The sequence below is a fragment of the Panthera onca genome, chromosome A3 (assembly GCF_046562875.1).
Source record: "Panthera onca isolate mPanOnc1 chromosome A3, mPanOnc1 haplotype 2, whole genome shotgun sequence".
NCBI lineage: Eukaryota > Metazoa > Chordata > Mammalia > Carnivora > Felidae > Panthera > Panthera onca.
The window spans coordinates 129,728,593-130,016,950 of NC_138341.1; the positions used below are offsets into that span (position 1 = coordinate 129,728,593).

At 49.1% G+C, this 288,358-nt stretch overlaps 2 protein-coding genes and 1 pseudogene across 4 annotated transcripts; all 3 read right to left on the minus strand.

Moving 5' to 3' along the window:
* Positions 1 to 16,014: 16,014 nt before the first annotated feature.
* ATP9A (ATPase phospholipid transporting 9A) lies at positions 16,015 to 146,434 on the minus strand. 3 transcript variants are annotated; one of them, XM_078443946.2, is made up of 28 exons: positions 146,054 to 146,434; positions 115,672 to 115,816; positions 113,671 to 113,784; positions 108,052 to 108,160; positions 93,720 to 93,778; positions 92,522 to 92,573; positions 90,193 to 90,287; positions 85,837 to 85,917; positions 84,973 to 85,048; positions 78,647 to 78,723; positions 76,574 to 76,734; positions 75,442 to 75,584; positions 74,381 to 74,493; positions 66,286 to 66,498; positions 49,764 to 49,925; positions 39,841 to 39,933; positions 38,701 to 38,784; positions 37,169 to 37,339; positions 34,824 to 34,922; positions 32,612 to 32,701; positions 32,351 to 32,495; positions 31,462 to 31,526; positions 29,833 to 29,988; positions 26,234 to 26,298; positions 24,313 to 24,421; positions 23,643 to 23,700; positions 21,655 to 21,858; positions 16,015 to 20,405 (listed from the first exon to the last, which is right to left on the minus strand). In XM_078443946.2, exons 1-28 carry the CDS (start codon positions 146,338 to 146,340, stop codon positions 20,269 to 20,271), a joined length of 3,363 nt encoding a protein of 1,120 aa, XP_078300072.1. In that variant the 5' UTR covers positions 146,341 to 146,434; the 3' UTR covers positions 16,015 to 20,268. The 3 variants fall into 3 exon arrangements, with proteins under 3 accessions (XP_078300072.1, XP_078300073.1, XP_078300074.1); XM_078443947.2 differs by lacking the exon at positions 146,054 to 146,434 and adding an exon at positions 135,272 to 135,309; XM_078443948.2 differs by lacking the exon at positions 146,054 to 146,434 and adding an exon at positions 128,377 to 128,517.
* Positions 146,435 to 156,844: 10,410 nt separating this feature from the next.
* Positions 156,845 to 177,879, minus strand: SALL4 (spalt like transcription factor 4). The gene is made up of 4 exons (XM_078443945.2): positions 177,551 to 177,879; positions 163,635 to 165,980; positions 162,253 to 162,533; positions 156,845 to 159,071 (listed from the first exon to the last, which is right to left on the minus strand). Exons 1-4 carry the CDS (start codon positions 177,678 to 177,680, stop codon positions 158,652 to 158,654), a joined length of 3,177 nt encoding a protein of 1,058 aa, XP_078300071.2. The 5' UTR covers positions 177,681 to 177,879; the 3' UTR covers positions 156,845 to 158,651.
* Positions 177,880 to 255,739: 77,860 nt separating this feature from the next.
* Positions 255,740 to 258,532, minus strand: LOC132672406 (HIG1 domain family member 1A, mitochondrial pseudogene; annotated as a pseudogene).
* Between the last annotated feature and the right edge of the window lie 29,826 nt (positions 258,533 to 288,358).

The window sequence follows — 288,358 nt, forward strand, 5'->3', positions numbered from 1 at the left end:
TCCTTCCTTCCTTCCCTCCTTCCTTCCTTCCTTCCCTCCTTCCTTTCTTCCTTCCTTCCCTCCTTCCCTCCTTCCTTCCTTCCCTCCTTCCCTTCTTTCTTCCTTCCCTCCTTCCTTTCTTCCCTCCTTCCTTCCTTTCTTCCTTCTTTCTTTCCTTCCTTCCTTCCCTTCCTTCCTTCCCTTTCTTCCTTCCTTCCCTCCTTCCTTTCTTCCTTCCTTCCCTCCTTCCTTCCCTCCTTCCTTTCTCCCTTCCTTCCCTCCTTCCTTTCTTCCTTCCTTCCCTCCTTCTTTCCTTTCTTCCTTCCTTCCTTCCCTCCTTCTTTCCTTTCTTCCTCCCTTCCTTCCCTCCTTCCTTCCCTTCCTTCCTTCTCTCCTTCCTTTCTTGCTCTCTTCCTTCCTTCCTTCCCTCCTTCCCTCCTTCCTTTTCTTCCTTCCTTCCCTCCACTCTTCCTTCCCTCCCTCCTTCCCTCCTTTTACAAAGACACTTCAGTCTGCAGAATTGGCTACATGGGCCAGAGTCTCTCAGCATGATTCTTTTTCATGGCTCCGACTCAACCTGGACTCGGGCAGGCAGTATAAAATTGCACTGTAATCAACCATAAGAGCAAAAGCCATTAAAACCAAAATGGGAGCTGTAAGCAAAAGGCTGCGGGGAGGGCCTGCCTACCGCTGGCCTCTCTCCCCACACCTGAAGTCTGAGCACGGGACAGTGGAGACAGGCAATGTCAAGGTCCCAACCCGAAACAGTCCCAAACCCTCAACGGGAGGAGCCCGGGGGGGAAGGGACCTTATGCCATGGCCGACTGGGGACCCTCCTGCAGGAAGGTCCCTCCGAACACTCATCGGCTTTGCCGCCAGCCCCTAACGTCCCTGCCCTCTTCTGGAACAAGTAATCCAACTCTTAATTTGGGATCAAACCTTTCTGACTCTCAGCTCGCGCGGTCAGGAGAGGCCGGCTCTATCCCCAGCTCCTGGGACAGGCAATCAGCACTCAGAGCGATGGGCTCAGGCCAGTGAGGTCCAGGTCCGGGACTTTTGAGCCTGAACTGTTAGAAGAGAGAATCTCACTCACACATCCATTCCGTCTTTCCTTCTGAGACATAAGGACATTTGCCTGGAATCGTCATCAGCCGTCTCGATGCTCCACACCCTACAGAGCAAGATGTCCGAGAACGTAGGCGACCCAGAGCGAGGCCAAGGGATCGAAACAGATTAAGTGCTGCTGGCAGATTTGAGCCCCTGAATCCAGCCGTACCCGAAGCCAGAGGAAAGTTGATTCGCTTCTCACTTATCCGCAGACGTTTCTCTTTCACGTAAGCGACGATGACTTAGGTTTTCTGTCACTTGTAACATTCTCTGTCCTCTTTGATCCACTGGAGCTTGAAACCTAGAAACGGTGCCCCGGATCACGCGAAGGAAGGAGATCCCTCCTTTTGTCCAGGCCACCCGACAGGCATCCGGATTCCCCACAGTGATGCCAACGAGAACGACCTTGAGACGGTTGTCTCCAACCCCAGAGGGGACGTCATACCCCCCTTTCGCCCTCGGGCGACAGAATCCTCTCTTCCAGGTAAGTGTCATTGCAAAGTAGCGCCCGCCTTACCGTCTGCAAAGGAGACGTCCCCGCGCTCCACATGCATGCGCGACACCCGCTCCCCGCCCCCCCCCCGCCCCGTCCTGCGCGTGACAACGAAGACACGCGTCGTGCCCGCGGGCTGGAAGCCGAGGGGGAGGCAAGCGCCTTGAGCAACAACCCACGACAGAACGAGCCCGCTCTTGACTGCTAAGCACCACCGGTGCCCCCCGGGACAGTCTCACCGACGTCGTCAGGAACCAGATTCTCCAAACGACGGGTGATAGAAGGTTCTCGGGGACCAGAGGACGTGTGCCGTCCGGGGAAAAAAGAGAAAAACGCAACTGCTGTAGTCACGGCCACGTTCCACGGCGAAATAATAAAACGTCCTTCGGTAAACAAACAGAAGAGGGGGCAGAGGGAGGCGTTAGGTGACCAAGGCCTACGGCGGTCAGCACACAGAACTCCCCTGGCCCCTGGGACCGGTCCGGGGACAAGCACGTGAGCCAGTCCGGGCCAGTGTCACACCTGCGCTGGGCCCTGGACGGTCGCGCTCCTTCCGGCCGGAAAGGAGGGTGGAAGGATGTGGCCACCGTGGCAACAGGAGGGGCGAGCCCGGGTGGAGTCAGGGCAGCGAGAGCAGGGCCGAGAGAGACTAAGTCTGAAGTCTGGACCCATCAATAATAAGCTCCCTCCTTTGGCTTCGGTCGGTCTGTAAGGTTGCTCAGGGCCCAGGGGAACTTTGGATTTCAGGTAAACAATGAATTCATTTTTTGTAGCATAAGTATGTCCCATGCAGTTTGGGGGGCATACTTATGCTAAAAATTTTTTTTTTTAATTTATTGTTTATCTGAACTTCAAATTTGATTCAGTGTCCTGTGTTTGATCTGGAAATCCTGGTTTGGACCAGGTTAGTTGAACCCAAGAGGTAAGCCGGGCTTTAACTGACGCCCAGCACATACCCTTCGATAAAGACCTCAGAGATGCCCCCCGGCCTGCCTCCCCCGACAGGCCAGCCCCAAGGCCCAATGGCAGGAGTTCAGCCTGTAACCCCCCTACACTCCTTCACCCCGTGATTTCCCCTGCTGGCAACGACACCACCTGTGAAGTAAAGACCCGTCCCCAAGGGGCGCCTGAGTGGCTCAGTCAGTTAAGCCTCTGATCCTTGATTTTGACTCCGGTCACGATCTCACGCTTCGTGGGTTCGAGCCCCACACCGGGCTCTTCCAGGACCGTGTGGAGCCTACTTGAGATTCTCTCTCTCTCCCTCTCTCTCTCTGTTCCTCCCCCACTTGCGCTCTCTCTCCCTCTCTCAAAATAAATAAACTTTAAAAAATTAAAAAAAAAAAAAGACCCATCACCAACCTCCCATTTGGAAATGCCTACTCGATATTGAAAGCTGTCCAGGCGTCCTCTGGCTTCTTTCCTGCAGCTTTCTGCTACCGGCCTGGCAACCTGCAGCCCTCGTCTTACAAACACGTAAACTGAGGCCCACAGTTTGGGTGATTCTCACGGGGTCACGCAGCTAATAAGTGGTAGAGCCGTGTTTCATACCAAGCCCAGGTTCCAGGAACCACACTTCCAAGCTGGGGGGACTAGGGAAGGAGCTGCTCCCCAGGGATCCTTCAACGGAAGCCCTTGCGGCCGCCCTCTGGATGGGAGCGGGAGGCCCGGGGACGTCTGAGTCACCGGGGCTGGGATCAGCAGAAAACCTAGAGGGCTCCTTTCCTGTGGGATGTCGAGGTCCTGGGCGCAGAGAGAGGGGAAGGACACCAAACGAGCCGTCCTCGGATGGGCAGGGGACCACAGGGGGCAAGAGCCACACCCCCAGCTTCCAGCGTGTTCTGCCCCCACCTTTCGGGCCCCTTTGCTCAAGGGCCCCTCACTTTCAACTTTGGTTTTGCCTTTTTTTTTCTCTCTCTCTCTCTGTTGTTACCACTTAAGAAAATAAATAAATAAAGCAAACCAACAAAGCAAACATCTGGAAAGCTTTGTGGAAAATGGCATCACGCTCTGAGGACCCACCCTCCTCGGAGTCAGAGCGCAAATGCCAATGGGATTCGCAACTGGCCCCCAAATGCTCTCAGAGGAGAGACACAGGCCCCTCTGTTCTCCTACCAAAGCCCTGTCGTCGCCTGGGGTCGCGTCCTCCCAAAATCACCACCACCTCCTGAGGGTGGCTCCCAGACCCCTGTCCTGACCAAGCGGCCAGCAGGCTGGGGGGCGCCCTGCCACCGCCCAGCACACCCCCTACCCCAGCAAGTTCCCTTCCGCTCAGCCCTCTCTTTCCATCTCTGCAGTCGCTGCCTGGGCTCCGACAGGTCCCCAGCCTCCTGGCCCCCACCATCACCTTCCCTCACCTCTCTCGCCACCGCTCCCAAAGGTCTCTTCCCAAAGAACACCTTGGATGATAATGTCGCTCCCCTCGCTCCACCACCTTCGCTGGCTCCCATGGCCTCCTAAAATAAGTACCAGCTTCCTCACTGTAGCGTTAAACCTTCCCGTGATGCGCGTCAGTGCTTTGGGTTTCCAGCTTCTCTCTCTTCTTTCGGGAATCCTGCCGTCCGTTTTCCTGGGGGTCAGGGGAAGGGTCACAATTTCCCCCCTTTGAATCATGCGGTTTGGGACTGCCCTCCATCCCAGGTCCAGCAGGAGACAGAAGAGTGGGTTTGGGGCGGGCCATGTGGTCCTGGCCAGGCCAGCCACACCCACCCCGGGGTCCTGGCTGGAACTATGACATGTGCCTCTCCCTCTCTCTCTCTCTCTGTCTCTCCCTGCCTCCCGGTCAGTGTTGCCAGGCTTAGAAGACGTAGTCCAGGAGCTGCTAAGGGCCATCTTGTCACCACAGGGGGAGAGCAGACCTGTGAGACCAAGAAAGAAGGGGTCTTTAAAATACCTTTAGGTTCCTGGATACAGCTGTGCCTGAAGCCGTAACAGCCACTAGGTAGATCTGTCTTTTTTTAGATCTGAACTAGTTTGACGTAACTTTCTGTCACTGGCAACGCGGCAATATGGTTCCAACTTCCTTTGCTAGCTGTGTCCCCACTTTTCTCCTGCCTGTCTCTACGCTCCTGAGAAAATTGCCTCATGAACAGTTAGCAGAATAAATCCTGTGCTCCAGCCCCTGTGTCTTTGGTCCTGCTGTTTCCTTGACCTGGAATGCCCTTGTCATGCCACTGGGGCATCTCCTCCATGAGAGTCACGCTTCTGTCACCCCCTTGCTTTCTGCCCCTCTCATGGACTCTTTCTGTGCTCTCAAAGAGTCTATCTACTGCCCACCCCTGAATCCTGGTCACTTGTGTACTTCCTGTCCCCTCTCAGAGACAGGGACTTAGATGACAAGGACACAGAACAGGAGCTCAGTCAAGTGTTTTGCACTCGTGGCCACCTGGCAAAGCATCCCAAGAGTCACTCACTGCAGCCTTGATTTTGTGACAGACATTCGGCCTGCCAGGCCTCTGTCACCCCATCTTGTCAGCCAAGCTCCGCCCATCCCTCGAGTCTCAGCTTGACTATGCCTCCCAGAAAGACCTTTCTTGGTGCACCCAGAAAGTAACCGGGCTCCCCCGGGCCTCACAACGCCCCAGACTTTTCCTGTGTAGCACTTCTCAGGCCATTCCCTAATTGCTGGTGAAAGTGATTATTCTATGACTGACTCCCCCCTCCCCCCCCCCAAAAAAAAACTACAAACGCCACCGGGTCAGACATTGTCTCATCTGCCACTGTATTCTCAGAGCCAGCACGGAGCCTGGCACACAGTAAGGGCTCAGTAAACGGGCCCTGCCCCAATCAGTGCAGTGACATCACTCAGGAATCTAGTAAAAGACAATGTCAGGGCACCTGGGTGGCTCATAGTTACCCTGTGTTGGGCTCTATGCTGGGCGTGAAGCCTATTTAAACACACACACACACACACACACACACACACACATTTGTGTGTGTCTCACATGTTTCTCAACTTAAATAAAGATGGCGGGGGGGGGGGGGGCACCTGGGTGGCTCAGTCGGTTAAGCGTCCAACTCCGGCTCAGGTCCTGATCTCACGGTTGGTGAGTTCGAGCCCCGCGTCGGGCTCTGTGCTGACAGCTCAGAGCCTGGAGCCTGCTTCGGATTCTGTGTCCCTCTCTCGCGCTGCACCCCCCACCCCGCTCATGCTCTCTCTCTCTCTCTCTCAATAATAAATACACATTAAAAAAAAAAAGATGGTGGGAACACATCTCCCGTTAGTACCTAGTCCCTTGAAGAAGGGTTCCTAGAAGAACGGGGTTTGGGGAGGCTGGGAAAGAAACTGCCTCTTTGTGCAACTCTGCAGGGGTATTTAGCCTATTGAACTTGATCAGAAAGCCCAACACAATTTGTGATTCATTACCGGAGACCCTAGCCACGCCCTGAAGCAAATGTCAAATTTCACACATTTAATGAACTCCATACTTGAAATATGCGGTCTGTAAAATCTGATTTACACCACTGTTAAAGTCCTTGGTGCCTCAGAAGGAATGTGAAAAGTATATATTTGTGCACAGAGAAGGGGCTCTTTTTTTTTTTTAAGACACTAATTCACTCCGAGGCATATAAACGTCCCCCAAAGCATTATTTCGATGGCAGTATTTCTTTCAGCACCTCCAATTTCCTTAGCAACTTTTGAGAAGAGTGGCTGTGTTAGGTCACACGCGAGTGAAAAAGAGCCACCATGTAATTGTCAGCTCTCTGGAAGGTAAGCGGAGTTGACAGCTGAGCTGGGGACAGCCCCCAGCGGGCAGAGCAGGGCTTACCTGCAGCCATAACTAACCTGCCTTAAGTCAACACCGGTGCCGGGCAAGATGGTGTTTTTTTTCCAGTTCAGCCACAATCCTTATTTATTAGATACTCCCACCTGGTGTTGCTTCCCTCCCCACGTTGGCCACCGGCTTTGGCACATTGGAGGTACGCTCAATATCTGTGACAGCTGAGCTCCCTGGGTGGGGGGGGCGCAGTGGGGACACGACCAACCTTCACAGACACCTTCTGGGCCGAAAAGGACACCTGACCCCGTTTTCAAGCTTTACCGTCTCAGAGAATTCTGTTGGGCAGAACCCACGACCCTAGAGAGACAGAGAGAGAGAGAGAGAGAGAGAAAGCCTGGAAGACCACTCTGGGACCCCTGGCTTTGGGAAGAGTGGGGGGGGGGGGGGGAGGTGTCAAATCTGATTGGTCCTTATCCACCCCGCCTCTTGCCAGTGATTGGTTCACGGGTGGGCGTGTATCCCAGTCGTGCCCAATGAGACGTAAGAGGGAATTGCTGGGACGGTTTTTCAAGCTGATCAAAAGAGATGGCCCAGAAGACAGGTCCTGGTGTTTTTCTAGAATTCCACCAGAGATCCCGAGAGGCGCCCCGGGGGTGGAACTCAGTGCCTTCATTTGGCCCAGTAGGAACAGAAGCCTGGAGAGGCGAGGCCTCCAACAGGGGGTTCCGAGGCAAAGCCTGATTACCACCGTGGTGGACGTGAGTTTTTCTCTGGCCCCCAAGCCTCCGTCCGCCCTTTCTTCCTGGGAACAAGGCCACGGTCCCTTTGGAGGATGACCTCCTCCCATGGCAGGCAGTCTGGGGAAACTGTTGGCCCAAATCCTCTGCCGTGTGAACCAAGCTGAGCTCATGAGATTCTCCCACCAGGATTTTGACTTTGGAGTGAGGCGAGGGGGTGGGGGACTGGGGAGGGAGGCGGGTGGCAGTTCAGCTGGAAGCCATAAAACCAGCGGCAGCGACCTGCCTGGAGGTGGGTTAGTTCCTGCTACTGCATCCTGGTTCCTGTGGGTTTCGAGCTGACGTTCCAGTGAGCAAGCCGCTCCTGATCCCGGCCATAAATCCCCCCTCCCTCTTTCCCGCCTCACTTTGCCAGTGCTGACTTCAGCTGCAGGCACACAGCTGTCACCGCTTCAGAACGGCTTTCTGTGTTGACGCGCCATGCCATGCGTTTCCCACTCGTCACATTCATTTCTCCCAACAAGTGTTACCAGTTAGGGATGGGGGGCGGGGGGTGGGGGGTACACACACACACACACACACACACACACACACACACAGAGGCCCATGTGTATGTCCCAGAGGTAACGTCTCAGACTCGGAGTGCAACTTCTGCCTGGCCTTCCGTGGTTAGCGAACTGCCCGGGCTGGAATGTACCCGTCTCCTGCTCTCCTTATCTGTGAGGGGAGCTTACCTGCCCTTAACCCACAAGGACTCAACAAGCTAACGTACGTGGAAGCGACCGGAACATGGCACACATATACCCCCATTTGGAAGCCACATGGCTCTCAGAAGACTCTCTTTTGAGAGGTATTTCCTGAGCCCCAGGGGGATTCTCTCAAGACTTAGGAGAGCTTTCTCATGGATTGATCCAGCTACCAAAAGCCACAGGCCTGGAGTGGGAGAAAGAAATCATCATACTTGGGGCAATGTGGTCTGGGGTATGAGCCACTTCCCTGGCCTCTCTGGCAATGGGAATCCACAGGCCGGCGATCTGGAGTCCCTCAACGTGACACACAGTGGGTCCACTCTCTAAGCTGACCTGAAAAGGTCAGATGACAATGAGCTCTGGCACGATGGAGACAGGCCCGGGGTGGGGGGGGGGTGGGGGGGGGCGGTAAACAGATGCCTCCCTGCGAGACAGGACTCACTTCCTGCCACTTATCAGCACCAGCTGCCATCACTCTTCTTTCTGTCCCTCAATACACTGAACCCTTTCTGCCACAGGGCATTTGCACATGCAATTTCCTCTGCCCTGAATACCCTTTCCTCACATCTATGGATGCTGGCTCCCTTCGTCTTTCAGACTGAAGCTCAAAATCCACCTATGCAAGGACACACACCTTCGGTCAAGCGTAAAATAGCCACACACACTCTCCACCTCGCTCTGGCCAGTCTCCCTAATGGCACCCTGATTTAAATTCCTGATGGTATTCATCACCGTTACCTTATTCAGTTGCTTCATGTGTTCATCCCACCTTTATTGAACACCCACTATGCCACCTTTCTCTAGGTTTCCAGAACAGCAAGTGAGTCCAAGCCCTGTCCTCACACAGCATACATTTCCGGCGGGGGGTCGGGGGTGGGGGGGGTGGGTAAGACTGAAAACACTGCTCCAACAGTCCTAAGTATCTGAGGCCAAATATGGCTGGGGGAGAGGCTAGGAGGGACAGGGCTGTAACAGTAGATGGGGCAGTCAGGGAAGGGCTCTCTAAGAAGGGACGTCTGAGCAGGGGTCACGAATGTCACATCCGCAGTGCCCAGATGCTGCTTGGCACCCAGGAGGCCCTTGATAAACACACAAGACATAGATGCCAAATGGTGCCTCCAGACAGTTCAGGGCCTCTCTTCCCCCAGGGTGACGACATCCCGGCCATGACTCACGGCTCAAGGCCTCTGCCCCATCCCGGGGCTGACTCTGCTCATAATTAGAAGGAGGGAACAGCCACAATGACAGCAGCTAGAGAATGTGGCTGTTCCCTGGGAACTGCCATGTCAGGGAACGGAGGTGAGGAGGGTCCCTGCGATGACGAGAGTTCGTCACCTTCGTTGGCATTTCTCACCCCCTTGTGACATGCCATAAAGGGACGCCGCTTGCTGGAGAGATGAGGTGTTGGCTTTCACCAGACGCCTTGAAGCTGAGGGTTGAAGCAGATCACAGCTCAAAAGAGGCAGCTGTAGGACAGAGCTGGGTTCCGATCCTGGCCCCGCCCACTGTCACCTAGGAGCCACAAGACCTTGAGCCGTCTCTTAAAGCCTTGCTTGTACGAAAGATACCAGTGGTGAATCTGGTATCAGCTGACATTCCGACTTTAGCTCAGGTCATGATCTCATGGTCCTTGAGTTCGAGCCCAGCATCAGGCTCGCTGCTGTCAGCCCGTCAGCTAAGAAGCCACTTCGGATCCTCTGCCCCCCCCCCCCCACCCTCTGCCGTTCCCCCGCTACGCTCTCTCTCTCTCAAAAAAAAAAAAAAAAAACATTAAAAAATTTATTTAAAAAGATTCTGTATATAAAAGCACTATGTACAGAGCCAGATATGCTGTTGGCCCTAGACTCCACCAACCAGACTAAGAAATGATGTTATGCAAATCCGAACCACAATGAGACATCACAACTCACCCACCAAAGGGGCTAGAATTAGAAATACTGGTGACAAAGAGCATGAAATGACGAGCTCCAGGTGGGGGGAAAGTTTCAGATCACACATGCCACGATGTATGTGTATCCTTGTATCCGGAACATGTAAAGAACTCTCAGAAGTCAACAATAAGAAAACAACGTAATTTTTTAAACAGGGCAAAAGACACGAATACCTCACCAGGGGAGCTACGTGGGCGGCAAGCAAGCACCTGCAAGGACGTTCAATGTCATCAGCCACTGGGAACACACGCTGAAATCCGCGAAGAGGCACATCCGCTCGGATGGCTGAAGCCAAACGATGGACAAGTGCTGGCGAGGAGGGGGAGCCGCTCTGGGCCCCTCGGGTGCTGGTGCGAACCACAAAGATGATACAAGCCTGGGGGCGAAATACCGGCAGGTTGTTTTCTGTTTTTTTTTTTTTTTGAAACAGACTTGCTGAGATGTAAGTTTCATGTTACACAATTCACCCGTTTCAAGCGTAGGTTGAACGGGTTTTCGTGTATTTATAGTTGGACAACCCTGTGTCTAATTCTAGAACATTTTCACCACCCAAAAAAGAAACCTTCCACCATGAGCAGTCACCCCTCTGCCCCTCGTCTTCCCCAGCCGCAGGCAACCATGAACCTGCCCCCTGTCTCTACAGAGTCGCCTCTTCCGGACACGGCATAGAAATGGAGCCACACGGCGGGTGGTCCGTAATGTCTGGCTTCTCGCACCGAGCATGGCGGTTTGATTCAGCCACGCTGCGACCCCCACTCCTTTTCGTGGCGGGACCCCATTCCACCGTACGGCTCTGCCACGTCTCCTTTATTTACTCCTCAAGCGCAGGACATTTCCATTCGTTGGCCGTGGTGAACGGTGCTGCTGTGCGGGCCTGATGCACTTCTCAGCCTCCCCGTGACGCTGAGCAGGCGAGGAGGTGTAGGTGGGAAAGCACTCCGCGGCTATCAAATGCCATGAGACGGCAAGGCCCACTGTTTTCAGTCAGGCTCTGGAAGCTTCCGGAACCCACTCTTAAAACTCGGTGACTGAGTGCCACTGAGTCAGACATTCAAAAATGGTCGGAATGGCAAATTTTGTTGTGTATGTTTTCCCACAATAAGAATTCAAAAACAAACAAACAAAACCCTCAGTGGTTACGGGGCCCTACCCATGGGCCCGCCTCGGGCCGGCTAAGGACGGAACCGGAAGGCGGTGCCCCCCAAGATGTCCCTCGGCTGCCCGAGGAGCAGAGCCCGTGGACAAGCACGGGCACCCGCCGCCCTTCCCCCATCACATCGCTCAGACTTTGTGGTTTATTTTTGAAAACTCAAGCAAAATTTGTCTATTTTTTTTTTTTTTTTTACTATTAAGTGTTTAAATTCAAGCTAGTTAACATGCCACGTAGTATTGGTTTCAGGAGTGGAACCCAGTGATTCATCTCTTACACACGACAGACACCCAGTGCTCGTTGCAAGTGTCCTCCTTAATGCCCATCCCCCATCTAGCCCATCCCCTTCCGCAACCCCCAGTTTGTTTTCTGCGTTTAAGAGGCTCTTATGGTTTGTCTCCCTCTCTGTTTTTGCCTTCTATTCTATTGCATCAAAGAATTTGCTTTCGCGTTTAAAAAAAAAAAAAATGTGAGGGGCGCCTGGGTGGCTCAGTCAGTGGAGCGTCCGACTTCGGCTCAGGTCACGATCTCACATTTCGTGAGTTCGAGCCCCGCGTCGGGCTCTGTGCTGACAGCTCGGAGCTTGGAGAGCCTGCTTCGGATTCTGTGTCTCCCTCTCTCTCTACCCCTCCCCCACTCATGCTCTGTCTCTCTCTCCAAAAATAAACAAACATTAAAAAAAATTTTTTTAATGCGTTAAATGATTGGCCACTCAATGACTTCCTCTCATTCGCCACATCACTGAGTCAACGGAGTCTTTGGGAAGTCCCCTTTGTCCTCTGGCCCCATCTAGCCCCAGCCCCGGAGGGGTGGGGATGCCCAGGCCAGCCCAGTGTGATGCACACAGGTTTGTTCCCCACACGCAGCACCGGCTCGGAGAACAGGACCCAGGGTGGGCCTTCGAAGGTGGAGGCTCCGTGAGGTCAGTAAAGGCCGGTGGAAAGACTCAAGGTGAGACCTTCCCTCGTTGCCCCAAATCTGAAATCATCTGGGAACTCTGTCCGGAGGGGTGACCTTCGTGTCTGAAGAAAACACGCGTGCCGGTCTGGAGAGATGAGGCCTCCCTCCGCGTGCAGCCCGCCCTTCACCCACAGGTCCCCGGTGACGGCCCAGCTGCCATTTCGGTCTATGCACAGTCAGCGGCCTCGCCGCTGATCCCCTAAGAACAGGCGAGGAACCCCAGCTCAGAGAATGGGCCCCCTGTCACTCAGTAAGGATGGGAACTGCTGTTCAAGTCTGCCTCCCGTCCAGCTGGGTCCATGGCACGTTTCCCTGTGCTGCCCGCCCCCAAATTCCAGCACATCCCCTCAAATGGCATTGAATCCATTTCTCCCCCCCCCCCCCCCCGCCCCCCATCAGGGCCCAGAAGAAAAGCAGTACTTTTTCCTGGTGTCTTCCTCAAGCACGAAGCCGTTTGGGAGCAAAAGTCTCCACGTCTGCACAAGCCGGCCTGGCTAGCAGACTTTTCCCCGGGCTGATTTTCTCTAATTCTGCTGGTGATGAGCTGCCTAATAAAATTATGCTAAGTTATGTGCATAGAGCATCTTCCACTCTAATTATTGGCCATGCCTCTGAAGAATTCCCCAGCAGCTCACCTCTTTCTTTGGGTCTCATTAGTCGTTTGGGCCAATTTAAGCCCCCAGCCACCCCCCCCCCCTTCCCAGCTCTACTTGAATCAACAGGGCTCTGGATGTCATTAGCTACTCCAATTGCCTTTTAAAAAATCTGTTTCACATAAAAGGACAAATGAGAATGAATATTTGCCCATCTTTAAGACACTAACTACATTCTTTTCCACAGACTGTTCTCGTTACTCTTTCTTTCTCTGGGAGGAATTTGAACGCAGTTCATGACTGCAAAAGGCTTCCTCCTCGAAACCGGACCCAAGCGGGCATATTCTGGAAACGCCGCAGCTTCGAAGAACATGTCTCGGTTCGGCTTTCTCCACCTATCTTCCCCCAGACTCACCTGCTTTCCGGGACTGGCGAACGACCGGCCACCAGCTGCGCAGGCAGAACAGAAGGCCTTGGTAGTATTTGCTGGAAAAGCAAGAACTTCATCCAAGGACCAGCGTCTTCTCCCCTTTACTTAATAGCCAATAAAATCACAAGAAATACCAGGGATGAGAGTGGGTTGATTCCAGTGGGAGGGGTGGGTCTCACCGGAGCCCTCGTAGCCCACGGAGGTGGAAACGAGAACAGGCAGGGACGGGTCAGTGAGGCATACGTAGTAGAAGGCAGTGAAACAGGGCCTCTCGGACACAGTTCAAGTGCAGCAGGCAAGCTTCAATAATGCCTGCTCAGTTCTTAGACAGGACTCCTTAGCCCGAACGCCACGGTCTGCAGGCCCTGTGTCCCTGCCCTCACCTCCTCCGTGCCCCGCCTTGGCCTTAGCACACCAGCCACGTGCCCCTCTTCCTGCTCCTCCAACATGCCCAGCCTCTCCTACCCCAGGGCCTTTGCACTCTCCACTGCATCAATGCCGCTGTCCCGGAGCTTACCATGACCCCCACCTCTTCATCCTTCATCTTTCTGCTTCAGTGGGCCCATCCCCGAAGGGTGCTTCCCTGACCCCCATCACTTTCTCCACTCTTACTCCTACTTGATCAATACCCTCTGCCCACCCCTCACCCCCCTTTGTCTTAGGAGGGTATTAGAGTCTGTATCTGTCTTTCGTCTCTCTCACGCACACATGGATGTAACCACTAGGAAGGTGGGGACCGTCCACTTGTTCTCCACGATCCTCCAGCCCAAAGAGCAGTACCGAACACACAGTAGGTGCTCAGTAAATATTTGGTGAACGAATGAACGGAAGTCAGCATGTTCCGTCTAACCCCGGTCCCCCTTTCTCTTTCTGGCTCTTGCACTCTTTCTTGAAGAAAATTTAAAAATATTCCGGAGCTCAGGTGGACCCAAGAAAAGAAAATGTGCTCTTAAATCTCTTGAAAATGGGACAGCAGAGGTTCAGAACGCAAAGCTCTTCGTGTGAGTGAACAGAACCTGCAGGCTGCGGTCTAAGAACCGGGACCTGTTAGGTCATCAAGCACAGACCGTGGAGCTAGTGACTTCACGATGTGATTCAACTACCCCAAATCTTAGAGGGAACCCGTTTCAAAGTCCAAACCTCAACATGGAAGGCTGAGGGGTGGCTTGGCTTTGACATTCCTGCGAGAAGGCAGGCCCTCTGAAAAGACGCTGCGTTACAGATAACTCATCCACCAAAGGGGGAGAAGGGAGAGGGCTAAACCCCAGCATCGGGTGTGTTTGTCTGCTAAGTCTTTGGATGGAAACTGATCCGGGGATGCGTGATCCTCCAAAAATCCGCCGGCCCCCAAAGTGCTGAAGTTACCCTCTGACCACAGCCACATGGAGGATGAAATCAAATCCCACGGAAAGATTTGACTTTTTTAACATTATGCAATGTTTGGGTGAAGAAAAGGGGGGAGGCATCAGGGGGGAGAAAGAAAACTCCTCTTTTTCCCAGAGTTTAGCAAAGCTATTTCTAGCTTTTAATGATACATTTCACCATCTAGCTTTTAATGATACATTTCATGGGTAGCTTTGAGAGGCACGAAGGCGGGACTGTTCTATTATGTAACCCATTTCAAGTAGGAAATTAGCGAGTCCTGAATGAATTCTGTTACTGTGCTCGACTTCTGGAAAGTTTGGAGCGACTACAGTTCTATTTTGAGGTGAGCAAATCCATCATTTATAGGTCTCCTCACAAATACCGCAGGGTTTCATGTCACCCTGAAAAGTTTCATAACAAAAACAGTTCAAGTACTTGGGGGCGTTGGTACATTGCGTCTCAAAACCTTATTAGCCCGAATAAGGAGTAGGGCAAGACTTCCCAGTGGCCAAATATCCAAAAATACAAATATCCAAGATCAAGTAAATATTCATCTCTCACAGTCCCTCCCCCACCCAACCCCAGCGTGTGTGTGTGTGTGTGTGTGTGTGTGTGTGTGTGTGTGTGTTTTAAGCTAAGTCCAGCAAAATAGTCTGGTCAACAACATAAAAAGAAATGTCTGTTTTTAACGGAGCCGTTGGCCATGAAATAAATTCTGAAACTATGAAAGCAGCGTCTTGAACAGAGCAGCTGGGTTCACTGGACCTTCCTGGTTGTTGAAAACAGGAAACATAAAGGTCTTTCAATCTCAAGCTCCCCCTAGCGGCGGGAATGGAGCGGTGCCTACACCCAGATGGAATTTCACAGCAGGCAAATGCGGTGGGAAGACCACCTTGATGGCCACAGGGTTAAGGAAAAGTACCGTTCGCCCCTCTTGAGCCCAGGTCACCAGAGCCGAGAGCATGCGTCTCCGATTTGCTGGGAGGAGCCGCAACTGATGGAGACAAGCGCATTGACAACGCTCCTTCCGATCGACACCCTGGGGGTGACCCTCTCAACGAGAGCCAGTATGTGGAAACCAGCAGCCCACACCACAAATAGCTCCTAATTAAAACATGTGGCTCGTTGGTACATAGCTGGTTTCCCGAGACACGGGCGTTCACACCGCAGCGATAAAGCGGACGTGTGCAGGTTGTATCGGGGGTTCTCAACCGCGGTACCTTCGACATTCGGGGCCGAATGGCTCCACGGGGTGGGGGGCTGTCCTGCGGCATCGCTGGCCTCTCATCAGGCCCCTGAGCACCCCACCCCAACCGTGACAACCAAAAATGCCTCGGACACTGCCCCAAGTCCCGTGGTGGACAAAAGCCCTCCAGCTGAGAATCACTGGGTGAGATTAATAAAATATTAGAAACCTCTCCTCCCTGAAACTTAGGTGACTGCATTCCTACATCTCATATTATTTGATTTTTTTTAAAGGTATCCAAACAGATCAAGGACTACATGTGTATAAATCTGAATCCTATAAAATACTTTTCTCCTTTTTCCTATTTGTATCGGTCACCTTTTGAAATTCTGACATGTCTGGAATAGACAACGGTACAGAATAATAAATAATGCACGGGTTTGGGATGGGATTTTTTTTTTTTTTTTTTTTTGCCAAAATCAAAATAACTGGAAAAACAGTTCTTCCCTTTTTGTACCACGAGATACACACAAAATCGGAGCGTTATCATAAAAAGCCTTCATTTTGACACCAGAATTCCTGTTTCCGCACAAATTAAAATGATCCCCAAAGGCAGAAAGTACACAAGCTTTATTGGGCAGCAGCAATGAGCCACGCTGGCACACAACGAAAGGACAACCGGTCAGAAACACGCAGGATCACATGTGTATCATCACGGGATCGAGGATTTAAATCATCTGGGAGTTCCTGCTAAATTAAAGCATCCTGTACCAGAGCTTCCCGCTAATGAAAGAACGCTGTCCTGGTGGATGTGTGCTATGTGCATTACACGGACGAATCCACTAATGAGGAGGCCGCCGACTCCCAGATGAGCTTACGGCTACCCCCCCTGCAACAAAATCATAGAGTGGCCACAATTTTTGTTTGCTAATACCGCGTCCCCCCCGGCAGCCCCCCCCCCCCCAAACGCGGTATCCACTGACGTTGCCCAGTGACATTAACGGACGGCACCCCCAAGCACGCGGTGACGGAGAAGCCAGATCCGCAGGAACAGCGCCATGGCGTGAGCAGACGCCGCGGAGCGCGAGGTCTCGGGGACGCTGCCCGCACGGTGGCAAGGCCTCTCGGTTCCGTTCCGAAACACAAGATGTATTTTCCCAAGATGAAATGAACATCGTTAATGGAAATATTTTCCACTAAGTATACGTGGCAAAAGGTTTTACATGAAAGGAAGGGGGGAGAAGTAAAATCTGTTCTATTTACAAGCTCCTTTTATGTTTTTTGATGACAACAAAGCTGGAAGTAACGGGATTTTGATGCAAATCAAGTATCTCATCAAAAACTCAGGTCACACACACACACACACACTTAAACACACACACAAAAGATTAAAGATAAAAACAGCTGAGAGGTGTTTGTCTTCAACAGGATGGTGCGGAAGCACGTGTAGGTCCCACTGGCGATTTGGCAAAGGTTTAAAATGCTGCCCCATAAAGGCATGAGGGCTTTCCCATCCCCACCCCAGTAAAAACAAAACAAAGTATAAAAGCAAAAATCTGGAAAAGGAGAAGAGGCATTATTGTGTCCATTCCCAATGAGCACAGAACTCAAAATACATTCAGAAGTTGTCAGTGTGACCTAAGCTTTCAGCAGACAGCACACAGAGGGGACCAGACACGGGTACCGAAGCAGACTACACACAAGAGGGCTTAGGAAGGGAAGCTGGCCTGGGGCCCGGATGGGACAACACCAACAGCGGGACACATCCCAGCTCGCGGTCTCCTGGCTCCAGGTGGCTGCGAAGGTGGTTTGCTCCGATGTCTACACGCCCCCTGGGACGCCCCTCCTTCGCTCTGTGGCAAAGTCCGCTGCCCCAAGCAGCCAGAGATGGTGCAACCAGACCCCCCTAGCACCACGGGCAACACACATGTGAGCATGTGCGCCCTCCAAATTAGGATCCAAACTGTCAGGCTTCAGAAATTACTGAGATGGAGAAGCTTGTCTGGTCATTTTCTTAGAGGAAGGAAGCGGGGGGGGGGGGGGGGGGGGGGGGGGGGGGGAACGAATGGATCCCGTCATCCTCATGCACGTACAACCATCACCAAAAGACAGAACAAAAATAATCATAAAATAACAAAAGTGCTAACCAGGACAGAAATACCCAGTGGTGTCAGAGGGCGGGGGCGGGGGGTTAATTTTTACTTTGAGGAGAAAGGTTTGAATAGCACTGATTGTGTGCCGTGGGGCCTCCGGCCTCAAATCAAATAGGCTGCCGGAGACTTAGGTCCCACTGAGGTCCAAGGTGAGGGGCAGGGGTCAGTGGCGCTTCCTAAATTCCTTCCAGATTGGTAAACCGAGAGAAAGGTCAACGGGATCTGTCTGCTCAAGATCTACGAACTCAGGAGGTTCCTGTTTTACCTTTCCCCGCAACTGAGATAATCCTCGTGCACACGGGTCCTCTGCTGGGACCGGCCTGACGGGTGCAGGTAAGGATCCCGTACCCTCGACCGACTTGAGGCTCCTGCCCTTTGGGGCGCCAGAGTTTGAGAAGCACACGCATCCCCAGACACCCGACGACCCCCGGCAGGTGGAGGGAGCAGGCTGCCCACTGATGGGGAGGCTCCACGGCGTGGGGGTCGGGGCTCCGCTTGGGGTTTAGGTCCCTCTGGCCCCTGACTGCCTCCGCCAGAGCGCAGCTGGGACGAGAGAACAAGGTTTGCAATGGCACAGACCAGCACCCCTCCACTTCCAGGCGTGGCTTCTTCGGCAGCTCTCTTCCTGGGAGATGTCAGGTGGCATCTCAGGCGTTGACTTCAAAAGTCAGCTCACACACCTGGATCGAACTTGGGACTTGAGGGGGAAAAAAAACAAAGCAAGAGACCGTCTCCCTGTATCTGCTGGGAACGTCCAAAATTTCCTCACAGCACTTCTGGCAAGACCTACCTGCAGAAGCCATCATCTGTCTGTGAACAAGGCCAGGTTCAGGGTTTGCAACCTCAGATCAGAACAACTTAAGACTTACAATCGGACTTCTAAGAAGACAGATCAAAGTATGAACTCCTGAGCCCAAGGCTCCCTCCTCTACCTTTGAAACTACGTAACATCACTCAGAGAGAAGTCAGACCCGTTCAATCTTTCCGGCTGAAAGGTCCTATTCCTAAATAACCATTCATTCACGGCGACCTATATTCCCTGCGGATCCTTCCGGTGTGGCAGAGATGGCTGGAACAGAACGGCCGAAATACTGCAAAAATGCAGAATCTTAAAACAGAAGCAATGCCAAGAGCCAGTTTACCCAGTGCCTGAAACTTAGTATCATTTTATAAGGGTTTAAAAGGGCAACATAAGTACATGAGCATATGGAGAGTGCTCCCAAGGCCGGGAACCGATGTGCCCGCTCCTCCCGCCCCCAACCCCCCAGCCGCAGGCTGAGCGTAGGGCCGTGGGCGCGGCGGCCAGGCTGGAGCTCGCGTCTCTGAAGCACGCACAAGAAGCGTCATGCTGAAGGGCTGAAGGAATTAACCACGGATCCGAGATCGCAAACAGTCACTGGAAGATCCGCCGACTTAACCCTGATGGCACGCATATGTGGCACCAAGTGACTCGAAAACCCAAGAATGCCTTGCCCCGCCACGCCCAGCGCTTGAAAACTCCCTTCCCTCCTCTGGAAAGAGAAGCCACAGCTTTATAAGAAACACACGTGCGGGTACGCCATCCCGGTGGGGGAGGGGTCTCTACCGCTGGCGGCCTTCCAGCAAGCTCCCCCTGGAGATCTCGAGAGGCAGCGGAACGGAGCCCCGACCCCAGAGCCGGCAGCCTGGGCCTCCTCCTCCCAGGGACTCTCTGCTCGAAGCTGCCGCCGACGAAGGGCATGGTTATGATGCCTCTGCCTTGGCCATTTCATCCTCCTGATGGGAAACAGATTTCTGTGGAAGCCGAGAGCCCCCAGCCCTGACCCTGCACTCTGGACTCAGGAGGCCTGAACCGCATATGCTACATTGTCTAAAGAATTAGCTGAGTCTCTTATCACCCTGTCGACACATTTAGGAGCCGTTCGGTGGCACCTTTCCTGCTAAAGCAACTGCTGAAAATGTCTGAGGGGTGTCCTCAGATGGCCACAGGCTTTGTAATTGTTACCAGGTCCGAACACAGCAGGGTAACACCTTTGAAATTCTTTTACGAGGAGGCAGGTGGCGCTAACTCGGGCACCATCCAAGCTGAATCTGACGCAGGAGAACAGAGGGGATTTACGGCTCGCTCGCTCTGCCCTGGTCCGCTCTGTGTCGCTCTGGGAAGGCAGCGTGGCTTCGGCAAGCAGAGCGGCCTCGGGCGGGGTGGGTGGCACTCCGGCCGTGCGACTACCGTCTGGGTCACTTTTGACCAGAGTCATGGCCTTTTCCCGCAAACCCGTAGACCGAGAGCTTGACGCTTCTCCGCAGCCAGTTTTTTCAGAGCGAGAAAGACGCGGGGAGCACACACACATTAGGACTGTTTAAAACAAAAACACAAACAAACCCTTCTACAATCCGCAGCTGGACAGAAACTTCTATCACACGACACCAGAATCCCAGTCCTCGGAAGCTCGCACGGTGACCCACGTATGAATGTGTTAGCCAAGCCACCAGCTTTCACGTATATACATTCACTTGAGGCCGAGTCATCCGGGGCTCGAGCAGGCCCCCACGGGCACGTCCCAGGAGCCTGCCCCGTTGAACCAGCCTCGGGACTCTGCACATTCAGCCGCTTTGCGTCCAAACGGCACGCGGTAGCCATTACCGCGAGATCCACAGGTGGCGGTTAAAAAAAACGCAACTTGAACTCTGTCCACCGGGAGGGGGCAGAGGCCGCGGTGCCCTCGGCCCGCGCACGCCTACGAGGTGAGCTTCGAGTAGCTGGGCGGGGAGAACCGTCTCCGCAGATACTTGAGAACGTACAGGGGGAGACAGCTGACCAGAGTGATAACGGACACCTTCCACAAGAATGACAAAGTGGCGATGAAGTACACATCTGCAATGTAAGCAAAAGGGAAGACGGCGGTGAGCGGGCGGAATGTTCCAGAAGGCCTGTGCAGCTCAGGAACTGCCAGCATAGCTATTGGGCGGGGGGAGGGGGGGGAAGCTGCCTCTCCTCCCTGACACATGGCCTCCTGGCACCAGCCCCTTTCCTGGGCTCCGTCTCCAGGGCTGGGATTCTCCCCACTCCCTCCTCTCTCTGACCTGTGCCTTCACTGACAGTCACTGAAATGCTACTTCCAACACCAGGAAAACAAAACTACAGGCAGAAACAATTCTTACAGGTGTTTCTGATCTGGAATCTGACAGCTGGCGCTTTTCTTTGCAAACCCCGCCGCCCGAGAGCAGAAAGGCACTCCGACACCAGACATGTTTTCCCCTCGCCTCCGGGATGGTCACCAAAGCCCAGGACGGGTGGGGTCTGAGGGCGGTGCAGAGCGGGAACCGGGTGGCCTAGGGGGCTTCCACTGAGGGACGGACGCCCCCTTCCGCTGCAGGACAGCGAGCCCGCGGTCTGGAGGGTTTTGAGAGAGCAGAGCACAGCCCGCAGCCTTCCTCAGTAGTGGAGTGGACACCACTTCCGGGGCACAGATGGGGAGCGTGTGGCTGGCACGGGCCACGGTCCCACCCGTGCGTCTGCCCAGCCGGCCCCGTGACAGCTTCCTGAGGGCAGAGCTCGCCACCCCCAAGCCACTGAGTACACAGTAGGTGTTCACAAAAACGCATTCTGAGAGACTCTCAGGACAAGTGTGAAACTAAGACTTCAGTAACCGGACGTTCCTTTTACCTCGACCAAAACCTTATGGAGCGTTTGCTGATGAACATGAGACCTGATCAGAGACGCCTTCAGGGGAAGGTGGAGTTTCTTAACCTACTGATCCTGCAGGACTTACCATTTATTCATGAACAAAACCTGGATGTCCGACATGCATTCGCCCCCCAGAGCCCGGCACTTTGCCCGGCTCCCTCGAGAAACCTACCAGGCCTCTGTCGAATTCAACGGAACCCCCTCCGAAGTCACTTAGTGCAGTGTGTTTTCAAAAGGAAACACTCCATTGACATTGTGCCCACCAGCCTCTGTTCCGGGAAGCTGATCCACAGGTGCTATCTGCCCCACTGGGACACCAGTAAGAAAATGGGGGCAGCTGAGTGCCAAGGCCAGCTGGACAAAGACCCCAGGATGAGCGCTGGGCAGGGGGCCCCTGGACCTCACTGCCCGGCTTCAGCCACAGAGCGGGTCTTACCGATGAACTCGTGGAGGAACACCAGGGAGGCGATGTAGCAGGCCAGACTGAGCAGCTCGGCCACGGTCATGAGCCAGTGCCATGTCTGGATGGTCAGGGCCACCATGAGCAGCTCCGTGAGGATCAGCGACGTGAAGGAAATGGCCACGATGTGCACGAACTCGGACTCGAACAGCAGCAGGGCCCCGTACATGATGGTGCTCCCTGCGAAGGCAGACAGAGCCGGTGTCCCCGCACAGCCCTGCCTGCCCGCAGCTGCCGCCCCTCCCGCTCCCCTCCAGAGCCCCCTCGGCCTGGGCTCCTTTTCCTTTATTTTCCATTTAGACATGAAAGATGGCACTTGCTAAATGAGGTTGATGAGTGGTGCTTTATGGAGGCTTTAAAGAGGTGTCTCCTTCTGATTTCCTATTTTCTCTTTGGACCTTACGTCATAAGGAGTCTATAATTGCAGGGGAGAAGAAAGAGAGAGAGACAGAGGGAGAGACAGAGGGAAGGAGGGAAGGGGAGAAATGGAAAGGGGAAAAAAACAAAATGGGCTAAATGGGTGAGGGGCACTAAGAAAGACACTTGGGATGAGCACCGGGTGTTATACATAGAGGATGACCACTGGAATGTACTCCTGAAATCATCATTGCACTAGATGCTAACTAACTTGGATGTAAATTGAAAAAAAAAGATGGGTGGGGTGCCTGGGTGGCTCAGTCGGTTAAGCATCCGACTTCAGCCAGGTCACGATCTCGCGGTCCGCGGGTTCGAGCCCCGCGTCGGGCTCTGGGCTGATGGCTCAGAGCCTGGAGCCTGCTTCCGATTCTGTGTTTCCCTCTCTCTCTGCCCCTCCCCCGTTCATGCTCTGTCTCTCTCTGTCTCAAAAATAAATAAACGTTAAAAAATTTTAAAAAAAAGATGGTCAATCTTAAGTCATGTGTTGTTTTACGCCCTAACGCCCACAACACACACACACACACACACACACACACACACACACACACACACAATGCCAGAGGTAACCCAGAGACACTCAGAGCATCCTGTACCTATAAGGAGGCAAGAAAGGAAAGTGGGAGAGGGAACGGATACGTGTTTTTCTAGCACAGCAGAAAAGCAGAGAGATGGTGCTCACACACAGCTCAAATATCCGACAGCACAAGAATATTACACAGAGGCAGGGCCAGGAGATGCTCAACCCCAAAACTCCTCAAGCGACAGCCCATCGTGCCAGGGGTTCAGGATGAAGGGGTGAAATGGGGCTTCAGTGCTCCTGATTTATGAACTTTTACATACAAAAGGTGGCTGCAAAAATCAATGCGTATATTATACTTTGATGTACTTCTTAAAAATCCTCCCCCTGATTTTTTTTTTTACTGATAATTTAACTTCCTGCCAACAATTTTAACAGTATCTACACCTATTGGTTGCACACGACATCAGTAAGACCACCCCCCACAACACACAATGTATATTTGTAAAGTAGACGTCTGTACCTGGGCAGACGTAGATGGACATTAAGACCACTGCACAATCACATATATTATAAAACACGCATACAAACAGAAATAAACACCAACAGGGGTTTTGGTATTTTCTCCTCCTACACTTAAAAGTCATCCTACAAAGTCTCTCTGCAGTCTGAGAGACCCTCCCTGGAGGCCAGTGAAGCAGACACATTTCTCAAAAACTATAAGGACCTCAGAAAAAGTATCAGAACATTCCAGAAAGCGACCGCTTTTTGTCACAGTGGCTCGCACACCCCAGCAGGTGGTGATTGGTGTTCGTTGTATTTTTCTCTGAGTCTGTCTCCTGAAGCAGACAGCACCTCCTCACAGATCTATCACCGTGCTGAATGTTCTGGTCCTTACAAAATGCCGGGTAGGGCCCCCTTGGGGTGCACCGTCCCACCCCTTAACCAAGTTTCAGGGTTCCAGCTTCTTCGTGTTCTACAGACAACAGAACCCCCAGCATAACCCCACAGCTGGTGTGACATTTCTCACCTTGATAGATGCTAATCAAAACCCATATTAAGAAGGTCTTGTAGGACAACGGTCTTCCCTAAACGAGAGAACGAGAAAGAGCAGGTTATGGTGTGTGGCTCACCCAGGGTGTCAGCTGCCCCAAGCTTCCCTGCCACCAACAAGGCAACCTGCCTGTTTTCATCAAAAAAAAAAAAAAGCGTCTCGCACATGTCTGGACACGTTTGAGAAATTACACGTTTAAAAGACAATTGATATTCGGTGGGAATAAATCTGCCCTTCAGTAAAACTCCTGGAAGACAAATAAACGAAATCACACACACACACACACACACACACACGCTTTTTAGAAGCATACACCAAAATGCTTCCAGGAGCCTCAGTGGCAGAATGGAACTGTCAGGGGCTCTTTTTTTTTTTTTTTTTTTTTTTTAAGTTTTTGGTTGGTTAGTTGAAGTTTTCAGTTTACATATTACTGTACAGTTTAACATTCTCTAGGAGCATACATATGGCTTTTTTAAGAAAAAAGAATGTAAAACCGCACTCCTTCCTCTCAAGGAAGCCGCCACCAGCTCAAATCGTCGAAATCCGTGTGTTCAAACCGGAAATGGAGGGTCTGCGTGAAATGAAAGTAGGGAGAGAGGGAGAAAGAAGCGGAAGGAGGAGGAAGGGAAGGAGGAGTTCACTGAACCTTGAGAAGATCCTTGTAGAGCTCAGGATACAGCATGGCAACTTCTGACTTCACATCTTTGTCCAGGACCAGAGAGAATACGGGAAACATGGTGTAAATGGTGGAGTACCTGGGGGAGAAAAATCGCCGCAAGTGAGACGGGCCGATGGAAAGGGAACAGTCTGCTTCTCCGGCCTCTGGAGCCCCATTCCCATGCACTTCTTCAGGAACTACTCACTAAGTGCCCATCACGGGCCAGGGCTGCTTTAAGGACTGGAGCTTCAGATGAGAAACAGAACATCTGCCCTCGGAGAGCTGTCCTGCCCATCTGTGAGCCAACAAAGTCGGTAAACTACACTGCAATGGGAGGAGAGGGAAAGAGCCGTGGGGGTGGTATGATTTTTTAGAGTGGGTGCCCAAAGGATGTGACAGTTGAGTAAACACCCATAAAAGGTGAGAGGCAGCCATGCCCAAATGAAGGGAAGGGCATCCCAGGCGGAGAGAACAGCACGTGCAAAGGCCCTGAGGCGAGGACCCGTTTGAAGGACAGCAAGGCAGCCAGTATAGCTGGAGCCGAGCGAGTGAGGGGGAGAGAGGAGATGGGAACTGAGGGTGGCGAGGGGTCCGCGGCGGGCCACACGGAACACATTTCGGGGAGCCCCTACGTTCTGGCAGGTTCTTTCGTTCTTCTGGGACCTGACAAAGGACAGTCCACTTTTCCAGTTAGAGGCAGGCATGGGGCGCCTGGGTGGCTCAGTTGGTTAAGCGGCCGACTTCGGCTCAGGTCATGATCTCAGAGTCCGTGGGTTCGAGCCCCGCGTCAGGATCTGTGCTGACAGCTCAGAGCCTGGAGCCTGTTTCAGATTCTGTGTCTCCCTCTCTCTGACCCTCCCCCGTTCGTGCCCTGTCTCTGTCTCAAAAATAGACATTAAAAAAAATTTTTTTTAATAAAAAATAAAAATTAAAAAAAAAAAAAAAGAAGCAGGCAGAATTCTTTGTGAGACTCTCCCCTGGGACCAGCCAGCCTTTCTGTGCTTCCTGCCTCCTTACAACCAGGCGTGTGCCCTACACACGTCTCTATCTAGGACACGTGTCACCCAATCCACCTACCTGGGTGACTTAAACACTGAGAACATTCTCTGAAGGATCAAAAGGAACGTCATGAGTTCCGAGTCAGGAATGGGGGTGGAGCCGATGGCAGCAAATGTCCACGTGACCCCTGTCTGACAGGTCACTGGCACACAGCAGTCAGGCTCTGCTAGGGACATCTCCCAGGACAGCAAGGCTCTGGCCCGCCCGACAGACCCAGCAGCAGGACATTCTACCGGGTCCACGACAGGGAGGGTACTTTCCAGACCCATCTTTCCCCTTTTTCTAAGACCCCAGTGGAATCACGGAGTCTGGGAACCTTCGATCTTGCTTTGGTCGCCATCACCAATAAGCTCGGACGGTCATGGGCAAGCATTCTCCCCCCTCCAGGTCCAAACCGCCGAGTGCTGTGAACCACAAGCCCACCGAGCTCCACTTTCTCAGTCTGGGTATAGGCTGAGCCATTCAAAAATAAAAATCCGGGGCGCCTGGGGGGCTCCGTCGGTTGGGCATCCAACTTCGGCTCGGGTCATGATCTCACATTTGGGGGTTTGAGCCCCGTGTGGGGCTCTGTGCTGACGCCTCAGAGCCTGGAGCCTGTTTCAGATTCTATGTCTCCCTCTCTCTCTGCCCCTCCCCTACTCGTGCTCTGTCTCTGTCTCAAAAATAAAATTAAAAAAAAAAAAAAAAAAAAAAAAAAAAAAACATTACAAATAAAAATCCAAGTTAGGTTCTCAACTACATCCCGGGCAACTCAGGGGCTGCACGGTCGAGACACAATGTTTCTTCTCTCCTCTGTGGTATGTTAGGGAGGTTTCATAAAAAGTTAATAACCCTGCCTAGCTTTCCTTACCCAATGATGAGGAATCCTTGGTAGAGAGGAACCGATGCAAAGTAAAACACAGAGGAAAAGACAGCCTGTGCCAACGAGAAAGGAAGATGTTACCAAAAATCATTGACAAAGGCCCTACCTACCTTTATACAATAACAACACCCCACCCTTAACGTACCGCAAGCTTTACTGACACAGTTGTGAGTGCTTTCAGTAAATCAGCTCATTTAACAATTATAACCACCTCATGAGACAGGTACTGTTGTCATCAACCCCTATTTACAGAGGAGAAGAGTAAGGCACAGAGAGGTTAAGTGACTCGCCTACAATCACACAGCTCACGAGGGATAGAGCCAGGAGTCGTTCCCAGGTAGTTTAGCTCCAGAGACCATGCTCAGCCCCCTTGTGAACACTGAGTTACACAGGCTACACCCAGGGGCGCTCTCTCCGTGACCTCTGTGAATCTCCAGAACCACCCATGAGATCAAGTCCTAGTATCACCTGCCTTTCACAGACGGGGAATCTGAGCAGGTAACCTTCACTGCAGGGTTAAACCCAGCTCTGTCTCCAGAGCCCGCGCTCCTGACAGCTCAGAAGCACCGCCTCTCTGGGCATGCGCCCAAGAAACAAGTTAGCAGAGGTATGGAAACAGACATAGAGACACCTGCGCCATGAGGATGGGCACCCGTTACCCCGGAGGGCGGGGTTACAGACAAGGCTTCCCTTCTCACATGACACCTTTTACAATTTTGGGAAATTTTTACGAAGAGCCCACAAGCAGGGACACCTTTGCAATTAGACAAGAGCAGCATTTCCAAACCTTTACTGAAATGTCTACTTCCTGGTTTGGAAAATATTAGCTACTGGCAGTGAAAAACAGGCTGGGGAGATAAAATCTGACTTGATGCTCTGTTAGGTCCTTCTCTGGACACCTACAGGCTAACAGAAGGAAAGTGGCCTCAAAGCGAATTCCTGTGAGCGGAAAACCAAAAAGAGGCCGGCAACAGCTGAAGGCTTTTCAAAGACTAAGGACAAGAGGCGGAGGCAGGCTGGCCATCAGCAAGGGTATCTCACTGGAGGCATCTCCCCGTCAGCACCCGCTCTGGGTGCTGACCTGGCACGGAGCTCCAAATGCAGGTGCCACCCGGGACCACGGTCCTGGGCAGCCCCAACTGCACCCCCTGGTCATATTTCAGAACTGAGAGGTGAAAGCCACCTTTCAAATGACTTTTCACCCAGGCTGGGCCATGGCACAGAAAGGACGTTTATAAAAAAGTCAAGAATCTGATGCGTAGTTTTGCAAATCAAGGTCAAGAGCCTCCTTCCCCTAAAAGGGCCTGGCTGGCCAAAAGCCTTCTTCATCTTGGAGAGAACACTTTAGGGAAAATAAACCACTGTGGCCACATCTATCAAAGAGAACAACGTCAAAGTGCAGTCCTAACAGGGACTTGCTCTTAGCCAATCACTTTCAGCACAGTGGACAGGGGTGAACGCATTTTCCCACAGCACAAAGAACAATTTCTCATCCTGGAATTTTTTTCTAAACTGAGGCTCATAGTAACATACAGACATTGCTGAAGTCAGCTCATCCAGGCCAGCTTTTGTGTGCATGGCCACGGACAAGCTGATTAATCTTCCAGTGATTAAATCATAGTAATATCCAGTGTGATTCATGAGCTAACATAAATTAAAAGCACAGATGTGGTCTGGGGCGCCTGGGTGGGTCCGGGAGCTAAGCGTCCGACTCTTGATTTCCGCTCAGGTCATGATCTCACGGTTCATGGGTTCGAGCCCCGCATCAGGGCTCCGTGCTGTCAGTGCGGAACCTGCTTGGGATTCTCTCTCTCCCTCCCTGGTTTGCATCTCTCTCTCCCTTTCTCTCCGCCCCTCCCTGGTTTGCAGGCTGTGCGTGCGCTCTTTCTTTCAATAAATAAATAAATAAACTTAAAAAAAAAAAAGTACAGTACAGATATGGTCTGATGAATCATAACAGCTATTTTGATCATGTTGATAAAAATCACTTGAAGGCTTCTACGCTCTCAAATGCAACAGATACTGAAAACATAAAATCAGGGGCACCTGGGTGGCTCAGCTGGTTCAGTGTCCGACTTCGGCTCAGGTCATATCTCGCAGTTCATGAGTCCGAGCCCTACACCGGGCTCTGTGCTGATGGCTCAGAGCCCAGAGCCCGATTCAGATTCTGTGTCTCCCTCTCTCTCTGCTCCTCCCCTGCTCATGCACTCTCTCTCTCTCAAAAATAAACATTTAAAAAATTCAAAAAGTTTTTAAAAAAGAAAAAGGAGGGAGGGGAGGCCTCATGTGCACTTACTTGGAAAGGCAGGATGTCTTTTATGTTGTGATTAAGCTCCTTTCCCACAGATTAAAATGTCCCCTTACCGTACACATCTTCCTGTTTTGTTTTGATTAACAGCGGTAAGGATGCCTTCAGCACTCGATGCCTTAGAAAACTCTGCTTCTCAAAGTGGCCTTGGCCGAGAGGCAAGACACATCTTACCATCCCCATGTCACAAACGGAAGACTGAGGCCCAGAGGGGGAAAGTGACTTGCTCGAAGTCTCAGAGACACATCGTGGGGGGGTCAGAAAGGGAGGTGGGTGCCAAGACACATCGCCCCTATGTTCTCTCCGCTTAATGGGGGTGTTTTCACTTAAGTGTCCACGGAGGAGAATCAGTCAATAGTGTTTCAACACCCAGAATAGTTTCTTTCCCACCCTTTGGCCTTCCTCCCAGTATGCACTTAATCGCTGCAGCCTGATGACAGATGTTCAAAGGAGCTGGGGAGACAGGAGGTGGGAAAATACTCTAGAATCTTTTTGTGAGAAAAAGATGGGCGCAAGACGTTATTCCCGAGAAGATGAACAATCGCGGTAATGAAGCTCCACTCCCACCTGGGATGGCGGGAGGCAGAACTGTGATATCAGACACCCCCCAGGGCCATGCGCCACACCGCCCCACCTGGGAGCCCCCGCAAGCGGAGGCAGCACCGGCCTCCCCGCATCGAGGGCACCCAAGGAGACACCGTGATGAAGAACACGGGCTCTGGAATCCCGGCGCCAATGCAGTCTAAACCCCCGAGGGACCCTGCCGCACGTTTCTCCCCCTCAATTAGCCTCAGACTCCCCATCTGTAAAATGGGCGCAGGCGACTGTGAGGACCGCGTGAGCCACTTGCATGGTGAACACTGAGCCTGATGCCCAGGGTACAGGAAGTGCTCCAGAAAAGCAAGTTATTCTTCGGTGGTTCTTCTCTGCTGGCCCTTATTTTTGCATTTGGAAAAGCCAGGACCAGCACTGACCTCTCTGCATTTTTCTCTCTGGCTAACTGATCATAACACCTCTGGGCATTTACACCGCATCTCCTTTATGCCAAGCGCTGGGCAGGCACTGGTGCTCGTGCCTGCATCCGCTCCCCCGCAGCAAGGATGGCCCGCACCGTCTACCGGGGGAAGGATCTGTGACAATCCAAGGTCAACCCGGTTTGGGATTTAAACTCGCCGGGTGGGAAAAATAATGAAGTCAAGAAAGAAAGAAACCGGCCAGGTGGGGTAACGGCTCCAAAGCACAGCCTCGTTCCCGGGCTTTCTCCAGGACGGCCACCCACCTGCATGGTGCTGATGCAGAGGCTTCTGTGAATCACGAACTGGCTGAGGGCAGCTGACCGCTTGTAGCTGTTCCGGCCGTGCACCATCAGCAACCGGCCCAGGTGCTTGAACTGGGTGATGGAGAAGTCTGCAGCCAGGGAAGCCTGTTTTCCTTCCTAAAATCCAATAAAATTGGGCACCGTCAGGAGCACCGGAGGTCAAGGCGAACACATTTTTTTCTCTTTTAATTGAAAAAAGCAAGACGTTGTAAGGTGATCTTTGGAAAACTTCAATAAAGAGCTTCTTTGGTTTCACGCTGTACTCGGTTGGTGGTCCAAGACTAAATCTGATTTAAAAAGAGGAATGTATTTAAATAAAAAACATTCTGAACCACAGATCGTGATAATTCGGAGGTCAAATGGATCTGTGTATCAGAAGCAAAGAATCCTCAGAGACAGGCACTCAGACCCTCGAAGCGAGATGGAAGCCTGGGGTGGGTGGGGGGCTGAGGCTACTAACGATTCCAAACGGAACATTCCTGAGCGTGCAACTTTGCACATTCGTAGAAGTGCCACCGTGGAATGGAATTCTCTAAGGGGCCACACCTGCGTTAAAAGGGCCCGTTCCAGGAACATCTCAAAGATCACCGAATCCTGCAACTTCGAATAACTGCCAACTGGATGAGCACCACAAAACCAGAAAGGGTGGAGAGAAGAAAAATTTTAAAGCGTATGCGTCAGCCCAATCCGTGAAGCTATGGGACCGAACGCACAGGACAGCGCCTCCGGCCCTCCCTCGGGGCCTCTGGACTCTTACTTCACACACAGTTCCGACAAGCCTGGTAACCAATGTTACCCGTAGCCATTTAGAGGTCACAACTCAGGACAGAGCCAACTCTGCGGGACAAGCACACGCGTGACAAGGACAGGAAACAAGAACTGCGTCACGGCACACGAGCTTCGGGAGACACTGCAGCTGCCGAGGCCTCTGAGCCACACACCGTGTCACCTCCCTCCACGACCCCCCGGACGTTAGCACGGGGCGTGGCGACCGATGCTTTTACGGACGCCGCAGCCAGCACGCAAAAGCCTGAAGTGCATTCACTGTGCCCCAACAACACAGCAAAACACTCTTTCCTTTGTTTTTTTTTTTTTCAACGTTTTTTATTTATTTTTGGGACAGAGAGAGACAGAGCATGAACAGGGGAGGGGCAGAGAGAGAGGGAGACGCAGAATCGGAAACAGGCTCCAGGCTCTGAGCCACCAGCCCAGAGCCCGACGCGGGGCTCGAACTCACGGACCGCGAGATCGTGACCTGGCTGAAGTCGGACGCCCAACCGACTGCGCCACCCAGGCGCCCCTTTCCTTTGTTTTTAATTCAAGTTTTGACACACGGAAAACCAGCATCGTCGTCCGTAAGATACGGTGACACGGACCTCCGACCCCCAGGTAATAACGCCAGGCCATTCCGTGACGTGGCTCCTTACGCTTCGTCGTCCTGATCTCGAGTTTTCAGAAGCGTCAGAGCTGTGTGTCGAGGGCAAAAGAAACTCCCGCGAGGAGGCAGAGCAGCCCTCGCACGGCAGCCCCACCCCCAGCACCCACCCCTCCACGGCCAGCAGCACCCCACCCCCCACAGCCCGCACTCACCTTCCCCTCGACCCCCACACCGCAGTCGGATTCCTGAATCATACTGACGTCATTGCCTCCGTCACCTGTCGGCCACACGGGCCGGAGAGAAAAGCCGGGAAATTGGGCGGAGGTGAGAAGCGGGACCCCGACACGTCATTCTTACTTTGAAGACGCGCGCCTCTCGCCTCTCGCCGAGGGCTCGCTAAGCGTCTCTTCCGCGCGGCTCCACGTAATTGCTCCGACACCCCCCAGTCTCACAGGCGGAGGAGCTGAGCGTCAAGAGGGACACCGGGTGACTGGCCAGAGTCCGGCCGCCGAGCGGCAGCGGGGGGGGGGGGGGGGGCCGTGTCCACGCCTCACCGCTGTCTACGACCACCACACCCCTGCCTGTGGGGCGCGCGGGCCCCACATCACATCGGCAGCAGTGACCCACGCTGCACTTGCTCAACGCACACCGTGCCCTGTCGTGAGCGCTCTCTGAATCCACCCCTTTCCACCCTCCCCACTGGATGAGTGCTTATTACCCCATCCGACCAACGGGCAGACCGAGGCTCGGACGGGCGCCCAGCGAGTAAAACCAGCTCGGACTGGGAACCCGGGTCCCCTCCTCGGCTGTGCGGCCTCCAGCCCTCGGCTGTGCTGCCTCCTGCATCACTAGCAAAGGAGGAGCAAGCCATGGAGGAAAGCCCTAGAACACGCTTATCGACTCTAACCCAGAGGGAAACACTAAAAAAAATAATCATCATAATCATATGAATTCCGGAGCCCACGTCGGCTGGGGGAAAGGATCACGACCCGAGCGACACGGCCCGGGGAATGCGAGTTGCAGCAGGGTCCCCGTTACCCTTACAAAGCGAATCCACGTGCCGGCGGGACGGGGCCGGTGGGGGGCGGGGGCGGCACCTACCGACTGCACAGGTGAGCTTCCCCGTGCGTTCCTGGAGCAGGCGCACGATCTGGGCCTTCTGGGTGGGGGTGCAGCGGCAGCAGACGACAGCCGGGCACTGGCAGGCCAGCTCCATGAACTCGTACTCGTAGTACTTGAGGCAAATCTGGGAGGGGAAGGCGGGGGGGGGGGGGGGGTGTCAACCAAGGCCGCGGCCCCAGCAAAGCAGGGAGGGGCGCGCGCTCCCCGGGAGAGCCCGGCCGGCGGGGGCCCCGCACCCACCTCCAGGGAGTCCCCCGAGATGACCAGGGCGCAGTCATGCTTCCTGCGGAAAGCGTTCAGCTCGAGGTGGGCCTCACTCCGGTTGGTCACCTAGAAGGGAACACAGGCGTGGAGGGGGCCCCGCTCTCCGGAGACGGAAGAACAACAAACAGCGGCTTCCTGAAGCCGGTCCGGAGACAATGGCCACCCCAGCCACGGACCCCTGCCCCTCCCCTGCCGGCAGACCCAGAGCCAAATTCAATCCTGTCTGTTATGATTCTGTGGGAATCGGGAGGGCCTGTGCACCAACGATCACCTTGCATTTCCCCCAGGACGGCTGTGACCCACAGCATAAAAACAGGAGCTAAAAATGACTGTACTTTCATTGAGTGCCAGGCACCGCGCTAAGCACTTTTCGTGGATCGTCCCCACTGACCTCGCCCAGCAACCCTACAAGGTGCGGATGGCCACGGCTGGACTCTACACGTAAGGGAACAAAAGCGTGGCGAGCTGTGTGAGCCCCTCTAAAGCCACACACCCAGGGGGCCGTGGGGCAGGCGTCAGCAGCCAGGCATCTGGCAGGGTGGCCAACTTTTCTGTACTAGACCAGATGTCAAACAGGCTCTGTGGACCCTACCATGTTCGTCAAAACTACTCAACTCTGCTGCCGTGGCATCAAAGCGGCCAGAGGCAATAGGTGAAAACAAACGGGCACATCTGTGTGCCAATAAAACTTTATTTACAAAAGCAGACGGTCACACAGGCTGGCACCTGTAACCCCTAACTATACAGAATGCATAGAATACAGAATATAAAGAACATATAGTCTGTCCTTGTTATTTCCAGTAGCTACACTCTAGGAAGTCACTGTGAACACCGACTTAACAAGTAACTATCTGTTCGTTGCTCCTGTAGGGGGAATACGGGGCCAGGTTCCTGTGAGCCTCTGGCCACAGCATTTTTGTCAATCAACACATAACCTTGTTTCACATGTGTTTCCGTTGAAAGACATCTTTTCAAACAGACTTTTTTTTTTTTTTTGATTCATTAACACTGAATTCACAACCAACAGCACTATAACTCGTGCCCAAAGGAAGGTAATCCAACAGACGTACTTTCTCCACAAGGCACATCATAGCCTTCCCGAGCTCAGCAATGCTAGATGGCACTCCAGCACTGTGATGGGGAGGGGGGCATCTTAAACAATGAAATCACTAACACAAAAATGCAAAAAAAAAAAAAAAAAAAAAAAAAAGGCGGCACTAAGTAGACCGGGAACCGGGCTTCTGTGTAGCACGAGAGCGGAGAAGGCAGGGGATCGCCTTGTTTGACCTCAGCTGGGAATGATGCACACATTTGGCAACCACAATTTCTCGCTGCTCTGCACATGCCCACAGAGGACTCTGAAAGCACCCTGAGCGCTGGTTTTGGGGTTACCAATAAATTTTAGTAAGTAGGTGAATTTGCAAATATGGAGTCCGCGTATAATGGAGACTGACCATATGTGCCTCCACACGATGCTGTCTGCGCCGTTGCCAGAATAGCTGCGTCTCCTGAAGGCTCTGCGTGGCAGGGACCAAAGGCGGGGGGCAAGGGGACATTCCCACCGCACGCGGAGCCTCTCCACTCACTGGGTATGGGGGCTCCGACCTCAGGAGCAGGACTGCTGTATCCCGCCTACAGAGTGGCACTCACCTCCCCACCCGGTCAGGCCAGTCTTGGCTCCTGGTCTTAGGGCACCTCCTCAGGCCTGCCCTGTTGAGGTCAAGCGCTTGCCACCAGGGCAGGAAATTTCTCGCTTGCCCACCCAATATGCCTCCTTCTAAAGGCTCCTAAAGGTTTTCCTTCAGGAGGGCAGACAGCCCAATGTCTGTGATCCGGAATTTTTTTCTCATCCAAGGACTCAGCCTTCAAGGCTTCAGTGGAATCTGGACCCGTGTGTACAATTTCACATGTGTGGGCTCGTCTGCGTCCTTCGTCCTGACTGTGCTTTTTGACAGCTTCTCAAAGGGACCATGACCCCCGCCAGGTTAAGAACACAGCAGTAACGAGGTGCTGCTGAGCCACCCCCAGAAGGAATCCTGTAGCCCCACCTGGGTCGTTCAGTAATCCCACCCAAACCAGTGCCGTAAGTTTTCCCCTCTATACTTTAGGGGCCCACTCAAGGTCATGAGGTCACAGGGCAAAACTGCAGCGTCACCCCCACGAGGCCCCAACACAGAGAGCACCGTACCAGCCGGAAAACGTGGATGTCTTGGTTTCTGGTCACCAGATGTGCATTCTTGGCTGTGCATGTGGCTGTCTCCAGCTTGTCCCCCGTCAGCATCCAAACCTGGAATCGCAGCACAAGGGGGCCTCGTCTTTGTAAGTGGTCAAGGCCAGCCCGGAGCCCGTGTCAGCCCCGGTCCCCAAGAACACCGAGCTAAACTTGATTCATTCCATTTACCTCGAGGCTCCCCGTGTCCCCAGCACAAACCACGGGGATACCCCACTTGGGGGGCTCGAGGACCCCCAAGCGACCACTGCTGGTGGCAGCAAAGGCCGGTACGATACTCGCAGAGAAGCATTTGCCCATGTGCTTCGACAGACACCACGAAGCTTGGCCTCTGACCTCATAATCCCCCTTAAGAGAGATTCCAGAAATCTCTCTCAAGGCAATAAATAATCTCAAAGAAGCGGAAGGCGGTGTGGGTGAGGGGTCACTTCCGGGTCCTACAGGAAGCACTGATTTGTCACGTCGCATCCGGTCTTTCTACGCGGTCGGTTAAGCCAGCGGTCAATGCGCCAGGCTCCTCCACACCTCCTAAGACGTCGTTCTGCATTTTGCCGCCGTGAGCCCAGAGAGGGGAGCGGCTTGCCCCAAAGCCACACAGCCAGTTCCGGTCCCGACCAGGCCCAGAATCCAGGGCTTCCAAGGGTAAGCGGAATACGCTTCCTGCTCTGCTAAGTCCACACATCAGCCGTCTGTTCTCCCAGGGTCACTGGACAAAGCGCATGCTGGCAGTGGGGAGGTACAGGAAAGAAAAGAGCAACGGTTTCCCGAGCGTTCACCGTGCTAGGTACCCATCAAACACTGTCCACGTTTAGCACACGTGGCCTTCACAGTAACTTTATAAGGCAGGACACGGAGCGCCGAGAAGCCACTTGCCAAGGATCGCCGAGGCAGTCGGTGGAGAAATCAGATTCGGACCCAGGCAGTGAGACAGGCGGGCCCTTCTGGGGGCCCTTGCCCCTGGCCCGGCCCCTGGTGGCTGTCAGCCCCTCCTCTCAACGTCCCATCTGTCCATAAAGATAATATCCTTTTAAGCGACCCCAGCTTGGGGCCAGTTTTCAGGGTCTGCTGTATGAAAGCAAACACCGGGGACGGAGCTGGGAGGCTCAAGTTCTAGAAACCCATGGAAAGTCATTGGTGCACCACATGACTGGTGTCCCACGTGGGGACGAGAGGGGGGCACGTGTGGGTAAGTGCCCAGACCTGAGCCCTAGGACCTTCCTGCCTCGCCTGGCCCCGGCTGCTGCATCTGGGAAGGGGCTGAAGTAGCCACTGTCCAAGTTCTGACACGTTCCGGCCCGTGAAAGAGCTTTCCGCTAGACCCCACCTACAGAGTCCCTGGACGCCTCGCCCCTGCGCTCCCTTCCCCCTCCCGTCTGACCAGGGAAAGCAGGAAGAGAAGTCCAGTCCACAGTGGGAACAAAACACCCCGCCTTCTGGAGACAGCGGCCTCGGGGAGGAGCGGCTGAGGATGAAGCCAGAAGCAGGAACCAGAATATTCCACGACCCGGAGAGAAGCGGCCTCAGAAGTTGCCAGTGACAAAGTTAAGCACCAGCCCTTCTGACTTCGGATGGCTCTTCCAAAACGGGGACGTGGCTGACAACTCCCTCGCCAGGGACCAGGTCTGGGGGCCAAGGACACGTGACAGAACCCGGTTCACGGTGAAACGTGCGCCCTCCCCGCTCATGTGGCCGGAGCTCGGCCCCTACTGTGGCCCCGCTCACAGGAGCCTGTGCCGCGTACTGGCGGGGGACGCAAGGGAGAGCTGCTTCTGGGCAAACATGACACGTTTCCAGGAGCTTCCAGCCAGTCAGGCTGCTCGGCTGGGGTCCTCTGAGGTGTAGCCTGCTCCTCCGACGCCCTCTACTGGCCTCTCCGGATGAAACTACCGGACTGTCGGGTTGGTTTTTTTTTTTCCTTTCTCCTTTGGACCCCAAACAGCGTAATAAATAGGGCAGTTTGAGGTGCGGGCGGTCACTCATTCACCCAGAACAGCAGCAGACGGCTGGCCGTCCGGTCACTCAGCGAGAAGGTACTGAACACCCCGAGCATTTGGACACAGCCTGGCCCTTCGGGGGGCCCGGGGTGGCCTTCGGGGCAGGGCTGGAGGAGCGGGAGGGACGCAGCGGTCCAGGTGAGACAGGGCTCTGGGTCGCTGCCCATGCACTCCGCTCCTCGTTCCTCCCTCGCTCCCCCCGCCCCCCTCCCCTCCTCGTCTCTACACCCGCGGCAGGATGATTCTGAAGCTCGCTCCCACAAGGCGGCGGCCGTTTCAGCGGCCGGGTCCCGGGCAGGTGCTCCCTACCTTGATGCCCGCGTTCCTCAGCGTCTCCAGGGTGGGCCTCACGTCCGCCTGCAGCTGGTCCTCCACCCCCGTGAGACAGAGCAACCCCATTTCCATCTCCAGGCTCTCGATCACCGTGGCCACTTTGAGGGAGCGGTCGTGCACGCTCAGCTTGGCCTGGACGTAGCGGGCCTGGGACACGGCAGGGGACACACGGTCACTGCTGGCAGTGGGGAGGGGGCAGGGCCGACCGGCGTCAGGAGTAGGCCACCAAGGGGGGACCCCGGCGCGTGGCTGGACCTCAAACGGATGAACCGAGGCTCTCAGCCTCCTTGCAAGTTGATCGGCCCAGACCTCGGACGGGCCCTGACTCCACCCTCTCCTCTACACTTACCTGGCTGTGCAACTTCCAGCAAGTTGCTCAACTTATCTGAGCCTTGGCTGTTTTCACCCAGGAAGCAGCAGTAACAGCCCCCACCTCGCTGGGTCGTCACAAGGACTGGTACCCTCAAGATCTCCCACACACAACGTGCACTTTGTGACCAAGAATCCCTGATCACTGGGTTTTCTGAAGACGAAGTCCCACCTCCAAAGACCACGGACACAACCCTTCTGTTTAGCCACTTTCCAGGGGTGATAAAGACATGGAAGAAAATCAAAAATCCCCTAAGGAGCTGATTCGAACACATGCCTTTAAACATGAAAAGACAGTAGAATTTATCAGGGCCGGAACTCTTGCTAAAGAAAACTTTACAAGGAACTCAAGCACATGGGAGAGACACCATCAAGCACAGCTTCTCTGGGTGAAGCATGACAAGGACCCCAGAAGCCTGTCCCCAAACACCTGTCTCTCCCTTTCGGTCCTATGCATGCACTTGGCTTTGTGCCAGGCCTGGGGATACAAGGGCCCTTCCCCTCAAGGAACATGCAATCCGCGGGACAAGAGGACGATAAACCAGGCATATTTACGCCGTGAAAGTCAACGATCTAGTTAAACTCTTTTTACAACTCCAAAAACTGAGGGCTCCAAGGGGGTGATTCATTTCAAATTTTCCAGAGGGTGAACCATGTGCCAGTGACCACCCTAAATGTTAGGATGTAACAGCAAACCCGACTGACCGCCTCTGCTCTAGAAAAGATTCTATTCCCGAAAGGAGGTATTAAGAAGAATGTTAGATGTAAACATATAAACGAGTCCATTCTAGATGGTGATTAGTGCAGAAAATTAAGCGGCGTGGTGGACGGTGAGTGGTGAGGTGGGGCTGCCTTAGATGGGGAGTCCGGGAAGACTTCTCAGAGGAGGCGGCATTTGAGCAGAGACCCAAAGGAAGCGAGGGAGCAGGCCACGGAGGTCTGTCCAGGAAGGGAGTTCCGGGCAAAGAGAACAGCAAGTGCAAAGGCCCCGGGGCAGAAGTGAGCCTGGGGTGCTCAGAAAGGACATCGGCACGGCTAGAGCAGACTGAGCGAGGGGCAGACGAAGAGGAGATAGAGCCAGAGAGGGGAAGACGTACGGAAACTGCAAAAAATAATGGAAAGATCACAGGACCACTTACCTCAAAGTCTTGATATTGCTCCTCTGCTAGAGACTTCTTCGCCACCACGAGAACCCGCAGTCCTTCTCGGGCCATGTTTCCACACTGAAAAGCAGACCGTAGTCGGTGGAGAGCCACACTCTGGGCCTTGCCTCCGAGCCCCTGACCCTCGCGGAGGAAGCCTGGACGCTAACGTGGACAGGCCCCTACCAGGGGCAGAGACAAACCGGCCAATCCAAACGTCGCTTTCCCCTAAAGCAACCTTCCCTGAAGCAGACCTTCTAAAGGGGGATTGCAACATGGCAGCCTGTAGGCCAACCATGGAACTACGCATAGGTTTTCTCTGACGGGCGCAGTACGTGTTTCAAAAGCTAAGTCAACACTGTAAGACTTCGCAGACAAACCTGGATGTCTGGCTTGTTGGGAAAAAAACCAAACCTCTGACACAACCATGCATGCTCTCCCAAAAGACCACAGCCAATGATGGATGAAAAGCGGCTGCTTCTACGTATTCCCAGAAAACAGCTGTCAGGTGAAGGATATTCCGACAGGCTTAACACACAAAGTGTGACCCTGTTGGAAAGACTCCCCCCCGGCCTGTTTTACCTGACTTACCTGCCCAGCCCCTCCTTTGAGTTTGCAAACCCTCTACCTGAAAATATAACATTACTGAATGGCAACTGTGCCTCCCCCCTCCGCCCCCCGACCTGGAGCTGAGAGACAAAAGAAAAGTGACCCGACAAACCCAAGAGTTTCTTCTCTCCTTGCTGTGGCCAATTCTCCACATCACCAATCAAGACGGGCAGCCCGTGACGCGGACCCTCGAGGATCCCCACCCTCCCGCTACCTGCCTCCAGCCAAAACCCAGTGAGGGGCGGACTCTTGAGCCTGGACGTGGGCCTTGCCCCGCTTGAACCTTCAGATGAGACCCCAGTCCCAAGCAACTGCTTGAGAGACCCTGCAAAGGACGGCCGGCCAAGCTGTGGACAGATGCCTGGCCCACAGAGTCCATGAGAAATAAAAGTGCGTCGTTCTAAGCCGCTACGTTTGGGGGTGAGGTGTTACACAGCCACAGACAACGAGCACAGAGACCCGTGTTACCACGCCACGCGAGGCCTCCAAGACATGCCTCTGCGGCGCTCGCCCCCATACCCCACGTACCTCTTCCTCCAGCCAGTCATTGTACTGCACGATCCCAGCCATGACAACATCCGCTCCCTTCATGTAAAACGTGATCTCTCCCGTTGACTCGTCCTGGGGGGGGGGGGGGGGGGGGCGGAATGAATACCCAAGAGGAACACCCGCTTTCTGCTCCAATGCCCACTTCCCATGACAGACGGCGTACAAACTCGGCAGACGCCGACGTTTTGTCACTTGGCCAAAGATAAAAAGCCAGAAGGGGGCGGAGGGGGGCGCGGCGCTCACTTGGGGGCAAAGGCCACAGAAAATAGAAGAAAATTCAAAGCGTTTGGAAAAGCATTAAATGAGGAAAGAGAGATCAAAAGGATTTAAGAAGTTTGTTTTTAAAGTTCTTACTATCTCAGCAGAAACAGACTCGCACGCTGTAAGATCATCTTTTTTTTTTTAAATGTTTATTCAGTTTTGAGAGACAGAGACAGAGCGTGAGCGGGGGAGGGGCAGAGAGAGAGGGAGAGACACAGAATCCGAAGCAGGCTCCGGGCTCCGAGCCGTCAGCACAGAGCCCGACGCGGGACTCGAACTCATGAACCGCGAGATCATGACCTGAGCCGAAGTCGGATGCTTAACCGACTGAGCCACCCAGGCGCCCCCGGAAAATCATCTTTAATTTACACACAGGACTGCCAGGATCACCCAACTGTGTTCTGCCCAAAAAGATGGGGAAGTAAGGTACTTATCCCAGAGCGGGGTTCTCAGTTTTGGCATTGTTCACATATGGGCTGGGGAATTCCTTGCCGTGGGGCTGGCCTGTGCATTCCAGGACCTTCTACAGCGTCCCTGGCCCGTCCCCGCTAGAGGTCGGCCACACCCCCATGGGGACAGCCCAAATGTCTCCAGACATAAACAAATGTCCCCTGGGGAGCAAACTGCCTTCACTGAGAACTGCTAATCCCGATCATTCCAGACCCGTGTCTACTTGAGGACTTGCAAGCCATCAAATGACCCAGATTTTTGTTCACACTGACCAGCTTTTCGGGGGGGGGGGGGGGGGTGGAGATAACACCACGGCCCAGGCGTCGAAGGCTTAGACCCGACACCGGCTTTCAGCTGTGTGCACTCGGGACACGCTGCTTCTTTTCTCTAAGCCTCAGTTCTCTCATCTGTCAAACAGGAACAACTCTTACCACGCAGGCTGCTGGGGCTTAAACGAAGTCCCCTACACAGAGCACGCAGCCAAGGGCCAGACACACAGAAAACGCCCACTCAGCGTGATCAGCCCGCTAGGGTGACGGTAACTCTGCGCGTCCCTCAACCGCACTGTGTTTGGGGACCGAGGCCTTGCCCAGTGGTTCTCAACGGAGGGGGTTTTGCATGGGGCAGTATCTGGAGACCTTTTTGGCTGTCACGACGAGGGGGTGACTACTCCTGGCATCCGGCGGACAGAGGCCAAGGACGCTGCTGAGAGTCCTAGGGCGCACAGGACAGCCACAACCAAGAACCATCTGGCCCCAGTGTCAACAGCACGGAGGCTGAGGAGTCCTGGCTTCAAGGAACAATGGCTCTCAGCCCTGGTTCTTACTCTGTGACTCCTTCCTCGGGAACTCCCACCACGGGGGTGGGGGGCCTGGGGGCGGAAGAGAGGGGTGAGGGAACAGAGCATGGCCATTACCACCTCAGGCCTCAATTTTGCTCCCCCGGGAAAGCCCCGAAAGCATGCCTGTAAACGGGTTAACTAAACACGAAATAAATACCCAGGGCCAAATTAGAGGTACACGTCTCCTTCTTCAGAACAGCTTTCCAGGGCCCTCTCACCGCCGATCATCTTTGAGAACTACATGCTTGCTCACAAAAGCGCCCGCCGGCCACGAACAGGCACCTGCGTCTCTAAAGCCAGCAGCAGCCCATGCTTCACCTCTGACGGATCCCACACACCCACGCCCGCTTGGGACTCGGGCCAGAGAGAGCCGTGGGGTCTGGGCACGGAAGCATCCCGGGGCTTTTTTCCCTCTTGCCTCAACCCGAACGGTGCCTGACAACAGAGCCGTAGGAAACAGCGTCCCCTCCCCAGTTTCCTCTACTGCGAAGGGCGCTCTGGAGGGCGCAGACGGCTCGTCCAACTCAAACACTGCACCGACCGTCTCCTCCCGTTACTCACTTCCTCCCACTCGGTTCATCACAAGGTTACCTCGCTCCCATACGATGGCGAGATCACGCCGTACGTTTACGGAGAGCCGCCAGTTGCGCGGCATTGTTTTGGGGCCTCATCTTTTTCCACTGTGGTCTCATCCTGGCCCCTGTTCAAAGGCCTCTTCTATGCAAACAATGACAAGGGTCTGATCTACGGCACTGATCGGCCTCCATCGTTCCGCGTAGGCCGGGCCGGGGGAGGGCAGTGGAACATCTGCACGCGACAGAACTAAGGCGGGCGACGGCAGCCTTCCTTTCAGAGACGCAAGCGCACGAGCCCCCAAGGAAACCCCCAGAAGGCAGAGACGCACGCCAGGGAAGGACTTTGCCTGCAAGTCCCTGCCAAGTGCCATCCAAGAGCTCGCACGCGTCGGGAGGGCTGATGAGCGAGGTGAGTGAGCCCGTAACTGCCAACAGTCACCAAACCAAGATGTGTCACAGCGGAGGTGACATTCCCTCGCCTCAGGTGACCGGGTGGGTATTTCCAAATAACCAGACAGGATATCTGGGTGCATGAGAACTAAGCTGCCGGCCCCGGCACAATTAACGTTTGGGGTGGGTTATTCTTCGCGAGGAGGCGTCTTGGCCTCTACCTAGGAGAGGAGGTCAACCCTGACTTGGGACCACCAAAATGTCTCCCAACTTTTTCGAATGTCCCCTTGGGGGCAAAATGGCCCCAAGGCGAGAACGGCTGCATTAGAAGAGTTTAGGGAGGTTTCTGGAGGATGGAGAACCTGTCCACTTGCCCCGAAGGCTGATTTCCACGGGTCAAAGGCAAGGATAAGGAGGGAGACAGGTCAGAAAACAAAACTAAGCAATAATACGCATGTCATTAAAGCCAGCCTAACAAAGACAGATGCTCACAGACTGACTTTTAGTAGTGAGAAATGAAGAATGTGCAGTATCCAAGAATATTTAATCAAATAATGGTATGTTTTTTCAACAAAACACCACGCATGCATTAAAATCATAAAAATCACACTTTACTAACATGAGAAAATTTCCACCATCCATATTGTTCAACAGGGGGAAGAGTTTAGAAAGCCTCATGTGACGCTCAATGCCAAGTTCATACAAATGCGTGTGGGTATTTACACTCGTATACGCGTAGAAAAAAACTAAAAGGGAAAGTCTCTGAAGACGGATGAATGGTTGGTCTTTGGTGGTGAAAACAAAGAACAATTTGAGCTCTTGATGTATGTATCTGTTCTGAATGCTTTAATTCAATGTCGAGTTGGTTTGTTTTCCATAACCTTGGAAGGGGGGATGCTATTTTAAAATAATGATAGATATAGGGGCGCCTGGGTGGCTCAGTCGGTTAAGCATCTGACTTCAGCTCAGGTCATGATCTCACGGGTCATGAGTCCGAGTCCCGAATGGGGTTCTGTCCTGACAGCTCGGAGCCTGGAGCCTGCTTCGGATTCTGGGTCTCCCTGTCTCTCTGCCCCTCCCCCAATCATGCTTTGTCTGTCTCTCTCTCTTTCTCTCTCAAGAGTAAACATTAAAAAAACAAGTTTAATGATAGATTTTTCCCATCCAGTAAGTATCCCCTAGTTCAAGGTACAGGGTCCTGTTCTTGCTGTGAGAAGATGTGGACCCACATGTCATAAAATAGGACGTGTATCTGGGAATGAAAGCCCTTCACAGCTAAAGGAAGGGCGGATATATTGCTCACTTATCCTAGAACGGCTGGTACTGGGTACTATCTGATGATGATTCAACCCTCGAATGACTTCAGCGGAGACCCCGGTCCTAGAACTGGAAAAAATAAAGGCTGGAACAAAAGCGATTCCGGAGGCGATTAATGACTCTGATTCCCCAGGAAACACCCACACACACGATCTGTGCTGCAGCTGCCAGGCCACGTTCTTGACATCAGATGTGTGCTCAAGATACAGTCTAGAAGCCATGGGTCACACCAGGTATGGGCCAGTGAGAAAAGCAACAGCAGCATGGGAGAAAAAGCTCCCCTCCCACCCAAAAGTTGCAATCAGGGGCATACAAATCCCTTAAAATGTGTCATTTTCAAAGCACATTCGGGGCCCCTGGGTGGCTCAGTCAGTTGGGTGTCCGACTTTGGCTCAGGTCATGATCTCACAGTCCGTGGGTTCGAGCCCCACATCGGGCTCTGTGCTGACAGCTCAGAACCTGGAGCCTGCTTCGAATTCTGTGTCTTCTTCACTCTGCCCCTCCCCCACTCATGCTCTGTCTCTCTCTCTCTCTCAAAAAATAAATAAATAAATAAATGTTAACAAAAATTCAAACCACATTCGGGCTGTGTCACTGGGTCATCAGAACAGCAGCTCAAGGAGCTGTTTCTTCTGTGGCTCCCAATGACCCCTACTTCCTCCCAATGACCCCCTACTTCCTCCCAATGACTACTAGTCCCTTCCATGACCCCTACTTCCTCCAAAGACCCCTACCCCCTCCAATGACCCCCACCCCCTCCAAAGACCCCTACCCCCTCCAAAGACCCCTACCCCCTCCAATGACCCCTGCCCCCTCCAAGACCCCTGCCCCCTCCAATGACCCCTGCCACCCTCCAAAGACCCCTACCCCCTCCAAAGACCCCTACCCCCTCCAAAGACCCCTGCCCCCCTCCAATGACCCCTGCCCCCTCAAAAGACCCCTGTCCTCTCCAATGACCCCTACCCCCTCCAGTGACCCCTACTCCCTCCAATGACCCCTACTCCCTCCAAAGACCCCTACCCCCTCCAATGACCCCTACCCCCTCCAATGACCCCTGCCCCCTCCAAGACCCCTACCCCTTCCAAAGACCCCTACCCCCTCCAATGACCCCTGCCCCCCAATGACCCCTGTCCCCTCCAATGACCCCTGCCCCCTCCAGTGACCCCTGCCCCCTCCAAGACCCCTGTCCCCCCAATGACCCCTACCCCCTCCAATGACCCCTGCCCCCTCAAAAGATCCCTGTCCCCTCCAGTGACCCCTGCCCCCTCCAGTGACCCCTGCCCCCTCCAGTGACCCCTGCCCCCTCCAATGATCCCTACCCCCTCCAATGACCCCTACTCCCTCATACTCCATGCCCTGGTGAGACCCACTCCCACTGAGTGGGGGTAAGCAAGGCAGAAGCGATGGGAAGCCAGTTCTGACATCAGGTTGCAAAGACTCTGCCCTCCATCTTGCTCACTCTGATGAAGCCCGCCGACAAGGGAGCTGACCTACGGGGAGGCCAGTGGAACAGTGAACGAGGGTGGCCTCCTACCAAAAGAGCGGAGAACTAAAGCCTTCTGTCCAACAACCACAAGGAGCCGAATCCCACCCACAGCACTGATTTTATCTGGTTTTCAGCTGGATCCTGCCCCGGCTGAACCCCGGATGACAGCAGCCTGTGAGAAACCACAAGCCAGAGGACCCAGCGAAGCTACACCCAGATTCCTGGCCCACAGGCCCCGTGAGATACTACCTTCTACCGTTTATACCACTAAGTGTGGGGAAATCTGCCAGGCAGAACACACGACACAGTACTCCAGCATGACTAGGAGTGCTCCGCAAGCTTTCGATGCCCCACTCACCACGTCCAAACTCCCAGGTCGTCGTGGTTAAAGAGCCTGGACTTGGGGGCCATATCACCTGGGGTCCAGCCCCAGCTCTGCCATTATCCAGCTGTGCGAACGTGGGGAGAATGCTGAGCCTCCCTACCCTTCCGTTTTCTCCTTTGTCAAGTGCCCATCAAAATGGTACCTACCTTGTTGGCTTATGCTGAGGATTAACGAGTGAGTTTCTGGAAACCCTTTAGAACAGCCGCTGGCACACAACGAGCATCATTAAACGCTACCTGTCAGCGTTATTGCTGCTCCTACAGCCGATGCCATCAGTACTCTTGCTGGCACCTCTGCTCCTAATCACCCTGATCGCTAAGTACTCACACTACTGTTACCAACTTACTATAATAGAACCTACAGCTCTTTGACCTTTCAGGCATAACGCACTTGGGTACATCAAGGTAGAGGGGAGTCTCCTTTCTTTTAAAGACCAAACCAAAAAGAGGAGTCACGTCCCGAAGTTGCCCAGGATTGAGCAGGGTTTACCCCAATCAAGCCGAATAATGTGAAAAACCTTTACAAATACCAAGGAGCCATCCCAAGACCAAAACAGATCCGGATGGGACGAAAGTGATCGGCACTTTTAAAGCTCCCTTGGAGCGCCTGGGTGGCTCAGTCGGTTGGGCGTCCGACTTCAGCTCAGGTCATGATCTCGTGGTCCGAGAGTTCGAGCCCCGCGTCGGGCTCTGTGCTGACAGCTCAGAGCCTGGAGCCTGTTTCAGATTCTGTGTCTCCCTCTCTCTCTGACCCTCCCCCGTTCATGCTGTCTCTCCATGTCTCAAAAATAAATAAACGTTAAAAAAAAAAAAAAAATTAAAGCTCCCTTGGTAATTCTGATGATCCGCGAACTGTAAGAGTGACTGAACACAGTGGTTTATGAACACGGGGTCCCAGGCTTCCCAGCAAGGAAAGGGATTCTCTGAGCACAAGAGCAAATGGTGAAACAAGATGTTGAAAAAAAAATCCTAAAAGTCTGACACTGTCGAATATTGGTGAGGATGTGGAGGAATGGTGAGCCCAAAATTAGTACAAGCACTTTGGGAAAGAGTTGATGACAGATCTGGTAGCGTTAAAGATGTATATATCACCAACCCAGCAATCTGACCTCTGGACACATTCACATTATGTACAATGGAGACCGCAACAGACAAGGACATGCGGCAGTGCTGCTTCTAATGGCAAAAAAGTGGCAACTACCTCAATACGTATCAACAGGGAACTCCAGGAGACGGAACGAAGAGAGGTATATTCATACAGCACTACACTGTAACACGGCTAAAATTAACAAAGCAAGATGAAAAGTATGAACATAAAGTCCTTTTAAATGTTAAAAACAGGGGCGCCTGGGTGGCTCAGTCGGTCGAGCATCCCACTTCGGCTCAGGTCTTGACCTCGCGGTTCGTGCTGACAGCTCAGAGCCTGGAGCCTCCATCGGATTCTGTGTCTCCCTCGCTCTCTGCCCCTCCCCTGCTTGTGCTCTCTCTCTCAAAAATAAATAAACGTTAACAAAAAAAATTTAAAACAGGAAGTGGGATTATGATATGATGCCACTCATACGAAGAATAACAATATGCGCAACCATAATACACGTTACTTATACCCAAACACGTCTGATAATAGTATTTTAAAATTCATTAAAATTTTGAATTTGGTGCAGGAATAGAAAGGAAGCATATCCAGGAGGGGCAGACAGGCCTTCAGTTGAACACACAATGTTTTATTCCTTTAAAAACTTTTTTAGGGGTACCTGGGTGGCTCCATTGGTTAAGTGTCCAACTTCGGCTCAGGTCATGATTCCACGGTTCATGAGTTCAAGCCCCACGTCAGGCTCTGTGCTGATAGCTCAGAGCCTGGAGCCTGCTCTGGGTTCTATGTCTCCCTCTCTCTCTGCCCCTCCCCTCTCTGTCTCTGTCTCTCTCTGTCTCTCAAAATAAACATTTAAAAACAATTTAAATAAATAAAAATAAAAACGTTTTAAAACTACAATACCCACAAAAACATGGATGAATCTTACAAATATAAATTTGAGCAAATGCACTCAAACATGAAAAGGAGACTACTGCATGATTTCTATAAAGAGAAAATCTCAAAAAAGACATTAATCAGTGGTAGAAATCAACAGAGTGGTCATATCCCTGTGGGGAGAGAGAGGGATGTAGACGACCAGGAAGGGGCACAACGGAGCTCCTGGGGTGACAATGGGTGGGATTCTGATCTTTGCTCTGGATGCTGGTGACACGGGCATGCTAACTTTGTAGACACCTGAGCTGCACGCTTATGATGTTTGCACGGTTCTCTGTGTAGGCTGTACTGCAATACAAGTTTCAAAATGTATAACAACAAAATTTGAAATAAATATGACAAAATGGTGCTGCTGAACGATCGCTGTATTTTCCCGATAACTTCAGTGACTGTACGAATGAAAAACCATTGAAAATACTGAATTACAACAAGGATGCCAAGGCCACTCAGTGGATAAACAACGGTCCCTTCACCAAATGGTGCTGGAACAACGTTTGCACACGTGCGAGAGGATGAAGCTGAACCCCTACCTCACACCATATACAAAAATTAACCCCAAAGGGATCGATAACTGAAAGAGCCAAAACTACAAAACTCTTAAAAAGATACATAGGAGCAAATTTTCATGAGCTTGGATGTAACAATAAAGTCTTGGATATGACACCTAAGAGCGACAAAAGAAAAAAATAGATAAATTAGGCTTCACCAAAATTAGTAACTTCTGTGAATCAAAGAAATTTTATCAAAGAAAGTGAAAAGACAAAAAAATTAAAAAAAGACAACCTAGAGAGAAAGAGAAAATATTTGCAAAGCATCTCTCTGATAAGGGTCTAATAGTCACACTATATAAAGAACACTTACAACTCAACAACGAAGACAACCAAATTAAAAGGCGGGCAAAGGATTTGAATGCGCATTTCTCCACAGAAGATATAAAATCGGCCAATAAGCACATGAAAATATGCTCAACATCGTTAGTCATTAAGTTAATGCAAATCACAACCTCAGCGAGATACCACTTTGCAACCACAAAAATGGCTCTAATCAAAATAGTGAAGAAGGAAAATAAAAAGTGTTGGTGAGGATGTGGAGAAACCGGAACCTTCCTACATTGCTGGCAGAATGCAAAATGGTGCAACATGACAGAAAACCATTTGGAGTTTCTTCATAAAGCTAAAAGATGGAATTATCCAGCAACTCCACTCCTAAGTGTATACCCCAAAGAGCTGAAAACAGATCTTCAAATCCTTGTACACGAATGCTCAAAGTAGCACCATTCCCAACAGTCAAAAGGTGAAAACAACCCAAGTGTCTTTCAACAGATGCAGCCATAAAAAGGAATGGCGTTCAGGGCGCCCGGGTGGCTGAGTCGGTTGAGTCCGACTTCGGCTCAGGTCAGGATCTCGCAGTTCGTGGGTTTGAGCCCCGCACAGGGCTCTGTGCTGACAGCTCAGAGCCTGGAACCTGCTTGGGATTCTGCGTCTCGACCCTCTTTCTCTGCCCCTCCCCCACTCATGCTGTCTCTCTCTGTCTCAGAAATAAACATTAAAAAAAAAAAAAAAAAGGAATGGAGTTCTGATGCTTACTACAAAGTGAATGAACCTGGACAACATTATGCCGGATGGGTCACGTGTCACAGGAATGCAGTTACATGAACCATCCGGCGTAGGTAAATCCCTAGAGACGGAGAGCAGAGCGGTGGTTCTGGGACTAGAAGAATGCGGGGCCGCTACTTCATGGGTAGGAGGGTTCCTTTTAGGGTGACGAAGAGGTTTTGAAACTTGACGGCAGTCCTAAATGCCGATGAGTTACTCACTTCAAAATGGTTCGCTGATGTCAACCTCACCTCGAGAGAGATATGTTGAGTTCAACAAAAGCGTACACAATGAGAAGTGTATTATTACCAAGAAACGCCCCGTCTGCATACGTTAGACGTTTCCCTAGTCTAGAACGAGGTTAACCAGAAGCCGATCAGCTCTCCGAGGTCTTGTCCGCCTGAGGGCCTGATATCGTTTCTGCTCAGGCAATTACATTCTCTTCTGAGTCTGGACAACAGACGTCACGATCAAGAGGGTAGGAAAGGGTTAAGAAAGGGCGCGGAGCTACAGGGGCACACGCAGCCTGCCCGCTTGAGTTATTTACTCACTTGAAGTCAGAAGGAGGGTAACTCACCCGCACGATGATGCCCATGCGCTTGCTTTCGTAGGTGAAAGGGAAGATCTGTAGGATGGTGAAGTTCAGGATCTGGTCGCCAGGGGTCCTCAGCTGCATGGAAGACTGGTCCCGGCCCACCAGGGTCAGCCCCACACTTTCGGTCCACTGTACGAGGGCCACCTAAACGGGACACAGGGTCGACATCAGACTCGCCGCCCAGGGTCCCGGCTCACAGGTCAAGCAAATGAACACCAGGGTGGAACTGGTGGCGGAGACGGGGCACAGGCAGCCACTGGGGCCCCGGGGGAGGCTGGGCCGGCCCGCGACGGCCTCGCTCCTCCGGGCCTGCGGGCGCTCCCACCTCCCAGCTGCCCTCGGCGCGGCACAACTCACCTTCTCTTCGGGGCCCAGAGGCAGGCTGCGTGCCAGGGCCGTGGCAGAGAGAACGGGAGCGGGTGCCGCAGAGGGGGTCCCACAGAGGGTCGGGAGCGACCGCGTCTGCGACACCTGCACGGAGCCCACGGCAACAGGCAGCCCCACGAGTAAGCAACCGGGTAGGTGTCCACGGCCCTTCTCAGCCAGGCGGCTCTGCCCCCCGAGGGGACGTGCGGCCACGTCCGGGGACACTGCTGGTGGTCGCAGCTGGAGAAGGGGGCGTGTGCCGGCACCTCCTGGCCTCCACCGTGAGGGGCTGTTAGACATCCCAACACACAGCAGAGATTTACCCCCCCGCCCCAGAAGACAGTCCTGCCCGCGGGTGAGGACCCCGGTCTACACGGAAGAGGAAACAGGCGCCGGAGGAAGCTACTCATTCAGCTGCCAGGCCAGGGGGGAACCTGGAGCTGCCTGGCGCACGAGCCCGCCCAGCGCGCACTGCGCTTCCTGGGGGCGTGGCTTCCGTCGCCCCCTGGAACCTTCTCGCAGCCTCAGCGAGACTGGCTTCCCTTCAGGTCAAAGGGGGGGGGGGGGGGGGGCGCAAACTCCAAGACGGGGACCGGACTGGTCATGCAAGAAAGTGAAGAGGGCAGGGTGGGGACGCGCCCGCATCACATCCACAGGGGCGGCGACCCCATGACCCCACGATGCACTGATGGAGGAGGCTACCCCCGAGGGGGCGCGGCCCCGGATGGCCAGAGCTTCTGGTTTCTCGAGAAAAGAACAGAAATCTGGACCTGTGCCTGAGATCTCCCTTTAAATATAAACAATTACTTTGCATGTTTTAAAAGCCTGTGAATCTGCAGGCGCCTGGGTGGCTCAGTCAGTTAAGCCCTCGACTCTTGATTTCGGCTCGTCATGATCTCACCGTTCATGGGACCGAGTCCCACACTGGGCTGTACACGGACAGCAAGGACGGAGCCTGCTTGGGATTCTCTCTCTCTCCCTCTCTCTCTGCCCCTCCTCTGTTCATGCATGTGCTCCCTCTCTCTTTCTCAAATAAATAAATAAACAAACATTAAAAAATAGTGATAAAAATAAAAGCCTGTGAACCTGGCCAGGGGCCTCCAGAAGAGAAGGAAATACAAGGGGAAAAGGAAAACAACAGAGAGGGGAGCTGGGGAGGGGTTGGACAGTGCTGGGTCCCCACCTGGACTTGCCCTTCCCCCTCCCCCACTGCCCCAGGAAGGAGGCACAAGAGAGTATGGAGAGCCCACGGGTGCCTGACAGACACAGCCTAAATGACAGGGCCACCCCGCATGCCCAGCAGAGAGCCCACTGAGCTAAGAATGACCCACTCCACCTGAGTGGATATGAAAAACCAGACTCAGAGAAGCAAGCAAGGTGGGAGGCTCCCGGCTGAAAGCAGCGACAGCCTGACATGGGATCTAATCCTGGGTCTAACAGAAACGGCCAATCCCGGATCAGCTGGGGGCCTGCCCTACAAGCACAGGGGGCCTAGACTGGGGTACAAGTTCATCGGCCCATCCTCGGTGGTGCCTGGCCGCACTCAGGCATCCACGCGACACACTGTCACCGGCAGAAAGTTGAGACGTGCGGCAGGCAGAATAACGGCCCCCAAAGATGCCCACAACCTAATCCCAGGACCTGTGAACAGGTTACCTTACACGGCCAAATGGCCTTGGCAGGGGTGATGAAGGTTAAGGAGCCACTCATGGATTATGCAGGTGGGCCCAATGTAATCATAGGGGTCCTCAAGGCAGAACTTTCCTGGCCGCAGCCAGAGAGGAAGTTGAGGGCAGAGGGAGGGTCAGAGAGAGGAGATGGCATCGGTTTTGAAGAGAGAGGGAGGGACACAAACCAAGGAACAGGGTAGCGTCTAGTTGCTGGAAGGCAAGGCAACAGATTCACCCCTGGGGCCTCCGGGAGGAACAGAGGCGCCCCGGCCGACTGGTGAGCCCTGGATCGGACCTCTCACCTACGGGACTGTGATAAATTTGTAGTGTTTCCAAACAGCAGAAGTGCAGCAATTTGCTACAGCCAACGACAGGAAACGCACACAAGACGCTTCCAATTTTAATGCCCAACAAGCCGCCATTTTATTCCAAACCAAGCCCGAGAGGATGGAGTCCAGAAAAGAAAAGGTACGCCCTCCCCCTTTCTTCTTATAAAATGCAACCTTTGGGGAAGGAAAAGGAGGCAGCTTTTAGGACAGAGCAGACCTGGGGAGTGACAGAGGGTGACAGAGACAGGGGTCCCCAGGAGGTGCTAATTCTGAGATGCTTTACTATCTTTCAGCTGGGTGGTGGGTCACAAGGGGCCATCACTGTGTAAGTAACTGTGCAGTATTTCAGTGTCCCTGCAGGGGCGGAGGGCACCGAGAGTCACTTTCCCAGGGGATCACAGTTGCCCAAGCTTCTGCCTTACCAGGATGCTTCCGGAGCTCCCCCTTCCTTCTCCCAAGAGATTCTGCACAGGCAGACACCTGCTACTCCGTGTTTCGGGAACCCCCAGGCTCTCCTGGGCTGCCCTACTACCCGCTGGAGCGGGGAGGGGCAGGGGGGGGGGGGGGCACAGATCAAACCTGGGTTCTAGCTCCGCTCTGCCCCCCCGTCCCCACTCCCTCCAGGTGGCTTCTTTTCCATTTCTGTCCCAGCCCTAAACATTCTGTGTTTCCATCCTTAGTGGGTTCTGCTCAGATACCTAACTGGCTTTCTGTTGTGGCCAGTAACTGGATTTATGCTGGAACAAGAGGTCTGTCTTCAAGAAACTCTACTCTGCTCGAATTATGTCAGCACAAGTCAACCAGGATTCCCATGGACTAGCTTTCCCCTCTGACCGACAGAAGATACTGTCACACTGACCTCCACCTGCAAAGAAAGGGCTAGTCTAGCAATGACTGTTTCTTGTCTTGTTTGCTAATAGTCTGCATCAGTCTTTGAAAAAAACCATTCATTTACTGGTCTGAGTCAATGACTCTTTCCATAGGGCTTGTCTTACCTGCAAACAATCATCTCTCCAAGTCTAAAATGATCAGTGAAGATTGGACACACACAAAATGATCGCATCTCCACGTACACTGTTTATAGGGTGACACGTGTGATGGGCAATACTTCTATCTCCTACTTTCTCTCTCTCTCTGTACCACGGAAATATCTTCCTCATGTACCTGCATTTCTTTTCATTTTTAAAAAAGAAATTTTTTTTAACGTTTATTTTTGAGACAGAGAGAGACAGAGCATGAACGGGGGAGGGTCAGAGAGAGGGAGACACAGAATCCGAAACAGGCTCCAGGCTCTGAGCTGTCAACCCAGAACCCAACGCGGGGCTCGAACTCACGGACCGCGAGATCATGACCTGAGCCGAAGTCGGCCACTTAACCGACTGAGCCACCCAGGCGCCCCTCTTTTCATTTTTTTTTAACGTTTACTTATTTTTGAGAGAGAGACGGAGCATGAGCAGGGGAGGGGCAGAGAGAGGGGGAGACACAGAATCCGAAGCAGGCTCCAGGCTCCGAGCTGTCAGCACAGAGCCCGACGCGGGGCTCGAACTCAGAAACCATGAGCTCATGACCTGAGCCAAAGTTGGACGCTGAACCGACTGAGCCACCCAGGTGCCTTTCTTTTAATTTTAAGTAAACACATATCTCAACACAACATATTACAAATACATAGGTACACACGAGCCAAAAAAACCCTAAGTTTACATCCTCCTTTACACACCGATTCTGTAACAAAGAAAAATTCTTCTCGAGATGCCTTCAACCGTGACTGTCAGTGAAAGGGTTTTTTTTCATTCTTGTTTTCAAGCTGCTGCTACACCGCCCCTCAAAAACCCATTTCATTGTTCTGGACAGAGGTGAAAGGCCAGTGGTAGTGGGCTTCATGGAAATGCATTAACTCCCCCAAAGCCTGCTCTTAACTACAATGGGAAGAACGCGGAACCCGGCAGTGGCTCCCAAGAGCACGTGGCAGTTCCCGCCTGGGCCAGCCCAGCCCCCTCGCCAGGGACCCTCAGGGCCGTACTGGAGGGACAGGGTCTGTGATTCTGAAACGGTGAGTGAGCACTGACAAGTGCCAGGTGAAATACACCTGCAGGCAAACATCTTCCAACCTGACTTCTTCTGCAGCGAAGCCCTCAGGGGAGCGAAGGAACGAGCCACCACCAGGCTTGCTGCTCCCCACCCTGGGTCCAACCTCCTCATTAAAACCTCCCCAGTCTCCCCGGGGACTGGTGCCCCCAGGACCTGAGCCCTACCAAGGGGGCGGGTCACTGATTCTCACCTTCCACTCTCTGGCCCACAGCGTTAATCTGAAGCTCCTTTCTAACAGAAATCCCCAAGGTCATACAGAGAAGAGACTGGTTTGGCATTGGGGTGCTCCCCGACCCTTCTCAAATGTAGCAGGAACACACATTTCAGGGGTCAGGAGAGGCCAATGCATGTCTTTGCAAAACAAGAGGACATGAAATGAGGTTACTTCTTATCCTGATGGATCCAAACCTCCGTTCGAGAGAATCACTCCATATCGTCCAATCAGAAAAGATTTGGGGGTCTAGAGTCTCATTGTCCCCAACAGCCAGAAGTCAGGGGGAGGGGGTGCTCTGAGACTTCAGGTCAGAATATCCAGAGGTCAGAGGAGCAGCAGCAAAAGAAACCCGTTAAGGTGAATGAATGAACAAGTAAATTAACTCTACCAAATGGAAACGGAGAAGGGGGCAGAAGGCCGGGGAGCGGGGGCTCCTGAGTCAGCCGCGTGTTTTGGTTTGGGCCAGGAAATCAAAAGGACAGGCTGCTATGCTCCCTCCCCAAAATGCCCATCTGAAGAATTCAGGCCAGAACGATCCATGAAAGGGCTTTTTCATCATTTGTGGGTCAGCAATAAACCACCTGTGACAAGTCTTAATAATTTTCCCTTTGTACCTGGGAAACGCGTGCTTGGGAAATACGCCAGGTCAGGCTAATGACCTGAATTCAGCCTTGAATTCTTGTCAGGAGCAGGATACGCAGCCATCGTCAGAGCGTGCGTGAATCTGGTATCTCTGGTGGCCTTCGAGAGGATCAACACCCAGACTCGAAAAGACTAGCCAGTTCGCACTAATCCAGCCTTTCAAGACCATGAATGCATCCAGAGACCTAAGGTATTCTTAATTAGGAAGCTCAATGGACAAGGCACTACTGGGGGGGGGGGGGGGGGGGGGGGCTGGACAGGGAGCAGACAGGAGTAAGGCTGGCCCCATGGGGGCAGGGGTAAACTGAGGCAGGAGCCACCCCGTTCGGCCAGCCACTGCCCAGGAGAAACTAGGCCCACCGTTTCCAGATCTGACCTTTCCCAAAAAAAGCTGACTTTTCTATAACATTAAGTGATTTTTTTTTTTTAAAATATTGCTGCAGATTTTTATTTTATTTTTTTTACACACAGCACGGAGCAAACAAAACACTGCCCCTGTTTTATTTATGAATCTTTGGGCAAGATGGTGGTTAAAAGGCCACTCCCTGATCCAAGTTTCTTTGACCCTGTACTTGAAATTCAGGCTCCTATCACTTAATCTGATGAAAATTTAGATTTGAAAAGAAAGAATGACATCATCTCCATAAAATCTTAGCCACTCAGAAATAACTTTGCCCTTAAGTCCATTCCAGGCCAACACTAACAAGAAACGGGACAGAACCGGCCCACGGAACAGCTAATCCCAAGGGTAAGTCATTTGATAGGTTTTCTACAGCGTCCCTAAAACATTCCCAACACCCCCTCTCTTCTGAGCAACCAACACCCTATTTCAAGATTCTTACCCCACTGGTTAATAAATAACATTGTCGGAGTGTTTTCTCCTTAAGTTCCTGACCTCTGTTTTCTGAACTCACCCTGGGGCGAAAACAAGGCAGCAGGAGGGCAAAGCCCCACCCACCTCCTAAATCTTTCTCCCTCATTTGCACACGCGTCTGAATGCAGTCATTGTCCAACAGCCCGGAGCACAGGTACAAGGAGGCATTTAAGGAAGGGCACCCCTGAGCAATGAATGTGGTCCTGGAGGGAAAAACCTCAGGTCCGCACAAGGGCTGAGAAGGCAGGACCCCAGCAAGGTCACAGGTTTGCCCTTCCCTGGGGTGGTTTTTATCCTCACTCTGCAACACGGTTACAAAGATGCAAAAAGAGACACCTGGAGCCTTTTACACACACACACACACACACACACACACACACACACACACACACTCCGAGATGTGCAGAGATTAAACCCGTCAGGCTATGTCAGGACATCAAAATTTAAGATGGACAGAAGCGGGAGACAAAATAAATAATCTGTGGTGTACCTAAGCAGCAGGAAAGAGCGTAGCCATTAAAAATCCTATCACGGGGGCGCCTGGGTGGCTCAGTCGGTTAAGTGTCTTAACCGACTTAGCTCAGGTCATGATCTCACAGTCCATGAGTTCGAGCCCCACGTCGGGCTCTGTGCTGATGGCTCAGAGCCTGGAGCCTGGAGCCTGCTGCAGACTCTTGTTTCTCCCTCTCTCTCTGCCCCTCCCCTGCTTGCTGTCTCTCTCTCTCTCTCTCAACAATAAACACTAAAAAAAATTTTTTTTAATAAAATAAAAATCCTATCACAGATGGCTACTTGACAGGGATAAGACAATATATTACCAGGTGGACAAATCAAGATAGAATGTGGAATGACTAAACATTTAAATTATAGGTATGGAAGCGAGAGGAAAAATACCAAAATGTTTTTTTTTCTCTAATTGTTTACCTTTTCTATAACAAGCCTATGTTACACTTATAAAATCTGCTTCTCGCTGAGCTGTATCTTCACTGTACTTTTTTTTACGATTTTATTTTTAAGTGATCTCTGCACCCAATGTGGGGCTTGAACCCACAACCCCGAGATCAAGAGTCGCCCGCTCCACTGACTGAGCCAGCCAGGCACCCGTTCACCATACTTTTCTATCTCCCAGCAAGGTGACACGGGCTCAGGAATGGCCTCCTTGGCAGACTCTGCCATCGATGGGGGGACCTGTGCACGCAGCTCTTTGTTGATCTCTCGTGCTGTCTGTAAGAGGGCTGTTTCAAGGTCACTGGAGATCAGAGGAGAAACATACCCTTTTGGTATGTCTTTCTAAGGACAGGACCCTGGAGAGATGGGTGGTGAAGACAAGGCACTCGGGGGGCTCCCAGAAGTTTTCTTAGCACCCAGTGTGGAAGCTTCTCCAGATGAGACAGAGGGAAGGGATCAAAAAACACACTTCACGGAGCCTGGGAGGCACACAGACCCCGAATGCTGGCTCAGAACAGGCCAGAAGAACCAGACGCTCTGGAAGCTCACCCAACATCAGCCTGAAGCTCCCAACACAGGTGCACAGCACTCAGTAGTGTTTCGTGAGCGACAAAGCACATGCAAGCCCTCCTCCCACGGGCAGAGAAGCAGTATCGCAGTCACAGAACCAGCCCCGGGACGCGGGCTGCCTGGTTTTCGTCTCGCCAGCCACGTGGCCTTGGGGACACCCGTCAGCCAACCTACGCCTCATCCGCTAAACGGGCACCACGGCAGTAACCGTGAGCCGTAGGAGGTGCCCAGAGCACAATGCCCCGGCACACCAAGCAGGAACTCGGCAGGTGGCCGTGTCTTACTGTCGTCAGCTCACTGACGATTTGCCCCAAATCACCCCACTAAGGAACCTTCTTGCACTGCTGGTGGGAATGCACACTGGTGCAGCCCCTGTGGAAAACAGGATGAAGCTTCCTCGAAAAGTTAAAAAGTAGGGACGTCTGGCTGGCTCGGTCGGTAGAGCATGCAACTCTTGGTCTTGGGGTTGTGAGTTCGAGCCCTCCATCGGGCAGAGAGATTAGTTAAAAAAGAATAAAAATAAAATTAAATTAAGTTAAATTAAAAGTTAAAAATAGAACTACTTGGGGCACCTGGGTGGCTCAGTCGGTTAAGTGTCAACTCTTTTTTTTTTTTTTTTGTCAACTCTTGATTTGGGCTCAGGTCGTGATCTCACGGTCGTGAGACTGAGCCCTGCCTGTGTCAGCCTCCATGATGGGCCTGTTCAAGATTCTCTCCCCGCCTTTCCTTTCGCCCCTCCCCCACCTGCACACACACGCTCTCTCTCGGAAAAATCAGACGGAACTAGCCTACAACCAGTAATCACGCTACTGGGTGTTTACCCCAAAAATAAAACAACCAAAGAATATATGCACCCCTGTTATTTACAACAGCCAAACTGTGGAAGCAGTCCAAGTGTCCCCTGACAGATGAATGGATAAAGAAGTGATAGATGATCTATAAAGAGTATCCCACTGTGTGTGCGTGTCTGTGTGGAACACGGAGTATTATTCAGCCCTAAAACAAGAATGCAGTCTTGCCATTTGCAATCACAGGGATGGAGTGAGAAAGTACAACGCTGAGCAAAATAAGTCAGAGAAAGAGAAGTATCATATGATCTCACTTAGGTGTGGAATGAAAACAAAACAAATGAACAAGGTGGGGGTGGGAAGAGAGAGAAACAAGCCAAGAAGCGGACTTCTATAGAGAACACACTGATGGTTACCGGAGGACAGACGGACGGGGGTTGGGGGATGGGGACTGAGTACACTTAGGATGAGCACCGGGTGGGGTCTGAAATTGCGGAAACATTATATTGTACACCTGAAACTATTACACTGTACATCAGCTATGCTGGAATTAAAACTAAAATTTTTCCTTAATTCAAAAACTAAGTAAAATGGGGGCGCCTAGGTGGCTCCGTCGGTTAAACCCCCGACTCTTGGTTTCGGCTCACGTCGTGATCCCAAGGCTGTGGGATCAAACCCCACGCTGGGCTCTGCACTGAACATGGAACCCATTTGGGATTCTCTCTCCCCCTCCCTCTCCCCCTCTCTCTGCCCCCCCCTCCCCCCCCCGCCGCCCGCCAAAGAAATAAAAATAAAAATAAAATCCCCCCGGTAATCAGGTCAGAATGTGGCAATTAAACACAGCCCGCAGCTGCGATCGGGGGTCTCAGGAGGCCAATGTGATGCCCTCGCCTTCCATGAAAGTCAGCAGACGGGAGGGTCTTGAAATGCCATCGAGAGACGATACGAACCCACGGCAACCCAATGTTTTGGTCAACCTCAGGCCTCTACTGATGTCACACCTCAGTGATACACGCTTTAAAAACAAGAGCTACTGAAAGCAAGGTACAAAAGTGAATCTGTAATCTCCAATGTGCTCTTCTCAAATTTTTAAAAATGTGTCAATAATTAGGGGGCGAGAAAAAATTCTAACATATGCAAAGAAAGATCTCTGCATGAAGACTCGGATACTGGTGACAATGGGCGTCTCAGAGAAAGATGTCCAGGAGGGGGAGGCCCCGTGTAGCGGGGGCAAGATGAAGGTTTCAGGGTAAGAAAGAAACACGCTTCTCATCCTATGACACAAGCATGGGGCAGGCTTGCAGAACACCCTATACGCGATGAGAACTTGTAATTAATCGTTCTGAAATTAGTGAGCTATTCAAGGCATGGCCAAGGCATCGAGAAACTTTCAATCAGAACACACATCACACACACACACACGTACTCACAGGGCACATGTGTGTGCACACACAAGCACCCCTACATATACACAAACACGGATACATAAACACACACACACACACTTGTTGCAGACAGAAATCCAACAGGAATGTGACAGCCATAGGATTTGGTAAGGGATGTGACTTCACTCACTTCACCCTCCTTCCTTCCCTGGGCTACACGATGAATCTGCACCACAGAAACATGCAATTATGTTTCTACATAGAGACACATGTGCTTGGGGAAAATCTGTAACAGAATGTAAACTGTAATCTCTACGTGGTGGATAAAATTAACGTTTATCAACTTCTCTTTTGAATCTACATTGTTACTTTTTCTGTAATGAAGACATAAGTACTTGTGATTTCACATGCCTAAAAAAAGTTGTGTTTTGTTTTTTTCATATGAAAGAATTCCTGAAAAAGACGAACGAATGAATCGCAGGGTTGGTTCTACCTGCCTTAGGAGAGCACCTCCTTGACCATTCACGCCAAGAAACGAACTCGTTAGAAAAGACTGCATCACGACCACGACCCCTCCACCCTCTCCCACCGCACCACACCCGTGACGCTGACAAACACCTGGGAAGTAAGTGACGGAATGCTGTCCGGGCCGGGCACCCAGGAGCACCTCTCTCTGGCCAGATTAGATCTAGTTCATTTCCGCTGGGAGTTACTGCATGGTGGCAGGCAGGGCCCAGCGCCCCTCGGGCTGTAATCAATAGCTGCATAAAGACACGGCAAGCCTTCCAAAGCAGAATGTGCACAGGAAACAAATCTAGGAAATCCTGCTTTCTGTTACAGGAAATGAATCCCACCCCAACTGGTAGAAATTATTCAGGCAGCCTCCGAAGTAAAACGAGTGCTGGTCTCTATGTGGATTCCGTACACGTGACCTTGCCTAGACCGGCAATGTTTTATTGATATAGAATTTCAAAGGTGGGATTCTAGACGCAGCCAAGTCGATGCGGAATCCTACAGGGATTTAGAAACAGTACAGCTTTCTGAAAGATTTTGCTGGAACTAGATTTAGCCTCCTTTCTGCCACCTGGTGTATTTATACACAGAAATTTGTATTTTCAGAAGATGCACGCTACATCTTTTGAAATAGTTTGGAAGGCAGGTCAGTAAAATATTAATAGCAGTTACACCTTTAGTTAGCAGGATGACAGTTTGCTTTTTATTTTATCTGTATTTTCACATAATCGCCATAAACGCGAAATAACTATACGATAATAAATAAAGCTGGGGGGGGGGGGGCACTGACCTCTGTGAAGACACAAAAGACCAAAAGAAAACACCTCTTTTTTTTCTTTTTTTTTCAATCACTACTCGGAATCTTAGAAAAACAAGAGAAATCTGAATCTGAGTGGAATTTATGAACAGGAGCGGAGAAGCACAAAGCATTCTGTGAAAGATTAACCCTCATGGAAAAACTCTGCCCGGCCCTAAACCAAATATATCAAAGTTGGGTGGGAACCAGGAGCCTGGGACAGGCGTTGAAGGCCTCCCGTATGCGTGCCGATCAATAGCCAAAATTAGGAGCTCACAGGGAGCGGTACTGATCGGATCGTCATTTCTGAAACTTGTTCAAATGCCAATCCCATTAAACCCCCTCCAAGCTACTGGTCCTCTGCCCATAACTACCCAGAATCTGGCCCTCTTAGACATCTATTCAGGGATAGTGTCTCCCAGTTCCAGATGGAAAAGCAAGATCAAACAGACTAAATTCGGTGGAGAGATGATGACAGATCTGAAGTTTTTGGTTATTACAGCACAAGTCTGAAGAAATGGGTCGGATCATCCACATCCATCCTCCTCCCACTCTCCCTCGCTCTACACACAAGGCCCATCTCAGAATCTGGCCAAGGGTTGCAACATCCTTCACGCCTGGAAATCGGGTTCAAATGTCAGTGGTCACGGATGAACTGGGTGCACAGTTGTGCTGTTCCATAAACACCAAGCAGACCACAAGGGGTCGCCTTCCAGGAGCCGCAATCCAGTGCCCCCAAGAAGGACAGATGACAAGGGGTCATCCCCCAGGGGCCACAATCCAGTGCCCCCAAGAAGGAGAAAGAAGCTACTGGACAGGGAAAGCCACATCCGAAAGTCCTTTAATTTTTGAAGTTTGGAACAGGGTCTCGTTGCGGTAACCCCGCCCCTCCCCAAACGCCATCAAGCACCAGGCTCACCGATGTTCTCCAATTAGTCTGGACCTTCGAAACACTTCATTTACCAGAGAAGCCCCGTCCCTCCCTAAAATGAACAACAAAAAACAACTGGAAGCCCTTGTAATGCTGAGGGAAGAGTAAGATGGTTTAAAAATGATTCTAGGAGGCGCTCGGGTGGCTCAGTCAGTCAAGCGTCCGACTTCAGCTCGGGTCATGATCTCGCGGTTCGTAGGTTCGAGTCCCGTGTCGGGCTCTGTGCTGACACCTCAGAGTCTGGAGCCTGCTTCCGATTCTGTGTCTCCCTCTCTCTCTCTCTCTGCCTCTCCCCGGCTCACGCTCTCTCAAAAATAAATAAAAACATTGGGGCGCCTGGGTGGCTCAGTCGGTTGAGCGTCTGACTTCGGCTCAGGTCATGATCTCGCGGTCCGTGGGTTCGAGCCCCGCATCGGGCTCTGTGCTGCCAGCTCGGAGCCTGGAGCCTGTTTCAGATTCTGTGTCTCCCTCTCTCTGACCCGCCCCCGTTCATGCTCTGTCTCTCATGCTCTGTCTCTCTCCGTCTCAAAAAAAAAAATTTTTTTTTAAATAAAAAAAAAATAAATAAAAACATTTAAAAAAAGGTATTGGGGTACATACACATAATTATAAAAAGCTGTCTTTAAGACTATTCAAAAATTTGGGAAAGAGGGATGATGAAATACCAAGTTTAAAACAGAGGGTATGAAACTCTATGCTAAAATTCCCTTTTCAGTTAAAAACCTATGAAAAGATATTGGGGGTGCCCGGCTGGCTCAGCCCGTGAAGCATGCGACTCTTGATCTCAGGGTGGTGAGTTCGAGCCCCAGAGTGGATGCAGAGATCCCTGAGAAATAAAATATTAAGAAAGAAAAAAGATACTGGAAGATCACACATCAAAAACTTCTCAGTGGCCTCTAGAAAATAATTTAGGAAAATGACTAAGAGCTCGGGTTCTGACAAGACGTCCCCTGGGTTAAAACCCTGGCCCTGTCACTCAGGGGGCTGCCGCGATACGATGAATCAGCAAGGGGAAGGGAAACTTTGCCGCGTTAGCATCTCTGAGAGCAGGACAGGCCAACAGCACGCGCCTCCTTAAAACGCGCACTGAGGACAGCGGCAACGACACAGACACGGAGCCTGCCCCGTAACTGTCAGACCCAAACCAAGGAACGTTCTACAAGATAATCGCCTGTATTGCTCAAAAGCGTCAAGGCCATGAAAGTCCAGGAAAGCCGAGGAGCTGTTCCAGATTTAAGGAGACAAGAGGTGTGACAGCAGAATGCAGCGTGTGTTCCTGGGTTGGATTCTGATGGCGGGGTTGCGGGGGGGGCAGGGGGATTCTTTTTTTTTTTTTTCTTTTTTTTTTCTTTCTTTTTTTTTCTCGTGAAGCTAAGTAGAAGCTAAGTCATGGGACAACTGATGACATTTCAATAACCCCTGCAGGACAGAGAACTGTACTACTGTAGCAATGTTAATTTCTGATTCTGATGAATGTCCTTGTTTTTTAGGAAAAAAAAATTAAACACTTAAAAGCAAAAAAAGATTGGGGGCGCCTGGGTGGCTGAGTTGGTTAAGCGTCTAACTTCGGCTCAGGTCATGATCTCAGGGTTCGTGGGTTCGAGCCCCACATTGGGCTCCACACTGCAGTGCAGAACCTGCTTGGGAGTCTCTCTCTCTCTCTCTCTCTCTCTCTGTCTCTCTCTCTCTCTCTCCCTCCCTCCCTCTCTGTCTCTGTCTCTCTCTCTCTCTCCCTCCTCCCCTGCTCTCAAAATAAATAAACTTAAAAAAAAAGGCAAATAAGGATCATGTCTGCAGCTCACTCTTCGAAGGTGAGAGAGACTGATAAAGCACAGGTAGAAAAAAGCTAACATTGGAGGAATCTGAGTGAAGTTTTGGTAAAAGGGGAATTCTGAGTACGAGTTCTACAACTTTCTTTGTAAGTCTGAAATGATTTCCAGAATAAAAAGTTTAAAAAAAAAAAAAATCCAGGTGACTTTAGGCTAAATGTTTAACCTCTCTGTCCTGGATGTTTCTCTTCTGAAAATCGAGATAATAAAAGTACCTCTTAGTTGCTAGAAAGATTAACTAAGATAATACACAGAAAGCACTTCAAATGTGATCTGACAGGTATCAGATGCTCAAGGAAAGTTGCCTATTGTCATCTTTTAAGAACGAGACTGCAAGTGACCCAGTTTCTTCTTATAGTTGTCTGAAGTGTCCAAATTTTCTATCCTGAAATGTAATGGCTTTCGTAATCAGAATACAAGTTTTCTGGAAGGGAAGGAGGGAGAAGGAAAAAAGACCAGAACGTTCCCTATGCCTGAATCATACTCAAGTCAGGAAGGCAAAGAATGTATTATTTTCATACTGGCCAAGTGCTCTGCTACACGTATGCAGAGTGCTCCCATCATATGAGACCCCGGGAGGAAAACCAATTAGGGGCTTGTTACAAAAAATAAAGATCAGCCGTGCTACGAGACTCTCTGCTCTTGAACATGGCATCAGATGAGTCCTTGTGGTCCTAGCAAAATAACGTGCTTATTACGTATAAACAACGACGTGGCTGACCAAACTTCATCAGAACGCTTTAGTGTTTCAAAGGACGCCATCATGAAAGTCCAAAGACAGCCTTCGGAATAGGAGAAATTGCTTGCAAATCATATATCCCATAAGAGACTCTGGTCTAGAATATACAAAAAAACCTCTTTCAACTCAACAACAAAAAGACACATAAGTAAAAGGGGGCAAAGGACACTGGAGAGAAGATACACAAATAGCCAAGAAGCACATGAAAAGCTGCTCAGCCTTCGTGGCCATCAAGGAAATGCAAATGAAAACCCCGAGGGAGATTTCACGTCACGCTCCCTAGGATGGCCAGAATCAAAAGGCCCGACAAGGACACATGATGGCAAAGAAGGAGGGAAACTGGAACCCTTACACGTGGTTGGTGGGGATGCAAAATAACGTAGCCCCTTGAGAGAGCAGTGTGGCAGTTTCGAAAAGGTCAAACGTAGTTTTGACCATACAGCCCGGCAGTCCTACTCCTAAAGATACGCCAAGAGAAATGAAGATTCTCTCCAAAGATACACCAAACACTTGTGAAACAAAGGTCCGCGGCGGCAAAAGAATAAAAGAAAAAAAGAAGCAATCCGAAAGTCCATCAACTGACAAACGGATACACAAAATGTAGTACTATCCACACGATGGAACATTATTCGTGCACAGAGAGGCATGAAGGGCTGAGACGTACCACTGCATGATGCGTCTTCAAAACAAACACGAAGTGAGAGAAGCCAGACACACGTGTCACATACTGTAAATTTCCATTTGTGTGAAACGTCCAGACTCGGCAAATCCGGAGACAGCGAGCTTGGGGGGGGGAGGGGGGCAGGAGTCCAGGAGAAGATATGGGATGGAGTGCCTCCTTTAAGGGGGATAAAAACGTTCTCCCCCTGATCGCGTAATGGAGGCCTCAGGCCGTGAGGATACTAAACATAAACAGTGAACTGTACATGCTAAATGGGTAACTGTATGGCATGTGGATTGTATCTTAATAAGGCTGATGTTTTTAAAAAAGGGAGGATGTGGATTAAACGGGACCCTTATGTGCTGGCCATCTGAATCACAAGCAACACCTCTTGGCTGTTTGTGTACTTGGGATGGATCTTTTTTTTCTTCTTCTTCTTTCTTTTAATGAAGTACTCTGAGTATCCTCATTGACTTTTAAAAAACATTTTTTAATGTCTATTCAGTTTTGAGATAGATAGAGACAGGGGGTGAGTAGGGAAGGGGCAAAGAGAGAGAGAGAGAGAGAGAGAGAGAGAGAGAGACACACACACACACACACACACACACACACACACACACAGAATCCGAAGCAGGCTCCAGGCTCTGAGCTGTCAGCACAGAGTCCGTCGCGGGGCTCGAACTCACGAACTGTGAGATCATGACCTGAGCAGAAGTTGGACGCTCAACCGACCGAGCCACCCAGATGCCCTGAGTACTTATAATTTTTTGTTTATTTATTATTTTTGAGAGGATGGGGGAGGGGCAGAGAAAGAGAGAGAGACACAGAATCCGAAGCAGGCTCCAGGCTCCGGGCTGTCAGCAGAGCCCGATGCGGGGCTCGAACCACGAACCGTGAGAACATGACCTGAGCCGAAGTCGGACGCTCAACCGACCGAGCCCCCCCGGGCGCCCCACGTTTGGGACATATCTTAAGTCCAAGAGTGTTTCCTCCAGGGGAAGGAAGTTCTGCACGCGTGGAAAAGTGTATTTCCCTGGCAGGGCCGCGCCACCCTGGCTCGTGTCTGCTCACGGGTGGCTCCCCGGGGAACCCCACGCCCGGCGTGTGGAACAGAGGCGCACGGCGTCTCTCGGCGCCTCGCCACGCCTGCCGGCGGCTTACCTCGTCCGGGCTGGAGGCCTGGTACACGCGGCAGGAGTCTTCATAGCGCTTCTCAGCCTCGGCCTGGTCGGTCGCGCCGTTGGACTCGTACACGGGAGTCACGTTGTGGCAGAGGGCGATGGCCTTCACGGCCTCGTGCACACGGCTACTCATGGTCCGCCGCACCTTGGTGGTGAGCGTGGGGCCCTTCTGAGCAGGCGGGTCCTGGGATTGCTACAGGAAAGACAAAAGAACAAGGAGGATGACTGGAGACACAGAAGGGTCTAGAATGTGTGGAAGAGCAACCACGTGGAGACACTGCTTTTCTTCGCGTGGCTTCAATGCACAGCACTCAGACGACATCTGCAGTGGCACCGCGCTCAACGGCAAGTAATTTTCAGGAGCCCAATCATTTACAGCGAAACGGAGGAAAAATTACAATTCAGGGGATGCGGGTCATTCTACCCGTGAACAAGTCAATCCATCTTCCTTTCGGTGGCATCAGGGCCTCTGACAGAGCGAAGCCCCCACTGCGTTGCAGGCGAGGCCGGTGAGGTCAGGGCTTCTCAAACTGGGCGCTACCAACACGTGGGGAGGATGATTCTCTATTGCAGGGGCTGTCCTGTGCTCCATATTTTACAGACCTCAGATGCCCTCCCGTGGTCCATGGAGCCTACCTGGTCAGCCCCTGCCCACCTCTGTAACCTCCCTTCTTGCCACGTTCCTCATCCTCCTCTCTGCTCCAGCCACACTGGCCTTCCTGTTCTCTGAACACTGCCACGCTCCTTCCTGCCTCAGGGCCTTTGCACCTGCCTTGCCCTCTGCCGGGCACATCATTTCCCAGATCTCAGCAGGGCTGGCTCACTCCATCTCATCACTGAAGGTCTCGATTCAAACGCTGCATCCTCAGAAAGGCCCTCCGCAAGAGCCCCAGCTTATCTTCCTGCCAGAAGTCATGCTTCCACACTGCAATGCGGGATGTCGTGTTCCGGCTAAAACCGACTTGTTGACCTGACGACTCTCCCGTTAAGCCGTGAGAACAGAACTTGTCCATGTGTGTGTTATCTGTCACCACAATCCTAGGGCCCACGGCAGTGCCTGGTACGCACCGGTATTTGAGGAGCAAATGAACAACTTTGTGTTGCTAAGGCGATGGTGGCACATCTTGCCCGGACAGGATTTTTTTTTTTTTTCTATTTCCAGGAAGAAATAAATATCAAATTGGCCGACAGCAGTTCTGGGTTTTACATCACAGTTTGGGACGAAAAGAACCCTGCAACATAGTCTTGCTCCACGGTTGAGCCCCGGAAGTCAGAGAAGTTTCGGGAGCGACTGGAGCCCACGGTCCATTAGAAACGTATTTCATCCAGCAGAAGAGAAGGGACCCGATCTTTTAGAATGAATCCCGTCTTCTACCCGTGAACATGTGGTTGCCCAAAATAGAGAACAGATGAGAAGAAAACGACTTTCATTTAATTTTTTAATACTATTTTTAGCAGTGGCATTAGACTCCTCAGGTAATTAGACAATTACTAAATTATTCTGGTCATACAGGCACACACAGTGCTCCGGCTTCCTGCTCTGTTAACCTTTGGTGCCAAGAGGACACGAGTTTCACTTCCAGGCCAAAGGGCACTGCATGGTTACGATAATTAGGGTAATGAATCAGAACTCCAGTTTAAATGAATCATTATTTGCCAAGTGCTTTTAATTATAAAGAATTTACCTCTAAAATTATAACAAGGACTGAAGATTTACAGAAAGGTCCTCTCCGCTGGAAAGACCAAATCCAGAACGTTCTCTCTGAGCTCTGTAATTTATGTTCTAGCCACAGACGCGTGTCTTCATTTTGCCCACATTCCTCAGCACCTGGGCCAAATTATTATCTAACATCAGGGCAACAGCAAGACCTCTGACCAAGCCATCGCTTTGGCCGGCAAGGTTTGCAGATAGCGGGTTTGAAGGAGAGGACGAGCGAAGGGCATCCTTTGCACACCTCTGGATTTTACCAGCAATCTGATGTCACGTCTGCAGAAGTCACATGCTTCGAGCAGTATTTCAAATGTGGGCTGGCACAGAGCTTTGGGGTTTTGTATCCCAGGGGAAACCAGTCTAGAGCGAGGCAGAGAGAGAGACACGGCCGCTCAGGTCTTTGCAAAGACCTCGCGTCCAGACCAGGGCACCATCTGACAACAAGTCAGAAGGCGAGGCTGATTGGCCCCAACCAACATCACAGGGGTTGGTGTAATGTCCCCACGTTCGTTTGTCTCTCTCCCCAATCAACAATCATCCCCCTTTCCAACCAAGAGGTCTCAGGGAGGAGGAATTAGAATCGCCGATTCTGAAACTGGCTTTTAATTGTCAAAGAAAAGGCTCATCCACACACCGAATGGCAATCCACGTAGATCGTTAAGGTGCTGGGAATTCCCAGGGGCTCTGCCAGCATGAGTATTAGGGCCCGGTCTTCAAACACCCTCACGTTGCCCATATGGAAGAGTTTCACGTCGTACAGTGTTTATCTCCAGCCTCCTCCCCACAGGCCCTTTAACCCACACACATTTCTCCTTACTTAAAAAATACCAGGGGAAAATAAAAACAGATGTGGTATCCACAGAGGCTGGTTACAGCTCTTTTCGCCCTGGGGAGACACCACCGGTCCTCTCGTGGAAGGGGCACAGCACAGCTCCACATGAGGTCAGAAGCTAGAGGAGGAGTCAAGACCCCCACGTCCAAGGGCCCCTGGCCCCGGCCCTCGGGCGGGAACCTCGCACTACATAATGCTTCGAGGTCATTTGACATATCCCAGCCAACACACGAGACGCAGAGGTGAAAATGAACCATAGACCTCCATTTCTCGTTATCGATCCACGGCAGGGACGCGCCCCAGCGAGAACTCCAGTCTCTGTACCGGAGGAGAGATTAATGCAAAAACTCAATGCTCAGTCACCACAAGCATCCCTTTTCTTTCTGAAGTGCAATGAAAACGTCACCACTTACGAGCATTCGTAACACTCACGGATATTAGGAATGGGCCGCCACTGGTAAAAATACAGTCACATCAAAGAGGAAGGACTCCTGTTTCGACAGCCCTGCTTCACTCCCCAAATAAAGCTCAAAGCTGAGAGCTCATTAACCTCAAAGGGCCACCCCCACAGAGACAGGCTCACACCCACTACTTCCAGATGGGTCCACGGAGGTACAGGATGATTAAGCGACTGAATAACCACAACGTTTACCGCTCAACAGACATCCTCCAGCATGACACAGGCAGCTGGAGGTGCTACAGACATCTGCATGGTAGAGGCCAAGGGCGCTGCTGACCATCCCGCGACGCACAGCTCACACAACGAAGAACGATCCGGCCCGATACGTCACCGTGCCAGGGCTGAGAACCGGGGTACAAAGCCAGGGCCTGGACTAGGGTGAGGGAGGGGAGACTTCACTGTGCTAATCCAGAGCTGGATCCCATCGATTCCAAACTGCAGAACTGTGTTCATCACGGACTTCTGCCTGAATTTTTTAAATATCGCATCACCATAGGATTTATCTTGACTGCTGTGTTTGGGGTTGTTGCGGGTTTTTTCCGGCATCTGATTAAGTTTTGCTCCTTGGGGGCATACCTCAGTCTCCTTACCCTAGTCCCGGCCCTGTTAGAAAACCATTAAAATTATCATAATCACTGACACGAGTGAAAAAAAGTTAAGTTGGCTCGTGCGTGTGTGTGTGTGCGTGTGAAGAAAAGTAAGTTTGATAGTGATATTCTAACAGTGGTTCTTAACTGGAAACACTTCTCAGAATAACCAATAAAGATTTTAAGAAATATATATGTTCGGGCCTTCTATACCTAAAGAATGCAGTAAGGCCCAAGCATAGATATAGATACAGAGAGAGATTTTCTAAACCTCACACACAATTCTGATGCTCCGCTCAAGTTAAAAAGAATTAGGAAAGTATGACGGCTTCGTGTTGAGAAGGAAAAAGAAACATACACAGAAACAAAACATACCTCCCTCCAGACACGCAAAAGCAGAGGAACAGTTTGGCAGTGTAAATCTATGTTTTTTCTTCGTGCCTATCTACATTCTTTATTTCTTCTGCAGCAACGAAATGTATCCTAGGGGCGCCTGGGTGGCTCAGTTAGCTAAGCGTCACTCTTCGGCTCAGGTCATGATCTTGCCGTTCATGAGTTCGAGCCCTGTGTAGAACTCTGCCAACGGCTCAGAGCCTAGAGCCTGCTTCTCTCTCTCTCTCTCTCTCTCTCTCTCTCTCTCTGCCCCTCCCCCACGCACACTCTGTCTCTGTCTCTCAAAAATAAACTTTAAAAAAAAGATAAAAATAAAAATAAATGTTGCTTTAATTTTGAAGATGAAAATAAAGAGTGACTTTTCTTCGGTACTCCACGGGTCATCTTGCAAACTGTTTTAGGGTCCACGGATTTAGACACTGATGTTCTGAAAAATAAGGGGAAACTTCAGATTCATAGCAGCTGTTTTCAAACACTGCTGTTGTTCGGAAGGCTCACTTGTTACAAGTTTTATGTTTAGAGATTCTGTCCCAAGTGATCTGACCCAGTTGCTCCAAATACTGGGCTTCATGAAACACTGGCACAAAAATCCCATTATCCAACTCTAAATTTAAGTGAGTGACTGTAATGGGCTCAGGAGAATCTTTTCGGGTGGTGGGTATATTCTAAAATTGGGTTGCAGTGGTCTAATTTAGTTATAGTTCCACAACTCTGTAAACTTACTAACAAAGTTACTGAAAGGGACACAACATAGCTGAATTTTATGGCTGTTTTAAACACCCGGGAAAGCCTCCATAACCCCATCACAAAAGTATTTATGTGCCCACTGCAGGATTTTTAGATGTCATGAGAAAAGAAAGGACACACCTCGCTGAGGTGGGCGGGTACTGTTATTCTGAGCTCACTCCAGTCTCCAGACAACCTAACCCTATAACACCCAGGCATTTTAAATCCAAGGCCAGGACGGGCAAATCAATTCACGAGCTTCCGCTAAGGAAGGGGTGTGGGGTAGAGTTCATGGTTAAGACGTGTCGTTTCTGCCTTTTAACACTTTACTATGAGTGCTATCTGTGCTAAGGTGAAAACGGACCATAAAAGCTGAGCTACGCAAATATCCCCGAGAAGGGATGGTTTCTGTAAACACCACAAACTCACAAAAGCACCACCGAAACGCGCCAGGCTGTGTCTCCTGCCGGGGGACACGCACCGTGACCGTGAAGCCGTGCAGTGTAATCATCGGCCGGCCAGCGGTGCTGAGAAGGGGGCTGGAGAGGCAGGGGTGTCCGGCCAGGCGCCGGTAAGCGTGAGAACCCACACGGTGGACCCCCTCGGGTGGGGCCCGGAAGGCATTTGGGGGCCGATGGTTCAGAGGGAAGAGTCCCTTCCGAGCCAGCTCCCCTGCCCTGGGGGAGGTGGGGGGAGGGAGGAGGGTGGGCATGAAGGCCACGCCTGGACCACGTGCAAGTCTCAGCCCCAAGAGGGAGCTGACGGTACAAGGGGGGCCCCTGAGCAAGAGGAGAAGCAGGAAAACCGTGCGGGGGGGCCAGGAGGGAGACTGCAGACAGCCGAGCAAGGGAGAGCGGAATTTCGCTCTAGCGAGTGAGAAGGGCTGGGGTGCAGACAGCGAGGGGGAACACCAGTATCTGCAGAGCAATGGAAGCCGGGGGTGGGGGGGGGGAAGGGACCGCCTAGGACGGAGGTACAGGAGCTGGGACAGAGCCCTGGGGGCACCGGTGCCACAGAGGAAGACAGGTCAGAGAGAGGGGCAGGAACGGGGGTTGGCTGTGGCCTTTCCTTCCTGTCCAACAGAGTCCTCGTGATTTTTCAGGAATCCTAAAGTACATCTTTGAAAATGGTCCATGGACCCGTTTGGAGACAAGCCACAGATGCCCACACGGGGAGCCTCGAAGAAACTACAGGAGTTTCACCACTGACTGTACAGAAGAACATTACATAAATCAAATTAACTGTCCTCCATTTAAAACCCACTCCCAGGGGCGCCTGGGTGGCGCAGTCGGTTAAGCATCTGACTTCAGCTCAGGTCACGATCTCGCGGTCTGTGAGTTCGAGCCCCGCGTCAGGCTCTGGGCTGATGGCTCAGAGCCTGGAGCCTGTTTCCGATTCTGTGTCTCCCTCTCTCTCTGCCCCTCCCCCGTTCATGCTCTGTCTCTCTCTGTCCCAAAAATAAATAAAAAACGTTGAAAAAAAAAAAAAAATTTAAAACCCACTCCCACTTCCCAGCTGCATCTCCTGCTCTGCCGTTTTTAGGAGATAACCTGGAAACCCGGGCATGCCTACCAGCGAATGTCCCGGAAAATTAAATGCCCGGTAGAACTGTGCCATGCAGTACTCCTGGATTCCACCTTTAACCCCTCTAGAGAAATACTTCCTGCACATTTCTAACTGGATTTCTGACAACAAAATCATCGTCTATTTTGACAAATTTAAGTAAAACCCGGCCTCTTTCTTCTCCTCTCCAAACGAGAGCCACAACATGTACCCGCGGGTAAGCACTTAGCCCTGATGTGTCTCAGAATTACCAAGGCATCTGTTGGTATGTCATCTTATGTTGTTTTTTTTTTTTTAAGTTTTTTTATTTTTGAGAGAGAGAGCGAGTGAGCACAAGCAGGGGAGAAGCAGAGAGACAGAGAGAGAGAGAGAGAGAGAGAGAGAGAGAGAGAGAAAGAGAGAGAGAGAATCCCAAGCAGGATCCACCCTGTTAGCACAGGGCCCAACCCGGGGCTCGAACCCACAAACCATGAGATCGTGACCTGAGCCAAAATCAAGAGTCGGATGCTCAACTGACTGTGCCAGCCAGGCGCCCCCTCATTTTAAGATTAAAACACAGAAACCCAGGGGCGCCCGGGTGGCTCAGTCGGTTAAGCATCCGACTTCAGCTCAGGTCATGATCTCACGGTTCATGGGTTTGAGCCCCACATCGGGCTCTGTGCTGACAGCTCGGAGCCTGGAGCCTGCTTCGGATTTGGTGTCTCCCTCTCTCTGCACCTCTCCCACTCAGTCTTTCTTTCTCTCAAAAATAAACATTAAAAAAATTTTTTAATAATTAAACACACACACACACACACACACACACACACACACACACACAGAAGCCCAGCCCGCCCCTAATCGTAACGCATCAGAATCTCTCGGGTATTCCTTGCTTTTGTTCCATTTTGTATTGAAAACATCAGCAGCAATTCCGAGGAGCCGAGGTGGGAGCCACTGGTGTGACTTTTAAGGAATGTTAGCAATACCTTTCTGCGAAAAAAGGATCGATTTTTAAAAACTCTGTGGGAAAAGATGTGGGAGCAGCAGCAGAGCGGAAGGCCATCTCTGACAGGCTACTCTCCCGCACGCAGTCGCGGGGTTGACACGGAAGCTGATGGGTGACACTGTTTCGGGAGCAGGTGGCTCATTCCCGCTGCGTTGGCTCCTGACCAGGAAGTGACACGAACCAGGAGGCTCTCAAAGCTATTTCTGGCACTCGGTAAAGGGCAAACAAGTTTCTCTTAGGTTTCTCCTAACAGCCGTAAGCGTTTCCGTACAGCAGGTTAACTCTGGGAAGGAGGTAGATGGGGAAGTCTCAAGTGCAATTTCTTTTTTTCTTTTTTTAATTTCTCTTTAACATGTATTTATTTTTGAGAGAGACAGAGTGGAAGCTGGGGAGGGGCAGAGAGAGAAGGAGACACAGAATCCGAAGCAGGCTCCATCCAGGCCCGAGCTGTCGGCACAGAGCCCGACACGGGGCTCGAACTCACGAACCGTGAGATCGTGACCTGAGCCGAAGTCGGACGCCCAACCGACTGAGCCACCCAGGCGCCCCTCAACTGCAATTTCGTCCAAAACCAAAGGACCGAAGGTCACCATGGGTTTGGAAGACGAGGTGGGGGCGGGGGGGAGAGCGGGAATGACGGCGAACAGGGATGTGATTTCTCTCCTGGGTGATGACGACGAAACTGTAAATAAACCAAAAACCACCGAAGGGCACACTGTAAATGGGCGAACTGGACAGTGTTACGAACGACAGCTCAACACAACTGTTAATAAATGCAAAGGAACTGTTTCAAGTGTCAAAACAGAAGGATTTACCTGGGTATAAATGCTAAAAATGTGGCTCTGTACTTCGTCCATGGAGTCGAGGCCATAGGCCACGGTGCCCAGATGGAGCCGTTTGAAAACCATCTCATTCTGGGTAAGCGTTCCTGAAACACAAGACAAATCGAGTAACTGTGCCCACATCCTGGGGCTGTCGTTCACCGTGACGACGGCTGCCGTTTCCTGAGAGTTTACTGCTAGGTGTTTACGCTGGCCTCCACACTGCCCCAGCCGGGTAGACCTCTGTGTTGTTTGGCCTGCCCAGAACCTAATTCCTTTTCTTTTGAAACGGCATCCTGGGGTTCCACGGGGACACGACCACCGTCCCTCCCTGGGATGGTCAGGGTGTCTGACTCATTCCATCGGCCAGGATGGTGGCCCAGGACGTGCACTAGATTCTATTCTATGTCTGAACCTCGAGCAGACAGATACCTGGACAGAAGACGAACAGAATCAAGTTCACCCCAGTCATGGAGTCCCACAGAGACTAACCCGGGGATTCTGATGCTAACATACCCAGAAATTCTCTGGCTCTGCTCCCTCCTGAAACCTAATTTCTCTCTGATTTGGTGAGCCACCCCAGACCTTTATAACGGACGCTCTTTTGTCCCACGGCCGCCAAATGGTAGGGATGAAGCTTAAGCCCAGGTATCGCCATGCCCCCGGCCTTGCTCTCAGTCACTCTGATATTAAACTGCAAAGTATTTTGGGGTGTGGTTATGAGGGCCTGAAGCCAGACTGCCTGCTCTGTCGCCCTGCGCTTCTGACAAGACAGTAAACCTCCCTGTGCCTCACTTCCTCGTCTGTAAAATGGGGATAAAAATGCCCACAAGATTAGGTGGAGGGTTAACTAAACACCCAGAAGAGCGCCCCGTGCGTAATTAGTACCGCGTAAGTCTTTGCCGCTTGACGATGGCGACGACCATCACGGTCACCGTCGCCAAATAATCAGCCCTCATCCAAAGGTCCAGGAGCACATTCTCTAACACCTCCAGAAAGAGAATCCAGGCACCCGCCTCACCCAGAAGCCTGGGAAGGCCCAGGAAACAGCTCACCTGTCTTGTCTGTGAGCAAGTAGGAAATCCTCCCCAGCTGCTCGGGGATTGTGCTGGAACGAACCACGGTCCCGGGGATTTTCGAGTCCCTCCGAATCACCCAGCTGTACACGATCTTGCCCATGTCCAGGTTGACACGCAGACTAGTCAGACGACCAGAGCAAACAGGTTAATAACAGCACATCTGCGAGGCTCCCAGGGTCTCGGCAGATGGCGAGGACTCTTAACACGCATCTGGGCCACAACATCTGGAATCCCTGCCTACAGACGCGCGTCTTCGGCTGAATCCCCACATCTGACAAGAGTCAACACCGCTCTCAGATAACTCCCCACCCGAGTTTTCACTTTCGTGAAGCGCTTCTATTTTGGACTAAGATAGAACACTGAAAACTTTAAATGCTTTTAAAATACTGAAACGGTAGTTGTCTTAGTCCTTTTTTTTTTTTTGTCCTAATTACTGGTCCTCTGAGCCAAGGTATTTTGATAATGTGCTGTTCTAACTTGTGGCAAAGTCTACGTTAACAAATTTACTACTGAAACCAGTCCGTGCACAGCTCAGCGGTATCAAGTATGATCTGCCTGTTGTACCACCGTCACCCACCATCCGTCTCCAGAACTTTTTATCTTCCCAAACTGTAATTCCATACCCATGAAACAACGCCCTGTTCTCCGCTTCCTCCAGCCCCTGGAACCCACCCATCTACTCTCCGTCTCCCTGAATTTGACTGCTCTAGGGAGCCCACAGGAGGAGAATCACACAGATTTGTCCTTTGGGGACCGGCTCGTTTCCCTCGGCACAGTGCCTTCAGGGTTCCTCCCTGTTGTGGTCCCCTTTCAGCCCGGACTCAGGACCCGTCTCAACGCAGCACTCCCAGTAGCCACTCCCAACCTCTTGAGCCGGCAGAGGAGACAGGACTCTGAGCGGTATCCCTGGCATAAAGCAGGCAAGGCAAGATCTTCCGAGCACAGACTGATTCAGGAAAGGATGCTTCAGGGAGGAAGGCGCCCTCCCTCCTGATGCCACAGCCACAGAGCGCGGCTCACATCCTTGACCCTGACAGTTCCCGGTCATCGTTCTTCAAAGGGACCGCGAGGAAAGAGAAGACAATGTCATGGCTCGTCCTCTGCTTACCTGATGGGAATGATGTTGGAGAACAAGAGGAGGAAGCGGATGATCTGTAGGTACCAACGACCGGCAAAGTGCTGAAGGGCAACCATGACGAGCGACACCACCACCAAAGCACCAAAGAGGATCTTGGTGAGGCAATTCACTTCCAGGTCAAACAGGCCAATCTGCGGGACAAGGCACAAAGGAGAGCTAGTGGACGCTGGTCCACTACCCGGAGAACTGGTCCTCCACTCAAGAACACCTCCACCCTGATGAGTCGGTAGGACCCATCAGCCCCCGTACCTTCGGTTGAGAACACCGGGCCCCGTGGGCTAGACTTCCTAACAGACATCCAAAGAACCTCAAAGAATTTGGATTTCAATTTTTTTTTTTTTTTTTTAACAATTAAGAAGATTTAGACTTGGGGCACCCGGGTGGCTCAGTCGGTTAAGCAACCGACTCTTGACTGTGGCTCGGGTCATGATCTTACGGTTCGTGGGATTGAGTCCCGTGTTGGGCTCTGCGCAGACAGCTCAGAGCCTGCTTGGGATTCTCTCTCTCCCTCTCTCTCTCGGCCCCTCCCCCACTCGTGCACAGACTCTCTCTCTCTCTCTCTCTCAAAAATAAACTTAAAAAAAGAAAAAAAGAAGATGGAGACTTGCAAACATATAAGCAGGTTACCGCTGCACTTGGTGGCGCTCTGTGTGGCATGACCTCTGCCATCCGCCACTGCCGCCTGTAAAATGACTCCGCCCCCACCTCTTAGACCCGCACCACACGCTGATCCAGCGCTGCCTGAGTTCAGGGCACAGACACCGGGGGCACCTGACGTTTAAGGGCTGTACTGCTGAACACGAGGATCTTACCAACTGCGTATTTACGTTAACGTGTACGTTAAAAAAAAAAACGTAACTGGCACACCAAAGCCAGAACTTCACAGAAACGTGGTCCAGGGTAAGGCTGAAACATCAAACAAACGGCCTTCCGGCCGTAAGGACGGTCATGACGGTGAGTGGCATTCGTTCACGGTGTCGACAGAGGAACTCGTTCTGTACTTTCTGGCTCCTCGAAACTGGAGGAGGGGCTGGGCTGGGAGGGCAGGTCACGGTGGAAAGAAGCGACAACGGGGCCGCCACCGGGCAGATGGCACCGTGGACCGCGTTTGCCACAGACGGCCATCAGCAGGGTGGGGGAACCCGAGGCTGCCTCCTCCTCGCTGTGCGGCTCGGCCGAACGCGGTGCTTCTCAAGGCCACCGCTCGGCTCAGATGAGCCCGTGGAAGTGCCTGGGCTCAGAGGCTGGGGTGAGGGTCAAGTGGGATGCGGGTGAAGGATGGAGAACACACAGCACACAGTAGGTGCTCAACACTTTTAACTTACAAGCTTTAACATTTTTATGAATTCACATACATATGTACGCATACCTGCTTATGTGTTACATGAACGCATCTGTAGGTACGTAAACACACACACACACACACACACACACACACACACACCTGTATATGAAAAGACGGTAAGTCTGTATAAATGAAATAACACTGTTAGCTGTTCCTATCTTGATTTTTAATTTTTTTAAATGTTTATTTATTTTTGAGAGAGAAAGAGCATGAGCAGGAGAGGAGCAGAGAGAGAGGGAGACACAGAACGGGAAGCGGGCTCCAGGCTCCGAGCTGTCAGCACAGAGCCCAACGCGAGGCTCGAACCCACGAACCACGAGATCGTGACCTGAGCTGAAGTCAGATGCTCAACTGACCGAGCAACCCAGGCGACCCTACTGTCTTTAAATCTAGCTCCTCGGGGGCGCCTGGGTGGCTCAGTCAGCTGAGCGTCCGACTTCAGCTCAGGTCACGGTCTCACAGACCGTGAGTTTGAGCCCTGCATCAGGCTCTCTGCTGCCACAGTGGGGTCCGCTTTGGATCCTCTGTCCCCCTCTCTCTCCACCTCCCGTGCTCATGCTCTCTCTCTCTCTCTCTCTCAAAAATAAATAAACATAAAAAGCCAAAATCTAGCCCCTCACCCAGCCGACACCTATCATCAAGATACATCAAGTCAAAAAGTTCTGACAAGGAGATGCATCTTAGGACCACATACACACCTTACTTCGAGGATTTGAGGTATTCATGACACTCCGGAGTTCTCTGCCCGTGTACAGAACAACACCCACAACGGTACCTAAAATCAGGAAAGCATAATGCAAAGGGCTGTTAACAAAGACGATGATCTATGGCCACAGTGACCACTATGGTAGCTAGTGGCCACATGAAGCCGTTTAGATTTCAATGCAATTGAAAGTAGTATGTGAAATACAGCCGCCCATTCTCACTCCACGTTCGCCAGGTTCAAGTGCTCAACAGTCACGGCAAAGATACGGAGCACTTGCACCGTTGCCATAAGGTCCGCTGCTCAGTGCTGGTCCGTGCGGCCCAGCAGCCTGGGGGGAGTGGAGGTCTGTCCTTTGTGTCTCTGCCCTCAGAGGTCTCCAGAGGTGCCTAGAACATTCCTATCTTCATAAACAATTATGGAAGTTCAAATACACACTCTTCTTATTAGAGCATATTCTTCCCGCTGAGTCCGATTCCTTTCAGACACTGTGTCTTAACGAGACTACTGTGGGGGGGGGGGGGGGGCAGGGATGTCTGTCCACAAGACAATTCTTTCCTGAGAACTCCCCTGCTCCCTCTCACCCCCCCCCCCATACCGCGCTTTCTAGAAGTCAACAATTTATAGGAGGAATATCAAAGGCTAGCTGACATTAGAAAAGATGCTCAACTTTGTGAATCATCAAAGAAATGCAAACTAAGCCATTTCAATCCCTATCACAGCAACAGAAATTCCACAGCTTGAGAACATCCAGGGTCAGCCGAGAGGCGGAGAGATGGGTTCTGCCGCACATGCGGTTGGCTGCAGCGTACGTTGGGACAACTATTTTGGGGTGAAACTGGCAAGATTAAAAGTTTACCACTGTCTGCCCTTTTCAGGGTATGCCGTGACAAGTCTCAACACGGTGGGGAAGACAGACAGCGAGGGAGCAAACGAGAAGCAGGTAGTCACGGACAGCGGCAGGTGCCATGGTGAAGTTCAGGCAGAAGAACGGGAAGGGAGGCCGGAGAAGGCTGCCGGTCTGTGCCGGGCGGTCAGCAAAGCAGCCTCTGAGTTGAGGACACCTGAGCGGAAGCTCGAACCCTGAGAAGGGGCCAGCCCTGCCAAACCTTCAGGGAAGATTCCCAGGAGCACAAGCAACCTAGTCTCTGCTGGAACATCTGAACTCTCCTCCCTCAGAGGGACATGCAAAGCCTCAGAGAGCCTCAAACAGAGTTGGTGGAAGGGCCCGAGCCCAGGTGAAGCACAGGGACTGTGTCCCCCGGACAAAGCCCTGGGAGGAGACGCCGAAGTCCCCCTTCCAAGCTTAATGCACACGATGCGGTTCCCTTCCAGGAAGGCTCAGCAGATGGCAGGCCGGGGAGAGCTCCCTGGAGACTCCCTGGCAGATGGCAGGCTCCAGTGACGCAGGCCTGCGGCCGCGGAGACAGTTAAACTAGGGGTGGCCACGCAGCCACTGCACCCACTCCTGCACAGAGGTGGTGGGTCTCAGTCACCGACGTCCAGGGTCCAAGAGGGTCCTAACAACTAGGGCCTCTGAACGGGTCCCCCGCTGGCGCCAGCCGACCTCGGTGCCTCCCAAGGCCGCTGAAAATGGCCTCCCCCCACCCACCCTCCGCCTGTGCTAAAGACCAAAACCACCTCCACAAGATCCAAAGGCCGGCCACTGTCACCCAGAGAGAAACCACAGACCTGTGCTGGTCTGTACAGCACTTTAAAGGTTTTGGATTTGGGGCACCTGGGGGCTCAGTCGGGTAAGCGTCCGACTCTTGATTTCGGCTCAGGTCGCAATCTTGGGGTTCGGGAGTTCGAGCCCTGCTTCGGGCCCTACGCAGATAGCGCAGAGCCTGCTTGAGATTCTCTCTCTGCCCCTCCCTCTCCGTCTCTCTCAAAACAAATAAATAAACCTAAATAAATAAAGGTTCTGAATTCATTGCCAACTTTGAAATGCAGGAGTTTTCATGCAAAAAAAATTAAGGGGCGCCTGGTGTCTCGGTCAGTTAAGCGTCTGACTTCAGCTCAGGTCATGCTCTTGCGGTTCACGAGTTCAAGCCCCGTGTCGGGCTCTGTGCTGACAGCTCAGAGCCTGGAGCCTGCTTCGGATTCTGTTTCCTCTCTCTCTGCCCCTCCCCCATTCGTTCTCTCCCTCTCTCTCTCTCTCTCTCTGAAACATAAATAAAAACGTAAAAAAAAAAAAGAGGGGCGCCTGGGTGGCTCAGTCGGTTAAGCGTCCGACTTTGGCTCAGGTCATGATCTCGCGGTCTGTGAGTTCGAGCCCCGCGTCGGGCTCTGTGCTGACAGCTCAGAGCCTGGAGCCTGTTTCGGATTCTGTGTCTCCCTCTCTCTCTGCCCCTCCCCCGTTCATGCTCTGTCTCTCTCTGTCTCAAAAATAAATAAAACGTTAAAAAAAATTTTTTTTAAAAAGGTAAGTTAAATAACAGTTTTTTAAAATGAAAAATGGCTTTTTTTTTTTCCACCTGAACAAACAAAACTTAGTGGAGGGGCGCCTAGGTGGCTCACTAGGTTGAGCATCCGACTTCGGCTCAGGTCATGATCTCACAGTTCGTGGGTTCAAGCCCCGCGTTGGGCTCTGAGCTGACCCGCTCAAAGCCTGGAGCTTGTTTTGGATTCTGTGTCTCCCTCTCTCTGCCCCTCCCCCGTTCATGCTCTGTCTCTCTCTGTCTCAAAAATAAATAAACGTTTAAAAAATTAAAAAAAAAAAAACATAAAAAAAAAGAAATTAAGAATTCTGGCTTCTCCCGGAACATCAGAAGATGTGGCGACACTGGGTCCACGTTTGCCACTGTCCTACCAGCAGGTATGAAGCACAGGCATTCGCTTCAGCCAGGGGCAGGCTCTCGGCTCATCCTGGTCCCCCCCGGGCCCGATCAAGCCCTTCAAGACTTTCCGACCAGAGCCCCTCCACCCCCCACCCGACCCCCACTTCCTGTGCTGTCAGCTCTCCTGACTCTCCACACCGTCACCCTCTGCCATCCGTCTGCGGAGTCAGACGCGTCCCCGTTTGGCCAGCTGGTTTCTTTCCCCAAGTCACACCGCTGCGGTCGGCTTTCACACGAAGTTCTTCCTAACCCTCCACGACAGCGCGGTCCCGGGGTCAGCGCTGCCCTGTGACCCCTCTGTTCCCCATCTGTGACAGGACAAATGCTACCCCCTGAGCGCGAGCCTTCAGAAACGTCTACGGCAGTTAGATGCTGCTGCAACATTCAAGCATGCGACCCCGCCAAGCCTTGGGGCGAGGGGCGCGCGGCGTGACTGCATGTGGGTCGCACGGTGGCCACGATCAACCCGCCGGGCTGGGGTCGGGGGAGGCAGCGGCACAACGGACTGGAGAGTCTGGGAAGAACCGGGCTCTGTGACACAGCCGGGCCACCTGCTCTGCCAAGGCCCCAGGCCTGCCCCCTCCCTCCCCCCCCCCCCCCCCCCCCCCGCCGTCCCTTCCGTGTCTCACCCCAGTGACTCCTCAGCCGAGCGGCCGGGTGGCGGGTTACCGTGGCAGCTGCATCCTCTACAGATTGATGCCAGCCAATGTCACTGGACCCTACATGCTGCCTGGCAAGTTTTCTTTTTTTTTTTAAACTTTCAAGTGATAAGAGCAGAGTGACCAAAACCCAGGAGTTAGACTCTACAGAGAACAGAGAAGTAAAATCTCATCTAATCAAGGTCATTAAGGACGGCCGTTTCTTGAGTTGAGCACCAGGAAGGAAGTGGCTCGTATGTAACCTCACGGTCGCGTTGGAACCACAGCGCAGAGAACGACTCACTGAGAAGCAGGGGAAACTGAGGCCAGCTAAAGAAACGGTAAACGTCCGGCTTCTCAGACTCACTTGAAAACCTGCGCCCGCTGAAGGGCTTGGCAGGTGCCGCTACCGGATCGTTGAAATCACTGCTCTCTCTGTTCCTACAGCACCACTCACAAACGGTCTGAAATTTTTTTCTCCCCTCTTCAAGGTCCCAACTTGCTTTCCACTCTCTGCCTTCCGGGAGAGGACCTCCTAGGCTGTGTGACCTTAGGCAAGTTGCTTAGCCTCTCTGAGACTCAATTCTTCTTCATTCCATTAAATCCTCATTTAACGCCGTGAGACCAAAACAAGAGAATGACAGCAAAACACTGTAAATAAAAAGAGCCTGGTAAGTAAAACTTATTGCTGTTCATCTCTGAGATTAAGGCTGAGAAGCCTTTTCCATCTCAGACCCTCCACCTCAAAATCATAATCTGTATGAAGTTTAGAGTAAACTAGAAACACAAGGGCGGAGACAAGAATCTTCTGGCATGCTACCACAGCACCAGGGCCTAGCAACAGACCATGGCCGCATTACATAGAGGTGCTTGATCAAAGCCTTTTGGGGGCGCCTGGCTGGCTCAGCTGGTATAGAGCACGCGACTCTTGATCTTGGGGTCGTGAGTTCGAGCCCCACGTTGGGGAGGAGACTGGACTTAAAATAAAATCTTAAAAATCCTTTAGGGGCGCCTGCGTGGCTCAATTAAGCATCTGACTTTGGCTCAGGTCATGATCTCGTGGTTCACACAGAGAGCGTGGAGTCTGCTTTTTTTTTTTTTTTTTTTTTCTGCATGGAAAGAAGGAAAGCAGGAAGGAGAGAAGAAAATCACCAGAATAAAAACCAGATAGACGTGTGAACGTGTATTTATTACCGCAATGTTAGGGGGCACCTGGGTGGCTCAGTCAATTGAGTGACCAACTCTTGATTTCAGCTCAGATGGTGGGATCAAGCCCCGGGGTTGGGCTCTGGGCTGAGCCTGGAGCTTGTTGAAGACTCTCTCTCCCCCTCCCCTCTGTCCCTCCCGCCCACTCGCACTCGCTCTCTAAAGTTAATTACATTAATTAAACTTTTAAAATAAAAAATAATTACTTGTTAATACGTGACTTCAAAGTAGACAACTGGGAAGGAAGAGTAAACCAGTTCTGAGAGATGCGGTGGACAAGCGGGAGGGGAGAGGCCGGAGGGCAGAGTCTGAAGGGGAAGGGGCTCCTGCAGGGCCTGGTGGGCGTGGCCACGGATGTGGGCGGGGACGCAGGCGTGGCCTCGGGTGTGGGCGTGGCTTCGGGCCTGGCCAAGGTATGGCCGGCAGCACCCAGTGGCCACGCTGAAACTCAGGGACCCATTCCTCACTTCGTCAGTCATCAGGAGGATCTGAGACATCTCGGATCACGCTGTCAATACAGGCAGGCAGCGGAAAAGGAAAAGGTGGGAGGACCTCAAGGGAGCGCTCAACTCTGCCCGTTTGCGTTAAGCAGAGCCCCTGCGGAGGGTGAACTCGCAGCCCCGTGTGTACTCTGTGCTGGTCTGTGCTCGTCATCCACAGGCCTTGTCGCAGAGGACCCTGACCAAGCATCTGCTGTACTGAAGAGCCACAAAGCAGCATCAAAGGGAAGAAAACAGGCTGGCGGGAGGGACACGTGCGTGAAGAGGGAAAAAGCGAACCTCCAACAAACAGCAAAGACAGAAAGTTGCCAGCAGTATAATCATATGTTAATAACAGGGGACACTATTACGTAACATACGTAATACACTAAGGACAGCTGTACTGTAAGTTCTGCTTCTGGAGCAAAGTGCCTGGGTTCAAGCCTCCACTTTGCCTTTTACCTGCGGTGTGACCTTGGGCAACTTACTAACATCACCGAGCCGTGGTTTCCTCATCTGCAGAACGGGAATGACACCGGCACCTTCCCTCATGGTAACGTTGGGAGGGTTAAGTGAAATGTGTAATGCACACAAAGGGCTCAACAAAGTGCCCGACAGGTCAGAGGCACCCCACTAAGGTCAACTGCGGCCACCGCAGACACCTCAGCCCCTGGAGCCCCTTCTGCCCAGTTTCATCCCAGTGTTCACAAAACTAAAAGGCACCAATCTCCACGGCATCTTGGTGTTTTCGACACCAAGGCTCCAACTCAGGCCCACGGCCTTTGCCTGGGCACCAGGGCCCCTGGATGGGCGGGGCCAGCCCGGCACCCCCACGGACACAACTTCCGGCCAGAAGGCCCAGGCTGCCCCAATTTCTGGTACAGATTAGAACGTCAATCTCGGGAGGCAATTAAGGGCTATTCCCAGAGCGGACGCTGCAGAGAAGTCCACTGGCACAGCAGATTCTCACAGACGTCCGCAAGTGTCCGAGGGCCAATTAGACGTCAGTTTGATTCCCTGGAGGGGCGCGAGCAAGTGGAAAACACCATCTGACCGACGACTAATTTTCCCAACTGACAGATGATTATTCTAATTATACAAAAGGATTTTCTTTCCTTTTCAAATTGCTAACACATTCCTCAACAAGGGCGCCCTTACCCGACGCGATGACAGTGCCGGCCCAGAGAGTGTTCTCTATGCTCAAGCTCTCGCTGATCGGAGGGTCGCTGTCCTCCTGGAAAAGGCCAATGGACACGCATTTATCCACCAAGGTTTGGGCAGAATGCACAGGCTGTTTCCAGCTGGCTCCTCCCAAGACAGGAAGTGAGGAGGACCCCTATTCGGATGCCTGCAGCTCAGCCAGGAGAGAAGGGCCGAGCTCACAAGCCACCCTCCTGGGCGTTTTCATCCCACGGTGATAGGTGAAAAGGGTGGTTTGTGACTGAAGCCGGACAGGCTCCTAACACTGAAGAAATGTTGTACAAGGCTAGCAATAGAATGCAGAAGCCAATCGAACAGAAACAGCCCTCCGCTGGCCAGCCCTACAGCTTCCAGAAGGAGACCATGGATTTAATTTGGAGTCTACAAATCTCCTGTCCCAGATTCTTCACAGCATTTCAGCCCAAATTTAATTTCTATTCTGAAAAGTCGGGACGTGGCTTAAAACTTGTAACAGAGGCAGACGGGGTTTGTGCGAGTGGAAGGGGTCACGGATGCATCCGAAGGGGACAGAAAGAGCGCTTGCAGAGCTTTCACATTGATCGTAACAACGCTCGGCTCCAAGTTGTCAGGTAATTCTAGCTGGTCAGAGGCTGGAAGGAAAACCAGCTGGGCCGACCTCACTGAGAAACACTATGTCAGCTTTCAAGGCCAGGGTGGGGGAGGGGGGTGCTTCTTAAGGGAACTTCACCCCCACCCCCGAGCAAAGCTGCTCCCTAACAAAGACCCGTCAACACCTCTTCAGGTCTGTTACCAGCACAACTCTATAAAGGCAGGATTCCTCGGTGAGCGAGGCTTACTTACTCTGGTAAAAGTTCCCACAAAGTTGTGAATGTCGATATTGGGTTCTTCTGCGTAAACATAGGATCGGATCTGAAGAAGGTCCTGTTCAACAGAGGTAACGTTTTGGAGTTAAAAACAAAGTTCGTGAGGCGCCTGGGTGGCTCAGTCGGTTGAGCGTCCGACTTCGGCTCAGGTCGTGATCTCGCGGCCTGTGGGTTCGAGCCCCGCGTCGGGCCCTGTGCGGACGGCTCGGAGCTCGGAACCTGATTCTGATTCTGTGTCTCCTTCTCTCTCTGCCCCTCCCCCACTTGTGCTCTGTCTCTCTCTGTCTCTCAAAGATAAATAAATGTAAAATAAAAAATTTTTTTTGAAAAGTTCGTAATTAAAGAAGATTTCGGGAGGCACCCACTAGTTTTCAAAAGCAGCTGTTGCTCTCAGACAGCAAACAGGCTCTCAAAATTACAGGGCAGGTGGAAGAAGGAAGAAAATGTTTCTATTCAAGAAGCTTAGGAGTCGCCATATCCCAAGACAACCTGACAGAGTCTGCTGTGAAGATGCCTGTTTATCTGTGGCCACCCAGTGTTTCCCAAACTGGTTTCCCGCACCTGTTTTGCTACGCTGTGCTTTACAAGAGCTGTTGGTACCAAAGAAAATTCTTGCTCAGTCAACAAGGGGCTACTGGGCACCTGCTCTGTGTAAAGCCCTGGAAAAGACGGAGGGGTGAAAAGCAAAAAAAGAACACCTCACACCCATTAAGAGGGCTACTCTCAAAAAACAGAAAAAGTGGGGCACCCGTGTGGCTCAGCCGGTTAAGCGTCTGATTTTGGCTCAGGTCATGATCTCGAGGTCCGTGACTTCGAGCCCCGCGTCGGGCTCTGGGCTGACAGCTCGGAGCCTGGAGCCCGCTTCGGACTCTGTCTCTCGCTCTCTGTCTCTACTCCTCCTCCACTCCTGCTCGGTCTCTCGCTCTCTCAAAAATAAATGAACATTAAAAACAAACAGAAAACACTGTTGGAGAGGATGCGGAGACGTTGGAAGCTTGTGCACCGTTGGTAGGAATGTGAAATGGTGCAGCCACTGTGGAAAGCAGTATGGCGGGTCCTCAGAAACCCTGGCACAGGATTAGCACATGAATAGCAAGCCACCTGCTGGGAACTGAAAGCAGGGTCTCGAAGAGACCATGCGCCCCGTCCATAGCATCATTACTCACAATTACCAAAAGATGGCAACAAACCCAAGGGCCCATCAATGGATGCATGATACGCGGACGAACGAAATGCGGTGCGTACACAGGACGGAACGTTGCCCAGCCTTAAACAGGAAGTTCCGTCACAGGCCGCCACGTGGGTGAAGCTTCGGGACCTTTCGCTAAGGGAAGCAAAGCCAGTCGCAAAAGGACAAATACTGGAGGCCTCCACTTACAAGAGGTCCCTAGAGCAAAGTCATAGAGACAGAAAGTAGAGTATGCCTGCGGGGGGCTGGGCGATGGGGAATTTCTGTTTCACGGGCGTAGAGTCTTAGTTTTGCAGGATGAAGAGACCTGGGGATGGATGGTGGGGACGGCTGCACAACAGTGTGAAAGTGCTTCACACCCACCGAACTGGACACTTTAAAATGATAAAATGGTAAATCTAGTGTGTATTTTACAGTAAAAGATTTAGAAAACAAATCTCCAATCAGGTGGTCAGGACCTGATGCCACAGGTTTTCAGACCACAATACCCCGTGCCATCAGGGGTCTGGAGGCTACCGGCCGGCCCCTCGGGCGGGCCCTGAGCCCTCTACTAACTCACTAGGAGGCCCCGTATGCAGGTGTGTTTGTTCTGTGGCCCCTCTGAACTGGTAAGAAAAGGCCCTGAGGCACACCCAAAGCACGCGGGTGAAAGGTGTGGAATTGCAAATACAGTAGGATCCCTTCTTTGTAAAAGCTCCCCCTTCCAACAAGTTTGCAGCTGTACATCTGTAGGAAAGGGTGCTGACCATGGTCCGCAAAGAGCACTACGGACTTCACGCGATCCCCGGGGGAAGCGGGTCAGGTGTGGGGTAGAGGCCATGAACGACACTGTTTGCTTTTTCCTCCAGGGCTTTCCACATACTTTAATTTTTTTAACGTTTATTTATTTATTTTGAGACAGAGAGCGACAGAGCAGTGGAGGGGCAGAGACAGGGGGGAGACAGAGAATCCCAAGCGGGCTCCATGCTGTCAACACGGAGCCCAGTGAGGGGCTTGAACTCACGAATGGTGAGAGCATGACCTGAGTCAAAATCAAGAGTTGGATGCTTAACCGGCTGAGCCACCCAGGCTCCCTTAATTTAATTTTTTTTAAACAAGAATATAGGCACGTAATGCCCACGTAATCTTTTCATACGGTTCTTCTAACTTACAGCTTTGTTAAATCGTTGCACCCCATTCAGATCCCTTCGGTCCAGTGGCATCTGGACCCCAGCCCAGGCCTGTGCCAGACGGGGGTGGCGGGAGTGGGGGTGGGGGGGGGGGACATGAGCATTTATTAAACTGACACATCCAAAACACACACCAAGAAATGCAACTCTGTGCAGCTGACGGTCAAGTATCTTCATGATTCTAGGCTCTTCCAGGCTGTCTCTTAAAGAGAATCCTTCAAATCATTTTGAGGCTCGGAAAGCTTTCTTTGCAGAAATCTCAGCAGGAAGTTAAAATGCATCACCCAAAAAAATCAGAACCATCTCAGGGGCAGGTGAGTGCGTTCTAAGGATTCCCAGGGGCTCCTAACCACGGTTAGAAACTCGCTACTCTAGAATGCCTGGCTCAAAAATTAATACTAATACCAGTGTTATCTTACTCGTCACTGGCTATGAAAAATCATCAGGACAGTGGGCGTGTTTATTAGCAGGTTAACACAGAACTGTATCCTGCCTGCTCCTTCCTCACAGAACACAGTGAACCCGACCGCTAGCCTGGGAAAAGCTTATACATTCTGCCTAACCCTTTCGGACCAGTTGGTCTCTGAGCGTTTCAATTACGTTCTGTGACTTTGTAACCTCGTCCTTGGGCCACATCCAATCTATGTGGCTTATGTTTAAACTTACTCTTTGGCTCCCTGTCCCCCCTCCCTTTACAAATCATGGCATGAGTGACGTGGGGCTAACGGGGCTAACACGCTGTTCTCTGTGCCGTTCCTCACACTGTTCCACGCACAGGACGTTCAGCAGTGAACGTACTGGGCAGAACTCTGCTCTCAGAGATACCGCCTTGAAGCGAGTGGGGTGGGAACGCAAGGAGAGAACGGTCAGAAAATGCCTCTCAGATAAGGAGACCTGAGCACAAAACCCAAGAGACAGAATGGAGATGTCCACCCAGGCAGCCAGTGGGGTCTGACTGCCCCCGGTGTAGGAAACAGCAAGGGCAAACACTCGGAGGCAGAGGACGCCTCATCAGGAGGGAGAAGGCACTGGCGGGCAGAGCACCCAGGCCGAGGGTGGGGCTCCGGCTCTGAGACAGAGGACATGGGGCCTGAGGACAACAGCGAGGGCTGGAGGAGGGGTTCTCAATAAGACGAGAAGCCTTTGGAGGCGCTGAGCGGAGAAATGATACACCTGCCTTCCCTTCTAGTTTTAGGCTAAGTACCTTGTCAGGGCTTCTCAAGATTCTGAGCTATGGGGTCCTTGGGCGGCTCAGTCAGTTAAGTGTCCTACTCTTTTTTTTTTTTTTTTTTTTTAATTTTTTTTCAACGTTTTTTTATTTTTATTTTTGGGACAGAGAGAGACAGAGCATGAACGGGGGAGGGGCAGAGAGAGAGGGAGACACAGAATTGGAAACAGGCTCCAGGCTCCGAGCCATCAGCCCAGAGCCCAACGCGGGGCTCGAACTCACGGACCGCGAGATCGTGACCTGGCTGAAGTCGGACGCTTAACCGACTGCGCCACCCAGGCGCCCCAAGTGTTCTACTCTTGATTTTGGCTCAGGTCATGATCTCACGGTTCACGAGCTCGAGCCCCGCGTCGGGCTCTGCACTGACAGTGTGGAGCCTGCTTGGGATTCCCTGATTCCCTCCCTCCCTCCCTCCCTCTCTCCCTCTCTCTCTCTCTCCCCCTCCCTCTCTCTCTCTGCCCCTCCCCCACTCTCTCTTTCTCTCTCAAAAAACTAAACTTAAAAAAAAAAGACTGAGCTTCCCTCCAAAGAGCTCCCCACTGCGCTTCACACAGCCACGTAACTCGAAAGAACAGGTGCTCGGGCCCCCCCCCGGCCCCCACCCCGTCAGCCCCCCTTCACAAGTGACACCCCACACACTAAGTGACACCCCACACACTGATCTACGTGCGCCCCCCCCCCCCCCGAGCTGGCTGGCCCTGCAAGGACACGGCTGCCAGGCTGTGTTTCTGCGGGAAAGCTACTCACGGCCGCGGTGGGGAGCCTCTGCGCGCAGGCCACGGGGAGCCGCAGCTTCCAGTCGGTCTCGCCGTCCAGCTGGTCCGTGCGCAGGAAGCACGACCCTGTGGAAGAAGGTGGGCGCCGTCTACCCCCGGGCAGCTCTGCGCAGTTCCCGCTCTGGCCTTCGTAAAAATCCAACCGGTGGCCCGCAACCAAGAGGGGAGACGAACGCCCCGTTTCCTGCTTGCCCTGTAAGCTCTCGCGTCCGGAGATCTGGGTCCAAATCCTCACTCCGCCCCCAAGCAGGAACCTGGGCCAGCTCCTTGACCTTGCTAAATAAACACCGGCAGGCCCTGTCTGGAAAACGGGGAGGAACGCAGGCCTCGGGAGGTTGCTGTAAAGACCTGGGGGTGACCGAGCCCCCAGCACGGTGGCTGGCATGACACAGCTGGCACCTCGGGCCACTCTGGGCAGAGTCGTCTACACTCCTCAGGAGCCAGACGCCTGGAAGCCAGACCAGAGGCACCACGTACCAGCAGCATGCCCTTGGGAAGCCGCCTAGGCTGTCCGAGCCTCGGTTTCCCTGACTGTGAACACGGACACAGCAGCAGCAGCCTCACATGAGGAAGCCTCGACGGCTGATCCTGCCAGACGGCTCGGAACACAGAAGGCGCTACGAGCGGGCCCGCGCTGGTTCCTACTGGCCCGTGAACGCCTATTTCAGTCTGGCGCGCAAGTCTCAGCAATGGGTTAGCTGTGTGTTCATCAGACCCCGGATGCACTGAATTCGTGGACACTGCGGCCAACACCTCTGGACACTTAAGGAGAAGCACATCTAGGGGCCTCTGAGCGGCTCAGTCGGTTAAGCATCCGACTCTTGGTTTCGGCTCAGATCGTGATCTCACAGTTCATGAGTTCGAGCCCCAAGTCAGGCTCTTCGCTGACAGCATGGAGCCTGCTTAGGATTCTCTCTCTTTCCCTCTTTCTCTGTCCCTCCCCCGCTCATGCTCTCTCTTTCTCTCTCAAAATAAATAAACTTTAAAAAAAAGAAAAAAGGGGGGGGGCACCTGGGTGGCTCAGTCGGTTAAGCATCTAACCTTGGCTCAGGTCGTGATCTCATAGTTGGTGGGTTTGAGCCCCACATCGGGCTCTGTGCTGACAGCTCAGAGCCTAGAGGCTGCTTTGGATCTGTCTCTGTGTCTCTCTGCCCCTCCCCCGCTCTCTGTCTGTCTCTCTGTCTCTGTCTCAAAATAAAATAAAATAAAATGAAATAAAATAAAATGAAATAAAATGAAATGAAATGAAATAAAATGAAATGAAATAAAATAAATTAAAAAAATAAAATAAGACAAATAAGAAAAAAGAAAAAAAACATCTAATTTTTTCTTTTTCGGGGAGTGGGGGGGGGGGGATACATTTCAGGGGCCCTACCCATAATGGTCTATCTTCACTGACAAGGACGTAAGAGCCAACGGAGGACACAGCTGCAGATTTCAAAGAAAGACTTTCAATCTAGTGCCTTCTACCCCACCTCTGGGCTTTTTAAATATATTATTAGTATAAAATTTCATCTATACTTTTATTTGATTGATAATAAAATAGACTGCAGCCACCTCAAAGGAATATAACGGGACCTTTTTTTCAGATGTTTGAAGATCTGATGGCGCCTGTAGGCAAGAGAAAAACAGCCACAACGTTTCCTCGCAACGGCTTAAATAACAAAAAATAAAAAGGAGATTAGAGTCAACAGATGAGTGGGTGGGCAGGCCATGGTGGTGGCCCCACCGGGAAAGAACTGCCCCCAGCGGGGTCTCCTTAAGAGGCTGGAGCAGCTCCCTCAGGCCCAAGTGGGCTGTGATAACAAATAAACTGATGGGTGAGGGGAGGCACGGCCCCGCCACTCATGAGCAAAGGGCCAGAAAGGCCACCTACCTCTCTCCCCCGTTTTTCTACCGTCACACTTCTCCTGGCATTTCCTCCGAAGAGAGAGGATGTCTGTTTGCTTCTGCATGTTGGACACACTTCCTTATCCCGCCAACCCCTGAAGTTGAGCCTAACAGCAGCCCAGAAAGGAAGATCACAGCCACCACGTGCGACTTCACCAGCTGTGACCCAGCGTGGGCCCGACTAATTGTATCGTTGTGATGATCTGAATCTATTGAGCTGTGAGCCCCAAGAACGTTTTGGTTTTCTGTTGTTTTTTTTTTAAAGACTCCTCTATTAAAAGAGATGTTTTTGACTTGCCTCCATGGCTCCAAAACGATCATCTACTTCTGTTCCATTTTCAAATGATTATTTTGCCAAATTACCACTGAAAGGTTAATGGTTATTTTCAAAATTGATCCCAGATGTTTACCGTTTTTTTCCGATGTCCTCAGGAAGATCATGTCAGCAGGGACCCGCTGGTTCTGCGTAATGAAAAGAAAGACTGTTACTGTGAATGCCCACGTGTGGGGTTTCCGCCTCCCCCCCCCCACCCCGCCCCTCTCGGTGGGGAGGGGGCCAGAAACCCACAGCCTCATTGAAGTTTCTGCCTTTGTCCCAGACAGATTTGGGGATTTATTTGGTTTTGAATCTGAAAAATCTTGCACGCTGCTGTTACTTTCCTAATCCCCTAGAGCTTCACTTTACCTCAAATCGACTTTGAGTTCTTGGATTTAATCCTTTTAAAAGAGCATAGTTCACTTCCTACAGAAACCAGTTACAGTACGATCCCATTCCGATCAAATATTATTCCAAGACTCTCCAGGGCCACCCCCAGACCCGCTACCTTCCCTTCCAAAAAGACAGCTTTTAAAAAGAGATGTTTGCCAAAGTTACAAACATTTATTAAGGGTGCTATTTTAAAAAATGTGTTTTCTGGCCTCCTTACCGTTCTCATGTTACACTTAACCCCATCTCCCCACAAAACAACAGAAAAGTACTATGCGTATGTCACAAAATGCAAGCTAAAACTGCTCAAATGGTAAAGGACCAATATTTTTACGTGCTTACTCAGCAAGCAGACCTCTAGGAAAGATTTTGTAGTAAGTTAAAAAAAAAAACCAAAAAAACAGATGCAGCAAATAGGAAATCAAAACTTAGGGGAGCCTGGGTGGCTCAAACGGTTAAGCGTCCAACTTTGGCTCAGGTCACGATCCCCGTAGCCCGTGAGTTCGAGCCCCTTGTCGGGCTCTGTGCCATCAGCTCAGAGCCTGGAGCCTTTGGATTCTGTGTCTCCCTCTCTCTCTGCCCCTCCCCCACTCACACTCTCTCTCTGAAAAATAGATCAACATAAAAAAAAAATAACTTGTACTTGCGTGTTTATAAGGAGAATTTCTGGCTAACCAACCACATAAACCTTGAAAAAGTATTTTATACGTACGTCTCATGGGGAAAAACATTTTCCTCCCCAGGCAAAGCTAGAGGAGAAAAATCCCCCAAAGCCTACATTCAGTTACACAAATACCAGATACACAAATCCACATGGTTGGGCTTGGGAACTGGCAATGACTTCCCACATGGCCACCAAACCCACACGGCAGCCTGGTCACAAACTGCGAGACGCCACCCACCTTTTCAACGATGATAAGGTCTCCAACCTGGATATTGGAGCTCTTCACTTTCACCGTCCCTGCGAAGAAAGACATCCAAGATACGTCACGTATGAATGCATTTCAACTCCTCACGCCTTTGCAGAGTGCCCACTAGCCTGCAAAGTCAATGTCATACACCCAGAAGTATGCGCCTCCCCTGCCCAGCCCACCTCATCAACACTGCCTGCCCCTCTTCGGAGAGATTCACCTGCTGCGGGGGCTGCTTGAGGAGTGAGTCCCCACCCCTTCGAGCCCCGGAATAACTCACCCCTCACTTGAGGCCTTCTGCCTCACCGGTGCCATATAAGCTTTCCTAAGTCGGCACCGTGACATTCGTTCGGCCCCAAAACAAAACAAAAAACAGCACGGAAATGGGGAAGAAAATGAAGAGTCAGATCCACAGACAGAAGAGCAACTCTTAATTTTCAACACCCCTAGAAAGAATTTGGGGCCAACCGAAAATGACCGATTTTTTTTTTTTTAGATTTGCAATTGCTAGATATTTTGCTTCTGTGATTATGTTCAGACTACACAACTTTCGCTGGATGTCTGGATAAACAGTAACAGCTCACATTAAACACCAATCCTGTGCTAAGCACGGTACAGATGCTGACAGAGCGACAGCTCCTTTTACCCTCACGACAGCCCTCAGAAACAGGGATTATTGTCTGAAGTTTTCAGAGGAGGAAAAAAGGCTCAGACCCGCACCATACCCAAACGCCTAGTCTCACGGAGAGAACAGGTCAGAGCCAGGATTCACACCACCATCTGACTCCAGAGGGTGAATAAAAAATACCAAAAAAAAAAAAAGTGAGCTCAGTTCAACCCCCCCCCCCCCAACCACATGTACTGAGTGCTATGCTATGGGAATTCAAAGATGCAAGACAGTCCCCTTATCCTAGAAAAAAAAAGCCTGGTCTCCAGGAGTCAACAACATGCTGGTGGAGACCATGGCAGCGAACAGTTTCGGTTCCCAACTGGGCCAACAACTGTTCCCCACCAAAGGCTAAAATCCATTCTTAGCTCCAGCACACCAAAAAAAAAAAAACAAAACAAAAGAAAAAAAAGAAAAAACGGGCACCCGGGTGGCTCAGTCGGTTAAGCGTCCGACTTCGGCTCAGGTCATGATCTCGTGGTCCATGAGTTCGAGCCCCACGTCGGGCTCTGGGCTGACGGCTCAGAGCCTGGAGCCTGCTTTGGATTCTGTGTCTCCCTCTCTCTGACCCTCCCCCTTTCATGCTCTGTCTCTCTCTGTGTCAAAAATAAATAAACGTTAAAAAAAAATAAAAGGTGGGGGGCTGGATTTGGCCCCTGGGCTATAGTTTGCAAACCCATGAGCGGGTGAGAAAGAGAGTCAGACAGATGCTGTTAGTGCTAAATAGTGTGTGAAATGATGCAGGGGAGCCCAGTGTGCACACAGAAGCGCCTTGATCATGCATTCAACATTCCAGCAGCATTTACGGAACGCCTGCTGTATGCCAGGTCATGCGCAGGTGGGGATCCACGGAACTCACGGTCTAGTGGAGGGAAGGAGGCGATGGGCAAATAATAATCGGGTGGCAGGGGCTCAGGGAGGTGCACAAGAGGTGAGACGGGAAATGGCCAGATGAAGGACAATGGTGACCAGCAACCCAGGAGCGGAAGGCACGAGATTGGAGAGAGTGTGCGTGTCAGCTGTCCACATGCGCGTGTAGTCGCAGGCTGCACCTCCTTCAGCGAGACCAGAAGCGCTGCATGGGAGGCAGGGACTGGCAAGAGACAAAGGCCAAAGGGCTGGTCGGGGCCCAGTGGTCCTAAGAACAAGTCCGGAGAGGAGCCGGGCCTAGATTCTGGGGGCGGGGCACATTCTCACACATTAAAATCTTCGAGAGTGTTTGGCCTTTTATAAAAAGCCCATTTAACTTACAAACGATCAGATCAGCCGAGGGAGAAAGGAAATGACAGGAATGGCTCTCGTTCCTCTGCAGGGAAGTACCATTTTCCCCAGCACCCAGAGCAAAAGTTGAAGGGGAATCACTCGGCTGTTACTCCCTCCCTGTTCACTCAACAAACGCCCGGCTCTCACGGAAGAGGCACATTCGCTCACTCGTTTGAGCTCCGCTAGTTTTGAGAAGAACTTAAAAGACATTGACGAGGCCATCTAAGCGTACGACTCGAGACTTCTACAGTTTTTCACAGCATTTTCTACTTTCCACACAATTCAGCGTGTCTTTGTAATAATTATCCACCACAATCAAGGCTTTCCAGAGCATTCCAAGTTATCGCTACGGAAACAACTTTTTCAAGGAGGTTCCACGGGGTTTCATTTTCATTAGTTCTTGTGTTTAATTAAATTTCATCACGGTAACAGCACCGGCAGTAAAAAAGGAAAGCATACAAACACTAATAACAACTTCTAGACAGAACGTAGCAAGTGGCGATGAGCTGGGCCGTCAGTTGCTCTGAGGGCCTTCTAGATTCTTCCAGCGTGGGCATCTCACTCATCTCACATCAGTGTTTAATGTGCCTCATTTTCTCAAAACACAGGCCTAAATTCAGTTCGTGGGCCTGAGCCCCAGCACGCTGGAGAGAGACCCACAGCCTCAAGCGTTCATTATGTCGAGACATCTGCAGAGGGAATAGAAGATTTCCACCAAAATCCAAAGAGTCAGAGGAGCGCCTGGGTGGCTCAGTGGGTTAAGCGTCTGACTTCGGCTCAGGCCATGATCTCACAGCCTGTGAGTTCGAGCCCTGCCCGTGTTGGAATCTGTGCTGACGGCTCGGAGCCTGGAGGCTGCTTCGGATTCTGGGTCTCCCACTCTCTCTGCCCCTGCCCCACTCATAGTGTGTGTGTGTGTGTGTGTGTGTGTGTGTGTGTGTGTGTGTGTGTGTCTTTCTCTCTCAAAAATAAATACAACATTAGAAGAATTTAAAAACACACACAAAGAGTCAGAGCATTAGAAATGGGGGGAAAGAGAGTCCAAAGTGCAGAATTCTTTTCCTGCCTGAACATTTCTTCTGGTCCCACCAGGGGGCAACAGGAAAAATAGGCAGAGTCGCCCTTTTCTTCCTGGGGAGTTTACCAAACCGTTGCTAGAAGGAAGGGAGATCATAAATTCAACATGGCCCTCTGTGCCAATGAACTTTTCCTTCACCTGAGCTTGCCCCGGCTTTCCCAAACATAAATTTACACATTGTCTCTGGTTTTAGTACTCAAATTTAAGCCGGCGGACTGACCCAAACGATCACGGAGCCCGTGTTCCAAAGTCGGAGACCTAGCTACAAATCTTCTTTTACGTGTAACTCAAAGAGGAACGTGCATCTCAAGTCTTATTAAATAATAACTATACACGTATACGTGTGGATGACGGCGGGACGGAGGACAAAATCAGAAGGGTTATGCTGGAAGGGGGGATGGTGATTCTTTCTGGAGACATAGGGAATTTATGCCTTTCTCCAGCACGTATGCTTTCTAAATTCTTCATGGTGATTTTTTTGTTTGTTTGTTTATAAGCAGGAGGGGCTCTTCCAACAAGAAAAAAAAGAAGAACAAATTAAATTCGCTCAAACTTTTAAGGGACCAGACCCAGATCTTTCCCTTCTACAACGGAGTCCTGATTTATGATCAGCTAATGTGAACCCTGCCTCTCCCTGTCCATCTGATCCACCTCAACAAAAAGCCCTTTTAATCCGCTGTGCATGCCAAGGAGTCTCTGCCTGAGGCCGGCCTGCAGATCCTTGAGACAAGCTCTTCTACTCTGTCCGTCTGTCATCCACCGTCTGGGGAAGGGACCAGCGGAAGCCACTTGGAAACCTTCGCGGTGGCTCCCTCATTAGCATTTCAGCATTGGGGGGTGGGGGGAACCTTGCAGCTTCAACGAAGGGCTATCCCCAGCCTCCCACTCTCTAGAGCTAATCATGCAGTCTTGACCATAAATTTGGACTTCCCTTTCCATACTGCCATTTTTTTTTTAGCCATCAAAAAGGCACGGTTCAGGCCTGCGTGCAGGACACATGGTTAGCGTGTGTCTAGGCAGGTGTGTATTCTGAATGAGGACAGACATAAAACCAAAAGGAGAAAAGGAGGCAGGAATAAAAGAGAAGGGAAAGCAGATACCAGTGTGTATGTTCCAATGGTTACTGGGCTTTCCATCAGCCACGCCCCACAGCTGGCTGCGGAGGGACAAAAGGAGCTCGAGGTGGCCCCGGCTGCTGCTGCCACGGCCGGGGCGGGGGAGGGAAACGAGGGGGGAAATGGGGACAAAATGAGATCAACTAGCCAGGCACTGGGGGCTGGGATTAATTAACTCACACGATGAAAAAAACCTTCAAATCGTGGAAAGGGCTCCAAACACATGATTCCTAACCTTACATTAACAACTATTTTGAGTTTTCTACAAATGGGAAGAAAAGGAAGGAAGGAAGGAAGGAAGGAAGGAAGGATGCAGTTAAGCGTCCGACTTTGGCTCAGGTCACGATCTCATGGTTCGTCATGAGTTCGAGCCCCGCGTCGGTCTCTGTGCTGACAGCTCAGAGCCTGGAGCCTGCTTCTGATTCTGTGTCTCCCTCTCTCTCCCCCTCCCTGACTCATGTTCTCTGTCTCTCCAAAATGAATAAACATTAAAAAATAAAAATAAAGAAATATGGGAAATACAAATGGCACATCTCCAAGGATTACTACATGTCTCCAAAGACAGCAGGACAGCTCCTACAGCCCTTTCCCTGCCTGGAAGAAGACACCCTCCCCAACACCCCACCGAGAAGTTAGCAGACACAGGTACTTCCCTTTTTTCTCTCATCTTCCCTGAGGTTCCTAAGGCGGAAGGAGAGCCAGCCCCGGGGGTGTGCGGCCCGTGTGTTCACACAGGCTCCCCCCCCCCCCAACCCTTGAGTGAATGAAAGACCAGTTATCAAGTTAAAATTCTTAACTTTTCAACAAGGAGTCCTGCATTTTCATTTTGCACCGGTTCCCACAAACAATGTAGCCACTCCTGCAGCGAACTAAAAAACTAAACACACCGAGTAACCTCTTTGGTGCGCAGCGTACAGGAAAACCTGGCCCCATTCTGAGAACTGAAGGCCCAGAACTTCCCCTTCCCAGACCGCTCTCCTCTTCTGGTTCTCCTCACACCCAGCCTCCCACCTCCAGCCTCTGGGATTTTTAAAGACATTTGCAGAAACTTTACAGAAGTTGGGTAAGAGATTTTTACCAAGGTTAAGTGGGAAACTGTCTGCTGGCCACATCCTAAATCATTAAATGCCTTCTATAAAGTAAATTTATCCCTTTCAGCTTTCGACACTCTACCCAAGTCACCTCTGGGCCAGAGTTTATAACAGGGAACAAAATTCCAATTACAAGAGCTGTTTATTTCTGTGGAGATGGACCCCAAGCCTTTCATAAGCCAAAAGCTGTTGAGCCCAAACTGTGCTTTTCATGGGTGACAGCTTCGGAATAAGACCAGTTTGTCTACACTGCAGGGAGAAACCAGATGTTTCCCTGGAGTCCAAACAAGCAAATGACAATTCAGTCAAACTGCAGAACGGCCCGCAAAAAAAAAAGAAACTTCTAAAAAATAAATCCCGGGGCACGAGTATGTGTGGGCCTATGTTTTGACCCCGAACACCTCCAGCCCTCCTTTGATTTTCCATTGTGCATGCAGGATATGGATTGCTTTCGTAGCCACATCTCCACACACCGACCCTGGTTAATGTATTACTCTTGAACTCACACTCTGTGACAGTGATGAGTTGTAAATTTCCTGGGGTTGACATTAAAACGCCTCTGCAGACCCGGCAGAGTTCACAGGTTTAAAGCTGAAATTTTCATAATCCGAGAGAGTTGTCTGCATTCCCCAGAGCCTAAGAAAAGACTGTTATTTGAAAACAGGCAAAGGGTTGAAAAGCATTATTATATATTCCATGGCCACTTCGTAGGGCCTTCCTCTAAAATAGCGGGAACTTAAAAAAAAAAAAAAAAAAAAGGCTGAGGCTTAAATGTAACAAGTTTATGCCCAACAGAGGCTTTTAAAATAAGTATATAAATGGTCCTCCCTGCTTCTGGTGCTCAATAATGAAGAAACAGAACAACAACACCCCAGCGTCAGGGGGATTATCTTTTGGGAAAGATAACACCTTAATGTGTATGTGAGATTGTTTTCAGGTTTTTTGTTTTGTTTTATTTTGTTTGACTTTTTTTTTTTAATTTTTTTTTTAATGTTTATTTACTTTTGAGACAGAGGGAGACAGAGCATGAGTGGGGGAGGGGCAGAGAGAGAGGGAGACACAGAATCTGAAACAGGCTCCAGGCTCTGAGCTGTCAGCACAGAGCCGGATGCGGGGCTCGAACCCACGAACCGTGAGATCATGACCTGAGCTGAAGTCGGACGCTTAACCGACTGAGCCACCCAGGCGCCCCTTTGTTTGGCTTTTTTAATTACACAACAGATGAGTTCATCAACGATTTGCAGTAAAGAGAAGTTGAGCGCTTTGAAAAAGCGAAGAAACCCACGGGTCCGAAATACCTTGGCATGTCTCGGAGAACGGTATGAGAAAAGTGTCTGGCAAGATCTGTTTTAAATAAGACTTGCAAAAGCGAATGCTTTGGGTCTTCATGAGGAAAGCTTGGGCAGGGGAATACTTTGCTTCCCAAACTGGATTTGAGATCCTCAGTCAAGGACTTTTGTGGTACTTTTGCTGTGGTTAATATCAAAAGGACCATTCACTGGAATTCTCTTCTCTCAAAAAAGCATAACACGGGTGTCTGTTGATCCTGGGTGCAGGGACTACTTAGCGCCAGGCCTTGCGGACGTGATCTCTTCTTCTGGCCCCTGCCACAGCTGTGTCCCACCAGATCTCGGTCAGGCCAAGAAGCCTCAGAACTTGATCCCCCTCTTGGCCTTTACTGGAGCAGGAGGCATTAGGGCAGGGCTGTATGTCTCGTGCCTGGGACTGTTCAATCCAGATGTCAGCAGGGATAGGAGGAGGAACCCAGAGCCCTGGGGGAAACGGGGTCCCAATGGTCAATACAAGGTTCTGCTCAGTGACTGCACATTACAGCAAACTAGAGAAGGGCCAGACTTCTACATGAGACGTCTCCCTATAAAGCTGCTTACAGTGGAGGTCTCCCAGAAACCCTCCACACAATTTTCCACTTAACCAGGAAATAGTTCCCCTCTAAATGCACAAAATCAGGGTGCCTGGGTGGATCAATCGGTTAAGCGTCCGACCTCGGCTCAGGTCATGATCTCATGGTTCATGAGTTCGAGCCCCATGTCGGGCTCTGTGCCAGCAGCTCAGGGCCTGGAGCCTGGTTGGATTCTGTGTATGTGTGTGTATCTCTCTCTCTGTGCCCCTCCCCTGCTCACACTCTGTCTCCCCCTCTCAAAAATAAATAAACATTATAAACGCACGAAAGCATGTTGGTGTATTGTGTTGGGGTTTGCATGGATTAATAAATATCTGAAACGTGAGGAAAATACAATTAAAATTTTTTAAAAGTATAAAACATAGCTTAGTGTTCTCCCATGCCTGAACAGAGTTTATACTATGAAAAACACAAACAGTACTTGGGTTTGGGAACACGAAGTTTCCATTTAGTTAACTACCCACGAGCGAAACAGCTCTCCATTAATGAATGCATCTTCCCTATATCGTCGTACCTTCTCCTGATAAACTTCAATGGAATACAAATGCCAAAAAGAAAGACACGTATATCCTTTGACCTCAAAATTCAGTCACATGAACCACAATACTAACAGTCCAAAGCGGATTCTGAAATAAATTGGAAAAAAAAGATGTCACTCTTAAGCGGAAGTGAGACCCTGAGGTTATTCTATCACTAGGAAAGGGTGAAGAGACCCTTTCCAGAACTTTCTGGAAAGAAATGGAGAAGATGTAAGGTAGCAGCTGGGTTTTAACACCATACGTATACCCCAGAACTGAAGAAAGGCGGATTCTCTCCATTTCACATAGACTTCCAGCTTATGACTTCTGGCTCGAGGCATGCCCAGATGTCCCCAGCAGGAAAGAAGCACCCAGCAACTGCATTCATTGTGCCTCTGTTTGCACTTTCTTTCAAAGCTAATTATCCGTGTGCCTCATTTAGCCCCTGATCACAGGTTAGTCTGGGCAAACATTCCTGGTTGAAGATCTCATGGAAATGCAAAGAAATCCACTGCCCTCAGCACCCGGGATCATCGAGGCAAAGCACTCCACCCCCAGATTTCAACTTTTGGTTTGAGCAAGACACAAGGAAAAAGAAATAATCCCTTTACTTACTATTCCCTCCCCACCCAACCCAAATCCTTCCAGTAACAAAAAGAAGTTTTGCCGAGTCGGCTACCACTTCAAGCCCCCTTCTTCTTTGGCTTTGGGATGACAGTGCCACCGAATGCTGTTAGAGAAGACCCCTCAACTCACAAGAACCTCCCTCCAGTCTCTGATCTCGCTGCAAACGCATATTTCAAGGAGGAGAAGAAATGCTTATCTATCCCCAAGCGTGAGCCCTACTGGGTTCCCACCAACTTTGTCTAACGACTCTGTCCACCTTGGAATGAGGGTGCTGGGGTGACAAGTCCCTTTGGACTCACAAACGTGTTTTGAAATTCTTTAAATCTGAGAGCGCTTCTGTAGCGTATGTATAAAGGCTGAATGTCGTAGCTACGGTTGAGATACCCTGGGGGAAGCTGGTGCCCGCAGCTTCTGGCACACAGTAGGCGCCTAGACCCATAGGCCACGGACGTGCATTCAGACAAGCCGGGCTTCAAGTCACAGTCCTGCCCTTAACTAGCTGCTGCTCCCATCTGTAAAAGCCACCTGGCTGTCTAAGAAATTACACCCTAGACCTTCTTCAACACGTAGCTGGCTTTCTGTGGGTCATTGCTCATTTTTTCCTACTGCGTTCCAACGTCAACAGTATTTTTTTTCTTTTTTTGTAAAGAGTTGCAATTTTAAAGTTTATTTTTGAGAGGGTGAGACTGGGGGAGGGGGAGAGAGCGAGGGAGAGAGAGAGAATCCCAAGCAGGCTCCGCATCGGCAGCACAGAGCCTGACGCGGGGGCTCGAACCCACCAATCCTGAGCTCGTGACCTGAGCCGAAGGCAAGAGTCAGACGCTCAACCAACTGACCTGCCCAGGTGCCCCTGGACAGTATTTTTCAAACACTTCCAACACCAACTTCTCCCTGTAGCGTGCCTTATCCGTGGATTCCCAGACCATAGGATGGGCTTTCCCACAGTTTCCAGGCCCTCACTGGCCTACATGATCTTCTCCTCTGTTTTCCCAGGAGGGAAACTCAGGAAATACACCCTAAATGGGAAGAACAAGATGGAGCCGGAACCTGGGGTATGTATCCCACCCACATCTCACCCGCGGCCTTTGGAAGGAAGACTCTTCACCACGGCCTCTCCGTGCCTGTGTGATCTGGGAACTAGCAAGGGGCCGCGTGCTCAGGAGGGTCCTGTTCCTGGTTTCGTGCTCACCTGCTGCCATCTTGAAATTCTTAATTTCCTTTATAAGTTTATTTTACTTATTTTGAGAAAGACCGAGAGACAGAGAGAGTGTTCCAAGCAGGCTCTACACTGTCAGCACGGAGGCCGACGCAGGGCTCGAACCTAAGAACCGTGAGATTAGGACCGGAGACGAAATCAAAAGTTGGACGCTCAACCAACCGAGCTACCCAGGCGCCCCCTTAAATTCTTAAATTTTTGAACAAGGGGCCCATGTGTTCATTTTGCACGACGCATCACAAATCACGCAGCCAGTCCCGCTCTCTTCCACCCTGTAAGACTTAAGAGGAAGGTCACCTCTTCTGAGAACACCTATCACCTCCTCTCTGATGGGCCCTCCCGTGGCCCCTGGCTCATACTTCCATTTATTTATTCACACCCACCAACACGTAACGGACCTCTGCCACAATACCATCAACACTGCCTTTCTTGAACACACACCAAATCCCAGGCACGGTGTTAGATTCTTCTCGTACAGGAGTTGTATTTAGAGCAACTCTGATAAGGTAGGGCACTGTTATTACCCCCGATGTACTGACGGGTTAAGGATGTGCCCACGGAGCAGAGTGTAGGGGGAAGCAGGACTCCTGAATCGAGGCAGAGCACAGGCTCAGAAACACTACTTTCTTCAACTGTCATACATTGTGCTCAGAACCAGGAACGCTGTGATGGAGAAAGGGGACATTCCTTGATGGCCACCCCTCTCCCACACCTAAAGCATAATTATTAGTTGCATTTTCTAAGTTTATTTATTTACTTTGAGAGAGACAAAGAGAGAGAGGGAGGGAGGGGGAGGGGGAGAGAGAGAGAGGGGGAGAGAGAGAGGGAGAGAGAGAGAGGGAGAGAGAGAGAATCCCAAGCAGGCTCCACACTGTCAGCACAGAGCTGGATGCAGGGCTCGAACTCACAAACCATGAGGTCGTGACCTGAGCCAAAACCAAGAGTCAGACGCCTAACCAACTGAACTACCCAGGTGCCCCGAGTCGCATTTTTTAAATTATCTATTTAAATGGTTGGATACCTCACTAAATTATGAATTCCCATAATCCACAGGCCCTTGTGTTTATCTCTAGAATACGGAAACTTATGATACACTTGGGACGTGCTGTAGTCAAAACAAATTTGCAACAAAATGAATAAATGGTCATTTCCACCTGAACTGTTAAAATACTTAAAAACATTTCTTATTTGACATGACAGTGACATTAAAAATCAATCTAGCTGGTGTGTCATTTTAGATAATAGATTCTTCTACTGAAACACTATGATAATCTAAATGGAAGTAACAATTAGCAGAAAAAGACTATCACCCATTTTTCCTCCCAGTGGTGAGTGCCTTACTTCCAGGGATTTTAGTTGTTTAAAAATCAATTTTTGTTTCTCAAAGTTTAAAAGTTTTTCAATTTCATTACCGTTCACGCTTCTAAAACTCTGGCTGTGCCACTGGCATTCTTAAAACTATGTTAACTCTTGCTAAAAATACATGTCATGAATCTAATTTTGACACATCAAACACAAATTGAGGGACAAGCTATAAAGCAACTGCCCTGAAACTGGCCGGTCCTTTTTAAAAAAAATTTTTTAATGTCTATTTATATATGAGACAGAGAAAGGCAGAGTGTGAGGAGAGGGTCGGGGAGAGAGGGAGACACAGAATCCGAAGCAGGCTCCAGGCTCTGAGCTGTCAGCATAGAGCCCGACATGGAGCTCGAACTCGGGAACTGGGAACAGTGAGATCATGACCCGAGCAGAAGTTGGACGCTTAACCGACCAAACCACCCAGGTGCCCCTGGCCGGGCCTTTTCAAAAATGTCAATGTTGTATCGAAGAAAACCAGGGATACGTGCCAGACTAGAGGAGATAAGGAGCAAGGACAAGTAAATGTCACTGGCAACTCTGTACAGGTTTCTGTACCAGAAGAAAAAAAAAAATGCTGTTAAAAACAGGGCATTTTAGATGCTCAGGGTGGCGGGGCGGGGGGGGAAACCAGGACATTTTAGGAACAAATGGCAAATTTTGAGTAAGGGCTGTAGATTAATAGTAATGCGCCACTGTTAAATTTCCCGATTTCGACAACTGTACTGTGTTACGTAAGAGAAATGCCCCGCTAGGAATTAAACACGGAAGTACTTAGGAGTAAAGGGAATGATGTCTGCAACTTAACTCTAACGACTTAAGAGCGAGAGTATCAAAGTCAACCACAGGAGTTTTGTAACTTTGTTTCTCGCTAGACATTGTTCCCAAAAAATGTTTTCAACTCAATCGGCACAAGTACTGTTATGGTCAATCAGGAAGTGATATCAGAATGTAGGTAAACGACGTGGCCCGTATAATCCAGGGATCAAGGACTTGATATGTTGGCTTCTAGCCGTGTCTCAACTCTAAAAACGGTGTTGAAAAATACATTTTTAAAGATATCATGGGATACAAAAGAAAAGAGCTCTGCATGGACACACACACACACGCTTGTTTCATTTTGCTTTTGAATTTACTAAATGAAGATCTTGGTGAAAAGCCTCACTCAAGAAAACAGTAAGTAACTAAACAGGAAGGTGAAGGAAGCTTTCTTTCTCTTCCTCTCTCTGAAACCTTCCAGTTGGGCCTTCACACTCTGCTCCCCCCACCCTCCCCACTAAAGCGTGTCGAGTAACTATACTCACCTCCATCACTTTCTGAGCTGACAGTTTCTTCAGTGCTTGGGGGGGGGGGGTGGCTTTCAGAACAAATGGCCAAGCAGGGGCTGGGTCAGTGTTCAGAACTCTGCTCGGTTTCCCCCATGGCTGCATTGGCATGACAACAGAAACCACGGGCCACAAAAGGAGACCGACAAAGGAAGACAAGTGTTTAATGCTGGAGCCATCTGCCAATTCTCCTAAGGATCTTTTCAAGAAGTGAGTGAAGTTAAAGGAGGAGCCGAGGAGGGAATCTGCAGGGGAGGGCACAAAAATCATTCACGGGAGACGCAATTGCAATATGAAAAGGACCAAAGAAGGTTTGGAGCTGGGACAGATGAATGAATGGATTCCATCTAAATAGATCCACAGCACCCTCTCCAATGGGGCTTTTGTCGGTTGCCTAGCATTTCAAATGTTATAGTCAGAATATGTTATTAAGGGAGGATTTAATATACACGGGCCACAAAAAACACCCTGCGGAGGGGTCTTCTGATTACCCACGTGGAAAGCCCAAGCCACCTGCCTTTGCAAAGACTACACTGGGTTTTCTTTCTTTAGGCAGCAAGATGTCCTAAATACAGTAGTTTAGCCATAATAAAGCATTTTCATGCCAACGCTGCACCCCCCACTTCTCCCAGAGACATTCTGCCAAATGTTAAGACCACCAACTCTGAAAATGTATTTAAATGCACCAAAACAAAATACCTTCATGCCCTCAGGGGATTAACAAAAAATTTGAGTCCAAAACATATTCCTCCGTCAATATTAATAGAAAGAAAATAAAACCCTGAAACCTTGTGTGAGCGCCTTGGGGAGACTGAGGCATCAAAAGCAGTTCACCCTCCCTGAGACACTCCTGGTTTTCAGAACTCTTGACGTCCTGAAGGTTAAACACGGCTTTCATCCATCTCTGCTGCTCCTAAAACATTATCAGTCCCTGAACTGCCTGTCATCTTCAGGGACTTTACGTATCAGCCTCTTATTTCTGAACACATCCTTACAGGTTATCTCCTGTAGAATTTGTACTTGAAACACAAGTTAAACGCTGGCTGGATGGGTAGGTGGGTTCCCATTGGGGATTATTCAGGAGTTTGTTTGTTTTTAATTCCACCAATTTAAAATGCACGTGCCTCCGGGCGCCTGGGTGGCTCAGTCGGTTAAGCATCTGACTTCAGCTGAGGTCATGATCTGGTGATCCACTGGCCCTGTGCTGACAGCCTGGAGCCTGGATCCAGTGTCAGATTCTGTGTCTCCCTCTCTCTCTGCCCCTCCCCTGCTCACGCTCTGTCTCTCTCTCTCAAAAATAAATAAACATTAAGAAAAAAAAAATTTTTTTAATGCATGTGCTTTGCAAGGGATTCAGTGCTTAAGGGCTATCTAGTTGCTTCTCTGGTCAGACTCTCCACTTTAAGTTGTAGGATTTTTTTTTTTTAATTTTTTTAATGTTTACTCATTTTTGAGAGAGACAAACAGAGAGCGAGTCAGGGAAGAGCAGAGAGAGAGGGAGATGCAGAATCCAAAGCAGGCTCCAGGCTGTGAGGCTGTCAGCACAGAGCCCGACGTGGGGCTTGAACCCACCAACCACGAGCTCATGACCTGGGCCGAGGTCGGGGGCTCAACCAACTGAGCCACCCAGGTGCCCCAAGTTGGAGGATTTATAAGATGCCCCTCAGCAGAATCCTCAGAGATGCAGCTATAAATCTGGCGCCCACTTAAAAAGACGAATGTTGCAAAGTTGTGGCATTAGTTTCGTAATGTTGAAAGAGTATCTTTCAAAGCTTCGCTCCCCAGAAATACGTAGGAGAGACTCCTAGCCTCCGCAACCTGCAACCTCAGCATGGACAAGAGGGGCCCCTCCCTCCCTCCCTCCTCAGCCAGCCGGGGGACGGGGTCAGCCAGAGGAGGCTGCCCAACGAATGGGGTTTAAATCCAGCCTGATGCACAAGTCAGCCACAGGCCAGGCTGCAAGAGTGACCCGTGGCAGCCTACAGGGGGCAGCCTGAGTCCCTCCAGGCCCCGGGCACACATTGGCCTCCAGGGTGCCAGCAGCCGAGTGACTGTCCCGCCACGCGGTGTCCACACACCCGCCGGCCCCTGGCCTTGACCTCTGCTCCCTGACTGTCCGCGGCCCTGGGGGAGCCGGGAGGCTGACCTCTGGCTGTGAGCCGGCTGAAGATCTGGCAGTTGACTTCTCTGTCGCGTACGTAACATCGGATCTCCTCCACCGCCTCTCGGATGACAGTGACGGCCAGCACGAAGCCCTGCAGAGACAGGGGAGAGAGGGTGAGCCCCGCGGAAAGCGACTTTCCTCTCCCGGTGCTGGGGACAGACAAGGCCAGAGGCCACACGGGACAGCAGCAGGGCGGGTCCTGCCAACCGCCCCAAATGCACCTGCCCCGGCAAGCCCACTTCTCTGACTCCTTCCTCCACACGTACCCTGGGGAAACACTGGCTGACGCACACAGACGGGGGCATCCCTACCCACCACCACGGCAGGGTTTCTAAGAGTCAAAAAGGTGGCCGGTCCACAGGCAGTGGCCGAGCGATGGTACCTGGTGACATCTGTACCTCATCCAGCGGACGTTACTGGAGGGGTGTCACGGCCCCACAACAACCCTGCTCTTACTACTGCGAACATGAGGGCTCTGAGGCACAGAAAGGTTGAGTAATCTTGCCAAGGACACAAAGCTCCTAAGTGACAGGCAGGACACTGGCTCCGGAGTCCTTACCCTTAACAGCCACATCATTCTGCGTCCAAAGAAACATGGAAAGGAGATCAGCCAACAACACAGAGCACACCCAGACCAGTTAAGAAGAGTGAGAGCCATCACTTTTGCACTGACCTCCCAAGTAGGGACACCAACTTTTCCCCACATACAATGTAACCCCGTGCATACAAGCACCAACCGCAATGACCACACTCTGCAAAGAGTTTCCAATTTCCTTAACCAGTGGCTAGATTCCTGCAAGGAAAAGACGGGAGGGAGAGGGAAGGGCCGAAGGAGACTCCAGTCTTCTGTGTAACGCTCTCAATCCTTCTAAAGAAAACACATTGAGGGATGAGCACTGGGTGTCGTATGGAAACCAATTTGATAATAAATTTCATATATTGAAAAAAAAAAAAAAAAAGAAAACACATTGAAGTATTGATTGCATAAATAGCAGCTAATAAAAAGAACACTGAAACTGCCCGACCTTTCCCGGGTCAGGTACCTCAACTCATACAAAATTTGGCGGGGGCTGGGGTGTGAGTCAGCCGTAACAGGAAATCTATTTCCATCCAGATTCCTCCTCTTGTATCAAGAAAGGCAAGAGCATTCGTTCATTTTTCTTACAAAATACCTTGTCATCTCTCCTTTTCAAGCCTTTTTTTTTTTTTTTTTTTTTAATACAGAAAGCACCATCGCCCTGAAGGTTAGCAGCCGTGATTCTTTGGGGATTTCATTTTTATATTGTTTATCCTGTGAAATAGATGAACTTCCATTCAAAGGACTTTAAATCTCTTATGTAAATCTAGCCAGAGATGCGCTCCTTTGTGGGACTTCTCCAAGGGCTCGTTTGTCTTTCCAATCAAAGGATTGCTCCTGTTTCCAATCAAGATGCAGCCAGAGCAAGACTGGGACATTCCAGAAGGAGAGCTCTAGAGCTGGAGGTGAGAGGAAGCCTGTGGTGGCCGGGCACAGACCCAGTCTGCAGAACGGGCGCCCCTCCCACGCCGCCGGGTCGTTGTTCCGGGCCAGAACCCAGATGTTTGCTGTTTGTTTTTGCAAATGTTCCCGTTCCTATCCCTTGCTGCGTGGGCCTAGCTAAACCCCACTGATGTTAATGGAAAGTGTGCACTCATACAAAGACAGGAGCCGTGACCTCCCTGCTGCAAATAAATACCGCCTCCTAAGTTATCCCATCTACTCCCCCTGCCCCGCCCCCACCCCCCACCCCCCCACACACACACAGTTCCCATTAAGCCCAAAGGACCTGCCATCCCTTAGGCTAGAAAATGCTTTTGCTCAGAGATGCAAATGTAGCCCAGAAATAAATTCCAACCATCCAACTTCAGAGGTCCTTAAGATCCACGGATATTTAGAAAGAGGCTTTAACAGGGAGGGCTGGGATTGTCTGAGCTCGGAAAGGGACTCAGAGGCAGTGACAGTGCCCAGACAGGCCATTCTGAAAGTGTTAAGCCTCCTTTTGTAAAGTCGTACATCAAAAATAGATTTCCTGAAGCAAAACCAATCTATGAGCTAGAAATCAGAAAAGCAGTGCCTTCTGGTTCAGGAGGGATTGACTGGAAAGGGGCACTCGGGGACTAGGGTGGTGGAAATGCTCTGTATTTTGACCGAGGTGGTGTTTCCACGGTGTTGACAAATGTGAACGTATTATCTGTGTATTTCATGGTACACAGATTATATCTCAATAACGAAAAAATCTAGCTCTTCATACAAACAATTTTAGGGATCATTTCAGCTACCTATTGAGGAATTTCTCCCTCTAACGTATTAGTACCAAGAAAAAGGTTATCAAAAGCTAAACCTTAATCCAGACAATGAACAATGACACCAATGCCAGAAATTTAAAATTCAAATGAGCGTATTTCCTGAGAATTTCCTGTCCGTTGGGAGCAAAAGGAGGCAATTTATTTGCAGGGCTTCCTTTTAATCCTCCCAATGAGCCAAGCAAGTGGACACGATCACGCCTGTTTTGCAGATGAGAAAACTGAGGTTCAAATTACACAACTTCCCAACATGTAGCTAGGGACCACACCGCAGCCCTCACTCAGCCCTCATCCATAGCTGGCTCTGAAACGAGAGGCCTTTCAGGGTGGTCGGAGACATTTCAAAATGCGTTCTGGTCAAGAACCGGGAAGTGATTCTGTGCACAAAAATCTAGGGGACATCAGCTCTTGTCACCTAGAAACATGCCATCCACTTGGTCTCTCTTCGACCCCCAAACCTTCTTCTCTGTAGCCCCTGGGAAGAGGCAGGACAGTAAGACCAACATCCTAAACCTTCACAGTGAAAATGTGGCTGTAAGAGAGACCCAGATGCGGAGTCGAAAATGTCAGGACCGCCAGCGGCAGCTGTGACCCTGCCTGCTTCCCACCTGCGGCCACCGTTCCAGGGAAAGCGGGCGGGGGGGGGGGGGGGGGGGGGGGGCAGAGGCCACTCTGACTGCATGCACGGAAGGTCAGGCTTCTGGGAACTCCTGGCGTCATTTCAGCAAGGAGATGTGGGCAGCAGCTGGGGAATGGGGGGTGGGGAGGGGCACCCCAGTGCAAGCTACTTGCTCCCGCCCTCCTGGACTGGACCAGAGGGAGATTTTCACTGGGGCGATTTCTATGTTTCTTGAATCATGTGATCGTCTTACCTTTCAAATAACCACACTTTAAAAAGGTTCCCCGGAAAAGGCAAAGTGATAAGTTACATTTTGTATACATTAGAGACTAACTTTTTTTACACAAGGAACTTAGGGTTTGACTCTAGATAGGTATGTAGTTAGCAGCTGTGGAACTAAAAACCTCCCATGACGTTGGGGTATTTCACATAAAACTCCAAAGCTTCTTTTTTTTTTTTTTTTTTTAATTTTAATGTTTATTTATTTTTGAGAGAGAGAGAGAGAGAGCGAGCATGAATGGGGGAGAAGCAGAGAGACAGAGAGGGAGGCACAGAATCGAAAGCAGGCTCCAGGCTCTGAGCTGTCAGCACAGAGCCCGACGCGGGGCTCGAACTCACCAGCTGTGAGATCATGACCTGAGCTGAAGTCGGACGCTCAACCGACTGAGCCACCCAGGCGCCCCAAAACTCCAAAGCTTCTAACTCTTGGGCCTGGCAACTCCAGGACCACGTTCGCACCTGCTGGAACGGAGCGGACCCTTCCGTTCTGCATGGGACGTGAGCTCCCCAGTTCTCCCGAGGCCTGCTTGTGTCAGCCGGGCCTCTGAGTCTGCAGTGCTCGTGGGTGAGAACGCAACGCGCCGACAGGAATGTTTGTTACGCGAGGCAAGGATGTGTGACAGAAGCCTTCTCCCGCTCCCAGGGTCCTAACTCACCCACAAATGACTCAGGTCAGGGGAGAACTGTTTGCACATCCCCAAAGCACCTTTCCTGTTCGTGTGGAAAAACCCAACCCCCTGTCCCTTCTCTGGGCTGGAGCTGCCGGCCTAACCTGTCTGATGACGCAGCACTCGCGGTTTATGGCCACTCACGGGTCTCTTAGCAACTGGCTCTCTACACCGTCCGTGTCAGTGCACCAAATCCTTATCCTCTCCCACCTGCCACGATAGATAAATACATAAATAAAGCCCCACTTCATGTGAAATACGCAGCTTCTACCTGGATAGAAAGAGATGTCACTTCCACCCTCTCCACACCCCAGTCACACTGGGCTTCCTTCTGTTCTTCAAATGCTCTGGGCAAATGCCTACCGCAGGGCCTTTGCACTGCTGCTCTTTGTCCCTGGGATACTCCCGCCTTCCTATTCAGCCCATCCCCTCCTCGAGATGGTTTCCATGGCCACATTGGCCAAGGCTGCCCCTCTACATCCCCCACCCCCACCTCATCCATTCAACAAATATTAAATGGGCCTGGGATAGCCTATCTGGCCCGTGGCCTTCTTCTTAGAACCTCTGCAGGACTTTTCACAATTTGAAATGTTTACTGTCTGTCTCCTCTGAAAACCAACTGGACAGGGGCAGGAATTTTTATGTTTCATTCACCGCTGTGTCCCCAGCACATAGCAGAGGCCCCCATCCCCCCTACCCGGCACACAGTCGCTACTCAATAACCATTTGCCCAAAGGAGGCAAGGGAGGGAATGGAGGGGCCTTCTGGTCAGTTCTGTCTCACTTCAGACACAAAGCGCAAAACCTGGTACTTTTCAAACCCTCCTGCTGGCAGGCTCTACAGGGGCAGAAAACAGGATCTCAGAAAACAATTCAAATAGCACAACCCACAAAGATAGAAGCCTTGTCCTTCTGGCCTGACACTGCATCCCCAGAGTCTAGAAACAGGTGAGACAGACCGTAAGCATGAAATGCACAGTTGCTGAAAAAACTGACTGGCTGAAGGACAGAACGAATGAAGGGCCCGGCCTTTACCACTTCACCAGTCTGGCCCCGGTGGTGTACAAAATGCAGCCTCACCATTAAAATCCTGGGGGGGCTTGGGGCGCCTGCGGGGCTCAGCCGGTGGAGCGTCCGACTTCGGCTCAGGTCACGATCTCGTGGTTTGTGGGTTCGAGCCCCATGTCGGGCTCTGGGCTGACGGCTCAGAGCCTGGAGCCTGCTTCCAATTCTGTGCCTCCCTCTCTCTCTGCCCCTCCCCCACTTGTGCGCACGCTCGCTCTCTCTCTCTCTCTCTCTCTCTCTCTCTCAAAAATAAATAAACATTAAAATTTTTTTTTAATTAAAAAATATAGGGGCGCCTGGGCGGCTCAGTCAGTTAAGCGTCCGACTTCAGCTCAGGTCATGATCTCGCGGTTTGTGAGCTTGAGCCCCGTGTCGTGCTCTGTGCTGACAGCTCAGAGCCTGGAGCCTGCTTCGGATTCTGTGTCTCCGTCTCTCTCTGCCCCTCCCTCGCTCATGTTCTGTCTCTCTCTCTCTCCTTCAAAAATAAATACACATTAAAAAAAAAAATTTTAATCCTGGCGGGGAGGGGGGGGGGGGGGCTTGAGGCTGTCCTCTCGCGTAAAAGGCTGCAGATGCCCGGGTGAGAGAGACAAAGAAGCATCTGTTCCCAAACCCCACGGTCAGCGGACAAACCACGCCCCTTACTCACCAGCGGGACCCAGTAGGTATAGAGTGCACCAAGCCTCATTTCAGGAACAAACTGAGAGCAGGCAAGAAGCAAGAAATAGAGGTTGAAAAAATACTTGAACTGGTTGAACAACACCTGGAATGACAAGAGAGAGGAGAGAGAGAAGAGAGACAGTCACGGCTCGAGTGATGCACCTGCGGGGGGTCGAGTCCGAGGTGATGAAGAGTTGAGAGCGGCCCTGCAGACGAGCACAACTCCCACGATGCCTTTTACGTAGAGTTTCAACGCTCCTGCGTATTGTTTAGGAAAACACATGTGGGTAATCAAAACAGAATTTGTAAAAGTCAAAAAAATAAAGAAAGAAACAAACAAACAATGATACACATGGAAATTATTAACACCAAATTCAAGAGAGTGGGTGCCTCTGGGGCCGGGGATGGCATGCGGGGGGCTTCGACTTTATCTGTGACGAGTTGTTTCTTAGAAACTGTTTTGTAAGTACAGGGAGGCCGCTCAAAATGCTCAGAAGAGGTTTTAGTGGGAAATGTCTCTACTGTGAGGTTGATCAAGAAAACGAGGTAACCTCTCATCTCCACGATATGATCTCATAAAATAGAGCGGAATCCTGTCCTGTGTGGAGGCGGGTTGTGGGGGAGACTCGATGGCTCCCACGTGCCCTGGGAGGTCGGGGGCGGGGGGGGGGGGGTGGCGGGCGGGGAGTCTGGCACCACATGCCTTGCCTGGGGCGCTGAGCAGAAATGATGTGTCTCTTGGAGGCTGAGGCAGTAAAGAGCCATTTTTCAGCCAACTCACTCTTGCTCAGTCATGGAGATACTGGTGGCCTCGTGTTCCAGACGGTGTAGCCGCAACATGGAAGAGTGTGGCCGCTCCGCACCAGAATTTCCATGAAGGAGAAATAAATTTTTTCTTGATTTAAGATGCTGATATTTGGGGGGGTGGGGAGGTGGGAGGGGGGAGATGTGGGTTGAACGCAGCAGTGAAGGCAGTCAGAGTTGCCCTTAAAAAAACATTCAAATTGACCGTAAGCTACAGCATTACACGTTTGTGTTTCTGGAACCTCTCTCAATAAATCAAACACTCATTTTTTTTTTTCTTTCCCCTTCCAGCACTGGGACTGATCACTGCTGCTGCTTCTAAAGTCAGCCAGTGTGTGTTGGGTAAAAATAGGCCTTCGATTTAAGCACGTGTTGGGGGGCGGGGGAAGGTCTGTAGAGCTGAAATCCACGGATTGGCCTAAGCTAAGGTGGAAATGCTAGGACCAGAACTCCAGAGCACAAAATAATAAGTAAGCACAACCAAAATATTCATTAGCAAAAATGCCAACAGCAATTGCTTCTGGATGGTAGGATTAAAACTTACCTTTTAAAAAAAAAAAAATCTCCATACTCGTATCTCCTGACTTTCCTACTCTGAATATGCGTTTCATGATGACAGAAGGGATACTTTAGGCAATGATGGGGTTTTGGTTTTTGTAGATTTTTTTTTGGTATTTTGGTTACAATGCTGGGTCCCCAAAATATCTTTTTCACTCTTGCCCCTAACACACCAACTAAATGTGAAGTTATTCTAATGGATCAGGTGGCATCTCAAAGCAGAAATCTCAGAAGGCAGCCCCCCCGCCCCCCGCTAGGTACTCAGGACACGGGAGATGGACAGGCAGCGGCTAAGGCAGCCTGGAAAAGACCCAGGTTATCCGGCCACAGGGACGTTTGTCTTTTTTTCTCTTTTTAAAAAATATTTATTTATTTTTGCGAGAGAGGAAGAGTGTGAGCGGGGAAGGGGCAAGAGAGAAAAAGAATCCCAAGCAGACTCCCTGCTGTCAGACCCGGGTCTCGAACTCACCAACCGTGAGATCATGGCCTGAGCCAAAACCAAGAGTCGGCCGCCTACCCGACTGAGCCACCCAGGTACCCCGGGGACCTCGGTCTTCTAAAACCCAGTACCACCACCCACATCCGGTGTGAGAAGAAAACAAAGGCTGTGGCCTCTGCCCGTACGCACCCCAGGAAGAAAGGTGAAGACGTTGTACTTCTGATTGTTGATGACATTTCGAGGGTACCTCTGGTCCCTCTTCTCGGGGTGCCCCAACCACACAGTGCGGGGCCTGGGCTCCCCTCCGCCGCAGCATCTCAGCCACTCACAGCACCTGTGGGAAAGACACAGCCACACCGTCAAGGCCACGCCCACACCTGTCCACTTCTCTCCGAACGTGTTCCTCTAAAGCAACTTTACTGGGTCAGGACAACGGCCACGAATGGGACTTCATCATCATGAGAGGGGAAAACAGAACCAAGGCTTCTAAGAAGCTGTGGTCCAAAATATGCTTTGTCCGCAAGCCCAGATTACTTACATCATCAAAGTGTAAGATTCATTTTTAAAATGAGATTTAAGTTAAAAAGTAAATACAGAGCAACACATTACCTCTATTTTACATTTTGCTGATGAGAGAGGAGAGCCCACAGCAGTTATAATACAACACCCACGGAGAATCTCATTCAGATTTCTACCTCAATCTGTGTCTCTCAAATTGCAATTCTAATCACTCCCAAAAATGTCTATTTGCTTAAAAATAAACAAAATAAAAAGTAAAGCAACCAAGTGCGCCAAGATGTGAGAAACCACAGAGCCCGGCCTTGAACGACTTCCGTCCTACTAGAAAACCTGGTGTCTTTCCAGCACGCTGCCCGGATCCACCAAGATGACCAGGTAAAGAAGGGGAAGAATCTCCCCACACCCGGATCTCCTTTGAGCAACAGCCCAGAGGAGCCAGCCAGGAAGACACTGGCTCGGGGCCCGGTGTCACCCAGAGCCAGGCCAGCGTGCCCACTGTGGACCGACTGAGCCCCCAGCTGCCCGGGCTGCCCTGCGAGGTCGGCGCATTCGTGCACCTGCTCCCAGGTGGCCCGCACAAGGCAGGGCAGTCCAGGTCCGAGGGAACGAAGCCACTCTTGAGAACACCTGTCCTTGCGGAGAGCCCAAACACAAGGCAGAAACCCCAGCCCTGCCGGCACCCCCACAACGTTGCCAAGTGAAGTGAAACCAAGCAGACAGGGAAATGGTGACTTATGTAATTACAGGTCCACCACGGTCCTCCCTTCTTCCCATCCTCCTACGCGCCAGGCAGGCCCTGGTGGGGTGCTGGGGTACAGAGCGGAGCAGACTCCGCCCCTGGTCATCAGCAAGCTGCCTGTCCAGATGCTCAAAATTCCCATGACGAAACACAATGCTCTTCCTTAAAAATAGGATCTTCGGGGGGCACCTGGGTGGCCCAGTCGGTTAAGCATCTGACTTTGGCTCAGGTCATGATTTCCCAGTTCGTGAGTTCAAGCCAGGCATCAGACTCTGTGCTGACAGCTTGGAGCCTGGAGCCTGCTTCTGCCTCTGTGTCTCGCTCTCTCTCTGCCCCCTACCTTACTCGCACTCTGTCTCTCTCTCTCTCAAAAATAAACAGTTAACAAAAAATCAAAGAAATAAAACTAGCATCTTCATTCCAGTAAATCAGTGCTCGAGTGGAGCGTATGTCGTAAGAACAGGTTTTACTCCTAGTAACTCATCTGTGCTGGCCCTGTTCTCAGTTGTCCAAAGGCCAGAGACACACGCAGGCCTGGACCAGAGGGACCCAAACCGCTGATGTCTGTGTGTAAGCAGCACCCGTGCTGGCCATTGGTGGACACTCGCTAAGTGCACACTGAAGGCAGGAAGCAGGAAGGAGAGAGGGGGAATCACTTGACGGGGAGAAGACCTCTGGGTTAGTGGAAACCGCGGTCGTGACTGACCCCTCCGTGATGTGAACCAGCACCCCTCTCCCCATCCTGTAATAATCCTGTAACGATGGCTCCCGCGGTTGTGGGTTTCTAAGCGAAAGCTAGAGAATGAACCTAACAAAACCATCAGGTCGGCTGTTCACATGACTTTTGTCTGTTTTGTTTTAGCAGAACGTTCTGCACAGCAAGCTGCCAGGTCGGGCCGCTCATCACGTAAGCCGCAGACGTGTGCGTGTGCACAAAGTAGCAGGAGGGTCGTCGCAGGATGCACTGTGGCGGCAAAAGATGGGAGAGGGGCTCGGTGTGGTTCGTTCTCCGCGAAATTCAGAACAGTACGCATTTATCGAGCGTCCCGCTGGAACGAAGGACACTTTGGTCCGGGAACCGCATGTTGGAGCATCTTTGCTCCTTTCTCACGGCCCCACGACAAAACAGGGGTGAGCATTCGGCACCGGCTAAAATAAAAACTTTGTGGGAGTGCAAGCTGGTGCAATCACTCTGGAAAACAGTATGGAGGTTCCTCAAAAAACTAAAAATAGAACTACCCTACGACCCAGCAATTGCACTACTAGGCATTTATCCACGGGATACAGGGGTGCTGTTTCGAAGGGACATATGCACCCCCATGTTTATAGCAGCACGATCAACAATGGCCCAAGTATGGAAAGAGCCCAAATGTCCACCAATGGATGAATGGATAAAGAAGATGTGATGTATATCTATATCTATATATCTATATCTATCTATCCATACACACACAATGGAGTATTACTCGGCAATCAAAAGGAATGCAGTCTTGCCATTTGCAACTATGTGGATGAAACTGGAGGGTATTATGCTAAGTGAAATTAGTCAGAGAGACAAAAGTCATATGACTTCACTCATATGAGGACTTTAAGAGACAAAACAGATGAACAGAAGGGAAGGGAAGCAAAAACAATGTAAAAACAGGGAGGGGGACAAAACAGAAGAGACTCATAAATATGGAGAACAAACTGAGGGTTACTGGAGGGGGTGTGGGAGGGGGGATGGGCGAAACGGGGAAGGGGCACTAAGGAATCTACTCCTGAAATCACTGTTGCACTATATATGCTAACTAATTTGGATGTAAATTTAATAAACAAACAAATAAATAAATAAAAGCAAAACCAAAAACAAAACAAAAAACTTTGTGTCACCTGAGCCAAGCACAGTCAGCCCCGACGGCACGTCATTTAGCCAACTTGACCTCATTTATTCACTTTCACCTGCACTGGACATAACCTGCACACGTTCAATACACGATCAACCTGACTTTCAGGTCAATAGCATTTACTGGACACTTACCAACAACAATAACATAAGACCAGTAATCACTGCTTCTTTTTGGTCCCCTGCTCATTCACCTACTTACTCTGTCTTGTGTGTTCGGCGTGCTGGGCCCTCACCTGGACACTGGGCATTCAGGAGTGAACGAAACAGATGGCTCTTCCCCCTCTGGAGCTTATTCTCTAGTGGAGGGAGGGAGGCAGGGTAAACCACCCAAATTAAATAAGGCCTGGGCAAGCAGGGCGGGGGGGCGGGGGGGGGGGGTAGAGGCGTGTGGCTCAGGGAGACTGGATGGTCAGGGAAGCTGGTGTGACGGCTGAGCCGGGGGACAAGCAGCGGCTGCATGCAGCCGTACAAAGGAAGCACAATCTGGGCAAACGGGAACGGAAACCCAAGATCCAGAGGTGGGAGGCAGCCTGGTGCACGTGCTCATGGAAAGACTGGCGTGGCTGGAATACTCCAACCCCAGGGGAGCAGGGCAGAGGAGGAAGGGGCAGCCAGAAGACACGGGGCCTTGTCTGGGGCAGAGAGTCTGGAGTCTACTCCATGCACAGCGGGGATCACTGAGGGCTACCGGCAGGGGCTGGCCTGATCCGATTGACATTATTGAACGGTCTTGTCTGCCTGCTGAGCAGAGAAGACCCTGCAGTGGGCAAGAGTAAGAACGGGTAATAGCTGTAGGGTTGCTTTTTGGGGTCATGATGTGTTTGAATATTGACTGGGGTGACGGTCACGCAACTCTGTGAATACACTTAAATCTGCTAATTGCACACTTTCAATAGGTGAACTGCAGGGTACGTGAACGGTATCTTAATAAGGCTGTGTGTTTACCCCCAAAAAAGGGGAAACGGGGATTGTTTAGCGAGCTACTGCCATCATCCAGGCAAGCAGAGACAGCCGTCCAGACTAGAGTGGGGCAAGCGGGTACAGAGTTCCAAAATGTTGCGGATGTAGAAATGCACCCTCTTTAAACAAGCATACGAAGAAATGCATTATTTCATGTAACGTTCACAACAATCCTACATGGCGTGGAAGAGCATTGCCCCCATTTTTTTTTTTTTTTAAGTTTTTCTATTCTTGAGAGAGAGAGAGAGAAAGAGCAAGCGAGCGAGCTGGGAGGGGCAGAAAGTGAAAGTGGGGCAGGCGCAAAGAGAGAGAGAATCCCAAGCAGGCTCAACACTGTCAGCACAGAGCCCGATGCGGGGCTCAGACCCACGAACTGCGAGAGCACGACCCGAGCAAAACCCAAGAGCTGGATGCCCAACTGACGGAACCACCCAGGCGCCCCTGCCTCCATTTTCACAGTGGAGACACTGAGCCCGAGGGGACTCAGTGATTTCCCCAACATCTACACTTCACTGGCTCCGCCTGAGCAGGGGAAGCTGGCCTTAAGCCCAGGCCTGTCGGATCCAGATCCGGAGCACCTGGGAGCCCCCTGCACCGCCATTAATGGCCTGATCAGCACAATTATTTCCTAGGCTTTCATCTCCTGAGGTTGGAAGACACCGTAGGGGCCAACGAGAGCCGTGGCCGCCTGCCTGCGTGCTCCTCGGGCCGTGCCTGCCCCACACCCACTCACCTTCACACCTGTTGTGAACTTTCCGCCTCTCGGCTCCACGCACAGCCGCCCTTCAATACCTGCTCTGGGATGACAGACGTAGTTCCCTTCTGCCTCTCCTGTACAGTGAGCACAGTGCTAAGCTTTCGCATAGAGGGCCCCGGAGGGACACCGCCGGAGGACAGGCTCTCCTGTGCTGCCCAGGCAGCGGCCCAGGGGATCAGCGGCACGGGCGTGAGGCCACCCAATGGCGCTCTGCCCAGCCCCGCGCCCAGGACGTGCTGTCCCTCGGAGTCCTCCAGGCCCCACCGTGGCCTTGTGGAGACCCCCCCAGGGCCCTCACAGTAGGGGCATCCTGCCTCCTCTGCACCAGCACCCTGATCCCTTCACCCCCAGGCTTGTCTTCCGAGGTCCTCCTGTCACTGTAGCCCCAGTGTCCCATTCCCCTGGCACAGCCAACGTGTCAACCACCAGCTGTGCCGGCCGCCCCACGTGCACCTGGGGGTCGCTTTCTGCTTGCCCCATGCCTGCAGACCAGCTCCTGCCCTGCCTTCCAGCAGCCTGCACTCGCCCGTCTCCACCTACATCCCATCCCCAGCCTTGGGGAAGGGCCCCCTTCCAAATGCATCCTTCTTGGGTCCACTCCCTTAGCCTACACTACCCCCAGGGTTTTCTTCTACAATTATCCTTTATCATCACTTATTAAGCCAATTCCCTCCATCTCTCCACCTGGGTTAGCTGGGCCAGACCCACCCCCTAGCCCCAGGAGTGGTGAGCACACAGATCCAGGCGTGGCCGAGCAGAGTCCCCTGACGTGGTAAGGGGCTCAACAAAGGGCAGCAAGACCCCGGCTGAGAGTCTCACCAGAAATACTAGGAAACAAGTGCCCTTCACCGTGACGTTGCTAAGGTGGCAGAAAACAAGTGTGGGGCTGCAGGTGGCCACCTTGTCCTTCTTTAGGGGACAGTCGGCCTGAGAACGGAGTCACGAGGAGGAAGGCAAAGACCACAACAGGTTCCTGACACCTTCGGGCATCGGTCGGTCCATCTGTCCACGCCCTGGGCTTTTCCGTCTTAGGAATCAGTTCGTCGGTTTCATTTCACTTTCGCTCAAGGCAGTTTTAGCTGGGTCTGTGCTAACCACTGCCTCAAACCTTCTATCTGCTCTTCCTGTCTACCACAGAGCTGCACTGTCCTGGAAGACACAATCCCGTGGGTTCTGTGTGTCTCCAATTCTAAGCTTTTTTTTTTTTTTTTAACGTTTATTTATTTTTGAGACAAGAGAGAGAGCATGAACGGGGGAGGGGCAGAGAGAGAGGGAGACACAGAATCGGAAGCAGGCTCCAGGCTCCGAGCCGTCAGCCCAGAGCCCGACGCGGGGCTCGAACTCACGGACCGCGAGATCGTGACCTGAGCCGAAGTCGGACGCTCAACCGACTGAGCCACCCAGGCGCCCCATCCAATTCTAAGCTTTTAAAGGGCACAGTCAACACCTTCCAGCCTGCATCCTATTACCCTGACCTCACTGCTCTGACTTCTCTAGCAGCGCTGTCCGATGTGGTAGCTTCTCCCGCTTGTGGCTATTTATGTGTAAATTTAATTAAAATGGAAGAGGGCCGCCTGGCTGGCGTGAGTTCAAGTCCCACGTTGGGCATGGAGCCTACTTAAAAAAATTTTTTTTTAATTTGAATTAGTTAATTAAAATCGAAGAATTCAATTCCCTATTCCCACTAGCCACATTCTGAGTGCTCTATGGCCACACGTGGCCCACAGCTAGGGACTGGGCTGTGCAGATTCAGAACGTTCCAGGCATGACAGGAAGTTACACTGGACAGCGCTGCTTAGAGCATCCCTTGCTAGACATCTCCTTCCGCCTCATCTTCATGCAGTTTCAGGGCCCAGGACGCACAGAGGAACATCGGTACGCGGACCTCGCAACTGACAGAAATCAGGCTAAGCGATTTTCATACACACGTGGTGTTTCCTACAATATCCAACCATCCGTACCTCCTACCTTCACGGTACAGGCTAAACTTGCTTACCTTAAACTAGGGTCAATTTTGGTCCCACCCCAGGAGCACTTGATGATCTCGAGACATTTTTGGTCGTCACAACTGGGGAAAGGGGCGTCCAGTGGGGGTGGGGGTCAGGGATCCTACTAAACGTCCTACAGTGCACGGGGCAGCCCCCCAGCAGAGAATGGTCTGACCCCAAATGCCAGCAGCACCCGGGGTTGAGAACTCCTGCTCTAGACTTTATTTACATGAATTTTAAAGGGAATTTCTTTCTTTTTTTTTTTTTAATGTATATAAGTTCATTTGTTTTGAGAGAGACAGAGACACGGTGAGCAGGGGAGGGGCACCGAGGGGGGCGACAGAGAGAACCCCAAGCAGGCTCTGCACCGCTAGCTGTGGAGCCCGACGCAGAGGCTCGAACCCACGAACCATGAGACCATGACCTGAGCCCAAATCAAGAGTCTTGGGCTTACCAGACAGAGCCACCCAGGCGCCCCTACGTAAACTGTAAAAGGTAACTTTGTAGTATTATCATAAATGGAAAACCAGTATCACTCCCCATAAACACAAGGTAAACATCAAAAATCAACACAATGAAAAGCAAACAATGTTACTAAATTCAAACTAGATGCAGTGGCTCTGAGCCCGCTGCCTCCAGCCACTTCTCCGGGTTATAATGCAGAGACAGCAGCAAGTGTCAGCTCCTAAAAAGTGGGCCCCCACGGGCTTAGAAACATTGAAGGAAAACTGAAAAAGGAAGGAAGTACCCTACTGCATGTGTCAATGTGATTTAGTTCCTGTCCATGAATTGCGTGGACCTTTTCACCGCTGTACCTACGTATCTGCCTGCCCATATTTGGGGAACTACTGTCCTGCGGTAGAAGCTTTGGGCTTGGTGGCAAATTTATAAGCCAGCACATCCCCACCGCCCCCCAACCCCCACCCCATTCCAAACAGAAGAGATGGCAGCCAGGCTCCTTCTCAACCTCTGCGTTTATACCTGTGACTCTCGCTACCCCTGGAGGCTGCCACCACACCCCATCGGTCCAGAGCACGGACCACAGTCCCCTGGAGGCCCCAGAGGGGCAGCTGCCGGGCGCTGGTTGTGGCCGCCACCACCCTGGCGCCCTGGATTGCCGCTACTGTTTCTTAACACCAAACCAGGCTGTCTGTCACTTGCCATGACGAAGCAACTCCTACGTCCCTAGGGTGGGGGGTTACAAGACAGGATTCCTTAAGAATGAGAAATTACTGGAGAGACTACAGAAGAAGTAACGGGTGAGAGCCACAGCTTGGAAACAGCAGGCCCATAAGGGGTAGAGTAGGAAACGCCAGCTTTGAAGTCAGACGGACGTGGGTGCAGAGCCCAGCCCAGCCCAGCTCCACACTGGCTGTATGGCTTGAGCCTCCTCATTTTCTGTGATCCCCACTCTTCCTCTCTATAAAATGACAGTAAGACTTGCCTTGCTGAATTACTAGGACTCAGGACTTTATATATGAAAGGGATAGGACAATACCCAGCACATGACAGGCATTCCATTAACGGTACATATGTATTATTTCTCTTAAGTTACCTTTCCAGATTAAAAAAACAAAGAAAGAAAAGAAAAGAAAACGTGAAACAATGTTTTCACCTATTGACAGCAACAGCTATTCAACTAGGTTAAGATGTAAGGCTACAAATAGTTTAGTTCACACTGCTTTTAGCTTAGACCATTTAAACAAAGGAAACCTAAAGTAAATTTTTCTTACGATCTGACTAAAACAGACGAAGGTCTTGCTGGAGGACAGCCCGCTGACCAGAGGTCAGGTGGTTTCACACAATCTGGCCAAAAGGCAAGGGGAAAGCAAAGATCACAGAGGGAAGCGCCAAGGGAACAATGTTTCTGGAAAAGTAACTACTGTAACAAGGAGGTGCCACCCGAAGAAATGAACATCTCAACTCTGGGTGTAACCGCAGTCCAATCCGTGGGCACTCAGTAAATATTTGCTGAATTGCCTGCACGGTGTTGCTGAACTTTCCTAAAGCCAGAGTCTGGGAAGTTGTAGTCTCTGTGTTGACACCAGGAAGATCCAGGAAGAATGTAAAGAAAGGGGCGCCCGGGTGGCTCAGGTAGTTGGGCGTCCGACTTCAGCTCAGGTCACGATGTTGCAAGTTAGTGGGTTCGAGCCCCGCGTCAGGCTCTGTGCTAACAGCTCAGAGCCTGGAGCCTGTTTCGGATTCTGTGTCTCCCTCTCTCTCTGCCCCTCCCCCATTCACACTGTCTCGCTCGCTCGCTCTCTCTCTCTCTCTCAAAATTATATAAAATTTTTAAAAAGATTTTTAAAAAAGAATGTAAAGAAGATTAAAAGCAATACAGAGTTGGCTAACTTGACAATAATTATATTAAAAATAGATAAATAAATAAAAGCCGTATGGAAAAAAGTCTACAGCGATGGTTCTCCACAGGGTGGGAGGGGTGGGGATTTGCCCCGTGCCTGGGGGACACGTGGCCATGTCTGGAGACCCGTTTGTCACAACTGCAGGTGCAGGGAGGTACTCCTGGCATCTAGCAGGTACGATGCACAGGACAGCCCCACACAGAGGACCGCCCAGCCCCAAATGCCAATAGCCCTGAGTCTGAGAACCCTGGCCTGGAGCAGCACTGCCTGGTACATTTCTGCAATGGGGGAAATGTTCCCTCGAGCCACATGTGGCTGTTGAGCGCTCAAAATGTGACATTTACAGTTTATTCCATTAATTAATTTAAACAGCCACATAGGTCTGTGTATAGCATGCTGGACAACAGGACTGGAAGAATGGAACTCAAGCTGTTAATAAGCACAGATGCCTGGGGAGTGGGTGCTAGAAGGCATGGAAAGGAAGGTACGAGGGAAATTTTTGCTCTGTGTTCTAAAAACATCTAGGAGGCTTTTTTTTTTTTTTTTTTTTTAACTAGGGTAATATCAACTCTGAAGTCAGGGATACCTGGCTGGCTCAGTTGGTAAAGCATGTGACTCTTGATCCGGTGTGGTGAGTCTGAGCCCCATGTTGGGTGTAGAGGTTACTTAAAAAAAAATAAAATCTTGGGGTGCCTGGGTGGCTCAGTCGGTTGAGCATCCGACTTCGGCTCAGGTCATGATCTCACAGCTTGTGGGTTCAAGCCCCACACTGGGTCCTGTGCCGACAGCTGGGAGCCTGGAGCCTGCTTCGGATTCTGTGTCTCCCTCGCTCTCTGCCCCTCCCCCGCTCATGCTCACGCACGCGCTCTCTCTCTCTCTCTCTCAAAAATAAATAAATGTTAAACATTTTTAAATAAATTAAATCTTTAAAAACTAAAACTAAAAATAAAATCTTAAATCAGAAAGAATGCATAAAAGGAAGCTAGTTCACTGAAGCCTAAATGTATCTCTGACCATAGCAATGGCCGTATCAAAGGAAGGGGAAAACCGGCTGGAGGAAAAATTGGGTCGTATCAAAGGAAAAGGCCAAGTCAACGTGGCAATTTCTCTCTAAACAGAAACAGATCCTCTGATCTAGCAAGCCCACCTGGAGGGGTGTATCATATAGGGGGTCTAGTATGGGTGAACATCAGGAAAGACACAAGGATGCTCACAGCCGCAAGAAAGCAAAACCCTGGAGATGAACAAATGCCCATCAGAGAGGAACCACCGTGCGACGGACCTACAACAATCAAAGAGTGAGGCTGACGCACATACTGACCGGGGAAGACCCAAGTGATGAAGGGGGAGGGAAAAAAACCTACAGCAAAAGATATGCAATTTATTATGCCGTACTTTGATCAAAATAGCATAATAATATATAATGGGGAAATAATACTGAGAAACAAATACACACACACACCAGACTGTTGACTCCGGCTCTCTTGGGAGAAGGGGGCAGTCACGGTTGGGGGCATCTGTCGCCGTCCCTAGTTCTCCGACCCTGGAAGTCTTTCCCTGCCGGTGCCCTCCTGCTCAGGAGTGCAGGACACCTCTCACAAAAGTGTGACTCATGCTGCATCCTGCCCCCACCATGAGTCAATCATTGTGGACTCAAGCCCAAGCCTGTCACCTTTCATCCCAGGTCCTCGGTTATCAAGCCACTGACTACAGCCAACACAAGTGAGCTCAGAACTCTGCTGTACTTCTCTCCAACTTCCAACCCCTCTGCAAGACTCATTCACATCAGATGTCCTTGGGCAACCCGTTCTCCCCCTTCTACGTACCCTTCAAAACCCAACTCCCCGCTCTTCACAGAGAGAAGAGAAAGCAGCTCTGTTCTCCCTTACACTTCACCTGCCTGGAAAACTCAAACCTACAGACGCCCAGCGAGCAACATACAGTAATAAATGAAGAAAAATAAACACAGGGTCCAGTGGGACAGGGCACACTGTGGAGCCCAGAGGTGTGGGAAGGAGCGGCCATCCTACCTTGACCAAGATACACCCTCACACAAGCCTAACACGACAGACCGTAAGATTCTTCACGACAAAGACAAAAAGCACAGATTTTGAAGCCCAAACCCTCGGTTTTTAAATGTTGGTAACTGATGCAATGTTTAAATATTATGCAAAACTAAAACCACACAGAGGTATCAGTTTTTACTTAGCATGATAACCAAAATCAAAAAGCTTAATAACACCTGTGTTGGTCAGGATGAGCAAACTGATACTTCTGCTGGGGGAGGGGGGGGGGGGAGGGTCCAAATCAGTAGAACCTTGAGGGAGGGTAACCTAGCAACAGCTCTCAAAATTACAAATTTACATCCTCTTTGATTCAGTGATTCCCCTTTGAGATATTCCAGACGTCCTACCATGGCCACAAAGCCTTATGTTCAACGCCATTCACCATGACGCTCTAGCAATAACAAACCATTAGAAATAACCTAGACGTCCATCAGTGATAGATTGGTTAAAAAAAAAAAAAGCGTGGTAAGTCTGCTCAATGAAATCCTTTAGAGCCATTTCTTTAAAAAGGGAAGGAAAAAGCGTTTTATGCACCTGCTACGGAACAGGCCCAGTGTGTACTGTTAAGTAGAAGAAATACATCGTACTGTGCAACATATGCGAGCAGCTGCATAAAGAAGGTAAAACTCTGTGTGTGTGTGTAAATAGATAAATGTGTTAAAACACATGGGCCTTTTTGGGGGAAATGGTTAAAAATTCTCTAGAAGGACACAGAAGAAATTGGACAGTGGGTGCCTCAGGAGGGGTACAGGGTGGCTAAAGTGGCGGGGGGAGGTGGAGGGAGACTGAGTCAGCAATGGACACACTTCTGTACCTTTTAAACGGTGAACTTAATTTGCAAACAGTACAAAAAACCCCACCCTGCGGCCCACGCAGCACGCAGCTCTCCGTCTGCAGCTTCGGATCTGGGCCGCAGCCCGGGGGTCGGACACCAGAGCCCTGGTGACAGTGCTCCTCTCACACCCCAGACCTGGTACACAGAAGGCGCTCAGGGCCTCCGCGTGGACGCAGGGAGGGGTGGCCCCTGGGCCTCAGCACCCAGAGACCTTCCGTCTTAACTAACTCCTGCCTCTGCGCTCTGTCGGGCTATTTGCTCGCAGCTTCTAACACGGGGCTGGTGCCCCAGCACAGCCCGCAGTACCGGTCCCTCGAGCCTCGCCAGGGTGGCTCCGGCCGGGAGAGGAGGAAACGCAGCCCCGAGCCCTGCAGCCCATGAGGACAGGCCCAGCCGCCGGTGCAGCTGCCCTCCGAGCCAGCACTCTGGCCCCCGGCGTCCGGGGATCTCGCCCCACAGTAGGATCTGAGCGCCGCCTCTGAACGGGGAGGGGGGGGGGGAGCGGGGACGACAGCGCCCTGGGGAGGAGCCCCGTGACGGGGGACACAGCAGGAGCACGCATCGAGGGTCCCCACGCCCGGCCCGGCCGCCTGGCTCCTCCCTCCAAGCTCGCTCAGCCTCCGCCGTGACCGCCACTGCCCCGCCCCTCGTCCTTCCACCTGCCAGGCGCTGGGGGGGGGGGAGGGGGGGGGTCTCGACCTTCAGGACGCGGGCTCCCTCCCCGCCCCCCTCAACCGCGCGGCCCTACCCACACGCTCGTTTTCGGGAGGGGAACTCACTTGCCCAAGGCCATGGGGCCAGGGAGGGAGCCCGAACCCGCACCGGGACAGCCCGGCTCGAATCCGCGCTCGCAACCCCTCAGGATGCCGCGCAACCAACCCGCGGGCCGCTGTCGCCTCGGCCGGGGCCCCTTTCCTTCCCGGACTCTGGTTCCCGGCCCCGCCCCGGCATCCGTGGGGACGTGAGCAGCCACGGCACCGCCGCGCCTGGGGCGTGGCTCTGGCGCAGCCGCAGCCCCGGGAAGGCCAGGGGGAGGCCACCAAGGGCGCGGGCTCGTGAACCGCCGGAGCGCACCACTCCGGCCCCCTACCGGGAGGTCGCCTCTGGCCGCAGGTGGCGGAGCGGCGGAGGGTCGGGCACAGTGACGGCCCAGGTGGGGAAGGGCACTCGCCCGGTGGCGCGCGCGGCCACGCCTTTTCCGTTACTGCGGCAGGGGGATGCCAGCCTGGGCCCCCAGAGGCCTGTGCCGCACACCACCGCTCTTTGCAGGGAAGCCAGACGTCCCTGCCCTTGGCCCCGGGGTCTCCGCACAGCTTCGCCCGGAGCCACTGTACGCACGGGAAGAGTTTCTCGTATTCAACAAATATGTGCCCGGTGCTCCCAAAGGTAGCAAACTGAGGCTTGGCGTGTAAGGAGCGTCTCAACCACTCAGGGGCTGCTTCTGCCCCCCCACCCGTCCCACACATCAAGAAACATAAATAGTAAATCTGTGGTTTCATTTTTTCATTACTTTTTCAAAGTTTTTGACACTGTTTTTTTTTTTTTTGGAAGAGTGTGCATGCACACACGAGTGAAGGAGGTGCAGAGAGAGGGACAGAGAGAGAATCCCATGCAGGCTTCACGCTGTCAGCACAGAGCGGCGGGAAGTGGGGCCCAAACCCATGACCCGTGAGATCGTGACCTGAGCTGAAATCAAGAGCCAGACACTTAACCAACTGAGCAAGCCGCGAGCTCCTGTCTTTCTTTTTTTAAACCTTCCCAATCTCACTGGCACCCACTGGACAAAAGGCAAAATGAAAACGGTGGTGGGTGAAGAAGGCCATCACCCGTATCCCGACCCTGGAACACAGGGCAACTCTGGCTCTCACAGGGCACAAAACACAAAATGGCAGAGCCCTTCCAGAAGACCCCTTAGTCAAACATAGTTACAGCCCCTGGACATGTGGTCATATGTTCCATTTAACCCAGTGACCTGGAGAGTCTAGCCTATTAAAATGTTCTGTTCTTTCTTTCCTTCCTTCCTTCCTTCCTTCCTTCTCTCTTTCTCTTTCTTTCTTTCTTTCTTTCTTTCTTTCTTTCTTTCAGTTGATTTATTTTAAGGGGCACCTGGGTGGCTCAGTCGTTAAGGGTCCAGCTCTTGATTTCAGCTCAGGTCATGATCTCTTGGTTCATGAGTTCGAGGCCTGCACTGGGCTTTGCAGTGAGCGTCCACTTGGGATTCTCTGTCTCCCTCTCTCTCTGCTTCTCTCTCTCTCAAATAAATAAATAAACATTAAAAGAACAACAACAACAGAAACTGTGCCTGGGGCAGAGTAGCTGCTGGCAAATACCCAGTGAACAAATAGCAATCCTCTGAAATGTACAAAACTCACTGCTGAGTTTCCGGTTTTTCTCCGGGGCAGTAAGCACTGCTGTTTTGAGAGTCACCTTGCAGACTGAGCTCATCCCGACCCAGACAAGTCACTTCTCAAGCCCAGGGGTCTGTGCCTCCCTCAGCTTTCCCTTTATGTGTCTTTGGGGAGCCTCTGGTTCAAGGGCCAGCATTCAGAATGAAAACATTTAAAAAGTAACACCAGGGGAGCCTGGGTGGTTCAGTGGGTGGAGTGTCTGACCGTTGATTTCAGCTCAGGTCATGATCGCAGGGTCATGAGATCCAGCCCTGCCTCTGGCTCTGTGCTGAGTTTGGAGGCTGCTTAAGATTCTCTTTCTTCCCGCCCACCCCCCCCCCCCCAAAAATTTTAAAAATGTATTTTAAAAAAGTCAAACTAAAATAAGAAACAACTTGTGAAAATAAAGGGCACTGGTTAAAGCAAATTAGCCACAGCTACTCAAAGAAATAGTATGTTGCCATTAAAAAGGTAACTTACAAAGTACCTCATGAGACAGAAAAAACAGTAGGAAGCAAAAACATGGGTTATAATTCCTAGAACATTGTACACACAGAAACAAGGCAGGGAGAAAACAGCACATCTTAGGTGTTGGTGTTATGGGCAGTTGTCTTTGAAGGGAAACCAACACCCGTGTTCTACTCCTCTCTGCTCTGTAATTGTTCTTTTTTAAATTTTTTTTTTAACGTTTATTTTATTTTTGAGACAGAGAGAAACAGAGCATGAACGGGGGAGGGTCAGAGAGAGAGGGAGACACAGAATCAGAAGCAGGCTCCAGGCTCTGAGCCGTCAGCACAGAGCCCGACACGGGGCTCGAACTCACGGACCGCGAGATCATGACCTGAGCCGAAGTCGGCCGCTCAACCGACTGAGCCACCCAGGCGCCCCTGTAATTGTTCTTAATACACATGCGCTCATTTTACAATTAAAAGAAAATAAATTTTGTATATTTTTTACCCTTCTCTTGTAATGTAAAACTACTTAAGAAGGTGTTTGGTCAGAGAGGAAAGCCACCATGAGGGGACCATTTTGCCAAGTTTAGGCTCAGGGTTACCGTGGCTTGGCTAACCTCTAAGTTCACAGCTTACCCTAGGATCGAGAAAAGGCAGCCTGTCTCAGATGAACCATAGAAGACACACTTCTTGCGACAGCACTACCCTCACGAGGATGGCTGAAAGGAAGGAGACAGACAAGACCAGTGCCAGCGCCCAGAACTCTCCCGGCCGGAGAGGCCCAAATTAATACAAACACTTTGGAAAACTACACGCAAATATGCCCTAGGGCCCAGCAAAGCCACATAATACATGTACCAACAGATATGTTTGAGCACTATTCCCGACAGGCAAAACTGGAAATGACCCAAACGTCATCAAGAGATGAAGCGGGTGCCGGGGTGGCTCAGTCTGTTGAGCCTCCCGACTTTGGCTCAGGTCATGATCTCGTGGTTCCAGGGCTCGAGCCCCACACTGGGCTCGCTGCTGTCAGCACGGAGCCCGCTTTGGATCCTCTGTCCCCTCTCTCTCTGCCCCCGCCCCACTTGCATTCCCTCTCCCTCTCAAAAAATAAATATAATTTTTTTTTTTTAAGAAGAGGTGGATAGAGAGATCATGATACAGTCACACAAATGACTACATACACAGCAACAGGGATGAACAAATTACAATACGCGTGCAACGTGGTTGAATGATGGAGCATGGGGCAGGAGAAACCAGGCACGAGGGGGCATGTGCCACATGACTGCATCTACAGAAAGTTCAAAGCCAGGGAAAACCCATCCCTACACGACAAAGTCAGGACACAGGGTAAGGTACGGGAGGCAGTATGAGAGGGCTCCCGTGGCAATAGCCTGTTCTCCGGCTGGCTACAGGAGGGTGTTCACTTTATGAAAATTCACAGAGCTGTGCATGATTTGCACACTTTTCTGTGTGTTAATGTGCATGTATGTATGCATATTTATGCATAATTTTTATGCATGTAGTATGCATAATCAGCTTATTTAGGGGGGAAAGAACCCTGCCAGGTAGTACGAGCCGTCTTACATGTTTACTACCTGGTTGTGTGATTTATCAGGACACGAGGGTGTCATTCCTTGTATGAGAGCCCCCAGGTGCCTCTAGTTCGGGGAGAAGAACGAGAGGGAGTATAGTGGCGGGGAGGAGGGAGTTCTCCCATTTTATAGTTGCACTTTTATGGGGACTGACTATATAAAAGCTTTAAAAAGCATTCAGAATCGGATTATTTCCTTTTGCGGGGTGAGTGTAGATATTTTAGAAATGGACATTCTGCACTCTCCCCCCCATTAGCATGAACATGTCTCATACAGAGAGGGCAAGAAAGAAAATAAGAGGGGCGCCTGGGGGGCTCCATCGGTTGGGCGTCCGACTCTTGATTCCGGCTCAGGTCACGATCTCCCAGTTCATGGGATCGAGCCCCACGTCGGACTCTGCACTGACAATACCCAGGGCTACCAGCCTGCTTGGGATTCTCGATCTCCCTCTGCCCCTTCCCCCGCCCAAATAAATAAATAAACATTAAAAAGAAAAACAAAATAAGAATCAACATGTAACTCTGGAAACAGACGCTATGTTTCTCAAGAATTCATAGCTATTGGGGTAATTTGAAGTTTCTAGAATTTTCCTCTCTGTCACATCATTTCTGCAACCAGTCTTCACAAGTAACAGTGGAATTCACACACGCTCATCTCCAAATTACTGAAGTCTCACAAACCTTCAATCCTTTCCCCCTCAACGATAATCACCTGCTCTGAACAGATATTACAGAAAAAGTCAAAGAGTAGAAGTCATCAAGACGGGTCACAAGCTGCAATTTGCTGCCTACGTTCAAATTAAAATGAGCCTTTTAAAAACACGGAAAGGAAGTCTTTGTCATTCTAAGCCGGTACCATTCTCAAAGGAAAAAACCCCTCCGTTCCTCAGTCTCCCCATCTGTAAAGTAGGGTTGTCGGGAGAAAGAGGATGATCCACTTACAACTCTAGAACAGTGCCGGGCACCTGATAAGCACGGAGTAGTGGTGAGCAACTATTATAACTCTCATCAAATTAATCTCGCACAATCTACGCAACATGAGCTAACAACAAACCACGCAAAGCACAACATGGGTGTGTGACAGGCTCCTGGGAATTCTTTTAAGCAAAAGGAAGAGGCAGGGGGGCGGGGGGAGGTCAGCTCAGGTCCACATGACTTTGCAGTGTGCTTATACAGAGCTCTTGAGACCGGACTCTCTAAAGGAAATTCCTCACGAACTCATCATCAATTTAGAACGAAGGCTTATTACTAACAGCAAGAGACCCCACGCTTGCCAAAATGGCCATAAATGAGGTGCTTCCTGCATGAATTTGCTTGGGCGGCCATCACAAAATACCACAGGCCGGGTGGCTTAAACAGAAATTTATTTCCTCACGGTTCTGGAGGCTACAAGTCCAAGGTCAAGGTGTGGGCAGGTCTGGTTTCTTCTGGGGCCTCTCCCCGCGGCTTGATGACGGCCGCCCTGCTCCTGTGTCCTCGAGTGGTCTCTTCCTCTCACCCCCTGGCCTCTCTCTGTGCGTCCTGATCTCCGCTGCTCATAAGGACCCAGTCATACCGCAATAGGGCCCACCCTAAAGGCCTCTCGCTTTAACTTAATGATGTCTTTTTAAAGGCTCCATCTCCAAACAGAGGGGTCACGATCTGAGGTACTGGGGGTTAAGGGCTCAGCACAGGACTGTGTGAAGGGATGCACCGCAGCCCCGAACGCTTCCCAAACAGTCTCTTCCGACAGCTCAAGGCCTCATAGTCACTATCAGAAAGCTGAACTCCTAGTGGAGTAGGACAGTCCAAACATGAACTTCTTGCCTAACAGGTTTTTCTTGAGAGAGAGAGAGAGAGAGAGAAGGAGGCAGCCTTTGAAGGACAACAGGGACCTGGCCAGGCACAGGGAATATTCATGCCATTCGTCCAGTGGCTCCTAGCAGGTGTGGTTCTGCCCACTCAAGCCCCGCCCCCCGCAGCACACAGGGACACTTGGTAACGTCTGGAGACATCTCCAGTTGTCACAACCGGGTGGATGGTGCTGCGGGCATCCAGTGGGCGAGGCCAGGACTGCTGTCACACTCTTACGAGGAGCAGGACAGCCCCCACAGCAGAGAATTAGCCAACCCCAACCGTCAGTAGTGCTGAGCTGAGAACCCCTGAGGTCCAACCTGGCCAGGTCTGACTTCACCCTGTGTCACAGCAGATGGCCCGGCGGAGGGGGGCGGAGACCCTGCCGGGCCCTGTCGTATGGGGGACGGCGCGGTCCCCCGTCCACACTGCTCCTTCCTCAGGGAGGCCAGCCAGCAGCCTCCCCCTCCTGGCTTTCAGCAAATGCCACAGAGATCTCCCTGTGGTGACAACAGCATCCGGCCACCCTTCTACTTCCCACAGGGAGCCTCTCCTTCCCCAGGACCCCTTCCACCTGCCTCTCCCATAATCCCCTCAAACTGTTTATACAATGAGAGAAGCAACAACGGGATCCCCAATCGAGGTGGTAAAGTAACCGTTGTTTAAAAATCACGTTTTTAAAGAAAGAAATCATGTTTTTCACAGGTAACATGGCAAAAAAAAAAAAAAAAAAAAAAAAGCTCAATCTCTTAACAAAATCAGATTATCCCACCTCCTCCCCCTTACAGCGATATTATATTTTTAGACTAAAAGCAAGATTTTAGCACAGGCGGCCAATTCCTAAAGGTCAGACGTGGCTGGGAGGGGGGCGCATCTACAAACCTCATGAACTTTGAGTTCATACTTTTCTTAAAGCCAATTCTCTGCTTTTTTCTTGTAAACGTACTCCAAAAGGAAACTCCCTAGACCGACTGCAAAAACAAAGCAAGTATCACTTGTCCCAAAGAGAAAGAACCATGAAAATAATTGCTAGCCTTTCAGTCTCTGGCCACGAGCCACCCAAAGTGATCTTTGGCGACGTTTCTCCATCAATCTTTCCAAGTCACACAGATGAAAGAAAACAGACGTTAGCGTTAAGAAATCAGCACTGTTCTAGTTCTGTAGGTGAGAGGCCTCGATAAGAACATGACGAATAGTCTTTTTCTTTGGAAGCTAAACCAAATTCCACTCGCTGTCATCAGTGAAGCTGGAGACAACACGCCATGTCCATTCCCAAAGGTGGCCCCAAAATACGGCCAGAGCGAATTCAGAACCTTCATCGTTTGCATCTGGGTAACGATCCTAAAAGAAAGTTCTATCCTGAGGAGTAACCACCCCAAGTCCAACGACAGATGGGTCGGTGCCTCACCTCCCCCTTCCGACTTGTTGCATGGGTGCCTTAGGTCAAGGTCAAACGGCCGTGCTCTTTCCTCGGGACTGGCATGCAGGGCCTCCAGTCGCTGGCCTGTCTCAGGAAAGCCCCTCCCCCACCCCCCCCCCACCCCACCCCAGCCCAAAGCATGGCTCCGGTATCCACCCGTACCCTCAGCATCCGTGCCTGGGTACGTGATTCCACATCCCCTGGTGTTACTGCCTGCGGTGGCACCTGACCTGGTCCCGGGCAGGGACTCCGTAACAGGAAGTGGATGGCACTAGGGCAGCTGGGCTGGCTGGCGGAGGACACGGAGGGCGCTTTCCAATGGGCCGCTGCCAAGGCTTGTTCCGACCTTCGCATCCAAGGGGGCCAAGGGCTGTTTACGCAACTCTCCACTCCGCCATGGAGAGGGGAGGGGCGGGGGTCTGCGATGTCACCGATCAGCACAGCCTCGTCCTCATCCTGCCCCCGACACGCCCCCACACGCTGTGTACCTAACACCACCTCCGCCGTGTCAGAAGGACCCTGAACACGTACACGCGCCTACGTACATTCGATCCTCGTTATGTGTGCTTTCTGTATTTGCAAATTCACCTACTGCCTGAAAGTTATAACCTCAAAGTCAATACTCCCAGCATCGCTGTGGTCACTCACGGACAGGTGCGGAGTGGTAGAAACACCTGTATCGCCTCACGCGGCTTCCCCAGCTGAGGTCAAACAAGGCAAAGCCGCTGCCTCCCTGTCTCAGCTCTCCTACTGTAAGCACGTGTCCTGTTCATGGTCTATTTAGTGCTTCCCTTTCTGTACTGGAGCCTTTTGTTCATGACATCACTACGGCCCCCAAGCATAAGGCTGGCCTGCTGTCCAGTCCCCTGACGACAGGAAGCTTGTGAGCTGCAGTGCTGTTGGTCAGGAGTTCAACGTTAATGAATCAACAATGCATGTTAAACAGTGGCTGGAAACCAAAATATCCCTTTACCACAAGGTAAACCGTGACCAGAGGCTTGCAGGAGACTGACCCTGTACCTCCCCTAGGAGCAATGATTCGGTACCCACCAATTCGGGGTTGGCAGAAACCCTGAATGGCTTTCTGAAACACAATCACCGTGAATAACAAGAATCAACTAAGCTATAAACCTAATACCCCCTCCATTATGTCAAAAGAGAAAGGGCACTGGAACCCCGCAAATTAGAAGGGGCAGCTTCAGACCTTCCAGCTGAGTGAATGTATCTATAAGAAGACCTCCTGGGGCACCTGGATGGCTAAGGCGGCCAAGCATCCGACTTCGGCTCAGGTCATGATTCGCATTTCATGGGTTCGAGCCCTGCGTCAGGCTCTGTGCTGACAGCTCGGAGCCTGGAGCCTGCTTCGGATTCCGTGTCTCCCTCCCTCTCTCTCTGCCCCTCCACTGCTCACGCTCTGTCTCCGTCTCTCAAAAATGAATAAACGTTTAAAAAATTAAAAAAAAAACAAACAAGAACTCCCTACATTGGCATTGATTGTTTTCATTCACATAAACAGTGAAAAACCCACGTTACTGACGGATCTGGTCCTGGCACGATGCCGAGGACCGCTGCAAAGACGCACTCGGCCAGCCACAGCCCTGTCATTAGGCTAAGTAATGCGAGGTCTGAGATGGCTTCCAGTGGCGGCCAGTCTCTGGCCTGCGGGCATTTTCCAGCTGGAGTTCTCACTCAAGAAGACCTTCTACCAAGACCCAGAAGGAAGAGGAGGTGATGTCAGCCAGTACAAGAGTCCCCATGAGGCTCTGGGAGAAGAACACTTTCTGACGCTCACCAGCGCTCATGACGCTACTCTGTGCGCACGATGCCTCATCATCCAGGCGCCCTTCCTGGGTCCCCAACTTACAAAACAGGAAGCTGAAGCACAGAGGGGAGAAGACAGTCGCCCGGAATAATACAAGCAATAAAATGGCAAAACTGGTCTGCGTGACCCTGGAATCCAAACTCTTAACTGCAAATCGACAAGGCCAGCAGCCTGTCCGTCTACAGGGGTGCCTGACTGACGCTCAGTCAGTTGAGCGTCCAACTTCTGGCTCAGGTCATGATCTCACGGTTCGTGAGTTCAAGCCCCACATCGGGCTCTGTGCTGTCAGCTCCGATCATGCTTCAGACCCTCTGTCCCCCTCTCTCTGCCCCTCCCCCCGCTCGCATTCTCTTTCTCAAAAACGAATAAACATTGAAAAGGTAAAAAATAAAAAAATATTTAAAGTACAGCCCACAATATTATCTTTATTCTTCTGGCAGTTTTCAAAATGTGATATACATTTCTCTCTAATTTCTCCCCAATTCTCAGCCAGTGGCAAAAAACAAAAAACAAAAACAAAATCATTCAGTGTTACTAGAGGGAAAAATAACTGAGGAAAACCGCATCGAGGGGGCAGAGCTGACCCGACCAACACCTGCAGCCACCTGTCTCGCTGCTCTGGGAAACCCTCCCAAGTTCTCCTAGGCTGGCAGCAAGCCCACCCGACTTCTTGTTAGTTTCTGCCACTCGTTCTTGCCCTGGATTAATTGCTTCACTTTTCTGAGCCTCAGTTTCCGTATCAGAAAAACAAACAAAAAATACCAACATCAGGGGCACCTGGGTGGCTCAGTGGGTTGAGCATCCGACTTCAGATCAGGTCATGATCTTGCGGTTCGTGAGTTCGAGCCCCAAGTCGGGCTCTGTGCTGACAGCTCGGAGCCTAGAGCCTGGAGCCTGCTTCCGATTCTGTGTCTCCCTCTCTCTCCACCCCGCCCCTGCTTGTGCTCTGTCTCTCTCTGTCTCAAAAATAAATAAAACATAAAAAAAAAAAAATACCAACATCAAAGGGCCACCGTTCAGCAGGAGCAAGAAAACCTGAGTCCAGACCCAAGACACCGCAGACCCTAAGTCTGGGCTCCTCCTTAGTGGTCAGGGAATGGGCCGCACAACGTGTCCACTTACATCCTGCGTCCTCAAGCAAAACGTAAGCCTGAGCCCCCAAGATGCCTCCCCCACGCCCAGCAGGCAGGTGGCCCCTATCCCCTCCCCGCCCCCCACAGCCTCCCTGGGACACGAAGCCAGGGCAGGCATGTGTCCCCCAGGCTTATGGGGTGCACCTGTCTGCACTGGTCACTGCTTGCTGCTGTAAGCGGTCACCACAAATTCATGATCGTGCACTTCAGGCGTCCATAGCAGGTCCCACGGGCCTCCAATCAAGACGTCGGCAGGGCCAGGTTCCCCCTGGAGGCTGTTTCTCTGGATATTTTCGGTTTCTGGATGCCCCCTGCATGCCGCTTTCTCCCCCTCCAAGCCAGCAGTGGCGCCCCTTGCCATCTCTCAGATTCAGTCTCCTCTCTTTCAAGGACTCTTGTGATGATGACACCGGGGCCACCTGGCTAATCCAGGACAGTCTCCCCATCTCGAAATCATTAACTGAATCCCAATGGCAAAGCTCCTTTTGCCATGAAAGGTCACACACTCACAGGTCCCGGGGGGCCACTATTCTGCCCACCACACCCTACATGCCATAACCTCTGAACAATCCAGATTTCCTATGTTTTTATTCTTTTCCATTAAACGCTTGACTTCTTGCATTAATAGCACATCAGGGTTTTCCCATAAATCATCCACCAAAAAAACTCTTCACACGATCATGCGCCTTGTGTGTAAAGATGAGAACTACCTCGCCTCCCAAGCCCGAGCACCTCCTAAGCTGCCGCCCTTCAGTGGAGGGAACGACACCAAGTCAGAGGGGCCCCAGGAGGCCTTCTCTTTGCCTGCGGCTCCCTTCTGCTACTCACACCCCAAACTCCCCACCCTCGCGCTCAAATCACGTGAAGACTTGGTGCCACCAAGTGAAGATCTCTGAGCCACGAAGATCAGAAGAATGAGTAGGCGGCCATCTGGGAATGTCCAATAGACCTCTCCCTGCCTGGACCTTCTAGAAAAGGCATCCTCTCCTCGCCCCCAGGACAGCATAAATTGGAGATCAGCTTCAGGCATTCCCTTCTCTCAGAAAGGATTCACTGGGCACCTACTCTGTGCCAGGCTCTGGGTGATGGTGATTAAGCTGTCCCCAACTGGGGCCCAGGGGGTTCCCAGTTGAATGATCACATGAGCACATGTCACGCGGCAACTGTGAGAGAAAGAAAAGGAGCCAGTGCTCAGAGACGCTCCAAGTGGGATCTGATCTCTAGTCAGGAACATCAGGGAAGGATCCCCTGAGGACGTCCAGTAAGGCTTAATGGAAGACTGAGCTTTGACTAGATGAAGAGAGGAGGGGACATTCCAGGCAGAGAACAGGAGGTGCAAAGGTCCTATGTCAAGAGGGAGCCTAGGAGGAGATACTGAGCTCAACCCAATTTCTAAGGGCAAGGAGGTCCAAGACCAAATCTTGAGCAACTGCAACGTTTAATGGTCAAAGATGGGCAGGAGAACTCGACTCTCACAGAGGATACAGGAAACACCGACAACCTGTGTCTCAGGGTACCGTAGCCAAACTATGGAGAAGGGCCAACTGTCCACCGACCGATGAATGGATAAAGAAGATGTGGTGCATATATATATATGTACAATGGAATATTAGCCACCAAAAAGAATGAAATCTTGCCGTTTGCAATGACGTGGATGGAGCTAGAGTGTATTCTGCTAAGCAAATTAAGTCAGTCGGATAAAGACAAATCCCGTATGATTGCACTCCTGTGGAATTTAAGAAACAAAACAGATGAGCACACGGGAAGGAAAAAAAAGAGAGGGAAACAAAGCATAAGAGACTCTTCTTTTTTAAGTAGGCCCCATTCCTAGCACAGAGCCCAACATGGGGCTTGAACTCATGACCCTGAGATCAAGACCTGAGCTGAGGGTCAGATGCTTAACTGACTGAGCCACCCAAGAGACTCTCAAAGACAGAGAACAAACCGAGGTTGGTGGAGGGAGGTGGGTGGGGGATGGGCTAGATGGGTGATGGGTCTTAAGGAGGGCACTTGTGATGAGCACTTGGTATTGTACGTAAGTGATCAATCACTGAATTCTACTCTATTCCTGAAGGCAATATTGCACTGTATGCTAACTAGAATTTAAATAAAAAATTTGAAAAGAAAAAAAAAACTATACCAAATTCTAAAACAGAATTGCTTGGGGAAAAAGTTGGCAGTTTTTGAATACAGTTTTAAAATACAGTTTTAAAAATACAAGTAAGTAAATAAATAGGGGTGCCTGGGTAGCTCAGTCGGTTAAGCGTCTGACTCTTGATTTTAGCCCAGGTCATGATCTCACAGTTCATGGCATCGATCCCCATGTAAGGCTAACAGTTTGGAGCCTGCTTGGGATTCATTCATATTCTCTCTCTCTCTCTCTCTCTCTCTCTCCCATCCCCCCCTCCCCCACTATCTCTCTCACTCTCTCAAATAAATAAACTTAAAAAACAAGAATCAATCAACCAATCAATCCCAGGATAGACCGGGGGAATGAAAGCATAGGTCCACACAGACACGTTTACATTCACCGCAGTATTGTTTATAATATGCAAAAACTGGAAATAACTCAAATGTCCATCTCGGTAAATAAACAAAAAGTGGCCTATCCAGACAAACGAATTTGACTAAGCAATAAAAAAGGAACTTCAAAACTGTTGTGCTGAAAGAAACCAGTCACAAAGACAACATACTGCATGATTCCATTTATATGAAATTTCCAAAAAATGCAAGCCTACGGAAACAGAAAGATCAGTGGGACTGAGTGTAAATGGGCATGAGGGACTTTGGGGTGATGGAAATGTTTGAAAACTGGACTGTGGTGATGGCTGCACAAACCCTGCAACTTTAAGAAAAAAATCGATGAACCGTACATTTCCTATATAAATATTTTATGCTATGTAAACTATGCCTCAAAGTTGTTTTTAAAAAAAATGTGGTAGAATATGAACCTAGTCAGCTCTTTCCAAACCCAGTTCACATCTAAAACTTCCTAGTCCAAATACATCAAAAATCAAAGCATTCTCCTCCAGTCTGGTCACAAAACCTGAAGGCAAAGTCTTAGTTTAGCCACAGCACCTGCTCCCTGCCCTACATAGCACAACAGAGCCTTTACATACCTGGATGGACGTTTATGCAGAATCATTTCCCCAGATTTGATCAGAACAGAGTCATGAAATCCGTAATATTTGTTAAAAGTTTAATGTTTATTTATATTTGAGAGAGACAGAGAGACAGAGAGACAGAGCATGAATGGGGGAGGGGCAGAGAAAAGGGAGACACAGAATCCGAAGCAGGCTCCAGGCTCCGAGCTGTCAGCACAGAGCCCGACGTGGGCCTTGAACTCACAGACTGCGAGATCATGACCTGAGCCGAAGTCGGATGCTCAACCAACTGAGCCACTCAGGTGCCCTCACAGTATTTTTAAATGTCCCCCCATCAAAGGAGCATTCTCAAGAGCCCCCGGTAGCAAACCTCCTACAAAGACCTGTTTATCACCATCAGCCCCAGCAAATACTAGGGTGTACTAAGTGCTTACTGTTCTAAACTTTACATGGATTAAATCTCTAAAACAACCCTCTGAGGTCTCCATAATTCTTGTCACTCCCACTTTACAGATGAAACCACTGAGACCCAGAGAGGTAAGATAATTTTCCCAAAGTTGAACGTGAGTTGTGATGTTGCCTGAGCTTGAACCAAGCTCTTCCCCTCTGGGACCCACGCTCCTACCAACCAACCTCTGGTGTTTCACCAAGAAGGGAACGTTCAGCTGGCAGCAAAGCGTGTGAAGTCAGACTATGGCTTCCAGCAATGTGCCGCACAGGCCGCGTTTCCTAACCACGGCAAGGGTTTTCTCAGCATCGGGATGCGGTAACTTTCTTGAGAGAAAACAGCACTGGGGCTACAAGATTCCCTCAGCAAATAAAGTGCATGTCTTGGAAACATACCGAGTAACCCCAGCATTAATTAAACTGTCTCCTGGGGCTCATGGCATCTATGTTTTGGGGTTTTGTTATCTTTTTTAAGTTTTTTTTGGGGGGGGTGGGGGGTAGAGAAAAGGAGAGACAGAATCCCAAGCAGGCTCCTTGCCATCCACACAGAGCCTGGTGCAGGGCTTGAACTCCTGAATCCTGAGATGTTGACCTGAGCAGAAATCAAGAGTCTGACACTCAGCTGACTGTGCCACCTTGGTGCCCGTTTTGGGGTTTAACCATAAAATCACCAACCATTTGGGGCGCCCGGCTGGCTCAGTCGGTTGAGCGTCCGACTTCGGCTCAGGTCACGATTTCATGGTTCGTGGGTTCAAGGCCTGCATCGGGCTCTGTGCTGACAGCTCAGAGCCTGGAGCCTGCTTCACATTCTGTGTCTCCCTCTCTCTGCCCCTCCCCCACTCACACACTCGCACTATCAATAAATAGAATTTAAAAAAAATTTTTTTTAACACTTTTTTTTTTTTTTAACGTTTATTTATTTTTGAGACAGAGAGAGACAGAGCATGAACAGGGGAGGGGCAGAGAGAGAGGGAGACACAGAATCGGAAGCAGGCTCCAGGCTCTGAGCCGTCAGCCCAGAGCCCGACGCGGGGCTCGAACTCACGGACCGCGAGATCGTGACCTGAGCTGAAGTCGGACGCTTAACCGACTGAGCCACCCAGGCGCCCCTAAAAAAATTTTTTTAATAAATAGGGGCGCCTGGGTGGCTCAGTCGGCTGAGCGATGGACTCTTAATTTCGGCTGGGGTCGCAATCTCACAGTTCGTGAGTTTGAGCCCCGCATGGGACCCTGCTTGGAATTCTCTCTCTCTCTCTCTCTCTCTCTCTCTCTCTCTGCCCCTCCCCTGCTTGCTCTCCCTTTCTCTGTCTCTCAAAATAAACATTAAAAAAAAAAAAAAGTTAAAAAAAATAAAACAGGACTATTTATGTCAAGTACCCAAGCAGAGAGCCTGACCGTTCACATACAATTCCTGACTTCTGATGTTCCACTTCAGATTTTTCACTGTTACAATGGTACAAAATCAATATGCATTTGATATGAACTGTAGTTTGAATTGTAATCTCTTCCGGGAGGTGCAATCCTCTGCTGTGATGCTGGCCAGCAACGAGCCCCAGCCGGCCAGGAAATCAGGAGGGTAAATACTGATACACTGACAACCATCCCACACCCATAACAGCCACTCCGTCTTTCACTTTCAGTCCAGTAGTCAGTACATTACATAAGATAATCAACACTTTATTATCAAATAGGCTATTTATGCTACATGATTTTGCCCAACTGTAGGCTAATGTAAATGTTCTGGGTATGTTTAAGGCAGGCTAAGCGATGCTACGATGTTGAGTAGGTTAGGTGTAGTAAATGCATTTTCACCTTACAATAGGTTTATCGGGATGTAATCCCTTGGAAAGTAAAGAAACATCTATATTAGTTTCTTCTTTCTGTAACTCCTCGCCCTCATTATATTTCGGGGAGACTCTCCATCACTTTGCTTCCAAAAGTGTTTCCAAAACCCCAGCTTCCCACCTTGAGTAGCTACTCCTAAAACTGCAAATTAGGGGCGCCTGGGTGGTGCAGTCGGTTAAGCGTCCGACTTCAGCCAGGTCACGATCTCGCGGTCCGTGAGTTCGAGCCCCGCGTCAGGCTCTGGGCTGATGGCTCGGAGCCTGGACCCTGTTTCCGATTCTGTGTCTCCCTCTCTCTCTGCCCCTCCCCCGTTCATGCTCTGTCTCGTTCTGTCCCAAAAATAAATAAAAAACGTTGAAAAAAAAAATTAAAAAAAAAATAAAACTGCAAATTAAACACAGGAACATATATATGCACAATTGCCTGGCTCTCCTGATACATGCTTTGAATATGAATCTGTGTCACTGTGTAGGAAATAAATTAGTTCCAAAGTGGCAAATTCTAAAAGGGGGTGTGATCTTCCATTCAAATACCAAACAGAAAAATTTTTAACTGTCTGCACCGCTCCCTGTCAGCCCCCACGTTAACAGTGCATATTTCTATCATGGTTAATTATCACTTTTAAAGAATTATCTACATTTTCCTCTCATGCACTGCATCAGGAGTTCTCAACTATGACAGCATGTTAAAATCATCTGGGAGCTTAAAAAAAAAAAAAAAAAAATAGAATAGATACCCCGGTCCCACTCCAGATTATTTCAAAGGTCGAAAACAGGGCAGGGGCAGTGGTTTGCTAAGCTCCCCGAGCGACTGCACACAGCCAGGGTCAGGAGGCCTGCACGGGTCAGACATGGCTTGTTTAATTTAATTCATCTTTGTATCCCAGTCGCCTGGCACCGCCCCTGCACACTGTAATCATCTCATAATTGCTTTAAACGCGAATATCTAGAGGACTCGAGTCCACTGAATACACAAATTCATGATTTACTGAGGCTGGACACTGCACGCATACGCTATCCAGGCACAGAGCTCAAGGATCGTTCTTGCGCCCTGAGTAGTCAGGAGTATAACGAGGGAGAACAGCGAAGGAAGGGAGGGAGCATTGTCTGGGAGCCCAATGATCCTGACTTCAATCTCCATTTTGCAGCATCTTCCCGGCAGTCCTTAACCTCACTGCGCTCGGGTCCTCCTGTCTTACATCAACCGGGCCTTCGGAACATTCAAGGAAGACAGGGACAAAGACCGCACAAAATGGCAGCTAGCATCATGACTTTTTTTTTTTTTTTTTTTTTTTTTTTTAATTCCACGGACACCTGATGGAAGCAAGCAACCCTAAGGGTTCCCCCTCTCCACCTCCGGCACGAAGCTACCGACTCCGCAGTAAGCCGCCGCCACAAGGAAATGCCCAGAGCCGACAGGATGTTAGGGGGGCAGGGCGGGTCCAAGGCCGCAGCCCCGCCCAGCTGCCGGGCTCAGCCTTCAGGGGACGTCAGCCTCACCTGGGCAGCCTGGGAAAAAGCACCTTTCCAGCTCCCACCCACCCCCGCCCCCAAACTCCGATCGGAGGGCCTGGGAGGGGCCAGAGAATGTGCAATTTAACCACCCCCCCCCCCAACCCTTACCCCCAGGTAACTGTCGCGGGCGATGCCACAGAGTCCCTTACAACCTCAGCAAGACAGGACGGCTGGGCGGAAACCGGCAACCCGTCCGCTCGCTCTCCGGGAGGGAAAACCACGCCTAGGCGGCCATGGGGTCGGCCGGGGCGGGAAAGGCCACAGCAGGTGGAACCCCCACCCGGGCCAGGGGACGCCTTCCCTCAAACTGTGGGGAGCCGGAGGTTCTCCGGTCGGCCAGGAGGAGCCCCGCCCGGCCTCCTGCGGCTGCCGGTTTCTGACCCCCACCCCCCACCCCGGGGCCGGGAGGGGAAAAGGCGGCCGACCAGGGGCCGGGACCCCGAGGCGCTGATGCGGGACCCCAGTGGCGCGGGTCTGCGGCGGAGGCCGCGTCTCCCCCGTCCAGTAAGCCCAGCACATCCGGGCTCCCGAGGGCTGTTCCAGGCGCGGAGCAGGGTTTGCTGGGGACCGAGGCGTAATCACAACAAGGATAATCAGGAAACAATAAAACGGTGGAAAGCCATGGCTGGTCCCAGTTCCGCGCGCGGGGCACGGCGCTGGGGCGGGCCGGGCTTCCCGGGGCTTCTAAGGAGAGCTGGGCCGGGGCGGAGGCAGCCGCGCGCTCGGGCCCCAGGGGGACGCGGTCGCGCAGGGGGGCCCGGGCCGGAGCTGCAGCCGCGACGACCCGCCCTCCTCCCCCGCCGGCCGCGAGCTCATGGCGCCGGGCGCGGCCAAGCTGTCAGGCCCGGCCAGGCCGCCCCGGCCCGCGCGGACAAAGGCGGCCGGCGTCCCCGGGCCCCGCTCACCCGGCGCGGGGCCTGCTGTCCATCCGCTTCTTCTGGCGCACCGGCTGCAGCGGGATGTTGTCCGTCATGTCGCCCGCGCCGCCCGCCTTGGCCGCCGCGCCCCCCGCGCCGCCTGGGCCGCCGCCCGGTCCGGCCTCCGCGCCGCCGCCCGCCGGCGCCGCGCCGCCCCGGGGGAGGAGGCGGCGGCAGCGGGCGGGCCGGGCCCGCAGCGAGGGGGCGAGCTCGCGAGCGCCGGGCCACGCGCGGAGCCGCCCGCGCGGCCCGACCGACGGACACGGGCGCACCATGGGCCCGAGCTCCGCGCTGCGCCCGCTCGCCCCGCGCCTGCCACGGGGGGCGGCCGGCCGTGTCCGCGCCGCCGCCGCCGCCGCCGCCGCCGCCGCCGCCGCAGTGTCCCCGCCCCCCGCCCGCGCCGCGCGCCCCCCACGCGCGCCCACCCGGCCACGCGCCCCCCGCCCACGCCCCGCCGTGCGCGCGCGCGCCCGTCGTCCCCCCGCCCCCCTCCCCCCAGCAGCCAGCCGCGCCTCACCCGCAAACGCGCACCCCCGGCCGCGCTCCCCCCGCCCCACCGCAGGCGCTTCCTCGCGTGCTCACGCCGGCACTGGCGTGCACTTGCACACACGAGCCCCGCACACACACACGCTCACTCTCACCCGCTCGCTCCCCGGCAACATCCCCATTCCCAACCGCGCGAATGCACACCCCCCCGCCTCACTGCCTGACATTCGCCATCACACGGGCACGCCTTGCACACACACCCTGCCACCTCGCTCCCCAACATCTGACATTCGCAATCGCACGCACACCTGCACATCCTACCACACTCAACGCCCGTTAGTCCCCCTGGTCGGCCAACCCTGAATCTTAGGCCTCACACGTTTGTGCCCCAGAGTCACAATTGCATAGGGACACACACCCCCACCTCACTCCACTTCCAGACTCCCTCACCCACCATCCCTTACCACCACCCACCCTCACGCGCCCCCCTGGATCCCTGGGATTCACAATCACACACACGTGCACACACTCATCCTCACATTCCCTCAGCTACCTCTGGGGCTTACACTTGCCCTCAGTCGCTCCAACACATTCAAGCGTGCTGAGAATCACACACACACACACACACACACACACGAATCCTGCCACCCAGACCTACAGCCACACTTACTTGCTTATACCCTCTCCCACAGTGTCCAGGATCCATTAACTTTCAAGGACCTGTTAAATTTTGGGAACAGAAAGAAAAGGAGTAGCGGTGATGGGAGGAAGGACAGGAGGGAAGGCTGGGGTAAGTTAAGAATCTGTAGGTAATGCCGCGTCTGGGTGGCTCGGTTGGTTAAGCGTCCGACTTCGGCTCAGGTCACGATCTCGCGGTCCGTGAGTTCGAGCCCCGCGTCGGGCTCTGGGCTGACCGCTCGGAGCCTGGAGCCTGCTTCGGATTCTGTGTCTCCCTCTCTCTCTCTGCCCCTCCCCTGCTCGCATTCTTGTCTCCCTCTCTCTCTCAAAAATACATGAACAAAAATTTTTTTAATCCGTATGTGACTGAAGAGCCTCAAAACGTAAAACCCTATAAACTAACCTGCTGCAGCCAAAGCAAAGTTTAGTGACACCTAATCTATTTCATGCAGAGTACGGGTGCCTTTTCATATGTCTGCTGTAAATATGTGTTTCTGGGACCCTGGATGAGGAAGGGCGGATCCCCAGCTAAGAAGTGTGACTTACCTCAGGCCACATGAAGCTCCTCATGAAAAGAAACATGCCTTTAGAATTGCCGCATCGCACCTTTCTCGGGGAAAATAGCACAGTTTGGCAAACAGACCTGGTCTGCCTTGCTTCCTGCTTTCTCCTGCATCCACAACAGTGCTGGGCACGTGACACAGAGCACGATCAACAGTCAGCAAATGCTTGGGGTTTTTTGGGTTTTTGAGCTTATTTGTTTATTTTGAGAGAGAGAGAGAGAGAGAGAGAGACAGGGCACACACACACAAATGTGCAAGTGTGGGAGGGGCAGAGAGAGAGAGAGGGAAAGAATCGCAAACGTGCCCTGTGCTGTCCCAACTTGGGGTTCCATCTCAGGAACAGCGAGATCACGACCTGAGCCGAAATCAAGCCAGGTGCTTCACCAAGCCACCCAGGCGCCCCATCAACGAATGCTTGTTGATGGAAGAACCAGTTGTCCCGATCATGGCATCAAAGTAGGCCCCACCCTCTCCTGCTTGCTCCCCGGGAAGGGAAGTCTGCCTCAAACCCCACCCAGTTCACACCCAGACCCTCTTCTCCACTCCACTACCACACAGACTAAGAGAAAAGGCCAGGGATTGTGACCACCTGTAGTCCGGTGTCCCCCCCCCACACAGCTGGGGGTCAGTACACGTGAGCTTTGGTTTTTATCCTGTGCCTAAAACATGCACGGAGTTTCATATTTAATCCTCCCACGGTTCTGCCAGCTAGGCCTGAATCAAACCCATTTTGCAGGTGAGGAAACTGAAGCTCAGAGTGGCCCGCACAGAGCAACACGGTTAGGGAAGGAACGAGGCTGGGTTCCAGGGCCTTGCTTTTTCATGCTCTGGCAGACCGGACAAAGGGCCTCCTGTGATCAGCTGAATCACAGTTATGACCCTTCCAGTTAGTAGGTATTTACCCCGATTCCGCACATTCTCCAAGCTTCCTCTGGTTCTTGTGGATCCTGTGCGTGGCCGCCATCACCGGACCGTGCCCTCATTTTCTAAAATCTCGAGTAACATACAAGTGACTGTGTCGTCAGAGATCCTGTATAACTTTCACCACCTCCCCACTGCAGAGGCTGAGGCAACTTACAAACTGCCAGACCTCAGTTTCCTCCTGCAAAACGGGGATAGTACCAGCCTCATAGGATTGTTGGAAGGATTAAATGAGTTCGTCGTGAATACAAGACAGTCGGAAGAGTGGCTACCCAGAGGAAGCGCTCTGTAAGGCTTGTTACAGAGTTGGAAAAGCTCAGTGCGTCGCGGGAGCATAAAGCACAGAGCACAATGCGTGCACGTGGTTAACACTCCTAGAAGGTCAGCCATTCCAATCCTTCCACCCCCTACTGCTAGGGATATTTTTATTTTCCCCTAATTAAAGAGTGAGCAAAATGGGATCATCCAGTGGTTGTCTCTGGACAAAAAAGATCCTAGGTAGATATTTAAAATATAGTGTAGGGGCGCCTGTATTATGGCTCAGTCGGTTAAACCTCCAGCTCTTGATTTTGGCTCAGGCCATGATCTCGTGGTTCGTGAGTTCGAGCCCCTGCGTTGGGCTCTGCACTGACAGTGTGGCACCTGCCACGACTTCTCCGTCTCCCTCTCTCTTTCTTTTCCTCCCCAGCTTGTGCTCTCTCCTTCTCTCCAAAAAAAAAAAAATAATAATAATCTTTAAAAAATAAAATATTGGAAACCAATTTGACAATAAATTTCATATATTGAAAAAAAATAAAAAAATAAAACAAAAAAATTAAAAAAATAAAATAAAATATAAAATATAACTTAATTTATACACTATGTATTTAGTAGTTTGAGATTTACAGAAAATTGGAGCAGATAGCAGAAAGAGCTTCATATACCCATCCCATATCCACCCCTCCCAACCCCAAACTCAGCAGTTTCCACATTATTAACATCTTGCATTAGTGGGGTACATCCAGGCGAATCTTATTAACTTTTGTTTATCCTTTCTATTTTCTTTAGCGAATATGTATCACTTTTATAATGCTTTAAATAAATAATTTTTTTAAAAGACCACAGAGCCTCCTCTGAGTCTCCAGAGGTGGTAACATTTTCATATGAAAAGAGAGGGGTGTGGGAATCAGCTGGTGTAGCCACTCTGGAAAACAGATGGAGGTTCCTCAAAAAATCAAAAATAGAACCACCCCATGACCCAGCAATTGCATTCCTAGGCATTTATCCACGGGTGTGCTGTTTCGAAGGGGCACATGCACCCCATGTTTATAGCAGCATGATCAACAGTAGCCAAAGTATGGAAAGAGCCCAAATGTCCATCGATGGATGAATGGATAAAGAAGATGTGGTCTATATATCCAATGGAGTATTACTCGGCAATCAAAAAGAATGAAATCTTGCCATTTGCAACTACGTGGATGGAACTGGAGGGTATTATGCTAAGCGAAATTAGTCAGTTGGAGAAAAGCAAATATCATATGACTTCACTCATATGTGGAATTTAAGATACAAAATAGATGAATACAGGGGAAAGGAAGCAAAAATAGTATAAAAACGGGAAGGGGACAAAACATAAGAGACTCAAATATACAGAGCAAACTGATGGCTGCTGGAGGGGAGGTGAGGGGGGGATGGGCTAAACGGGGGATGGGCATTAAGGAGGGTGCTTGTTGGGATGAGCACTGAGTTTTATAAGTAGGGGATGAACCACTGGGTTCTACTCCCGAAATCATTATCACACTATACGTTAACTAAGTTGGATGCAAATTTAAAAAAATACATTAATTTTAAAAAAGAGGCGGGAGGTGACTGTTAGTGTATTTTCCAAAATTTTTTTCCAGGGCACTTTCATAACCATTGGAGAAGGCACTTTTTAAGACCCTTCCAGAAAAGCAATTCCACAGGAAGAGAAGCACTTAAAAGCTTTCATCTCATCTTGAGAGAGATCTAGATGCTTGCAGGAGGTAGGAGAGAGGCCCCTGGGGCCTCTGAGAGCAGTGCGAGGGGCCAGGAGAGAGGCAGGGCTGGGGCAGGACAGTAATTGGAGGGGCAAGTAACTGGGGTCCCACTTGGCAGCACACGGCTTCCCTCTTCCTGGCCCGGCCCTGCCTTCTCCTCATGGTCCTCGGAATGGTCACCTCAGGGTTCTGCTTTCAGAGGAACAGCCCCTTTCAGGGACCCTTGAGAGCCCTCTCTAACCAGTAGGCCCTGAGCACAGGAAGCTTCTGGTACTGATACCTGGAACAGAAAGGTCTTTGACAGGTAAGCCAACCTAGTCCAGCCTCTGCTTTCCAGAAAGCAGAGAAACTGAGGTGCAAGATGCCACCCAACCTCACCAACAGATGGTAGGCGGAGGCCATAATCTATGTGGAGTCTCTCAGTACAGGCCTTGTTTTCACAGGCCTCCAGACGGGCTCCTCCTGCTTACGGTGTATTGGCAGTAAGTAGACAAGGAGTCAAGGGCATGAGCAGGGCTGACATGGAGGCAGGGAATATGGGAACCCAGAATTAATCAAAAATGTTTCGGGTAAACTTCAGCTGAGGGGAGAAGCGATGAATTTCCTTGGGTGCCTGGAATCTTCTCTCTGAATGGTTTTCGGTGAACATACTAGGTCCCTAGATCCGTTTCTCAGCCGGGGCACGGGGCACTACTGACATTTGGGCTAAACATTCCTTTACTGTGGGGGCTTTCTCGTGCATCGTAGGATGCTTAGCAGTAACCCGGGTTTCTCTACACTACATGCCGACGGCAGCTCCCCACCCCACCCCCAAACCACCACAGATGCCTTCAGATATTGTGAAATGTCCTGGAGGGCATAATTGTCCCTGGTTGAGACCCAGCAGGCTAGAAGGGGAGGTTAGATAATTTTTAAACCTCTAGTAAGGCTGTGTCTCTAACACTAATCTCATCCTCCCCATTCTATCCCCCCACCCCATTTTTTTGGCAAAAAATAAGAACTGCTTAAGAGCTTTTCACAAACAACAATATCTCCCTACGATTTAACAATACTATTTGGTCTGTGTGGTACTGCTTTTTACCTCCAAAAAGGCACTAGGGAGTTTAGGCAAAATTCTACAGAACAGTCATTCATTCACGTAATCTTCACTGGGGACCTGCAAGATTCGGGGCACTGGGGACACAGGTAACAGACAGACACAGGCCCTGGTTTCTAGAAGTTATAGAAGACTCTGAGATGAGTAACAAAGGTAGACCGGCCGGCATTCTCCTCCAGATTACCAATGCCTTTCGATGTCTTTGAGCTATTTCACAACTCTGTTGTGAAACAACAGTAATACACCATGGAAATGCAAATGGTGGTATCCAGAGGAATGCAATTGATTATCGCCCTGTAGATACTGACTATGTTTTCCATCTATTTGTAAATTTACTTTGACATTCCTCATTGCCTGGGTTTGAGAGGTCTTTGTTTCTCCTTTGAATCTGTTGGACATCTGTTAGAGTAAAATCTTTGTCGTTTTACATTTGCGGGAGCCACGACTTTCCTTTGTGTTAAATATTATAAGAGTAGACAGCAAATCGACAAGTAAACATTCTTAAGGGTACAACATGCGATATGGTTGGGGACGACATGTTTGTTGAGTTGTTGTTAATCATCTTTACTTGATAAAGACAAAACCTGGCCACCTACACAGTCTCCTCCTCTTTCCCCCTTATTTCACTGGCCTGTGCAATCTCAGAGAGCAGCAAACTGAAATTCCGGCACCGCCTCCTTTTCTCCCTTTTCTGGGGTCTTCGCCAAGTGAGAAAATGAACATGAAGACAGAATTGGCCTCTGACATGTCAAGTAACTCAAGGACTGTTAGAGAATTCAGTGAAAGTAATTTTTCCCGTCAGGATGGCTCCAAAGCCATCAGAGTAACAGCAAACGTTAAAAACCAAAAACAAGGGGGGGCCTGGGTGGCTCAGTTGGTTGACCGTTCCACCTCGGCTGAGGTCATGATCTCCTAGTTCGCGGGTTCAAGCCCCGCGTCGGACTCTGTGCTGACAGCTCGGAGCCTGGAGCCTGCTTTGGGTTCTGTGTCTCCCTCTCTCTCTGCCCCTCACCGCCCCCCACTCATGCTCTCTCAAAAATGAACAAACGTTACAAAAAATTTAAAAAGGGGCACCTGAGAGGCTCAGTCGGTTGAGCGTCTGACTTTGGCTCAGGTCATGATCTCGCATTCTGTGAGTTCGAGCCCCGCGTAGGGCTCCATGCCGACAGCTCAGAGCCTAGAACCTGCTTTGGATTCTGTGTCTCCCTCTCTGTCTGCCCCTCACCCACTCACGCTCTGTCTCTCTCTCAAAAATAAATACACATTAAAAAAAAAAACAAAGGGGCGCCTGGGTGGCGCAGTCGGTTAAGCGTCCGACTTCGGCCAGGTCACGATCTCGCGGTCCGTGAGTTCGAGCCCCGCGTCGGGCTCTGGGCTGATGGCTCGGAGCCTGGAGCCTGCTTCCGATTCTGTGTCTCCCTCTCTCTCTGCTCCTCCCCCGTTCATGCTCTGTCTCTCTCTGTCCCAAAAATAAAATAAAAAAAAAAAAACGTTGGAAAAAAAAAAAAAAAACAAAAAAAACAAAAAAAACAAAACTGATTTATGGGAAGTAAACAGAAGGGGCAAAGCATCTTCAACACTGGGCATGCCTGCAGCACGGGCCAGCGGGCACAAACGTCATTGGTCTCCAGCTTTTAAGGACCCATAACAATCCACTCAGGATAAAACTGACTTCGTCCTTGTTCCGTGGCTCAGTTAGGACACTCCTTTTCCTTCCAACTCGCTCTTTGCTTAAAACATTCAGTTGTTTACAAAAGGTTGGAGGGTAGAAATAATAGGGGAGGGGACAAAGGGGTGGTTCTGCAGGCCATGTGGGATGTTTCTTCTCCCACAAGGGTCACTTTCAAATATACTTCAGACTTTAAATCAGAGCTTGATGCTTCTTTCGAACATATTTGCAAGGTCTTAACTATGAAAATTGTGAAGTCCACTTTTGAAGGGTAAATTTACTTCCTTATCTTGATTTTGGCCTAGTTTAACTAATGCTCCAGTTTTCTTCTGATATTAAGAAATAGATGGCGTCTGGGTGGCTCAGTCCATTAAGCATCCAACTTCACCTTGAGTCATGATCTCACGGTTCATGGATCTGAGCCCCGCGTTGGTCTCTGTGCTGATAGCTCGGAGCCTGGAGCCTGGAGATGTCTCTCTCTCTGACCCTCCCCTGCTCAGTGTCTCTCTCAAAAATAAACATACATTTCGGGGCGCCTGGGTGGCTCAGTGAGTTACACCTCCGACTTTGGCTCAGGTCACGATCTCGCGGTCCGTGAGTTCGAGCCCCGCGTCGGGCTCTGGGCTGACTGCTCAGAGCCTGGAGCCTACTTCTGATTCTGTGTCTCCCTCTCTCTGACCCTTCCCCGCTCACGCTCTGTCTCTCTGTCTCAGAAATAAAACATTAAAAAAAACTTAAAAATGGGGCGCCTGGGTGGCTTGGTCGGTTAAGCGTCCGACTTCGGCTCAGGTCACGATCTCACGGTCCCTGAGTTCGAGCCCCGCGTCGGGCTCTGTGCTGACAGCTCAGAGCCTGGAGCCTGTTTCAGATTCTGTGTCTCCCTCTCTCTCTGCCCCTCCCCTGTTCATGCTCTGTCTCTCTCGGTCTCAAAAATAAATAAACGTTAAAAAAAATTAAAAAAAAAAAAACTTAAAAAAAAAATTATCCCTATTGTGCAAATGAGGTACTCGGGGTTCTACAGATTATCTTGCCGTAGGGCACCCAGCTTATATGTTGGCCTGAGACTTCCCTTCCAAATGACCAGTTACCTCGTGAACCCATCCTTTCCCCAGACTTGAAATGTACCCGGATCATCAAACCCCTTACTGATTTTGTTTCTGGGTGTTCTACGCATGCCAGCGTGCATGAACTTTCCTGTTTGGGCTCAAGCTATCTACTGCATTGTAAACAGGTCATATTGCTGCGAGAGTTACCTTTGAAACCGAAGAACTTCTGGCATGACACGTTCCTTGATGTAGTTTAGCTCGAGTGACACCTGGCTCAACCTGGCCCTGCCCCACAGAACGGGACAAGCCACCTCGCACACACTGCCTCCCCCTTCTGCGCAGCTCTTAGGCAAGTTCTGCCAAATAAAGTACAAACTTCACCTGGAGGGAGGGGTCTGCCCCAACCACCCCAAGACCCTCTCTCTACAAACACAGCTACCCCATACAAAGCAACAATTCCTTCCCCCAGAACACCTCTCTTTAAACTGAGGGCAGAGCGTCAGGGGGAAATATGGAAGTTTATTCTCCCCCTCCCCCCAATCTCACTGATTGCCAGTTTATTCTTAAAGTCAAGATGTTGCGATCCCCTTAAATCCTCCATCCAGTATGAAAAACGAGCTTTAGGGGCACCTGAGTGGCTCACTTGCTTAAGCATCCGACTCTGGCTCTGGTCGTGATCTCACAGTTCACAAGTTCAAGCCCTGTGTTGGGCTCTGTGCTGCCAGCCCCGAGCCTGGAGACTGCTTCAGATTCTGTGTCTCCCTCTCTCTCTCTGCACCTCCCTGCGCTCACACACACTTTCTCTCAAAAAGAAGCAAACATTAAGAAAATTTTTTTAGGGGCGCCTGGGTGGCTCAGTCGGTTGGGTGTCCGACTTCGGTTCAGGTCACGATCTCATGGTTCGTGAGTTCGAGCCCCGCGTCGGGCTCTGTGCTGACAGCTCAGAGCCTGGAGCCTGTTTCGGATTCTGTGTCTCCCTCTCTCTGCCCCTCCCCCACTCGTGCTGTCTCCCTCTGTCTCAAAAATAAATAAACATCAAAAAAAATTTTTTTAATTTAAAAAAAAAAAAAAAAGCTTTCCCGCATCGGGCTCTGGGCTGACAGCTCAGAGCCTGGAGCCTGTTTCAGATTCTGTGTCTCCCTCTCTCTCTGACCCTCCCCCGTTCATGCTCTGTCTCTCTCTGTCTCAAAAATAAATAAAAACATTAAAAAAAAAAAAAATTAAAAAAAAAAAAAAAAAAAAAAGCTTTGAATGCACAGAACCCATAAAGGAACATGCAATCCCTCAAGGGAGAATTTACCCTGCAGTTAACTGGGTGGAAGGAAAACTATGCCACAATGATGACCAAAGCTATTTAATAGTTTGGAGGAAAACAAGAGTTTGTCCAGCAATAGCTGATTGAACATTTTGGTATTACCGCGGGTATTTAACAAGGATTAGCCAGAAACGGCTGTTCCCTTGAAATAACGTCTGAAACATGTTGGGAGAAGAGGAAACGACTTTCACGCAAGTAAAAATAATCCTCACACATTTCAATCTAGACCTGAAACTTCACTGTGGGTTAGTTATCAAGTGAGAGAAGGGGTCAGCATAGACACTTGGGACCAGCGCATATTGGCTTAGATAATTCCACTTCAGTTATCTGAAGGACCTCGTTAATCTTGCTTTCGGAGTCAAGAGTGACCATCCCACCCCAAATCTAGAGGAGTTGAGGCCAAAGGACAGACAAACCTTGGAGAGGGCATCCACCTGCAAAGGAAGTTGCCATGCAGGGCTCCTATCAGGTTAAAGGCTGTGAGAACATAATCCCCCAGCCTTCTCTGATGTCAGGAAGATGCATTCACAGATGTAGTCCTATCTTCACCCAGGAAGATTCTCCTAGAATCTGATGCTGGTTCTTGCCACTGGGTTTGCAAAGAGAAACACAACAAAAGGGAGGTAACAGGGTACTTTGCCAGTTGGACACTAACCTGGTCTTGCCTTTGTGTCTCTCCCCAGGGGGCACTTTTCCACCACCCAAAGAATCTTCTCTTGGAATTAAGTGCAACCTCCTACGTGGTTCTCTGCCCCATGACTTGTACCAGGTTGGGATTGAAATATGGGGTAATCTACAGCACGATAAGCCGTCTGTGGTCACAAGGGAACACAAGCAAAAGTTCTCTAGACTCAGTTTACTCTAACACAACTTGTATGCCTGAAGAAAGCAAGAGAACAACCAGCAAGTCGTTCTTTGTGTGTGCTTGAGAAATGGGTCCAGTATGGACATAAGCGCATGTATTTCGATTCTAAGACCTGGGGGGGGGGGGGGGGGGGGGGGGCGGGGGGCACGAGGGCAAGCGATTGTTCAAATGAGAACTCTCAGGTTTAGAGCAGAAACTAACCAGAGACATACGCGCCCGGTGGGGGGGGAAGACAAAAAAAAAAACATCCGAAATTTATTCTCCAACAACACAGACAGCATCAGCAGGTAAAACTACAGGGGTTTCTCCATAGATCATACATTCACAAGGCATTGTTTGCTTGACAGTAAGAAAGCCTCTGGTGTTCTCTGTAACAATATCCACTTCACAGTGTAAACAGGTACAAGTTATTGTGTCCCACTTACAATTCCAGGAAGAAAGGCACAATGTGGCAAAAAAAAAAAAAAAAAAAAAAAAAAAAAAAAAAAAAAAAAAAAATTTTTTTTTTTTGGATCCTAAAGTCAGGTGCAATAACACAAACTTTTGATAACAGTCTTGATCTACTTTTCCACATGAAGGAGACTTCTCCACTCAGAAATTAAGGTCTTTCTTTCTCCTTCCTTGTTACACCATTAGAGCAATGTGCCCTCATTTGCTTCATATTACATATACAAACAGGGGGAGGGGGAGTTTACAACAAAGAACCATAAAGATAATCTTAAATGTCCAGTCACTCCCACCATACATCAACTCAGGTTCAAGACAGGGCGTCAGAACACTTCAGCGGTCATAAAATAGGAAAATAGAGACTATGGCTACAAAAATAAAAATAAATGAGGTAGATAAATTAAAGCTTTCACACCCATGACTTGCCTGTTCGTAGCCTTCATGCAATACTCAAAAACAATCTTCACAATTACTTGGCATTTAAGTTGCACCAAGGACATTTTTGTACAAATTAGTATGTGTACCTATAAGAAACATGCCCTTCCATGAGTTTCTTAAAGAATGGAAACCCCGTTCCACAGAGTAGGCACTGGCGAACCAAAATAAGTCACCTGAGGGTCCCTGCGAAGGCCACCTCTCCTGCTGGTTCAGGAAGGAGGCATTTGCAAAGCATAGGGAGTACATTGGCACTCTCGGGGTTCCAACTGAACTGTATTTAAATAAGCAGCAACACGCATTGACTCCCTAAGGACAAAAATCAGTCCATTTGAGGGCATTCTATTTAAGGTTCCAAGGTTGAAGGAATTTTGGAATTCGTTTGACAACCTTAGTTAAAAAGAAAAAAAAAAAAGTACATTCAGGGGAAAAAAACAAAAAACAAAGGATGGGTGCAAGGTTGGGGGTCATACAAAACAGGTCCCTAAACAGATGCCAGATCTTGTCCGTGTACCCGCATACAGACAGTCACTGGGGAAGTATACAGCACCCCCCACAATTAGGCTAACAGTTGCCTTTTCCACTGTGGTTCAGTAAGTTCCAACTTGAAACAAGGGGATCGTCTTTGGAAATAGTTACTCTAGGTTGTACAAAGGTTTTATGTATACAGTTTGTCGCAAGTAACAAAGCTACTTTGCAAGACCCGCTTCTTTCCAAAATTAAAAAAAAAAAAAAAAATTCTAGTCTGTTTTTGTTTTAGTATGCATTTTTTCTTTTCTAGTTTTTTTTTGTTTTTCAATTTTTTCTTTTTTCGATTTTTCTTTTTTCAATTTTTTTTCAATTTTTTTTTTTTTTTTTTTTTTTTTTTGCAAAGCAGCATAACATCTGATTGTAGGATTTGCCTGAGGTTGTGATCTCACACTGTAAACATCATTTGCACATCAGTAAGAAAACAAACAGGAGGGGATGGGTTCTTTTAAAAAGGAGGGGGGGGGAAAAAAAAAGTATAGTTGGGGAGGTCATTCTGCCTCTGCATTTCTCCCTCAACCAGGGATCCCTCCCGGGAGCTTAGCTGACTGCAATCTTGTTTTCTTCCAGGAAGTGAGGGAACTGGTGTTTGGGGACACCGTCGGCAGCGCCCGGTTTTTCCACTTCGGCACCGAGGGCAGACTGGGAGCCGTCCATCTTGGAGATAGTGGTGTTGTTCACAATGGAGCTAGCCCCCAGGGAAACTGGGAGCGCGGGGATGCCGCCGCTCTGGATCACGGAGATTTCGTTGGTCTTCATGGCCAGACCTCCATTGAGCATGGTGGTGTACTGGTTCCACACGACGGGGTCCACGCTCACCGAAGGGGCCAGGATTTCCTTGGGAAACATCTCGGGAACTCTCTTCCCATCAGTTCCTAACAGAGCCATGGTGTTCTCGATGGCCAGCTTCCTCCCTCGGCGTGCAGAACTGTTGTTGGCTCCGTGCGTCATGTAGTGGACCTGTGGGAACAGGAACAGAGAGGTTCCCACCAAAACGGGGACTTGACGGAACGCATGCTGGCAAGCCAGTCGGTGTGCATGTGGGTTCGAACTTAATTTAAAAAATCCAGATTATCTGTCCTCTCGCCTTGGGGTGGGGGAGGGGAGGAAGCGGCCGATCTGGCAACCAGGGGCCCGCATTCCTGCCTAGAGGCAAGTAAAGCCCAGCGAGGCAGGGCCACAGGCTCCAATTCTGTCCCCGTCCCACCGTTCCAGGGTGCACCTACAGGAACCCTTACTATGTGTCAGGCTCAAATACTGGGATACTATGTATCCTCTCAAGTGCTAGATTTAAACCTTGTGAATTACAAACCTACACATTTGTGCAGAAGGTAACACACTTACACACGTGGAGTACAAATAAAAAGGGGGGAAATCTAGGAGACCAGTAGGTTCCGTCCATGCCAATATCCTGGTTCTTATCGGTTACATCATAGTTCGCGAAATTCTACCACTGGGGGAACTGGGCAGAGCGTGTAAGGATCTGTGAATTCTCACTGCACGGGAGTCCACTGTTACCTGAATAAAAAATGTGAGTTAAAAAAATAACTCTGGAACAGAACAGATGCTGCCCTGATGACGGCACGGACAGACCAGATACACAGGACGTCAATGATCGTCATCACTACTCCAGAGTAGTGAAAAGTCTGGCTTTTGAGTTTCTAACTCCCTTTGAGCTTCTTCAAAAAGAGTCGGAAGAGGGGTGCCTGGGCCGCTCAGTCAGTTAAGCGTCAACTCTTGTTTTCGGCTCAGGTCATGATCTCACAGTTTGTGGGTTCAAGCCCTACATCAGGCTCTGCGCTGACAGCTTGGAGCCTGCCTGGGATTCTCTCTCTCTGCTCCTTCCCCACTGTCTCTCTCTCTCTCAAAATAAATAAACCTAAAAAAAAAAAAAAAAGAGTGGGGAGAATGTGATGGGCACTAGGTTTCTCAGGTGCCCCATTTCAGCTTTCCTGACATCCTGAGAAGTTAGTAGTTATCTGGCCAAGTGCGCTCAGAAGTGACCTACTCTTAATCGCTACAAGCTATTAAGATGTTCCAGGCACAATTTGAAACATTTAGGAATAGAATTCATTTAATCTTTAGGAGCACTTTGAAGTTGTCACTACCATTGGTGAGTCATGGGAAACTGGGAAACTGAGGCACAAGGAGCCATCTGCCCAAAGCCACTTGTGCAGAGAGAAGCAACAACAAAACAAAAACAAAAACAAACACAGCAGCTCCAGACCTTCCCTGGGCTGATCCCCGGGCCTGTGAAGTAATTTAAGCTTTCTGTTTCTAGAAGTTGGTATTAGAAATGAAGTTACTTCATGCTCCTTACCTAGTCGTTTTCACCAACTAAAAAATTAAAAGAATATAGCTTGGGGGCACCTGGCACCATCGACTTTGGCTCAGGTCATGATCTCACGGTCCATGAGTTCGAGCCCCGCGTCGGGCTCTGTGTGGACAGTGCAGAACCACCCTTCCGACCCTCTTGCCTCCCCCTCTCTCCGCCCCTCCCCTGTTCGCACTCTCTCAAAAATAAACAAACTTAAAAAATAAATCAAAGAGGACAGCTTGCTTTTAGAATAAGTACGTTTCATTTTTTAAATGATATACGGTCTCCTTGGTCAACTTTTAAGTTTCGACCTTTATTTGAACCACAAAGAATTCAATTAGTCTACTCATCGGAGACAGGCAGAGATCTAGAGGCCCAGTTCCCACAAACCACAGGCAGGGCAAAAGGGAAAACCCCAGGTCCCCAGTTCTCATCCCTTGTGCTTACACAGGCCACGTTCAGGCCTCATGTGGGGGAGGTCTCCTTCCCAGCTCCCCAGGTAAAATCTCAGGTGGACTGTCCCAATTGACATCAGGCTCTTCTCCAGAAGGACCCAGCTGCTCAGTTTCGAAAGCACAGCGGATAACCTGAGGCCTTTTTTCTTTTTAACTGCACTGGCACTGGATCCTATAAATGTTTAACTCCTGCTATTTATTTCAACCTAGCAGGCTAGGAAAACGAAACATACAGGGTGCTCATCAAGTCTGGATGAGCACACACAAACCCATAAATCATTTCTCCATACATTATACTATGTGACATCTATCACTGGTTTCCAGGCTAGATTTTACCTATCTACTCGATTATTGTTGAAAGAGGTCATGGTCTGCCCCAATATTGGAGGGAAAACTACCTTAAAGTGTAACTACTTCGTAGTAAGAGACAAGAGCATCTCTAATAGACCATGTGTCCTATTCCTAGACAGCATCCTTTGTAAAATGCATCACTATTCCTTGTGCCCCTGAGATTAGAAAAAAAAAAAAAAAAAAAAAAAATTACCAATTTCAGGCACTGACCATAAGAAGCATCCCAATTTCAGACATGTTGTGATGTGAGAAAACATACTGTCTAATGAATTATTTCAAGAGCCAGCTGTGAGATAAGACTATACAGTATGCCGTCTGGTCTTTTTTTTTTTTAAATGGTTATTTATTTTTGAGAGAGAGAGACACAGAGCATGAGCGGGGGAGGGGCAGAGAGAGAGGGAGACACAGAATCGGAAGCAGGCTCCAAGCTCCGAGCTGTCGGCACAGAGCCTGACGCGGGGCTTGAACCCACGAACCGAGAGATCATGATTAAGTCGGACGCTCAACCGACTGAGCCACCCGGGCACCCCAAGAATAGGTATTCTTTAATCCAATGGCCTTCAAACTTTTCAAAGGGGTGAAATCTGCTTTTACAATTGAAAAGATACAGAGAACTTGAGAAAAGAACAAAGGCCCGCCCCCACCCCCGAGTTGAACATTCTTACGATTTTGTCACAAGTTGCTAATCTCTTTGTCTTTTTTTCTTTTTAATATTTTTTAAGGTTTATTCATTTTTGACGGAGCATGAGCAGGGGAGGGGCAGAGAGAGAGGGAGACACAGCATCCAAAGCAGGCTCCAGGCTCCGAGCTGTCGGCACAGAGCCCGACGTGGGGCTCGAACTCACGAACCATGAGATCACGACCTGAGCTGAAGCTGGACGCTTAACCGACTGAGCGACCGGGGCACCCCCATCCCATCTCGTCTTAATGGAAGAATTCATCACGAATGGGGGACACCAACAGAGCTGTGCTGGCCAACGCCTAGCCCCATCCCTGCGGGGAGCCTGAAGAAACTCACCTTCAGGTTGCCTTTGGTGGTAAAGGCACGCCCACATATGTTACACACGAAAGGCTTCTCCCCAGTGTGAGTCCTCTCGTGAATCTGAAGGGCGCTCGCCGAGGAGAAGTTCTTCCCGCACCGTGCACAGCCGTGCTGTTTGGCCTGCCGGCGTGGCTGGGCCACCAGCAGAGGAGTCATGCCTGGGGACACGGTCGCAGGTCCAACAAACGCGCCAGGGACTTCGACTTTCACATAGGCTGGCTGGGCGCGGATAAATGTTGATGGCAGGCTGCTACGACCTAGTATCCAGAGAAAAGAAACCCCAGACCTTTATCATCCCGTACTCATTCCTTCTCAAACCAAAAAAGAGCTGTGATGACCACTGCCCATCGACAGCCAGGAAACGGCTTTCTGGAGTCGTGCGCCTCGGAGGCGGCTTTTCCTCCTTAGCGTGTTGACCCGCTCGGGGAGCGACAGCTCAAACGCTTCCGAAAAGTCACCACTGGGGCAGAGAGGTATGGACAGGAAACACCTGAAATTCAAGCTCCTGCATCAGACGTTTTTATCTTTAAAAGGGGCGCCTGGCTGGCTCAGTCGGTGGAGCACGCGACTCTTGGCCTCGGGGTCGGCAGTTCGAGCCCCACGTTGGGTGTAGAGAGACTACTACTTTTTAAAAAAAATTTTTTAACGTTTATTTATTTTTGAGACGGAGAGAGACAGAGCATGAACAGGGGAGGGGCAGAGAGAGAGGGAGACATAGAATCTGAAACGGGCTCCGGGTTCTGAACTGTCAGCACAGAGCCCGACGCGGGGCTCGAACTCACGGACCGTGAGATCGTGACCTGAGCCGAAGTCGGACGCTTAACCGACCGAGCCACCCAGGCGCCCCGAGAGACTACTACTTAAAGACAAGTATTAACGACACCAACAGGTACCCCACGATTTACGTGTGCGTTTATCATGGGTTAGATTCTTTCTCTCCCTGTCAACATTTATTAACCTGCGGACCTTACTTAGGGAGCGGGACGGGACCTCAGAAGCAAGAACTAGGTAGGACTCATCTCGGTGGCCAAGAAGGCGTGCGCCCACTTTTGCACACATTCTCCTCCCGGAGCACTTCCCGAAGATGACCCAAGGGTCTCCCCGGGGCTCACACACAAAAGTAAAGACCAACAAGCCTGCCGTCCGTCCCCGGTGCGCGTTCACCACCGCAAAGAACACGATGTGAGTACTAGGACGGGGGGAGTTATTATCTCCGTCTACCCAGCGAGGCTAACTGCCCTAGCGAGGGAGAGCTGCTTTGCAAAGATCACACTGTCCGTTTGTGACGTTCGACCCGGGTTCCTGTGGGATGACCTCGTGCCCAAAATGGACCTAAGTGAAATCCAAAGCTCTATCACCTTCCATCTCAGGGCGGCTGTTCTCGGCGCTGTCTGCTTTGCCACCGGCATCGGGAGATCTGGACTTGATGCTTTCTGCCTGGCTGTTGGCGGGGGACAGCGCCTGGAAGGACGCGGTCTCCAGGACGTCCGGACTTCGGCTCTGGTACTCCTGGTCTCCCATCACCGAGGAGGACGAGTCGTTGGTCAAGCCGTCACTCTCCACCGAACCGTTTTCTCTGCTGCTTTGCCGCTGCAGGACGAGAGGAGCGGGACCCGCCTTCCCGGGGGCGTCTAGGGAAGCAGCCGTCACGGCGAACCCCAGGGTGGGGGACGCGGCCTGCCCGCTGGGGAGGGGCAGCGGGACCTTCAAGGAGCTCCCGGGGGCCTCCTGGGGGCCGAGCTCGTCGACGTCGATGCTTTCGATGAGATCGTCGTGGCAGACGGCCCCCGCACCGCCGTCTTCGCCGACCATCACTGGCTCGGGGCCCGCGAAGTCACAGGGGCTCTCGGGCAGCGGCGTGTTGGGAATCTGGCCGCCCATGTGCATCCGGATGTGCTGTTGCAGCAGGACGGCGTTGGTGAACTTCTTCTGGCAGATGGGGCACGAATGCTGCGTCTTTGCGGACGTGTTGGTCCGGTGCACCCCGAGGTGCGTCTTCAGGTTGCCCTTGGTGGAGAAGGCCCGACCGCAGATCTTGCACTGGAACGGCCTCTCCCCGGTGTGGGTGCGGTAATGCATCTTGAGGGAGCTCTGGCAGCTCAGGACCCGGTGGCAGATGAGACACTCGTTGGGCTCGGCGGTGGCCTTGTCGATGTTCTCCACCAGCTGCTGCAGTTTCAGGGTCTCCGACCCCGGCTCGGGTGTCCCGCTCCCTTGGAAGCCACCGACCCTGGGGGAACTGTGGTGTGGCCCCAGCCCGGAGAGCAGCAGGGAGCCGTCCCCGCTCTCTGGAGAAGGCCCGGGCTGCAGGTCGCCGGGTGGGGGGCCGCCCGCGAGGTCCTGGGGGTTCGTCCCCGCAGAGAGATTCTGAGGTAGCCCTGCACTGGGGGTCCCTGTCACGAGGACGGGTTTGCTGTCTAACGAGAGGCTCGAGTCGTCTACGGGGACCGGCGCAGAGAGCGCACGGGGGATGCCATTGCCCGCCACCATTTTGTCGTGGAACTCGGCAAACAGCTGGGGGTTCGCCTTCACCTGGGGATGTCGATGAAAGTGCACCTTGAGGTTGCCCTTGGTGGTGAAGCGGTGGCCGCAGACAGAGCACACGAAGGGTCTCTCGCCGGTGTGGGAGCGCAGGTGGATCTGCAAGGAGCTATCGGTCCCAAAAACCTTGCTACAGTACTTACACTTGTGCTTGCAGAGGACGGCCTCGTCTTTGGGTCTGACCTCCACCGGGGACACGTTCGGTGGCTTCCCCTTCCCCTTCTTGGACGGGTCTAACGCCACGGCGGAGAAAGGGCTCGGGAAGAGCACAGAGCCGGGGGCCTGAGGTAGCAGGGCGCCGGGAAGGCGCGACACGACGTTGGGCAGGACCCTCGTCCCGTCCGGCTTCAGGGCGAAGGGCGCCAGCCCCTGGGACACGGAGCCGCTCGTGGCGGGGATGTGCGCGTGAGGTAGCTTGGCCTGTTTCAGGGCGTCCAGAGCCAGGCCCTGGCCTGCAGCTTTCTGGCTCAGCAGGGCCACGGCCGCAGACACCTGCTGGGACACGTGGCTGCCCAAGGTCTTGAGGGTGTCGGCTCCCGCCATGCCGGAGTGGAGGGCGTGGGAGGCCCACGTGTTCACCTGGACGCGGATCTGCTCCGTGAGCTGGATCTGCTGCAGCTGCTGCTGTTGGAGGCACAGGATCTGCTCGAGGACCCACGGGATGCTGCTGGCACCGGGCACGGGGGCCGGCGGCGCCTCGACGCTCCGCTGATTCACGGCCACCCTGGTGCCCCGCAGGGCCTGGAGGGTGACGTTGGTGCTGGCCACCTTGGCTTTGGGCAGACAGCTCACGTCCTGGGACGCGGGCGGCGGGGCCGTCTCAGTCTTCAAGAACACGACGGACTCGGCCCCCAGCTTCTCCTTCGTGTCCCCCGGGCCGCCGCCGTCCTCCCTGGGACCGTCCTTGCTGCCTGGGCTGTGCGGCTGGTGGCCCAGCACCGCCCCGGAGAAGTCTTCTGAAGGCACCGGCCCCTCGCTGTCGTGCATGATGAGGACGGGGGGATTTTTAGTGCAACTTTTCTTGTGTTCCAAGAACTCGGAGAGGCTGAAGAACTCTGCACAGCATTTCTCGCAGACGTGAGTCTCCTCCCGACGAGGCCTCTTCCCTGACGCCCCAGCCCTGCCGACGTCATTGCCGCTCCCTGGGTGGTTCATTGGAGCACCTGGGACAAGAGAGAAGAAGCTAAGAATTCTGCCCGAGAAAGGAGGCGGGGCAACTTCCAGGGAAAAACCACAGCTCTCAACGCAGAGGCCCCGGCGACCTGGGTCCCGTCCCCACAGGCAGGAGAGTGTAAAAGGGAACTTACGCAGGGGGTTGAATTGTGATAACCTCCCCCCCCCCCCCCAAAAAATACGCCCCAGTCATTATACCCAATACCTGTGCACATGACCTGATTTGGAATAGGGTCTTTGCAAATGTAATTGGGGTGAGTCCCTAACCCAATGCCCGGGTGTCCTTAAAGAGATAGGGGAAAGAGACGAAACAGAATAAAAGCCACGTGAAAGAGTTATGTGGCCCAAAGCCAGGATTGTGGGAAGCCGTCAGAAGGTAGAAAGGAGGCCTGGAATGGCTTCTTCCTCAGAGTCTCCAGAAGGGACGGACCCCACTGATAGCTCAATGTCGGATGTCTAGCCTCCAGGAAGGTTAGACTAAATTTCTGGGTTTTGTTTTTGGGTTTTTTTTTTTTTTTAATTTTCTTTTAATGTTTACTTATTTTTGAGAGAGACAGAGCTCGAGATGGGCAGGGCAGAGAGAGAGGGAGACACAGAATCGGAAGCAGGCTCCAGGCTCCGAGCTGTCAGCACAGAGCCAGACCCAGGGCTCCAACTCACCAGCTGAAGTCGGACGCTTAACTGCCCAGGCCGCCCAGGGACCCCCTAAATTTCTTTTGCTTTAAGCCATCCAATTTGTAGCAATTTGTTATGGCAACCCTAGGAAACTCACACAATTTATTATTAAAATAATCCCCTTAGAGCTCTGCACCCTACTCGGGGTCTGCCTGTAAAGGCAAGTGAATTTCATGCAGTCAACACAAATGACATTGGTGACCTGCTCAAATCACAGGTGCTCATCCCCATCCTGGGGCCACCGAAAGCGAAACTGCAGTAAATCACTCATTCAGTGTGAGCAGGGCACCTCCCCGCTTCCAAGACGCCAACAACGACCGCAGTGCCTAATTCACCGAAAATATGGAGACAGCACACTGTCGAAACAGTACATTTAGACGAGGAAGGCCAAGCAGATATTCTCAGAAATGCTTTCATGTTCAAGGAAGGCATGGCGATAGATAAAGACTTCAACGACCTCACAGATAATGAGAGAAGCCCCAGAATGGGAAGAGGGGCGGGGAACGAAGGGTTTCACGCCTCTCCCTGAACTTGCAACTACTGTTATATACCTGGAATTACATACATAGGATCAATTCTGGACAGTTACATTCCTAAAAAGGATTGGCCTGTGGATTTCCGTGTGTGTGTGTGTGTGTGTGTGTGTGTGTGTGCGCATATTTCTTTTGTAATTAGGCACTATTCCCTTCGGGGTTAATGATAGCCTGCACATTAAAATGCCCGTCTTGGGGGCGCCTGGGTGGCTTAGTCAGTTAAGCATCCCACTCCCGCTCAGGCTGTAATCTCACGGTTCATGAGTTTGAGCCCCACGTTGAGCTCTGTGCTGACAGCTCGGAGCCTGGAGCCTGCTTCGGATTCTGTCTCCCTCGCTCTCTGCCCTTCCCCCGCTCATGCTGTCTGTATCTTTCAAAAATAAATAAAAATATTAAAAAATAAATAAAGCGCCCGTCTTGGGACTGCTTTATCTGGATGCCTGGGTCCTGAGAGTAAACTACATGCTCTCATTTCCTGGCTATCCTAGTCTATGTATACCCCCCCTCCCCCAGCGAATTAGTCACAGAGGCAGTATACCTCGTAGCCAGCCAACTCTAGGCATACAGATCTAAATCACGCAAATAATTGCACAAATATACAAAGATCCATAGAAGTAGGGATTCTTTTTAAAGCAATGTTTACAGCAGCAAAAGTAAATTTTGATTCACTCATAGACCAAAAACTGCATTCACTTCTGTACGCTGTAACATGGAGACAGAAGTTAGGTGAAAGAAACAGGCTGCAGAACAGTATGTAAAACGTGACCATTTTTGTTGAAAACCTGTTTCAAATGTACCGATGTGTGGAGGAAAGGCCAAGAAAGACACACATCACTTTTAAATTTTTTAATGTTTGTTTATTTTTGACAGTGAGAGAGACAGAGCATGAGCAGGGAAGGGGCAGAGAGAGAGGGAGACACAGAATCCGAAGCAGGCTCCAGGCTCTGAGCTGTCAGCACAGAGCCCGACGCGGAGCTCGAACTCACGGACTGTGAGATCATGACCTGAGCCGAAGTCGGACGCTCAACCTACTGAGCCACCCAGGAGTCCCGATACACATTACTTTTAAATAAATTGTTGCTTCTTTTTTTTAATTAAAAAAAAAATTTTTTTTAATGTTTATTTATTGTTGACAGAGAGTGCACGAGCAAGGGAGGGCAGAGAGAGAGGGAATCAGAATTTGAAGCAGGTTCCAGAGCCTGACTCAGTTTGAGCCCGGCTCAAACTCACGATCATGACCTGAGCTAATGCCAAACAGCTTGACCTACTGAGCCACCCAGGTGCCCCGTTCAATTCCTGTTCCTTAAAGCAAACTAATTTATTTTGCTTCTCAACTCCTTGGGTGATTACACTCCCTAAAACCATGGGGTTTTGACAGGAGGCCCACAGTATGAAACAGGAGTTCATCTTGAAAAAGTTTATTTCTCTTTTAAAATTTATGTAAGGTAGCCTAATCTTTATGAGTTTTAGACCCAGTAATAGGAAGTTTTGCAAGGTGTGTATGGATGGGGGGGGGGGGGGGGCAGGGAGAAAGAGCCAACCACCATAAACAGGTCTGGCCAGGGAAGGGAAATCAGGTTAGGGCTGATCCAGCAGCATTCGCCTGTAAACAGGTGTGACAGGGTAGCCTTCCCCCTCAGAATCTGCCTGAAACATGCATAATCATGACACCCTCGTAAGGTAGATGTGTCTGGGTTAAGTGAAGCGATTACTTTAACAAATGAGTCAAGTACCCACTGATGTGCCTGGGGCACCACCCTGGATGGGATGTAGGGACAGTGCAGACGTAGCAGGTGTTCAGGGAACATTATTAGTTCCTCCATCTTTATCTCTAATGGCTCAAATGGTTAGCAGGGCAACTAGGTCTGTGGGAGAACAAGACGTAGAAAAACGGTCATCTAAAGCCCAAGTCACTAACAGTTCCCACTCCCTACTGTGTGCAAGGCGGGGGAGAGCTCGCGAATGAGGCTTATGTCCCGCACTACAGTTCGGACTAGGGACCTCTGGGTGCCCCATACGTATATCACACAAGCCTATTAAATACTGGCCCCGTTTACAGATGAAAATAGTCATAAATAGCTTTTGAGCACTTACTGTGTGCCAGGCATAATTCTTTTTTTATTTTTTAAAACTTTTAAAAAATGTTTTAATTTATTTTTGAGACAGAGCACGAGCAGGGGAGGGGCAGAGGGAGAGGGAGACCCAGAATCCGAAGCAGGCTCCAGGCTCCGAGCTGTCAGCGCAGAGCCTGACTCGGCGCTCGAACTCACGAACCGGGAGATCATGACCTGGGCTAAAGTTGGACGCTCAACCCACCGAGCCACCCAGGAGCCTCAAAATTCTGTTTTTAAAGTTTATTTTGTAAGACACACAGAGAGAAAGAGAGAGCGAGAGCGAGCGAGCAAGCAAGAGCATGGGAGGGGCAGAGAGACAGGGAGAGCAAATCCCAAGCAGGCTCTGGGCTGTCAACGCAAAGACCAACTTAGGGCTCCCTGAGCCACCCTGGTGCCCCATCTAGGTGTGATTCTAAACAACGTATACATTATTAACAACTCTATGAGGTAGGGGCTATTCTATGTAACAGAGGGGGAAACTGAGGCACAGGAGACCTTGATTTGCCCAAATAATACATTCGATAAACTGTAGGGCCAATATTAAAACCCAGGCATGCAGCGCCCAGATCCTCCCTCGTTCCTACACTTCCTACCACAATATGTTTCTTCTGTTGAGACTGCAACTCTATTTCCTCTCAAAGACCCCCTAGAGAGGACAGAAAAGCCTGAGGGTCAGGTTGGCAAGAGGGAAAGGAGACTAGGACACATGCTGCCATCTTTCTACCCCCCCACCTCCCCCCGAAGTCACTTTAAAAGTTAGGACACAATGTACAGGGCGGCTGGATCAGTCTATTAAGTGTCTTGACTTCGGCTCAGGTCAAGATCTTGCGTTTGAGCCCTGAGTCTGGCTCTGTGCTGACAGCTGGGAGCCAGGAGCCCGCTTAGGATTCTTTGTCTCCTTCTGTCTGTCTGTCTCTCTCTCCCCCTGCCCCTCCCCTGCTCACGCTCCCACTCTCAAAAATACACATTAAAAAAAATTAAAATAAATCAATAAATAAAAATAAATTGAGTTAGGACACAACATACTCCTGCTATGTCCAGGTGGAGCCCAACAGGTACCTCCTTCCTTACAGCCCTAATACTGGTTCCCAATCAGTCACAGCCCAAGAATCAAGTTAAAAATATTTGGAAACACACACACACACACACACACACGCGTCAATTCCCAGAATATAGTATCTATCTCCACACTTTCCTAAGACTTGAAATGAGGTGTTTGTGAGGATGTTAAGCAATCCTGGCAATTATGTGTCAAGAACTTGAAAAAGAACTTTTTAAAAAGTTTCTCTTGGCGGGAAATACGCAGTAGGTGCGCACATATGGACAGCTCCTCCAGAACTCTGGGCTACATCATGTTAGCATGAATCTTTGCGAGGAACTTACTCTGTATAACAGAAGGATACATTTCTCATATTAACAAACAGCAAAAACAAAAACCGACGCACCCTGGTCAGGCAGTAAGGTTCTGGTTAAACAAACCAGGATACAGAAAGAAAAAGGCAGGGGGCACTTGGTCCCTACAAAAACAAAAGCAGATCTATGTCATATGTGCTGCTTCAGGACAAATGCCTGAGATTGATTTCAAGGGGAGGAAAAGCAGGTAGAGAATGGCATGTGTATCTGTGTGTGGTCTCATCTGGGTTTGTGGGTAGAGATATAAATTTTACCTGGAAATTTTCTGAAAAGAAACTGAGGCTGCTTTCTAGGTCCTAGAGTATGGGCCTGAAGATTGAGGGTAGAAGAGAAAAATTTTCAATATATGCTTTTATACTATGGTTTCTTTTAAATTAGCATGTTCCTGGGGTGCCTGGGTGGCTCAGTTGGTTGAGCGTCTGACTTCAGCTCAGGTCATGATCTCGCGGTTCGTGGGTTCAAGCCCTGTGTTGGGCTCCATGCTGACAGCTCAGAACCTGGAACCTGCTTCGGATTCTGTGTCTCCCTCTCTCTCTGCCCCTCCCCCGTTCATGCTCTGGCTCTGTCTCTGTCTCTCTCTGTCAAAAATAAACAAACATTAAAAAAAAAATTTTAAGATAGGGGGCGCCTGGGTGGCTCAGTCAGTTAAGTGTCCAACTTTGGCTCAGGTCACGATCTCACGGTTCCGGAGTTTGAGCCCTGCGTCGGGCTCTGTGCTGACAGCTCAGAGCCTGGAGCCTGCTTTGGATTCTGGGTCTCCCTCTCTCTCTGCCCCTCCCCACCTCACACTGTCTCTCTCTCAAAAATGAATTAAAAAAAAATTTTTTTTTTAATTAGCATGTCCTACCCTTGGACTCAAACAATTCTAACTCCTGGAAATTCCCAATAAAGCCCAAGCAAGAACGCCCATTCCACTTTGCAAAAGAAAACGACCGCCACCTTCCACAAACAACAAAATACATGCATCTTAACTCCATCTTTGCAGCCACATAAACAAGCATCTTGGTGCCCAGTTCGCAGATGTAGAAACTGAGGCACGAGCAGATATAATTACGTGACTCAGGGTAACAGACTAACCAGAAGAAGATGACCAGGGATTGGATTCTTAAATACTATTTACAAGGGCACTAAACTTAGTGGTGTCATTTATTTCCTCAAACCTTCATTTCATCCTTCTATGGAGGCTTCTAAAGCTTCTTTCCTAATCATGGCTCCCCCCGCCCATTAAATTTTAATGCCACAAATATATTGTATGTGTTTATGCACCATGGGCCTTCCGAAGGCCACAAACCACTGTAATCACATTTTCTGCCCCCCCCCCAAGAAATGTTCACCCCCCCCCCCCTTGGGGACAATATTCCCTCACTGAAAACAGGTTGTAAACCAGCATTCTTAAACTGGAGTCCATGAGGGACGCCTGGGTGGCTCAGGCGGTTAAGCGTCCAACTTCAGCTCAGGTTATGATCTGGCGGTTTGTGAGTTCGAGCCCCACATCTGGCTCTGTGCTGACAGCTCAGAGCCTGGAGCCTGCTTCAGATTCTGTATCTCCTTCTATCTCTGTCTCTCCCCCACTTGCGCTCTGTCTCTCTCAGTCTCTCAAAAATAAATAAATGTAAAAAAAAAAAAAAAATTTAACTGGAGTCCATGAAATTGACTAAGGGAAAAAAAATGAGATCTTTATTTTCACTAATCTGAACTAAAATTTAACATCTCTTTCCATTATAAATGTAGAAAACATACCACAGTGGTATTTGCAGAACCTGTAACTTCATCATCAACAGAAAACAGGTATTTTCCTATGATGTTAATGCTGTTGCAGGACTGAAAATTCTGGGTTACCTGACCAGCTGTGCTAATCTTACTTAATGTGTTCATAAAGAAGCACATGTTATGACTATTTCCAGGTAGTTTCCTTGGTATTTCTAGGCCCTTTATTTTTTGCAGTGAAATACATTCTGTTGAGAAGGGGTCTACGGCACAAAAAAGGTTAAGCTCCCCCCCACCCTCCGAAGGAGCTAACCGTTTCCAAGAGTGATTTACAGCCTGAATACCAGCTTGCCTTCACTGTATACACAGGCTGGCCTCCTCTGTAGCGTCCATGCATTACCAGCAACATCCCACTTGGGTCTTAAAACAGCAGCTCTGAATGCATGTGCAGTAAAAAGTGCTTCCACATCCAGACCACCACCGGCAAATAACCGAATCCGTATTCGCCACAGCGTTAAGAGGGCTCGGTTATGAACAACTGCTGGGTATGCAGCACGTTAACCCTTCCCAAAAGGAAAAAAGCAAAGTTCAGAGAGATTACCCGGCAACTAGTTCTTCCATCCCCCCCCCACCCCCACTCCGAATTTTAGGAATGTTATCTCTCAGCATCTAGTTATCCAATAAGTTGGAAGAATGCAGTAAACCCAGCAGGGGTCCTAGATTCAATCACTGCCAAATGGATAGAAAATACTCTTACTATTGTATAGAAGAAAAGCTCATCTACTAGAAGCCAATCACATTCTGCAGACTTGAAAATGCTTCAAAAATAAAACCTCCATAATCTTGAGCAAAGCATTAGGACTCAAGCTTATCTTTTTTCCCCATTCCTATATTAAAAGAACCACAATGAGTAGATTATCTGAAGTATACACTATCTTCTACCCTCCCCCACCCACAGGATAATTGCTTACCAAAAAACAAAAGGAAATGGAGACGTTCTTTGAACCAGCTGAAAGTGCCCATTTACCAGTTTAGTTTTACATCTCAATTCAGCAATCGGAGAGAAACGCTTCAGTAACACGGCTTTAATTCAATTCGTAGTTGGCAAATTAGAGCTATAATTAAGTTCTACTTGATTAAGAGCTAAAAACTTGTTCCAAACAGTCTTGGATCAAAATTCAGGGGCTCTGCTGAAAAGGGAAAAAAACAGTCAAAGAACCAAAGAAGGCTATAATCGCTGGTAAAGCGTCTGAGTTTGGCTATTTACATGAAGAGGTATGTCCCCTTTTCCCTCAACTGGAGCTCATCTTTTAGGCAAACTTGTAAACTCCATGCAGGCAGGGGCTTTTATTGTCCCCTTCCACAGAGCCCCTCCAGAACAAAGACTGACCTAGACGTGAAATTCATTTGGGAGGAAAAAAAAAAAAAAAGGATGGTGGCGACTGGAGATACGTACGCAGCTTGTCTGGATTCAGAGTCTTTTAAAACGGTTCGGATGCTTTCTCTCAAGCATCAGAAGTACAACAGGTTAAGGGCTGATGAAAAGGAGAACTTGCTCAACTCTTCCCATCATTTTTCCAGGGCAAGAAGGCCCAGAGCGTGAGATGCAAACGCTGCTTTATTTCGAACTCTCTTCCCAAGGATCCCTTAATCTAAAGCCCAAAAAGGCACATCGCAAACACTGAACACTCGTCGTGGCTTCCTCATCAAAGGGACTGATAGAAAACCCCATCCCATAACCAATCCGAGTCAGACCATGATAAAACAGTCCCTTGGATTCCGAGCATGGCTAAAACCCACCGTGAGCATGCCATTTCAACTGGGAGCTGCTGTTTACTCAAAACGAGTAAAAATGAGAACTAAAGATAATGTACTTGAGGTCCCCAGCCTGGTAGGCGGCAGACTGTCAATTAGCTCGTACCCATCTTGACACGGTAAGTAAATACAATGGAAAACACGGTTATTTTGAACAAAACTAATTACTCATCACATTCCCAGCACACAGTTGGCTCTTTGTAGTTGAAATTATCTGAACAGGATTCTTTACCTCCACTGTAGAGAGGGAAGAAAAAAAATCCAAAAGCTCAAGAGAAACCCAGCAGGTCTCAAGGTTACACAGCTGAAAGCTATACCCGACAGGAATGCACATCTCTAAAACCTTACCAAAAACCTAACTTCATTTAAAAAGAGGTGAAGTGTTAACCCCATCTTCTGTCTCCCAAGATGGCTCCCCAACTCTTCACCCATGAGGAAGCTAGCAGAGGCTTAAATGACCAAGTACCGACTGGTGCAATTTACTTTTAACGGAACAAAAGGGGCTGCGGGCAAGTTGGAGCCCCTTTATCGCAAACTCAGATCCAAGCACAGAAAGTCGGCCTGCAACACGCAAGCTACTATCAACGAGATTTCCCTCTCTCCCGCAATTAAAATAGGAACTCCCAAGTGCCCTCTCCTCCCAGTCATTACAGCCAGGGGTAGGCCCTTGTTTGAAAGTTGGGGATCTTAATCGTTGGTGGTTGTAATCCAGTTTAGCACAAAGGGCATTCGAAATTCTTTTGAGAAAATGCTAATTTTCCCGTATGTAGCGCGGAGTCCCCTGCCCACCTGCAGATTTTTTAATCTAATTGATCGCCAAGCTCCATTTTCCTCCCTCTAGAACTGCGTTCTTTACAAGTGGATCTCCAATTGGTCTTGCAAAACAGGACCGGCCCAATCTGTTTTTAATTATACCTATCTATGTCTCTATTTATATATATACAGATCTGTCGATACAGATCTATACAGCCACGTGAATCTGTATAGTTACACATCCATAATACACAGATAGGTACATACATCCAGGCTGCTCAAATGCAAAATGCAGCCATTAAAAAGTACTGCTTGGGGACACTACCTCCTGTCCCATGCTGGCAACCGGAGCCTCTGCAAACACAATCTAGGATCTCGAGGAATTCTTTTCAAGAATTCCAAAGACTGGGCAAAGAAGGCCAGGTGTACAGCCAGGGATCGCGCTAGCCACCGGCTCAAGTCCCCGGGGGCGCCCGTCCTTTGGCCCAGCCCTGGGCTCTGCATCTCCACCCCCAACCCATCCCACCCATCAGGTGTGAGCCGGTACCTGCGAGGGGACCCGCCTCTCAGCAAAGCGTGCTGCTCCAAGCCGGGCCTCCAGGGGGCGCCCGCGCGCAACTCGGCGGTCCGCTCCAACCCAGCGATCAATAGCGAACCCACCCCCTCCCAAATCGTGGAGATAGCGCACAGCCAGGCCAGAGATCCTAAGCCCAGCTCGGGTTAACTGATTGCAAACTCCAACCAGCGTTCGTTTAAGAAGCTACCCTGTAACAAGCTCCCCCCCAAAGGTGCCAAACACCTCGAAAAGCACCACTTGCATGCGCCCACCAAAAATGAAGGGGGTAGGAGAATGGGGAGGTCAGAGCAGAACCAGGGGAGGGGTCAGAGCCCGGAGCTCGCCCCTCCTCTTGGGAGGAAGCGGGCGGGCGGAGGGTTAACCCTTTTGTTCCAGGTGGGCCAGGCGACGAGCCTCTCCATGCTCCCCCCCCCCCCCACCGCACCCCCCACCCGAGGCACAAAGAAGAGTCCATCCTCCTGGGACCTCGGGTGCGCGCAGCCCTGACCATCAGACGCCCCGAAAACGCACAGCCTCCCCTGGTGAGGCCGATCTCTTTAATTTGCCCTGGAAAAATGTTATTTGCGAGAAAAAAGGGGTTTACATTCACCGATTACAAACTTGGGAAACGTTATTACATTCCCTTCCCGGAAAAGAAAGAGAAGGTGGCCAATTCCTTCCCATCGGAATTGTGGCTCAGAGCGTCTGGGCGCGCAGCGCTCACCCCCATCAGCGGCTAAGGAATTAGAAAGCAGGCGGGGAGCAGAAGGGAAGCGACCCACAAGGCCCAAGAGGAGGTTTACGACGCCCCCTCCCCCACGCGTACGCTAGAAACTTATCAGGCGACAATTTGGCGGGCCGGGACGGAGGGGCGATAGTGGGAAATCGACTCGCTCCTACAACCGCCTCGGTTAAGTGACTAGGAGGAGGGGAGTTTGCCCGGCCGCTCCCGGCGGGGCTGGGGTCCCGAACGCCTCCCGACCCCGGAGACGCTCGCCGCGGAAGCGTGGGGCGGGTCAGCCCCGGGAGCTCGCCCTGGCCGCGACCGCCCAGTCCTGGCCCGACCTCTCCCCTCTGGCCCCTGGGGCGCGCTTCTGGAAAGCCGGGCGCCCCAGAAAAGCCCTGCAAAACGCCAGGCGGGTGCACCCCAGAGGGGCGGCCGCGCGCCCGCGACCCCGGCCCCTGGGGGCCTGCACCCCTCGCGCTCGCCGCGGTTATTTTTAGGAAGTCGGAAATCAAAGATGGCTGGAGGTCAGGCCCCGAAAGGTTAGGGCGAAGATCCGCAGGCGGCAAAGCCCAGGGAGAAAAAGCCAAAACCCTCAGTAAATTCTGAAAAGGGGCAATACTGGGCCCTCCTCCCCCACCTCCTCGGGCCCTCCACTCCCCTCCGCGGAGCGGGTGGCTCGCACCCCAGCTCCGGGAGGTGGGGAGAGGTCGCGCCCCCTCCCCCCGCTTGGCCCGGGAGGGGCGCGTGCAACAGATCGCCCTCCCCCCGGGGGGCTCTTCTAGGGGTGTGCCCCTTCTCCAGCCTCCTAGAAAAGCCCCCAAGGGGTGAAGGAAAAGGTGGGGACCCTCGGGGTCTTTCTTTTAAAAGCGGCGCCCGAGAGGGAGGGAACCTAAGTTACAAGTGGGGGGGGGGGGGGAGGTTACTACTAGCGAGGGGAGTGGAACCAATTAAGAGAGGGGCTAGGAACGAGAAGGGAACCTTTCAGGAATAAGAGGGACAAGAGGGGGTGGGGGGGGGGTCAATCTTACAAGAGGAGCCGGACCTGGGGTGAAACTTACACGAGAGGGACGCGGTAAAAGTGTAAAATGAACAAGGGCGGGGGTGGGGGGGGGATGAGGGTGACTCTCTTCTCTAGGACCGAGCCCCCAGATCTGGGTTCCAGAATCTGCGCTAGAAGCCGCTGGCTCCCCGAAGCTCGCGCCTTGGAGGGTCCCACGAACGTCCGGGAAACTGCACGCCCCCGGTGCGCGCCCCCAGCCCCACTCACCCGGCTCCCCCGTCGCCGGCGCCGCTGGGGCCGCATCTGCAAACTCCGCGGCCGGCCGCTGCGGCAGCTGCTCGCCCTGGTCCTCCTCGGAGTTGATGTGCTGGGGTTTCGCCTGCTTGCGCCTCGACATGGTGCGAGCATCGGGCCGCCTGGAGAGCCGCGGTAATTTGCCCACTCCGCCACAAATTCCTGGAGTTAGGAAATTTACCCCCCTTCGGCCAGAACGCGCATGTCCCAGTAATTATTATTATCAATAATGCATTGCGATTTATCATGAGCCCTGACAGCTGATTGGCCTGGGTCCAAGACCTCAGAGATCATTTAAATAAGCCCTCATTGATCAGGGAGGGGCGAGGCATTCTGGGCTTTGTAGTCCGGCCCTACAGGCGACAAAGGCGTGTTCATCTGGGGAGGGCAACTAATTAGCATCCGGGCTCAGATTGGCTAGATCGTGCACGAAATCGGAGGGGGACCCGTCCTCGCCCCCGCTCTCTGAGTCCTTGGAGAGAAGAATGAAAATAATTGTGTGCTTATTAAAAACTAGGCGCTTCCGTAAAAGTTTTGGAACGAGCGTGTTTGGCAGTGGGCTCCAGAAATTACTTTTGTAAGGCTGATATCCGCGCAAGCCCAGGTCGGAAGGGCTTTTCGGTGGCATAGTTTGGCTCGATTTTTACATCTACCAAAAGAAGTCACAAACAAAAAAGCTGAGATAGGACCCCTGTCTCCTTAGATGTTATTTTTGATTGAAATGTTTGAATTGAATTTCGAGATGCCTGAAGGATAATGGAAAGGGTGTTTTATTCAACCTTACCAGTCCATCTCACCCCTTAAAGTGGCCTTGGACTTTCCAGAATTTCAGATCATTTATTTCCTTTAAATACTAAATAATAGCACCGCCTCCCCCCCATTCATATTCACAAGGATTCGTTTGTTGTTGCAGTGCGACCTTGATTTTTGCTTTGGGGGGTTATTTTTACTCTAAAATGGCTGGATACTAAATACAGACAAGGCAGATTCAAGGCGAGTACAGTCAGAGATAATATCAAAACAGCAAGCAATTGCATTTTTTCCCCCCCGCAAGCCATAAATGTCTGATAACATCATATTTTATTACGGAGACAATGTTCTTAACATCTCCCCCGAAATAGCAATGAGTCCTGTCAGAGTAACTGGTTATGGGTAATCTTAACCATTATTGAAATTTTTTGCATGGCTTCATTATGGAAAAGGGATTTAGTTCAAAGCGATTGGATCATCCTGACCCGGGACGCCTGGCACTTTCCAAAACTGTGTGTGCGTATTACATGCACATATATCGATACAGTAAATAGGTATTTAATTCCACCACCTTGTGCAATGTAAATGCTCAGTAAGCGTTGAGCCAAGATGAAATTTGCAGCCTTCTGAGTCTTCGATTGGTGTTTCCATATGATGCCTCTGGGCCTGAGTCTTTATTTGGCATTTGCTTCATTGTAAGAGACTGTGCAACTGTAAACCACCCACATTTGTGCCTTACATTTTCTCGATTAGTTATATATCAAGTTCCCAGCTTGTAAGAGTTTCTTGTAAGCTCATCAGAAACACAAGCCCAGAATGCTGGGCTCATAAATACATTCACCTGGGTGTTTGGACATCCCAAGGCAGAAAATAAATCAGTTTGATCATCTTTTTGATATTCATGGCCGTCAATAAAGACTTACTGAAGGAAGGTTAACCTCCAGTTTTTGAATCTGTTTGAAAATGTTTTGCATTGTTTTATGTAAGTCCCCTAAAGCAAAAAAGATAGAATTAACAGTCAATGGCCAAAGTTGGGAAGGTACGAATTTGGCTTAATAATACATAGAAGCCATTTAGAATTCTCATACTGAGTAAAAAGGCCAATTAACACCTGCCTTGCTGACTAATTTACTTCTATTCCCAACACCTTTGCTGTTTAACATAGCGTGGTGGGACATGTAAATGACAAGCCTAAATGAATGTACAATAGGTTTACAGCTCAAGCCATGTTAGCGGCTTAAGAAAAACTTCATTAAAGATACGGTTGCTTACATTTATTTATTTTAGTTGATGATCGTTTCATCATTTCTACTTAGAACGAGGTCATAAAACTGCCTCTTGTGTCTCCAAGTGGTGATGATAACAATTATTGTTTGAGCCCCGGTTGTATGCCTCAGACTCGCTAAAGGCACGCTCCTTTGTTTCATCTTCCCAGGGAGGTCAGCATTGCTTTGTCCACCTGGAAAATGAGGAAACTGAGGCTCAGAGATGTCAGGTGACTTAAATAGGAAGTGTCTGAGCTGGGGGTCAATCCCTAAACCCAGCTCCAAAATTATTCTTATATCCCACACCAGTCATGCATCCGAAGCTGAATATAGACAAGACGATTGAACAAGAAAAAAATGGTGGTAAAAGAAAACATGTTAAGTGAAGCATGTCCTGAAAATCCCAGGGTCTGTAGAAGTAAATTCCACAGGTAAAATCCAGGAGAGATTTTCCTCAAACGGAAACTTTCCATGAACGCCGTGTCAAGAAAAGAAAGACGCAGTGCACGTTTTGAAATCTGCCTCCAATGGTGAGCTGCATCAAAGAGCCAGGGGCAGGAGGTAAAGCCACCGGAGCAGAGCAGAGAGAGGGTAAATGCAGACAGCAGGACTATGGGCAACTCCCTAATCAAAGGTAAGTTTTCTGATTATTTAATACTCCTTAAACAACCAAAAGACCTGGGTGGGACCAGAGTTAGGAGAAAAAAAAAAAAAAGGATTGAGGCCCCCCCGTTGACTCTACTGAGTGTCCAACTCTTGATTTAGGCTTAGGTCATGATCTTAGGGTTGTGGGATCGAGCCTCAAGTTGGGGTCCGTGCTGAGTGTGTAGCCTGCTTAAGATTCTCTCTCTCTCTCTCTCTCTCTCTCTCTCTCTCTCCCTCAGCTCCTCTCCCCCACTCTTGCTCTCTCTCAAAATAAAATAAATCTTAAAAAAAAAAAAAAAAGATCAAAGCAAGAGATATTAAGCTTTCGTTAGGTGACTGGGCTTATATAATCCAATCATTCTCACTGTTTGCCCCAGGCAGAAATTGTTGGGAAATTATTGTTTTTACTGCTTATGTATTTATTTATTTATGTACTTAGAGAATGAGAGATCATGTGGGGGTGGGGGCTGGGGGACAGAAAGAGAGGGAGAGAGAGACTCCCAAGCAGGCTTCTCACTATCAGCGTAGAGCCTGACGTGGAGCTCGATCCCACGAAGCCAATCGTGAGATCATGACCTGAGCCAAAATCAAGTGCCGGATGCTTAACCGACTGAGCCCCCCAGGTGCCCCGGGAAATTCATTTCTTGTTCTATCTTTCAGGCAGGCGCTCTATGAAAACCGAGGCTTTACTGTCAATGAGAATCTTCGGGATACATAATCCTATGGCCTCCTCATTAAAATCCTTTTTTATTCCTGCTTCAAGATGGGAAAACAAGCTCAGAGCGACAAGTATAAGCCGGATGTGTGAATGCTATGACTGTCCAGTTAAAGGGTGTAGGTCCCTGTTGCAGTCAGCGCATCTACCCTGTTCTGCAAAACTTCCCCCGTCTGCTTCACCCGGCCCTCCCCTACTAAACGTCCAGCCTCAGTGCAGAGTTCCCTGCCTACCACCCACCTTTCCTCATCCAAATCGGGTCTCAACTACTTATCTTCTAATTCTTTCATAGCATGGTTCAAAATGTATGATTATAGATTTCATTGTATATCTGCCTGTTGCTTGTTTTTTCCACAGTGCAAGCCATGACATCAAGGCAGACCCCTTCGCCACCGAGTTCCTGGCGCTTAGCCATGGCAATGGAACACAGAAGTCACAATAAGTGATAATGAATGAATCCGTCCATGGCCAATGACTCTGCAGGCCAGAATATCAAAATAAAGTATTAAAAGGTAATTCCTGTTGGTGAGAATGTAAATTAGTACAGCTACGTGTAAAACAGTATGGCGGTTCCTCAAAAAATCAAACACGGAATTACCATATGACGTTGCATTTCCAGTTGTGGGTATGTGCCCAAAAGAACCAAAAACCAGGGGCGTGAGGAGATCTTTGCACGCCTATGTTGATAACAGCATTATCCACAATAGCTAAAAGGCGGAAGCCACCCAAGGGTTGATCAACAGATGAATGGATACGTAAAATGTGGTGTATACATACAAAGAAATATCATCCAGCCTTAAAAATGAAAGAAATTCTGACACCTGCTCCAACATGGGTGACTCGGGGACATCATACTAAAGGAAACAAGCTGGTCACAAAAAGACAAATACCATTTGATTCCACTTATATGAGGTACTTAGTGGGGGGGGGGGATGGAGAGTTAGTTGTTTAATGGGTACGGAGTTTCAGTTTTGCAAGACGGAGACAGATCTGGAGATTGCACAGCAATGTGAATGTTCTTAATACCACTGAGCAGTGCACCTAAAGACAGTGAAGATAGTAAACTTTTACCATCTTTAGGTTAAAGAATTTTATTTTGTTTTCTCACAGTTGGGGGGGAAAAAGGCAATTGCAAAGTGATGGCTGCCCAATTGTAGTACTCTATTACAAAGTATCAAACTTCCAACCGGTGGGTTTTATGACATGTAAAGCATACCTAATAGAAGCTGTTTTGAAGAAGGCGATTAGATAGTTGGTTATCCCTGTAATTGAAAGGGCCATAAGTACGGCGCTGGTTTTTTCCTATGTGGGATTCCCAGCATCGCAAGCTTGAAAAGGCTGAAGTGCAAGGCTGGTGTGTCCATAAATCATGATCTACGACTGCAAAAGTATGCCCCTTTGGGTCTCTAATTATTCGTGCCAGGAAACGGCCATGTGGACCGGCATGGTCACCCCAGCTGCTTTAATTTGGGAAATGTAAGGTTTGGATTCCGGAAGTATTCTCAGCATGGCTCAGCCTCTTGGAGGCAGCCGACTTTCATCGATTTGATATCTGCCTGCCTCCTGGAAGGCTTTATTTCTGGAAGGAACTCTTCAAATTCTGGAGATTTAGAAGTCGAGCTAAAATCACTTAAGAAATCATGCTTGTAATTCACCGCGAGGGCTTTATGATGGGGCCACATGTCCACTTTTCTGAGTGTCCTGGCCCGGAGCCCCTCCGTTGGGATGATTTATGGTTGCAAAGTCTGGCTAATTGCGATAATCACCACTTAACTAATGATAGTCCCCCTCCCTCGTTTTGATATCTCTCTGCTTGTTGCCATTTTATCAATCCCAAATTGGTATCGAACAATTTCCTGCTCTAATGAGCCTTCCTGGTTGCTGCTAATATATGGAAGCCTGTACGTGTACATTCAAAAAGAAAAAGAGAAAGTATTAATACTCCAGAGAGTTCGTTAAAGCAGGAATGAAGTGCAGCAAGGAGAATTGCCCCTGCAGATTCTTCAGTGCAAGAGTGGATCTGACGGCCACTTATGTGCCTCAGCCACTTGACTAGCTCACTCCAGTCCAGGCATGCAGATCTTGAGGTCAATCTCAGGCACTCACGTGCTGGAGAGAATGTTGGGTCTCTGAGTCCACAGCAGAGGCTCTCAATGGGGACGGGGGGAGCTATTTTTCTCTCTCCCCAACCAGGGGACATTTGGCAATGTCTAGAGCCGGTTTTGGGTTGTCACAACTCAAGAGTGCCACTGGCGTCTAGACGGTAGAGGCCAGGGATCCTGCTAACAGCCTCCGATGCCCAGGACGCCACCCCCCACCCCCAACAAGAAATGATCTGATCCCAAGTGTCGATAGTGCCAGAGTTGAAAAACCAGGTCTATAGGAAGTATGACTTCAAGACCATGGCACCCACCTGATACGTTTGTTTCTTTTTTAACAGCAAAACATCTTCTAATACAATGTAAAATGCGAAATCACAATCAAATCCTTTTATCTTTTCCAGGGGAGCCTTCTTCACCTCCCCCAACTAAATCAAACCCCTGCATTCTTGCCTTTTCCCTCAAGGATTGCACAACCGCAATCTTATATTCGCTTGTGGGATGATTTGAGTAATTTATCTGCTTCCTCTGTAGATCAGAAAAAGATAAGATTCTAGTGAATTTTCTTCTAATCTTTCCTCCATGAATATCATACCTGTAACACAATCGAGATCAATTTGAGAATAGAGTCTGGCGTTCTGTTTATTTCACTGAACCAGGGTGCCACAAGCCTTTCCCACCACATTAAAAAACAAACACACCGTAAATGTGTTTTACAATGCAATTTTTCACTCTGTGAACGAATTCTTAATTTGCCTCAGCAGCGCCCGTTATTACATTCGAACTGTTTGCCTTTATTACGGATAATATTTCGGTGAACCTCCTGTGCATACAGCTCTGTTCAAATTTTGGATTTCTTTCCCCGCGTCCTCATGTCCTGAGTTTTTCTGAAACGAATGTTGGTATTTCACAGATTCACAACCCTTCAAGAGCTTTTTCCAAATACTATCTTACTCCCTTTGCGGGCTCTTGTGCAAGACGTGTGCCTTGGTAACATGAGTGATCAAGCTAAATGGCTAAGCCCATAAACATGCTTATCAGGACACTCACATATTTCGTAACCGGACAGGAGAAATATATAGATTTTCAAAAGCAAGTTGAAGGTTCAATTGATTGAACAACTTTTCAGCGAAAAACGCTTTTCCACTCCATTTCCTTCTTTAGCAGTTCTGATTCATTCTTTACTGAAAACATTTCTGTATTGGCACCCGCAACCTTTTCTAAAGGTTTCTCCCGCTTTTTTTAATCTACCAGACACAAATACTGCCTCCCTCTCCCCAAAAGTGCTTGTTCTGAACTCTGTCTTTAAAAAAAAAATCACCGAGAAGGCACTTCTGTAAATTTGCCACAAGTGTTCTTTATTATAACAAACCTTTAGAGAGCTAAAAGCCCAGCACGCAGGAAAGTTTACTGTCATAAATATCTCCCCGTCTTCGCAATATAAATTATAATTGAAAATAAACTTGTCAGGGAATTCTCCCCAACACACAAAAAGTGAGACCGTTGGAGCGAGGCAATTAAGAATGTTAATTGGCACAGAGAGAAAAGCAAAGGACAGTCATTGTTAAGATAACTGGTCTATAAACACCTAAATGGATTTTGTGAACGGGAAGAAAGGATCATCTTTTGACCATGAAAGGGAATATAAAATGTTCTTTTCTTTGTTTTAATGTGTGGGGAGATTTTAACTTCTTCTTTTTTTTTTCATCCCAGACTCCGAGGTCAACAAACGGCCCGGTCCCCGTCCGGTTGGCTCACCGAAGGACTGGGGATACCAAAGTGGAGGTGAGAGGTGGGGGCGAAGCCAAGGACGCACCCAAGAGCAGAAGGAGGCAAATGTTAAAGAAGAAAAATACAGCGGCATGATGAGTGCAGGGGAATACAGCAAAGACGGCAAAAAAGAAGGAATCCTATTCCAAGGAAACAGAACGGGAGTTAAGCACAGGGAAGAACGAGACAGTTTTCATTCAGTTCTCACCCCCCAGGTGATCTCAGAGTTAATGTGTGAAAGCCACGACGTGGACAAGCCCACGAAGACAGACGTCGGTGTGGGTCTTGCCCTTGCAATTTCTGTCCAGGCTGTCTCAATCTTTCCATGCCTTGTTTTCTTGTGGTCTCTGTGGGGAGACTAATGTCTGCTTGTGGCATATATAACTGGTGTTCAGGAAACATCTACCATCATCACACACATTGTTTCGGGCAGGAATATTTATCTGAGGATTCTCATAATATTAAGTTGACCCACAACATATGTGTTAGTTCGGGGATCAGAATTACTTGATTTACTAGGTCATTCATGCCTCCATTTAATGAGTCATCCTTTTGCCCACTGTGTACCAGGACTTGAGCTAGGTGCCCAGAATGTTAGAGATGAAAATTTCAAAGAGTCACAATCTCATATGTGTGAAAGCTTAACATCAGCATTGTGGGCTCATGCAAAAACGGACCTATGTAGGGGCACCTGGGTGGCTCAGTCAGTTAAGTGTCTGACTCTTAAAAAAAAATTTTTTTTTAACGTTTTATTTATTTTTGAGACAGGGAGAGACAGAGCATGAACGGGGGGGGGGGGGTCAGAGAGAGGGAGACACAGAATCCGAAACAGGCTCCAGGCTCTGAGCTGTCCGCACAGAGCCCAACGCGGGGCTCGAACTCACGGACCGCGAGATCATGACCTGAGCCGAAGTCGGCCGCTTAACCGACTGAGCCACCCAGGTGCCCCTTAAGTGTCTGACTCTTGATCTCAGCTCAGGTCATGATCTCTCACAGTTCATGAGATTGAGCCCCATGTCGGGCTCTGTGCTGATAGCCCAGAGTCTGCTTGGGATTCTCTCTCTCTCCCTCTCTCTCTGCCTCTCCCCCACCCTCTCAAAATAAATAATAAATGAACATTTTTTAAAAATTGTGATCCGTGATACATGGACTCTACCTAGAATGGGGCTGGGAGTGAGTTGAAGTCATGAAAGGCATAAATGAGGACACATCCCCTTCCAGACTAGACACGACATGACAGGGGCCGTGGTCATCACATTCACCATTGCATAAGCAAATACCTTTAATATATGTCAAAAGCAAGGGCTGCAAAAAGTTAAAGCAAGGTAAAGGGATAGAGAACGTCAGTGGATGCTTTTTCGTAGGGTGGTCAGGAAAGGATTCACTGATAAGAAGACATGTGAGCAGAGACATGAAGGAGGTGAGCCAGGCAGATAACTATGGGAAGAGCATTCCAGGCAGAGGCAACAGACAGTGCAAAGGCCCTGAGGCAGGAACATGTTTGACGTGTTTGAAGAAGCTTAAAAAGGCCAGTGGAGCTGGAGTAAAGTGAGAGGTCATGGGGGTGGAGTTGTATGGCTTTAGTAATCTAGGTTTTTTGTGTGTGGTTTTTTTTTTTTTCCAATGAAAAAAATTGTGAAATATACATAACATAGAATTCAATATCTTAATCCTTTTTAATCGTACAGTTTAGTGGCATTACGAACATTCACATTGTTGTGCAAGCTCCAAAAGTGTTTCCATCTTGAGTAACTGAAACTCCATGAAACTCTATTCCCATTAGATCATAACTCTCCACGTGCCCCTCCCTCCACTAACAGTGCATGGCGGTTCCCATTTCTCTGCATCCTCACCAGCATGTGTTACTGTGTGTGTGTGTGTTTATGTAAGTAATCTCCACACCCAACGTTGGGCTCAAACAACCCCGAGATCGAGAGTCGCATGCTCTTCTGACTGAGCCAGCTCCGTGCCCCTCTTTTGCCCTCTGGTTTTTTTTACAGTAACCATCTGACAGGTGTGAGGCAGGATCTCATTGTGGTCTTGATTTGCAGTCCCCTAATGATTGGTGAGACCGAGCATCTTTTTCCAGGCTTTATATATGCATTTTTCTCCCAAACAAAAGCTGCTGTCATTCTCCATTTATTTTAAGGGTCTTCTCACAGTGGCACCTTACCAGACAGATACCCCAACAAATACTAGGGCATTTCAAGGATGCGAAGCAGAACTCAGAAACGGTGATGAGTAGAACGCTTAAGGAAGTCTTAATCGGCCTGCACCAAAACCATCTAAGAGTTGAAATATTTACTAGGCTTCATCTTAATGCTAAAACCATAGCAGTACAACCCTCCCCCTCTTTTTGGTTTTTGGAAGAACATTTTTTTTTCATTAGTGAGATGAAAAGTTGTTGGAGGGTTTTGAGCAGAGGAATCACACGTCTTCCTTAGATTTAGGAGAGCTCTGAATATGCCGCGGTAGACGGGCATGCGGGGGTGGGGAAAGTGGACGGGGGAAGGGCAGGGAGGATGCCAGGGCAGTAGTCCAGGAGGGACAGGATGGAGGCTGGGATCCAGGCAGAAGTGGTGGCCGGGGGGGGAAGCACTTGGACTGAGGGATGTGCCGTGATTGTTTGGCTGACAGGGCTTGCTATGAGACAGGGAGGTCAAGGGTGACTCCTAGGGCTGTGCCCCAAGCACCCGGAAGGAGGCAAGTGCCGTGTGCACGAATGGGGAAGGCTGTGGGAGAAGCCGATTTCCCAGCCTGGAACGAGAGACTTCACTCACTCGGGACTTACGTCTGAGATGCCAATTTGACATTCAAGTTGAAAAGCCCTATCAGGAGGAGGATAGATCAGTCTGGAGTTCAGGGGTGAAGCCCAGGAGTCCGGTGACAACGGCATGAGATGGTATTTGAAGCCGCAGGACTGGCTGGGACCTTCTGAGGGAGGGAGATAAGGAAGAGACAAGTGCAAAGCTGAGGCCTGGGGACCTCCTGACTTGAAAGGAGGGAGGCTGAGGAGGAACGTGCAAAGGTGCCCGGGAAGGAGGAGCCAGTGAATCAGAAGGACGGAGAGTGAGCCGTCCAGGAAGCCGAGAAAGGAACGTGCCTCGTAAGGAGGGGCCGATCCACTGTCTGTCAAGGCAGACACGCCCTGGGCTGACCACTGAGTTGGGGCAACATAAAGATGGACAGTCATCAAGAGCGACTCCGTGGACGGGGAACCTGGGGGGCTCAGTCGGTTGAGCATCCAACTCTTGATTTCAGCTCAGGTTGTGATCCCAGGTTTGTGAGATAGAGCCCCATGTCTGTGCTGAGCATGGAGCCTGCTTAAGATTCTCTCTCTCTCTCTCTCTCTCTCTCTCCCTCTACCTCTCACAATCTCTCTCTCAGAAAGAAAGAAAGGAAGAGAGACAAAGAAAGAAAGAACAAAAGAAAGAAAGAAAAAGAGAAAGAAGAGAAAGAAAGAAAAAGAACAAAAGAAAGGAAGAGAGAAAGACAAAGAAAGAGAGAAAGAAAGAAACAACAAAAGAAAGAAAGAGAAAGAAAGAAGAAAGAGAAAGAGAAAGAACGAACAAAAGAAAGAAAGAAAAAAAGAAGAAAGAGAAAGAGAGGTAAAACAAAAGGAAGAAAGAGAGAAAGACAAAGAGAGAAAGAGAAAGAAAGGACAAAAGAAAGAAAGAGAAAGAACAAAAGAAAGGAAGAGAGAAAGACAAAGAGAAAGAGAAAGAAAGGACAAAAGAAAGAAAGGAAGAGAGAAAGACAGAAAGAGAGAAAGAGAAAAAAAGAAAGAGAAAGAAAAAACAAAAGAAAGAGAGAAAGACAAAGAAAGAGAAAGAAGGAACAAAAGAAAGAAAGAAGAGAAAGAGAGGAAGAACAAAAGGAAGAAAGAGACAAAGAGAGAAAGAGAAAGAAAGAAAGAGAAAAAGAACAAAAGAAAGAAAGGAAGAAAGACAAAGAAAGAAAGAACAAGAGAAAGAAAGAAAGAGTAAGGAAGGGAGAGTTGCTGAGAAAGGAAGGGGGAAGCGGTCTTCCAGGAGACCGGGAACATGAATGGAAGAGGGAAACGCAGGGAGGGGACCGGGCCCACGTGGGTGGTGGCACATTTGAAGAAAAGTTCTCAGGATTGTGTGTTTCTTCCCCGAGTCTTCGGCTGTTTCCACGAAGGCGCAGAAGGAGCGAAGAGTCAGATGTAGCCCGGGCTGGGTTACGCCAGCAGAGGAAGAAGAGAGCAAGGGTGTTCAGGGTGAAGGTCGGGTGTGTAGGGCAGAACAGCACCCACGCCTGGCAGGGCAGGAAGGGGTGACGAGGAAAACGGTGAGGGCCAGCAGATGCAGAAGTTATGGGAAGGGCAAGGAACCGGTGGGCTTGGGGTCTCAAAGGGACTGAGCTAGAAAGATACTGGGACGACGTTGAAGGGGGAGAGGTTTGAAACTGGGGTGCCGGGGGTGAGGTCATTATCGGGAACGAGGAGAGTCTGAGCACAGGGTGTGTGCCAGGCCCCCGAATGGAGAGGCGGTCTCGGAACTCAGCACCCAGGCCACGCAAAGGACCCTCGTCATAGGTATAGACAACGCCAAGAATCCTTACAGGTGAGCGAGATACCGAGGGGCAGGATCTCAGGGGTGCGCGGAGGATGTAGTGGGGAGGGGGTGTGGACACGAATATCTGAGTCCTGGGCCCCCAGTGGGCTGAACGGTTTGAAGGAGGAAAAAGGGGTAATTGAGGGAATAAGCAAGGAGCTCGCGTAAACTAACTCCAGGATGGTGGCGTTGAGACAGCTGGAGGGGAAGCAGTGTCCCCAGGGCAGAACCGAGGGTCGCTTAGAACAAAAGGATGGGGGGGACACTCAGAGGAAAGGATGAGCATAAGGGAGATTTTGCCATGAGAGACCAGAAGACACTGGAGAAAGTTGGGGGTTGGGGGTTGGGTGCAGATCGGGTCGTAGAAGTAACTGGATTTGTGGAATTATTCGGGGTCCGGCACGGTCCTAACCACTGAGCATGTATCTAATCATTTATCCTGGGGGGCAATTATTATTATCATAATCATTTTCCAGGTGAGGATGAGGATACGAGGAAAGTAAGTGACCTGCCCAGGGTCTCACGGTCTTAGGCCAACATTCAGAACTAGGCAACTTCCTCAGGACCGTACCAGGGATCAAGCCCACCTGACGTTTCTTTGTGCGTGACCAGCAAGCTTTACAGATGAACATTCACCGTCCATTTGGGGACGAGAAACATGTACTTTGAACCCCAGTCAAACAGAATGTTATCGTCCCACACAATTCCATTCTTGTCATCAGTAGATCTGTATTAGGAAAAATTATAATCAGTTATTATTATGTTTCGTACTTCATTCGTTGAAAATTTGTGAAAATCAAGGGGCGCCTGGGTGGCTCAGTCGGTCAAGGGTCCGACTTCGGCTCGGGTCAGGATCTCACGGTTTCAAAGAGCGAAGGGTTGGGGCACCTGCGTGACTCGGTCGGTTGGGCGTCCGACTTCGGCTCAGGTCGTGATCTCACACTCCGTGAGTTCGAGCCCCGCGTCGGGCTCTGTGCTGACGGCTCAGAGCCTGGAGCCTGCTTCCGAGTCTGGGTCTCTGTCTCTCTCTGCCCCTCCCCCCGCTCTCACTCTGTGTGTGTGTGTGTCTCTCTCTCTCTCAAAAATAAATAATAAACATTTTAAAATTAAAAAAAAAAAGAAAATTTGTGAAAATCTTTTTTTTTCCCCCCTCTTGAAGAATCTGCAGAATATCCTCAGTTTTGCCTCTTGGCCTGCAAAACCTAACATGTTTCATCTGACCCTTTACAGGAAAAGTTTTCTGACCTCTGGACTATGTTCAAAGAGCTCTCAGTGGAGGAAATGCTCAGCAACTGTCAGAGTTTTTTTTAGCTTTTTAATTTATTTTAATTTTTTTAATTTTTATGACTTTTATTTTTCAAGTTGGCTCCAAGCTGAATGCCAAACGTAGGGCTTGAACTCACAACCCTGAGCTTAAGAGTTGCACGCTCTACCTACCCAGCCAGCCAGGTGCCCTAAATGTTAGTTGTCATTGTTGACCTCAGGATGATCATTGGTGCCCAATTCGTAGGAACTTAACAACAATCTGGCTGTGAGTCAAGCCCTGTGGTGTTTGCCCAAAAGGTATTAGATAAATGTTAGCTTTTGAATGAATTGGTGGGCGGGAGGAGAGAGGGGGTAGGTTGAAATTGATAGCATCTTTCACCATGACAGAGAACATAGCAAGAGAGGGTGAGTCAGAAACAGTGAATTTAGTTTCAGAAATGGGTTCATTTGGTCAGCGTAGACCCACACAGCCTTAACTGACTCTGAACAAATCTGCGATTGCCCTTCATGTCTGACCCCTGATAGGAAATTCCATAGCTCTGCAGAAAGCCCTGTATACCTCTGGGATATGTTTATAGGGAATATAAAAGACTGGGTGTGGTTGGGAGGTGTGGGAGAAGGTTCTGGAGGGCGGGTCCCGTGAGAAGAGTTTATCAGGAAAGACCAGTATTTACTGGTTCCAACTAAATTGAAGGCAATGTGCCCTTATGTAAATGTCCTCACGTTTCTGAGAAACAGATTTCACTATTACCATTTTATAGAGCCAGAAACCAAGGATGGGGAAATTTGTGATGTGTCCCAGGGCACACACCTTGGAAGCAGCCAATGCGGGCTTTGGGTCAGCTTGTCTGCCTGTCAGTCATCCATTTGCTTCCTTGTACAACTCACGGGGCAGGCAAGGTTCTAGGCCCCACGATTCAGCAATAGAACTCCTGCCTCTTGGAGCTCACGGCCCAGTGGGGAAGACAGACAATAAACAAGTAAATTATACACCAAATAAGTCCAGATTGTTCTCTAGGTCATGAAGGGAATAAACAGGGTAAGATAATACGAGACTGGCTTGGAGGTGGAGGCCACCTGAGTTGGGATGTTCATGGGTGACCGCTCCGAGCTCAGCGAAGAATGTTCTTGAAAACAGGAAGGGCCCCAAGGCAGGAAGGAGCTTGAAGAGTCTGAAGATCAGAAATGAGGAGGGTCTGGAAACTCAAACCGGGAGAAGGTTGCAAGACCCTGGCTCGGCCTTGGAGACGGCCAGACTCTGGAATTAGGCAGTTGGGGTCAGAGCCTCCATCGTTGGCTAGCTGGGCACTGGTCGGCACCTCTCTGAGCCCCCGTTTCTACAACTGTGAAGGGGGAGGAACAGAGTTCCTGCTTCACAGGGATGTTGTTGTCAGGATTAAATGAGATTATGCGTTTGACTTCTGGGGGTGAGGTATGCTCCTTCAGTGATGGCGCTGGTCAGCCCCACACTCAGACAGGATGGAGGGAGAGTGGCCTTTGTTTTGTTATTTATCCCCTTTTATACTCCTCTCTTCTACACCATTCGTCCTACTTGTAGGGGGGGCCCAAGATCCCACCTGTTACAGGAGAATAATCCACTTCCAAATGAATTGCTCAGTTGTTGGGAAAACAGAAGATCTGCCTTTTGTAAATTGCAACATGGCGGCCAAGATTTTGAATGACCCACGTAAATGAGACATGAACTCTGGGGCTCATAATCTTAGCGCTGTGATCCATAAGTAGGTTCCCTGTGGGGCGCCTGGGTGGCTCAGTCGGTTGTGCGTCCGACTTCGGCTCAGGTCACGATCTCGCGGTCTGTGAGTTCGAGCCCCGCGTCGGGCTCTGTGCTGATGGCTCAGAGCCTGGAGCCTGCTTCGCATTCTGTGTCTCCCTCTCTCTCTGCCCCTCCCTTGCTCATGCTCTGTCTCTCTCTCTCTCTGTCAAAAAAAATAAATAAACATTAAAAAAAAATTCCATAAGTAGGTCCCCTGGGTGCTTGTGTCATCTAACATTGCATGCCAGATTTGGGGTATTTTCCTGGGGGAGAAGGGAGGGGCTCTGGGCTCACCTGCCAATGTCGTAAATCGAAACCCAAGAAACCTTCAACAGGAGGCAAGAAGCTACGGAGATGGGCAAAGGCCAGAGACCTTCCGCGGCAGGAAATCCCTCCCCACAGGGTCCTTGCTCTGCTCTGGCTCATCTGCCTGGGGCCTCGTCCCCACTCTGCTCAGCTGCCCGTCCCCTCTGGTCTTTGCTCAAGTCCTGCAGCCAGGCTCCTGCCTTTGTTTCACTTTTCCCTCTGCTACGCACACCTGCTGCAGAGACCCACGTGGCCAGGTGCCTGACTTCCCGGAGTCTCTGCACTCATGTCCCTTTTCCAGAACCTTCTGTGACCACCCCCCTGGGCAACAGCATCCTGCTGCCTTCAAGATCCTCCTGACCATAGACTTCCTGTCCCTGGTCCTGCTTGAGTTTCTCTGCGTGGCACCATCCCACCCTGTCCTAAGTGTTTGCCATTTATTTATTCATGTCCCATGGTCTCCTTCTTAGAATTTAGGCTCCCTGCCTTTGTCCGGTGTCCTCATGGCTGTATCCCCACCTCCTGCTACAGTGTAGGGCAGACAGTAGATGCTTGAGAATTGTTTGTGAATGAATGAGTGCATACAGGAATAACTGGGCTTACACATTCGGTTGGGCAAGTGGGGGCTTCCCCCCTTCTGATGGAGTCCCCCTCCTGTGTTCCTTGGAGCGCTAGGTGGGGAAGGGGAGATGTTCAGATACTTGAGGACGGAAGGCTCTAGGGCCTAGAGAAAGTGGAGCATGGTTTAATTTGTGGTTGTGCTTCTGGGGCTAGGTCAAGGGAATCCGTGAGCCATCTTGGCAAGAGTGTTGTTCACAAGCAGGGGTGAGAACCGGCACTGCCCGGTTTGGCAGAAATAGGAGAAAATCCCAGAGTGAGCAAGAAAGGAGGAAGAAGCGAGCGGGAAGGACCTACCGTTCGGCCCGTTTTACAGATGAGCAAACAAAAGGCCCAGAGAGGTCAAGGGACCTTCCCGGGTTCCCGGAGTCTGCATTTGAACCTGCACCTGCATTTGAACGTTCGAGAGCTTGGCCCGTCAATTGCAGCCAGCACCCGCTTCTTGCCTTTGCTTTCAGGCAGGACCTTAAGCCAGTCGCCTCAAACCATTCTGGTGTCTGAGCTGGAGAATCAAACAGGAAGCATCTGAGGGTGGAGTTGTAGGTGTGTCCCAGCGTGGGGAAAAAAAAAAATCTCTTTCTAGAATTTCGGGACTCTGCCATCTCCTGTGTTATGCTTACATTCTAATATCCTCTGTATTTCAGCCTCCTCCCCGCTTTCCTCTATTCTTTTGTTCTTTAGTGTTTGTGCTTGAAGTCTCGTGGGTGTGGCTGAAAAAAATCTGCACTGGAGGCAAGGAAGTTTGTTGCTTAATTTATCAGGTGACTTAATATCACCAGTTATTGTGATACAAATGTTCGTTTCTAGGTCAGAGTTTTTGAGCCCTTTGTACGTGTAAATGAAGCTCTTCTCTAAGGCCGAGATTTTTTTTTTAAATCAATATTCTTCTTCTTTTTTTTTTTTTAGTTTATTTATTTATTGAGAGAGAGAGAGAGAGAGAGAAGGCACAGAGAGACCATCCCAAGCAGGCTCTGCACTGCCAGCGTGGAGCCCAAGGAAGGGCTCAAAATCACAGAACTGTTAGATCATGACCTCAGCCGAAACCAGGAGTCGGACGCTTAACTGACTAAGCCACCCAGGCACCCCTAAGACAACAATTTTTATTTTGAACTATGAAGTTTATTGTCAAATTGGTTTCCATACAACACCCAGTGCTCATCCCAAAAGGTGCCCTCCTCAATACCCATCACCCACCCTCCTCTCCCTCCCACCCCCCAAGACAACAATTTTTTTTTTTTTTTAACATTTATTTATTTTTGAGACAGAGAGAGACAGAGCATGAACGGGAGAAGGGCAGAGAGAGAGGGAGACACAGAATCTGAAACAGGCTCTAGGCTCTGAGCTGTCAGCACAGAGCCCAATGCGGGGGCTTGAACTCACGGACCACGAGATCACGACCTGAGCCAGAGTCGGACGCCCAACCAACTGAGCCACCCAGGCGCCCCCAAGACAACAATTTTTAACCACAGTCTAAGGTCTGAGGGATGGGGCCACGAACCCTTTGCCACCGTGTAAAACATTTTGTGCACACCTGCATATTCTTTTCCCAGGGAGAGAAGTCACAGCTCTTACCAAATCTTCCTGACCGCCTCACTTTTAGCCTCCAAGCCTCCACCAGCTTCTTTTCAGACCTTCTCCCGTACCACAGTGCCTTTGCAACTCCCTGCCTGAAACGTTCTGCCTTCCCTAATCTTGTGAATGACTCAAACGTGAGCCCTAAACTCAGTCTTGTCTCCCCTTCGGCCACCACTAGAATAGGCTCCTTCACGCATGGCCCTTGGAGAGCTGGACACCTCTCCACTAGCATTTATCATGGTTACAATGTTGCTTTATTTGTGAGTTTACTTGACTAAGGTCTCTCTTCCTTCTCTAGACGGTAGGTGTCAGCCGAGTGCGGGGGGGCCACACCCGGTTGACCCCGTCTTGGATCCCTAGTGCCCTGCGTGTGCCTTTGGGTACACTCACGTATCAGAACCGCGGCTCAGCCTGAGCTCCAGATTTAAAGACTGAGTTTCCAAATACACCATCAATACCCGTTTATCGAACACTTAAACCCATGCCATCCACAAGTGCCACTGCCCTAAACTATTTTCCCAAGAATATCCTTCATTCATCATGGTGGCATTACACAGAGGCTGAAAACGTCCTCTGGAATCACACTATCTAGACTGGACTCCTGGCGCCATCTGCCAGCTGTGTGGTCCCAGGCCAGTTGATTCAGCTGCCTCTGGTCCGCACTTACCCATCTGCAAAATGGGAAGAATAACATGCATTTTACATCCACTAGGAAGATGAATGGGGTCACTACACGGAACAGGCCAGAACTATCCTTGACACGTGATGTATCACTCAAATGAGCTATTTTCGCATATCAGACTTTGTGTTAAACGGTTACTGATCTTCTTTCGCTGAGCCCCTCGAAATGATCGACCCGGGTTTTGGACACACGAGTTGTTATTAATGTCTCAGGCAGCCCGTATCGGAGGTTGTGTGCATCAGGCCCAGCCCAAGTGCAGGGATCTCTCTTTGCATTTGCAAACTGATACATTTCCAACTTCGAATTTCCAGATTCGGTTTTTAAAGAGTAGTAAATGCTTGCAAGCCGGCAGGAAGCGAATGAAGGAACGGACGCCTTCTCAAGATGTAGTGACAGCCTGGACGTCTTGGGAGCCACGCGGGCCAGGGGATGAATTTATTGGTTGGCATGTCAGACGTTCTGCAGGTCATGAGATCGCCTTTGGTCCCGACATCGGCTAAGAGCGGATCTTCGGCAGGATTTGTCTGTCAAGCACATTTGCTGAAACATCTTGGCTTCATTACATTTATGAGTTTTAAAAGCATGTAAAATATTTTATGTGGTTCTTGCGAAAGGCTAGCGACATAAATAACCAGCGGGGATTGGATGGTTTTCGAGAAATGGGGTCTGTCGACTCACCCGGTGTGAGCCGCGTGGACATCTTGAGTGTGCAGAATATTCTATCTGCCCTTGCTGTTCCACTCTCCGTGTTCTCCTTCCTGCTGAGCTGCGGGGACGGCATTCTCCAGCTCCTGCGACACCGGGGTTTTTGCTGGCTTGGGCCAAGAGGGAGCAGGGGCCGGAGATGTGAGTTTAGGAGAGAGTGAGGACAAGGTATTGACTCCCTGGCCTGCTGGACTGAGCGGTGGCTGTGCCCCTCTACTGAAGTCACAGCTCTCGTGGGGTGACCCTCTCCCACAGCTCTCGCAAGGTCACTTCCTGCTGCCTTTTCAGGCCCTAGAGGAGGGAAGGAAGGGCCCCCTGCTGCCGGGAGCTCCAGGGTGCCACTCAACCCTCCACACCCTACCTGCACCTTTCTAAACATCCCCTTTATTAAACACTCCTCAGTTAGCCTATTTGGATAAGCCTCTAATTCTTGCTGGCACCCCGGAACGGACCCACTTACAGCTGTCATAGGATGGTCAGAAATCAAAGTCTTACAGGAGCTTTGAGCCTTTATATCCTGATGGCTTCCCTGTCCCCGTGGAAGGCAGTCCTTGCCACAGAGAGGTCAAGCTCAAGACGGTGGCCAAACACCAAATATTTGATGTCACGTAGGCAGGCGCCTTTCACCCATCAGGTACCAGAGATACAAGCAAGCTATTCGTGATTCCACCTGTCCAGAGAGCATCTGTGTTAGCAGAGAAGATAGAGAGTTCCATGAGAAACCGTGACATGCCTTAGCAGTTGAAGAGCATGGGTGTTAGGGTCTGGCAGTAGAGTTTGGGAGTGTGTGTAAATGAAGCTCTTCTCTAAGGCAGGGATTCTCAAAATTCACATCAATTAACTTAATTAATTGACGTTCTGCTATAACGGACTGAGTGGCTTAAGCCACCGAAATGAGTTGTCTCACAGTTGTGGAGACCGGAAAAGTCCAAGGTCAAGGTTTCAGCAGGGCTGGTTCTTTGGGTGCGTGGGGGGGCGGGTTGCAAAGCAGGGGTCTGTTCCAGGCCTCTCTCCTTGGCTTCTAGAAGCCTGTCTTCTCCGCATGTCTCTTCATACAGTCTTCCCTCTATCAGGTCTCTGTGTCTACATTTCCCCAAAATGCCATCGGTCATATTGGACAAGGGCCCACCCTAATGACCTCATTTTAACTTGATTAACTCTGGGAAGAACTTATTTCCAAACAGGGTCACATTCTGAGATCGTGGAGACAGGACTACAGTGTACGTCTTTTCAGGGTAGACAATTTACCCCACCACAGAGTCCGATGTGTCAGAGTTCAAATCCAGTTACTTAAACTGTCCAGTGTCTCCAGTTCCTCATCTAACACATGGAGATAATCCTGCCACGTTGCTTCTCAGGATGATGGTTTTGAAACCACGTGTGCGAGAGTGTTTCCAAAGTGCCCGGCCCGTGACAGATGTTGCATGAATTGGGGCCTTTCTTTTATTAATGTCCAAGAGTTAGACCTCTGGGTGCCATGTGCATTTGGATATCTACAGGTGTCCCCACTCAGTTGGCTCCTTTTCTGATCTTACCCATCTATGAAAATGCCCACCCCCCCTTGCTCAACCATCCACGATTCCTTCCTTCTTTTTTTTTAAATGTTTATTTATTTTTGACAGAGAGAGACAGAGCATAAGCGGGGGAAGGGCGGAGAGAGAGGGAGACACAGAATCTGAAGCAGGCTCCAGGCTCCGAGCCGGCAGCACAGAGCCCGACTTTTGGGGCTCAAACTCACAGACCGTGAGATCATGACCGGAGCCAAAGTCAGACGCTCCACCGACTGAGCCACCCAGGCGCCCCTTCCTGCCTTCTTATCACCTCCATTTCATGCCATCAGTGAGCCCGACTGCTCTCTCTCCTAGGACACTCTCTGTCCTCCTCCCCGAGTTAGATGTCAGAAGGAGCTGTATCACCATCCTCTCTTGGACAATCTCTTGAGCTAACAGTGACCTCCTAAATTAAGTATTATTATTTCACTCTCTCCCATACTAATCATCCTCTATACAGGAGCTACAGAGATCTTTTTTAAAAAATTTATTTTTGAGAGAGAGATGAGCCACCCAGGAGCACCATGAAATTTTTTTTTTTTTTTTAAGTAATCTCTACGCCCAAGGTGGGGCTTGAACTCACGACCCTGAGATCAAGAGTGGCATGCTCTATCCACGGAGCCAGCCAGGCCGCCCCCAAAGAGATCCTTTAAAAACACAAATCACATCATGTCTTTCCCTGCTTAAAGCTCCTGGTAGGTTTCCATTAAAATTAGAACAAAATCTACTGGAAGAAAGATAGAAAGATGATAGAGAAAGAAAAAAAGAAAGAAAGAAAGAAAGAAAGAAAGAAAGAAAGAAAGAAAGAAAAGGGAGGAAAAGAAAAGAAAAGGAAAAGGAAAGAAAAGAAAAGAAAAGAAGAAAAGAAAAGAAAAAGAAATAGAACAAAATCCACATGCTTTTGCTCTAGCTTCCAAGGCCCCGATAAACTGGTCTGTGTCTGCCCGGCCTATGTCACTTCCTACTCTCCTCCCTGATCACTGCCGTCCGCACATCCACATGTGCCTTCTCGCTCTTCTTCCAATGTATCAAGTGACTCCAGCACCAGGGCCTTTGCACTTACTGATCTTACTGATCCCTTCACGTGGAATGCCCTTCCCAGAACTCTGGCTTTCTCCCCACCTCTCAGGTGTCCTCTTGAACACTGCCTCCTTGTCGAGGTCCTCCTTGGCCACCCTTCCCTGGCTAGCTTGGCTCTCCTGCTCCCCCAGCTCTTAACTGCCTCCTTTTCTATTATTGTCCTCACAGTACTTATCACCCTCAGGAGTTACCATGTTTATGTACTTGCGTGTTTCCCCATGATCTGCCTCTGTCATCGGAATGCAATTTCTCTCTCTGGTAGCCAATGCTGTCACTTGCTCACTGCTGAATCTGCGGGGCCTGGAACGGTGCCTGACATTAACAGATGTGGGGAGGGGTGGGGGGCGGGGAGAAACAAATACAGAATAATGTGTGCTTCTCTCCTCCCTCTTCCTCCCCCTACCTGCACAAAATCACCAGCAGAGGAAAGAGCCAGATGTCTAAAAGAACCACCAAGATCCTGCTTTGGAAAGATGGCTAGGGGCTGGGAATCCAGGATGGATCCAGAGTGGGCAAGCATTGGCCTGTCATAACTGTGGAATCCCACGATGTAAGCGTGGGTGGGCTGGGGTAACAGACCCACCCCGGGTGGGGGCCCGGGGCATCATGAGGTGTTTAAGCCTGTCAATAAAAAAAAAAGTGACCCCTGCTTTGTATCTGCAGCTACTCAAGGGAAATAAAGCCGTTTGCTTATAAAGAATTTCCATAAACATTTCTGAGGATGTGTATTAGGGGTAATCTTGGGATGTGCATTAAGCTAAACAAGGTAGTATAAACACAGGAACAGGCTGAAAGGAGGAGAATGAATGACCGAGGGTTGCCCCGGCCCAACGGCCCTTAGGCAATCTGCACAGCCTGTAGAAACCTCAAATCTCCAGCTCTTTCTTCGGAAAAGGTGGAGAGGGAAAGCCTAAAGCAGCCCCACCACAGGCAGATTTCTTGAACCATCCCTGAAACGAAGCACCCTTTTTCTCTCCCCTAACACTCGGTGATTTGGATTCCTGAAGTCAATCTAGTTTGAAATGCTTAGAGGTGGCAGAAGGAACATGAGGTGGAGTCATAAGGAGGGCGCTCTGGGGGGTCGGGGGTCACCCGGGGGGCTCAGGCGGTTAAACGTGACGACTCAGGTCATGGTCTTGCGGTTCACGGGTTCGAGCCCCGCTGGGGCTCTGCACTGACAGCGGGGAGCCTGCTTGGGATTCTCTCTGTCCCTACACCACTTGTGTGCTCTGTTTCTCAAAAATAAATAAATAAACTTTAAAAAAATTAAAAAAATGTCCCTTATTTAAAAATTTTCCTGGGGGAGGGGGGCGCCTGGGCTCCTGGCTCAGCCGGTTAAGCGTCCAACTCTTCTTTTCAGCTCAGCTCATGAACTCACAGTTTGTGAGTTCAAGCCCCACATAGGGCTCCCTGCTTGGGATTCTCTCTCTCTCTCTCTCTCTCTCTCTCTCTCTGGCCCTCCTCCGTTTGTACTCTCTCTCTCAAAAATATATATAAATAAACTTTAAAAAAATTTAAAAAATGTTTTTTAAATGTTTATTTATTTTTGAGAAAGAGAGAGAGACAGAGGCAAGCAGGATAGGGGCAGAGAGCGAGAGAGACGAAGACCCAGAATCCGAAGCAGGCTCCAGGCTCTGAGCCATCAGCACAGAGCCCTATCCGGGGCTCGAACTCACAAACTGTGAGATCATGACCTGAGCTGAAGTCAGACGCTTCACCAACTGAGCCGACCAGGTGCCCAAACATTTCCTTAGAAAAAGAAAAAAAGGAGTGCACTCTGGGCCCAGGCAGTTCTGAATGCTGCTTGCGCACGATCTCAATTTCATAGTCATCCTCCCAAGGCCTCGGCAGGGAGGGCGACACTGTTGTTTCCGTCTTACAGACAAAGACCCCGAGACACAGAGAGGTGCCATGGTTTGTGGACGGTCACAGAGCTAATTGGAGCAGAGGCTGGGCCTATCGACGGATGCTCACTGGTGTTAACAACTACACATTGTCACTGAGCCTTTGGATTGATTCTGAGGAACCTCCCGGGCGCATAATGAACTGACCGTGCACTTCCTTTCATGCTTTCATCATGGGTTTGTGCACGAGGACTCTTCTAAAATCTATTACTTCTTTACGCAATGAAAGTGTTAGCAGATTGAAAAGGTTCAAACGGGTGTAACAGGGAAAGAGGGTCTCCCTCTCCCTATGCCCCAGCCACCAAATCCTCCCTCCCACTAGGTCCCTCGGGGACTAGTTTCTTTGTGTCTCCTTTGAGAGTGAGAGTCCACGGACGCGCAGACTTGCCTTTCTGTTTACGTACTTGTCTTGCTTTTTGCTGTTTTCATTTAACAACTAGTTTGGGATTTATTCCATAGCCCCGCCCATGGAGTGACTCCATTTTTCTTAATAGGTGCATACCATTTCACCATGTGATGGACCAGGATTAACGGGATCAGAACCCTCAATCTAAGTATTTAGGCTGTTTGTAGTATTTTGTGATTATAAGCAGTGCCCTTGGAGGGGGAGGGGAGAGTGTATCGATCATTTTATACATAATTTCCCACATGCAAGTGTATGTACAGGACCCATATGCAGGAGTAGAATATTGGTTTACAATTCTTCCCCTTCATCTCTAATCCCATGTCCTTCTTTGTCATACAGAGCTACTCTTGCGTACGTAAAATGAATCCTTCCAGGGGTCCCTGGGTGGCTCAGTCAGTTGAGCACCCGACTCTTGATTTCAGCTCAGGTCATGATCACAGGGTCATGAGATCAAGCCCAGTGTTGGGCTCTGCACTGAGCGTAGAGTCTGCTTAGGATCTTTCTCCCTCTCTCTGCCTCTCTCCTGCTCACTCTCTCTCTCTGTGTCTCTAAACATAAATAAATAAATAAATAAATAAATAAATAAACAAATAAATAAAATGAATCCTTCCCATCCACTTTCTACGTATCTACACTTTTATTTATGTGTCTTTATACATATACACGTGTATATAGTATTGTTTTATGTTCAATTTATATAATAAATAACATGTTGTGAAATATCACAGAGATTCCTTTCTTTTCTTTTCTTTTTTTAAAGATTTTATTTTTAAGTAATCCCTCCATCCACCATGGGGCTCAAACTTACAACCTGGAGACCAAGAATTGCACACTCTGGGGCCCCTGGGTGGCTCAGTCGATTAAGTCTCCGACTTTGGCTCAGGTCATGATCTCACAATTCGTGGGTTTGAGCCCCGCGTCGGGCTCTGTGCTGATAGCTCAGAGCTTGGAGCCTGCTTCGGATTCTGTGTCTCCCCCTCTCTCTGCTTCTGCCCTGCTTATACTCTGTGTGTGTGTGTCTCTCTCTCAAAAATAAATAAACATTAAAAAAAAAAAAAAAGGATTGCCCACTCCACCGACTGGGCCAGCCAGGTGCCCCTATAGACATTCCTTTATACCTTTCGCCACTTTCCCCTACGTTAACATCTCTTACAATTTTTTTTTTTTTTTTTAAGAAAGAACAAGCAGGGGAGGGGCAGAGGGAGATGGGGGGCGGGGGGAGGGAAGAGGAGAGAATAATAAGCAGGCTCCATGCTCAGCACGGAGCCCAACGCAGGGCTTGATCTCATGACCCTGAGATCATGACCTGAGCCGAAATCGAGAGTTGGATGCTCAACTGACTGAGCCGCCCAGGTGCCGGGATCTGACATGACCAACTACAATGACCAAAATCAGGAAATTAACACCAGCACATTACTAGTGACACAGATACAATACGATGAACTAAGCTCCAGACTTCATTCCAATGTCAGCAGTGTTCCCACTGATGTTTCCCCCATTTTCCATTTCCAGGGTCCAAGACAGGATCCCCCACTGTATCTGTGACAGCTCCTCCATTTTTCCCTTGTTTTTCATGACTCTGACACGTTTCAAGAACACCCATCACTTATTTTCTAAAACGCCCCTTAGCTTGAGATTATCGGACATCTCATGATTCGAAAGAGGTTATGCCTTTTCGGCAAAAATGCTATAGAAGGGATGTGTCCTTTCCAGTGCATCTTATCCAGGGCTTCCTGTTGTCCACGTGTCTTATTAGTGATGTTCACCCTGACCCCTTGGTTAAGGTGCTACCCTCCTAATTCCCTGATCAATCGACGGCCCTCAGTGGGCTCCTTCCTCACGACTGCTGCATGGCGTTCCTCCTTTCTCATGTTGTGTTCATCCTTCGTAACGTGCCGCAAATGTTCCTTATGAGAGAAATTATTTTCAAACGTTGGCCAGATCAATAGAAGAATGGTTAAAGACAGTGTGTTTTGGTCACATTCTAGAATGCCATACAACTGTTAAGAATAAAACCAAATTTAAAACGAAGGGTTAAAACTGTAAGTGGCGATAGGAAAAAAATGTCCGATACTTATTATTACGTTTGAGAAGCAAGTTTCAGGGGCGCCTGGGTGGCTCAGTCAGTGACGCGTCTGACTTCAGCTCAGGTCGTGATCTCACCGCTCGAGAGTGCGAGCCCCGCGTTGGGGTCTGGACTAGCGACTCGGGGCCTGGAGCCTGCTTCGGGTTCTGTGTCTCCCTTTCTCTTTGCCCCTCCCCTGCTTGTTCTCTCTCTCTCTCAAAAATAAACACTCAAAAAAAATTTTTTTTTTTTTTTAAAGAAGTAAGTTTCAGAGGGACACCTGGGTGGCTCAGTTGGTTGAGCATCTGACTCTTGATTTCCGCTCAGGTTATGATCTTCCAGTTAGTGGGATTGAGCCCCAAGTTGGGCTCTGGGCTGACAGCACAGGGCCTGCTTGGGCTTCTCGGTCTCTCTTTCTGCCCCTCCCCTTATTTGGACTCTCTCAAAATAAATAAACATTAAAAAAAAACAAAAACAAAACTCCAGCAAGTAAGAACTCGGGCTGAGTTATTATTGTATCTTATAGAGGCAGAATTTTACTTTATATACATCTGTACTGCTTGAATTTTTTAAAATAATGAACATGTATCATTTCATCACAACACAAATGAGGGGGTGAAATATGTGTGCATAAATATCTAAGATATCTTGGGAGTTTCAGATTACATGTGGTCTAAATAGCAAAAGATAGGAAGCAACGCACATAGTCATCAACAGAGGATTGGAGTTTATGGTTCGTTCGTGCAATGGAATATGATGTGGTTGTTTCAAAGAAAGTGGGAGCAGAGTCAACCCACTTCGATTAAAGAGAAAGAAAGAAAGAAGAAAGAAGGAAGGAAGGGAAAGAAAGAAAGAAAGAAGAAAGAAAGAAGAAGGAAGGGACATAAAGAAAGAGAAAGAAGGAAGGAAAGAAGGAAGGGAAAGAAAGAAAGAAAGAAGGAAAGATAGAAAGAAGGAAGCAAAGAAGGAAGGAAGGGACAGAAAGAAAGAAGAAAGAGAAAAAGAAGGAAGGAAAGAAGAAAGAAAAAAGAAAGAAGAAAGAGAAAGAAAGAAGGAAGGAACGAAGGGAGGGACAGAAAGAAAGAGAAAGAAAGAAGGAAAGAAAGAAAGAAAGAAAGAAAGAAAGAAAGAAAGAAAGGTAGGTGCCTGACTGGCTTAGTCAGAGGAACATGTGACTCTTGATCTCAGGGTTGTGAGTTCGAGCCCCATGTTGGGCACAGAGCTCACTTGAAAAAAAAAAGGGGGAATGAGGAAGCTCCTAGCAACAGATATGAAATGATCTTTAAGGTAACGTGACAAAGAGAAAAAAAGCGAGCTGCAGGGGGAAAGAATGTGCACAGCGGGCTATGGTATGTCAAAGAAACAGGGGGAGTTACTTGCATGGCAACGCCCTGCAAGAATGGAGGTTATGGGGAGGGCCTGGGTGGAGGAGGGAGGAGACCTGGGGGCATCTTCCCATTATGCCGATTCTGTCTAGGTTTTGGATCATGTGAATGTATCACCTATTTGACGATGTGAATGTTTTTCTTTTCTTTTTTTAATTTTTGAAAAATGTGTTTATTTATTTTTGAGGGAGAGAGAGAGACAGAGCGTGAGCTGGGGAGGGGCAGAGAGAGAGGGAGACACAGAATCCGAAGCAGGCTCCAGGCTCTGAACTGTCAGCACAGAGCCCGACGCGGGGCTCGAACCCACAAACCGCGAGATCATGACCTGAGCCGAAGCCGGACGCTTAACCGACTGAGCCATCCAGGCGACCCTGAATATTTTTCCAAAACCTTCTGCGGAGATAGAAATGTAAAAGTTAAAAAAAATTAAATTTGAGAAGCTTTTTTTTTTTAAAAAAAAAAACATTTAAAACAAACAGGAGAAAACGAAGAAACTTTCAGGAATGCAAAGGGGACACGTCCCAAAGTCTTCAAACAGCATAACCTTGCTTTTGATGTAAAGGGCAGGTGCGGAACTGAATTAACTGGCAAGCCGGTCAGAGCAGGATTAAAACATTGATGAGGCTGGCCCTTGTATTATCTTTTCTACATGGAAATTATCTTCCACAATGGTAGCCAATCGTCTCTCTCTCCTTTTTCTCTCACTTGCTCGCATGACCTATTTCACAATGGTGGCACATGAAAAGCAAATACAGTTCCTTCAGATGTTCTGGCGAGAACTGTAGAAGACAGAGATACAAGGTTCCAGACGGGCCGGAGAGCAACAGTATCACCGAAGTGCTGGTGATCATAACGTTTGTTTTCTGGGAGGCAAAGATCAGAGAAACTGTCACCAAATTAGCCTGAGGCTGCTCCGACCTGAGGTCAAAACATCTGGGAGCAAATCTTAACTCAGAGATCTGGTTGTTTCTACGTATCTGGAGTCATTCACTCAGCAACTATTTATGGAGCACCTGCCATGTGCCCGGCCAGGCTGGGATCGAGTGTGAGGCAAGACGGGTACCCGGGGCACAAGATGCACGCGCCATGCCAGGCACTGTTCCGGGCACTGAGACTACGGTGGCGAACAAAACAAATGAGGGGAAAGAAAGAAACACTGGATAAACGATCAGGTCTCCGCATTCTGGGGCCAGATATGTCGGTGCTCAGTCGGTCCTGTTAGAAACAGAGTTTTGGACCCACCCCTCACCTTACAGGTCCTAACTGACCTCCCCTGCAGTCTTGCTTTGCTTGATTTCCCACTCGGCCTCGCCAGGTTGTCCTTTGCGGCTCAGGACCGGCTTGCACAATGGGACATCCCACTTCCTGAATTACTTACCGATGCCTGATGCTATCGATGCACTGACCAATCTAATCTCTGCCATACGCCCTGAGGTGGGACCTCTGATTATCACCATCTTTCCAGACTGAGGTCAGGGTTGGTCTGTAACTTGGGGGGGATGACCCGCAAGGCTGATCCAAATGACCCTTGAGTGGTGCTTTCTTACCACTCCACGCTCGTTGCCTAAGATTGCTTGAGTCTGGTTGAGTCTTACTCAATTCTTTGTGGGTGGGCTGGAGTCAATATATTACCTTGATATACAGGCAGGGGCTCTCCTTTTTCCCTGTCAAATGAGAGCCCTGCCAAGACTCAATCACCCCAGGTAGCCTCCGAGGTGCCATCGATATCCCACCTTCTGGTCCAGCCGCGAAGAAAGGCTCCAGTTGAGCTTTCTGGCCCCTTTCGCCGTCCCAACCCAAGCTGCCCCCCTCTGTCACCTCCCTCGACATCCTCCCCGACTCATGTTTGCAACAGTGTCGACAACAACATCAACAGCCAACATGCCCCGAGTCCTCTCTTCTCCTTTCTTTGAACAACAAAATTATTACCTGACTGCCCGTCACATACCAAGCCCCGTGTTTAGCACTGAGGCACAACAATAAGCAAGAGCAGACGTGGTGCCCGTCCTCGTGGAGTCCAGGCTCTATTGTAGGGAAACGGATGTCAAACAGTCACTCCCAAAGACGTGGAGAGATGCCATCACATCCGAGACGACTGGTATGAAGAAACGATGTGGGTGCTACTGGGAGGAGGTAGGGTTAGTGCGAGAGGGCTTCTCCGGGGAGGGGACCTCTGAGCTGAATCCTGTAGGCTGAAGTCACTGGGTGAGGCGGGCAGGAAGAACGTTCTAGGCAGAGGGGAAATGGCATGGTCTTCTAGGTAGTTGGGTGAGCAAAGGAACCAAAGCCCTTGGCGTCAGAGGATGCTGAGCCAGGAGGAGGGCCCAGTTACGAGCCTGGGGAGGAAGACGGTCACGGACGTGGGAAGGCCTCGAGGCCAGCATGTGAGGGTCATTCGGGAACATCTGCACCATCTTGCAGGGGGCACTCGTGCAAGGGGATTTGCTCTGGGTTCGGTCAGTTCTCCTCTGGCTACAGTTGGAGAACCCACTGGAGGGAGTGGGAGAGGAGGGGAAGACCAGTGAGGAAGGTCCCTCCACCATACAGATGAGACAATGGCAGTATTGCACCGAGGTGCGATGGAGGGGTTCGCGATGTAGTTCAGAGGTCTGGTCCTGGAGCCCGAGTGGGCAGGAGACTCAGAGACCCTGCGCCTCCGGCTCAAGGGACTAGAGCAATAGCAGATCCAGTGACCTTCCAGTGGACCTTCCCAAATTCAAACCATCCACCCCTGCCTTGCACCGGTGAGAACCCATCTAGAAGCACATCCGTTGAGGAAAGGCCTGTGCGGGGCTATGTTTTTCTCTATGTTAATTGAAATCCCCACCGGAAACTTGTTTGGGCCAGTGAAGAGAATTAATGTGGAGAACCTCGAATCTCTCCTCTTTTCACGCCTGTTTGCATTCTCAAAAGACGCGTTGTCACGCGGCGCCGGGATGGGCTAACAGGTCAGAAAAAATTCTCATGTCGCTTGATGAGCAAATAGCCAAACTAGCTTCATTTCATTAGGAAATAATCACTGCTGCTATTTACCACCACTGACCCTTTAAATTCCGCTTAATCAGTTGGGGAAGGTCTCAGAAGCTGCCCAAGTGGACAATCGATTAAAGTGATTTTTCTTTCATGGGGTGCCTGGGTGGCTCAGTTGGTTGAGCGTCTGACTCTTGATCTCGGCTCAGGTCATTATCTCATGGTTTGTGCATTTGAGCCTCTAGTTGGGCTCCGTGCTGACAACACAGAGTCTGCTTGGAAGTCTCTGTCTCTCTCTCTCTCTCTCTCTGCCCTCAACTCGCACACTCTCTCTCTCAAAATAAACATTAAAAAAAACCCACGATTTTTCTTTCATAAAAGCTTACAGTATCAATATGTACATACCTGCTCAAGGCCTTATGCACATTACCTTCCCCAATGACCAGGCCAGAAAAAGAATGAGTTCACAATCAGTAGCTGTGATCTCATTTATGTTGACACAAAACAAAGCACATCAAAACCAGACAGAGCAAAAAACCCACTCGGACTCGGAAGCATTGGCCTCATCAGGGAGCTTGTCAGAAATGGGGAATCTCTGGGGCGCCTGGGTGGCTCAGTCGGTTGAGCGTCCGACTTCAGCTCAGGTCACCATCTCACGGTTCGTGAGTTCGAGCCCCGTGTCAGGCTCTGGGCTGATGGCTCAGAGCCTGGAGCCTGCTTCAGATTCTGTGTCTCCCTCTCTCTCTGCCCCTCCCCCGTTCATGCTCTGTCTCTCTCTGTCTCAAAAATAAATAAACATTAAAAAAAAAAAATTAAAAAAAAAAAAAAAACAAATGGGGAATCTCAGATCCCAACCCCAGATACAATGAATCAAAGCCTGCAATTTAACAAACTTTTTTTTAGCACGTCAAAGTTTTGCAAGTATCACTGTAAACTTTTACATTTGCACACTGACACATAAACACCCGGATGCACCTTGTAGCTATCCGTGTATCGAATACAAAGAAACATGTACATGAATAAAAATATAAATGGGTAGAAACGTCTGGGATTATATGCATTAATTGCTCACCGTGGTTAATTTTGAGAAGGCAAGTGGCTTTTAAGAAGGAGAATGTGGTGGGGCTTGGGAATTCAAGCGGGACTTCCACATTTTTCCATTTATCCTTCTGATTCTTTCTTGTTTAATCTACAGGAAGAACCTGTTAATGTATGACTAGGGAACTCAAATTTGACTATTAAGATCGTGTAAAACTGAAGGGATGAAAAGCTTGCTTTATAAGGGCACTGGGCTGCCTCAGTCAGTAGAACGTGTGACTCCTGATCTTGGGGTTGCAGTTCAAGCCCCATATTGGGTATGGAGCCTCTCTTTTTTGAGAGAGAGAGAGGGAGAGAGGGAGAGGAAGAGAGAGCATGAGCAGGGGAGGGGCAGAGAAAGAGAGAGAGGAGAGAGAGAGAGAGAGAGAGAAGAGAGAGAGAGAGAGAGAGAGAGAGAGAGACGCAGAACTCTGCGCTCCCAGCCCAGAGCCCGACACGGGGCTCGAACTCACAAATTGTGAGGCCATGACCTGAGCCAAAAATCGAGAGTCAGACACTTAATCAACGGAGCCACCCAGGCGTCCCCCCCAAGAAAGTCTTAAAGGAAAGAAAAGCTCACTTTACGGATAATGTGTGTGTCTCAAGCCCTTCCCCTGCACCAGTGGCTGATAACACACTCTGACCTCCCTTTTCCACTCGGAGGGATTCACCCTTCAGAATTGTCCACCCACGTGTGAAATGAGGTCCAACTGAGATTAGTCCAGGGAGCGTGGCTCAGGAGGGCAGAGGATCAGAGACCAGCTAAACGCATGCCCATCGACTGGGAGCGGTTACACAGGTGAAAGGTTGTGGCTTTGCCACAGTCCGGGGAGGGACTGTGGCCAAGGAAATGGGTCCTTCGAGGAGAAAAGTGCCGAACGATGTGTAAGTTGTGCTGACGTGGTGTAGAAACGGGGGGAGGCAGAACATATGTATTTGTTAACGTGTACACAGTAAACCTCTGATTCTTGGCCTATGTCAAATAAAGTACTTGCGTTCGACCACGCGAAGGGAAACGGGGAGGTTCCAGGACCACGGAGAGACTTTTCACCGCGTTGCACTTTGCGAGGTTGGCACCCCTTGGGCGCATCACCTATTCAAAACTTTACTGAAACAAGAACAAAACAAAACAAACAGAAGCCTCGAGGGTTCTCTTTATTCCTCTGAGAATCCTCGCTCCTGGGAACTACATCTGGGGAACTCATTGTGAACCTAATAACCCAGGGGCTTGGTTTCCCATGAAAAGAAAACCGCTTTTCACGGGAGGAGAGGGACATTCTCCATCCTAAGGGGACGCGCACACATCCCCCAATGTCCGCTTTATTACCATCTCCTCCTTTGCTGTTCTCATTTTATGGGGCTCAGCCTTGTTTTTCTTAAAGGTCTCACCAATGTTCTTTAACGAGTACTGAAAATAAAAATTTCTGCAATCTTGCTTTTAAAGCACACCCCCATCCCATTAAAAACAAGACAAGAAGAAGAAAAGAATAAAGATCTTATTCTAGAATAACAATGACTAGGCAATAGCTAGTTTCATACTTTTTTCTCCCACCCTGACTACTGAAATAAAACTAATAAAAATGAAAGTGAACAGGAACAGTAGAAAAGGAAAAATATGTCAAAATCAGAACATTTCAGGCCATCTCCAGGGCTGCGGGGAGAAAACAGGTCCTCTGTAAAAGCCCATGGCCCCAGTACCTGGGAAATAAAATTTTTCAAAAACTGGCACATGCTTGTTAGGGGAGACAAACAAACAAACCCCAAACTCAATCCTTTTCAAACTATAGAAGCCAGAAATACCTTGTCATTTGCGAGCAATTTCCTTGTCTTTTTCATGCTTTCCCGAGATCTGAATAATGCTTGAGAAAAAGAAGAAAAGGAGGCAGAGAATAATACTTATTTAGGTAAATATAATAGGCTAAAGATCACAGATTCCAGTTTATAGAAGGAATCCCCAAACAAAGGACTTTTGTGAAGGGATCAGTCTTGAGCCCACCATAACTTAGCATACAATGCGACAGCTTAATAAAAGAAGTTTCCAAGTGCCTTGGTGGTTATCTAGGAGCACCCAAGGAGAAGGAGAAGGGGGGGGGGGGAGGGAAAGGGAGAGAGAGGGAGAGAGAGGGAGGGAGAGAGAGCGAGAGCAAAGGAATAAACATCTGGAAAGTTCCCAACTATCTTCCTAGTTAGCATTCATTAATGCATAGAAAGTTCCTTATCAGCTCGAGTCCCACCCAGTTTTCAAAATAAGAAGTTTCTGCTATCTTGGGATCTATTATTGGGTCAACAGAGGTCTTCGCCTTTGGTTCAGATTCAGAAATTCATACAAATGCATCTTCGATGAATGTTTTAAGGAATGTTTCAATGAACGTCTCATTGTTTATGCTAAATGATCAGGAATAATAAACAGCCCTTTAAATTTTGCTCTATGGATGTTACTATATAATGCATTTATAATATATACACACATACGTTTTGAACATTTCAAAAATTAAATGTGCAATGATTGATTTTGTTAAAAATGGAATCTTTTGCTCTTTGGATTGAAAGACTCCTAAAAACTAGCTCAGTTCAGTAGCAGGTGCCAATTAGCATGATGATACATTCTGTAGCTATTTAGGAGTTCCGCATTTTTCTTTGGCTTCTGCAAAGCTCATAGGTCTTTGGATCTAGTGTCCTGACGGCCTGTAAAAATCACCCTGAAAACAACGCTGGACTTTCCAGTGGAACTGACCCACCCTGCCTCGGATTCCATTTGCTACTCATCTTAGAGCACATTTCTGATTTCTCATTGCCATTTCCATGGTAGCCTCAGGAGGTGAGGGCGAGGCTCAGAAGGGAGGGGGCCCGGGTCCAGGTGTGGCTATTAAGTGTTTCCACTGAATGCAAATACTCCATGTGATAAAAAGAAATAGAAAACAAAATCCCTTTATGAGATTGCAAATGAATATTGTGAATTAGGTCAGCAGGATGTATAAAAAAAGATTCTTAACCCTCAGGCATTATAAGACAAATGCAAATATAAATTCCTATGAGCTATCTCTCTTTCTCCTTTTTTTTTTTTTTTTTTTTCATTTATCAGATGAGCAGATACAAAGTTTGATAACACTGTCTTTGTAAAGTGTGGAGAAACAGGCTCTGTCATACCTGGGTTTGGTGGGTGGGAGTTAAAATTGGTTCCACCTCCCTGGGGGGTATTTGGAAACACTTACTAAAATAAAAGATGTGCATATCCTTTGACCTAACAATTATTCTGCTGGAAATGTATCCTACAGATCCCTATACTGAACACATGACAAATGAGGTCAGGAGGAGGAAATACTCTGCAACATTGTATGTAAAAGTCAAATAATGGAAACAACCAAAACGTCCACGGGAGGAAACTGTCAGAATAAGTGATGGTCATCTATATAATACAGCATTGTAGTTCTGCAGCTGGAGGCAGCTGTCTGTGCTGATATGGAATATTCTACGAGGGGTAGAGTGAAATGAAAAAAAAGAAGCCATCACACTGTGTTTTAGGTGCTACCCACTCAGTAGAGGAGCAAAAAAAAGAAAAAAGAAAAAAGTTAGGTTGAACCGTGTGAAAGTGCCAATATGAAACCATTTTTGACATACAAGCACAAAACTTTGACATGATTCAACATAACAGGTATATATTTTACTTAACCTTAATTTTGAGATATGTGTAGATTCATATGCAGTTGTAAGAAACTATGCGGAGGGGCACCTGGGTGGCTCAGTCAGTTGAGCGTCTGACTTGATTTCGGCTCAGGTCATGATCCCAAGGTGGTGGGATTGAGTTCCTTGCGTCGGACTCCGTGCTGAGTGTGGAGCCTGCTTGATATTCTCTGTCTCTCTCCCTCTCTCTGCCCCTCTCCCCCACCTTGTGCACTCTCTCTCTCTAAAATAAAGATAAAATAAAAAGTAAAAAAAAAAAAAAAAAAAAAAAAAAAAAGTCAGTTGCAGTCTTTGTCTGGTTCCCCTGATGGTAGCGTCTTGCAAAACCATAGTACAATATCACGGCCAGCATGTTGATTTTGATACAATAAGGACACAGGGACCCTTCCTGTTGTCCTTTTGTGGCCCCATCTACTTTCCCCCTGCCCCTCTCCCCAGCAAGGGAGTGGAGTGTAGGTTGGTGGGGGGCGGGGGGAGGTGTCAAGGACTGATCTGTTCTACATTTCCATTGTTTTGCAATTTCAAGGAGTTACATAAATCAAATTATTATGTAACTTTCTGGGATTTGCTTTTTTCATGCATGTTATTCCCTGGAGGCTCATCCAGGCTGTTAAATGTATCAACAGCTTGTTCCTTTTTGTTAGTGAATGGCACTCTTTGGTAAGGATGTACCACAGTTTTGTTTTTGGGGTTTTTTGTTTATTTATTTTTGAGAGACAGAGAGAGAGCAAGCGAGCAGAGGACAGAGGATCCAAAGCGAGCTCTGCACTGACAGCACAGAGCCCGATGCAGGGCTCGAACTCACGAACTGCGAGATCATGACCTGAGCCGGGAGTCGGCCCCTTATCCCGGCCAGGCGCCCCAGGATGCACCACACTTTAACCATTCACCTGCCGGGAACATCAGCAGTGTTTCCACTTTGGGCCCGTAGCAAATAAAACTGCTATAAACACTCACGTACAGGCTTTGGTGTGAATGTTAGGTTTTCATCGTGCTGGAATAAACGCCCAGAAATGGCTTCTGGCACCAAAGCGCACTGGCCTCGGAGCTTGAAGGACCAGTATCCCAATATCCGACCATGAGTGAGCTGCTTAGACTTTCTGAGCTTTGAGCCCCTCCTCTGAACGGGGGGCAGCCCCGTTCTACTGGGCAACCGTGGAGACTGGGGGAAGTAAGGATAAGTGTGCCCGTTGGCCTGTTCCTTCCTTCTCTATATGCCATAGGTGACCAGGGTATAGACGGGGCTGCAAGCAGTGGGGGAAGTCAGCCCTACGGCTCAGAGGCACAGGGAACTGGTCAGTGGGGCCCATTTCATCCAAGAACCGGTCAGTGGGGTGAAGGCAGAGCCATCAGACCGGACTTTGCCGACAAAGGAAGGTGTCCGACCCAGAAACTGTCCGCTTGGGGTGGCCAGACCCGGCCATGAGAGCTGGGTCACAAAGGCCACCCAGCCGGGCTGCCTGCCCTCACAGGGGCTGTGCCGGGACGGGATGAATCCTGGCCCCTGATGACAAGACATCTGACAAGAAACTGTTTAGATGTGACAGAGAACACATTTTAACGGCCCGGAGAGGTGGAATTATCACAGAGTGGTGTAAAAGGAGCAAAATTATTTTGGATAAACCATGAAGGAATTTTATTACCCGGTGACACTATAAATCAAGTTCTCTGTAAATGCAATAAAACAATTGTTTAGTCTGCATGATTCATAGCACAAACCTTAGGATTCTGGGTTTTGATCTTATTGCCGCAATAAACTGTCTAGACAGCAATTAACAAACTGTTTTTCCTTCAGATGTTTGCAGCGCCCGTACAGCGGGGATTGGCACTTAGAAATGCGGCGGCTTCGCCCTGGCTCCTATTAATTATTGGGTTGGGGTGAGTGCGAGAAGCTTGGATCTTGCCAGAAGTAACCTAAGTGCCCCCCCCCACCGCGATGTGCCATGTTTCGCTACATAATGCTGGTATATTGGCAGTAAATTTAAATCTTCGGATTTTGCTTAAACCTTGGCTAAGTCGCTTGACTGTCACTTTAGAAAGAGGTTGCCAGAAGTAACCTTTTAAAAGTTAGCAGCATGGGAAGTCTAAGCTGGAGACTGCGGGTTCTACGGGATGACAGAAAGGAGACTACGTAAAAAAAAGTTTTTCTAACGTTTATTTATTTTTGAGAGAGTGTGTATGTGTTGTGTGTATGTGTGTGTGTGAGAGAGAGAGGGAGGGGCAGAGAGAGAGAGAGAGACACAGAATCCAAAGCAGCCTCCAGGTTCTGAGCGGTCAGCTCAGAGCCCCATGTAGGGCTCGAACCCACAGACCAGGAGATGATGACCTGAGCCAAAGTCAGACGCTCAACTGCCTGAGCCACCCAGGCGCCCCTGGAGACTACGTTTTAACAGTGACAGTCTGTATCTACTAAGGCTTCCCTAAGGGGCAGGTGCCTGCCATGCTGTGTAAGTTGGTCCTCGCGACAGTCCCGGGAGGGGTTGTAGCTGAGCTCACCAAAACTGAAAGAGAAGTTTGCCTAAGGTCTCAAAGGTGTTGGTAAGAGGCTGGGATTAAGAGGAGTTCTATTGGTTCTGCCGCCCTCCCTCCTTCTACCAGGTCACACGGTCTAAACCGATGGAGAAGAAATCCCTTCACTTGGTCGATGACTCTGTATCCCGTACATGGCTTCCAAGCAACTGACGAATGGACGTCCCATGTGCACACGGAGGGGGACGTGGGCTGTAGCATTAATGGTAAGACAGAGAAACTGAACACCGCCCACTGATAGGGAACTAAACACTGAAGCCATGGGATGTGTCCAGACTCTAGAAATATTCTGCCGGAGTTAAAGACAAAGGGGGGAGGGGGCATCTGGGTGGCTCAGTCGATTAGGCATCCCACTTCGGCTCAGGTCATGATCTCACGGTTCGTGAGTTCGAGCCCCGCGTCGGGCTCCGTGCTGACAGCTCAGAGCCTGGAACCTGCTTCAGTGTCTGTGTCTCCCTCTCTCTCTGCCCCTCCCCTGCTCGTGCTCTGTGTGTGTGTCTCTCTCTGTCTCTCAAAAATAAATAAAAACGTTAAAAATATTTTTTTAAGCAAAAGAGATGGGCTTGTATGAGCTGACTTTGGAAGCTCTACATACATTATGCAGTGGGCAGAGCCAGTTGCAAGACAAAACACAGAAAACACAAAACAGTGCTGTATGTTCTCCACGGATACATAATTACGAATGGACATGCACTGAAAAAGTTCTAGGAACGTACATTGCAAAGTGATAGCTGAGGTTTTCACTGGGGAAGCGACGGAAAGCAATTGGGTAAGCAGGCCATCAAAGTGGACTTTAACCTTACTTATAAGGTTTTAGTTTTTCTTTTTTGCAAAGGGAGTATGTTCATGCATTATTAGTGAGCTTAAAAAGTAAAGAAGAGGGGCGCCTGGGTGGCACAGTCGGTTAAGCGTCCGACTTCAGCTCAGGTCACGATCTCGCGGTCCGTGAGTTCGAGCCCCGCGTCGGGCTCTGGGCTGATGGCTCAGAGCCTGGAGCCTGCTTCCCATTCTGTGTCTCCTTCTCTCTCTGCCCCTCCCCCCTTCATGCTCTGTCTCTCTCTGTCTCAAAAAAAAAAAAAAAAAAAAAGTAAAGAAGAAAGCCATCTGTAGAAGACTAGGTGCGTAAATTATAACCCCAACAACCCACAAAACAGAATGCAGCATTAAAACTAATAAGACAGCGGGGTGCCTGGGTGGCTCAGTTGGTCGAGCATCCGACTTCGGCTCAGGTCATGATCTTCTGGTTTGTGAATTCGAGCCTCGCGTTGGGCTCTGTGCGGACAGCTCAGAGCCCGGAGCCTACTTCGGATTCTGTGTCTCCCTCTCTCTCTGCTCCTCTCCCACTTGCGCACTCTCTCTCTCTCTCTCTCAAAAATAAGTAAACATTAAATTTTTTTTTTTAGATAATAAGGCAAAGACATATCCACTCTGCTGAAATCCCTCCAAGTCCCATTATCAAGCAAAAAGAGTAAACGGCAGAAGTGCTTTATACGGAATGATTGTATTTATGTAGAAATTCTAAAAAAAATTTTACATTTATTTATTTTTGAGAGACAGAGAGAGGCAGAGCATGAGCGGGGGAGGGGCAGAGAGAGAGGGAGACACAGGATCGGAAGCAGGCTCCAGGCTCTGAGCTGTCAGCACAGAGCCCGACGCGGGGCTCGAACCGACAAACCGTGAGATCATGACCTGAGCCAAAGTCAGATGTTTAACTGACTGAGCCACGCAGGTGCCCTTGTAGAAATACTAGAAGGACATATACAATAACTTTATTCTAGGATATTCTAGAATAACTCCATTCAAAAAAAGAAGAATCACGATGACTATGTATTTTTATTTTTTGAATTAATATTAAAAATGAAAAAAAAAACCAATAGCTGACATTGAATTGAGGTTACCGGTAGCCGACACTGTGATAATGCTTTCCAACCGTCCTATGGGGTGTCAATTATTTCTAGTCTAATTTTACAGAGGAGGAAAGTGAGGCACAGAAATGAAGTCAGTAGTCTAAAGCCCACGGAGTCGGAATCAGAGGCCGAGTCTGACTGAATCTCGAGCCCACGCCATAATCACGCCATCATCAAGCAGCCATGGCTGCTTCCTGGCTCAGGGGGACTCCACCCTGTCCTGGTCAAGCGTGAGTGCAAATCTTGACAAGAACAGTCTCTGGAAAGGACATTCATGATCATCCAACCTACTGACCAGACCAGTACGATTCTGAGGTTTGGAGAGCCTATGTGGGTTCTGTGGTCACACAGGGACAACCAGGGGCAGATTCCAGTTTCTATCCTGGCTCTCTGACTGCTGCTGTATCCACAGTCTTTCTACCCTTTTATGGTCAAGGGCCCCAAGCTAATTTATAAGTTGGAACCCTCTTAAACACCCACACTATGGTTTTGTTTGTTTGTTTGTTTCAATGCTCCAAACTCCACAAATACGGTGCTTGGTTTGCAAAGCAACGGGAGAAGAATTTGCAGGTTTGTTCCTGGCAATGGTAACACTGAAGATATCAGATCAGTTTTATTCTTGTTTACCTTGTGTATATACCTTGGGAAAAACCTGTTTCCAGACAAATCTTTCATTCATTTACTCATCGATTTTTCAGCATTAGGATATAATGGTTTAGCAGGCCCACTCAGGAGTTGGTAGAATATGGTGTCATGTTGGGCTTGGGATTGAACCTTCTTGAAGCTTATTTTCCATATATTGAAAATGGTGGGGATGATCAGATCAAATGATCTGCTTACATTGTTTGGCATGGAATGAGAGCTCAAAAATTTTTGCCTTTGATGGAAAGACAAAATTATGCATTCATCTATCCAACAACTCACTCACCATCCATCTATCCATCCATCCACCCATCCGTCATCCTTCCCTCCCTCCATCCCTCCATCCATCCATCCATCCACCTGTCCATCCATCCATCCACCTGTCCATCCATCCATCCATCCATCCATCTGTCCGTCCATCCATCCATCCATCCATCCCTCCATCCATCCATCCATCCTTCCATCCACCCACCTGTCCATCTATCCATCCATTCATCCATCCATCCATCCATCCATCCATCCATCCACCTGTCCAACCATCCATCCATCCCTCCATCCATCCATCCATCCTTCCATCCACCCACCTGTCCATCTATCCATCCATCCATCCATCCATCCTTCCATCCATCCATCCATCCATCCTTCCATCCATCCATCCATCCACCCACCTGTCCATCTATCCATCCATTCATCCATCCATCCATCCATCCATCCATCCATCCATCCATCCACTTGTCCATCCATCCATCCATCCATCCATCCATCCATCCATCCATCTGTCCATCCATCCATCCATCCATCCATCCATCCATCCATCCACCTGTCCACCTATCCATCCATTCATCCATCCATCCATCCATCCATCCTTCCATCCACCCACCTGTCCATCTATCCATCCATTCATCCATCCATCCATCCATCCATCCATCCATCCATCCACCTGTCCATCCATCCATCCATCCATCCATCCATCCATCCACCCACCTGTCCATCTATCCATCCATCCATCCATCCATCCATCCTTCCATCCATCCATCCATCCACCCACCTGTCCATCTATCCATCCATCCATCCATCCATCCATCCATCCATCCATCCACTTGTCCATCCATCCATCCATCCATCCATCTGTCCATCCATCCATCCATCCATCCATCCATCCATCCATCCACCCACCTGTCCATCTATCCATCCATCCACCTGTCCATCTATCTATCCATCCATCCATCCATCCATCCATCCATCCACCTGTCCATCTATCCATCCATCCATCCATCCATCCATCCACCTGTCCATCCATCCATCCATCCATCCATCCATCCATCCATCCATCCACCTTTCCTCCTTCCTTTAATGCATTCATCCACTCATCAATCCACACTTCCTTCTTTTCTTTTCTTGCTGCCTTCCTTCTTTCTATATACTGTCCATCCATCCATGCATGCATCCATCCATCTATTCACCTATCCACTCACTTACTGATGCCTCCCTTGCCTGGTGCTTGCTGCAAGATTGTTGAGATTACAGAAACAAATAGAACATAACGGACTCCATGGAGACCCCAGTTTAGATGCAAAGGCAAAATTAGGCCTCTGGCTGTAGGAAGCATTCAATCCTGAAGGGAGCAGAGAGAGAAAACCTGGGAAAGCCTTTTGTTCCTACAGTCTTTTGCCTCAGCCCCCAGGGAGCCGCTGTATTTTATCCTGGTCCTTAATCAGACATGCACATTGGTCACCAGCCCCATCCTTATGAGGCTCAATGTCTATCAGGAGAGACCAAGAGAGAAGCATGGAGGGGTGTCTGGCTAGCTCCTCAGTCTGTGGAACACGAGACTCTTGATCTTGGGGTCATGAGTTTGAGCCCCACATTGGGTGTAAAGATTACAAACAAAAACAAAAACAAAAATAAAAAGAAACCTAAGTGAGTTTGCATCCATTCTCAGCTCAAAACACTCCCATGGCTCCCACCTCACTTGGGATAAAAGCCAAAATCTTGACTATCATGTACAAGACCCTACATCATCTGGCCCTCATCACCTCTCTGCTGTAATTTCCTGCTATTCTCACTCTTGCTCCCTCCATCTCACTACACTGGCCTCCTTGCTGTTCCTTGAAATCTTCACGCAACTTCAACCTCAGGACCTTTGCACTTGCTGTTACCGTTGTTGCTCCTTTCTACCAGGTATCTGCATGGCTTGCTCCTCACTTTCTGCAGGTTTTTACTCAAAACTCCACTTCTAAATGTTTTTTTAATGTTTATTTTTGAGAGAGAGAGAGAGAGACAGACAGACAGACAGACAGAGAATGAGCAGGGGTGGGGCAAAGAGAGAGGCAAACACAGAATCCGAAGCAGGCTCCAGGCTCTGAGCTGTCAGCACAGAGCCTGATGCGGGGCTCGAACCCATAAACCATGAGATCATGACCTGAGCTGAAGTCGGACGCTTAGCCAACTGAGCCACCCAGGTGTCCCCTCAAAACTCAGCTTCTAAAGATATCTTCCCAGGCCATCTTGCATATAATTTTATGCCCCCTCCAATGCTTCCTATAACTCTTTCCTGTTTTAATATTTTTCTTTAGTGCTTACCTCTATTAAATTTGACACATATTTTACTTCCTTTTCAAAAATCCACTTACCTTCTTGGGGTGCCTGGGTGGCTCAGTTGGTTTAGCGTTGGACTTCAGCTCAGGTCATGATCTCACGGTTCGTGAGTTCAAGCCCTGCATCACGTTCTGTGCTGACAGCTCAGAGCCTGGAGCTGCTTCGGATTCTGTGTCTCCCTCTCTCTCCATCCCTCCCCCACTCGCACTGTCTCTCTCTTTCTCAAGAATAAACATTTAAAAAAAATATTAAAAATCTACTTATCTTCTTAAATAGAATGTCAGCTTTGCAAGAAATGGGATTTTTCTGTATTTTTCACCACTCCATCCCCTGTGTCAGAAATATAGGATCAGTGTGCCTGGCTGGCTCAGTCAGCGGAGCGTGTGACTCTTGATCTCAGGGTTGTGAGTTCAAGCCCCCCATTGGTACCGAGATTACTTAAAATTAAAATCTTAAAAACAAAACAAAACAAAAAGGAAATATTATAGCATCGATACGTATTTCCTTGATAAGTAAATTCTGGCTGTGCGGAGGAGGAAACTGGCGTTCACGGAGGTTAAGCGGCTTTGCCTAAAGTCACACAGTGGATTTGAACCCAGGCAGCCACTTATACTGCCCCTCCGTACTGATGCTTTGTGCTTATAGTTCACGATACTGCCTTTTGTACTTAAAGATATATTAAGACAGTAGATCTCGTGTTATTTTTTTAACCACAACAAAAATAAAAATTCATGGGTGGGGGGATGGGCTAGATGGGTGATGGGTACTAAGGAAAGCACTTGTTCTGATGAGCCCTGGGTGTTGTACGTAAGTGATGAATCACTAAAGTCTACGCCTGAAACCAATGTCACACCATGTGTTCACTGAAATTTAAATAAAAACTTGAAATATTTAAAAAAAAAAAAAAAAAGGAAAAAATTTTAAATAAAAATAAGTTAATTACCAAACAACCCCCCCCCCCAGGCTGCAGGTACGGCTGAATCCAGGGTCTCCGACCGTGTCCTCAGGTACGGACCTCTTAGTCTCTGGATCTGCTTTCCTGGCTCATTCAACCAACTCGTGATGAGCCCCTTGGGGTGTAGGTTTGCAGACTATCCGGTCAGCAAGCCCAGAAGGAATTCAGGACATGGTCTTTCCAATGAGTTTCACCACAAATGTCAGGATTCGCTCTGGTCTGCCGTCTTTGCTCACACGTCCATCCCTAAATGGATCATTCCGGATAAGGGTCTGCCTAAGGTCAGGGGTTGGCCAACCACAGCCACAGACAAGTCTCTGTACCACCTGTGCTCTAGGAATGGTTTCCACGTTTCAAGATGGTTGGAAAAAGAATCAAAGGCCGGGGCGCCCCGGGGGGTTCAGTCGGTGAAACATCTGGCTCCTGATTTCGGCTCGGGTAGTGATCTCACCCCTGTGAGATCGAGACCCACCTCGGGCTCTGTGCTGACAGCCTGCTTGGGATTCTCTCTCTCCCTGTTTCTCTGCCCCTCCCCAGCTCACCTCTTCTCTTTCTCAAAATAAATAAACATTGAATCACTTGGCCCGGTCAAAGGGCAGCTGCAGAGGTGTGGCGGGGTGAGGTCAGGGGACTCCTGTCAGGTTGAGGCACAAGCTAGGGGCCAGCACCAGCTGCCATTGTGTTGCCATTAGTTTAGGGTGTAGGTCGGCTAAACTGAGGTTTAACTAGAACGGAAGGGGGGCGCCTGGGTGGCTCAGTCGGTTGAGCGTCCGACTTCGGTTCAGGTCACGATCTCACGGTTCACGAGTCTGAGCCCCGCGTCGGGCTCTGTGCTGACAGCTCAGAGCCTGGAGCCTGCTTCGGATTCGGTGTCTCCCTCTCTCTCTGCCCCAACCCCGCTTATTCACGTGTGCGTGCACACGCTCTCTCTCAAAAATAAATAAACGTTAAAAAAAAAAAGGGTCCTTTACTGGGAAAGGCTGTAATGTTTGCAGGCATGGCTTACATATTCCCTGAAGTGCATATCCCGGAAAATAACGCTCCTCGGGGGACAGGCAGGAAGTATTGCCTTGTCCCCACACCGATGCCCCTGGTTCCCGCTGGATTCTCTTGCCTCCAGCTCTCCATCCAAGCTCTCCCTGGACTTATTCTCTCCCCCGACTTTTATCCCAGCCACAGTGAGCCCCCCACTGATTGGAGCACTCAACCAGAGGCAGAAAACTTCCCCTAACACAGAGGGGGGCACGACCTTTAATGTCATTTCAAACTCTGAGATTCAGAGGCCCAGCGATTCTGCTATGTGCACGGTCAATACGCTCATTCCCACTCTCCCATGGATGCGTATTGTTGAGCTTAACTGGAGAAGTTTGGGGAGCTGAACACCGGTAGGGGATAAGACACGGCAAATGGGGTTGAGGCTACTGAGTAGACCTTATGGGCAACACACAGAGTGCCCTGGGGCTCTCAAAGTTCCTCTCCTCACCTCCACTCCTTCCCATCAGTGGTTCTCAATCCTGGGAGGTTGTACTTTAGAATCACCCAGAACACTTCTAGAAATCCTTAAGCCTGAGCCTCGCCCCTAGACCGATTCAATATATGGGCATCAGTGTTTCTAAAGCTCCCTCCCAGGTGATTCCAAACCACAGCCAAAGCCGGCATCCACTGCCTGGTGGCCTTAGCTGTCGCTATGGCTTCAGTCCACAGATGACGCCAGCTGTGACCTCTTTTGGGAGTTCCAGACCTGCTTATCTCTTTCCTCAACATCACCGTTGAGATGCCCAATAGACATCTCCTCGCGCAAGAGTAATGGGTCCAGACCTGCCTTTCCCCAGTGGGTTCCAGCTCAGGGATTGATGTCACCAGTCACCCCCTCGTTTCAGGGCAAGAGCTGAGCAATTTCCTTGATTGTTCTCTTTCTCTCACAACCCACATCCCACCTGTTAGGAACTCCTGCCACCTGTATCCCAAAATAGACGTCCATTCGAATCCCTCCTTACCCTCGCCCCAGCTCACTTTCTAAGACATCCCCTGACTTCCTCTGCTGAACCTTTCCAGGCTGGTCTCTGTCAAACAGCCAGAGTGAAATCTAGTAAAAATGAAACTCAGCATGAAAAGATGCTTAGCTTCATTTAGTCATCGGGGAAATACAGATTAAACCACAATGAGACCCACTGGGTCACCGCAGGCCCACCAGAATGGCTAACATAAAAAAGACTGACAGTCCTCCATACTGGATAGTGGGTGCAGCATCTGAACGTGTCCTGCACAAGAATGACATGTGACGATATCAAACGCCAGCCAAGGATCTGGAGTCACCGGAACTCTCACACGCAGGTGGTGGGGATGTAAAATGGTGCAAACATGTTGAATAAATGTTTAGACGTTTCTTACGATGTGAAAGGTACATGTACCTTATAACCTAGCAATTCTCCCCCTAGATATTTGCCCGCAAGGAATTAAAAACATTTTGAATGTTCCTAACAGCTTTGCTCATAATGTTGCAAACCAAAACCCACTCCGAGCACTACCAGCAGGAGAACAGACGGACCAATTGTAGTGTGTTCATGCAACGGGATACTTATCAGTGCAAGAAACGACGTACGGGTACAAGCGATGACAGAGGTCAATCTTACAGACATTCTGCAGGATGAAAGGGGCTGGATATACCGGATGATTTTATTTACACAAAATCAGTTTCTAGAAAAGGCAAAGCTAATGAGTGATGATGTAAGACAGAAAACAGTTGCCGGTAGAAGGGTGAAGGAGGACAGATTGGAAAGGAGCATCAGGGAACTTTCTGGAGCGATGGGGAAAAAAAATCTCTACTTGTTTTGGGGTGGTGATTATAAAAGTTTAAACTAATTGAACTATTATTGTATAATAACACTATATAATTTTATTGTAGGTAAGTTATACCTTTAAAAAGGAACCCAGAGCCCCTCACGCCTCTGCTCAAAGTCCTTCAGTGACTACCTTTCACTCGTAGAACAAAACCTGGAGTACGTTCTTTGGACTTCCAAACCCTACACAACCTGGCCTCTCCCGTCCTCACACCTTATGATTCAACCCTGTGCTCACTCTCTTCTCCTGTTGCACTGGCATGAGAGGTCTATTTTTTTTTTTTTTTTTTTTTTTAGTTTATTTATTTTGAGAGAAAGTGTGTGTGTGTGTGTGTGTGCCTGTGCATGTGCAGGGGAGGGGCAGAAAGAGAGAGAGGGAGAGAGAGGATCCCAAGAACGTTCCATGCTCAGTGCAGAGCCCGATGCGGGGCTTGATCTCGTGACCGTGAGATCATGACCTGAGCCAAAATCAAGAGTTGGATGCTCCGCTGACTGACCCACCCAGGCGCCCTGCACTGGCTCTCTTGACTTCTCTTGCACAAGCCAAACTTGTTCCCACCTCAGGGATTTTGTACTTGCTGTCATCCTGAAATGCACTGCCCAGATGTTTCTAGATACTTCTCTGGAAGGACCTTCCTTGACCATCTAGTCAACATATCTCCCCCTCCCTACCACTCTATCTGTGACTTCATACCAAGATATTTTTTTCCATTCAATTATTCATTTGTTTAATATCCCTCTCACCCTCTCAGAATGTCTCTTCCATGAGGGCAGTGACTTTGTCTCTCCTGGTCACTGCTGTGTCTCCAGAACTTAGAGCTGTGTCTGGCCTTCAATAGGTATTTGTTGCATGGATAAATTGGCTGAATGAGTACCTGTAGAGTAGACATGTGTAGATACAGCATTGACATTCAGATGAGAAGTATGAATGGGAAATTTGGTTGGAATCATGACCATCTTGGGGGTACAAGCTTATACATTTATCAGGATCATTCAACACATATTTATGTAGCAGGCACTACAGTTAGATGCTAGAGACACAGAAATAAGACATAAATGAGCTTCCAAAGAGCCCAGCATTTGATTGTCATTCACATCCTCGCCAAGTAGGTGCTATTCTTATCTCTTTGGGATGAGGAAATTGGGACTTAGAAATATTAGGGACGTCTAGGTGGCTCAGTTGGTTAAGCGTCCGACTTTGGCTCCGGTCAGGATCTCGGGGTTCACAAGTTCAAGCCCCACATCGGGCTCTGTGCTGATGGCTCAGAGCCTGGAGCCTGCTTCGGATTCTGTGTCTCCCTCTCTCTCTGCCCCTCCACTGCTCACTCTCTATCTCTGTCTCTCAAAAATAAATAAAACGTTAAAAAAAAAAAGAAATATTAGGCACCGTTAGCCAGCTGTAAGATGCAACCCAAGTCTCCTTGTTGCTAAAGCCCTACATCCTCAGCCACTGTGCTTTTTCTCTTTCAAACATAAGACTTTTGAAAGTATCTTTTAGGAAGTAGTATCTAAGAATTAAGAAATCAGATTTATAATCGAAAGCTCACCTTTTTTTTCCCTCCCGCCAGTTTTCGTACCTTTATTGAGATATAATTAACATATAACATTGTGTAAGTTTGAGTTATGTCACCTGTTGCTTTATGTTGCAAGATGATGACAAGTTTAGCATCAGCTTAAACTCACCAATTAACATTTTGCCACAGTTGCTTTATCTCCTCTTTTCTTTTTATTTATACGAGAGTTGCAGAGAATTCCTATTTAAAAATTTTTTTAATTTTTAATGTTTATTCATTATTGAGAGACAGAGAGAGAGACAGTGTATGAGTATGGGAGGGGCAGAGAGAGGAGAAGACACAGAATCTGAAGCAGGCTCCAGGCTCTGAGCTGTCAGCACAGAGCCTGATGCGGGGTTTGAACTCACAGACCATGAGATCATGACCTGAGCCGAAGTTGGACGCTTAACCGACTGAGCCATCCAGGTGCCCCGAGAATTCCTATTTTAAAGTTGGGAAAGCTAGAGTTTAGGGAAGTAAATGATTGCCTGACATCTCAGTTTATAAAGGAGGGAGTGGAGATTTGAACCCAAGTTTCTATCATGAAAAAAAAATCACTTTTTTATTTTTGCAACAACATGGATGGAACTAGAGTGCATAATGCTAAGCGAAATAAGACAGAGACAAATACATGATTTCACTCATACGTGGAATTTAAGAAACCAAACAGATGAACATAGGGGAAGGGAAGGAAAAATAAGGTAAAAATAGAGAGAGGCAAACCATAAGAGACTCTTCAATACAGAGAACAGACTGAGGGTTTCTGGAGGGGAGATGGGGGGGATGGGCTAGATGAGTGACGGGCATTAAGGGGGCACTTGGGATGAGCACTGGGTGCTGTTTGTAAGTGATGAATCACCAAATTCAGCTCCTGAAACCATTATTCCACTATATGTGAACTTGGATTTAAATAAAATTTTTAAAAATTTAAAAATCACTTTTTAAAAATTAAAATTTGAATATACGAAAGAAATCCATAAGAGATCTATGATGGGTAGATACAATCACAATACTACAAACACTCATCCATCCACTGCCCTGAATCACCACATTCCGGAATCTTTCATATCTTATCCCCTAGCTCACTTCCAACACCATCCATATAATGAATTTTAGACCTATTACTGCCCCTCCCTTTTTTTTTAATAGTACGACTGCATTATACCTACATCAGTAAACAATTATTCTTTTAATTCTTGTATACTTGTTTGGAAATGTATTGCACCTTCTTTTGTATTTCCCGTTTTTACTGAAGATTATGGTCTCGAGATTCACACAGGAACACTATTAATTTTCACTGCTGTATCGTATTCTCGTGTACGGCTGCCACATACTTTATTTACCCATTTTCTTGTGCAGAAGCATTTGTGTTGCGTCCACGTTTCCTGCTATTTCTCACAGTGCTGCCGGGAGCATTCTCATACATCGTGCCTGGTGTGTACATGCAAGACATTTTTAGGGTACGTGCCCTAAAAGTAGAATTACTTGGTCATAGGGTACGTGCATCCTCAGATTTACCTGATATTTCAAAACTATTTTTCAAAGTGATTATACCAATTACACTTTTCACTAACAGTGCAAAACTGTTTTGGTTGACCCACATCCTCACCAACACTGACGCTCTCAAATGTATGAGCTTTTGCCAATCTGGTGGTTTTAATTTGCATCTTCTTAATGATGAAGGAGGTCGATAATTACTTTGCACATTTGTTGGGCATTCATGTTTCCTCTTCTGTGAAATGCCCATTCAAGTATTTTGTCCATTTTCTCTTAAGTTCTTTGTCTTTTTCTTATTGATTTACAGAAGCTCTTTACATATGCTGGATAATCTTCTAAAAACTGTAAATGTATTTTCTCCCAGATACTAGCTCATCCTTTCAATTTCTTTGTGATGTCCTCTGATGTGGCTGTATTTATCAATTTTTTTTTATTTTAATGTAGTTGTGTTTATCAATATTTTCCCTTTATGGTTGTATCTTCTGTGTTTTATGTAAAAAGTCATTTCAGGGGCACTTGGCTGGCAGGGTCAGTAGAGCATGTGACTCTTGCTCTCAGGGTTGTGAGTTTGAGTCCCACACTGGATGTCGAGATCACTTACAAATAAAATCTTAAAAAGAAAAAAAAAGAGGGGCGCCTGGGTGGCTCAGTCAGTTAAGCGTCCAACTTCGGCTCAGGTCATGATCTCTCGGTCTGTGAGTTCGAGCCCCGCGTCGGGCTCTGTGCTGACCGCTCAGAGCCTGGAGCCTGTTTCAGATTCTGTGTCTCCCTCTCTCTGACCCTCCCCCGTTCATGCTCTGTCTCTCTCTGTCTCAAAAATAAATAAATGTTAAAAAAAATTAAAAAAAAAAAGAAAAAAAGAAAGCATTTCCTAATGCAAGCATATAAAAACACTTTTCTATATTGTATCTTCAAAACTGGCCTTTCACTTTTTAGTCTTTTGATTTTGGTTTTGAGATGTAATTCACATACCATAAAATTCACCCTTTAGAACAGATTTTTATGTATGATATGAGGGTGAGATCTAATTTAATTTTTCTCCCTTGGGATAACTAATTGTATTGCACCATTGACTGAACATCAACTTCAGCTTCACATTGGGGGTTTTCTCTGGGGAGGGGGGTGGAGGGAACTGAGATCATGGAGGGTGGGTGGGACATGAGCTTTACCTGCAATGACTTATTTCTCTTAAAAACTGTGTATGAAGAGATTTGAAACTAATTCGATGGACCCACAATGCCTTATCTGAAACTCTTGGGGCCAGATGTGTTTCAAACTTTAGAACTTTCTAGAATTTAGGAAGGTAATATGGTGCATATACCTATATTACACAGTGTTCCTAGGGGACCTGGAGCAGCCCCTGTAATCAAACACACAGATATATTTGCAATAAAACATATGTACTTCAAATTAAGTAAAATCTGAGGATTACAAATAGCCTCACATTAACTTGTGGGTTTCAGGGCTTTTTACATTTTGCAACTGAAAATAAGGACTCACGGATTTGCAGGTATTAACATTATTAAATCTGGATGGTACAAAACAGGTCCATCTGCTGCATTGTTTGTTTGTACTTCTCTGAATGTCCGAAATGCTTCCAAATAGAAGATCATTAATTTTTTTTAAGTTTATTTATTTATTTTGAGAGGGGGGATGGGCAGAGAGAGAGGGAGAGAGAGAATCCCACGCGTGGAGCTCAATCTCACGAACCACGAGATCATGACCTGATCTGAAGTCAAAAGTCAGACACAACTGAGCCACCCAGGGGTCCCCATTAAAACTTAAAAAAAAAAAACAAACTAGGTTCCAGAGGCACCTGGGTGGCTCGGTCGGTTAACTGTCCAGCTCTCGATCTCGGCTCAGGTCATGATCTCACAGTTTCCGTGAGTTTGAGCCCCACATCCGGCTCTGCAATGACAGTGTGGGGCCTGCCTGGGATTCTCTCTCCTCTCTCTCTGCCCCTCCCCCACTCATGCTGTGTCTCTTTCTCAAAAGAAATAAACATTAAAAAAAAAAGTTAAAGTAGGGTTTACGTCCAATATGGGGCTCAAACTCATGACACGGAGACCAACAGTCTCATACTGTTCTGACTGAGCCAGCCAGGTGTCCCAAGATTATTAAAACTTTTATTAAAAGATTAGAAGGATCCTTCTCAAACTGTTTTGCTCAGGTAGTAAATGAAAACATCTATTAAAAAAAAATTTTTTTTAGGGGCGCTTGGGTGGCTCAGTTGCTAAGTGTCTAGCTCCTGATTTCAGCTCAGGTCATGATCTCATGGTTTGTGAGTTTGAGCCCCAAATGGGGCTCTGCAGTGACAGCTCAGAGTCTGGAGCCTGCTTGGGATTCTGTCTCCCTCCCTCTCTGCCCCTCCCCTCCCCCATTTGCGCTCTATCTCCCTCTCAAAATAAATAAACTTTGAACAATTTAAAAAATATATATTTTAGGGGCACCTGGGTGGCTCATTAGGTTGAGGCTCCAACTCTGGCTCAGGTCGTGATCTCGCAGTTCGTGGGTTCAAGCCCCACATCTGGCTCTCTGCTGACCGCTCGGAGCCTGGAGCCTGCTTCGAATTCTGTGTCTCCCTCTCTCTCTCTGCCTGTCCCCCGGCTCGTGGTCTCTCTTCCAAAATATCTAAACATTAAATAAATAAATAAATAAATACACATTAAAAAAAATATATATATATATATATGTATATATATATGAGAGCATGTGTTTAAAAAACACAATGCAGTTTTCTGGGTTGGATTTTGGAACAGAAAAATGACAATAATGAAAAAGCTGGTGACCTCCAAATGAAGTTTGTAGTTTAGTTAGTAGCATCTTACCAGCACGAATTTCTCAGTTTTGACAAACGCTCCAAGGCAACGTGTTAACTTTAGGGGCAGCTGAATGAAGAGCTTATGGGACACTCCATACTATCTTTGCAATGTTACTGTAAATTTATGTTATTCCGAAACAAAAAGTTTATTAAAAAAAAAAAAAAGATGGGGGCGCCTGGGTGGCTCGATCGGTTGAGCGTCCGACTTCGGCTCAGGTCATGATCTCACGGTCTGTGAGTTCGAGCCCCGCGTCGGGCTCTGTGCTGACAGCTCAGAGCCTGGAGCCTGTTTCAGATTCTGTGTCTCCCTCTCTCTCTGCCCCTCCCCTGTTCATGCTCTGTCTCTCTCTGTCTCAAAAATAAATAAACGTTAAAAAAAAAAAAAAAAAAAAAAAAGATGGATGGGGCGCCTGGGTGGCTCAGTCAGTTAAGCATTCGACTCTTGGTCTCAGCTCAGCTCTTGATCTCAGGGTCATGAGTTCAAGCCCAGTGCTGGGCTCCAAGCTGGGTGTGGAGCCTACTTTAAAAAAAAAAAAGAGGGATAACATTCAGTGTTGGGGAAGGTATGGAATTAAGGAAGGACTATTGAGGGTTCTCACAGGAGTGTCAACTGGCCGAACCTTTTTAAGGATATGTCGGTTTCCCAAACCACAAATGAGGTGGTTGAAAACAATGGAGGTTATTCTCCAACAGTTCTGGAGGCTGAAAGTCTGCTACCAAGGGGTCAGCAAGGCCATCCTCCCTCTGAAGGCTCAGAGACCAGATCCTTCCTTGTCTTGTCCAGGTTCCTGTGGCTCCTGGCAATCTTTGTCTCGTGGGTGCACTGCCCTGATCTCTCCTGTCTTCATGTAACACTCTCTTCTTATGTCTCTGTGTCTCTTCTTTTCTCTTTCTTTCTTTTTTTTTTAAAGTTTATTTTAAGAGAGAGAGAGAGAGAACAAATTGTGGAGGGGTAGAGAGGGAGAGAGGGAATCCAAAGCAGGCTCTGTGCTCTCAGCACAGAGCCCTATGAGGGGCTTGAATTCATGAACCATGAGATCATGACCTGAGCCCAAATCAAGAGTCAGAAGCTTAACCCACTTAGCTACCCAGGTGCCTCCACAATAAAAATGTTTTAATATACTTCCTATAAAATTAAAATAAAAGTGGGGCCCCTGGGTGACTCAGTCGGTTGCACGTCTGGCTTTAGCTCGGGTCACGATCTCGCGGTCTGTGAGTTCGAGCCCCGCGTCAGGCTCTGTGCTGACAGCTCGGAGCCTGGAGCCTGCTTCGGATTCTGTGTCTCCCTCTTTCTCTGCCCATCCCCCACTCATGCTCTGTGTCTCTCTCTCAAAAATAAATATTCAAAAAAAAATTTTTTTTTTAAAAAGACATAAACACGTAATTTTTTTAAATGCATAGAGGAAAAAGGCCCAGAGTTAAGAGGGTAGTAAGGATAGAGGCTGCAGGAGTGGTATATATTATTATCCACTTTAAAGTTTGTTTACTTATTTGTTTATTCTTAAGTAATCTCTACACCCAATGGGGAGCTGGAACTCATGACCCTGAGATAAAGAGTCACATGCTCCTCTAAGCCAGCCAGGTGTCCCATATTTTTATTGTTCTTTTACAACCCTATTTTTGCAAATTATTCTTTGTAAGTGTCCACATTTTCTGTTGACCATCACAGGTATGAAAAACAAAGCAAATCTCTAAGGACCCAGAATGCCCCCACCCTGAGGGGGTGTGTGGCTCAGAACCGACCAGAACGCATAGGCTACAAGAGCATAGGACCATTGCTCCGATGCAGTTGGTAACATTCCCTTCATACCGTTGGATCTGAAAGGAAAATTATAAGCACAGCCTGCCCGTGACGTATTTTATCGTCAATTTTATTCCTTTAAAACCGTGCTGTCCATATAGCATAGGGAATGTAATCAGGGCACACTAACACCATTCCAAGCGCCCAGCAGTTGCTTGTGGCTAGTGGCCGCCATATTGGATGGTGCAGATTATAGACCATGTCCATCGAAGTGGAAACTTCTATTGAAGTTTGGTTCAACTAAACCAGTTTAGTACTGGTTTAAAGTATTGTCTACCTCATTTGATAGGATTTTTTCCGTGGGAAGGCATTCTTGCATTTGAAGTACTCAGAGATGTCCAGGAAAAGGTAATTTAGTGGATACCTTTTCTTTATTAAGCTGCCACTTTGGAGAGTGGGTTGTGTGTGATTCTGAGCTTATCATTCCATGGACCCCCACCCCCACCCCACATCTTTCCATCCATTTAAAACATCCCCAGCAGATCCCATTAAGTATTCCCAGGTTCTGGTCGAACTGGTTTATGAAACCACAGTCTGAGAAGTCCAGTCTCACAGGCGGCCGGGTCCTGCCTTTGTGTGGCCGTAATAAGGTTATTTATGGAGGATGGAGACCACTCTGAGGGAAGATGAAAGGTTTGATGATAAAGGAAAGCCGAAGCTCAGAGAAGCAGGTTTCTCCTCAGCGCAATGACTCTCCAGATAGGATAAATCACCCGGGACCATTAAACCATCACGAAGAGTGCTCGTAAACCCTCTCTCCCAACTCACAAAGCAGATTCTCTCCTGAGTGGCCCATGTGGTGAGGGGCTCACAGCTTTTCCCCCAAAACACCAGCTAGTCACAGTTTAACCCTACTGGGCTCTCTGCCCAGGACACTGAACCAGAAAATCTCTCTCAAAGTCATCCCGTAGGGTGGCCAACTGTCCTTCTTAGCCCAGGACCGCAGGATTTCCTGGGGCTTGAGATTTTCAGGGCTAAACCCCAGAAAGTCCCAGGCAAACCTGGAATGAAAAAGTCACCCCATTTCCTCTGTACCTGGAGGAAAAGCATGTCTTGGAACTCAGCAGGGCAACAGAATTTTTTTTCGTATTTTAGCTACCATTTCTACGTGTCAAGACAGCTCTTTTCGTGCTTTTTCTCCCTCCAATCAACCAGACTGTTCTTATTTGACAGGTTCAGACACTGAGGCTCTGAGCGCTGAAGTGACTTACCTAAGGTCATACTTAGACGGTGTCTATGTTTCCATAGCTCATCCCCCGAATTGCTCTCTTCTCCCTCTTCCTTCTTTTTTTTTTTTTTTTTCAACGTTTTTTTTTTTTTTTTTTTTTTTTTTTGGGACAGAGAGAGACAGAGCATGAATGGGGGAGGGGCAGAGAGAGAGGGAGACACAGAATCGGAAACAGGCTCCAGGCTCCGAGCCATCAGCCCAGAGCCTGACGCGGGGCTCGAACTCACGGACCGCGAGATCGTGACCTGGCTGAAGTCGGACGCTTAACCGACTGCGCCACCCAGGCGCCCCTCCCTCTTCCTTCTTGACCTGTCTCCTGCACAAACTGGGCTCTCTTGGGGGGTGGGGTTCAGAAGCTTCCCACAAAGAGAGACTTGGGAGCAAGCAGACTTGTGCACCAGGATGGCAGGAGAATGCCCTGCGAGGGGTCGGACTTGCAGCTGAAATGCATTTGTGTGTTAAAAAGTCAAGTCTAATTTTCTAGAGCTGCCTGGACCTTTTCACTGGCAGAGGCCAAGTTGGAAGGACAGTCAATAAATCACTCGCATGTGTACACATCCTGTTTGTCCCAGCACCGGGGAGGACTAGAGATGGGATGAGGCGAGGTTGCCCCACCAAATTCAAGGCACAGCAGCATTCAGAGCACCTGTGACCACAGGGGAAACCCTGGCCTCCCCAAAGCATCAACATCAGCTAATAGATCACTTTTATTGAGGGCTTACTACGTGCCAGGCGGGGCTTTATTCCATTCACTTCTCACATCTAACTATCTGCGAAACAGATAAGATTGTTATTCTAGCTCAGAGATGAGGAAACTGAGGTGTGGGGACCTTGAGAGAGTCATCCAGAGCAGGGGTTCCCCAACCAGGGGCAACTTCAACCCCAGGGGACACAGGGCAATTCTGGAGACGTTTCTGGTTATCGCAGATTGCGGGGGGGGGGGGGGGGGGGGGCGGAGCGCTAAACATCCTGCAGTGCACAGAACGGCCCCCTCTCCCCCAACAAAGAATTTTCCAGGCACAAATGTCAAAAGCGCCAAGGCTGAGCAACTGGTCTAACCCAAGAAAGGGCCCATGCATCCTCATCCCAGAGCTCAAGGGATGTATCTGTCGTCCCATGCCTAGCAAAAGGGGCAGAGTAGTGACAGGATCCCTCCTGCCCTTCTTGTCATGTACCTTGGCGAACAGTTACTAAAAGCTTAGCCCAGGAAGGTATGGACATTTTGTTTGTCTGATATTGGAACAGTGCTGGGCACAGCACAGATGCTCTGGAAATACTGTTGAATGGATGCATGAAGGAATACTAAGTAGCATTCACTGAAGGCTTTCTGTCCGCCAGGCACCCCAGTGAGCATGGGTCATTCAATTCGCAGAACATCTGCCCACATCTCAGAGGTAGGTACTGTTACCCTTGGACTTTGTCTGCAGAGTAGGGAGGCAGGCGCAGAGAGGAGTGGTCCCATGCTGGGGCCAGACAGCTGGACAGAGACTTTGTGGGTCTCTGAGGTGGTCCCCCATCACACTGTGTTGTCTCACACCAGGATATACAAAACAAGAACAGCTTTCAGAGCTCGTACGCAGTATCTTTTCTCCCCCTGTCCCGGGATTTATGAACATACCCCTCTTTTTCGCACTGACCCCTCTTTTATTATTTTTTTTTAATTGGTTTTGGCCCTAGTAGATGCTGTGGACTATATGATAAATAAAAGGCCTTCAGAGACAGCTCATGAGAAGGCCCCGTTGTGATCAGAGAGAAAAAGATCTAAATAATATTGCACAGCCGGAAACGGGCAATATACGAATTTCAGGCCTCAGAGGCACTACTTTTCTGCAGAGACAGAAGGTACTTTTGCCAGGAGGGGAAGGAGGCCCCTCCACCCCAGGGGCCTAGCCTTGACTTCCCCGGGTTCTTGTCAACAAGGCAATCTCAACGGGGCTACCCGAGATGTGGGCTCTCCATTGTGTTTTCCATTTTATGACATCTTTTTCTATTCCAGAGGAGAGGATTCTGAATAAAAATGAGCCAGGCTTTTAGGGCTCCTTTTTATTATTAGCATTTGGTAAAAACCAACCTTAATGAGGTGTTAAGAGTCATCCTGCAGCCTATTGTGGCGGGGGCCTGGGAGCTCATAAAGTCCTGAAAAGCCACAGGGCAATTTACGACCCTCGATCCCACCCCTTCCTGACCGAGCTTCCGAGGAAGCATCTTTGGCTCCGCACTGCTTCCTGCAATTTACACGCCTAAGCGGCTCAGGCCGCAGCGGAGTGAAACCAACGAAACCGCATCAAGCGTCCGGGAGGACTGTCCCGCCAGGATGCTCATCTTGGGCGGGTCCGCCCGCCAGGAGGGCAGTTTTGTGCTGAGTGCGGATGGCGAGCGAGCGTCTGCAGATTTCCCACATGGCTCACTGATGAGGAATTTAACACGGACGGTGCAGAATCAGCAAAGCCAGGCAACTTTTGCCTCTCAGCGGGGAGAGGAGTGTCTGAACAAATAAATGCGGTGGGGTTTTTTTGTTTTGTTTTGCTTTTGTAACCAATCAGTGGACATTCTTCCTGAAATAGGCCTGGTTGAAGGCTGAGGCCCCCCCCCCCACCCCAAGGTGTGCTACCCATTAGTGATGAGAAACAAACCAGAGTGTGTGTGTGACCGATACCTCAGGTTTAATCTCGGAATCTATAATTTGAAGGAACAAGGGAATAGGTTACTGCTTCCAATCCTGCTCATTGTGGCGCTCCCATTTTTTTTTTTTTTTTAAAGAAAAACGCATATGCCACAATATCCAATGACCCTTCCTGACTACTCACTCAAATCTTACAACTGAATGTTACTTTTTCGTCCTTGTTGTTAAGTTGTGGCATCAGCACGTTACACGGTCCCCATTTGGTTTGCATAGTTCCTTTTAACATAATACAATTTGGGGGTGTACTGAGCCTGGGTGGCTCAGTCGGCTGAGTGTCCCCCTCTTGGTTTCAGATCAGGTCATGATCTCGGGGCTCGTGAGTTCGAGCCCTGCGTAAGGGCGCTCCCCTGACAGTACAGAGCCTGCTTGGGATTCTCTCCCCCCCACCCCCCACCCCTCTTCTGCTCGTGCACACTCTCTCTCTCAAAGATAAATAAATACTGGGGCGCCTGGGTGGCTCAGTCGGTTAAGCCTCCGACTTCAGCTCAGGTCACGATCTCACGGTTGGTGAGTTTGAGCCCCGCGTCGGGCTCTGTGCTGACAGCTCAGAGCCTGGAGCCTGCTTTCGGATTCTGTGTCTCTCTCTCTCTCTCTCTCCGCCCCTCCCCTGCTCATGCTCTGTCTCTGTCTGTCTCAAAAATAAATAAAAACATTTAAAAAATAATAAAATAAATAAATATTCACCAAATAAAATAAAATAAAAAACAGAATACAATTTATATTTAACTTGGAAATACATATTTACATTTCCCGGGATGAAATATGAAGAAAAAGAAAAGTGGACGAACTGTTGCATAAAATCACGCAAGATTTTATGGCGTTTCCAGAATCCAGTCGAATAAATAATTCATATGTGAAATGTGTATGTTTGATTTCCAGGTCCTCTGGGGGAGGGCACGGGAGAAAATCCCCGCAAGATGTGGTGTTGGAAGGCCAGAAGGAAAGTCCTGACACCTGGCAACAGTGTGGTCTTGAGCCCTTAACTCATTGTCTTTGATCCCAAATACTCTTATTGGTAAAATGAAGCTGATAATACCTATGTTCCTGATCAATTATTATTATTTATTTTCATTGTAATTGCAAGTGATTTAATTGGGTATAAACGATGAGCAAAGTGCCGTGAATGCACCATTATACTTCCAAAATAACTGCATCAAGTGGGAGTTATTAGCACGCCCATGTGATGGGGGGGAAGACCCTGGACCACAGAGGGGTTGAGGGACTTGCCTGTGGTCGGTCATACAGCCTCCAAGTGGCACAGCTGGGACTTGAACCCAGAAACACCTGATGGCAAAAACCGTACCCCACGTCACTCAACCTAAAGCGGCGTCTCTGGGATGATGTAAATGAGATGAACTGTAAGCTGTAAAGTCATCTCTAAATGTCTGGTGGAAAGAGATGTGGCCATGACATCACAGATTTTTGAGAAGAAAAAGGCACTGGAATCATCTCATTAAACAACCCAATTAAAAAAAAATTTTTTTAACATTTATTATTGAGAGAGAGAGAGAGAGAGACAGAGCACAAGTGAGGGAGGGGCAGAGAGAGAGGGAAACACAGAAGCTGAAGCAGGCTCCAGGCTCCGAGCTGTCAGCATTGAGCCCGACTCAAGGCTCGAACCTACGAACCGTGAGATCGTGACCTGAGCTGAAGTCGGACGTGGAACTGACTGAACCACCCAGGCGCCCCTGAACAACCCAATTTTATTTTTTTTTTCAAAATTTTTTCTTTAATGTTTTTATTTGTTTTTGAGACAGAGAGAGACAGGGTATGAGCAGGGGAGGAGCAGAGAGAAAGGGAGACACAGAATCCAAAGCAGGCTCCAGGCTCTGAGCTGTCAGCACAGAGCCCGATGCGGGGCTCGAACCCACGGACCGTGAAATCTTGACCTGAGCTGAAGTCGGACGTTTAATCAACTGAGCCACCCAGGCGCCCCCAACCCAATTTTAAAATGATGAGGCTGGAAGCCTACCTTGGGTCACAAACTAGGAAAGATATTCCAGATGAGAAGAAAGATCCCCAGCTGCCCACGAGACTCACTGCGGTGCTGTGGCTGAACACTCAGATTTGAGAGCCAGAGGCCTGGGTTCAAATCTGCGCTCCACCATTGACCAGCTGTAGGACCCTAGGCAAAGTACCTAACATTCTTCATACCTTAGCTTCTGTGTCTGTAAAATGCAGATGAGAGGAATTACAGAAGTAATTAAATGAGTTTAAAACATGTAAAATGCTTAAGACAGTATCTGACACATGGGAAATTATGCACTTACAAATATACCATTGATCTAACCACCACTAATATTCTTTAAAACAATTTTTTTTAATGTTTATTTATTTATTTTTTTTGAGAGAGAGACAGAATGCGAGTGGGTTAGGGGCAGAGAGAGAAGGAGACACAGAATCCAAAGCAGGCTCCAGGCTGTCAGCACAGAGCCCGACGTGGGGCTTGAACTCACAAGCTAGGAGATCATGACCTGAGCTGAAGTCAGACGCTCAACTGAATGAGCCACCCAGGTGCCCCTAGCCACTACTAATATTCTTAAAATCTATACTATTCCTAGTTGATGAGTGGAACACACAAAGACACCTCTGTGTACCATTACGGACTCCATCCGCTGGTAAACAGGTAAGAATGGATGAACCTGTACAGACATCTTTGTATACCATTAATCTGATCATGTCGCTGCCTGATTAATACCTTGTCATAAAATATTTGCAAATCATATATCTGATAAGGGACTAGTATTCAAAATATACAACAACCTAACAATTTTATTGCTTTTAAGACCATAAAATTACCCAATTAAAAGTAGGCAAAAATTTGAATAGATATTTCTCCAAAGAAGACACATAATGGCCAATAAGCACACGAAAATACGCTCAACACCATTAGTTATTAGGAAAATGCAAATCAAAACCACAATTAGATATCGTTTCACACCCTCTAGAGTGGCTATAATAATAAAAATGTTAAAGTGACGTTGATAAAAATGTAGAGAAATTGGAATGCTCATACATTGTTATGGGAACGTAAAATGGTGTAACCACTTTGGAAAACAGTTTCACAGCGCCTTAAAATATTAAACACAGAATTTCCATTGACCTAGAAACTCTATGTCTAGGTATTTAGGCATGAGAATTGAAAACGTATGTCTACACAAAAACTTGTACATGAATGTTTATAGCAGCCTTATTCCCCATCGAAAAAATTGGAAACAACCTAAATGTCTACCTGGTGATGACTGAATAAAATGTGGTACGTTTATACAATGGAATATCATTTAGTCATGAAAAGGAATGAAGTGGGGTTGCCTGCGTGGCTCAGTTGGTTGAGTGTCCAGCTCTTGATTTTGGCTCAGGTCATGATCGCATACTCGTGAGATGGGGCCCTGCGTTGGACCCCTGTTGGGTATGGAGCCTGCTTAAGATCCTCTCCCTCCGGGTCCCTCTGCCCTTCCCCCACTTGCACACACACTCTGTCTCTCTCAAACAACTACAACAACAACAAAGGAATGAAGCAGACCAATGGAACAGAGCCCAGAAATAAGCCCTCGTGTATATGGTCCAATGACCTTCAACAAGGGTGACAAGACAATACGATAAGGAAAGGATAGTGTCATCAGCAAACAGCATTGGGAAAACTGGATGGCCACACGCAAAAGAATAAAGATGGACGGGACGGGGGTGCCTGGGTGGCGCAGTCGGTTGAGCGTCTGACTTCAGCCAGGTCACGATCTCACGGTCCGTGAGTTCGAGCCCCGCGTCGGGCTCTGGGCTGATGGCTCGGAGCCTGGAGCCTGTTTCCGATTCTGTGTCTCCCTCTTTCTCTGTCCCTCCCCCGTTCATGCTCTGTCTCTCTCTGTCCCAAAAATAAATAAATGTTGAAAAAAAAAATTAAAAAAAAAAAAAAAAAAAAAAAGATGGACGGGACGCCTGGATGGCTCAGTCAGTTGAATGTCTGACTCTTCATCTCGGTTCAGGTCATGAACTCATGGTTCCTGAGATCGAGCCTCACAATGGGCTCTGTGCTGACAGAGCAAATCCTGCTTGGGATTCATTCCCTCTCTGCCCCTCCTCCGCTTGTGCTCTCTCAGTCTCTTTCTGAAAATAAGTATATAAACTTAGAAAAAAAAAAGAATAAAGATGGACTCTTACACCATATACAAAAAACTAGCTCAAAATGGATTAATTTACACATAAGATCTGAAACTACGAACTTCCCACAAGAAAACATAGGGAAAAGCGTTGTGACATCGGAATGGGCAATGATTTCTTGGACCGGACACCAAAAGCACAGGTGACAAAAACAAAAATAGACAAATGGGACACATCAAACTTAAAAACTTCCGCAGAGCAAAGGAAACAATCAACAGAGTGATCATTTTCTCCCAGATGGAAGGGGAGAAAGTATTTGCAAGCCATATTAAAAAAAATTTTTTTTAATGTTTATTCATTTTTGAGGGAGAGAGAGAGACAGCGTGCAAACAGGGGAGGGGCAGAGAGAGGAGACACAGAATCCGAAGCAGGCTCCAGGCTCCGAGCTGTCAGCACAGAGCCCGACACAGGGCTTGAACCCACGAACCACGAGATTATGACCTGAGCCAAAGTCGGACACTTAACTAACTGAGCCACCCAGGTGCCCCTGCAAGCCATATTTTGGACAAATACGTAACTATAAATAAATATAAATATAAATATAAATATTTTTACATATGTATATATATGTATGTGTGTGTGTATATATGTATATGCGTGTGTGTGTGTGTGTGTGTGTATATATATATATATATATATGTATATATATATATATATATATATATATAGACACTCAATGTTGTGAGTTTAAGCCCCACATTGGGCATGGAGATTACTTAAAAAAAAAAAAAAACTACAACTCAATAATGAATAAAGAGCAACAACAAAAAACTGATTTAAAAATGGGCAAAAGGCTTGTATTTCTCCAAAGATATACGAATGGTTAACAAGCATAGGAAAAGATACTCAACACCACCAATCATCAGGAAGATAGAAACCCAAACCACAATGATGTATCATCTCATGCTCATTAGGATGGTCACAGTCAAAAAAAAAAAAAACCCTGAAAATAATAAGTGTTGACAAGAGTGTAGAGAAATTGAAACATTTGCACACCCTTGGTGGGGTTGTAAAACGGTGCAGCCACTGACAGAAACGTGTGAAGTTCCCTTTAACAATTACCACACGGTCCAGCAATCTCACTGCTGCGAATTTAACCGAAACAGTTGAAAACGGGGCCTCACAGAGAGACGTGCACCTCTACGTTCAATTCCGGCATTACGCACAGTAGGCCAAGATGTGGAAGCAACTCGGACATCCGCCGACATCTGAATGAAGGCAACGGGGTATCTCCGTGCGATGGAGTATTACTCGGTCTTCAAAAAGAAGGAAATTCTGTCACGTGCTGCAACATGGATGAACCTAGAGCACGTTATGCTAAGCGAAATGCGCCCGCCACACAAAGGCAAACACTTCATCACTCTGGTTATAGGAAGCATCAAAAATAACCAACCTACAACAATACCAAGTAGAAGAGCGGTGGCCAGTTGTCTGGGAGGAGGGAGAAACGGAGAGTTGCTGTTCCATGGGGACAGAGTTTCAGCCCTGGAAGACGAACGGGTTCTGGGGGTCTGTGGGGTCGCAGTGGGCATGCGGCTAATGCTACTGTAATACACACTTAAACATTGTTAGGAGGGCCCATTGAAAAAACAAAACAGGGGTGCCTGGCTGGCTCAGTTGGTGGAGTGTATGACTCTCGATCTCAGGGTTGTGCGTTTCCAGCCCCGTGTTTGGTGTAGAGATTCCCTCGAAGATAAAATCTTTAAATGTGTATTTATTTTGAGACAGAGAGGGAGAAAGGGAGAGAGAGAGAGAACTCCAGGAGGGGAGGGGCAGAGAGAGAGAGAGGGAGAGAGAGAATCCCAAGCGGGCCTCGTGCCGTCAGCGCAGAGCCCTATGCAAGGCTCAAACCCACGAGTCGTGAGATCACGACCTGGGTCGAGATCAAGAGCTGGCCACTTAACCGACTGAGCCACCCGGGTGCCCCAAAGATAAAAATCTTTAAAGCGCAAACACAAAAAAACCAAGCACAGCAACTGAAACAAAAGAGAAACCGGGAGAAACACAACAAAGAAAAAGCGATGACGTGCTGACCCACGACGACGCGGATGAACCTTGAAAACACACGGCCGGGCGAAAGAGGCCAGACACAAAGGGCCACGAGCTGCGTGAACCCATGTATGTGACATGTCGAGGACAGGCAAATCAGTAGCGACGGACACTAGCTGAGGCTGGAGGGAGTGGAGGATGGGGGGGTCAGTGCTGGTGGGTACTGCTCCTTATGGGCGTTGGGGAGAAGGAGGAAAATGTTCCCAACTTGATGGTGGCACAGTTCCGGGAACATACTCAGAGAGCACTGACTCTTACCCTTCAGTTTTTTTTTTTTAATGTTTATTCATTTTTGAGAGAGAGAGAGAGAGAGAGAACAAGCAGGGGAGGGGCAGAGAAAGAGGGAGACACAGAATCCCAAGCAGGCCCCAGGCTCCGAGCTGTCGGCACAGAGCCCGACGCGGGGCTCGAACTCACGGACGGCGAGATCGTGACCTGAGCCGAAGTCGGCCGCTCAACCGACTGAGCCACCCAGGCGCCCCAAGATTACTTTAAAAAAATAAAATCTTTGGGGCGCCTGGGTGGCTCAGTCAGTTAAGTGCCTCTTGTTAAAATTTTGCCTCTCTTGTTAGATGCTGTGAATGCCAGTGGTGTGTCTGTTTTGTTCACCGTTCGAGCCTAGAATAGCGCCTGGCACACAGTAGGCACTTAATAAATAGTGTTCAAGAAATACTGGGAGTTGATAAATTACTAATCTAAGATGGTGACAAGTCCCAGGGGGGTTCTGGGCAGAGAGGCATGCATGGGCTAAGGCACAACGAAGACACCTTGGTCATCTGAACTGGGGGACACTTGCATAGACAGTCCTATGTGATCAGGTTTTTGCTACAAAAGAATATCATCAAAAGAATATCATCAAAAGCTACAAAAGCCTTTCTTTCTACAGAAGCTCTTCTGGAAAGTCAGCCTTTCGGGATCTATCTTCTGGGAAGGCAAATTTGCAGTGTTTAACTGGAGTCAAAGAACAGATGTGCTCCTTCCTCTTTGACCCCCACTGAAGGCACAAGGTGACACGACAGGGAGGGAGACAGAGGGCACAGGGACTAGACAGCAGAACAATGTCATGGTTCTGAGCATGGGCTCTGAATTCACATCCTGGCTCAATGGCTTACATGTTGTGTGAGGTGGTGCCAGGACCTTTAGTTTCCTGAGACCTTAGTTTCCTCATCTGTAAAATGGGCACAATAATAGAATTTGCCTTACAGAGCAGTTGGGAGGGTTATAAGCAAACTCAAGTAAATCCCTTATAAGAATGGCTGGCACCTAGTTTCGACCCAATAAGTGTTGGCTGTTCGTATTATTTAGGCTGCCAAGGTTATACTATTCTGGTGCACCTGATGAACAGCCTAAAGGATTTTTCTGCTCTCCATCTTACACATGTTAAAAATTCATACCGTATGGCACAGAAACAGACACTCAGATCAATGGAACAGAATAGAGAACCCAGAAGTGGACCCACAAACGTCTGGCCAACTCATCTTTGACAAAGCAGGAAAGAACATCCAATGGAATAAAGACAGTCTCTTCAGCAAGTGGTGCTGGGAAAACTGGACAGCGACATGCAGAAGAATGAACCTGGACCCCATTCTTACACCAGACACAAAAATAAACTCAAAATGGATGAAAGACCTAAACCTATGACAGGAAGCCATCAAAATCCTGGAGGAGAAAGCAGGCAAAAACCTCTTTGATCTTGGCCACAGCAACTCCTTACTCAACATGTCTCTGGAGGTAAGGGAAACAAAAGCAAAAATGAACTACTGGGACCTCATCAAAATAAAAAGCTTCTGCACAGCGAAGGAAGCAATCGGCAAAACTAAAAGGCAACCGACAGAATGGGAGAAGATACTTGCAAATGACATATCAGATAAAGGGTTAGTATCCAAAATCTATAAAGAACTTATCAAACTCAACACCCAAAAAACAAATAATCCAGTGAAGAAATGGGCAAAAGACATGAATAGACACTTCTCCAAAGAAGACATCCAGATGGCCAACCGACACATGAAGAAATGCTCCACATCACTCATCATCAGGGAAATACAAATCAAAACCACAATGAAATACCACCTCACATCTGTGAGAATGGCTCACATGAACAACTCAGGCAACAACAGATGTTGGCGGGGATGGGGAGGAAGAGGATCTCTTTTGCATTGTTGGTGGGAATGCAAACTGGTGCAGCGACTCTGGAAAACAGTGTGGAAGTTTCTGAAAAATTACAAATAGAACTACCCTATGACCCAGCAATTGCACTAGTAGGCATTTATCTCGGGATCCAGGTGAGCTGTTTCGAAGGGACACAGGCACCCCCATGTTTCTAGCAGCTCTATCGACAATAGCCAAAGTATGGCAAGAGCCCAAATGTCCATCGATGGATGAATGGAGAAAGAAGATGTGGTCTATATATACAATGGAGTATTACTCGGCAATCGAAAAGAATGAAATCTTGCCATTTGCTACTACGTGGATGGAACCGGAGGGTATTATGCTAAGTGAAATTAGTCACAGAAAGACAAAAATCATATGACTTCACTCATATGAGGACTTTAAGAGACAAAGCAGATGAACACAAAGGAAGGGAAGCAAAAATAATATAAAAACAGGGAGGGGGACAAAACGTAAGAGACTCTTAAATACAGAGAACACAGGGCTGCTGGAGGGGCTGTGGGAGAGGGGATGGGCTAAATATGTAAGGGGCACTAAGGAATCTACTCCTGAAATCATTGTTGCACTAGATGCTAACTAATTTGGATGTACATTAAGAAATAAATTATTTTTGGGGCACCTGGGTGGCTCAGTCGGGTAAGCGTCCGACTTAAGCTCAGGTCACGATCTCGCAGTCTGTGAGTTCAAGCCCCGCGTCGGGCTCTGGGCTGACGGCTCGGAGCCTGGAGCCTGCTTCCGATTCTGTGTCTCCCTCTCTCTCTGCCCCTCCCCCATTCATGCTCTGTCTCTCTCTGTCTCAAAAATAAATAAAAACGTTAAAAAAATTAAAAAAAAAAAGAAATACATTATTTTTAAAAAGAATAAAGTAACAAACAAACATTACAATAATGAGAAATCAAATTCAGAAAGAAGGGAGAAGGTCTTCAAGGTCTCTCACCATGAATTCGTGCTGAAAGAAGATGGCGTAATAAGACCCGCAACGCACACAATTGTTTGCAAAATCAGGGAAACCCACTTCACATCACTTCTTGGCCTCCGAGGCCAGCGTCATAACCAAAAACACACATGGTGGTTGACTGTGTGTCACAAATTGGAATGACATGGGAAGGAAAGACAGACAAAAACCCTCTGATTAACTAATAGCACCCAACACAGGCGGCCTGGGCGGCTCCACAGCACTGGTCTATGAAAAGCAAGGAGAGGCGGCTTCTGTGACCACAACAGGAAGGATTTTACGCCCTTAGTGAATAATATTTGAATTATGTTCCCCCCATTTGCAGACCATTTTGCTGCTCGTTATCTTATCTGCCCAGTCCTGTGAGGCGGCAAGACAGATATTATTTAAAAAAAAATTTTTTTTTAACATTTATTTATTGTTGAGAGACAGAGACAGACTGAGCATGAGCAGGGAAGGGGCAGAGAGGGAGGGAGACACAGAATCGCAAGCAGGCTCCAGGCTCCGAGCTGTCAGCACAGAGCCCGACGCGGGGCTCGAAATCACGGACCGCGAGATTGTGACCTGAGCTGAAGTTGGATGCTCAACAGGCTGAGCCACCCAGGCGCCCCAAGACAGATATTATGATATCTGACAAAAGACTTGTATACAAAGTAGATAAAGAATAAAAAAAAAATTCACACCGGAAAGGAGAAAACAAGATCGGCAGGATAAGCCTTGCCGACGTATAGTGAGTGCTTGCTATGGCCCACTCTGAGCAGGGGTTCGCTTGTATGAATTGGTGGTACCACCCAGGGGGTTTATATCCAGGGTGTATTCTGACCGGCACCTGCCAAATTAGCTACCCATGCTGATTCTCCTTATTCAAGGTAGCCGTGTTCTATAAAGTTGCCGTGAACACCGAATTCTCAAATGCCGAACCATTGCTGTTAGAACAAATACAGAGTTAGGTTCCTCCTCCGAGCCTATGGTCACAACATTTTCATCCACCAATCAATACACGTCCTTGTTTCTCGTGTGTCTCTGTTCAAAGACACCTTATTTAATATACAATGGTGATTCATTAACGTTGAGCTCATGGCCAACATCACTGTAACTCATGCCTGAAGGAAGCCTAATTAACACTAGGATTTGCCTCCTAAGGCACATGCCAGTCTTCCCGTGCTTCAGAACTTGTCAGAACCTCCCCTGCCCATTCTAAGCAACGCAGTCTCCAACAAAAAGCACAAAGATATGCGAAACATGGCAACAAATAGGTGGGGGAAAGGACATGGGTACAGCATGAGAGCTGAAGTGAGAAATTGCAATGATAGGGGTGGAGGGTGCCTGGCTGGCTCAGTCAATGCGTGCGACTCTTGATCTCGGCATTGCGAGGTCAAGCCCTGCCTTGGGTGTGGAGGTTACTTAAAAATGACAGATCAGCTAAAGGGTTAGTATCCAAAATCTATAAAGAACTTATCAAACTCAATACCCAAAAAACAAATAATCCAGTGAAGAAATGGGCAAAAGACATGAACAGACACTTCTCCAAAGAAGACATCCAGATGGCCAACCGACACATGAAAAGATACTCAGCATCACTCATCATCAGGGAAATACAAATCAAAACCACTATGAGATACCACCTCACACCTGTCAGAATGGCTCATTAACAACTGAGGCAACAACAGATGTTGGTGAGGATGCGGAGAAAGAGGATCTCTTTTGCACTGCTAGTGGGAATGCAAGCTGGTGCAGCCACTCTGGAAAACAGTATGGAGATTCGTCAAAAAATTGAAAATGGAACTACCTACGACTCAGCAATTGCACTACTAGGCATTTATCCAAGGGACACAGGTATGCTGTTTCGAAGGGACACATGCACCCCCATGTTTATAGCAGAATGATCAACAACAGCCAAAGTATGGAAAGAGCCCAAAAGTCCATCGATGGATGAATGGATAAAGAAAATACGGTATATATATATACAATGGAGTGTTACTCGGCAATCGAAAAGAATGAAATCTTGCCATTTGCCACTACGTGGATGGAACCGGAGGGTATTATGCTAAGTGAAATTAGTCAGAGAAAGACAAAAGTCACAATGACTTCACTCATATGAGGACTTTAAGAGACAAAACAGATGAACAGAAGGGAAGGGAAACAAAAATAATATAAAAACAGGGAGGGGGACAAAACAGAAGAGACTCAAAAATATGGAGAACAGAGGGTTACTGGAGGGGTTGTGGGAGGGGGGAAAGGCTAAATGGGTCAGGGGCACTAAGGCACCTACTCCTGAAATCATTGTTGCACTACATGCTAACTAATTTCGATGTAAATTTTAAAAAATAAAAAATTAAATTAAAAAAATTAAATAAAATAAATAAACTCTTTAGGGGCACCTTGCTGGCTCAGTCGGTTGAGAGTCCTCTTTGATTTCGGCTAAGGTCGTGGTCTCACGATTTGTGAGCTCGAGCTCCGCGTTGAGCTCCGAGCTGAGCACGGAGCCTGCTTGGGATTCTCTCTCTCCCTCTCTGCCCCTCCCCTGCTTGTGCTTGCTCTCTCCCTCTCTCTCAATAAATAAATGTTTTTTTAAATCTTAAAGAAAAAAGAAATTGCAATGTGTACCAGGCACTGCTGTTTGCATAGGTCTGCAAATGACTGAGAAAATACCCAGAGTATTGATTTGGGGGTTGGAAATAAGCTTTCGTGGGCAGCTAAAATATGCAATTCTGGAATGATGGGAATCCACTGCCTTTCGAAGATCACGTTGGCGTGAATGCGGTCAGATGAGGCAGCCTCGTCGTGATGGTGAAGGTGTCAGGGCAGGGGAAACGTTGAGGTAAAGTTTCTCGGTTGTTTGCATCGGTGAGTCTCCCAGCTGACCCAGCTCCTCGTATTTCAGGAATCATGAAGCAAAAGCGATGTTTTCCATTGTATCTAAACACCAGAGATTTCTACACATTCAAGACAAGTTACAATTTGTTACTGAAGAATTCTCAGTGGCCAGGAGATTTCCATCAAGAGGTGAAGACTGCAGAAGTCCTTCTCCAGGACAGGAAGGCACATGTTGTTACCTCCCTATCTCTAATTTGTGAGGCATATTTAAAAACTGATGCTAGTATATTTTGGCTCTGGAAAATTCAAACGTGCTGCTCACATTCACGTACCAGCAGGCACTGGTTGGGTTCTACTTTGGTTGTCTGGGTTCTGATCCTAGCGTTCTCATAACATAGATGTGTAATGTTGAACAAGTTAGTGGGACTCAGTTTTCCTCATCTGTAAACTGGGGATAATAGAGACAACCTTGTTATAACGATTCCGAGGGTACCTGCCGCATAGTAAATGTCTTACAAGGTCAAGGAGTGCTGGCTTTTAAAAGGCAAAGTGGGTCACATTCACTAAGTCTTTGTTCTGTTCCAGGCAGCGTGCACTGTGTTAAGCAATCCACATTGCAAAGTGCATTTAAGTGGCGCTTTGGACAGCCATCGCTGGATATCTGATCTAAAGGAGAACCTCTCCCAACCCCGCTTTTTCTATTGCATAGAGCCCGGATCATGGCTTTCATTTACTTTATTTACATTTACGTTTTGGTCTGTTCTCAACGGGAGAATGCAGGTCCCCGAAGGGATTTTATTCCTCCCGTTCATCTATATGTCTATCCCGAGGCATGCAGTAGGTGCTCAATGAATTCGTTAACTAAATAAATGAATGAGCCTCAGATTCCACGTCTGACTTGAGTCCCTGCTGCAGGCACAAAGCTGTGGTTCCTCTCGTGACCTACACAGTGATGGGGTGGGTGCTGGGGGTGGGTGGGTGGGGGGGCGGTAATTGTCCTGAGGTTACAGCAGCACCATCTAATCTGGTGGCCATTACTGGCTACTCAAATTTAACTTTCAAGGAATTAAAATTAAATAAAAGTAGAGATTTGGCTCCCCAGGCACACTAGTGCATTTCAAGTACTCGGTACACACAAGTACTGAGTACTCAAGCACTCAGTGGTACTAGGTAGCCTGGAGAGAGCACATTTCTATCATCACAGAAAGTTCTATTGACACAGCTGACTTAGAGCCAGGGGCCCTTGGCTATGTTTACAGACTTTTTTTTTTAAAATATATTTTTTAGGGGCGCCTGGGTGTCTCAGTCGGTTAAGCGTCCGACTTCGACTCAGGTCACGATCTCGCGGTCCGTGAGTTCGAGTTCCGCGTCAGGCTCTGGGCTGATGGCTCGGAGCCTGGAGCCTGCTTCCGATTCTGTGTCTCCCTCTCTCTCTGCACCCCCCCACCCCCCCCGTTCATGCTCTGTCTCTCTCTGTCTCAAAAATAAATAAACATTAAAAAAATTTTTTTAAATACATTTTTTAGATATATATATATATATATGTATATTTTAAACTTTTTTTAATGTTTATTTATTTTTAAAGGAGAAAGAGACAGAGCAGGAGCAGGGGAGGGGCAGAGAGAGGGAGACCCAGAATCCGAAGCAGGTTCCAGGCTCCGAGCCGTCAGCACAGAACCCGACGCGGGGCTCGAACTCACGGACCGCGAGATCATGACCTGAGCCGAGATCCAGAGTTGGACGCTTAACCAACCGAGGGCAGAGGCCAGGGATGCCCCCACAGAAGAGTTACTTGGTCCAACCGGTCAGTAGTGCTGAAGTTGAGAAACGTGGTTTACAGGAAGACACTTGGGTGAGAGTTTTCTCTGCACGACCAGAACGCTAAGTTTCCCAAGATTTAGATGGATTAATCTGCAGTTAAAAGACCGTCGAGGATGCTTCAGTGCCTGTGGCATGATATCCCGCTTCAATCCCTGGAGTCCCTCGTTACATTCTGAAGAGCATATTCAAATCCAGAAACCACTGTCCAGCCGTGTCGTCAAGGGTCCACGCTTCCCTGTGAGTGTAGTGAGACCCCTCAAAAATGATTCACATCACCGAGACCAAAAGGGGTTTCCAAGCCTGGCTGTTCTAGATCAACTACAGCCCCTGGGCCCAACCTGCAACAATTTTTACATTTTAGATGGTTGAGAAACAATCAAAAGAAGAAGATTTTTATGACACATGCGAATTGTATCAACTCAAATTCTGGTGACTATAAATAAAGTTGTCTCGGAACCCTGTGCGACCGTCATTCAGTATTATCTGGCTGCTTTTGCGCCACAAGGCAGAGTTAGTGATCTCGCCACACAAACCCTGTGTATGACCCTCAAAGCTGAAAATACTCCCTCTTGGGGCGCCTGGGTGGCTCAGTTGGTTAAGCAGCCGACTTCGGCTCAGGTCATGATCTCGCGGTCCGTGAGTTCGAGCCCCATGTCGGGCTCTGTGCTGACAGCTCGGAGCCTGGAGCCTGCTTCGGATTCTGTGTCTCCCTCTCTCTGACCCTCCCCCGTTCATGCTCTGTCTCTCTCTGTCTCAAAAATAAATAAACGTTAAAAAAAATTAAAAAAAAAAAAAAAGAAAGAAAATACTCCCTCTCTGCCCCATTACAGACGAAGCTGGCTAATTCCTACTCCGGAGACTAAAGATCTTGGTAGATTTTCCTTTTTCTCCCCAGCCCGCCCCCCACCTTTGTCTTTTCTTTTACTTTCTTCCATTTTTTTTTTTTTAAAGATCATAATTATCCTGATAATTTGCAGGTGTAGACTCAGACCGACTAACCAAACGGACTTTCTTTGGCAAGCAGAGTGCAGGAGGGATTAGCTGTCATGCAGGGGCGTTCATGTGAAAGATTCCTCTTAGATGAATTTAGGGAACAAAGCCCTTGTGGTCAATGATTTCTGTGGGTATGGAAGTAAAAGACTGGCCGAGCCCTTTTGTCAGTTTTGAGCACAAATCATACAGTTACTGAATACCCCCAGCCGCAGTCGTGTTCTTTTAATGCTTAACTCCGTGACCTCACAAAAATAATTGCTGGGAAGCAAATTTACTTAGCCCTCTGCCTTTATTTGCTGACCAAGGGGCTCAGCCGATAGTCATATTGTTTATGGAAATGCGGGAGGGCGTAGGGTGTGGGGAGGAAAAAGAACACAATTTGGCTAGGGAAGATGGATGTATTGAAAGGATTCAAGGGATTTTGTCTTTGCTTTATAATTGGAGTCAGGATTTCCCTTCAAGTTACGCACTGCAGATGGGAAACTTCTCTGGGTCCCTCTGCCCAAAGCCCTGTTAAGCCCTAGTCTCCCTGGGTTGGCATCTGGCTTTTTAAATCCTCATCATTTTTAGGAGTAGGATAATTATCACCTCTTGCCCGCTGAATGGGCTTTTTCAGATGCTGAGAATGTCTTTAGGCAGAAAGAAAAGAAATGGATTCGAAATGGTTAGTCTGCTTTGGAGGCGGTTGTGCACTTTGGTTTTCGAATCTCAGAATTTCCACGGGTGGGCTTGGAATTTTACTTGCGCGCATCTTGGCAGGGAGCCCCACACAGCCTTATTTCCACACCCTCGTTTTAGAAGAAGACCGGTGACTTTGATTGCAGGGGGGATGACCCCACTGATTTGGGGACTGCCTCGGTGGGCAGGAAAGTAGGGAGATCTTCCAGGCTTTTTATTTGGAAAATCACAACCTGGGTTGGCAGCAACAGATAGGGGGGAAAAAATGATATTACCAAAAGCAAGTTAAGTGACAGGACTTTACCAGGCCACCTCCAGCTTAAGCCCCTCGAATGCGGTACCGAAAGTGGCTTCCTTAGCAAAATCCTTAACCACCCAATCAGTCAAGCCATCTGATAACTGCTTATCTTCTCTAATGCGATTGAGATTCTGTTTGATGCCCCTTTGCATTCCAATCGCGAAGCTCATCTTAGGTAAGCACCTTGAGGAGAAAAAAAATTCATGAGCCTCAGCTTCTGCATGCACGGAATTTTCTCTTCACAATAGAAGGAAACATGTTAAGCTGGGTGGGGGTGGGGTGGGGGTGTGGAGGCGGTTGAAAATCTTTGAAAGGGAGGGGTACGGTGTTCAGTTTACACGCAGTGCACACACACACAGCAAGGTGCAACACTTTATTCCGGCTAATGGCTGAGAAACAGTAAAAAAAAGGCTATTTCACGAGGCATGAGAACGTTATGCGACTATATTTCCATCTCCGTTAAGAAAACTTTATCGTAACACAGCGCCCAGCCTCTGGGGCTAAAATAGTGAAGCAAAGCGATCCTATGAGCCAGGGAAACATGGGAGATGAACCAGTTACTCTGTTCTCCGTTTTCAGCCCCCTAACTAGGCAGGAAGAGTGAAAAACGTGTGTAAGTGAAGATATCCAGAATTTGTGATGATCGGAACTTGAGGTCCCCCCCCCCCTGCATTCACAGTCCCTTTTATGATCGGCTCTAAAGTGAGACAGAAGTGGGGCGCCTGGGTGGCCCAGTCAGCTGAGCATTCGACCCGACTTTGGCTCAGGTCATGATCTCGCCGTTGTGGGATCGAACCCCTTGTCAGGCTCTGCGCTGAGTGTGGAGCCTGCTTAAGATTCTCTCTCCCTCTGTCCCTGCCCCCTGCTTGTGCACGCGTGCTCGCTCTCTCTCTCTCTCTAAAAAAAAAAAAAAAAAGGTGGGGGGACAGAAGCAGAGTGCCCTCTCATAACAATAAAGTAAATGGGAATAGCCTGGCACACAGTAGGTCCTCAAAAGAATCTTAGCTGTCGTTTTTTTTTTTTAATGTTTATTTATTTTTGAGACGGGGGTGGGGGGGGAGGGGAGAGGCAGAGAGAGAGGGAGAGAGAGAATCCTGTGAAATCGTGACCTGAGCTGAAATCGAGTCAGAGGCTTAACTGACTGAGCTACCCAGGCGCCCCTCTAATCTGTGTCTTTATATTTAAAGTTGGTTTTTTGGCCCCTGTCTTTTTTTTTTTTCTTAGAGAGGGGCATCGAAAGAGAGAGAAAGAGCATCCCAAGCAGGCTCCATGCTCAGCCGGGGAGCCCAAGGCGGGGCTCGAGCCCAAGACTCAACTGACACGCAACTGACTGACCCACCCAGGTGGCCTGGCTCTTGCCTTTTTATGCAGCCCGACAAGCTCCAGTTTTTTAATCGGAATGTTTAGGTCATTTACACATTTATACTTACAGTGATTTTTATTTTTATTTTATTTTATTTTATCTTTTTATTTTTTCTTGCTTTCTTTTGGATTGAGTTTTTAAAAACATTTTTTTTTTAAGTTCAGTTTTTTTTTGTTTTTTGTTTTGGAGACAGAGCGAGAGAGCAGGGGAGGAGCGCAGAGAGAGAGAAAGAGAGGGAGAGGGAAAATCCCAAGTGGGCTCCATGCTAATACCATGAAGGGGCTCAATCCCACGAACCGGTAGAGTGTGACCTGAGCGGAAATCAAGAGTCGGATGCTCCACCGACGGAGCCGCTCACGTAACCCATAATTCAAACCTTTTTGCCCACTTTTTAACAACTCTGGAATCTGGATAACCTCTGTGATCAATTTATTTTGAAATAAAAAACAAATGGCCCCCACAAAATAAAACCAAACTCGGAAAGTTCAACTTGTTTCAAGTTCAGTGACCAGGTAGCAAGGGTGGGAGACAAATCTGAGAATATTTTCTGGAATTTATCGAATTTCAAGTACCCTGAGGAAGAAAATGGGTCTGTTAGGTTTGAGGCTACACAGCCGGGGGCTCTTGGTAAGTGGGTTTAGAAAATAATTCTCATAGCGAATGGCCAGGGGGAGCTGAATTCTGATGTTCTGCTGTTCCTCCCCAGCACGGTAGGTCTTCTCATGCTTGTGTTCTCAGAGCTTATCACAATGACTAGCATAGAATCACCGTGCAATAGACAGGAGTAAGCATGAGAGGCTGGGTGAAACCCTTCAGTGCCAGGAATTCAGCATCCAAATTTAAACCTGGTCACTGTTGGTACCAATATGCAACCAGAGTTCCCCTCCCCTCTGACTTTTTTTTTTTTTTTTTAAAGATTTTACATTTAATTTTTTTTTTTTTTTTTTTAAGTTTATATTTGAAAGAGAGAGAGAGAGGGAGAGCAGAGGAGGGGGCAGAGAGAGAGGGAGACACAGAATCCAAAGTGGGCTCCAGGCTCTGAGCTGTCAGCCCAGAGCCCCCCACGGGGCTAAAAGTCACCAACGGTGAGATCATGACCTCAGACGAAGTCGGACGCTTAACTGACCGAGTCACCAGGCACCCCAAGATTTTAACTCTAAGTAATCTCTACACCCAACATGGGGCTCAAACTCACAACCTCAAGATCAAGAGTCACGTCTCCACCGACTGAGCTAGCCAGGCACCCCTCCATTTTTTTTTTTTTTTTTAAAGAATACTCTAAATATAAAGCTAGGAGGCCACTACTTTCCCCCTACAATTGCCAGCCCATCTCTCTTCCCAAATTGAATTTCTGGGTATATGTGAATCGGTATTGTGAGGACGGCCATTACGGGGAGGGACAGAAATCTCTTTGCCTTCGAGATAAGGCCACTAAGCAGATCTAATGTCTGGGACAGAGCTGAAGCGGAGGATAACTTGAACCTAAAGGCATCCAATTTGGGGAGTTTTCCTTACCCTTTAAGGAGAAATTTATTCTCCAGGCTAACTCTGGCAGAGGAGTCCCAGGGTGTGCTCTGATAGGCTCAGTGTGAGCCCTTGCTCATCTCTGAACCAATCAGGGAGGCACTGTTGGTAGGAGACTGGAATAGAGCTCTCTAATTGGCTGATCTCTGGGTGAGTGGGTGGGGGAGACACAATAAGGCACCTTGATTGGCAGTCTCCCCATGGTCCAGGCGGGGAGGGCGTTCTCCAAGGAAAGCAGAGTGGCCATGGAAGAAACCCTGCTGGAAGACAGGAGCAATCTATTGCCCAACCCCAGGGGCCATCATTCTCAGAGAATCACACGGACGTAAATGTCCTTCGTCCTTGCACAAATTGTGTGTGTGTGTGTATGTGTGTGTCTGTGTGTGTGTGTTCACTTACTTTAATAACACTACATTTACCATGTTATCACCACGGAATGTAAATTCAGGTCAGACAAGAAAATTCCACAAGTGCAATAAAGCATTCTGAAACATACCAAAGTTTGTGTATAATGTCTGACCAAACCACCTTGCTGACAAATCACTACTCACTTCGATTATAGGTAATTCGTTCACATCTATGCTTCTTACAAAGAAACATAAACAAATTTCATACATTTAAAAAGTGTTTTCCATTTACCTTTGCATTAGTCCTTAAAATACACATTCCCATTTCCAGATGACATTTAAAAATTATTCTAATACAACAGCAGCATAAATATAATTCTGCAGTTATAAAAAAAAGCTAAACTGGGACCCATACTTAAGTTATTCTCATGTGTACGCATGATTCTGAAATAAATACTACTTCTAAGCAGCTGTCATCAGGTTTTTAGGTTTGGTTTAAACACACATACACACACACATACACACACACGTTCAGTTGTGGGCAAGCATATTCTATGCGTTGCTCTGAAAGGAGTCTAAGAGCCAACCAGCCCTAGAAACTGAAGTACTCGACCAGTCTGCAAAACAGGCAGAAAAAAGTTAAATTACACAGGATTCCTACAGAACATCCAAAGCACGTGACAGTCTGCAGCCACTGGGAGGAGTTCGGGATTGCCAAGTTGTTCTCTTTGCCACTCATTTCGTCAGAAGACTTTAAGAAGATGCACGTTTTACCACTAACGAGTACGTTTATAAGTGACGTGTTTCCTCTGGGCTAATGTGACTCCCCGGAATGACCCAGCTAACTAGTCACTAGTAATTTGGTTACCAGGCAAATTGAGCCTGCAAGAAAGGAAGACAGTATTTAAATTCCCACGTTGTTGTCTGACCCATTCAAGCCATTGATTTTCAACATATAAGCTCAACGTGCGATGTACAGAGCAAGCACCACCAACAACACCAGGATGGCTTCTCTTTTTCTTTTTAAATGTTTTTTTTTGGAATGTTTATTTTTGAGAAAGAGAGAGAGAGAGACCGAGCATGAGCGGGGGAGGGGCAGAGAGCGAGGGAGACACAGAATCCGAAGCAGGCTCCAGGCTCTGAGCGGTCAGCACAGAGCCCAACGCAGGGCTCGAACCCACAAACCGTGAGATCATGACCTGAGCTGAGGTCGGACGCCCAACCGACTGAGCCACCCAGGCGCCCCATGACAGCTTCTCTTTTTCTAAGGTTTAGGTTTTGCCCAGAATTCCTTACACATGGAATAGCCCACACCCAGAGTCATTGCTCCCATGACAAAGCCTTGGGCTGCCACGCACACGTGGATCAGCTGAACAGACCTTCTAGTATCTTCCCTGCTCTTCAATGGATATGGGCCATACGCAGCAATTGCTGCAAGGCCTGCCATTCCGCTGGGAACAAACGGTGCCTCCCTAGCCTTTCGGATACGCCTAGATCCCTGATCATCATACGAAGAAAGAGAAACATCCGTGCCGGTGGACAAAGTGACGGAAGAAGGTGCAACGACAGGAACTCTCAAGCTCCAACCGGTTTCCGTCCTTGCACAAGATTCTAAAAACGCTACCTCAGCTGCCCTGTGTTAACATAGTAAAGCAGACTTACCCAACACGAGGCACTTCAGTCTCCGAGTACATCTAGGTGATGGGCCTTCCTCTGCTTTAGTCCGGATGTGGCTTCTCAGGAGCTGGCAGCCTATGACCAAATGATGCATTTATTTACCTCCAAATCATACACGTCCGTTATTTATTTCAAAACAGTATATAACGTGAAGGCATAACCTGATGACGGGGACCCAATCACTCTACAGATCTGCACTGAGTTCCCAGCAGCATACCAGACTCCTGCTTTTTGTTTGGAAGTAAACTCTGAACCCAACGTGGGGCTTGAACTCACGACCCCAAGATCAAGAGTCCCATGCTCGGGCACCTGGGTGGCTCAGCTGGTTCAGCGTCCGACTCTTGGTTTTGGCTCAGGTCACAGTCTCACGGCTGGGGGGGTTAAAGCCCCGTGGGGGGCTCTGCGCTGACATCCGAGGAGGCTGCTCGGGGTCCTTTCTTTCCCTTGCTCTCTGCCCCTCCCCCACCCCCCAGGGGAGTGCACGCACATGCGCTCCCCCCCCCCCCATAAATAAATTAAATAAAAAAAGGAGTCCCATGTGTTACTGACTAAGCCAGCCAGGAGCCCCTAGTATAAATTGTTTTCCATACCCGGACTCTTGGCTGCTTTTCACTCTGGGTCCTCGTTTTAAAAGGTAGCTGCTACTACCTTTCCACCGCTTGTGGTGCCTTTCAGTTTTGCAGCCGCTGAGTTTTGAGGGTGCTGCCTCTGGAGCGGGACACTGAGCAACTAAGACGCGTACACGGCCCTTCCCCTTTGGGAGCAAGCAGCCTGTCTGGGAAGGCAGGACCGTGTCACGTGAACGGCAGAGCGGGAGTCCTTCCCGAAGGTGGACGACAAGGGACATCTCAGCCGCTCGCGAGCCTCTTTGAGCCTCTTCCCCATCAGCAGACTGTTTTCCACTCAGGCAGCTTCTTTGGGTTTCCAGAAAACAGCAGGACTGCTTCCCAAATCCCACAGGCATTCCCTTACGGTAACGGACTCCGGCAGAAAACAGATACTGGGCACCTGCTCTTTGTCATGCCTGGTCGTGAGCAAAGGGGGTGGGGGAGTGATCGAGGCCAACAAGGTGCTGACGGGAAAGAACAACAACACACACGCCCAGAAACAGAAACGTAGCACATCAGGAAGTGATACGGTTCCCAGGAAAGACACGGCCAGGTAAGGGCGAGTGTGGGCCTTTTAAAATAGGTCTGAAGTGAAGTCTATTCACCTGCCCTTGAATGTCGGCTGGACTGAGAGCCCACATCTAACAGAATGTGGTAAAGCCGTGTGATGTGGTTTCCAAGGATACAGATTCTGTCTGGCCCTCTTCGATGTCCTGGGACACTCGCCCTTAGAATCCGGCTACCACGCTGGGAGGAAACTTGGGCCACATGGAGAGGCCATGCTGAGGGTTCCAGGTGACAGCCAGCCTGTGAGTGAGAGGCCTTCAGGTGATCTCAGGCCTCAGCCTTTTTGCCTTCCAGCTGAGGTCCCAATCAGTGTGGAGAGAGAGAAGCCATTCTGCCCTGTGCCCTTTCTGAATCTGTGGCCCACGGAAACCAAGTGAGATGATAAATCATTACTACTGCTGTAAGCCATCAAGTTTGGGAATAATCTGTTACGCAATAAGGGATCATGAATGCAGGGGGAGGAGAGTGAAAGAAGGTGGAGGGTGGCAGGGGGTGACGGCTAGTTAAATAGGATGGTTGAGGGGCCAGCGGAGCAGAGACCTGAATGAAGTGGAGAGCGAGTGATGCAGATAGAGAAGAGCTTTCAAGGGACAAGAGCACGTGCAAAGGCCCCGTGGCAGGAACGTGCTTGTGGTTCTGGTTGGCATAGCTGGAGAGGTGTGGGAGAGACGGAGGGGTAGGGAGCAAAGTCAGAGAGATGGGACAGGTGTTGCAGATTATGTCAGACCAGCGATCAGAATTAAGCGGAGTGACAGTGCGATCTGGGCCAAGGTTTCAGATGGTTATTCTGGCTGCTGCACAGGAAACAGCCACCAGTAGGGAAGCCCAGTGGTTACTTGCCCTTAGAGCGGTGCAGGGCTAGCATAGTGGAGGTGAGAAGTAGTGAGTCTCTGGGTGCAGGGTAGGAGACAAGGGGAAGCTGGCAGGTCGACGAGCCTCCGACGGAGCCGGGATCCTGCTTGAAGTGCTCCAAGCGCGGTCCACGGGCCAGCGGCCCCAGCAACACCTGCATCATGTGGGTGTTTTTGCCCGAAGTGGGGACTCTCGGGCTCCAACAGCACCTGCTGACATTTAACGGGATCCCCGGGTGGTCCCCACGCACATCACACTTTTGAGAAATGCTTTTCGAGGTGCCTGCTCACTCTTGGCTGCACATTGGAAAAGGGCTGGAAAGCTTCTAAGAAACACCGCAACGCCTCGGATCGGGGGCGGAGGGGGGTCGGCCCGGCAGTTTTCAAAGCTCCCCACGTGATTCTAATTCTTAGATTCTCCTCCAGCTCGTCAGCGAATTCCACCGGTTCCGCCACAAAAATACATCCCGTGTCTGACCACCTCTGATCCCCTCGGTCACTGCCACTTTTGTCCCGGATGCCGTCATCCCCTACCTGGATGTCGGGATTTCACAGGCCCCCGGAACAGCCAGCCAGGACGGGGACCAGTACCTTAGGCCAGTGGCTCTCAAACCTCAGCGTTTCTCAGCAAGTGCGAAAATCACTCGGGGAGGGGGGGGGGGGGGTTGTGCAAACGCTCACTGTTGGCCGGCACCCCCAGAGTCTCTGATTTAGTAAGTCGGGGGCGGGGACCGAGAATTTGCTTTTATGACAAGTTTACAGGTGCTGCTGACGCTGCTGGCCTGGGACCACATTGGGAGCACCAGGGTGGAATAGTTTCGGGCAAGCACCGCTTCCGGCTGGAGCTCGTGTAATGAATTACTACGTGGAATCCGTACGCCCTTCTAAGACCTGACCCCGCAGAGCACTGCCTTGATCCATTTCCAGAAAGGTCTCCCCTGATCCAGATCAGGACAGGTGCTGCGTGAATTGAAATGAACCCATCTCTTCGTCTAGGTTGGCCGGGGTGGAAAGGAAACTGGATGGACGGGCAGGATTCAGACCAGGATACGTGAGGAGAAGGGGAGAAGGTGGCTTTTCCAGGACGCTTGGGATCCAAGCTCCAGGGGAAGCAACGGGGTGAAGAGTTGACAGAGGAATGAGGCCAGGAGGGAGAAGGCTCTGGGATCTCCAAGTAGTTAACAACTACCCCACCGGGAAGGACCCTGCTTGCCAGGAAAGGAGAATACCTGTGGTCCAAACAGAAAAACTCAAAACGAGATAGTTCACTTTGTCCTTGGCCGACACTTTCCAGCCTCACGGGGATCAAGACATAAGGACACTTGTGTATGAAATGTGCCTAACGAGTCAGAGTACCCAGGCTGGAAATTGGTTCACTACGTTCCATTAATAGAGTGGATTCATGGGTGCCTGGCTGGCTCAGTCCATAGAGCATGCGGCTCTCGATCTTGGGGTAGCAAGTGCGAGCCCCATGTTGGGTATAGAGATCGCTTAAAAATAAAGTCTTAAAAAGAATAAATGAGAATGGATTCAAACTTACTTCTGGAATAATAGCACCCACTCACTTTCTTTTAGAAAAAAAAAATTTTTGTAAACATTTATTTATTTTTGAGAGACAGAGAGAGACAGGGCATGAGCAGGGGAGGGGCAGAGAGGGAGAGGGAGACACAGAATCCGAAGCAGGCTCCGAGCTGTCAGCACAGAACCTGACGCGGGGCTTGAACCCACGAACCGTGAGTTCATGAATGACCTGAGCCGAAGTCGGCAGCTTAACCGACTGAGCCACCCAGGCGCCCTGCCCACTCTCACTTCTGATAACATTTTAAAATTCACTTTTCCTTTTCGGGGATGTACGTTTCGATGTGTTTCAACACATATACCGATTTGCGTAACCACCATTACGATCAGAACACAGAACAGCCCCAGCACCCCAAAGGACTACTTTGTGCTACCCCTTTCCAGTCACACCCTCCTCCCAGCCCTAAGCTGGGACTGTAGACCTGAGTCTACACTGGGGAGACGTGAACGGAGCCATGAAGATCAAAGACACGTGGGCTCAGAGACCCAACAGGTCAAGAGAGGGACATTACCATAACCTAAGCACCTACAGGTGCAGCCTGGAGTGCTGGGTTGAGAAGGGCTCTGAGGCACCTAGGGACAGGTGAAGAGTGCGGCGATCGATTAGCGATGTCTCTCACGGTCACAGGCTGGTGGTGAGTGCGGCGATCGATTAGTGATGTCTCTCACGGTCACAGGCTGGTGGTGAGGGGTCCACGTGCTGGCTGGTATTGTTAGGGTCAGGGCTGGATTGCCTACCACAGGAGCATGGGGAAGGGCCCAGGGAATGAAAGAGAGAACCCCCAAGCCCAAACCGGGCACCCACGTGTGTTGTGTGTTAGATCTGAGGTACTCCACCTTTGAATCGTTTACACCGTTTTTCTTTCATTGTGCTCGGAGACATCAGAAAGCATGGCTTCCTCATAAATGCATAAAATCTTGGGGAGACAGAGAGTTAAAGTAGAAGAAAAACCGGATAAGTTATGTCCATCTGGGTATTTATATAAGTGCTTAAAACCCCAGACTGATTACAATTCGGAGCTATCCCAGAGGGCCTCAAACACAACAATACTGAAAGGAAGCGAGTTAATCATCAAAGAGAAAACTAGGAAACAACTTGATGACCCAGCAGTAGGAGACCGTGGGCTGTCCAGAGGAGAGCCGTCTACAAAGAGGCACCGGGAGGGAATTTTGGGGGCTGACGGAACTCTTCTGAATCCTAATTGTGCGGTGGTCACACAACTCTCAGAGTGCGTCAAAACTCACAGAATGTAGACACATATGCAAAGTGGATAATAAAAAAAAACCCTAAAATCTGTTTAAATATGATGCTATAGAACTTTGTCAAAATGGGGTACACCCACCTCTGGGTGTAGGCAAGATGACTGACAACAATATACAGATGAACATTTGAATTGTATTAGTTATGTATTTATATTCATTCCTATTAGAAGAATGTATAGCTAGTTCATCAAGCCCACACTTTCGAGAAGACAACTGCATAACGTTAGGCTAAGAAAAAAAATGTGAGTTGCTTTAAAGGAGAATATTAAGTATCTGTACAGCCATTAAACATATAAGCAAAATTTAGATTGGGATACGGGAATAAGGCTGGGAAAACACTGTTCAAAGGCTCTGCCCTCGTGGCATTCACAATGTAGCAGATGCAGAAAAACACGTTAGGGATCTGCAAAGAATTTCGTGCAGTCACAAAAAATTTGAAAAATGGGTTACTGAACATATATTCAGAATGATGTCAGTTTTATAAAAAGTGCACAGTCATGCAGAGGAAACTAAATTCAAGACATTCAATGTTAACACCACCTATCTGGAAAAAGAGTTCTGGTTTTTGGGGGGTTTTTTTAGTTCTATTTTTTTTTTTTTTAAGTTTTTATTTAAGTAATTTCTACACCCAACTCGGGGCTCGAATTCACGACCCCAAGATCAAGAGTCACATGGTCTTCTGACTGAGCCTACCAGGCACCTTGGAAAAATAATTTTGAAGAAACATTATTTGCATTTCCTTTTGTCCTTATGGCAGCAAAGATAGAGAGCCAAATTATGTGTGTTAAGTCCCTTGACATCTCTCCCTTATGTATGGCTATGCTACCAACTAAATATACAGTTAGTTTCGTTAATTTTTTATTCTCTTTTCAAGGTTTAGGGATTGCTTTCTTTTTTTTTATTAAAGAATTTTTTTTTAATGTTTATTTTTGAGACGGAGACAGAGTGCGAGTGGGGGAGGGGCAGAGAGAGAGGGACACAGAGAATCTGAAACAGGCTCCAGGCTCTGAGTCATCAGCACAGAGCCCAACGCGGGGCTCGAACTCACAGACCCTGAGATCATGACCTGAGCCGAAGTCAGACGCTTAACCGACTGAGCCACCCAGGCGCCCCCATGATTTTTTTCACGTAGGCAGACAAGTATATGTATTTGTGTCTTGCCCCCCGTCCAAGATGGTGAGTAGCAAATGAAGCAGACACACTTCTCCCTGCCTTTCCCTCAGGACAGTGTGCTTTGGGGACCCCTCTGTGGTGGGGGACACAAACAGATATTCCTCGTTCCTGTGGAGCCTTGGTCGTGTGGAGGCACCGTGGTTAATGGATCCTGTCCACTGGTGATGACTGGGTCCCTTTCAAAGATGGAGGATAACCTTCCTAAAGACCCAGGCAGATCTGTTGTCCTGTCTCACCGGCTAGAATGATGTCAAGCCCAGAGCTGTACTCACTGCCCGACAGGACACGCAGGACCACCATTCCTCTTTGGGGATACGGCTCCCCAGGAGGAGGTGGGCCTGGGAGCTGGGAGGCACCAGTCTGCTTCCCTCTTGGGCCTCAGTTTCCTCAAGTGCATAAGAAAGGGTTTGAAAGAGAGGAGTCTTTCCAAGCTCCTGCTTTTACTCACCTGTGAATCCCCTTGTACAATTACTTAATATTTTCTTTTAAGGTATCTCTATTTGGACTCCCTTTTTTACATTTAGCCTCATCCTTGGAAATAATACCTGTAAGATGGTCTTAACTGGCTTGTTATATATTTTTCTTTCCTTCCTTCCTTCCTTCCTTTTTCTTTCTTTCTTTCTCCCTTCCTTCCTTTCTTTCTTTTTCTTTCTTCCTTTCTTTCTTTCTTTCTTTCTTTCTTTCTTTCTTTCTTTCTTTCTTTCTTTCTTTCCTTTTTCTTGCTTTCTTGCTTTCAGTTTAAGTAGGCTTCACGCCCCATGTGGGGCTTGAACTCACAACCCTGAGATCAAGACCTGAGCAGAGATGAAGAGTCAGACCCTCAACCCACTGAGCCACCCAGGTGCCCCTTGTTATGTATTTTTCTAAAAGCCATTAAAATATATACATAATTATTTCAGTAAAAACGGTTTATCAGTATACTACCTAAAATTATCTCAGTTGTACCACTAGGAAAACGTGTACCACCATTTAGGAATTACTGAAATAAATCGACTTTAGGATTCCTTTCGAAAATCCACTGTCCCAGGATTTTTTATTGCATGGCGAAAGAAAAAAAAAAAGAATGTGCTGAAAACAAAATAAGATTAGGAGAAATATCACTGAAAATGCGACGTGATGGGGCACCTGGCTGGCTCTGTGGGAAGAACAGCAGTTCTTGACGTCGGGCTTGTGAGTTCAAGCCCCATATTGGGTGCAGAGATGAATAAATCAAATAAATAAACTTTCGAAAAATGCAGCGTGCTATACTGGATTGGGTCCTGGAACAGGAAGCAGAACATCAGTGGGAAATGGATGCAATCGTAATGAACTGCAGAGTTGAGTCAATAGTATTTTACTCAGGTTAATTTCTCAATTTTGACAAATGTACCATTGTATGCAAGATGTTACGATTAGGGGAAAATGAGTGAAGAGTATGTGAGATCTCTTGGGGCGCCTGGGTGGCTCAGTCGGTTAAGCGTCTGACTCTTGGTTTCCGCTCATGGTCATGATCTCACGGTTTTGTGAGTTCGAGCCCCACGTGGGGCTCTGCACCGGCAGCGAGGAGCCTGCTGGGGATTCTCTCCCTCTCCCTCTTTCTCTGCCCCTCCCCCACTCGCGCTGTCTCTGTCTCTCTCAAAATAAGTAAGTCAACTTAGAAAAAAAAAAAAGACTATGTGAGAACCCTCAATTCTATCTTTGCAATTTTCCTGTGAAATTAAAATTATTCCCAAATAAGAAATACATTTTATTTTGTTATTTAAAAAAATTTTTTTTAAATATTTATTTTTGACAGACAGAGAGAGAGAGACAGCACGAGTGGGGGAGGGGCAGAGAGAGAGGGAGACACAGAATCCGAAGCAGGCTCCAGGCTCTGAACTGTCAGCACAGAGCCCGACACGGGGCTTGAACTCACAAACCGCGAGATCATGACCTGAGCCGAAAGTGGACGCTCAACCGACTGAGCCACCCAGGCGCCCCAGAAATACATTTTAAAAAGATAAGTTCTGAAGTTGGAACGATCTTTCAGCTTTTAAGTATCTGTTGCTGCCCTTAACGATAGTCGCTGACATGACTACCTGTGGAATTTCTATAAACAGCTTTGGATTAGGCAAGTATTAAAGTGTTAAGTTCAGGTAGCTCCAAAACAGAAAATAGAGATTCTCAGATGGAGAAAAGCTGATCTGGACGTTTTTTCCCCCTTTAGCATTCTAAAAAAAAAAAAAAAAAAAAAAAAAGCTTCACTGTGACCTTGAGACATTCTTCGGGTACCATGAGATTCAGGGTCCTGGCACCACAGGACGCTCCCACGAACCAATCCATGCATATGGATCAGGGGCCAGATAGCCTACTTGTGTTTCCAGAAATCTGGGGGGCACCACTTCCCAAGGAGAGGATGTAGCCTCTTTGAAATTTGACTCTTTAAAAGTTGGGCTGCTGGACATTCACAAGGAAGAAAGGAAAGTGCAGGTCAGTAAGACTTGCTGAAAATAAAACACACATTAGCATAGAGAATTCCCCATAACCAAGATTAATGCCTTTTTAAAAAAAATTTTTTTTTTTAACGTTTATTTATTTTTGAGACAGAGAGAGACACAGCATGAACGGGGGAGGGGCAGAGAGAGAGGGAGACACAGAATCGGAAGCAAGGATTAATGCCTTTTTAAACCAAACTAGAGCACAGAGGTATATCTTTTAGGCTAATTGCCACTAGCAGATTGCAGAGAAAAAGAAAGACAGGCTTGGGGGCGGGGGTTAGACAAGACCCACGTACAGAACCGCAAAGAACAGGAGTGAAAAGAAATAACCCTGGAGTTATGCAGAGAATTTAATCAGCACGGGGCTCGGGTTTATTAGGCATGTATTTGAAATTTAAATATGTTCTGGGGACAATGCCTTTTGACGGCATGGCCAGGAGCTTGTCCAATTGGAGTCCGGCAAGTTTATTAAGAGGAAGGTGTGCTCAAACAAAAAATAACAGCGTAAGGGCTCCCCCTTCTTGGACAGCCACACGGAAAAGACTTCTGTGGAATCCCAACCCTTTACCCGACACACCCTGCGTCTAGGACTGTATTTGCTCAGCAGGCACCCTTTCTCCCCTTTTAAATTTTTATTTGTGATTAGCAGTTACTCATTGCACAGCTATTTTAGGGAGATTTTAATATCCTTGCATATGGTGCTTTTTCCCAGAACTGCAATACTGACGTCTCTCTTCGTTTCTGATGTTTCTGTTTGGGTAATATTTTGGCATTAAAAATATGCACTCGGAAGAACTGGCGAGTGGAGATATTCCCAGAGACATTAATATTTCAAATCAACGGTGCACTGGTTTAAAAAGCTTTCTGATGATGCCCCTGACCTGTTCATAACCCTTTCAACGTATGACGTTGTGGTTAGGCAGGTGGAATTCGGAATATGATGGTCTGGATCCAAACCCACGCCTCCTCCAGCTCGATCTTGGCCAAGTTGCTTAACACTCTGTGCCTCATTTCTTCATCTGTAAAATGGGGGTAATAGCACTGCCCACCTTGTTGGGTTGTTTTAAGGATGTGCATGTGCATAACATACGCATGCATGTAAGTGTGTGCATGTACATGCCGCATAGATCACTTTACATATGCGTGTGTATATACAGCAGGTACAGTTGTATGCACAGCATGTTGAGAAAATTCTCAATCGATGGGAGCTACGGTTGTTTTGGCTTTTCTTAGTTGGTACCATTGAGGCTCTGCTGTGCTCCCGTATTCCCCAGAGCTGGTCTGGCCACGGAGGACCGGAAGAGCGTGGGATGAAGGCAGCCAGTGGGGAGACCACAGAGAAGTGTGGCTGGAGAAAAAGAGGGCTAGAGGTCCAGGCTCAGAGGCAGCCCTTCTCCTGGAGCCTGGCAAACCCCTCGTCCCAGAGCTGGTCTGTCAGCGGATCCATTATCTCATCCTCTCACGGACTGTCCCAAGACCATTTATCGTAACCACGACTGACCTTCCCATCACTCCCACCTGGGACGACTCGGGCCAGTAGCTCAGATGGACCTCAATCCTTAACTATGGTCCTCTTTTGGCTGGCACAGCATCTAAGGACAAAGCAGAGAAGGCAATGTTAACGATAGTTCACTTTGAAGACAATAAAACACGGCTGTTGTCGATACTACCCAAAGCAATCTACATATTCGACGCAGTCCGTATCAAAATAACACCAGCATTCCTCACAGAGCTAGAATAAAGAATCCTAAAATTTTTTTTTTTATTAAAAAAAAATTTTTTTTTAACGTTTATTTATTTTTGAGACAGAGAGAGACAAAGCATGAACGGGGGAGGGGCAGAGAGAGAGGGAGACACAGAATCGGAAGCAGGCTCCAGGCTCTGAGCCATCAGCCCAGAGCCCGACGCGGGGCTCGAACTCACGGACCGCGAGATCGTGACCTGAGCCGAAGTCGGACGCTCAACCGACTGAGCCACCCAGGCGCCCCAAGAATCCTAAAATTTGTATGGAACCAGAAAAGACCCCAAATAGCCAAAGCAATCTTGAAAAAGAAAACCAAAGCTGGGGGCATTGCAGTTCCGGACCTCAAGCTATACTACAAAGCTGTAATCATCAAGACAGTATGGTACTGGCACAAGAACAGACACTCAGATCAATGGAACAGAATAGAGAACCCAGAAATGGACCCACAAACGTATAGACAACTAATCTTTGACCAAGCAGGAAAGAGTATCCAATGGAATAAAGACAGTCTCTTCAGCAAGTGGTGCTGGGAAAACTGGACAGCGACATGCAGAAGAATGAACCTGGACCCCATTCTTACCCCGGACACAAAAATAAACTCAAAATGGATGAGAGACCTCAATGTAAGACAGGAAGCCATCAAAATCCTCGAGGAGAAAGCAGGCAACAATCTCTTTGACCTTGGCTGCAGCAAATTCTTACCTGACATGTCTCCGGAGGCAAGGGAAACAAAAGTGAAAATGAACTATTGGGACCTCATCAAGATAAAAAGTTTCTGCACAGCAAAGGAAACAATCAGCAAAACTAAAAGGCAAATGACATATCAGATAAAGGGTTAGTATCCAAAATCTATAAAGAACTTATCAAACTCAACACCCCCCAAAATGAATTATCCAGTGAAGACATCGGCAAAAGACTCGAATAGACACTTCTCCAAAGAAGACATCCAGATGGCTAACAGAAACATGAAAGAATGCTCCACATCACTCATTATCAGGAAATACAGATCAAAACCACAATGAGATACCACCTCCCACCTGTCAGAAGGGCTCACATTCACAACTCGGGCAACAACAGATGTTGGCAAGGATGCGGAGAAAGAGGATCTCTTTTGCACTGTTGGTGGGAATGCAAACTGGTGCAGCCGCTCTGGAAAACAGTATGGAGGTTCCTCAAAAAATTAGAAATAAAACTATCCCATGACCCAGCAATTGCACTACTAGGTATTTATCCAAGGGATACAGGTGTGCTGTTTCGAAGGGACATATGCACCCCGATGTTTATGGCAGCACTATCGACAATAGCTGAAGTATGGAAAGAGCCCAAATGTCCATCGATGGATGAATGGATAAAGAAGATGTGGTCTATATATCCAATGGAGTATTACTCGGCAATCGAAAAGAGTGAAATCTTCCCATTTGCAATTACGTGTATGGAACTGGAGGGTATTATGCGAAATTAGTCAGAGAAAGACAAATATCATATGACTTCACTCACATGAGGACTTTACGACACAAATGAACATAAGGGAAGGGGAATAAAAATAATGTAAAAACAGGGAGGGGGACAAAACATAAGAGACTTTTAAATAGAACAAACTGAGGGGTGCTGGAGGGGCTGTGGGTGGGGGGATGGGCTAAACGGGCAAGAGGCATGAAGGGGGGGGGGCACCTGTTGGGATGAGCACCGGCTGTTGTATGTAGGGGATGAATCAGTGGATTGTGCTCCTGAACTCATTATTGCACTGTATGTTAACTAACTTGGATGTAAATTTAAAAAAAACCAACCCGCCCCCCCCCCCCCCAAACCCGCGGCTGTTAATTCAGCAAGATAATACTGTAGGGAAGGCAAAACTCTACCTCTTAGGGTCTCTGGCTCGGTCTGAGGATAAAGTTGAGACAAGGCAGATTAACGGGAGAAACCCAGATTTTATTTAACAATTATTTTTCACAGAGACACGGGAGTCTTGGGGACGGCTTTGCCTTGATCTGCCCCACGCGGTTGTCCCCACGCTGTGCTGCTCTTCTTAGGCGTATGGTTATGTCTCCCATTAAACACAGAACGGGGGCACCTGGGTGGCTCAGGGGGTCAAGCGTTGGATTCTTGGTTTCAGCTCAGGCCTTGATCTCGTGGTTCCTGGGATCAAGCCCCGCGTCGGGCTCTGCACTGTCGGCTTGGAATTGGGTCTGCCCGTCCCCCGGTCACTCTCGCGCGCGCACACCCTCCCTCAAAAGAAAGAAACCTAAAAAAAAAAAAAAACCCAACAACCCCGAACGATGTGGTAACTGGATGGGGTGACGGATGGGGTGACGGATGGGCAGCGGTCACGCCGTCGGTCTTTCTCAGCCCCGGTTTTCTCACCCGGAAAGTGGGGATAACAGGGTTGCAACCCGTTGCCCCGGAGTGTGTGCTGCGACGGAGACCGTTCTCCGGGGAGTCAACGAAGTCCAAGAGGCACCTGCAGGCCTCTCTCAATTCCCCGCGGCCAGTCGGTGCTCCTGGTGTTTATCGCCGTGTAACCAACTACCTAAAACTCAGTGTCTTAAAACAATAAACACTTATGATCTCATCGTTTCTATGGGGCAGGAATTTGGGACTGGCTTGTTGGGAGGGCGCTAGCCCCAATTTCCTCACGAGGTGGAGGCCAAGATGTGGGCTGGAGCACCGTTGGCCGAAGCGTTGACTGAGGCAGGAGGGCCCTCCTTCCCGATGGCACGAAATCTCAGTTCCTGGCCACATGGACCCCCCCAGAGGGCCACGTGAGTGTCTTTGCGACATGGAGCCAGCTTTCCCCCGAGTGACAGATCCGAGAGAGAGGCAGGCTGGTAGCCACGTTGACTTTTTTTTTCTTTTTTAAGTAGAATACCTCATTTTATTCACATTTATTGTGGCAACTGGCCTCACCCGATTCATATCATCTCCCTTGTTTCTAATATATACATACACGTTTTTTTTCCCCTGTCATTGAGATAAATTCACATACCATCAAATTCACCCTTTTAAAGTTCACCATCCAGGGGCGCCCGGGGGGCTCCGTCGGTTGAGCGTCCGACTTGGACTCGGGTCACGATCTCTCGGTCCGAGAGTTCGAGCCCCGCGCCGGGCTCTGCGCTGACCGCTCGGAGCCTGGAGCCTGCTTCGGATTCTGTGTCTCCCTCGCTCTCTGCCCCTCCCCCGCTTGTGCTCTGTCCCTCTCGGTCTCTCAAAAATAAATAAACGTAAAAAAGAAAAGTACACTATTTGGTGTTTCTTAAGCATAGTCACCAAGTTGCAAAATCGTCACTGCTAATTCCAGACACACGTTCTTTTATGACCTTGTCTCCGAGTCACAGACCTACCTTTCTGCCATATCCTGTTGGTTAACAGGCCAGACGTATTCAGGGTGGCAGGCAGGGATGATTGGGACCGTTTGGGAGGATGGGTAGCCCAGTGCTCGCTAGAATTGGAATCAATGAACGCGTGAATGACTTTGTTAACCGAAGGGGAATGAAGCCAGACATTGAAGAGACCAACCCACCTTGTTAAACCCGATGGCCAGTTAATTCTCGGAGCTCGTCTTTCCGATCCTGCGACGTAGCATCCGACGAGCATGCGACATAACGCGTCCTCCTCGAAACACGGTCTGGGCTTCCAGGACATGGCATTTGCCCGGTTTGCCTCCCAGTTCACAAGCCACTCCTGTGTGTCTCATGCTGATTCTCCCTCGTCGTCCTGCCCTTGTCGGGCTGCCGGGCCCAGAGCTCAGTCCTGCGACTTTCTGTCCTCCGTCGACACCCACTCCTTTCATGGTCTCATCCAGCCTCTAAGGCTGGAAACGTCATCTGTCCGTCAGCAAGGCGCCAGCTCACTCACACCTGTCCCCGAACTCCGGGCTCAGGTAGCCACTGCCTCTGGGCACCTCCTCGTAGGCCCAGAGAAGCTCTCAAAGTAATGTGTTCGAGACCAAACAGCTGGTGTCGCTCACAGCGGCCGTTCTTACACGATTCTCCAGCTTGGCTCGAGGCAACGCTATCAGCCACTCGGCAAGAAAACAGGGGCCTTCCTCGACTCCTTCCTTTCTCTGCCATGCCCACGCAATCCACCCATCCATTTCCTCCTTCACCATGTTTACACTCTGACCAGCCTCTCCCTCTCCACTGCTCCCATCCCACTCAAGTCTCCCAGTGTTGGCCTCCTAGCGGCTCTCCTGCGACTCCTTCTGATCCCTCCCCGACGTTGTTCTACGCAGAGCAGGCAGAAGGGTCCTGTGAAGATTCGGGCCGGTGACATGGCCCTGACATGCCCAAGTCAGGAAAAGCCATTTCCGCGGCTCTCCCGGAGCTCCCTCCCCGCCCGCTCCACCAGCCATACCAACCTCCTCGCGCCACCAGTGCCCCAGGCGTGATCCCACCCCTGGGCCTTCGCACTGGTGAGTCCCTCAGTCTGGAACACTTTCCGCCAGATACCTCCATGCCTCCCTCCCTCCCTGGTCCTGCTCATCTTTCCCAATACCTTCTCTGTGACCTTCGCCGACCACCGGATATAAAATGGCAAACCCTACCCCTCACTCCGGGTTCCCCTGTCTACGATTTCAATCCATAGCTTGTCCGGCTAACAGGTTACACCTTCTACTTGGACTATTTTGAGTCTCGTCTGCGTCCCTTCCCTCACCGCCACATCGTGAGCGCTGTGAGATCAGGGACTTTGCTTCATTTGCTGCTCTAGCATACGGTGTCTAGCACCTGGTGGGGCTCAACCATTTTTGTTGGATGACTAATATCTGTCCCCTTGACTACTATCTATTTCACCTTCTCGAAGAGTCCAAGGAAGGCACTGTGTCTGTTTCTGCTTCATCCTGCACCTGGTAGCATAATGGTTGTTCAAAACGTTTTGTTGGGTGACCCTCCATGGCCCTGTAAGGGTTTCTGCTGCCCTCCCTGTAGCAGGAGAAGTGAGAGCGGCCGACTACATTGGCCCAGCTGGTTACCTGTAGCCATGTGAGCGAGCAAGCCGACTGTGGCCAGACCTGCCCATTTGTCCAAAGAACCAGTGATCTGAATTCTTTTTTTTTTTTTTTTTTGAGGGAGAGAGAGAGACAGAATGAGTGGGGGAGGGGCAGAGAGAGAGGAGAGAGAGAATCCTAAGCAGGTTCCTCACTATCAGTGCAGAGCCCAATTTGGGGCTCGAACTCACGAACCGTGACATCACGACCTGAGCAACAATCCAGAGTCAGATGCTTCACCGACTGAGCCACCCAGGTGCAACCCCCCGGCGATCTGAATTCTTATGGGAATGCACCGGAGTTTTAAACGTTAGCAAGTGATTTAACATGCTCACAAATCAGCTCTGGTTTTCTTCATGACACCTCCCGCCGGCCCCAGCGCTTAGTGGCTTAATACAACCACCACGCGTGGGGCTCATCCCATCCAGGGCGGCTCAGCTGACCTCTCCAGATCAAATCATCCTTCCAGGGGACACAGGTTAGAATCTACACTGCCAGCAAGTAGAGGGCTTTTGTACTGAAGGAGGAAAACTCCTCCATCCCAGAAAAGGGTGGCATGAAATTAAGGTGACAAGGGAAAAGAGAGTCATGAGCCACCGGCTGAATAATTCAGCTTAATCCCCAGGAAGTGATTATCAAAGCATTAGGAAGGTGTTGGTGTGGACATGGCTGAAATAGCCTGGCAGGATGGAAACAAATTCATGTTGCAGGTGACAGGCCCCAGGGCAGCCCGTTCTGGATGCAATAATGACTGTATTACATGACGGGGGATAAATAGCGATGGATACAGTGACCCAGAGCCCCCAAAGTAGGAGGAGCCCACACTTTGTGAGGCTATCAGTCTCACAAGTCACTTCCATTTTCTGAGACTCTCTGTATATATACATTCTACATATACGCAGAATAATTTATATACATTCTGTATAAACTGTACACAGAATATGTAATATATTCAGCATATACAATACAGGATATTCTGTATATATAATATATAATCATAATTATATATTAACATAACAACAATATACATTGTATTAGATACATGATATATTCTGTATAGATACAGAAAACATTAAAATATAGTTATTGCAACTCAACTGTGTGATATGCAATACTGTAGAATATTTTATTTTATTATATTTATTTATGTATTTACTCTTTCAAGCAAGCCTCACGCCCAGCGCAGAGCCCGCCATGGGGCTTGAACTCACCACCCGAAGATCAAGACCTGAGCTGAGATCAAGAGTCAAATGTTGAGGGGCGCCTGGGGGGCTCAGTCCGTTAAGCGTCCGACTTCAGCTCAGGTCATGATTTCATGGTTCGTGAGTTTGAGCCCCTCATCAGGCTCTGTGCTGTCAGTGGAGCGTGCTTTAGATCCTCTGTCTCCCTCTCTCTGCCCCTCCCCTGCTCTCTCTCTGTCAAAAATAAATAAGCTTAAAAACAAAAGTGATGCTTAAGTGAGTCATCCAAGTGCCCCATGATACTGTAAAATATTTTACATGTATATAAAATACACACACACACAAATATAAGTTTACATATGTATATAAGTTATAAATGATAACTTTTACCAGACGTCCCCCCACAAAAAGGAAAAAAAGAATCCTAAAAAGCAATGCAATATAATTGTGCTAGTCAGAAGATAATTAAAAAACACACATTTATCTATGCTGTATACTGTGGTCCAGCGATGAGACACAAGTTTAAAGTTGTATGAAATCTTCCTGAAGGTAGATTATTAAAATTTTTTTAATGTTTATTTATTTTTAAGAGACAGAGAGACAGAGTGTGAGCAGGGGAGGGGCAGACAGAGAGGGAGACCCAGAATCCGAAGCAGGCTCCAGGCTCCGAGCTGTCAGCACAGAGCCTGACATGGGGCTTGAACCCACAAACCGCGAGATCATGAGCTGAGCCAAAGCCGGACGCTTAACCGACTGAGCCACCCAGGCGCCCCCTGAAGGTAGATTATTGAACAGGACTACTGGCCTGGGTTCTTCAGAAACACTAATGTCATGGGGGAAAAAAGGGTGGGGTGGGAGTGAGGGGTATGCTGGATTTTAGAAGGGACACAGAACATACCACGACCGCATGTAATGCACGGTCCTTGATTGAATCCTGGCATGGATAAATCAACCATAAAGGATATTTCGGGGAAAACTGTGATCGTAGTTTAAAAACTTCCCTATTGTTTGAGAGACACAACCTGAGGGATATAGGGACAAAAGTCAGGATGTCTGTCATCTGAAACACTTGAGGGAAAAGACATGGTTGATGCAAATACGGCAAGCTGACAATGATTATTGCATCTGGACCTTGGGTGTTTGCGTCTGGATACGAACTCTCTGTACTTCTCTGCATATTTGCAAGTTTTCCTAACGAAAAGGAAAAAGAAAGCTTGGGAGCTGTGAGGAATATTACGGAATACATTTGTGTTTGATATATTCACGTGTAGTACAAACGAGGGTGTTCAAGAGAGCACAGGAGCATTTTGAGGGCAAGAGGTATACAGGGAACACTGGCCTCTGTGTTCCCCATGCTTCTCTGTGACTCGAGTGAGACCTCATTTGAAGATAATGTCAAAAGTCCACATTTTAGACTCTTTGTAAACGTAAGGACAGGGCGGGATGGCTTCCTTTATCTCCCCGTGAGAGCAACTGGTGGTTATTGTCTTTTTCCTCCTTCATTTTATTCTGATAAAGATTATTCCAGAACGTAGATATTCCAACGCCCCCAGGGACCCACCCGACTTCTTCTCATAAGTCCTCTGTTTACTTTTCAAAACAGGAGAGGGAAGGTGAGTTTGGAGATAAGGGATGCGGCTGATGAACGAGTTAACCCATTTCTGTTGGTTCAAGGGATCAAATTTCACTGTATTATCTGTAATGTGAATAGTTAACTTTCTGGGTGGAGGCTTCCATAAGGGAGATAAATTAAGAGAGTAAAAGTATAACCATAGCTTTTTTTTTTTCCCCCCTCTCCCTGCCTATCTCCCAAGTTTTCTAGTTGCGCTCTGAAATTTAATATTTTCAGCTATGACTTAATACTGAAGCTTGGGAAGACAGCACTGGTCGTGAATGCACGTGACACACAGGCACCAAGTGAATTTCCTTTCTGATGAAGGAATGTCTGAAGTACCCGACTCCACGAATGCAACATTTTACAGGCTTCTATACAATGAAATACAAGAGTGTAGGATCAAACATTCCAGTTTGTCACGCAGATCCGGGATTCCCATTTATCTAGAACAGCCTCAAGTTTCAAAATGCAAACTGAGTATCTTCCAACACCAAAAAATTCCAGAAAGCTTCCAAGAATGGCCTTATTCTCACATTTGCCAAAACTCACCCATGGGGGAAAAAAAGAACCCCGGTTATGAGCATTGACCAAGGAGGTTAATGCTGACAATTTTAATTCTCAAGGAACTTTGAGAGCTGAGGCAAAGGGATGGAATTAAACCCAGAGAAGACTGTATTGATTAAAAATCTAAATGTCTGACCTGTCTCTGTTTACCTGCCTTCAGCAGGCAGGCAGGTTAGTCCTGTCAGTCAAGAGAGTGTGGCCGAACTTAGAGCAACACTGTTTTTAAACGCACGCTCTAATGAGATTCCATGGAACACACGTCTACGTATTTTCCATGTGGGATAAAAATCATATTTTTATGATATGGATAAAACGTATTTTCCATGCGGGGTAAAAATCAAACAGTAATAGTTACCAGCCTGATAGTGCATTCCTTAAGGATTCACAAAACCTTCACTGTGCTAATGGCAAACTCAAACGTGGCAGAAGCAGAAAGAAACCCACGTCCAGAAGTGATTCTTTCCAGCGCAGCTAACGCCTGGCAGTCAATTGACATCGTAGGTGCCTGTTACGCAGTAAACACGGAGACTGGCAAACTCGGGCCCGTGGGCCAGATCCAGCCCTCCCCCTACTCTTGGAGATAAAGTTGACTGGCATACAGCCAAACCCATTCCTTTATGTATTTATTGTCCAGGTCTCCTTACAAGTTGCAAAGGCAGAGTTGAGCAGTTAGGTCAAGGACAATCTGTTCGGCAAAGCCTGAAATATTTACGATGTGACCTTCTAGATATTAATGCCGTGAATGTCGGAACGAGGCAGGCCCAGATCCAGGATCCAGCCCTGCCTAGCTGTATGACCTTCAGCAACAGTCCTTAAGATCTTTAAGTCTTTCTGCCTTTTAAAGGAGGCCAATAAGAACAATAACAGCTAAGTTTACTGAGTGTTTACAGTGTGTCCGGCAATGTTCTAGGTGCCTTGAATGTAGTAATTCATTTAAGCCCAAAACAACCCTATGAAAAACATAGCCGTCCCCAGCGTATAGGTGAGAAGCCAGAACCACGGAGAGGTAAAGTAATTCGCCTAAGGTTGCACAGCCAGGAAATAGGGGAGCTATCACCTCACGTGGTAATTCTCAGGGAGGTCAGGCAAGCACCCAGGGTGATTAATTACCCCAATGCTGGAATATAGCAAGGCCTCAAAAAGTGACAGCTGTGGTTATTATTACATTTGAATACAAGCCATCAGAAATGAATACTTTAGTTCGGAGCTGACTCTCATAACCTCAAACTTCACGGAGTATTTAACTGACAGATTCAAGAGGAGCTAATGCCATGTGAGAAAGGTGTTTATCGTTCTGGGGAAGGTGATAGACTATGCAGTTTGTTTCCCTCAGTCACCGGAGCGTCAGTTTTTCAAACAGGATTGTGATGCTTTGAGATCGTCCGGAAAGTATCACAGCTAATGATTCCATTAAAAATAAGGAGGAGGCAATGGCGCCCGGGGGGCTCGGTCGGTTAAGTGGTGAAGTGTCTGACTCTCGATAGCCGCTCAGGTCTTGATCTCAGGATTGTGAGTTCAAGCCCAGCCCAGCATTGGGTGTAGAGCCTACTAAAAAAAAAAAAAAAAAAAAAAAAAAAAGAAGAAGGAGGCACAGGAAGAGGAAGAGGAGGAGGAAGAAGGAGAAGTTGTCTTATGAATTCATGAAAATGGGAACAGAAGCTCAGTGTGTACTTCACAACTATGGTTTATGGTTTGCCAGTCAGTTATCGTCCTTCGTTCATAAGCCACAACACACACACACACACACAATGAATTAAATTGGCTTTTGTAGCTCATTTACTTTCTTTGCCACTACACAAGTCACATATTTGTTGTAGAAAATAAATAATAGGGAATAGAAAAACCATCACCCATCATCTCATCTTCTTGAAACAATTACCTTTAACATGCTGGCATTCTAGTTTACACACACACACACACACACACACACACACGCCCACACCCCTTCCTGCTGGAACTGCAGAAACTGTTTCAACAGGGCACGATATAAAGCATTGAAATGAATGATGGTAGAACCGTGTTACCCGGCGGGCAGGTGGAGGGAAGACGGTCACTCTCTGTCCTACGTGTTGCTGTGCTCTCATCTGTTTTTCACCAAGCCTGACTCTCTCTTGAGGAAAAACCCAATGAAGATCAGTTTTTATGTTAAAAGATGTAATGGTTACAGTGAATTCAGAGCAAACATTTAAAGCACCCATACCGGTGCCAAAGATCTCCCTTCCAAAGGCAGAGTAGCCAGCATAAACCCACATACACTCCTTGGTTATCGAGAAAAGTCCATCATTTCTCAGTTTTCTCCAGGAGACGGAGTGGTTATTCAGGCAGTGTCCACACAATTTCAAAACAACTTGTCAATTTGGTAAGGGGAAAAAAAATACCATCTAGTCAGTTGAGGAAAACTATCAACCATTTGTCATGTAATCCAAACAAATGGTTGACGAAGTAAATCTACTTTTTAATTAGTTACGCTTATATTGCACAGACACTGTGTCACATAAGACTTTTGGTAGCAAAACAAAAGACTGTGAAGATTTTAAAGGAGATCCTCCCAGGTAATCTTCTTTGGAACCCACCCGGGCTGAAAAAATGCTGTTGTGTGTTTACCTAAGTCCGTGATTATTGAGAGAGGAGAAATAAAATGTCTATAGGTGTAGGAATCTTTCTGGGAAAACCAGAAAAGAAAAAAAGAAGCTGACGGCTTTTCAACATAATGGTCTGGTACAACCAAACTGGCCCCTCAGGAACAAATCATGCAAATATAACAAAATATAATGTATATTTGAAATAACAAAACAAAACAAAACTGAAAGGAAAATCTACTATGAAGGTAGCAGGTAGCTATTTCTTGAGCAATCTTTGTTTTCTTTTTGCTTCTTGGTAAGTTCTGATTTTCTTACAATGATCATATAGATTATAACTACCTATGAAAGGAAAAAAATAACAAAAACAAAAACAAGAATGAAACATAAAATAAAGGCCGAGGAGGTAGACTCACGCCAAGGTGCTAAAGATAAGATGAGGCACAGACTTCTACACCTGGGCAAGTAAGGTTATTGTCTTTCCTTATCTTTAACACCTTCCTAGCATTTTGTTTTGTGTTCAAAGAAAAGACTCAAGAACAGAGGCTACACTATCATTGAGTGAATGATCATAGAGATAATCAAGCATCAGATCAACACATGCCAGGTCAGGGTGTCTGAAATTCTAACCCTCTGTGTGCTTACATGATCACACTTGGGAACCAAAATTATACTGTTTATCTATCTATCTACCCATCCCTCTAGCATCCATCCATATCCATCCACCCATCCATCCATCTATCTATCCATCCATATACATCCATCCATCCATCCATCCATCCATCCATATCCATCCATCTATTCATCCATCCATCCACCCATCCATCTGTCCATCCATATCCATTCATCCATCCATCCATCCATCTATCCATCCATATCCATCCACCCATTCATCCATCCATCTATCCATCCATATCCATCCATCTATCCATCCAGCCATCCATCCATCTATCCATCCATATCCATCCATCTATCCATCCATCCATCCATCTATCCATCCATATCCATCCACCCATTCATCCATCCATCTATCCATCCATATCCATCCATCTATCCATCCATCCACCCATCCATCTGTCCATCCATATCCATCCACCCATTCATCCATCCATCTATCCATCCATCCACCCATCCATCTGTCCATCCATATCCATCCATCCATCCATCTATCCATCCATATCCATCCATCCATCCATCCATCCATCCATCCATATCCATCCATCTATCCACCCATCCATCCATCTATCCATCCATCCATCCATATCCATCCATCCATCCATCCATCCATCTATCCATCCATATCCATCCATCCATCCATCTATCCATCCATATCCATCCATCCATCCATCCATCCACCCATCCATCTATCCATCCATTAAACATATCCATTATGACATAACAGAGAAGGGAAGACAGTGGACTCTGGAACCAAATTTCTTTAGTTTGAAACCTGACTCTACATCTTATTAACTCTCTGGCCTAGAATGAGTGACTAAATTTCTTGGATCTATCCTCCGGACTCATGGATCTATATACTGTGAGTCATTTTTCTCTTCTCATAAAAGGTAGATCTTATTGGCAGCTAAGTAGTTTTGCAGCCTGCTTCCTGCCTGTAGAAGTTTGAGGGTTCAAAGGTCTCTTCATTTTGTATTGTCTCTATTCATTTCTCTTATTTTTTAAAAAAATGTTTAATGTTTGTTTTTGAAAGACAGAGAGAGGGAGGGAGAGACAGAGTGTAAGTGGGGAAGGGACAGAGAGAGAGAGGGAGACGCAGAATCCGAAGCAGGCTCCAGGCTCTGAGCTGTCAGCACAGAGCCCGACGCGGGGCTCGAACTCACGAACCGCGAGATCATGACCCGAGCTGAAGTGGGACACTTAACCGACTGAGCCACCCAGGCACCTCAATAAATGGTATGTTTTAAAAACTGGATAAAAATTTGTGTGTGTGTGTGTGTATATATATATATATATAGCATTGGCCTCTTTTTGGAAATAAAATATATGCATGTACATTTGCACATAGCAGGAGTTAACAATCTGGAGCCCACTGGCCACATCAGGTCCCCTCTTGGTTTTGTGACTGTCCATTAGCTAAGAATGGTTTTTACATTTTAATCGTGAAGTTAAAAAAAAAAAAAAAAAAAAAAGACTATGCAGTCATTTGACAAGAACAGTTGCTTGAGGCATTGAGGACATTGCCTCCTGGACCACAAAGTCTAAAATATTTACTATCTGGACGTTTACAGGAAAAATTTGCTGCCCCCTGGTATACACCAAACAAACAAACAAACAAACAAACAAACAAACAGAAACTCTCATGGGTTGTATTGGAATAATGCAAAACAATCTCCCCATCTCAAGATCAGTTGAGAGGCAACCCTAAGTTCATCTGCTACCTTGTTTCTCCTTTGCCACGCGACGTAATATAGTCACGGGTTCCCGGGGCCCGAGACAGGCACATCTTTGGGGACTTGGCGGGCTACAGAGAGAGCTGTGTTGCCACAACCAATAGGGTGCAGATTCTTTACAGATAGTATTTCGTTTAATCCTATAAGGATCCTGGAATGTGTGTATCATTATCTCTACTTTGCACTTAAGGACGCTGAGGCTCAGACAGGTAAAGCAATTTGCTGAGGATCACACAGCTAGAGGGTCAGGGTTGCCTTAGAGGCCACGTCCGTGGGGCTCCGAAGTCTGGGTTTCCAAGCAGGCCAAGCCTGGCCGTCACTGACGTGTGCCAAGCAATCTCTTCCACTTACCGGCTGCACTGGAAAGAGTATGGAAGCCTCGGTTAGATTCAGTTGTTCAGCTTCGTAGGTTTAGGAGCAGAGACGAGTAAAGGCAGGGCACACTTCGAAAGGCCTGGTCTAAATCCCCCTGAGGCAACTGACGCCAGCTTTCTGAGCCTCGGCCAGCTTCCCAGGGGGGTAATGGGCCAGCTCCACATCTTACCATCCAGGAGTGTTTGAGTCACACACAACAACAACAAAAAATAGTTACTCCTCTAGGTACCACACTCCGTTCTAGAAATTTCCAAAGCCCACAAAAGCAGGATCAGATCAATTCATTTGAACCATGTAGGTAATTTTGCCATTAAGTTGTATTAATGATGATAGTAATGGCCAAAGCGACTAAGAGTTCACGGAGCACCAGGCACTGAGCTACGGGCTTTTGCGAACACGGACAGTTCGGGATCGCAATTCATTCTAACAGCTGGACTTCAAACGAAACTGCACACTTCCCTCCCCCCTGTTCAAGTGTGGATATGTCCTTAATGAAACCCCAAATTAACAGCCAAAGAGCTCATGATCATAAGAAGAACCACCGGGCTTGCGGCAGGGCGAGAGGCTCCTAGTGGGACAGTAATTCTCCCCATTTCCCGTCCTGGAGTTGAGCCTTTGATCTCCCAGCTCGCAGCTGCCCACAGTCATCAGAAATTGCTAAAGTGGGTTTCTGTCTCTCTGAGTATGAAGGTGTGCAGACACTCAGGGCTTTCTTGCTCACTCTCAGATTTTATGAGCGTTGAACTGTGAATTTCGAAGGCCCCGTCTCATTTCGGATTGCTCTGCCTTTTTGAAGTAAAAGCAGTTTGCAGCTGTCCTGTGCTCATTGCAAAAGGGGAGGGGGCACCAGGAATGTTGATGACCGAAGTGTTTTTTCCAGGGGACAACTCCTGCTTAAAACTCGTGGAGTCTCTCCTTGTTCCCAGCGTGGGCCCTGCTGGGACTTGCCATTTGACGTGTTCCCTCTCAGGATGAATTTATGACAGAGAGAGAGAGAGAGAGAGAGAAGGAAAGAAAAAGAAAACAACCAAATTTTAGAAGTTTCTGGAACTTGCTAACAGAGTGGAGATGAAATGAAAAACAGCGGAGATCGATACCCTACAAATAGTTTATCCATAATTTGGGGAAAACCATCCCAATCCTTTAGGCCAGCCTCTATATTTGGGGTGGTGCTGGGAACCAGCAGGGAACACTGTTCGTTCAGAAACTCTTAGGAAATGGGTTCTGTGGGGGCGCCTGGGTGGCCCCGACGGTTGAGCATCTGAGTTTTGGTTTTGTCTCAGGCCACGATCTCGTAGTTTGTGAGTTCGAGCCCCGCGTCGGGCTCTGTGCTGACAGCAAGGAGCCTGCTTGGGATTCTCTCTCTCTCTCCCTCACTCTCTGCGCAGCCCCCCCCCTCAAAATAAATAAATAAACTTAAAAAAAAAAAGAAAATGGGTTCCACCTGATCAACCATCCAGCCAGCCAGCCATGCATCCATGCATCATCCATCGAACGACATGATGACTTCAGCTAAAAGCAGCCCGCCCAAAACAGCAAGAATAACTACCAAGCCCACATAACTCGGCACTGATACCTCCCAGTAAGAAAAAGGCACCTGGCTGTAGGTGCATCAACTCCACACCTAGCATTTAAGCCCACAAAAATCAGACCGGGGCGTGTAAAAGAGATGTGCAAGGGCACTCACCAATGCATTGTGAGAAAGACTGGCTACAACGCACCATTAATAGGACCGTAGGTGATTTTTCTCAGCCACTTAACTGTCTAGTTCCTCCATTTTCCCTGGAGAACAAGGATAGTCCAAATACTTACTGGCTGATGATGAACACAAAATATATGAATGGTCAGACAGGGCTGAGAATTAGGCTGGGCACAGGCTACATGCTCAATAATTATAGCTATTATTGTTATTGCCAATAATAGAAATCAGCTTTTTTTAATGCTTATTTTTGAGAGAGACAGAAAGAATAATTATTATTATTTTGTGTGCACGAGCAAGGAAGAGTTAGAAAGAGGAGACAGCAGATCCGAAGTGGGCTCCCTGCTGTCAGCCCAGAGCCTGACGCGGGGCTCGAACTCACGGACCGTGAGATCATGACCTGAGCTGAAGTCTGACTCTTAATCAACTGAGTCATCCAGGTGCCCCTAGAAGTCAACATATTAAAAAAAAAACAAAAAACCTGTTTGTTTTGAGAGAGGAAGAGAGACAACTAGTGGGGGGAAAGGCAGAGACAGGCAGAGAATCCCAAGCAGGTTCTGTGCTAATCAGTTCGGACCCCAGCTCAGGGCTCGATCTCCTGACTGGGAGATCGAGACCCGAGCCGAAATCAAGAGTTAGGTGCTCAACGGACTCAGCCACCAGATGCCCCGAAATCAACAATATTTCTTAAACAGACCGAATTTGAAACATATTACTGAAATAGCCCTATTTATGGTTCAGTGAAAAAAGCCCACAAAACTCACAAATGGCAGATTATGTAGAATATGGTGAATCACATCTGTGCTTTTCAACCAAGAACGGGTCTCATAATAGGTTTATTTGTAGATGAAGCACTTCAGGAAAGATATGCAAGAATTGGTGATCTATAAAAATGTTTCTGTTCAGACTCTAGAGAGTTAATGTGAAAACACAGCAGAGAAATCTATGTTCTTTAAAAGGAAATTTTTTTTAATGTTTATTTATTTTTGACAGAGAGAGAGACAGAGCATGAACGGGGGAGGGTCAGAGAGAGAGGGAGACGCAGAATCTGAAACAGGTTCAAGGCTCCGAGCTGTCAGCACAGAGCCCCACGCGGGGCTCAAACTCACAGACAGCAAGATCATGACCTGAGCCGAAGTCGGATGCCCAACCGACTGAGCCACCCAGGTGCCCCAAATCTATGTTCTTTTAAAAACATCTGTCGCCTACCAACACATCTCATTTATGGCTTATGACACATACAGGGAAGGAACAGTTTGAGTCTAATATGGTCTAGTTTTACACTAGTGGGTTTAATTAATTTATGATTTGAACGAGTAACTAAGAAACACTAATAATAATACGTCTTAAGAAAAAAAAAAACATACTGAATTCTACTCCTGAAATCAATATTGCACGGTACTTTAACTACCTAAAATTTAAATTTAAAAAAAAGGGAGAAAAAGAAAAAAAAAGAAAAAGAAAAAGAAAAAAACCATAGATAGCTTCGCCAGCGAAAAGAATTTAAGTTTGCAAACGATTGCTGAATCGTGAACATTTATAAAATGTAGTACATTTCTGGAATTAAAACCTTTGAGCCCTTGAAGTGCATTTTAAGTGGTCTTCAGCGGCCAATGCCAGGTACACATTAATGATAGGAAATTAAGGAAAATGTTTTTGTATAAGAAACTAGTCGTTTGTGATATTAGTTAGCCGTTGCTTACATGCCTTACTGTATACAAACAACACAATTACAAAAAGGGGAGGAGCCTCGCGCAAAATGACGCATCCACGGTTTTTTGTGGTCGTAGTATTCGCTCATCCTTGTTCATCATCCCCCTGTGCTTGTTAGAGATTCGCCTGGGCGTGTGTGTGTAAAATCCGGGTCATTGTACCAACACAACGATTTCTGGGTCCCTCTGAGGGCTCACCGTGTTTCCATAGATCTCTCCCCTCCCCCCTCCCCCCCCCCCCCCCCGACCAAATTCCGCTCCTTTTTGAAGGTTGTTCATTGTAAAGTTATCTAATGAAAAAATGCCTGTGGAGGGTGACTTACAAGCCATTTGGCTCCCTCCTGTCAGGGGAGGAAAAGAATAACACTGAGCAAGGCTGAAGGTTTTTATTATCACGTCGTAAATGGGCAAATGGCATCTATCAATACAAAGAGACTCCGAGGGCCCTGGAAAAGGAAGCTGCACTTGGGGGAGGCTGTCGAATGACAACATGGATTTTTATTAACCTTCTGGTCCAAAATCTCTTTTCCTATTTTCTTTTGCCTCATTCACTTGGCAACATAATAATGCTGTAAAAACACCCAAACAGGAAGCTGATAACCAATGGAAACCGCAAGGCCCCCACCACCCCCCACCCCTTACTGAAAAGCACAGGAGAGGCGGACGGAGGCCGAGGCACTTAGAATTGTAAACAGGTATGCCGGCACTCATGCGTTTTCCCATACAGGCCCTGCCTGCTTTGGGTTTTCCTTAGAAGATATTGCTTTCCAAGAATAACACAGCCTGTTTGCCCCAGCGTTAATTCTCACAAAGTTTTCATATTTGGGCCATAAACATCTTTCACGACGCTGGTAAAATGGCCAAGGTGTTTATGAGCTGCAAGAAATATTTACGCCAAATGCATAAAAACAGAAATGGAACCAGTGCACCTCAAACTGGGATAAACAGCACTGGCCTGGGGGAAGGGGGGGGGGGGTGGGGAGGAGGGAAGAGAACGGGGGCGGGGCCAGAATGATTTCCCTGCAGGTTGTGAAGGCGAAGGGCTCATAAAAATGTTTAGTAAATGTTAACAGTAATTCAGGCCTGAGCAGGTGTGAGAGCCGCACACACGGCCAGGGCGACGGGAACTTGAACAGGGGGCCCAGCCGGCTCCAGAGAAAGCCATTCCTCTCCTTCGTGCCAGGGAGGGGCACGGACCCAGCAGCTCGGGTTCTGACATTCTGACCGTGCGGGCACATCAAGTTTTCCAGACATTTAGAGAGAGCCTGGGCTGAAACTGGGTTGCTATTTACCCGGCAAGTCAACAGCTACGGTGTAGCTGTTTTACCGGAAACATTTTCACACTGCAGCAGGTCTAAATCTGTTCTAATGTGGCAAGATGCCCACGGTTGTCTTTTTTTTTTTTTTTTTAAGTTTATTTATTGAGAGAGAGAGAGAGAGAGAGACCACGCGCACTCCCGAGTGGGGCAGGGGCAGAGAAAGAGGGAGACACAGAATCTGAAGCAGCCTCCAGGCTCTAAGTCAGCCCGAGTCCTATGCGGGACTCGAACTCACCAACCGGAAGATCATGACATGGGCCACAGTCGGACTTAACCGACTGGGCCACCCAGGCACCCCGAAAGGTAATCTTAAATATAATATACAGTTCAGAGGATCCTTTCTGTTGTTACTGTTTTCAAAATCCTCAGATACGCAGAGAAAATAACCCCAAACATCACACTGGGTTTGACTATTTTGCCCTTTATATTTCTGTATTGATTGCATTTTTTAAATAGGCCATAAAGAGATAAAAATGTCATAGATCTAGGGCACCTGGCTGGCTCAGTTGGTTGAGAGTCTGACTCTTGATTTCTGGCTCAGGTCATGAATTCACGATTCATGGGTTCAAGCCCTGTATCGGGGTCAACATTGGCAGTGCTGAGCCTGCTTGGGATTTACTCTCTCTCTCTCTCTCTCTCTCTCTCTCTCTCTGTTCCTCCCTCCCACTTGCACACACTCTCTCTCAAAATAAATAAATAAACTTAAATAAACGCCACAGATCTTGGGATACCTGGCCGGCTCAGTCGAAAGAGCAAGTGACTCTTGATCTTGGGGTCATGAGTTCGAGTCCCACATTGGGCGTGGAGATTACTTTTTTTTTAAATTTTATTTCATTATTTATTAATTTTTTTGGAGATTACTTAAATAAATGCTTAAAAATGTAATAGATCTACACATAAAGACATATTAAAAAATTAAAATGAGTGCATGTCAAAACTAGTGAAAACTGAGTAAGATCTGTAGTCTCCTTAAGTATATTACGCCAATGTCAGTTCCCTGGATTTGATAAATGTTCTGTAGTTACAGGGGGATGTCACCATGGGGGGAAGTGAGGGGATGGGACCTTTTTGCGCCATTTTTATGCTTCTGGTGGTCTATAGTTATTTAAAAATAAAAAAATTTAAGAGGGCATCTCTTAGTCTGTAAAGGAAAGAATAAATACAGTGATTCGTAAAAAGATGCCATGGCATCCTGTTGAAATTGGAAGATACGGACGGCAGAGTGGTGGGTACACAGGATGTACCCAGCAAGACGAAACACACGCTCAACATAATGCGTGAGTAACGGCTGCTAGGAGGCGAATAGTGATTCCGTTTAGATGGAAGCTTTTCATTTCGGGTGGGTACTTCTTGGTACTTATTATTATTTTTTAACATTTACTTATTTTTGAGAGAGAGAGAGACAGAGCATGAGTGGGGAAGGGGCAGAGAGAGAGGGAGACACAGAATGGGAAGCGGGCTCCAGGCTCCGAGCTGTCAGCACAGAGCCCGATGCGGGGCTTGAACTCACGAGACCTGAGCCGAAATCAGATGCTTAACCGACTGAGCCACCCAGGTGCTCGTTGGTACTTAATTTTTTAAAAATGTGGCTATACATTACTTCTAACACTACTTGTCATTTCATTCATTCTACTCTCCTAAGGTTTATTTTCCCCCCCAAACTTATACAAACACATACATGTACACACATATACGTGTGTGTTTCTGTACTGAATTTTTGCCCTAAGCAAGTTCTCCACTCACTGCTTACTCTTTCAGGTAAATCATCACTAAGTCCTTTTATCCATAAAAATGGAAATAAAGACTATTATCTCATAGATTGGAACTGGCTACAAGCACTCTCAGCGAAATCCTGGCCTGGTATACACCATGTCTGATCTCTAAGGAGAAGGGTATTAAAATATGCTTTGGACCTACTGTGTGCGAGGCACACTACATCCTTTATCTTATTTGTTCCTCAAAACAACCTGATCGTGTAGATATTTTTCATCACCTTTCAGCAGGCGAGGAAACTGAGAGCTTAACAGAGGTCACACAGCTCGTGATCTGGGGAGCTGGGATTTGAACTCGGAGAGCGTAGCTTGGGTCTCTGTGCTCTCAAGCACTCCTTTACACTGCCTCAGGATGGAAACTTGAGACCTCGACATCATCATCATCACTGAAATGACTTACAAACAATGGATACACTACTGCTTTTGGATCGATCGCCAGTAACATAACCGATAAATGATAGAGGACCCAGCATTGCACACGGAGAATGCAGTGAGTAACTTAGCACTTTCTATTGTTATCAGGCTATTCTATAGGAAAAGCAGCCAGATCAAGAGAATAACTGTGCCCTGCGTGGGCTGTGCGCACGAGAAACAGGGAGGGTCAGGGTGGAAACCCCCACCTGAAGCTGCCGGGTCCCCTGCTGGAAACAGAACTCCTGCAGGACAGGTGGGCAAGGGCAGAAGTCTCAGTGGATCATTTGGGGAGAAACAGGGGCAGAGTGTGGGGAAGAAATTTGCAGGGCTTAGTAGGGCAGAAGGCAAAATAATAGGGACTGTAGTAGGCTCAATAATATCCATCCCTATGATGCCCACATCCTAGGGGCGTCTGGCTGGCTCAGTTGGTTAAGCATCCGACTGCGGTTCAGGTTGTGATCTCGAGTTCGTGAGTTGGAACCCCGCGTCGGGCTCTGTGCTGACCGCTCGGAGCCTGGAGCCTGCTTCCGATTCTGTGTCTCCCTCTCTCTCTATCCCTCCCCCACTCCCGCGCTCTCTTGGTCTCAAAAATAAACATCAAAAAAAAAAAAAAAAAAAAAAGAAGTCCACATCCTGATTCCTAAAACCTGTGAGGATGTCAAAAGTGGCTTTGCAGATGTGCTTAAATTAAGGACCCTGAGATTCGAAAGGTATCCTGGATTAGTCGGGCGGGTCCAAGGTTACCACGAGGGTCTTTGTAAGAGGGAGGCAGCAGGTCAAAGAAGGAAATAGGAGATGTAACGACAGAAGCCAGAAGTTGGGTGATGGAAGGAAGGTTCCAGTAGCCAAGGGGTGCTGGCGCCCTCCGGAAGCTAGAGTAAGACAAAGGAAAAGGATTTTCTATTCGACACCCCGAAGGGAACCAAACCTGCGGGCGCCTTGCCTTTAGTTCAAAGAGATTCTTTCCGGACTTCGGGTGTCCAGACCTGTAAGAAAGTAAACTCGTGTTGTTTCAAACCACTGAGCTTGTGCTGAGGTGTTAAAGCAGCAACAGGAAACTGATACAGGGACTGAGCGTGGACTGGGGAGAAGAGAGAAAGTCGTGTTAGTCCTTTTCAAGTCCCTTCTTTAAGTGTTGGTAGATAGGGGGGAAAAGG

What these genes read in the sequence shown, in the direction of transcription:
- ATP9A (XM_078443946.2), bottom strand. Translation starts at nt 146,340, where the DNA reads ATGGTGCGCCCGTGTCCGTCGGTCGGGCCGCGCGGGCGGCTCCGCGCG. An exon ending in GAGGACATCGGAAAAAAACG is followed by an intron (nt 90,288 to 92,521) that starts GTAAACATCTGG and finishes CTTCTTCCACAG; the next exon opens with GGTCGTGCTTCCTGCGCACG. An exon ending in TCCAACATCATTCCCATCAG is followed by an intron (nt 75,585 to 76,573) that starts GTAAGCAGAGGA and finishes TCGTCTGACTAG; the next exon opens with TCTGCGTGTCAACCTGGACA.
- SALL4 (XM_078443945.2), bottom strand. Translation starts at nt 177,680, where the DNA reads ATGTCGAGGCGCAAGCAGGCGAAACCCCAGCACATCAACTCCGAGGAG. An exon ending in GCCGGCGACGGGGGAGCCGG is followed by an intron (nt 165,981 to 177,550) that starts GTGAGTGGGGCT and finishes CTCTTGTCCCAG; the next exon opens with GTGCTCCAATGAACCACCCA. An exon ending in CCACCAAAGGCAACCTGAAG is followed by an intron (nt 159,072 to 162,252) that starts GTGAGTTTCTTC and finishes CTGTTCCCACAG; the next exon opens with GTCCACTACATGACGCACGG.